We start from the raw sequence: 256,696 nt of genomic DNA on the forward strand, positions 1-256,696 counted from the left end.
GAGTCGTCACTTTTGTAGGCAAGTTCTAGAAATTTCTCTGTAAACCTTCTATTCTTCCTCAAGTGTAACCTTCATATTTTTCATCTTTGAGTTTTTCCAAATGGTTTCTTTTTGAAAAAACTGCATTTGAAATATGAAAACTTCATCTTGCTAGATCAAACATTCTCTCACATATATCTAGGTCAAATTCAAGAGTATGGTTTCTTGAAGAAATTGGTCATTCTTCCTTTGAATCCAAATTTCGTTATTGTTTGAGTTGGAGCTTAGCCAGTTGGTGTCATGGGATGAAAGAGCTGAAGAAAGAGTTGTCATTACCATGAAGACCTAAGTTGCCGGTTTTGCTAAGCTGGAGAAGAAGATTGCACAAAGGAGGTGAAAGCTCATCTTCCCAAATAGACCTAGGAATTTCTTGAGCTTGCTAGTGTTTCATTGTAAGAATCTTTTTGCTTAGTGGATTGCTTGGTCGGTTGATGACCTCTAGTTTTTCCCAATGATGGGTTCGTGGGTGAACAATTTCTGGTTTCCATCTCTGTAAATTTTATGAGTTCGTGTTCTTGATAGTTGACTAGTTATCGCATGATGTTCATGTGTTTTCTGGGTTTGTGTTCTTGCGGTTAACTAGTCATCATTTTCTGTTGTTTGGTGTTTGCTTGATTATGCTGTCTTCACACACTTTCACCATAGTTGTTGCTAAGACAGAGGATGCCTAGATTGACGGGTCCTTCTGAGTGCCTAGGTTGTCTCTAGTAATTCTCTAGGCTTGCAGGTACATCTTGGTATGCTATGTGTATGTTATTGTTTGGTATAATTCATATATAACAGTTGACTAGTCATAAGAGTATTTGGTCAAGGTCTAGAGTGTGTGAAGTTTGTTGTGTTCTTGGTTGAATATATTTTAAATTTACCCCTCGTCACCTAAGTACTCAATTTCAATTGGTATTAGAGCACCAGCTCTTCAACATAAATAGAGAGATCCTTCGGGTGCTAATTGGTATTAGGTATGAAAACATAAAAATGTATCAAATTGCTCCTTGCATTCATGATGCGCTTGCCTTGTTTGTTAAGAAATATAGAAGGGTTGTCAAAGATAAAACCAAAGTCACTAGGAATTGTCAAAATCTTCCTAATTCGTCTACATGTGTCTCTCAAGACAATATTTTTAAGGAGAGAAATTTTTTGGACTTTTATGGCTTTAGGGAAGACAAAAGTTTGAAGGGTTTTGTAAAGTGCTATCTGTGTGGCAGTGTTGATCACATTGATGTGGAATGTGAAAATAACCATATGACAGAGTCTAATGGGAGAGAAGAGTCAATTAGCGCACAATGGAGTGATAGTGATGATTCCAACAACTATATCACTTCATCGTATGAAGAGGTAAATAATTTTGCCCTCATGTTGGTTATGTTTATAACTCTAGCCTTGCTAGAGTTTATATAGTTAAGGAAGAATCTGTGTCTGGAGATGATAGGAAGGATTACCAGTCATACAGGGAACAAAATGACCAATCATACAAGGAACAAGATGATCAGTCATATAGGGAATTATGTGAAAAGTATGATATGCTTTTCAATGAAACCTGTAATTTCAAATAACATAATCACAGGATGGAAGAAAAGGTTAAAAAACTTGATGAACTGAATGAAACTCTTAAAATGGCCAAAAGAAGTTGAGTGATAGCTTGTATGAAAATGAAGTTGACATGTATGAATTGTATCATAAAGTTAGCACTATTGAAAAAGAAAATTTTGATTTGATTAAGAAGTTGAATGTACTTGAAAATGAAAAATCCTTGTTTCTTCATAGACTGATTTTATTTGAGTTTGAAAAGTCATTTGATGAGCATGAAAAGGTTCTCGTGCATGATAAGTTTGTGGTTAAAAATTCTGTTTTGCAATGCATGTTATTTGAACCAATGAAAGGAAGTATCTACAATGACTTTGTATTGTAATTTCGGAGGAGTATAAAGGGGGATCCCGAGCTTCTGTATTTTGAGATGGTACATTTACCTGCATTTCAAAAAATTTGGACCATTCAATTAATCCAATACTTATGAATATGCCACATCGGCTACAATAAATTTGTTTCCTTTTTAAAAAACTAACGTGTTTAGTGCATTTGATAGAAAAAATAAATAACACCCCCCTTGACAATAAATTCTCTAGTTTCGCCTACTATTCTCTTGGTTCTTCCTCTTGTTTTTTTTGTTGTCTGAGTTCTTCCTCTGTTTTTTTTTTTGGTTTTGTCTTTTGGCTTCATCTTCTACTTTATTTCGGAGCTTCGGCTTACAAGAGGTGCCAACCAAGACCTTGTAGACTCATAATTGGTTCTAGGTTTTCAGAAAACTGTGACGAGGAATTTCCTGTGCTAAGAGTCAATACATCCAAATGTTCTAAATAACAAGTAGGCTCTCCTAGTCCATCCCGTCCTCCCAAGTTCAGGTGTCGACGGTGTGATGGATTGTTAATTTGGAAAATTGTACTTTCTTCCTCTTTCTCACATACGTCTTTAATTCCATGGTTTGCTAACGATGAGTAGTGTAACCTAGCATTGAAGAAAATAAATGACCAAGCCCCTTCATCAATCAGAATATATAGTAATCAATTGGGTTGTTTTTATTATCAATTTTTGCTGATAAGTACAGCTTGCAATAACAATCAATTGCAATAGTGTATTTGGAATTTAAAAGCTATTGATTGGAGCAGATTTGCAACAGCTATAAAGCCAAAAGAGAAAAAAAAAAAAAAAAGATCAGCTTACAAAGACACAAGAGGGAAGAACCAAAAGAGCGGTAGGTGAGACTGGAGATGGAGGGATTTCTGTTGTTGTTGTTGTCGTCGTCAAAGCCACTAACATCGTTAGTTTTTAAAAAAGGAAATAAACTTATTGTAGCCGTAGCCGATGTGGCATATTTATAAGGATTGGATTAGATGAATGATTCCAGATTTTATGAAATGTGGGTAAATGCACAATTTTAAATGCAGAAGCTTGGGATCCGTATAAAGGGTTGCAATTTATCTTGGGTTAATTGTAGGCTTTTGAGATCAATTGCGCTATAGTGAATAATATATGGTAAACTGTAGGGCACATGAACAGGGTTTCTTCTATCTGCGAGCAAAACAGTTGTTTTTAACCCCCCTAAAAAAAAAAAAAAAAAAACTGTATAAACACAATAAGCCTATGAGTGGTCGCATTACGATCAGGTTGTTCTTGAATATTATGAATAGCCTCCAATCAGACCAAATTTTCTCGCATGATTTGAAGGCCCACATACCTGCCAAAAACACAAATTGGAAGGAATATACAAAAAGAGCAATGGGGCACAGTAGAAAACCATATTCAACCAAGTGATTATTGAGAATCTTATAACATACCTGCCTATCATCATAATGTAGCCCTGAGGATGGCTACATGGTTCGAAGGGATTGTGGAGCCATCAACAACGCGTAATGCTTTGATCCCTATAACACGGAAATTACCATCAAGCACCTTCCCGACGAGACTTCCACCGTGATAATGCCACTATGAGGCTACATTATCTCGACAAAATCTTTCCAAGGCTTTATCATCATTTTGGTTCTTTGGTAAAGGTACTCCCAGATAATTGAAACCTTCAATACCCGGCACATTTCGAGCTTTATATGGTCTAAATGCCTCTGTCCTTAAGACCTCACCAAGCCTCTTCATGCCTCTAACACAAAGAGCATGGTCTGTGGGATTTGAAAAGTAATTGAATCTAACATTTGGAGCGATTTTCACGTTAGATGATGATTTTAGCGTGATTGAACCATAAGACAAAGGTCCTGGAACTTGGCTAACAATATGAGCGAAAGTCGAATTTGGGAGGGGGTAAGATGTTGTAGGGAAAAGACTTAAAGGCTGGTTTCGAAAGTGGCAAGCTCGAGAGAGAAATTTGGTAATATTCACTTTTAATGGCTAAAACAGTTACAACTGATGGTTCGATTGGACGTGGGGGCAAAATGTTAATGAAATTACGAGGATTGTCATACAAAAACTGCCCAACGTGAGGATGGAAACGAACAACTGGGATTCTCTGTGATAATAGGTAACGCTCTGGGCCAACGCCACTAAGTAGTAAAAGTTGAGGCGTCCCGATTGGTCCTGCACTCAATATAACTTCTCCCTTACCGCGTACAAATGCCCGACGAGGCCTTCCAAAAGAATCCCTATAAATGACTCCTATAGCTGACAGATCTGCATTAGAGAATGGCTTATAGTTAATTATTATCAAACAAATCAAACGGAAATATATAGGGAAATACCACAAATGCAACATACTTGATTTACTGGAAGAGAAGAGGATCTTCTCTGATGAGGCATGCACTGCAACCTGCAAGTTTTTAGGGTTTCCTTTATTAAGCAGTTCATCAGCTGCATGTCTCGTTCCATTATTGTCAAAAGTTGAGCCGGTATGTCTAGTTCCCCGTATGTGATCCAAACTAAATCCATTGTTTGGAAGAAAACCAACCTCCAAGTATGCCTTTCCTATAACAGATTGCCAAGACTAAGATTTTGGCTTGACCACAAGAGTGTCCTCAACCCACTGATATGCCTTATTAACCAAATTCAAGTCCCAATTAACTCCTGATTGACTATAGAATGAGGTGTTAGCTCTAGCGTGGACGCCGGCACCGATGGTGCTGGTTCCGCCGAGGACCCTGCCTCTTACATTATCAATACCATCTTGGGACACGAACCTTTCGACTGGTGTCTTTCCATCATCTTCCTGCTGCAGATTAGCTGGCATGTTAGTTACGATTACTAGTTAGTTGGTAGTCTGTTAAGTTAATCAGCTGGTTAGTGTTAATTAAGCTACTGATCTACATGTATGTATATATAAGCTGGTACTGTTTCTTTGAGATAATAATGAAAAATATTCCTTCAATATCAAATCTCTCTCTCAAACTCTCTCTTCTACCTTCTGTGATTGCTAAGCTTGATTGAGCTCTTTAATGGAGTCCTAGAGGAAAGCTTTCATCGAGGAGGAGCACCTTGTATTTTGCTGATAAAGTTGCTGCCAATGGACACCCTGATGTTCCTCCACCAACTACAATGTAGTCATATGATCCTTCCAACCTTCGATCAGTGGCGTTGTGCACAAATTTCAAGTAGCGAAAATCTGCGATATGTGAAAGAGATGAAGATTATTGTTTTGAAGTATATACATGAACAAGTGTACTTGCATTGATAATATAAAGCACATGCATTGATAAAAAAAATTATAAAAAATTATTGATCATGACCATTGGATGTCAAACCATTGAATACCATCCTTTAAAAAAAATGTAGTCACCTTTTCAAATGTTTAGTGTTGTTTAAAAAAATTATAAAAAATTCTTGGTCATGGAATATTGTCTCTAAATAGTAATTTAATTAAATTAAACAATACATAGTTGTGGAATGTATGTGTTGTACCATACTTTTTCTCAAAATAATAAAATATGAAGGACCCTAAAATATAGCTCTACATGACTGGAAATGGAAAAATTTAACCCTATACTATTCTTTAAAAAATTAATATTTTGGAGGGCTAAATTTTTAGCCCTGGACTACATTTAACCCTATGATTGGAGATGGCCTAACAATACCTAACTTCTATGTATTCTATTATTTTGTCATTCATTTTATATTATATTTTAATATTTTGGTTACTGTAAATTTTAAGGCTCAAAACTTTCAACATGTTGAGAATTTGAGAATAACGAACACTTGCGTTGCATTGCACCAGGCACCATGTGCAAAGAATACACATCATAGTTTTATGCTTTCAATTTTAGCTTCTATAATTTGGGCTAAATTATACTTTAGTGTCAGTAGTTTGAAAGTTTAATTACACCAATGCTCCTTGAATATATATATATTTTTTAATTTATTTTAATTTTTAGTTATTTTAATTATATTTTTATTCATGTTGAGGTGGGCTCTACTTGCCACATCACCCACTCAATTGGTGGATTCTGATCCATGTGCACGAAATTACAAAAACACCCCTGCCACGTCATCAAAGTTAACAGATTTTTGGATGAGACGGCAGGGGACAAAGTCGGTAAGCAAACCTCGTAAGCTATTTTGAATTTAAGGGGGTAAAGTGAGATTTGATCGAAGTTTCAAAGAGAATTAATATAATTAAGCCTAATTTCAATTTTAGTCATTTTACCATTATAATTTGTTAACCATTGCAAATCAAGGACACATCACAATTACGTTAATTGACGGAGGTTGAGTTTTCAGTCTTTTGACATATTATAATGTCAAAATCTTTTAAGAAATATGAAATTAAGAAATTAAAAGCTAAAAAAGCACAACCAAATTAAAGTTTTGCGATGCGGCAATGGCAGCAAGTGAATGAGATACCAGTGATACATGACTGTTTGGTACAAATGTCAATTTACTTATTGAAAATTATTATTACTATTCGAAGTTTGAAAGATATTTTGATTGAAATTTTGTTTTTGACACCTCCTCACATGGAGGAAAAAAAAAAAAAAAAACTTATCTCGTTTATATCCCCTGATCTTTTTACTTTAAATTATTTAAAATTTCCCCACCTAAATTTTTCCTTCTTTGTATATATGTATTCAATTAATTTCTTTTAACCGATGTTAGAGGCCTAATCACCCCCACCTAAATTTTTGACCCCACCCCTAAAGTTAGTATGGCGCCCCACCTCTTTTACTTAATTTTATCACATAATTTCTTGGCTTATTTACGTATATGCCCCCTACACTGTTAAAGTCGTCTCAGATTACCACTTGTTCTTTGAAACCTGTCGCAATATACCACTTACACTTTCAATAAGTGTCTCACGTTAGCTATTCCGTTAGATTTGAGAGAAGTTCCGTTAGCTGATGTAGCACCAAGTAGCTCACCATCTAAAGGTGACAATTTACCAACCACACATAATTACTTAATTTTGTTACATAATATCCCCACCTTTTCACAATAGCAAGGCAGCCCCCAGTAGGTGGGTGGAACATCACAAAGTCACTCATTGAAGAACTTGTCACGTAATCTTACCACCTAAGGAGGTGAAAAGTTTATCACCTAATTTATTGAGAAACTTATAAAGATGAAGATGATATCTCATAACTAAAGTTGGTTGGTTATTAGTTCAGTCTGTTATAAGTTTGTTACTCATGTAATTAGTTTGTTTTCTGTGGTTGGTTTGTAAATAGTCGAAAGGCTATATATATGTAATTGTATTAATTCTTTTGTTAATTAATGAGACATAACAGATCTCTTAATTCTTGAGAAACCTTTCTCTCTTTTCTCTTCTTCTCTCTCTCTCTCTCTTTTACAATACCACAGAGTTTCTACATGGTATCATTCGCCTTTTGCCTCACGGCCAATTCCATCCATTCTTCCGCTTCGTTTCTCTGATTCTTGCTGTTCTTCTTCTGCAATTATCGTTTTTGTTTGCCATGGCGTCTCCGTCAGATTCTGCATCTCCGAATATTCCCCCAAATTCTTCGACAAACCCTAACTTGTCCAATTCGTATGCTTCTCTCACGATTCAGAATATTGGAAGCATGGTGCCGATTAAGCTCAAGCGATCTAACTATCTTCCATGGCGTGCTCTGTTTGCCCCAATTCTCAGGCGCTACAAACTTTTTGGCATTGTTGAAGGTACTGAGCCATGTCCACCGCCTTTCCTTCCAGATCGATCGGTTAATTCAGCCTTTGAGCTTTGGTATGAAAAAGATCAGAATCTGTTGATTTGGTTAAATTCTACACTCTCAGAAGATGTTATTCCTTTCACTGTTGGTGTCTCTTCTGCTCGAGATCTTTGGATCAAGCTTGAACAACGTTTTGGTGGTGTCTCTGATGCTCGCATCCATCAACTCCGGTCTCAACTCCAAGCGATTCAAAAAGGTGCTCAATCTATGGCAGATTATCTTCAACACCTCAAAGAAATTTCTGATTCTTTCTCTGCTGCTGGTGCGCCTATTTCTGATCGAGATCTCATTGCGGCTACTCTTGCTGGTTTACCTGATGAATTTGAATCATTTATTGATTCTGTAATGTTGCGCCTTTCTTCCACGTCTCTGGATGAGTTACATGGCCTTCTTCTCACCAATGAGCTTTCAATGTCTCGTCGCAAGAAGCTCTCTTCTTCCACCACTGAGTCCTTTCAGGCGTTCTCTGCTCAGTCTCAACCGCCTCTTCTTCCAACTCAACCGCCTCAAGCATATGTTGCACAATCTCAACAATCCTTTGGTTTCCCTTCTCATCGTGGAAGAAACACCTATCGAGGTAATCACTATCATAATCCTGGCCGGTACAATAACAATCGTGGACACAGAGGCACTTATAGGGGTCCGTCTTCCAATCGTGGTCATCCACAAGGTGTTCGTCACACTTCCTTTAGCAGTAATCGTGTTCTTTGTCAAATTTGTGGCTCTACTAGTCATGAAGCTATTGATTGCTATGATCGCATGAATCCTGACTTCTCTGGGAAGATTCCTCCTGCAAAACTTGCAGCCATGTGTGCACACTATACCTCCAAACCTTCTCTATCTTGGCTACTAGATTCTGGCGCCACAACTCACATCACCAATGATATTGCCAACATCTCTTCACCAACACCGTATACTGGCGAGGACAAAGTTTATGTCGGTGATGGTAATGGTCTCTCTATACATCACATTGGCTCTTCTTCTTTGCATTCTTCTCATGCTAAATTTCATTTGAGTAATGTGCTCCATGTTCCTCAAATGAAACACAACTTGTTATCTGCTTCCCAATTTCTCAAAGATAACTATTGTGCTTTAACACTTGACTCTGATGGATCTGTTGTAAAGGATCGTACTACGGGGAGGACGCTTTTGCAGGGTCCCGTTAAAGATGGCTTTTACCCTTTGCTAGACTGTTCCTCTACTGCTCCATCTTCTAGATCCTCTTACGCTTTCGTCAGTGCTCAGGGTTCATCAAACTTTGGCACAGTCGGCTGGGACACCCTTCTTCATCTATCTTTCGCAAAATAATCTCTAGTACTAAGCTTGCTATTAAGGGTACATCATCTGTTGACTTCTTTTGCTCCAAGTGTGCTATTGCTAAGAATCACAAACTCCCATTTAGTTCATCCACTACATCTACCTCTCAGTCTCTTGAGCTATTACATTGTGATCTGTGGGGACCAGCTTCTGTCACTTCAGGCAGTGGTTTTCGATATTATTTTCTCATTGTCGATGACTTTAGCAAGTACAGTTGGTGTTTTCCTTTAAAGACTAAATCAGAGGTGTATTCTACTTTTGTAATCTTCAAAGCCTATGTTGAGAATATTGTTGGTAATAAAATCAAGATACTTCGTTCAGATTCTGGGGGAGAATTTACCAGTTTACAGTTTAAAGTTTTTCTACATACTCATGGTATTGTCCAACAACTCAGTTGTCCACACACACCAGAACAAAATGGTTGTGTGGAGAGGAAACATCGGCATCTTGTTGAGACAGCTCGGACCTTATTAGTTGAATCCAGTGTTCCTCATTCCTATTGGGTTGAAGCTTTTACCACTGCCATTTATCTTATCAATAGGTTGCCTATCTCAGGAAATACTAAATCACCATGGGAGTTGGTCTTTCGCAAGTCTCCCGATTATTCCAAACTTAAAGTTTTTGGGTGCAGTTGCTATCCGTGGTTAAAGCCCTACATTTCATCTAAACTTGATGGGAAAAGTAAGAGATGTGTCTTCTTGGGTTACAATTTACAACACAAAGGTTATCGGTGCTTGGATTTGGAAACTAATCGGATTTATGTCTCTCGACATGTTACATTTGATGAAGATACTTTTCCATTTAAAGATGTTTCTTCAGTTCCATCCTCTGTTGACCAGTCTCTTTCTCCATCTTCATCTATTAATCTTCACTTTTCAATGCCTCCATCTCCACCCTCTGTCCCTGTGCTTCTCTCCACCCATCTCTCATCTTCTTCCCAACCCGCTGTCCCTCCTCACTCTATTTCTCCACCAGCATCTGTGCCTACGCATCTCCCTGTCTCTCCAAATCATTCTGAGCTTTCGCCTTCCCCTGTGCCTCCTCCTGTTTCTAATGTGCATCCCATGGTTACTAGATCCAAAAATGGTATTCATAAGCCCAGAGCATTCACTGCTACCAAACATCCTCTTCCTTCCTTCACTGATTACATTCCCAATACTTATCTTCAAGCCTCTAAATTTGAAAATTGGCGACTCGCAATGCAAAATGAATTCAATGCTCTTTTATCTACTGGCACTTGGACACTTGTTCCTTCTTCACCCTCTCACAATGTAGTTGGCTGCAAGTGGGTCTTTCGAATTAAAAAGAATCCTGATGGCTCCATTGAGAGATATAAGGCAAGGCTCGTTGCTAAGGGATTTCACCAAAAGGAAGGTCTTGACTACACAGAAACTTTTAGTCCAGTTGCAAAGCCAGTTACTATCAGACTCTTGTTATCTTTTGCTGTCCAATTTAACTGGTTTCTTAATCAACTGGACATCAACAATGCTTTTCTGCATGGTGACTTACACGAGGATGTATTCATGGTTCAACCTCCTGGTTTTCAGGATCCCAGCAGGCCTACTCATGTGTGCAAGCTCAGAAAATCTCTCTACGGCCTTAAACAAGCTCCTAGAGCTTGGTTTGACAAATTATTTCAAGCTCTTCTATCTCTGGGATTTAGTCAATCATCCTCTGATGCTTCTTTATTTGTTCTTCATGCTCCAACTCTGGTTATAGTTCTTGTCTATGTTGATGATATTCTGGTAAGTGGTCCTGATGCTACCATTTGCAATCAGTTCATAGCCAAGTTGAGCACTTTATTTCCTGTCAAAGATCTAGGTCCCTTGCATTACTTTCTGGGTCTAGAAGTTCATCGAACCACAGACACTTTGATTCTTCACCAAAACAAGTATCTGCTTGATCTGTTACAGAAATCAAATATGACTGGTGCAAAACCCTGTTGCACTCCACTTAGCTCTACCAAGCTAGATCACAGTGGGGAATTACTTGCTAATCCTACTGAATACAGATCCCTTGTCGGTGCTCTTCAATACTTAACTTGGACAAGACCTGACATTTCCTTTGCAGTAAATCAAATCACAGTTTATGCATACACCTACTGTTATTCACATGCAAGCAGCCAAACGTATATTGCGTTTTCTCAAAGGAACTATTACTCATGGTCTCTTGTTTCGGAAAAGCTCACTGCATCTGTCAGCCTACTCGGATGCCGATTGGGCTGGTTGTTCTTATGACCGAAGATCCACTGGTGGTTCATGTGTTTTTCTGGGTACCAACTTAGTTAGCTGGAGTGCCAAGAAACAATCAACCGTAGCCCGATCCTCTACTGAAGCTGAGTACAGGTCCTTAGCTCACACTGCTGCAGAGGTTACTTGGATTTGCAAGGTGCTCATAGACTTTGGTTTTCCTATTTCTCACAAACCTACTCTCTGGTGTGATAATATCTCTGCTATATCTCTTGCCTCTAATCCTGTATTTCATGCTCGTACTAAGCATGTCGAGATTGATTATCATTATATTCGTGAGTTAGTGCTTGCACATCTGGTTGATGTTAAATATGTGTGCAGTCAGTCTCAAATTGCAGATATCCATACCAAAGCCTTGTCTAAAACCAGATTCCAGTTTCTGCAGTCCAAGCTTTCACTTGGAATCCTTGATTCTTCCAAGTTTGGCTTGAGGGGGTGTAAAGATGAAGATGATATCTCATAACTAAAGTTGGTTGGTTATTAGTTCAGTCTGTTATAAGTTTGTTACTCATGTAATTAGTTTGTTTTCTGTGGTTGGTTTGTAAATAGTCGAAAGGCTATATATATGTAATTGTATTAATTCTTTTGTTAATTAATGAGACATAACAGATCTCTTAATTCTTGAGAAACCTTTCTCTCTTTTCTCTTCTTCTCTCTCTCTCTTTTACAATACCACAGAGTTTCTACAACTTAATGGTCTGTTTTTATCAAAGAATCATGAGGTGGACTGTTACACAAGGTGGTGGTGGCACCATTTCTTGTTTTGCCTTACTTACGACCCGTTTGGATCCAAGGATTTGGATTGAAGCCTCAAATCTATGCATTTCAAATAAAGATGCATTTTATATATATATATATATATATATATATATATATAGTACAAGTGATAGTCTAAACTAGAGGGGAGAGGGATTTCTCTCACACACACAAATGATGGCATGAGGTTCGAACCTGAGACCTCTTGTCTACAAATCAAGGCCCTTTTCCACTAGGCTAGATCCCGTTGCAAAACAAATTTAAGCTATGAATTTCAATTTCAGATTGTAAACAATCATTTAAAAGACACCATCTGGATTCACGTACCCAAACAAAACACAAAGATAAGCATCTCATGAATCACGTTTCAACACTGATATGTAGCTTTATTAGTTAGCGCTCTATAGTAACTTTCAGAGATCTGTGGCAGTCAAAAAGTGTACCACTGTGCATGACGACTCCTATGTGAATCGAATCTGCAACGACATGATGAAGTCCAGCGAAGTATATAACTTTCTTGTATAAATAATAAACAATGATACCTTTTTAGAAAAGTATTTTTATTTAGAGTATACGTAACTGTTTTTAGACAAGAAGCACAAGGAACTTTACAGGAGAACAAAGTGATAACTTGATATGTAATTATTCTAGCGCAATTCATGAATCACATTGCATGAGTGAGTGTATATATGCCATATGGAGAGAAACTGAACTTGCATCTTCAAGTCCACAACTGAGCTAGCACAAGCATGCGTTGCACGATTGTGCTTTTGATTGCTTTTGGATACAAGAGGTTTTTATCGCTTGGAACAAGCAATGCCTTCCTTCTCGGAAAATATATATTAGGAAGCACCCCTTTGGAAAGTAGGATAAAGAATAAGCTCATTACTTCCGGGATAATCTTTTGTCTGCCTTTTTTCTTTTTTTGTTTATTTATTTATTATTATTATTTTTAAATTTAGTTTAAACGGTCTAATAAGATACTTAATCAAAGTTAGTTCATTGGACAGAATTAATAAGATACCTAATAATAGCGAGCGAAAATTATATAAAGAAAATTTCAAATTAGTACACCACAATAAATGAAAACTAAAAGTTATGATTATCAAATCAGTCCTTATTTTTTGAATGGTTGATCTTTGAAGGAAAACTTAAAGAAGGAAAAAGGCCCTTGAATTTCATATTAGAGGTCTCACGTTCAAATTCCCATAACATTATTTGTGTGTTTGTGAGAAATCCATCACCCCTAAGTTTAGACTATGTACTACCTTCTATTGAGGGATCCCTCAAATAATTTTATTTGAGGGACGCCCATTAGGGTACCCTACAATTTTTTTCCTAATGATCCAAACCATCTATTTTTTAGGTCTTCATTCATAGATCATCCTTATAAAAAATTAGACAAATCGGAAACCGTTTCGACATCCAATTGTGTCTTACAAAATCAATGAACACAGTGCTTCAAGAAAGTACTAAAATTTCAATAACTCAATTAAGTGGTCAAATGATATCGGATTCAAGTGATTTTTTGTAGAGATAATCTTTGAATGAGTATCTACAAAATAGACGGTTTGGATTAGTGAAATACAATCCAGAGTGGGGCCTAGAAGGGGTGTCCCTCAAATAAGCTTATTTGAGGGATCCCTCAATGGAAGCTCTCTGTATGTATATATATATATATATATATATAAAAGAGGGGATGGTTGGATATATAATAATTCTCTAGAGTGGTATCACAAACTTTAAAGGTTTGCTATATATATATATATATATATTGCATCACTCATACACTAGCTAGAGAAGGGCAGACATGGGTACAGAGGTTGAATCCCAAAATGCCATGGTTTCACAGGAGAAAATGAGCAATAGCCTGTTCGAAAACGCCATGAACGGCGAGTGGGAAAAAGTTGTGGAGGTCTATGGATCATCACAGAGCTCAAAAGTTCAAGAGATGAGGATCACCAGAGCGGGGGACACTGCTCTACATATCGCTGCTTCGGATGGCGAAACAAAAATTGTGCGGCAGTTGTTACAGCTCATTGGAAACAATGCATCCAAGATATTGCAAATAAAAAACAAGAAAGGCAACACACCTCTCCACTTAGCTGCTGTAGTGGGGGATGTGGAAACGTGTCATGCAATGGCCACCAAAGACCCCGAAATCGTGTCATCTCTCAACAATGAGAATGAGACCCCTCTCTTCTTGGCAGCTCTTAATGGGCATGAGAAGGTTTTTCTTTGCCTTCATAGTCACTGTGTAGAAGGATGCTATTCATTTAGAGCAAGGAATGGTGATACCATTCTCCATGCAGCTATGTCCGGTGAATACTTCAGTAAGTGTTTGGCCTACCCACTTCTTAAAGAGAGTTGCTATTTGTACCATCATATTTTTTTTGGGATGAATTTGTACCATTATATTGTTGATTACATCTCTAATACAAGTGAGTCCCATATACATTGGTGGGATTCACTTCGACAAAATGATCAATAAGTATTTTATATATATTAACTTAATATCATTCTTTATTATTAATATCCTTTTTAAATATATAGGTTTGGCATTCCAGATCATTCTGTGGTACCCAGAACTTGTCAATTATATTAATCAGAGTGGCTTCTCTCCCCTGCATATTCTAGCCAATACTCCATCAGCATTCAAAAGCAGTAGCCGCCTTAGACCGTTAGATCGTCTCATATACCAATGTAAGATTACCGCTATATATCGATTTTATTTTTTTATTTTTTGGTCTATGATCAAGCTTTTGGATGTTTAATTCATGTAATACAATGCTAATGCATTTGCACTTGGCAGTTTCATGTCTCACTTGGTAATTACTAGGCTTTCAGGGGACAAAATTATTAAAAAAGAGAACTATGATGATATGACCTGCTTTTTAAGTATGTATACATCATATATGTACCTGCTTTTTGAAGAGAAAATAAAAATATATATAGTTGTTTGATCATACAATCAGTAAATCTAATAGCGGAGTTAGAATTGTAAAATTGAGGGGACGAAATAGAAAATATAAGTATACTCTATATCTTGCAACTGTAGAGACCTTGGTATATCTTGCAACTCTACTTCTGTCCAAATAAGTTTTTATATTTCATTTATCAGGTTTGATTGTTGAAGAGCTTAAAGGGGGAAAAGAGGACAAAAAGAGTATTTGTCCCATCGAGAAAAGAGGAAGAAATACCATCGATACGGGTTCTGAATTTCCTCAAGCATTAAGTGAGTGCTCGTCACTTATCCAATTTATACGTTGCTTTTTCGTCACCACAAGTCTAATATAACATAGTTTCTCCATTTCCAGCTAAATCATGGGGAAATGGGATGTGCTCTTCTCTATGTCTAGCTAAGAGAGGAAATAAAAAGGAAGATGCAGAGAATCCCCAACAAGAGAGCAGCTCAATGCCAGGTAAAGTTTGGTAACTATAATGTCCCTTGAACTTGTAGTGAACCTTATCACTTCTCATGAATGGTGTATCCACCCTTAAACTGTAAAATACATCCCTTAAATAGAGAAAATAAACCTAAACAGAAGCACACAAGCAAAAAAAAAAAAAAAAAAAGTCATTTTCACTATTTTGAAAACAAAGAACAAAATTTATTACCAAATATGTTTTCATTTTTCTTTTTCTTTTTTAATAAAAAAATTGAAAATTGATAATTAAGGGCCTGTTTGATAACCATTTCAATTTTAGTTTTAAGTTTTCATTTTTTGTACTGGAGTATAGAAGTAAAAGAGGGAGAATGGAAGTGAGAATGAGAGTGGAGACGATGGGATTGAGACAAAACATGAGGAGAATATGGGAAGGAGGAGTAACAAAAGTGAAAACGAAAACTAAAAATTGAAATATATTTGAAATTGTTTTCACTTTCAACTTTTTGTTTTCACTTTTATTACTCCTCCCTCTCATCCTCCCCTTTCATCATTTCTCTCTCAATTTCAAATGGTTATAATTTCTTCGTCTAATAAGTAAACATGGAAAATAAATAAGTAACATTAAATTTTAGCAGTAATAATGAGAATCCCTTGATTTTCCCTATATCAAACTCCCCTGGTCAGAAAAAACTCATCCTCAAATCTGAATTTTCGTTCACTCCATGATAATCTTGAAATTTAAATTTAATATAAAAACTCTGAATATTTATGCCTTAAAATTTTATGCGATCACAACAGCACAAAGTGCATCTTGTCAAGGTCAATAATTCAATTATAAGACATTACGAATACATTGATAAAATGTTTAAGACTATGTGCAACTTTTTAGCATTGTTTTCCTTCCTGTTTTTCAAATTGTAGCCATGAACCAACGAGAGGAAGATGGGAGAGAAAGTCGTCCCAATTATATTTACTCCTCATGTGTTAAGTTTTTCAACTTAATCACAGCTGTCTTGGTAGCGATCAACGGTGAGTACTATCAAGGCTTATGAGCAAGGCTTGACTTCTTAAAAGTAAGGAGGCGTGCATCTTCAAAGAAAATGGAATTTTGACACTTGGTAAATTCCAAAATAAAACAAAAAAAGAATTTGAAGGAAAAAAAAAAAAGTCAAAATCCCATTTGTCTTAGGAGGAGCTCCTCCTCAATTTTAAGGAGCCAATTGAAAGAAAATAATGTCATTAAGAAAAATCAATTGCACATATTTGTTTGAAACCCCATCAGGCATACTAAAGTTGGTTTTAATTTAGCATGTCATCATTTGAATTTCTAGCAATTTGGAGGATAGATAAAATCCACGACGAGAAAAGGCGACATATATGGGCTACTCAGGTCATGAATCAATTGGTTGAGCATAGTAATTTATACAAGAACGTACAAAGTTCTGGAGAAGCTCCAGACGATAAAGATAAATTTGGAGATGTTCCTGATCCTACCGAATTTGGAGATGTTCCTGATCATACAGAGAAGAAAGGCAATAAAGAAGATGAGAAGAAGGATAATATGGTAGATAAGAAGGACAAAGATAATAAATTGGGAGATAAGAAGAGTGATAAAGATAATTTGGAAGTGAAAAAGCAGACACCAATATTAATTGCAGCAAAGATGGGAGTGAGTGAGATGGTGGAAAAAATCCTAGAAAAATTTCCAGTGGCTATTGAGGATGTGGACTCCGAAAATAAGAGTGTTGCACTGTTGGCAGTCGAGAACAGGCAACCCCATGTTTACCGTTTCCTAGTGGACAGGAAGAAACAAATCACAAGCTTATTACGTCAGGTGGACAACAATGGTAACAATGCGTTGCATCTTGCTGCTAAATGTGGAGGTCATCGGCCATGGCTTACTCCTGGTGCCGCACTACAAATGCAGTGGGAACTTAAGTGGTACAAGGTATCCTATATATCTAACAATAATCTTATTTGTTTTAATGAAGCACCATGTTTGTCTATTTTGGTGGTCCCAATTAGATGCCGTAATGATTTTCAATTTGCATGATTTGATCTATAAACGAAGATTTGGAAAATAAACGATTTTGATTGCTTTGAATAAAATTATTTGAGGAATCCCTCATTAAAAGGGATAAAATCAAGAATAATACAATATTTCAACTAAACACCTGAATTTTATAATGATAATCAAATAGTGAAATTGTTTCTTTTTCAATTGAGACTTAACTCAAACTAATAAGGTCATTAATTGAACAGATATCGATCTTTGAATAAAGTTTTAAATTATATAAATTTTATTGTGCATGGATGCAGTTTGTCAGAGAGTCCCTGCCACCTCGTGCATCTGTTCGCTACAACAAAGCAGGTCAGATACCACAGGAGATCTTCACAACTTCACACAAAGATCTTCGAAAAGAAGGCAGTAATTGGCTCGTCAAAACCTCCGAATCATGCTCTGTGGTTGCTGCGCTCATTGCAACAGTTGCCTTCGCAACATCAGCATCTGTACCGGGCGGACTCGATGATAAAACTGGTTCACCGGTTTTCAAAGACAAGCCGGCATTCGATGCCTTCACCATCTCATCACTGCTTGCTCTCTGCTTGTCAGTAACTGCCCTGGTCTTCTTTCTGTCCATTATTACGTCTCGATACGAAGCACATGATTTTTCCATCAGCTTGCCCCGGAAACTTTTGCTGGGTTTAACATCACTCTTCGCATCCATAGCTGCCGTGTTAGTCTCATTCTGTACTGGCCATATTTTTCTCCTTGACCGACAACTCAGATATGTGGCATATCCATTATATGCAGCGACTTGCTTGCCGGTTACCATTTTTGCTCTTGCCCAGTTGTCCCTCTACTATGATCTCATAAGAGTCATCTTCAGAAAGGTTCCACAGCGCAGCTACAAGGAATATAGACACTAATTAAGTGGGACTGGATCATCTATTCGACGCTATAAATAAATTGTGTTTTTCAATGTGTGAGTGTGTTGTTTTGTTTTGTTTTGTTTTGTTTTGTTTTGTTTTTTTTTGGAGGAAACAAGTATTAATTGGTTTGAGTGTGTGTGGTTTCAAACTTGTTTCCGGAGAGGTGAGGCTTTTGTAAGAAGTGTGCCCCAATTAAAACCAAGTCATATGATGTAAAAACCCAGCTAAGATATATCATATATGTATGGTCAAGAATAAAATGGTGAAGAAATAAACAAAGATTGTTTTTATAAATAATGCCTGATCTCATAATTATATGCCATATGCATGATGATATATATTAAAAGATAATTAGGGTAGTACTTTTACCATGGAATTTGATTAAGGAAAAATTGATGCTTGTAGCATTATAACTAATGGTGGTACGTAATTTCTTAACACCACACCACACAATAACATGAATCCATATTGACATAAAAGCTAGGTCCAGTTTACTAACAAGAACAATGTACATAAAAGATTCTCATAATTTTTAATAAAATTTAATTTTTGGCGTAAAAATTTTAGTGTTAAAAGAAAGGGAGCTAATTTTTTTCACTCCTCTTTTATATACTTACACTTTTTATTGGAAATTGTATGTTACCGCTCTTCTTTTGTCCATGTACACTTCTTTATATGTTATAGTAAAAAGTATTAAAAAAACAAAATGACTTTTTTTTTTTTTTTGGTCGAAACAAAAGAGAATGTAAATGGACAAAAAAATTGTTGAAAAATTAGCACCCAAAAGAAATATTAATTAAAAGTGAAATGAGCTTTTCAAACTGCTTTGTTGTGTGTCCATGCAAAAGTTTTATGTATTTTTTATTTGCATTATACTGATATTCATACAGTAGTTTTTTTTTTTCTTTTCAAAATGCTCATATTCTGTATACTTAATAAATATACAAAAAAATGATAAATAAAAAATAAAAAATTGGTGCTTGCTAACTATAAGATAATGACTTAATTTTGATCAATAATTTGAACTTATGACCTCTTTGGCATTACTTATTTGAGGCCAAAATCACTTATTTTTAAAATTTTAGCTTTTCATCATGTTTGATAAAAGAAGAAATAATCGCTTTTTCAGAGAAAATTGATGTGACTCACCGTGATTTGGTGAAGACCAAATAGATATATAAACAAAAGGAGTTAAAAGGCTACCACTAAGAAAACAAACTAAAAAAAGGGCCACGAAAGACAAAAACCGAATTCTGAAGCACTTACAGGGCATCTGCAAGGAAACACCCTAACGGAGAAAATAAAAGACATTAGCGATTGACTTTGCTTTGTTTTAATACAAATTTATAAATAAACTCAATTCTAGACATGTATTTATAAAAAAACTCAAGCACTATTTAAATATAGAAACACACCCAAAATCAACCCCAAAGTCAACTTTTTGGGTGTGTTTATAAATAGGTTTTGAGTGTGTGTAATGATGGGTTTTGAGTGTGTTTATATGTTTAAATAGTGCTTGGGTTTTTTTTATAATTTCAACTCCCATTTTGGGTGTTTTAGTGAAACTCCCTTATTTTAATTGGTTCACTTCAAGATCCAAACTTTTGATATATTATTTTAATCTCTTTCCTCTCTTTTTTTTGCCCTTTCTGGTCCAAGTGTTAAATGCTTGTTGGAGGATGAATTTGGGCTTGGGCCTATTAGAAAATGAATGCTGAAAATTTATGTTAGGGAAAATTAATTTTAATGGAACAGAAGAAAGTGTAATGAAATGGGCTCAGGCCCAAACTGAAAAACTGCAAGAAGTGGACAGGTCCAGATTGGTTCGGTTATCTCCATAATTTAAATTCAAAACTGGATCAAACCAGACCAGGCCCAGCCCCAATTAGAAGGTCTCTAGTGTAGGAGAATGCCCACAAGTGATGACGAGGAGGAATGAAAAAAAAGTACGTGCCAGCTTTGTATTCCTCTGTTGGACAACAAGTAGGAGGATGAATGTGACAGGAGATTAACAAAGTGATAACTTTGATATGTAAGCATATATTTCATGAGCAGAGCAGAGCACAAGCATAAGCATGCCTTGCACAATTTAGCTTTTGATTGCTTTTTGGGTACAAGTGGGCTAGCGAGCTTAGGACTTTAAACGTCAGTCATTTTGAAGTTTCCTGTTACTTTAGACAACCAAGTACGATCAACTTGATTTGACAGGAGAACACAATGATAACTTGTTATTCCAGCATATTTCATGAGTCACATTCAGAGACGGACCTACTCTTTCACCAGTGACTTTGTCTTTTTTAGCCTAAACTAACATACCCATCCCACCCAATGAATAGCCATGCACTCTCATAATCCCCCTTCACCTTTTTTTTCTCTCTCTTTTTCTTTTTGGTACAAAAGGGGCCAAAGGCCAAACACAAACAACTCATGCTTCTTTTATTTTTTGTTAGAAAACAATCCCTCTTATTTTCTTTTTTTTTTGGTAGAAAATAACCCCCCTTCACTCCACACATACTATAGAAAATAGAAAAGAATTATGTACTAGATGCGCTTCGAAAGGTAAAACTCATTATGTCATCATGATTAGGTGTTGCCTTTTGTTATTAATGAATTTCACTATGTACTGTCAAGTTTAATAATTATGTGCGTAAGGTAAATTTAGCATATCCTAATTTGAGATCCTGGGTCTGTTCGTGGTCACATTTCATGAGTTCTACTTGTATGTGGAGAAACTGACGTCCAGCACAAGCATGCGCTTTACGATTTCGCTTTTGATTGCTTTTATTTCCATCTCTTTTTGTTTTATGGTATACAAGGTTTTTATCGCGCTTGGAGTTGGATGGAACAAACAAAGAGCAATTAATTAATGCCTTCCTTCTCAGAAAATATATGACAGTAAGCAGTGGCGGTTCTTCAGCAAGGGCAGGGTAGGCAGCTGCCTACCCAAATTTTTTCACAAAAAAAAAACCTATATGTAAGCAAAGCTAATCCTACCCATCCCATGTAATGGTGTGAGCCCATGTCTACCCAAACTTAAAAGCAACCCACGTGTTATATGGCCCAGTCAAACTTAAAAAAAGAAAAGGGGAGGAAGCAATATAAGTAAGCAACCAATTCCCTTTCGGCTGTGCAATAGTCAGACAGGCAAGATCTGTTTTTTCATATTAAAGCGCTTTCTTTTAAAAATGCATCTGGTTCCATCTTTCTTTCGTGCAACTTCTTCTTGAGTCTGGACATTCTCTCTTGGTAGCATTTTCTCATATCTAAGGCCAATAAGTATTCTTCTATTGGCTTTTTCCTAAAATAAATGTATGCATCTTAAGTTTTTTAATAGTTTAATTTAGTTTTAGATTTAAGTAGTTTAGTTTTTTGTTGCATTGTATTAAATTTTTTTTTTGTCAAGTTTTTACATCTGAGGGTAAATCTCATTACGCTCTTCCCGACTAGGTGTATCTTTTTATTTTTATGAATGAAATTCACTCGTACCGTCGAATTTTTAAGGTAAGCTTCGCCTAGTGACTTTTGAATCCTCGTTCCGCACAGTAAGTAAGCGCCTTTCGGAAAAAAAAAAACTAGGATAAAGAATGAGCACAATCCAAGATATCTTTTGTCCTGAGTTCTCTGCCTTTTTTTTTCTTTTTTTTTTCTGAGCAGATGCTTCTAGAAAAAAAAATAGAAATTAGTTATTAATCAAAGTTAGTTAATTGGACATAATTAACCTCTAGTCCATCAGCATAACATAAGTAATAGCGAACAATATTGTATCAAACAAATTTCAAATTCATGCACCACTATAACTTAATATATATACCCGCAATGTGATTTTATGATCCAAACTATATATCTATTTTTTAGAGCCTCCCTTCAAACATCATTCTTGCAACAACAACAACAACAACAAAAAGTAAAATTGTAAATATCTTACTAGTCACTTAACTCTAATGAAGGATAAATGGATGAACACTGAGATTTGAATAAAAACACTAAAATAATCATATATACGTACGGTATGATGATTAAATGGTTAATCAATTTTTTATCTTTAAAAGAAAACTTTATTATAAAAAAAACACTATTAATGAATGTATATGTGTATATATAACAATTCTCTACAGTGGCGTCACAAACGCTTTCTTTGCTATATATATCACGTAATCATTAGACTAGCTAGTGCAAGAGGCCAGACATGGAGAGAGTGGAGGAAGTGGTGGATAGAGGGAGGGAAGTGGAGGAGGATCTGTTCGATAATGCCATGACCGGCGACTGGGAAAAAGTTGTGGGGCTCTATAGATCATCAGAGAATGTTCATGATTTGCGTATCACCAAAATGGGGGACACTGCTCTACATATCGCTGCTTTCGATGGCGAAACAAAAATTGTGCTGGATTTGCTGGAGATCATTAAAGAAAATGCATCCAAGATATTGCAAATAAAAAACAAGAAAGGCAACACACCTCTCCATTTAGCTGCTAAAGTGGGGGATGTGGAAATGTGTCATGCAATGGCCACCAAAGACCGCAAACTCGTGTCATCTCTCAACAATGAGAATGAGACCCCTCTCTTCTTGGCAGCTCTTAATGGGCATGAGAAGGTTTTTCTTTGCCTTCATAGTCACTGTGTAGAAGGATGCTATTCATTTAGAGCAAGGAATGGTGATACCATTCTCCATGCAGCTATGTCCGGTGAATACTTCAGTAAGTGTGTGGCCTACCCACTTCTTAAAGAGTGTTGCTATTTGTACCATCATATTTTTTTTGGGACGAATTTGTACCATTATATTGTTGATTACATCTTTAATATAAATGGGTCTCATATACATTAGTGGGGTTCACTTCGACAAAATGATCAATAAGTATGGCACAAATAGCATTATTATTACTTCTTATATATATATATATATATATATATATATTTTAACTTAATATCATTTTTTATTATTAATATCCTTTTTAAATATGTAGGTTTGGCATTCCAGATCATTCTGTGGTACCCAGAACTTGTCAATTATATTAATCAGAGTGGCTTCTCTCCCCTGCATATTCTAGCCAATACTCCATCAGCATTCAAAAGCAGTAGCCGCCTTAGACCGTTGGATCGTCTCATATACCATTGTAAGAATATCTCTATCGATTTTATTTTTTATTTTGTGGTCTATGATGCTAATGCATTTGCACTAAGTGAACTATTTTCATGTCTCACTTGGTAATTACTAGGTTTTCATGGGACAAAACTATTAAAAAAGAGAACTATGGTGATATGACCTTTTGAAGTATGTATACATCATACATTTACCTGTTTTTTTGAAGAGAAAATAAAAATATATATAGTTGTTTGATCATACAATCAGTAAATCCAATAGCAGAGTTAGAATTGTAAAATTGAGGGGGCCAAAATAGAAAATACAAACATATTCTATATCTATCTTCCAACTGTACTTCTGTCCAAATAAGTTTTTACATTTCACTTATCAGGTTTGATTGTTGAGGAGCTAAAGGGGGAAAAGGGGGACAAACACTTTTGTCCCCTCGAGAAAAGAGGAAGAAATACCATCAATACGGGTTTTGAATCTCATCAAGCATTAAGTGAGTGCTCGTCACTTATCCAATTTATACGTTGTTGCTTTTTCGCCACCACAAGTCTAATATGACATGGTTTCTCCATTTCCAGCTAAATCATGGGGAAATAGGGTGTGCTCTTCTCTATGTCTAGCTAAGAGAGGAAATAAAAAGGAAGATGCAGAGAACCCCCAACAAGAGAGCAGCTCAATGTCAGGTAAAGTTGGGTAACTATAATGTCCTTTGAACTTGTAGTGAACCTTATCACTTCTCATGAATGGTGTCTCCACCCTTAAACTGTAAAATACATCTCTTAAACAGAGAAAATAAACCTAAACAGAAGCACACAAGCAAAAAAAAATTCATTTTCACTATTTTGAAAACAAAGAACAAAATCTATTACCAAATATGTTCTCATTTTCCATTTTTTTTATTAAAAAAAAATTGAAAACTAATAATTAAGGGCCCGTTTGATAACCATTTCAATTGTAATTTTAAGTTTTCATTTTTTGTGCTGGAGTATAGAAGTAAAAGAGGGAGAATGGAAGTGAGAATGAGAGTGGAGATGGGATTGAGAGAAAACATGAGAAGAGGATGGGAAGGAGGAGTAATAAAAGTGAAAACGAAAACTAAAAATTGAAATATATTGGAAATTGTTTTCACTTTCAACTTTTTGTTTTCACTTTTATTACTCATCCCTTTCATCATCTCTCTCAATTTCAAGTGGTTATAATTTCTTCGTCTAATAAGTAAACATGGAAAATAAATAAGTAACTTTAAATTTTAGCAGTAATGATGAGAATCCCTTGATTTTCCCTATATCAAACTCCCCTAGTCAGAAAAAAACTCATCCTCGAATATGAATTTTCGTTGACTCCATGATAATCTTGAAATTGAAATTTAATATAAAAACTCTGAATATTTATGCCTTAAAATTTTATGTGATCACAACTGCACAAAGTCCATCTTGTCAAGGTCAATAATTCAATTTAAGACATTACGAATACATTGATAAAATGTTTTTGGATGCCCGTTAATTTCAATATGTGCAACTTTTTTAGCATTGTTTTCCTTCTTGTTTTTCAAATTGTAGGTATGAACCAACGAGAAGAAGGTCATCCCAATTATATTTACTCCTCATGTGTTAAGTTTTTCAACTTAATCACAGCTGTCTTGGACGTGATCAATGGTTCTCCGCGAAGCAGTCAGTACTATCAAACTTTGTGGTGAATTCGTTAATTTACATTTTCATTTATGAGCAACGTTTGGCTTCTTAAAACTAAGGAGGAGCTTATCCTCAAAGAAAATGGAATTGTGACACTTGGCATATTCCAAAACAAAGAAAATTAAAAGAATTTGAAGAAAGAAAAAAAAAAAGTCAAAATCCCATTTGCTCTGAGAATGAGCTCTTCCTCAATTTGAAGGAGCCAAATGAAAGAAAATTAATTGCACATATTTCTTTGAAACCCCCTCAAGCATGCTAAAGTTGTTTTTAATTAGAATGTCATCATTTGTATTTCTAGCAGTTTGGAGCATAGATAAAATCCTCGACGACAAAAGGCGACATATATGGGCTACTCAGGTCATGAATCAATTGGTTGAGCATAGTACTTTATACAAGAATGTCGTACAAAATTCTGGAGAAGCTCCAGACGATAAAGATAAATTTGGAGATTTTCCTGATCGTACCGAATTGGATACAGAGAAGAAAGACAGTACGGAAGATAAGAAGAATGACAAATTGGAAGATAAGAAGAAGGACAAAGATAATAAATTGGAAGATAAGAAGACACCAATATTAATTGCAGCAAAGATGGGAGTGAGTGAAATGGTGAAAACAATCCTAGAAAAATTTCCAATGGCTATTTACGATGTGGACTCAGAAAACAAGAATGTTGCACTGTTGGCAGTCGAGAACAGGCAACCCCATGTTTACAGTTTACTAGTGGACAGGAAGAAACAAATCACAAGATTGTTACGTCGGGTGGACAACAATGGTAACAATGCATTGCATCTTGCTGCTAAATCTCGAAGTCATCGGCCATGGAATAGTCCTGGTTCCGCACTACAATTGCAGTGGGAACTCAAGTGGTACATGGTACGTATATATCTAACAATAATCTTATTTGTTTTAATGAAGCACCGTGTTCATCTCATTTATTGATCCCAAATAGATATCTTAATGATTTTGAATTTGCATGATTTGAGTTATGAATGAAGATTTGTCAAATAGACGGTTTTGATTCTTGAAAAAAAAATTCTTAAAGGACCCTAATAAATGTCTCTCAAATAAAATTATTACAAATTTATAAATAAACTCAATCCTAAACATGTATTTATAAAAAAACCCAAGCACTATTTAAACATAGAAACACACCCAAAATCAACCCCAAAGTCAACTTTTTGGGTGTGTTTATATGGGTTTTGAGTGTATGTAATGATGAGTTTTGGGTGTATTTATATGTTTAAATAGTGCTTGGGTTTTTTTTATAATTTCAACCCCCATTTTGGGTGTTTTAGTAAAACTCCCTAAAATTATTTGTGGAATCCCTCATTAAAAGGAGAAAAAATTTATATATATATATATTTGCAATCACTCAGACAAATCAAGAATAATACAATAGTGAAATGGTTTCTTTTTCAATTGAAACTTTTTTTTTTTTTTTTTGGGGTCAAGTTTTCAATTGAGACTTAACTCACACTAATAAGGTCATTAATTGAACAGATATCAATCTTTGAATAAAGTTTTAAATGCTCTAAATTTTATTGTGCATGGATGCAGTTTGTCAAAAATCGCATGCCACCTCATTCATCTGTTCGCTACAACAAAGATGGTGAGACACCACAGCAGATCTTCGCAACTTCACACAAAGATCTTCATAAAGAAGGCAGTAATTGGCTTGCCAAAACCTCCGAATCATGCTCGGTGGTTGCTGCGCTCATTGCAACAGTTTCATTTGCTACATCAGCAACTGTACCAGGTGGACTAAATGATAAAACTGGTTCACCGGTTTTAGAAGACAAGCCAGCATTCAATGCCTTCACCATCTCATCGCTGCTTTCTCTTTGCTTGTCATTAACTGCCCTGGCCCTCTTTTATTCGATTATTACGTCTCGATTCAAAGTACAAGAATTTTCCAACAGCTTGCCTCGGAAACTTCTGCTGGGTTTAACATCACTCTTCGCATCTATAGCTTCCGCGTTAGTGTCATTCTGCACAGGGCATATGTTTCTCCTTAATCGGCAACTGAAACACTTGGCATATCCATTATATGCAACAACTTCCATTCCGATTACAATATTCGCTCTTAGCCTACTGCCCCTCTACTATGATCTCCTACAGGGAATCGCCAGAGAGGTTCCTCAACTGACCAACATGGAGTAAACAAATAGTGTTTGTGTTGTGTATTGTGTATTTTTTGTGTGGAAACAAGTATTGGTTTTAGTGTGGTCTTTGAAATTTGTTTCCAGCGTGAGGTGAGGTTATGTGTAAGAAGTGTTTCCTAATTAAAACCAAGTCATATAATGTCAAACCCATTATTGATTCTAAAGGCTTTTTATCACGAATGGTCATGAGGTCTGCGAAATTGTCTTTTATCTTTTTTTGTGACATTAATCGTCTTTAAAATTACCTTTCACTCATCAAAATGGTCATACTATTAGCTTCCATCAAATTTTATGTTAAAATGCTGATGTAGCACATAATTCAATAAAATAGAGCCACCTAGTTTTAAATAAAAGGTATAATATTATATTAAAAAGAAAATTAAACTTTTTTTAAAGTAAATATTAAAACTTTAAAACCAAAACAAATGACCTGCTAGTTCTACCACCAGCCACCTCCCATGATCCTAATCATCCCACCAGCCAACCCCCATCCTACCTTCCTCTGATTTAACCCCCTATTGATCCGGCCCAAACCCACCCCCACCGCTGCTCTCCTCTCCAACACAGCCAAACTCCACCTCGTCCAGATTACCGCAAGTTGAGTCGCTAGATTGCCGCTTTCATTTCAACTTACCCAACTTCAATAGAGATGAAAATTGAGCAGCAAATATATTTACCCAAAAGTAAGAAAATAAAAAAGGGCAGCAACAGCACATTTCAAGATCCAAGATGGAGAATTCAAAATTTACTTAATTTGTTCATCCCCACCTCCAACTCGCTCTAGCCCTCCCCACAACCACCTCTCCTTTCCCACCCACAGCCACCCCCACCTCCCACCCCAGCCAATAATTTAATTTTCCTACCCAACCCCCACTCTTCCTTCGCCTACGAAAACCCAAAGAGAAAATTATTATAATGTCTTTTTTTCTTTTTTTCTCCCAAATTGTAGGGAAGGTAGGGCTAGAATTAATGTAACACCCCGACCCCGTTTATTTTCCTATTTAACTTAATTAAGGGGAAATATTAAATTACTTTTGGGTTAAGGGTAATTTTGGTCAAATTCTTCTCCGGGAAGATTTTGGGACCGTGAGTGGTGTGGTTGCGTAGGTGGTACTGAGACGAAACCGTAGACAGGCGGTAGGCCTGAATCGGAGATTTAACGGCTTTGGCGATCAAAACTTGTTCGGTGGCAGAACCGTAATTATTTCGAAGTCAATTTGGGGTAAAAATCAGATTTTCACATTTACCCTCACTTTCTCTCTCTTCCTCCCGCCTTCCCTTCCTTGCGATTCTCCCTCCCCACATTCACCGAACAGAAACCACCACACCGCCACCTCCACCACCCGTCCGACGAGACGGTTCCGCTCAACTGCAGCCTCTCCTCTCTCTTCCCGGCCAAAGATAGCCCGGAACTGCCGCAATCCGCCGAAAACGCAAACGTGGCGAATCGACCGAACTTCCAGCTCGATCTCTCACCTCCACCACCATTTCCGACGGTAAGGTGAGGTTTCTTCTCTCTTTACGTGCTCTAGCTGATTTTGGGGTAGGTTTGGATCGAATTTGAAGTTTGGAACCGAATTGGAAATCTAGGTTTTGGCCGGATTTCAATTTGAAATTCCGGCCACTTGCCGTCCGAATTGGATGTTGCCGTAGTTGAAAAAGTTGCTCCATTCTTCGAGTAGTATCTAGGATTGGAAGGGTGAGCGTTGGTTTGGAGATTTTCCGTCGCCGAAATCTCTCTACACACCACGCGCACTGCCGGCGCGTGTGGCGGCGCGTGGGCAAGGTGGGTGAAGTTGTTTTTCGTCCTGTTGAGATCCTTAGGCTGCCACGAGTGCGTAGGATTTCGCGGATCTCAATTTGGATATCGTTTGACTATCGAACGGATTTCGCATATTGTGCGTTATCCGGGTTCGATAAGTTCTGACCGTTGGATCGTTTCCAAATTGAAGTATGTTGATTTAGGTACTCTTAGAAACCTGTAGGAATTCGCGATTTTGAATTGGAGCCGGATGTTCCGATTCAATAATGTGAAGTTTGGGAATCGCGATTACCGTGCGATTGGGAAGCGAATTCCAATCAGAACTGCACCTTAGGATGTTCCTTTGGACGGAGCGCACCGAGCTTGGGGATTTAAGTATTTCCTTTCGTGAATTTCCGCTTTTGGAAGTACGTGTTGTTAATCAAGGATTTGTATCTTGGAATAGGTACTTCGTTGATCACTCAAGAAAGCGGGACTCACGGGGCCGGGCAGCTTGGGATTACTTGTGAGTGGACTTTGTTTTAAGCATATGCATGGTTTTTAATTATGAAAGTTTTGTGCATATACTTTAAATGATGGTGACTTTGATGTAATAAGTCTTTGGTCGATGATTTGAATATGTTTATATATCTTGGATATATATATATTTTGAATATGAACATATATATTTGAGTATGATGATTATGTTGATATGGATTTTGGGATGGCTATCTATATTGTCTATGTATAGAGTATGAGAGGTTGTTGTGGTGAGATTGTGGAAAGATAGGAGTTTGATGGATGGTTGTGAGATGTATGAGTATGGTAGGTGAGTACCATTCCCTAGTTACTAGGCTTCCCACACACGTCGTTGGCGATGGGTGGGGTGGGAAGGCCATGAGATTACGGGTCTCACACATGGCGCTTGGCGGTGTGTGAGACACTTTCCATGCGTGTCGCTGGCGATCTTGGCGATGGGGAGAGTATGTATATTGCTTAAGTATCATCACACACGCTGCTGGCGGTGCCGGTGGGGTGATGATATCGTCTGCGCGCGAGGACTTGATATGAGATTTGTGAGCTACACGTGTCGCTGGCGGTGCCGGCGCAGTGTGAGCTATGGAGTTCCGGCCCCCGGTTGGACTACTCATCCCCGACGCTGGTTCGGTTCGAAAATCCTGCGTACACCAACAATCCCCGGTTGGATTGTCTCCCCGGTACATTAGTTTGGAGTGGAGTATATATATACTACACTAGAGTCCTAGCTATATGTATATTTATATATGGGGATTTACGGGTGTTGAGAGTTGCATATATTTTGGAAATGAGTTGTGAGCCTGAGTTGTGGAGATGTTTTGGACTTTGGGATTTTTTGTGTTTGAGTTTTGGTTTCTGAATTGTGAAACTGCATGCTAGAGCATTATTTTTACATGGTGGGGTTACTATGTTGTTTTAAAGTGAAACTTTATTTCTCCACTCACATCTTTCTGCTTTTGCGCCCCAGACATGTAGTTGCTCCGAAGGCATTCGAGCAAGTCACGAGCTCCGAACTTGTCGTCTGTAATAGGGTCTCAGTATAAATTCTTTTACTCCCCCGTTGTTGTAAACAAATTCTGTAGACGCTCTGTTATTGCCCATGTTAGGCTACTACTTGAGGCCGGAGGCCATTTTGTGTTGGATTGTAGTTTGTAAAAGCATGCTGGCAGTTGGGTTGTTTATTGATGTAAATTATTGCAGGTTGTTTATTTTTGGTTTGAGCATTTTACAGGAGACTCGCCAAAATTTTGTAGAATGTCTTGGTTTTAGTAAGTGGGCCCGGCATCCAGTATGATGTCGGCACCAAATGGGTCCGCCTGCGGGAAATTCGGGCGGGTCCTGCAATTAAGACATAATTTTGGCGGTGGGTATGGGTGTGCTGAAAAACTGCACGTTGGGTGGGTGGGGAGGGACATTGGGTTGTGCTAATGGGGGCTGAGTGTTTGTTAGGCTTGAAAGTTCACTATACGTGCGGGGGCGTGTTAAGAGTGTTTGTCCCACATTGAAATGTTAAGGGACCTAGTCTGGGTTTATAATGAGTTGGGCTACTCCCCCATTGTCATGCCAATTGGTTTTGGGGTGGAACCTCAATTTCATTTAAGTGGGTAGGTTGGGCTAATTTCTCTTACAGTAAATCTGAAAGTGATACAAAGAAAAATACCAGAGCTCTGCAATGTCGGAATACAATACAACATAAATTGGGACCTGATGATGCAATAAATGTGACCTCATTAAAACATTGCCTTAAAAAACCCCAAACAGATAAGAGGAAAAAATAGTGTCACTACATCATAACCAGCCTAAACACAAGTCCTAAACTGCCACTCGAATTTTGTGGCGAGGTTCATCTACAAAAGGACCATCAATCCAAAGTACACCACCCCAACAATGTCAAAAATGCTGCAAAACTGTCTTGTAACGGCTAACTGCAACACTTGTAACTGCTCAACTGCCTACGAACTTTGGCCGCCGTGTTTATCCCAAGTTGTCTAACAAATCATCCTCGCAAAAACACCACAAACAGAAAAATAAAAAGAGATGAGAGGCAGAAGAGAATAAGTCAAGCACTGAAACAAAGTCAAGAACATGTAGATGAATAAAAACCAAAATAGCATAGGCTAGAACAGTTGAAGAAACCCAAAATAATGTAAAGAGAAAAGCCGGTGAAGACCAAATAGATATATAAACAAAAGGAGCTAAAAGGCTTCGACTAAGAAAACGAACTAAAAAATGGGCACGAAATACAAACTTAGAAGAGAAGACCAAAACGGAATTCTGAAGCACTTACCTGGGCATCTGCAAGGAAACACCCTAACGGAGAAAATAAAAGACATTAGTGATTGACTTTGCTTCGTTTCAATTGGTTCACTTCAAGATCCAAACTTTTGATATATTATTTTAAGCTCTTTGGTTCATTATCGTTCATTGTGTGCTAATTAATATTGTAATTTGTTATGAGGGAGAATTGTAGTTGTGAAGATGGATTGTAATTTGTTATGTTGTGTTGTGAAATGAAATGGCCTCAAGCTTGTTTTACTGAATAAAATTTTGGGTTTAGACCCAAACTGAAAAACCGCAAGAGGCGAACAAGTCCAAATTGGTTCGGTTCTCCCAGTGATTTTATGTCAAAACTGGAACCGCGCCCAACCTCAATTACAAGGCCTCTAGTGTAGGAGAATGCACACAAGTGATGACGAGGAGGAATGAAAAAAAAGTAGTATACTAGTACGTAACAGCTTTGTCTTCCTCTGTTGGACAAGAAGTATGAGGATGAATGTGACAGGAGATCAACAAAGTGATAACTTGATATGTAAGCATATATTTCATGAATCACATTTCATGAGCAGAGCATAGCACAAGCATAAGCATGCCTTGCACAATTTAGCTTTTGATTGCTTTTTGGGTACAACTGGGCTAGCTAGCTTAGGACTTTAAACGTCGTCATTTTGAAGTTTCCTGTTACTTTAGACAACCAAGTACGATCAACTTGACTTGACTGGAGAACACAATGATGACTTTGTTATTTCATGATTTGTACTTGTATATGGAGACGTCCATGGACAAGCATGCGCTTTACGCTTTCGCTTTTGATTGCTTTTATTTCCATCTCTTTTTGTTTTATGGTATACAAGGTTTTTATCGCTCCTGGAGGGATGGAACAAACAAAGAGCAATTAATGCCTTCCTTTGGAAAATAGGAAAAAACTAGGATAAAGAATGAGCACAATCCAAGATTATCTTTTGTCCTGAGTTCTCTGCCAATTTCCTTTTTTGTTTTTTGTTTTTTTTTTTGGGGGGGAGCAGATGCTTCTATAAAAAAAAATAGAAATTATAGTTATTAATCAGAGTTAGTTAATCGGACATAATTAACCTCTACTCCATCAGCATAACATAAGTAATAGCGAACAATATTGTATAAAACAAATTTCAAATTCATGCACCACTATAACTTAATACAGCATGAACATTAGCATATATTTTATATATATACCCGTATTGTGATTTCATGATCCGAACTATATATCTATTTTTTACGTCTCCCTTCAAACATCATTCTTGCAAAAAATAAGTAAAATTGTAAATCTCTTATATGTGTATATATAACAATTCTCTACAGTGGCGTCACAAACGCTTTCTTTGCTATATATATATATATATATATCACGTAATCTTTAGACTAGCTAGTGCAAGAGGCCAGACATGGAGAGAGTGGAGGAAGTGGTGGATAAAGAGGGGGAAGTGGACATTATCCCCGAAGATGCCACTTTACATGCATTGGCCTATGGCCTGTTCAATAAAGCCATGAACGGCCAGTGGGAAAAAGTTGTGGAGGACTATAGATTATCAGAGAATGTTCATGATTTGCGTATCACCAAAATGGGGGACACTGCTCTACATTTTGCTGTTTCGGATGGAGAAACAAAAGTTGTGCTGGATTTGCTGGAGATCATTGGAGACAATGCATTCAACATATTGAAGATAAAAAATAACAAAGGCAACACACCTCTGCATTTAGCTGCTGCACTTGGGGATGTGGAAATGTGTCATGCAATGGCCATTATAGCCAAAACACTTGTGTCGCTTCGCAACGATCAGGACGAGACCCCTCTCTTCTTGGCAGCTCTTAATGGCAAGGAAGAGGCTTTTGTTTGTCTTCATTCTCATTGTGGACCAAATTGCTATTCATTTAGAGCAAGGAATGGTGATACCATTCTCCATGCAGCTATGTCCGGTGAATACTTCAGTAAGTGTGTACTGCTTAAATATATAATTAATTTTTAACTTAATCTCATATATTATTCATTATTTTTTTATTATTTTTTTAAATGTATAGGTTTGGCATTCTGGATAATTGAGCGGCACCCAAAACTTGCTAATTCTTTGAATCAGGGAAGTTTATCTCCCCTGCATATTCTAGCCAATACTCCATCAGCATTCAAAAGCAGTAGCCGCCTTACACTGTTGGAACGTCTCATATACCGATGTAAGAATGTCTAAACTACACTTTCTGGGCTCAAAAGGCCATTGTGCTTTTAGATTTTACCAGAAATTTAAAGAACCTTGGTAAAATTAATTTACTTTTTTGTACTAGCTAGGTTATATCTTGCAACTGTACTTACTGTCAGTCCAAAGAAATTTTTACATTTCATTTATCAGGTTTGATTGTCGAAGAGCTAAAAGGGGGGAAGGAGGACAAAAATATTATTTGTCCCCTCGAGAAAAGAGGAAGAAATATCAGCAATACGGGTTCTGAATCTCATCAAGCATCAAGTGAGTGCTAGTCATTTATCCAGTTTATACGTTGCTTTTTTTCATCACCGTACATATTTACTTACCACAAGTCTAACAGTTTCTCCATTTTCAGCTAAATCATGGGGAAATAACATGTGTTGTTCTCTTAGTCTAGCTACGAGAGAAAATAAAAACGAAGATGTCAGAGATGCAGAGAATCCCCAACAAAATAGCAGCTCAAACTCAATGCAAGGTAAGTTGGGTAATATATAGGACTTATGTTACAATTAGACCCCAAAGTAGGCAAGGCAACTAACCCTAGAGTAGAGAAATAACCTAAAACCCGATAACTGACTAGTCGATTAGCTAGACTGATCGGTCACTCAAACTGCCACAAATACCGATCGACCTGCCGGTGTCTAGCCCAACCGGTCACTCCACTGAATCTCCTAATCTTTATGAGGAGTTGCCGGTCCTCCAAAAACTGATGACAGTCAGATCCCTGTACTGTAATGTACAGACTTGAATCATGCTTCCAAACTTTATATCCAAATTGAGAGCCAATTCACAACAAATATTTAGCATCCTTGGAATTATCCCCAACTGCGAGTCTGCACCAAGTGCATCTTGTAAGAGTCAATAATTCAATTCTAAGATATATATATATATATATATATATTATTAAAACAATACGTTGATAAAATATGTTTAAGACTGTCTGTTGGATGCTCATTATTTTAGCATTGTTTTCCTTCCTCCTTTTCCAACTGCAGGTACAAGTACAAACCAACGAGAGGAACAGGGGAGAGAAAGTCATCCCAATTATGCATCATTTGTTAAAAATTTATACTTAATCACGGAGGCTTTGGTAGAGATCGATCGTCTTCTGCGAGGACTTTTGGGTGAATCCATTTACACTTTCGTTCATATATATCTATTTATACCAATGCTTTCTCCCAATAAACTTACCCATATATAAAATAAAAAGCATCGTTCTAATTGAAAGAAAATTAATGTCATAGAGAAAAATCTAATGGACATATACAGTTTGTTGGAACCCCCCTGGGACGCTATAGAGTGCTTTTAATTGACAATGTCATTTGTGTTTCTAGGAATTTTGAGAATTCACGAACAGAAAAGGAAACATAAATGGGCTACTCAGGTCATGAATAAATTGCTTGACCATACTTATTCATACATGTATGCCCAAAATCCCAAAGAAACTCGAGCAATAGATGAAGCAGAAAGTAGTCCAGTTCCTAACCCTCTCGAATTAGAGGAGTCCGTAGAGGAGGAAAGTGGGTTTACAATCGCGAGTAAAAATTCAAGTGGTACAAAGAGGAAGAAGGACAAAAACGTGGGAGATAAGAAAATGAAAATGCAGCTGATGACACCAATATTAATTGCAGCAAAGATGGGAGTGAGCGAAATGGTGGAGAAAATCCTAAAAAAATTTCCAGTGGCTATTCACGATGTGAACTCAGAAAACAAGAATGTTGCGCTCCTGGCAATAGAGAACAGGCAATCCCATGTTTTCAAGTTACTGCTGAAGAAAAAGAATTCAATCACAAGCTTGTTACGTCAGGTGGACAACAAGGGCAACAATGCATTGCATCTTGCTGCTAAATGTGGAAGTTATCGGCCTTGGCATACTCCAGGTGCGGCACTGCAAATGCAGTGGGAACTCAAGTGGTATATGGTATGTACACTATTATTGATATTCATATATATATACATATATTCATCGATCTATCATCACTAGGTAACCTAGGCTTTGATACTTAATCTTTAATTAATATCTTGTCAAACGCAGCTCAAACAACTAAGGTCATTGAACATGATCGATCTTTTAAGAGTATTTACGTAGTAAAGTTTAATCTCTCTATGATGCATGCATGCAGGTTGTCAAAAACTCCATGCGACATCATTTTGTTCGCTACAACAATCAAGGTAAGACCTCAGAGGAGATCTTCACAACTTCACACAAAGCTCTTCATAGAGAAGCCAGTAATTGGCTCATCAAAACCTCTGAATCATGCTCTGTCGTTGCTGCGCTCATTGCAACAGTTGCCTTCGCAACATCAGCATCTGTACCTGGCGGACTCGATGATAAAACTGGTTCACCGGTTCTGAAAGACAAGCCGGCATTCAATGCCTTCACCATCTCATCACTGCTTGCTCTCTGCCTGTCAGTAACTGCCCTGATCTTCTTTCTTTCAATTATTACGTCTCGATACGAAATACATGATTTTTCCATGAATTTGCCTCGGAAACTTTTGCTGGGTTTAACATCACTCTTCGCATCTATAGCTTCCGTGTTAGTCTCATTCTGCACGGGGCATGTGTTTCTCCTTACTCGACAACTTAAACACGTGGCATATCCATTATATGCAACAACTTGCATTCCGATTACAATATTCGCTCTTGCCCAACTGCCCCTCTACTATGATCTCATAAAGGGAATCTTCACAAAGTTTCCACAACAGACCTACATGGAGTAACAAGGACTCGATCATTTATTGGCTTATTGGCGCTACAAATAGTGTTTGTGTTGTGTGTGTGTATGTTTTTTGTTGAAACAAGTATTGGTTTTAGTGTGTTTGAAATTTGTTTCTAGAGTGGGGTGAGGTTTATGTGTAAGAAGTGTTTCCTAATTAAAACCAAGTCATATAATGTAAAACCTATTAATTCTAAATAAGCTTATCCCATTGATTCAAGTTTGTTGTTCCAGTTTACCCTCTATCGTTAACTTCATCCAAAAATTTGTTAAAATTGATAACGTGGCAGGGGTATTTTAGTCCTTTTGTATACATGGGTTAAAAATTTCTCCTTCTCCAACCCACCCCACCCATCCGAGAGAAACTCTCATGCAAAAAGTGTTATCTCTGACCAATAAACAATGACATGTGAGATAACTTTTCCACCTGTCATTGAGATAGCAAAACATAAAACACTGTTATTCCCATTACAAAAAGGTTTTTTTCCACCCATCCACTGCATTCCCGCCACCACAACCTCAACTCCAACATCCAACCACCATCTCCCTCACCCAACCGTCACCTTAGCAAGAGCCACCCACCCACTGATCCCCCCCAGGGGTGGATGCACAGAAGGTCAAATAGGGCTAGGCGACCCCATGGCAGCCATCAAATTAGCCGTGGAGGTCTCAGGCGACCCCAAGGTGCGCACTAGCTGTTCAATGAAATGCACAAGAGAACCTCGAGTTGCTGCTGCCTTGCGCAGTGCGCGTGAGGCTTTGTGTTTTTTTTTTTTTCTAAAAGTGCCTGGCCAAAATGACATCGTTTTGGTCTAGGCGCATTCAATTTTTTTTAAAATGACCTAGCTTCAAAATGGCGTCATTTTGAGCCATTTTTAAAATAAAAAAGAACCTCCCAGCTCTTACCCGACTCCAGTAGCCTCCAAAATGCTGAAACCCAATTTACTTTCACATTTTCTCCCTAGTAGATTTAATTTTTCTTTTTTTGTTTACTTCCGGGATAATCTTTTGTCTGCCTTTTTTCTTTTTTTGTTTATTTATTTATTATTATTATTTTTAAATTTAGTTTAAACGGTCTAATAAGATACTTAATCAAAGTTAGTTCATTGGACAGAATTAATAAGATACCTAATAATAGCGAGCGAAAATTATATAAAGAAAATTTCAAATTAGTACACCACAATAAATGAAAACTAAAAGTTATGATTATCAAATCAGTCCTTATTTTTTGAATGGTTGATCTTTGAAGGAAAACTTAAAGAAGGAAAAAGGCCCTTGAATTTCATATTAGAGGTCTCACGTTCAAATTCCCATAACATTATTTGTGTGTTTGTGAGAAATCCATCACCCCTAAGTTTAGACTATGTACTACCTTCTATTGAGGGATCCCTCAAATAATTTTATTTGAGGGACGCCCATTAGGGTACCCTACAATTTTTTTCCTAATGATCCAAACCATCTATTTTTTAGGTCTTCATTCATAGATCATCCTTATAAAAAATTAGACAAATCGGAAACCGTTTCGACATCCAATTGTGTCTTACAAAATCAATGAACACAGTGCTTCAAGAAAGTACTAAAATTTCAATAACTCAATTAAGTGGTCAAATGATATCGGATTCAAGTGATTTTTTGTAGAGATAATCTTTGAATGAGTATCTACAAAATAGACGGTTTGGATTAGTGAAATACAATCCAGAGTGGGGCCTAGAAGGGGTGTCCTCAAATAAGCTTATTTGAGGATCCTCAATGGAAGCTCTCTGTATGTATATATATATATATATATATAAAAGAGGGGATGGTTGGATATATAATAATTCTCTAGAGTGGTATCACAAACTTTAAAGGTTTGCTATATATATATATATATATATTGCATCACTCATACACTAGCTAGAGAAGGGCAGACATGGGTACAGAGGTTGAATCCCAAAATGCCATGGTTTCACAGGAGAAAATGAGCAATAGCCTGTTCGAAAACGCCATGAACGGCGAGTGGGAAAAAGTTGTGGAGGTCTATGGATCATCACAGAGCTCAAAAGTTCAAGAGATGAGGATCACCAGAGCGGGGGACACTGCTCTACATATCGCTGCTTCGGATGGCGAAACAAAAATTGTGCGGCAGTTGTTACAGCTCATTGGAAACAATGCATCCAAGATATTGCAAATAAAAAACAAGAAAGGCAACACACCTCTCCACTTAGCTGCTGTAGTGGGGGATGTGGAAACGTGTCATGCAATGGCCACCAAAGACCCCGAAATCGTGTCATCTCTCAACAATGAGAATGAGACCCCTCTCTTCTTGGCAGCTCTTAATGGGCATGAGAAGGTTTTTCTTTGCCTTCATAGTCACTGTGTAGAAGGATGCTATTCATTTAGAGCAAGGAATGGTGATACCATTCTCCATGCAGCTATGTCCGGTGAATACTTCAGTAAGTGTTTGGCCTACCCACTTCTTAAAGAGAGTTGCTATTTGTACCATCATATTTTTTTTGGGATGAATTTGTACCATTATATTGTTGATTACATCTCTAATACAAGTGAGTCCCATATACATTGGTGGGATTCACTTCGACAAAATGATCAATAAGTATTTTATATATATTAACTTAATATCATTCTTTATTATTAATATCCTTTTTAAATATATAGGTTTGGCATTCCAGATCATTCTGTGGTACCCAGAACTTGTCAATTATATTAATCAGAGTGGCTTCTCTCCCCTGCATATTCTAGCCAATACTCCATCAGCATTCAAAAGCAGTAGCCGCCTTAGACCGTTAGATCGTCTCATATACCAATGTAAGATTACCGCTATATATCGATTTTATTTTTTTATTTTTTGGTCTATGATCAAGCTTTTGGATGTTTAATTCATGTAATACAATGCTAATGCATTTGCACTTGGCAGTTTCATGTCTCACTTGGTAATTACTAGGCTTTCAGGGGACAAAATTATTAAAAAAGAGAACTATGATGATATGACCTGCTTTTTAAGTATGTATACATCATATATGTACCTGCTTTTTGAAGAGAAAATAAAAATATATATAGTTGTTTGATCATACAATCAGTAAATCTAATAGCGGAGTTAGAATTGTAAAATTGAGGGGACGAAATAGAAAATATAAGTATACTCTATATCTTGCAACTGTAGAGACCTTGGTATATCTTGCAACTCTACTTCTGTCCAAATAAGTTTTTATATTTCATTTATCAGGTTTGATTGTTGAAGAGCTTAAAGGGGGAAAAGAGGACAAAAAGAGTATTTGTCCCATCGAGAAAAGAGGAAGAAATACCATCGATACGGGTTCTGAATTTCCTCAAGCATTAAGTGAGTGCTCGTCACTTATCCAATTTATACGTTGCTTTTTCGTCACCACAAGTCTAATATAACATAGTTTCTCCATTTCCAGCTAAATCATGGGGAAATGGGATGTGCTCTTCTCTATGTCTAGCTAAGAGAGGAAATAAAAAGGAAGATGCAGAGAATCCCCAACAAGAGAGCAGCTCAATGCCAGGTAAAGTTTGGTAACTATAATGTCCCTTGAACTTGTAGTGAACCTTATCACTTCTCATGAATGGTGTATCCACCCTTAAACTGTAAAATACATCCCTTAAATAGAGAAAATAAACCTAAACAGAAGCACACAAGCAAAAAAAAAAAAAAAAGAAGTCATTTTCACTATTTTGAAAACAAAGAACAAAATTTATTACCAAATATGTTTTCATTTTTCTTTTTCTTTTTTAATAAAAAAATTGAAAATTGATAATTAAGGGCCTGTTTGATAACCATTTCAATTTTAGTTTTAAGTTTTCATTTTTTGTACTGGAGTATAGAAGTAAAAGAGGGAGAATGGAAGTGAGAATGAGAGTGGAGACGATGGGATTGAGACAAAACATGAGGAGAATATGGGAAGGAGGAGTAACAAAAGTGAAAACGAAAACTAAAAATTGAAATATATTTGAAATTGTTTTCACTTTCAACTTTTTGTTTTCACTTTTATTACTCCTCCCTCTCATCCTCCCCTTTCATCATTTCTCTCTCAATTTCAAATGGTTATAATTTCTTCGTCTAATAAGTAAACATGGAAAATAAATAAGTAACATTAAATTTTAGCAGTAATAATGAGAATCCCTTGATTTTCCCTATATCAAACTCCCCTGGTCAGAAAAAACTCATCCTCAAATCTGAATTTTCGTTCACTCCATGATAATCTTGAAATTTAAATTTAATATAAAAACTCTGAATATTTATGCCTTAAAATTTTATGCGATCACAACAGCACAAAGTGCATCTTGTCAAGGTCAATAATTCAATTATAAGACATTACGAATACATTGATAAAATGTTTAAGACTATGTGCAACTTTTTAGCATTGTTTTCCTTCCTGTTTTTCAAATTGTAGCCATGAACCAACGAGAGGAAGATGGGAGAGAAAGTCGTCCCAATTATATTTACTCCTCATGTGTTAAGTTTTTCAACTTAATCACAGCTGTCTTGGTAGCGATCAACGGTGAGTACTATCAAGGCTTATGAGCAAGGCTTGACTTCTTAAAAGTAAGGAGGCGTGCATCTTCAAAGAAAATGGAATTTTGACACTTGGTAAATTCCAAAATAAAACAAAAAAAGAATTTGAAGGAAAAAAAAAAAAGTCAAAATCCCATTTGTCTTAGGAGGAGCTCCTCCTCAATTTTAAGGAGCCAATTGAAAGAAAATAATGTCATTAAGAAAAATCAATTGCACATATTTGTTTGAAACCCCATCAGGCATACTAAAGTTGGTTTTAATTTAGCATGTCATCATTTGAATTTCTAGCAATTTGGAGGATAGATAAAATCCACGACGAGAAAAGGCGACATATATGGGCTACTCAGGTCATGAATCAATTGGTTGAGCATAGTAATTTATACAAGAACGTACAAAGTTCTGGAGAAGCTCCAGACGATAAAGATAAATTTGGAGATGTTCCTGATCCTACCGAATTTGGAGATGTTCCTGATCATACAGAGAAGAAAGGCAATAAAGAAGATGAGAAGAAGGATAATATGGTAGATAAGAAGGACAAAGATAATAAATTGGGAGATAAGAAGAGTGATAAAGATAATTTGGAAGTGAAAAAGCAGACACCAATATTAATTGCAGCAAAGATGGGAGTGAGTGAGATGGTGGAAAAAATCCTAGAAAAATTTCCAGTGGCTATTGAGGATGTGGACTCCGAAAATAAGAGTGTTGCACTGTTGGCAGTCGAGAACAGGCAACCCCATGTTTACCGTTTCCTAGTGGACAGGAAGAAACAAATCACAAGCTTATTACGTCAGGTGGACAACAATGGTAACAATGCGTTGCATCTTGCTGCTAAATGTGGAGGTCATCGGCCATGGCTTACTCCTGGTGCCGCACTACAAATGCAGTGGGAACTTAAGTGGTACAAGGTATCCTATATATCTAACAATAATCTTATTTGTTTTAATGAAGCACCATGTTTGTCTATTTTGGTGGTCCCAATTAGATGCCGTAATGATTTTCAATTTGCATGATTTGATCTATAAACGAAGATTTGGAAAATAAACGATTTTGATTGCTTTGAATAAAATTATTTGAGGAATCCCTCATTAAAAGGGATAAAATCAAGAATAATACAATATTTCAACTAAACACCTGAATTTTATAATGATAATCAAATAGTGAAATTGTTTCTTTTTCAATTGAGACTTAACTCAAACTAATAAGGTCATTAATTGAACAGATATCGATCTTTGAATAAAGTTTTAAATTATATAAATTTTATTGTGCATGGATGCAGTTTGTCAGAGAGTCCCTGCCACCTCGTGCATCTGTTCGCTACAACAAAGCAGGTCAGATACCACAGGAGATCTTCACAACTTCACACAAAGATCTTCGAAAAGAAGGCAGTAATTGGCTCGTCAAAACCTCCGAATCATGCTCTGTGGTTGCTGCGCTCATTGCAACAGTTGCCTTCGCAACATCAGCATCTGTACCGGGCGGACTCGATGATAAAACTGGTTCACCGGTTTTCAAAGACAAGCCGGCATTCGATGCCTTCACCATCTCATCACTGCTTGCTCTCTGCTTGTCAGTAACTGCCCTGGTCTTCTTTCTGTCCATTATTACGTCTCGATACGAAGCACATGATTTTTCCATCAGCTTGCCCCGGAAACTTTTGCTGGGTTTAACATCACTCTTCGCATCCATAGCTGCCGTGTTAGTCTCATTCTGTACTGGCCATATTTTTCTCCTTGACCGACAACTCAGATATGTGGCATATCCATTATATGCAGCGACTTGCTTGCCGGTTACCATTTTTGCTCTTGCCCAGTTGTCCCTCTACTATGATCTCATAAGAGTCATCTTCAGAAAGGTTCCACAGCGCAGCTACAAGGAATATAGACACTAATTAAGTGGGACTGGATCATCTATTCGACGCTATAAATAAATTGTGTTTTTCAATGTGTGAGTGTGTTGTTTTGTTTTGTTTTGTTTTGTTTTGTTTTGTTTTTTTTTGGAGGAAACAAGTATTAATTGGTTTGAGTGTGTGTGGTTTCAAACTTGTTTCCGGAGAGGTGAGGCTTTTGTAAGAAGTGTGCCCCAATTAAAACCAAGTCATATGATGTAAAAACCCAGCTAAGATATATCATATATGTATGGTCAAGAATAAAATGGTGAAGAAATAAACAAAGATTGTTTTTATAAATAATGCCTGATCTCATAATTATATGCCATATGCATGATGATATATATTAAAAGATAATTAGGGTAGTACTTTTACCATGGAATTTGATTAAGGAAAAATTGATGCTTGTAGCATTATAACTAATGGTGGTACGTAATTTCTTAACACCACACCACACAATAACATGAATCCATATTGACATAAAAGCTAGGTCCAGTTTACTAACAAGAACAATGTACATAAAAGATTCTCATAATTTTTAATAAAATTTAATTTTTGGCGTAAAAATTTTAGTGTTAAAAGAAAGGGAGCTAATTTTTTTCACTCCTCTTTTATATACTTACACTTTTTATTGGAAATTGTATGTTACCGCTCTTCTTTTGTCCATGTACACTTCTTTATATGTTATAGTAAAAAGTATTAAAAAAACAAAATGACTTTTTTTTTTTTTTTGGTCGAAACAAAAGAGAATGTAAATGGACAAAAAAATTGTTGAAAAATTAGCACCCAAAAGAAATATTAATTAAAAGTGAAATGAGCTTTTCAAACTGCTTTGTTGTGTGTCCATGCAAAAGTTTTATGTATTTTTTATTTGCATTATACTGATATTCATACAGTAGTTTTTTTTTTTCTTTTCAAAATGCTCATATTCTGTATACTTAATAAATATACAAAAAAATGATAAATAAAAAATAAAAAATTGGTGCTTGCTAACTATAAGATAATGACTTAATTTTGATCAATAATTTGAACTTATGACCTCTTTGGCATTACTTATTTGAGGCCAAAATCACTTATTTTTAAAATTTTAGCTTTTCATCATGTTTGATAAAAGAAGAAATAATCGCTTTTTCAGAGAAAATTGATGTGACTCACCGTGATTTGGTGAAGACCAAATAGATATATAAACAAAAGGAGTTAAAAGGCTACCACTAAGAAAACAAACTAAAAAAAGGGCCACGAAAGACAAAAACCGAATTCTGAAGCACTTACCTGGGGCATCTGCAAGGAAACACCCTAACGGAGAAAATAAAAGACATTAGCGATTGACTTTGCTTTGTTTTAATACAAATTTATAAATAAACTCAATTCTAGACATGTATTTATAAAAAAACTCAAGCACTATTTAAATATAGAAACACACCCAAAATCAACCCCAAAGTCAACTTTTTGGGTGTGTTTATAAATAGGTTTTGAGTGTGTGTAATGATGGGTTTTGAGTGTGTTTATATGTTTAAATAGTGCTTGGGTTTTTTTTATAATTTCAACTCCCATTTTGGGTGTTTTAGTGAAACTCCCTTATTTTAATTGGTTCACTTCAAGATCCAAACTTTTGATATATTATTTTAATCTCTTTCCTCTCTTTTTTTTGCCCTTTCTGGTCCAAGTGTTAAATGCTTGTTGGAGGATGAATTTGGGCTTGGGCCTATTAGAAAATGAATGCTGAAAATTTATGTTAGGGAAAATTAATTTTAATGGAACAGAAGAAAGTGTAATGAAATGGGCTCAGGCCCAAACTGAAAAACTGCAAGAAGTGGACAGGTCCAGATTGGTTCGGTTATCTCCATAATTTAAATTCAAAACTGGATCAAACCAGACCAGGCCCAGCCCCAATTAGAAGGTCTCTAGTGTAGGAGAATGCCCACAAGTGATGACGAGGAGGAATGAAAAAAAAGTACGTGCCAGCTTTGTATTCCTCTGTTGGACAACAAGTAGGAGGATGAATGTGACAGGAGATTAACAAAGTGATAACTTTGATATGTAAGCATATATTTCATGAGCAGAGCAGAGCACAAGCATAAGCATGCCTTGCACAATTTAGCTTTTGATTGCTTTTTGGGTACAAGTGGGCTAGCGAGCTTAGGACTTTAAACGTCAGTCATTTTGAAGTTTCCTGTTACTTTAGACAACCAAGTACGATCAACTTGATTTGACAGGAGAACACAATGATAACTTGTTATTCCAGCATATTTCATGAGTCACATTCAGAGACGGACCTACTCTTTCACCAGTGACTTTGTCTTTTTTAGCCTAAACTAACATACCCATCCCACCCAATGAATAGCCATGCACTCTCATAATCCCCCTTCACCTTTTTTTTCTCTCTCTTTTTCTTTTTGGTACAAAAGGGGCCAAAGGCCAAACACAAACAACTCATGCTTCTTTTATTTTTTGTTAGAAAACAATCCCTCTTATTTTCTTTTTTTTTTGGTAGAAAATAACCCCCCTTCACTCCACACATACTATAGAAAATAGAAAAGAATTATGTACTAGATGCGCTTCGAAAGGTAAAACTCATTATGTCATCATGATTAGGTGTTGCCTTTTGTTATTAATGAATTTCACTATGTACTGTCAAGTTTAATAATTATGTGCGTAAGGTAAATTTAGCATATCCTAATTTGAGATCCTGGGTCTGTTCGTGGTCACATTTCATGAGTTCTACTTGTATGTGGAGAAACTGACGTCCAGCACAAGCATGCGCTTTACGATTTCGCTTTTGATTGCTTTTATTTCCATCTCTTTTTGTTTTATGGTATACAAGGTTTTTATCGCGCTTGGAGTTGGATGGAACAAACAAAGAGCAATTAATTAATGCCTTCCTTCTCAGAAAATATATGACAGTAAGCAGTGGCGGTTCTTCAGCAAGGGCAGGGTAGGCAGCTGCCTACCCAAATTTTTTCACAAAAAAAAAACCTATATGTAAGCAAAGCTAATCCTACCCATCCCATGTAATGGTGTGAGCCCATGTCTACCCAAACTTAAAAGCAACCCACGTGTTATATGGCCCAGTCAAACTTAAAAAAAGAAAAGGGGAGGAAGCAATATAAGTAAGCAACCAATTCCCTTTCGGCTGTGCAATAGTCAGACAGGCAAGATCTGTTTTTTCATATTAAAGCGCTTTCTTTTAAAAATGCATCTGGTTCCATCTTTCTTTCGTGCAACTTCTTCTTGAGTCTGGACATTCTCTCTTGGTAGCATTTTCTCATATCTAAGGCCAATAAGTATTCTTCTATTGGCTTTTTCCTAAAATAAATGTATGCATCTTAAGTTTTTTAATAGTTTAATTTAGTTTTAGATTTAAGTAGTTTAGTTTTTTGTTGCATTGTATTAAATTTTTTTTTTGTCAAGTTTTTACATCTGAGGGTAAATCTCATTACGCTCTTCCCGACTAGGTGTATCTTTTTATTTTTATGAATGAAATTCACTCGTACCGTCGAATTTTTAAGGTAAGCTTCGCTTAGCTGACTTTTGAATCTCGGTTCCGCCACGATGAAGTAAGCGCTTTCGGAAAAAAAAAAAACTAGGATAAAGAATGAGCACAATCCAAGATATCTTTTGTCCTGAGTTCTCTGCCTTTTTTTTTCTTTTTTTTTTCTGAGCAGATGCTTCTAGAAAAAAAAATAGAAATTAGTTATTAATCAAAGTTAGTTAATTGGACATAATTAACCTCTAGTCCATCAGCATAACATAAGTAATAGCGAACAATATTGTATCAAACAAATTTCAAATTCATGCACCACTATAACTTAATATATATACCCGCAATGTGATTTTATGATCCAAACTATATATCTATTTTTTAGAGCCTCCCTTCAAACATCATTCTTGCAACAACAACAACAACAACAAAAAGTAAAATTGTAAATATCTTACTAGTCACTTAACTCTAATGAAGGATAAATGGATGAACACTGAGATTTGAATAAAAACACTAAAATAATCATATATACGTACGGTATGATGATTAAATGGTTAATCAATTTTTTATCTTTAAAAGAAAACTTTATTATAAAAAAAACACTATTAATGAATGTATATGTGTATATATAACAATTCTCTACAGTGGCGTCACAAACGCTTTCTTTGCTATATATATCACGTAATCATTAGACTAGCTAGTGCAAGAGGCCAGACATGGAGAGAGTGGAGGAAGTGGTGGATAGAGGGAGGGAAGTGGAGGAGGATCTGTTCGATAATGCCATGACCGGCGACTGGGAAAAAGTTGTGGGGCTCTATAGATCATCAGAGAATGTTCATGATTTGCGTATCACCAAAATGGGGGACACTGCTCTACATATCGCTGCTTTCGATGGCGAAACAAAAATTGTGCTGGATTTGCTGGAGATCATTAAAGAAAATGCATCCAAGATATTGCAAATAAAAAACAAGAAAGGCAACACACCTCTCCATTTAGCTGCTAAAGTGGGGGATGTGGAAATGTGTCATGCAATGGCCACCAAAGACCGCAAACTCGTGTCATCTCTCAACAATGAGAATGAGACCCCTCTCTTCTTGGCAGCTCTTAATGGGCATGAGAAGGTTTTTCTTTGCCTTCATAGTCACTGTGTAGAAGGATGCTATTCATTTAGAGCAAGGAATGGTGATACCATTCTCCATGCAGCTATGTCCGGTGAATACTTCAGTAAGTGTGTGGCCTACCCACTTCTTAAAGAGTGTTGCTATTTGTACCATCATATTTTTTTTGGGACGAATTTGTACCATTATATTGTTGATTACATCTTTAATATAAATGGGTCTCATATACATTAGTGGGGTTCACTTCGACAAAATGATCAATAAGTATGGCACAAATAGCATTATTATTACTTCTTATATATATATATATATATATATATATATTTTAACTTAATATCATTTTTTATTATTAATATCCTTTTTAAATATGTAGGTTTGGCATTCCAGATCATTCTGTGGTACCCAGAACTTGTCAATTATATTAATCAGAGTGGCTTCTCTCCCCTGCATATTCTAGCCAATACTCCATCAGCATTCAAAAGCAGTAGCCGCCTTAGACCGTTGGATCGTCTCATATACCATTGTAAGAATATCTCTATCGATTTTATTTTTTATTTTGTGGTCTATGATGCTAATGCATTTGCACTAAGTGAACTATTTTCATGTCTCACTTGGTAATTACTAGGTTTTCATGGGACAAAACTATTAAAAAAGAGAACTATGGTGATATGACCTTTTGAAGTATGTATACATCATACATTTACCTGTTTTTTTGAAGAGAAAATAAAAATATATATAGTTGTTTGATCATACAATCAGTAAATCCAATAGCAGAGTTAGAATTGTAAAATTGAGGGGGCCAAAATAGAAAATACAAACATATTCTATATCTATCTTCCAACTGTACTTCTGTCCAAATAAGTTTTTACATTTCACTTATCAGGTTTGATTGTTGAGGAGCTAAAGGGGGAAAAGGGGGACAAACACTTTTGTCCCCTCGAGAAAAGAGGAAGAAATACCATCAATACGGGTTTTGAATCTCATCAAGCATTAAGTGAGTGCTCGTCACTTATCCAATTTATACGTTGTTGCTTTTTCGCCACCACAAGTCTAATATGACATGGTTTCTCCATTTCCAGCTAAATCATGGGGAAATAGGGTGTGCTCTTCTCTATGTCTAGCTAAGAGAGGAAATAAAAAGGAAGATGCAGAGAACCCCCAACAAGAGAGCAGCTCAATGTCAGGTAAAGTTGGGTAACTATAATGTCCTTTGAACTTGTAGTGAACCTTATCACTTCTCATGAATGGTGTCTCCACCCTTAAACTGTAAAATACATCTCTTAAACAGAGAAAATAAACCTAAACAGAAGCACACAAGCAAAAAAAAATTCATTTTCACTATTTTGAAAACAAAGAACAAAATCTATTACCAAATATGTTCTCATTTTCCATTTTTTTTATTAAAAAAAAATTGAAAACTAATAATTAAGGGCCCGTTTGATAACCATTTCAATTGTAATTTTAAGTTTTCATTTTTTGTGCTGGAGTATAGAAGTAAAAGAGGGAGAATGGAAGTGAGAATGAGAGTGGAGATGGGATTGAGAGAAAACATGAGAAGAGGATGGGAAGGAGGAGTAATAAAAGTGAAAACGAAAACTAAAAATTGAAATATATTGGAAATTGTTTTCACTTTCAACTTTTTGTTTTCACTTTTATTACTCATCCCTTTCATCATCTCTCTCAATTTCAAGTGGTTATAATTTCTTCGTCTAATAAGTAAACATGGAAAATAAATAAGTAACTTTAAATTTTAGCAGTAATGATGAGAATCCCTTGATTTTCCCTATATCAAACTCCCCTAGTCAGAAAAAAACTCATCCTCGAATATGAATTTTCGTTGACTCCATGATAATCTTGAAATTGAAATTTAATATAAAAACTCTGAATATTTATGCCTTAAAATTTTATGTGATCACAACTGCACAAAGTCCATCTTGTCAAGGTCAATAATTCAATTTAAGACATTACGAATACATTGATAAAATGTTTTTGGATGCCCGTTAATTTCAATATGTGCAACTTTTTTAGCATTGTTTTCCTTCTTGTTTTTCAAATTGTAGGTATGAACCAACGAGAAGAAGGTCATCCCAATTATATTTACTCCTCATGTGTTAAGTTTTTCAACTTAATCACAGCTGTCTTGGACGTGATCAATGGTTCTCCGCGAAGCAGTCAGTACTATCAAACTTTGTGGTGAATTCGTTAATTTACATTTTCATTTATGAGCAACGTTTGGCTTCTTAAAACTAAGGAGGAGCTTATCCTCAAAGAAAATGGAATTGTGACACTTGGCATATTCCAAAACAAAGAAAATTAAAAGAATTTGAAGAAAGAAAAAAAAAAAGTCAAAATCCCATTTGCTCTGAGAATGAGCTCTTCCTCAATTTGAAGGAGCCAAATGAAAGAAAATTAATTGCACATATTTCTTTGAAACCCCCTCAAGCATGCTAAAGTTGTTTTTAATTAGAATGTCATCATTTGTATTTCTAGCAGTTTGGAGCATAGATAAAATCCTCGACGACAAAAGGCGACATATATGGGCTACTCAGGTCATGAATCAATTGGTTGAGCATAGTACTTTATACAAGAATGTCGTACAAAATTCTGGAGAAGCTCCAGACGATAAAGATAAATTTGGAGATTTTCCTGATCGTACCGAATTGGATACAGAGAAGAAAGACAGTACGGAAGATAAGAAGAATGACAAATTGGAAGATAAGAAGAAGGACAAAGATAATAAATTGGAAGATAAGAAGACACCAATATTAATTGCAGCAAAGATGGGAGTGAGTGAAATGGTGAAAACAATCCTAGAAAAATTTCCAATGGCTATTTACGATGTGGACTCAGAAAACAAGAATGTTGCACTGTTGGCAGTCGAGAACAGGCAACCCCATGTTTACAGTTTACTAGTGGACAGGAAGAAACAAATCACAAGATTGTTACGTCGGGTGGACAACGAGGGTAACAATGCATTGCATCTTGCTGCTAAATGTGGAAGTCATCGGCCATGGCTTACTCCTGGTGCCGCACTACAAATGCAGTGGGAACTCAAGTGGTACACGGTACGTATATATCTAACAATAATCTTATTTGTTTTAATGAAGCACCGTGTTTGTCTATTTTATTGGTCCCAATTATATGCCTTAATGATTTTCAATTTGCATGATTTGATCTATGAATGAAGATTTGGAAAATAGACGGTTTTGATTGTTGAAAAAAAATTCTTAAGAGTATCCACAATGGGCTCCCTAAAAACACCTCCTTAAACAAATTTTAGGGACGAATTGGAAAAATACAACTTCAACCATGCTCCATATCCACCTCCTAAAATAGGTAGACCTCTTGGAGCTCCTAAATCTGAGGAGAGAGAAATGACTCCTAATAGCTCCCCATAATTTAATGTTGCTTTGTTTTATGCATATTTTAAACTTTTAATTAATGCAATTTTAAAAAAATATATTATTTTGTATAGAGATGAACCAATTATATTGAATTAAAAAATAATTATAGTATTGATGACTCTCTAAATTAGGGAGTATGGTTGGAGTTCAAATTTTATAGAGAGCTCATAAAACAGCTTTTGTGTGTTTTTACCTAAATTTTAACTAAAAAATAAGGATCATGCTTGTAGATACTCTAAGAGACCCTAATGGGTGTCCCTCGAATAAAATTATTTGAGGAATCCCTCATTAAAATGGAATATATATATACAGAGAGCTTTATTGAGGATCCTCAAATAAGCTTATTTGAGGGACACCCCTTGTATGACCACTCCAGATTGTATTTCACTAATCCAAACCGTCTATTTTGTAGAGACACATTCAAAGATCATCTCTACAAAAAATCACTTGAATCTGATATCATTTGACCATTCAATTGAGTTATTGAAATTTTAGTACTTTCTTGAAGCACCGTGTTCATTGATTTTGTAGAACACAATTGAATGTCGAAACGGTTTCCGATTTGTCTAATTTTTTGTAAGGATGATCTATGAATGAAGACCTAAAAAATCAATGGTTTGGATCATTGGAAAAAAAATTGTAGGGTACCCTAAAAGGCGTCCCTCAAATAAAATTATTTGAGGGATCCCTCAATAGAAGGGGACTGATATACAGAGAGCTAACTCAGACAAATCAAGAATAATACAACTAAACATTTAAATTTTATAATGATAATAACAAATAGTTAAATGGTTTCTTTTTCAATTGAGACTTAACTCAAACTAATAATAAGGCATTAATTGAACAGATATCAATCTTTGAATAAAGTTTTAAATGCTCTAAATTTTATTGTGCATGGATGCAGTTTGTCAAAAATTCCATGCCACCTCGTTCATCTGTTCGCTACAACAAAGATGTTCAGATGCCAGAGGAGGTCTTCACAACTTCACACAAAGATCTTCGAAAAGAAGGCAGTGAATGGCTCGTCAAAACCTCCGAATCATGCTCTCTGGTTGCTGCGCTCATTGCAACAGTTGCCTTCGCAACATCAGCATCTGTACCGGGCGGACTCGATGATAAAACTGGTTCACCGGTTTTCAAAGACAAGCCGGCATTCAATGCCTTCACCATCTCATCACTGCTTGCTCTCTGCTTGTCAGTAACTGCCCTGGTCTTCTTTCTAACCATTATTACGTCTCGATACGAAGCGCGTGATTTTTCCATCAGCTTGCCCCGGAAACTTTTGCTGGGTTTAACATCACTCTTCGCATCCATAGCTGCCGTGTTAGTCTCATTCTGTAGTGGCCATATTTTTCTCCTTGATCGACACCTCAGACATGTGGCATATCCATTATATGTAGCGACTTGCTTGCCGGTTACCATTTTCGCTCTTGCCCAGTTGTCCCTCTACTATGATCTCATAAGGGTCATCTTCAGCAAGGTTCCACAGCGCAGCTACAAGGAATACAGACACTAATTAAGTGGGACTCGATCATCTATTTGGCGCTATAAATAAATTGTGTTTTTCTAAGTGTGTGTGTGTGTGTTTTTTTTTTTGTTCTGAGGAAACAAGTATTAATTGGTTTGAGTGTGTGGTTTGAAATTTGTTTCCGGAGTGAGGTGAGGCTTTTGTAAGAAGTGTGCCCCAATTAAAACCAAGTCATATGATGTAAAACCAATAGATTATTATTGTTTCCGGAGTGGTACAAATAGATTATTATTACTTCTTATATATATATATATATATATTAAAATCACTTGAATCCGATATCATTTGACCATTCAATTGAGTTATTGAAGTTTTAGTACTTTCTTAAAGCACATTGTTCATTGATTTTGTAGGATACAATTGGATGTCGAAACGGTTTCCAATTTGTCTAATTTTTTGTAAGGATGATCTATGAATGAAGACCTAAAAAATAGATGGTTTGGATCATTGGAAAAAAAATTATAGGATACCCTAAAGGGCGTCCTTCAAATAAAATTATTTGAGGGATCCTTCAATAGAAGGGGACTGTATATATATATATATATATATATATATATATATTAACTGAATGTTAATAATATTAATCAGAGTGGCTTGTTAAGATTTCAAAGGGACGGACCCTTGGCCCACCACTAATAACATCGATATTGTCCCCAACTTAATCATCTGTTTAGCATGTGTGGGGTTTTACACAAAAGGCTTCAATGTTATTAGGAGTGAAACCATTTATTATATGGGACTTTCTATTTTGTTAAGTTTCCGATGTGAGACTTTCTATTTTGTTAAGTTTCCGATGCGGAAGTAAGATGTGATATGAGAAGGTGAGGAAGGTGATGTGAGAAATTTGATGTAGGAATTGGATTTAAGAGGTATGTGTATAAGATTTGATGGTATGTGTTTAGGGATTTGGATAAGAGGATTTGAGGACTTTAGATTTGAGGGATTTGGATTTGGGGAAAAAATGAGGAATTTGATTTAGGGTTTTGGATTTGACTATGAGAAATCTGAAGAAATTTGATATAAGGGTTTGGATTTGAATATGAGAAATTTGAGATAAGGGTTTAGAGACAAAACAACTTCTCTTCACTCCCCTTCTCCCCAGAAGAGAAGGGGTCGTCAAAGTAAAGAGATATGCAGTATCTTCATGGGAATACGTCAAGGTAATGAGGATACGTCAATAAACATATCATTTTCACTCCCCCTCCCCCCCTTGAAGGAGGGGAGGAGAGCACTTAAATTTCAAGAAGAACGCAAGCACATATCACAAGAAACCAGGCTCTGATACCACGCTAAGATTTCAGAGGGACGGACCCTTGGCCCACCACTAGCAATATCGATATTGTCCCCAACTTAATCACATGTTTAGCAGGTGTGGGGTTTTATACAAAAGGCCTCGATGTTATTAGGAGTGGAACCATTTATTATATGGGACTTTCTATTTTGTTAAGTTTCCGATGTGGGACTCGTGTATTCTTCAACATGGCTTATCTCCCCTGCATATTCTCGCCAATACTCCATCAGCATTCAAAAGCAGTAGCCGCCTTACACTGTTGGATCGTCTCATATACCAATGTAAGAATATCTCTATCGATTTTATTTTTTATTTTTGGTGTATGATCAAGCTTTTGGATGTTTAATTCATGTAATCCAATGCTAATGCATTTGCACTTGGCAGTTTCATGTCTCACTTGGTAATTACTAGGCTTTCAGGGGACAAAATTATTAAAAAAGAGAACTATGATGATATGACCTTTTTAAGTATGTATACATCATGCATGTACTTATTTTTTGAAGAGAAAATAAAAATATATATAGTTGTTTGATCATTATAGGGTGTTATATTAATGTTTCCAGAAGAAAAACACAGTCTCTAATAAAAGTTTCGCATACAATCAGTAAATTTAGGGACAGAGCTAAAATTGTAAAGTTAGGAGGGACAAAGTAGAAAACACAAGTCTAATATAATATAGTTTCTCCATTTCCAGCTAAATCATGGGGAAATAGGATATGTTCTTCTCTAAGTCTAGCTAAGAGAGGAAATAAAAAGGAAGATGCAGAGAATCCCCAACAAAAGAGCAGCTCAATGCAAGGTAAGTTGGGTAACCATAATGTCCTTTGAACTTGTAGTGAACCCTATCACTTCTCATGAATGGTGTCTCCATGATGTTTTCTATGGAAAACAACCCTTAAACTGTAAAATACATCTCTTAAATAGAGAAAATAAACCTAAACATGAATGGTGTTTTTCCAACTGCAGGTACAAACCAACGAGAGGAACAGGGTAGACAAAGGCATCCCAATTATATTTATGCATCATTTGTTACAATTTGCTACTTAATCACGGAGGCTTTGGTAGAGATGTATCGTTTTCTGCGAGGACTTTTGGGTGAATACATTTACACTTTCGTTTATACATATATATATATATATATATATATATATATACATACAGTCCCCTTCTATTGAGGGATCCCTCAAATAATTTTATTTGAGGGACACTCTTTAGGGTACCCTATAATTTTTTTTCCAATGATCCAAACCATCTATCTTTTAGGTCTTCATTCATAGATTATCCTTACAAAAAATTAGACAAATCGGAAACCGTTTCGACATCCAATTGTGTCATACAAAATCAATGAACACGGTACTTCAAGAAAGTACTAAAATTTCAATAACTCAATTGAATGGTCAAATGATATCGGATTCAAGTGATTTTTTGTAGAGATGATCTTTGAATGTGTATCTACAAAATAGACGGTTTGGATTAGTGAAATACAATCCGGAGTGGGCCCTATAAGGGGTGTCCCTCAAATAAGCTTATTTGAGGGATCCCTCAACTGAAGCTCTCTGTATATATATATATATATCTATTTACGCCAATAACCTTGGCCATATATAAAATAAAAAGCATCGTTCTAATTGAAATAAAATTAATGTAATAGAGAAAAATCAATTGGACATATCTATAGAGTGCTTTTAATTGACAAATGTCATTTGTGTTTCTAGGAATTTCGAGCATACAGAAAATCCACCAAGGCAAAAGGAAACATAAATGGGCCACTCAGGTCAGGAATCAATTGCTTGACCATACTTCTTCATACATGTATGCACAAAATCCCAAAGAAACTCGACCAACAGATGAATCAAAAATTACACAAGTTCCTGAACCTCCCGAATTAGAGAAGCCCGAATTAGATAAGAAAATGAAAAGGCAGCTGATGACACCAATATTAATTGCAGCAAAGATGGGAGTGAGCGAAATGGTGGAGAAAATCCTAAAAAAATTTCCAGTGGCTATTCACGATGTGGACTCAGAAAACAAGAATGTTGCGCTCCTGGCAATTGAGAACAGGCAATCCCATGTTCTCAAGTTACTGCTGATGGAGAAAAAGAAATCAATCGCAAACTTGTTACGTCAGGTGGACATCAAAGGCAACAATGCATTGCATCTTGCTGCTAAATATGGAAGTTATCGGCCATGGCATACTCCAGGTGCGGCACTGCAAATGCAGTGGGAACTCAAGTGGTATATGGTATGTACACTGTTATTGATATTCATCGATCTATCATCACTAGGTAACCTAGGCTTTGATACTGAATCTTTAATTAATATCTTGTCAAACTCGGCTCAAACAACTAAGGTCACTGAACTTGATCGATCTTTTAAGCGTACTGTACATAGTAAAAAGTTAATAGTAAATGTCGCTTTTCCCCTTCAAACTAATGTTTTCTTAACTACAACCCATCCTCTTATATTTTTTATGAGAAAACCTAATTTATTATAAGTAAAACCTGGTGACTAAGATCCAACTCACCAAGTTACCTAATTAAACTTAAAATTTGATTTCTTGTACTTTTCATATTCCAAAAGTACCCATTAAAATTTGATTTGTTGACTACTTTCACATTAATTGTTTAAATTTCAAAATGTTTGGCACATACAATCTCATGAGTATTAAACTTTCTAGAGTTAAATCTCTCTATGATGCATGCATGCAGGTTGTCAAAAACTCCATGCCACCTCGTTCATCTGTTCTCTGCAACGAAAAAGAGGAGATACCACAGCAGATCTTCACAACTTCACACAAAGATCTTCGAAAAGAAGGCAGTGATTGGCTCGTCAAAACCTCCGAATCATGCTCTGTGGTTGCTGCGCTCATTGCAACAGTTGCCTTCGCAACAATAGCATCTGTACCGGGCGGACTCGATAAATACGGTGAACCGGTTTTAGAAGACAAGCCAGCATTCAATGCCTTCACCATCTCATCGCTGCTTTCTCTTTGCTTGTCAGTAACTGCCCTGGTCTTCTTTCTTTCCATTATTACGTCTCGATACGAAGTAGATGATTTTTCCATCAGCTTGCCTCGGAAACTTTTGCTGGGTTTAACATCACTCTTCGCATCTATAGCTTCCGTATTAGTCTCATTCTGCACAGGGCATACGTTTCTCCTTAATCAACAACTGAGACACGTGGCATATCCATTATATGCAACAACTTGCATTCCGATCACAATATTCGCTCTTGCCCAACTGCCCCTCTACTATGATCTCATAAAGGGAATCTTCACAAAGGTTCCACAACAGACATACATGGAGTAACGAGGACTCGATCATGTATTGGCTTATTGGCGCTACAAATAGTGTTTGTGTTGTGTGTGTGTGTATGTTTTTTTGTTGAAACAAGTATTGGTTTTAGTGTGTTGTTTGAAATTTGCTTCCAGACTGGGGTGAGGTTTATGCGTAAGAAGTGTTTCCTAATTAAAAAGCAAGTCATATAATGTAAAACCTATTCATTCTAAATAAGCTTATTTGAAGGATATATTTCACTTTTCCCTTGAAAGTTCAAATGACTCACTTTATCCCTTTGATCCAAGTTTGTTGTTCCATTTTACCCTTTACAGTTAACTCTATTCAAAATTCTGTTAAAATTGATAACGTGGTGGGGGTATTTTAGTCCTTTTGTATACATGGGTTAAAGATAACAAAAAACAAAATGTCTCCTTCTCTGACCCACCCCACCCATCCGAGAGATACTCTCATGCAACGGGGATACCACTTTTTGTTATCCCGACCAATAAAACAATGACATGAGATAACTTTTTCACGTATCATTGAGATAGCAAAACACAAAACACTATTATAACCATTACAAAAAAAGATATTCCCCATTCTCGCCGCCACAACCTCAACTTCGACATCCAACCACCACCTCCCTCACCTAACCATCACCTTAGCCAAAGCCACCACCCACCCCTCCCCAAGTGACCCCATGGCAGCCAGCAAATCAACCGTGGAGGTCTCAAGCAACCCCAAGCCTTGCTAGTGTGTGACCCCAAGGTGCACACTAGCTGAAAATGGGTAAAGTAAGACAAAATGAGTTTCAGGGGGCAAAGTGAGACTCAAATACACTTTCATGGGGTATATCAAAAAATAAGCCTTTAAAATATACACTGGGTTGTTTTTGGGTGGTGGTGTATTTTGGGATTTTTCCTCATTTCCCCATTTTTTTTAATAAACTGATACCATCATTTTTCTTTTGGTGGAAAATAAAAGCGCACCATTATAGGAAATTTACTGTTACAGGAGGAGATCATGACAAAATCATAACGTGCTTGAAATCAGTTCATCAGAGTAAATCCGAAGCTCCAACGTATACAGTAGTGACAAAATCATAACGTGTGATTCGACCGGATTAAGATGAGAGAAGTCGGTGGCAGAAGACGGCGCCGTATCGCCCTCGGGAACTGCCCGAAGTGGCCAAGCCTGTCCATTTCCTCAACGCCTTCACGTTCATCCCTTAACGGCACACAGAATCATTAAAGATAAAACCGTTCTCTCTCATTCCCCACAATAAGGAAGAAAAAGAAAATTTCAGAGAGCAAAAATCGTTCACTCAACTCGGTATTGTCAAATTCGGTGAGTCAAAATAACTCTCCATGGCTTTCTGTTGCTTGTTACTCCAATTGTGTTCATGTTTGATTGATATTATTGTTTGTATCTCACCTCTCTGTAGTCAATATTAAATTATATTGTCTGTTGTTTGTTTGATTTTTTCCTTTTTTTTTTTTATGGTATTAAGAATTGTTTGATATAACAATGGACTGTGTTGGGTTTCATATAACAATGGAAAGCACTGAAATTTGGAGTTTGATTAGGTCATTTGAATGGTGGTGGATTCAAGATCCAAACTTCTGATATATTTTAATTTCTTTGGTTCATTATTGTTCATTGTGTGCTAAATGATATCGGAAACATACCAAAATGGAAATTTTTATTTTGATTTTCTATTGAATTAGTGTTTCGGTGTTCGAGCAGAGGTTCAATTGTTTGGTTTGGTTAGCTGCATCAGTGATAAATAATTTTTCAGGAAAATGACATGCCAAATGATACATTCGTGGAGGTTTAACGAGCTAGTGGGTGCATTTCTTGATCTTGCAATAGCCTATCTTTTACTTTGTGCCGCAGCTGTTGCCTTTTTTACCTCCAAATTTGTGAGTTTGTTTGGATTGTGTCTGCCATGCCCTTGTGATGGGTTTTTTGGGACTCCCAGGAAAAGTCACTGCTTTCAAAGGCAATTCGCGGATGCCCCATGTGAGAAAATCTCTGCAGTTCAATGGGCAGTGAAGAGCAAGTTCCCTTTTGATGTACTATGGTCTGAAGACTCAAATATCGATTCTAAGTCCAAGTTCGTAAATGAGACATATTATGAGAATGGGCATTTTGAGTTTGAAGGTGAAGCGTCATGTAGCTCATTGTCAGAAAGGAGGTTGCTAGATATGGTTGAGAGTGATTCAGTTGCCGAGAATGACCAGAGTGTTGAGTTTGGTGTAGCAAACTTGGAAGCTGGGAAGGAACAACATTTTGAACTTAAGCCAAAGAAGGTTTCAGGTCGAAGGCCGAGACTTCGCCGCCGCCGCCGCAGAGGGGGCTCTGTTGATTATGGAAATCCAGTATCAGTTTCATCATATGACGTGTTCTACTCAGATGCAGGGGACATTTCTACATCTCCTTCCAGCATTAGTAAAATGGGGAATGAGGTTACTGAAGTTCTTGTCAATTCAGGAGGTGATAGTCATTTAATCTAAAGCTAACTATTGAGTCTTTGTAATGCTGTTTTAGGTTTTCTGGTGCCAATTTCTTTCTCATAATGTACTTCTAAGGCATTGTTTAGAGCCAGTAAATTAATGCTGAATTGCCTGCGTAGACTTCATAAGTAGTACCTTTTAGAGAGATGACAAAGGGGGAAAACAGTTAGTACTTTTATTTTATTACTAAAACAATATTGTTTATAACAAGGTGGTTACCTCGTATAGCATGTGAACGAAATGGACATTTATGGTTCCATGCTTTTCTTGATGCCCATGGCAGGAATAATGTGGTAGAATTGAACCTTATACCATTTTTGTTATGTTTTCAAACATTTGAAGAGATATTTGTTACATTTCTTTTTTAGAAACTAACATCTCTTACATTTTTTTTTTCCAAAAAGAAACAGTATGAGACATTTGCTTCGTAGTAGGAAATTCATAAATATTGAATTGGATCTTAGTTCTAAACTATAGATTTACTCTGAGATATTACCTTTCGAGTTTGAGTTTTGAGGTGTTTTCCTTCAGCCAAATTTCACACATATTTGTGGAAACTATTTGGAAATGATATGTAAGATCTTGCCGACTCATATCATTGCTTTATTTCTGGACATATTATGCTAATATTGCTTTCTTTTTGTTATGTGGATGCTTGTGTACTTTTAGATTGCACTGAAGCTCCTACATATATTAGTTCACCGGATAGCGTTTCACGTCCTGAGTTTAAAGAATTTATTGATGAAACTAAACCGACGGGGAAGGATGGATCAGTTGTTGAAGATTCTGGGTGCAATGCAGGAGAGAAGCTAGGTTTTGACAGTAATGAGACAACTACTGTTAGAGTACTGGAACAGGCTCTTGAAGAAGAGCATGCTGCTCGTGCTGCTCTCTATCTTGAACTGGAGAAGGAGAGAAGTGCTGCGGCTACTGCTGCAGATGAGGCCATGGCCATGATATTTCGACTGCAAGAGGAGAAGGCATCAATAGAAATGGAGGCAAGGCAATATCAAAGGATGATAGAGGAAAAATCTGCTTACGATGCTGAGGAAATGAACATTCTCAAAGAGATCTTAGTTAGGAGGGAGAGGGAAAAACATTTCTTGGCGAAGGAAGTTGAAGAATTCAGGCAAATATTTTTTGGAGAAGATCAAGTGGATTTTGACATGCATGATGTGGCTACTACACAAGCACAAAAGCCTGCACTGCGTTCAAGTGAGGATCAGGTACCCATGCTGCAGTGGACGAGTGAATCCATTGCTGAGGAGCCAAAGCTGGAAATGAAACATAGTTCTCCTGATTATGAGGTCCCATCAACTGAGATAAAAAATCTTACTCTTACTTTTGGAAACAAACTACCAATTCCGGACTTGGAGGGAGATGTTGACTCTTTGAAGCAGGTTGACATGCATTTGCATCCAAGCATTGACAGCCATCCACGTGTCTTAGATAGTACTGATGATATCAGTCATGAGTTTCAAGAAAAAGGAGTGGTGTCTATGGATGAGAAACCAGTTTCTCAAGGAAAATATGTCCAGAGGCTAGAGGTATATCGACAACACAGCCAGTCACCTAATCCCCAGGGACTGGGTTTGCATAAAAATATTGTACCTCCCATTGAGCAGGAACTCAATTTAGCTGGTAGCACTAACATATGTGAAGGGTTGGCTTCAAAGACATCTGGGATTGGTACTGAAAATAGGACTTCTATTCCGTACAATAATGATAAGATAGACAAGCATGGGAACAACCAGGATGAGGGAAGCAAAGATCCACGTAGCACAGTGTTTAATACACAGGCTGGTGTTCTCGATGTTCATGTTATTGATGACAAGTCTCATCTGTGTAATGAAATGAGTGCTGAGAAAAGTGAACAGCTACCAGCGAATGCTACCTTAGACATTTCTGGAAAACGCAATATTCCAACTACAACTGGGTTGAAAACTCAGCGTAAAATCCAGAGAGGTAGTTCAGACACGGCTAGTGTATTGCTAACAATGAGTTGCCTTCGAGGCAGATCTTTACCTTCTGATATGCGGAGAAATTCCATGTCTGCAATTGATTATGAAAGATTTAAAATTGATAATGAAGTTGAGCAGCTTAGGGAAAGGTTAAGGATTGTGCAAGAGGGAAGAGAGAAGCTCAACTTCTCAGTGGGGCACAGAGAAAGGGATAGAATTCAGCTGCAACTTTTGGAAGATATAGCAAGCCAGCTTCGAGAGATTCGGCAGTTAACTGAGCCTGGAAAGGCCGAGTCCCAGGCTGGAATGCTGCCTCCACTATCTAAGGTGAATTGTCAGAATTTGCATTCTTTTCTCTCTGCATTGACTATGTTGTTCCCAATAAATATGTGATGTACATTATTATTTACTGTTTTATTTTGTTTACCCTTGTTTCTTCTGTTAACTATTATCTAGTAATATCTTAAATGATATTCGTCTGTGGCATACTTAGCCAGCTGGCTGCATTTATGTTGCTGGCTTTTGTCCAGTTGCTAGGGATTGTAAATTGTAATTAGCTCTTCTGGTGTAGCATTGTAGGTCTTGCTTGTAAGTGCTCTGTTGCAAATTAAAATATTACAAGGGAGTGGTTTGATGATAGATGATGAGAGGCTGGAGAAAGAAGTGTAGCTGCATAGATGTTGCTTAATATTGATTTGTGCTGAAAATTAGAATTGAGGCAAGGGTATCATTTGATGGTAGCATGGATAAATAATGAGAGGCTGGAAAAAGAATGGGTCATTGAGGAGTTTTTGTGGACCTTCATGTCATAATTTTTTCTTCTTTTTGCATGTGTTTGTGCCCATATGTGAAAAGTTAATCCTTATCATATTATCAGATTACATAGATTTTAGTGATCGCCATTTTACCGTCTCTTTCCCATGAATGGCTGTTGCTGACTGCTGAAAACTAAATTTTCAGGTTATGTCCAAGAAAAGACGATGGCGAACTTTACCTCTACAAGTGCATAGAAGCACTTAAAAGGGCGGAAGCTCTCATACAAGTAACAGAGCTGGGAAGCTGGTAATTTTGATGGGAAGCTGGTTATGTTGATTTTCAGACAATGCAGGGAAGCGCTTTCAGCTTAGCAACACTCCTACCTAAATGTTTCTTCTGTCTGGTTACCTAGTTTTCACTTGACGCATAAATAGAGAACATCCAATAAGTAATGCAGGATCCTTTTTCATGGGAGTCTGTAACAAACAGGAGGTGGCTGGATAATGGTGATTAAAGAATACATTAGTTTCTTCTTGATGGTATAAGATTATGATTTTGGCCATGTTAAAGCTTCCATATGAAAAGTAATATTCCATCATAATAGTTCCCTTTATTTTGGGTCAGCTGGGTGGGTGATAGCTTTTTTTATAAATGGAAGTGTCCCATGACTAGTTTTTTTCTCTCCTCCAAAACAAGGCAAAGGCTGCCCCAAGTGTCGAAGCATCAGTTTTGGTTTGTGTTGGGATTTATAATTTGATGCAGAAAACCCTGCTTTTCGTTTTTTTCAGGAGACGAGAAACAAGGAACCTGTTCGACTTTTTTTATTTTTCGTTTTTCAGATAGATACTATTTATTTATTTGCCTTCTGCTTTTCATTTAATTACTGTGTTACAGATTGTTTAACGGCTTTTGCTGCTATGTGTACTGTTGGAAGCCTACCCGGCCCAGTCCCCACACCACACGACAAACAAAACTTTAAAATATCTGATCTGTTGACATCACGAACTTCGTTCAGCAAAAGGTTTTCTTAGGAAACTAACTTGGGCAAGTGATGAATTGATATAGACATATCATGATTTTTTTTAATGATAATTGAGGAGGAAGAATCGAACACATAACCTTGATGGAGAAGAATACTGTCTTAATTATCGGATGAAATACCATCTTAACTATCAGATGAAACAATATATCGTTTTAATCACTTGAGTTGCAAGCAAGATATCGGATGAAGCAATATAAACTTTGAAGTATACTGAGTTCTAATAAAAATGAAACTGTGGCATTATATTTGGTAAACATTATTTGATAAAGTTAATTTGATGAGCCTAGCGACGATCTTAGAAATTGCATTTAATAGGAATAGAAGAACAGGGCTCCAATTACCAGAGGAGTGCAAATTTCGTCCAACAAGCATTTCATTATAAAAAAAGGAAAATGCTACATATCCTTGCTTTTTCTCCCTACTTTTATATCCCAGCCTATTTGGCATTTGTTAAGCATATATTATCTCATTGCTTTGACCAAAAAAATATTATCTCATTGCATTGAAAAAACATGGGGGTGGTGTAGAACCGTAGAACTCAATGAGAGCAAGGATGCCAATGTCCACCGATAGCCCGACATTTCGGTCGACAATATTTCCGACAAATCCACAGAATAAATAAATCTTGATTTGTGAAGGTCGTAAGTGTAGCATCTTCCTTAAAGAAAAAAAAACACCTCGAATGAAAATCGACCATCTTTGGCAACTCATGGGAACATATAACTGAACCGTTGAACAAAGTAAATACAAATTTCTGCACCACTTACCATGAAACAAGTAACGAAATTTGGAAAGCATACTAACTTAAGCTAATACAAGGCAAATTTATAAGTTAAATATAGAAAACTATACTCGAAGCAAAAGCTTTGCTTTGATAGAAATAAACAGTCAGTCCTACTTGGTCAAAGAGAATTTAAGCTGTCTTCATTAGCTATCGATTCTTTCTGTCTAGGTTAGATTACTACCTAAGCTTTCTTCTTTTTAACCACCTCATTCTCATGCTTCCTCAGATGCATACTCTCATCAGAAAACATCATGTCCACAATGCTAGGCACCGACTCCAGCTCCAGCTCCTGCAGATGCCTCTACATCCAGATCCTTCTTTTTGCAGCTATATCATCATCAGAATCACTTATCTGTTTTGCTAGAATTACTCTCATTGCTCTCATCTGGTGTTTGTGGAGAGTCTCTCGGCTCGGTTTCTTCGATCTTTGCATCTGATTCAACCATGCTTGTATTGGCTTCAGGAAACCGCTGTTGTAGTGGCACTGCATCACTAATGACTTGACCAGCTTTCAACCTCTCCCGGTAATCCTCCATTTCTATTCGATATCGCTCCTTATCTTTCGCGGCTTTCTCCTGATACACCTATAGATTGCAAAAGTGTCAGTGCCTGTTGAAACTATTCGGACATGATATTGTATGAGTTGAGCTCTTATAATAAAATTATTGGCCCTTACTGATTTTTCAGACTCCTTCAATTTATTCCAGAGTTCACCAATCATTCTACTTATTTCTCTATCCTTCCCAGGATGAAGTGGCTTCAGCCTTGCATGCTGTTCGGCAAAGAAAAAGTTATATCCGCTTCTGTTGGGTTTTGGATGAGCAGGATCCCTCCTTTTAATCTCAGATTTCTTCCTTCGGCGACGACGGTGTACACCAGGAATAATAGCTGAGGCACTCTCATTTCTGTTAACCAACATGCTATAATTTTGTAAGACTTGTGGAACTCCACGTACTGGATTCATTGGAGCCTGATAAAGTACACCTCTTAGCTTCATTGAGCCTTTGATGACGGTAACAAGATATCCATTTTCAAATTTCCCATCAATAACCCCTGTCACAGTATCTTCTGATGATGCTGTTGTCCTGGCTGCAACAGGAAATGTTACAGGAGAACTATAAGTTATACATCGTTAGCATTTACCCAAAGAAAATATGTGAATCAACCAAAAATCAGTCTTATTACAGTTGAAGTGCCACAAGAATTATAGTTCTGTTTTCATTCTCAGAACATCTCAACAAGCAAAAAGAACTAATGGATATAATGAACTCAACAGAAATTTCAGAAACAGTTCCCTTGGGAAGAAAGTTCCATGCAGTACTGAAATGAAACAAAATCATAAGACATCCAGTTTCCTACCAGTTCTGAAGTAAGTCAAAAGCATTCTCCTACAGAGTCCACATAACTGAAGTGATTTCTGGTTTAAAGTATCCAAAGTTCATTCTCTACTAAGTAAATTAGAAAGAGGAATATGCAACAAAATCATTTATTTCAATTCCAAATAAGTCTGGGTAGATTGAAGACTTTGTTCATACTGAATTTATGCATAACGGTTTAACAACTGCAAGAACAAAATGTGAAATGGAAAATAGAAAAAACAATCCTCCAAACCAAAAATTGCTCCAAATAAAGGTTTCTTCAAAAAAAATAAGAGGGGGAGGGAAAATAATAAGGAGAAGCACCAAATCAGCAAGACTTTCAAAGGTAGTACTAAACAAGCCTCTACAACCCCCCACCCCAATTTTTTTCCACAAAAAAGAAAAGAAAAGAGAAACTAAGCTCGAAATAAGGAAATGAAGGAACCTCCAGGTAATTCTGAGTTTATCTGTGTTGGCTGATGCATAGTAGCATGAGCTTCAGCTGCTTTTCGTTTAGTTCCTCCCCTTGCAGCTGGAACGGCTGTCATTGAAGGGCTGTGAGAATTATCTGCCAAAAAAATTGTTGCGTTATGAAAATGCACTGCTCCAAAGAACTTATTCAATGAAAGCTACATGTTCAATGGGCACACCAGAAGAGAGAGGATTCCATGCTTGAGCTTTAAAATAGTAAATTTGTTCATAGTGGAGAAGCAAGGAATTATAATATTTCCGCAACACAAAAGAAGCATTTGTAGCTGTGGATGGAAAGTTGAAAACAGCAGTAACTTCCTTCCATCTTCTATCTCTAATAATCTGCAAACTCCAATGGAGTAGAACATCAGTGAACTATGTAGTACTCCTCTTTGGAGAACAAGAGAAACAATTGTTATATGTAATTAGGCACCCCTATCCAACTTTTAAGAAAAGACTTGTCATAAATGTAAAAGTTTACAGTTCTAACTTCCATATACAGCCTCAAACTGTCACATGCAGCCACCAGGTATCAGAAAAGTAGGTAATTATGAGAAACACAGACTAACATGAAACTTTATACATACAAACAGAGGACAACACACACACACACACACACATGTATGCAGATAAACATATAATAAAAGCAATTATTACACAACTCTTAAATCCAGCATGAATATTTTGCACACCATTTGACCGTTATAAGATTAATTTATTTTTTTGGTCAAAAGTTATAAGATTAATTTATAAGCAAACTAATTTAAAAGGAAAGCGCGCAAATTCGAGTAAGCACATAACCTTTAACTTTCAATGTAATGTATGTAAGAAGGTTTGATGAGACTATTTAAATATAGAATTTCTTAGAATTTCTTACCTTCTCAATACCCCCACGGGAAGTTACCTCCACAAAGAGTCGATGCAAATCTAGCTCTTTTCCTCCTATAATAGGGATCCTACAATTACAACAGAGACAACGTCAACAGCAGGCAGAAACTCCAGAATTATAAACAGATAGAGGACAAAAGAGAAAACACATGCCCATAATAGGTACTCCACAATGTGCGACAAAAGCACAAGCTACTTCTACGTTGCAGGCATGCTACCCTGCCTAGCAATATTATAACACACAAAAGAGTGGTTTTAGTCAAAAAGTTTATTGAGACGGTACCTATAAATCTACATGACAAAGACATAGCTCTAATATTTGTCATTCAAACAACACCTCCTCAGTCCAATGCAAGTCAGCCTTGCCTTAAAATTATAAATTAAATTTGGAGGTCGTCAACTATATTGGGGTGATATGCTATTGGACACTACTGATCTACATCTACTCCTCCATAACACCACATCAAAGCATTCCGTCTGAAATTGTCAATTTCATGAAAGAGCAGTGAGTAGACTCCGGAAGTTAAAGATGCTAAAAAGGCAGCCAATGCTTTTCAATGCTGAAACTGATATGATGGTTGCCAACAATAAACAAGCAAATGACTTTTTAACCATAATATCATAAACTTGCCAAAGAGCTTGGAAGTGTCTAGTGGGATGGAAATGTATTCTGGACCATATTCATACAGTCATCCTAACATTGTGCTCATGCACACGATCCCCATCAACCCCCAACTAACCCAATGGTTTATAAGATATGTAGCGGGAGCATAAAACATCGTTGAGACAAGCTCTTCAAGAATTTCATATGAAGATTTGGATATTCAAGTAAAACTCTTGATAATCTACCTTTATAAAGTTCTTGATGATCTGTACACCTGCTATGTAAAGTTCACTTTCCTAGAATTTAAACAAATCCTACATAACCAACCCCCAACGAAAAACAAAATTGGAGTAGTTGTGTGCCACATCGGCATTCCTATACAACATGAGTAGGCATCAAATTGGCAAATAACATCAAGGCTGAGTTATTTCAAGGAATCATGAAAAGGAAAATACTGACTTAAATAATTGTCACAGAAATATACATAAAGAAAAATCCTCAAAACAAAAGTACCAGATCTAGGAGTTGGATAAAGTTCCTTTCAGTGAGCAGTTAGGAAAACTTTTCTTTAACTTTTCAAGTTTGCAAGATGGAAGCATGATCACCTGACCGAAAAAGGGCCATATACCAATTAAGTAAAAGTGCGGTCTTTGTGCTCTGTTCAGCACAATTTAACAGAAAATTTTGTTCGACAGAAAAGAAAAATATGTAAAAACCCACCAAAACTAGATATGTCAGAAAAATCCAATTACTTAAAAGAGATTTTGGGAAAAGGTGAGAACTTGATCGGCATATCATGGAACTGGAAACGATGACTACGCACGAGTAACACACCATAAATCAAACATGCAGACCCAAAACAATGGAAGCAAAATCCTTAGTTCATGATTCTTGCCTTCAATAGCAAATTTTTTTAACGTTACAGGTTAATTGGTACTAGCAAATAGCTGAGAAGTCGAAGGTAGAGGATGAAAAGATAAAGCTTACATGAACTTGGTTCCCATTGAAGCATGGAGCTTTTCCAAAGTAGCCATGAACAGCTTAGGATTGGCTACAACTTCCTCGTGTTTAGCAAGAGGTGCTGGGTATGGAAGATAGAGAGAGGATGTGTCTTTCATGAGCAGTGGGCTCTTGCTGGCACAAGATGTGGATGCCATTGCCAAAACCGTCACACCTCATCCAAGTCTCCCCTGCCCTTTCCTGTTCAAACATTAACCAGACCACTCCCTACTTGTTCTTCACTGCATAAAATCATAAATACAAGTGAATAAAACAAAAGGTTTTACTTTAAAAAAATGAAATGAGAACAAGAGTTGAAAATCAACCAATGAGCAACAGTAGTAGGTGAAACTAACTGCATGCAAAATGCAGGCAGGAACTCATGAAACACATCAAGAATATTGCCAAAGACACAATCCGAACAGATGAGAAAAAAGCCAAAAAAGTGGAGAGGAAGAAGACAAAACTTAAAGGATAAGTGAAACATAAATATTTGTTGAAAAGAAAGAACAAAAAGAGACCCAAAAAGTTTTAAAAATCCCACCATGCAGATTGCAGCAGAGCGAAACTGAAATAACAATGAAGACCGCCTTGACGATAACTCTGAGCCGATGAAATGACTCCCAGTAACAAGGGAGAGATTCAAAGCCCAAATTAAGCAAAAGGTAGAGCATAGCTGTCACAGCCATAAATTCCATCAGAGTACCGAGGATGTAACAGCAAGAACCCATTAAAATCTCTAGAATAAAAGCTCACGCCTTTGAAGCACACAGAGGCTAAAAGCAGAAAACCTTTTAGGCTATGTCAATAAAGACTCAGATGATACTAAAGTCTCTGTCTCTGTCTCTCTGTCTCTCTCTGTGAAACCAGACTGACAAGCCTATATTGCCTTGCCTGACATTCCAAAGATATCACATATCTAATAAGTAGTACAAAATTGCAAATCAAATGGGTATCTGCATTTACAATGCCCAATGCTTTTTCCATCTCCTTTCTGCAAATTTCTGACACTCATCTCAAGAAAAACGAAAGATTTAGAAGATACCCAATACCAATACCATGTTGGGTTTGGGGCTGAGAGTACCCAGTGTGCCCATCAATCAAAATGAGCACCCCTTTGAAACAAGGACCCAAAACTCCACCTTTGCCAATGAACACCCCCCCCACCCTTTGAAATTTCAAATCAGGAGCTGTGTCCTTCCACTTCCATGGAGGCCTAAGTAAGATATTGTAAAACTAAGAATTACCCTCAATAGAATACGAAACTATTCATTATTTTATTTGTCTATTGTATTCTATGTGTTTCTATGCTTTATAATCCTTTGGATTAATGAGGAATAGAATAATATATGTTTGAGGAATATACAATGCATATTGCATAAAACCCAGATGAAGAAATGACAGACATGACATAAACCAGTCATTCGCATAAATAAGTAAAAATATATATATAAATAAAACTTACCAACAGTGTGAGAGAGAGAGGGAGAATTTGAGCATGCAAAATGAAATGACATTAAGGAAGAAAGCTTATTTGGGTATTATAACCAAAGGGAGGATATTATTTTTGTTCTTTTTCAAACTCTTCTCTTCTTTTTCTTTTTCTTTTTGGGTATTTTCTTTTATTTGAGTGGTGACAATTTCAGAATGCTCTTCTTCTTTTTTTGTTGGTAATTTCAGAATGCTCAATAAGAAAAGAAAGAAAACCCTAATGAAACATACAAATTTGTTTCAAGTGACAAATTTATCCCCTATCTAGTTGTGATGCATGCCATATGTTTTGAAGGATAGTTTTGGTATTATGCAGCAATTAATTCAATGAACCGTATGAAAAAAGAAAAGGGGAAAACAATGGGATGTGATTAATTAAGAAATAAAATATGGAATTAAGGTAAAGAAATAATAATGAAAGTGGGTGAAAGTGAAAGGTGTCGTGAGATTAGCAAAACGTGCCCTATTGACTTTCCGGTTGAAACGGCACAACCTCTCTCTTTTTTTATGTATGTAAAGGAAAACAAAAAATTACAAGGATAAGAAAGAAAGAAAGCAAAAAAAAGGGGTGGGGGTGAGAGACATGAGTGCCGTAACAGCAGCTTCTTTGGTAATTAATATGGCATTTAAATCACCTTAGAATTTTTCCCACCCTCCCCTTTCTTTTCTTCTTCTCTTTATTATACACACCTTATTTTAGCATGTTTAATGCCCATTTTAATTATCATCACCAACCAAACCTTCAAGATTTTAAATGTTGAAGGGGATATTTAAGATTGTGTGTGGTTAATATAAATATAGGATCTGCATGATTTCTTTAGGGTGGCCAAAAATGGTAGGGCACTTGAATATGCTACTATTTCTGGTAATAGGATTCAGACTTTTTCAATTTATTTAGAATGGTGAAGATATATGTGGTTATTTTTGGCACTTGGTAGAGTTTGTTATAACTTCTTAGGTTTTGTGAAGCTTTTTATGTACAAAAGTGAATACACAAACAAACAAACAATGCACTCTTACCTTAGCATTACATTGAGGTAGAAAACTATGAATCGCATGTTTACATATCAGTACTGAGTAGGAGAAGAAAGGGAATGATTTTCATTCCTGACTTCTACTGCATTTACTTACAATTAGGAATGAAAAAAAATACATGAGTCCTACCTCAAAATTCATAATCACATCCCCTCAAAATCAAGAATTATCAACTAGGGAGGGGTAGTTGATCCGATTCTCATTCATTTTTTCCTTATTATCTTCCAAAAATACCCTTACCACTTTAATGTGATTACAAAACACCCCAACCCTATAAAAATAAAAACTCACGCCACTTTAATATTATCAAAATTATGCTTAGGTTATTATTATTTCATTTTGTTCAAATATTATTTGAAATTGGTTAGTTTAGCACCACAATATGGAGGAACATGGACATAAAACGAAAACTATTGACACTTATTATGTTATTCCATCACATACAATGAAGAAACTAAACTTTGAAGCCTTTTTTTGTTCTAAACAAATTTAATGGCTGTTTATTAATCACTATTAAAAAGAGCAAAATTTTTCCATTTTCACCATGGTTGCTAGTCTCTACTTGTCTTGTTATGCTTCTTATCACTGTGTCATATATATATATATATATATATATTATATTATATTCCTTATATTATTATATACTCTTTTTTTTTCATCACTCGTTATATAGTATCTTATATTATTCAATTTGTTTTTTTTTTTTACAAGTTATTTATGTGAAAAAAAATATATATTTATATGTGTAAGGCATTTTAGTAATCAAATTAGTTTAGGTTATGATTCATGAGAATTAGTAAACAATAACAATGGGATTGAACTATATTCCTATGTTGATTCCATATGATTAGTAAACAACTTAATGGAGTGATTCTTTCCATACTGATTCATTACTTCCCAAATTCCTTACTTCCTCCATTCCTAATAAGTAAACGGCCCCTAAGGTTGTAATTTGATTATATTCTTCTTCTTCTTCTTCCTTGTTGTTTTTTTTACCTTCTTCTTTTGTTGATTATTCAAATTTACCTTTTCATCTCATATCAACCATTGAACCAAGTAAAGTACATTTAATCTCATATGTCAAATGTTTATCTTTTATATCACACCAATCATCGGATCAAATTGTCTTATCTCAATCTCATATATTTATTATATCTTTAAATACAAAATTTGGAGAACAACAACAAACTAGAACAATACTTGATTAAACACATACGTACATAAACTGACTACCAAACATGAAAGAATGTTATTACATATTATCTATGACGGCTTGGGACAATCGAAGAACTGGATGCCAGATTTGTCATAATGTCATTTTATGCATCTTCAAACCATGCCTTTATAGCTGAAGTTGCAAATGTGGAAGTGTATACCATATCATAACCTCACGAATCACGATCTTTTTTATGCTCAGAACTTTGCATTGTAAGACAACATTGCTTTAGCAAGAGCAAGAGGCAGTGGAACGCTGGAGGCCAGGTTTCAGGCCCATTATGATATATTAGATTTCATGGTGTAAGAGCCCCTTTTCAGGCCCATTATGCATGGAGCCCCGTTAGGTCTCTCAAATCAGATTCATTACTTGTTGATTTGTAAAGTGTTGGATGAATTTGCAAGTTGCACGCTTACACAATAAGTAAAAAAAGAAACAAAACATAAAACAAAAGATATTGAATAAATATTGTATCCAATAACGACACTTGTTAAATGGAGAAATACCAAGGACATTATGGAAATTTAATACTATCTTCTTTGAACAAAATTAGGGCTCTTAAAAAGAAGGATTTGTATCTTCTGGGAAAGAAAAAAATATAAAAAGGGATTTGTATCGCATCCTAGGTTTGATTCCCTTCTTTTTCAATATCGCTTGTATTAATTTATTTTTTTAATTTATAAAAAATCCACTAGTGTAATAGTATGGAACAATTTCTCCCCACTAAAGGTCGAGTCCTATACTTTGTTCAAATTCCTCGTATTATGTAAAAATAAAATTATTAACCACATGAAAGAAACATAATTTTGGCTGCACCGCAGCTCCTTTCTTTTGATTTTGATATTTAAATGGCTCGTTTTATTGGAAAAGCCCAACAACGTCGCCACTCCAAATTTGGGGCGGAACTTCATCAAAGGATTATTACCTGCCTCTATGGCTCTGCGTTACCTCTTCGGCGGAGTAACCCACACCGCTGTCAACCATACTCACCTCATGCTCAAGCCCTATATTGGCTTCTGTGCACTGTTAAATCACAATGCTTTGATCCCCATTTCTTCTTCTTCAGCGTTTGTATTTCTCCATGGCTCTCCTTCTTTTTCTTCTGCAAACCCAATTTCAGGTTCACAAAGTTGTACAACATCACCCCATGTGGTGGCACTTGCATTTACATGGGTGCCCGCGAGGATGATTGGATCATCAGACTCGCCAAGTTTGCAGTAGAGCAGCACAATTTCAAGAGGTCTTTTTCCTTTTCCTGTTTTAAATTCTCCATCTTTACGCCAATTTTCTGTCTTTTGTTCCAAACCCAGTTCATAAAATATCATAAACTCCGGAAAATTAAATTTTATACGAAATCCGTTTTGGTTTCTTTGTAGGGTGCGTACCTTTTGTGGAGAAGATTGTATCCAATGCATCTTTATGGGATGTTAGGAACGTTTCAGTGAAAAGTTACTTTTTGGTACTAAATGTGAATTTTGGTGTATGTTTATTAATTTTGTCAATCTCATTTCCTTTGTTCTGCTAGCATTCTACGTTTTTAATTTAAGGTAGGTTTAAACATTATGTGTGTTTGGCCCCAAAGATGTAGTTATTGAGATTCTTATGGTTTCTCCCTCTTTCTTCTGGCACTTCTACTTAATTTTGTTTATAATGTCAATGTTTCTTTTTTGTGTTTGTGTAGAGTAAGAATCTTCAATATGTGAGGGTGTTGGGGGCAAGCCACACTATGGTTTCTAGCATATTGTACCATATTACACTGGAGACAGTTGATGCTACTAAGCCTAAGATTTACCATGCAGTTGTTTGGTTACAAATATTAAAGAACTTCATGGAGTTGCTTGCGTGGAAGCCCGTTAATGACCGCTTGTCGGTTCTTGGTGTTAAGTCCGGTAAGTACAGTCCAAAGATTTCTTTTCACATATTTTACCTTATATCTCAAGTTTGTGACTTTTTTTCACTTGATTTAGGATTCTTTTGCTTTTCTCAATTTGCCAAACACTGCATCTGCATGTTTCCTGATAAATTGTTGGAAAAGAAAACAATCCAAGTTGTTAATTACTATAAATGTTTTACCTCCAAATCCAAAGTGCACAGGACAAATGCAAAGGCCCCCTTGCATCTTTAACCACCCATACAGAGACATATGACACTACTGTTTGATAGTTTAACCACCCATAGAGAGACTTATGTAATTCTACATCTTGGGTAGGAGAAAAACTTGACATCCTTTAGTTACTACCATACTGCCCCTTGAAAGTTTATCTGATCTAGGATTTTTACAGCTTCTATTTTTTAAACTTCTACTTACTAATGCAATGTCGGGATCCATGGAACAACCAACAACCATGACCCTGTACTCGTGTCTTCACATAGGTAAACTTGTTTAAAAGTCGTCACTTGCAAGCCAATTTATTTTCCTTTATTAAAACTATCCAGTCACAGTTTATCAATCATACTACCCGCACAATCACTTAGCCACTCAAACCATATAATATATAGGACTACAACAGCCTTAAAGTAAATCCCTGAGTCGTGCCAGGTTCTATTTGGAAACTTGATATTCTAAAACAGCTTGATAGTGGTTGATGTTGCCTTTAGTCTAGAAAATCCTATCCATTGTTTGTTAAGTTTTAAATCGACGTTTATGCTTTTGTCATTCTTGAGCTGTACTTTTCTCTGGCTTTTGTAGTTCTCAGTGTAGATAGCTTTAGTAGCATCTTCGTAAAGGAATAGTGTTATTTATCCTGCTTGTATGTTTTTTAACAGCATTTCTGTGGATGTGAAACATAGAACAGTTATTATAGTGGCAGCAATGAATATTTGAATAATTATTCTGTAGGTTATTTTAGTGGCAGCATTAAATGTTACTAGTATCACCCTTGAGGTATAAACGTATTACATGCATCCATTTGTAAATACTTGTATAAAGGATTTTATAGATGACATGTCTATGAGTAATGCTAGAGGGGTCAGAATTTTTATCCACATCAATTGATCAAATGCTCGGGCTGTTGATGTGTTAATTAACAATTGGACTTAGTAGCGACATACTAAGTACATATGAACTGCCACATCACGTGGTTAGATAATTGGGTCTCTGTGGTATTTTTCTTTGTTTATTGTCTAATTACTTGTTTGAGCCAGTCATTGAAAGTGGCGATCGTTCATACTTAAAAGTATCAACACATCTGTTAATCGATATTGGCTGTTCGCGGATGCCTTCTCTGACAGATGTGTGACTGAATAAGAAAAATGGAACAGTTGAGTTTTTTTTACATTGTTGTGTAGTTTGTAGTTAATTACAGTAGTGAAAGAGTTTCATTCTCTGAATGCCTCAAAAGTACATTTGATGAGTGTAGCATTGTCAATGTACCTACAGAGGACAGATTTTCGTGCATACCCTGAGAAGCAAAGAGACATTAACCTGACAGTACATGCCTTGAAACTCCATGGGTAATAAAAGTAATAAATTTGACACTAGACCTTGAGCTTTGGGATCTATGCTTGTATCCTTAGGAATCACATGAAAAGCTTAGTGATGCAGAGTAATTGCCATTTTGACTTATAATCTGTATTACAAGTTGAGAGTGTTGGTCATGCAATAGGCAATTAAATTCTTTGGTCTTTATGCCCGAATTTCAAAGTTTTTCGCTTCCTGGCTTATATATTTTTTTCTTTATGTAATTTGGTTTCGGTTTCACAGGGACTGTTTTGGATGTCTTATTTATTTTACGCAGGTGATTTGAAATTGCATGAAGCTGTTATGTTTTATATGAATGATGTACAGCGGGATCGCTTCCTACACTGAATGTACAAAGCCTACCTATCTAACCTCCAAATTTGGATACGCCCGGCACATTGCATCAGTCACTCACATACAGTTATGTGAGGCCTACTTTTGTACGGTGAGCCACACGTGCTTGTATAAGTGTCCAATGCCACAAGTAGTACTTGTTTTTGGTTGGAACAAATATTCCTCCTAACCTTGGACCAAAAAAATATTCTTCCTAACCTTTGAAATTCGCCTTTTCAACCTTTAAACAATGTATAGTGAATAGTGAATTTTGGATCTGTTAATTATATAATCTCCAGTAATGTTTATTTTTCCTTTTCTATCTATTTATTAAAGGAAGAGAAGATAGAAGATGGAGCATATGTTCATCTCACGTGGTGAATGGTTAATGATTTATTTTGTACATCTATGCAGGGTGATTTTCTGTTGAGTGTGGCCTGGATCTTTGTTTTTGGATTATTTTGCCGCTTGAAATATGGGAAATCTAAAACGTCAAATGAAAGCTCAACCATTCAATATAAAACTTTACTTCCAAGAGCTAAAGTTATACAAGAAAGGAACAATGTTTATATGCATGTCGATAAAGGCAAGGGATGCCATTCAAAAATTAATTTAAAGTTAATGTAACATTGCATACTTCCTAGTCCAGTCCTTTGCTATTTCAATGGCTTTCTGTTCGTCTGTTCGGAAGAGAAGGCAGCATGGATTGAGAGGGTCCATTGGATTTGGATCATTAAGAAGTGAGCATATGGAGAGCAGCAGGCTCTCAATGGTCTGGACTGGGTTCCATTCTTCTTCTTCCAAAATGTCTATGTAAATTGTCCCATCCTCACCAATGTTTGGATGATAAACCTGCATAACACCAACATATGGCACATCTGTAAATGAATTGTTGGAAAAAGGACAGGCTACAACAATTTCATTATTGAAGCTTATAACGGCGACATGAAAGTTATGCAAGTGAATTATACGAGCAAGTATAATATTCCATGCAGAATGACAAGAAAGATTTGGATGAAAATTTTCAGAACATCTAATGCAAGTTGCAACTAGTTTTAGTTTATAGAAACATAATGATTCAGAATCCAACTTGAAAACATGAACATTTCTCCTTATGTCCTAACGCGTTCTAATCAAGACTATTCATCCAAAGGTATAGAAACACCTGGAATTAATAAGAGACCAAGATGATGAACAAAACAGACTTCTGTTGACTTCGTCCCAAAAAAAAAACACAGACTTGTGTTGACTTGACTCAGAATGCAGTCTTTGTCATTGATCTTTAGAGTGATGCTTGTCGTTTAATCTGCCTTTTCCATTACTCTTAACACATGTTTTCACCTTAATCACATGCATCATTATCCAATTGCAAAATTATAATAGACAAGATGTATGTGTAGACAGTAGATACATTACCTTGGTTAAAAATTTGATGGTGGGAGGTTTGGTAGGATAGTCTTGTGGTAAATCAATGGAAAGAAAAAAGACACCTCCTTCATAAGGAGAATATGGAGGCCCCATGATCACACCTTGCCATTTGAAAGGCTCATCTTCATTTACTGGTCCATAACTGCAGTGTGTTGGGAAGTCTACTTTTCTGAACCCCTCCCTTTTGTAAATCCAGTGCTCTGCAACTTTTCTGTCCTTCATGACAATTTATATTGTTGTTAGTTTGATCAAGCATCATAGCAAAAAAATATGCAAACCCCATAAGAGGAGAAGTTAAGTTGACCCCAAAAAAAAAAAGAAGAGAAACCACCTATCCGGCATGCTCTCTGTGTGCATGCCAGTGCAGCAGAAGTTTGATGAACAAAGCAAGATAGTGAGAATCTCAACAGTTAATTTATGGACAGAAAAGCTTCGATGGATAATAAGCACAAGAGAAAATGAAAAAAAAAAGAAGGTAAATCTTTCTACTTGGGAACCTCCGATATGTGGCTTTATTTATCTTATGATTTTGATTTTTCCATGTTCCTGGAAAAGAGGTAGTCATTTCTTGGAGCTTGACTTCAACCGCGTCAAATTCAAGAAAAATCTTGTCTACATGGAAAAGTGAGTGACAAAAATCGCATGAGGGAAATTCTTGCGCAGTTTCGCTCCTTGTTCCAAAGGAAGAGCATTGACCCAGTTTTCTGCCAGTTACTAGAATATGGCAGGTTGAAGGATGGTCATTTATAGTTACTAACTAATATCAACTAACTCTTGATTTAATGGTATTTATCTTATTAAAAAAACGAGATTATAAGTAATTCCCCATCGCAATTGAAAAAACATAAAAAAGACAACTTACAATTTCGCTTTAGAGCAAGGCCAATAGAGGCAATATTTGGGGTCAATAGTCAAAATCATGTGGGATGTGAATGAATGAGTGATTGGCGCCATTTTCCCAAATGCAGTGAAAATTTCGTCTAGCTTTTGACTTGAGAGTGAAAAGCTGTTTCAGACAAAAAAAAAAACAGATTGAAAAGCAGTGGACCTCACGAGTTCGGAGAGAGGACTGGCCCTGGCCCAAGGTGACGTACTTAGGGGCCAAAGTATCAAAGACATAATTTGTTAACAATGGTATAGCCGAGCGCCGCTATACTTTTGTTGACACGTTGGTCCCTTTTTTAACTAAATAGTATAGCCGTGCGGATATATTTCGATATATTTTTATTTTATAAAAATTGTATAGCCGAGGGTCTTTACTACGGTAATTTTTTTAGGAAGACTTTGAAAAACACAAAGAAGAGAGAAATTTTATAAAATAAGCCAAAATAGACAAAATTGCCCTTATTTATTTTTGGATTTCTTAAGGAATCCTTTACATTTGCATGTTTTTGATTTGAAAGTTGAGAGGTTTTTCTGTCTTTTTTGAAAAAGCCAAACATTTTTCCAAAAGTGAAATTTTTTTTTGGCTAAAACCTAAATTTACTATTTTTTTAAAAGATATAGTATAGCCGGTCGGCTATACTTGTTTTAAACACGTGGGCGCCTAATCGCTAGACGAGGCTTTTTTTTCCCTCTATAAACGTATAGCCGAATACGGCGTATAGCTCTCGAGAAAGCTTTTTAAAATTAAACAGTATAGCCGCGCGGCTATACCTGGGTATTTTTTTTTTTTTAAATAAAATTTAAAATTTAAAATTTAAAATTTATTTTTTTAAATTAATGGTATAGTCGAGCGGCTATAATCTTTATATATATATATATATATATATATATGGATCCTTTTTCAAGCCCCATTCAACGTTCCAAATTTGGCAACAGTACTATTCAAAAAGATATTTACATTAGACATCTTTCCATTTCATAATGCATAGTTGGAAAATCATGCATCATGCCTGTTTCAAAGTGCAAAACCTTCGTCACAGAACAGAAAAGTTGTAGAAATAAAATCAACAGCCACAGAAACTAAACTTCATAAAGAAAAATAAAGGAAAATATATCACTGCATAAAGAACATCTTTTAAGAAAGAAAAAAAAAACCAAATTGGAGAAAGCACAAATCTGATAATCTAACCATTCACTGCAATAATTTGGAAAAGAAAAAAGATGAGTTACATGCCTATATACTGAATCAAAAAAAAAAAAAAAAAAATTTATTCAACACGACATCAATTTAATCAGAGAAATCGTGGTCTCGGTATCACATATCATTTTTTGAAACGAAAGAAAAAAACAAGGAAAGGTTATGAATCAGAAACCAGAAGAGCATCCCATATCATGTCCATGTCCAAAGAGGGCATTCTACTTAGCTGAACAGCATCCACATCTGCTGATACTAACTCCTGCTGGCTTTTCTTGCTTTCAATTACCACCTGATGATCAGATCCAACTTTGCTCTCCAATCCAAACTGCCACTCTTTTCTTGTTGGGTTTTGGCTGAGATTACTATTGATCATGAGATTTGAGTACTTGTTTGGTGATGCTAATTGAGATGATTTGGACTCCATGATAGCCTTCTGATGTGCTTGTGATGAAGATATTGCTTGTAACTTTGCTTCAAGCAGAGCAGCTGTGTTTCCTTTCAAAGCATTGGCCTTAAGTTGATGCTTCAAATCTGGGAAATTCAAATGGGCATGCTCCCCACGCAACATGTAGGCGGCTGTGTCATATGCAATGGCAGCCTCCTCAGCTGTGTCAAAAGTCCCCAACCAGACTCTTGTTCGGTTTCTTGGTAATCGAATCTCAGCCACCCATTTCCCCCAATGCCTTTGCCTAACTCCTCTAAATAGCTTCCCTGGTGATGATGATGCTGATGACAAATTGTTATGAGGCTGCTTGTGGTGTTGATTGATCTGCTGCTGCAATCTTGATGACCTTCCAGTGCGTTTCATTGGCTGCGTCTTCGTCGTGCTTAGCCAGTAATCATTGAAGCCTTTAGATGAATGGCTTGCTAAATTTTGATTCAATTTAAGCCACTCAATCATGCCCGGTTGACGCTGAATTTGGTCGATTACTTGAGGAGTAGGAAATGAAGGGATTGATAAATAGGGGAACATACTAGGCTCATCACACCCTTTGGTCTTGCCAAGTGAGTCTACAACTTCAACTTGTGTGGACGACGAAGATGATGATGATGATGAGGGATCTAACATATTTGGCTCCTGCAAAAACAAATTTAAGTTTGGAAATTTTGACCTGTTTGATGACAAGGAAGTTGGAGAAGTAGGTGGTTGATCAGAAACTTGAACTCTACTCAGCTGAGGAAATGTTTCCAAGAAATTTACAGGAACAAATGGACTTTTGGTCAATCCAGGCATGTTGTCAATCAAATTGGAACCAGAAGAAGAAAACTCCTCTGTTGAAGAACTACTAGACTCTGGTGACAGTGATGATTTTGATCCACTGCCACACCAAATGGCTGGATCACCAAACAATTTTGATCCAATATCACTTGCCATTCTTGGAAAATAAGATGGCAATTGCTTTGCTATGAAGGTTTCCAACTTGGGAAACTTACCATCCATGCTAATAAAAACTTTGAGGGCAAACAGAACACACAAAGAAAAGAATGGCACAGAAATAATGGAAATCATGAATGCACTATGCTATATATATTTACCTCTGAAGGCTAAAGCTCTCCTCATCATGTGACAAGTATTTTGCTGCTTTATTAGAATATTAAAGGAACCTACTTTATGTCGATAAAGCAAAGCTATTGTCTGAGTCAGATCTCTCTCTCTCTCTCTCTCTCTCTCTCTCTCTCTCTGCTCAATTGACAAAAAGAATAAGCTCACCATTTTCCATTTCCTCCCCCAAGCAAATTCGTGCTTGCCAATATTCTTTCATGCCACATTGCAGGCAATCAGAACCTGACAGCTCAGGCCCTTCTTAGCTAACTTGCCATGTATGGTTACATGTTATGCAGTGAATCTTCCCCAGTGATGGTGACTGCATGAAAATTTCAACCTTTTACTTTCATGGCTTTTTATATATCATGATCATGGATTTTTGATGTCATTGATCATGTGATTTTCTCTAACACCCACATGCCTCGTTCCCCTTCTTTTTTACTTTCCAATTGAGTTTTATATATAAAGTTTAGACCTTTCAATATATATAACACAAAACTTCATTTTCTGATACTTAAGCTTGTTTTATACAAGTGTACATCTGCTAATAGTTGCTTAATTAGTCTTAATTTTAAGCCAACTGAGATGGCCAACCTTATGACTGGTCCTACATTGCAGGAAATTAGTGGAAAGCTCATACAAATGTTGGTACCAGAGGCTGCATTTATCAATATTATCATCGAAATAATCATTAGCGTTGAACAGGCCTTAAACCCAATTTAATTCAGCTATTATGTTAGTTAATTAATTTTATTTTAGGCCAGGATGTTGGATTAATTATTCTATAAGAATGAGGAAATGATGACTGTCTTTTCTGGATCTAACCCTTAAACAAATAGTGATGAAAGCTATCAACACAGGTATACCTTGTTTGGCTTTTTCTTGGGGCATCATGAGCATATGTGTCTTTTGAAGAGGGTTTGGAGACACTCAAGCACCTCATCAGCTCAAGCAAATAAAGGTAAAAGCCATAGCTAGCAAGCACTGCCACTAATTTCTCTCCACCTCAAGTGGTGAGGCTGGCTTTGAAATGATTAAAATTTCCTTCATTTGTGTGGTGCTGTTAAGTTTGCAGCCATTTTAAGCTAACCATTTGGGTCAACGCCACTTGGAGGGAACCATTCCAAGTGAGGAAAATACAAATATATATTATACTATAGAGAAGGAAAAAGAGAGAATAAAGAATCTCAAAGAAACTCTCTTTATTTTTTCACTTTTTATTTTTGTTTTGGCAAGTTTTGCAATATTATTCTAAGGCTAACTTGTTTGTCAATGTTATCTTACAAAACAAGCACATGGCTATGGCTGAGGCTAAGCTACCTATATTATGTTTTTTTCACATTCTTAATTGAGGAGGATTAGTAGGCAGAGGGCACGAGGCCATGTTTTCAAATGTTAGCTTTTGCTTTCTGTTTCCTTGATCATATATATCTTTATTCCTTCCTGTGTTTTGGACCTCAAAACCTTGAAACAGAAGGAAATAAATAAATAATGCCCTCATTTCCAAACACACACACATCAGCAACAGCTTTTAGATTAAATTAGAGATGGAGAAGGAGCTTGATCAATGAGTGGATGACAAGTCATGAGTGGGGGACTCAGTGCCCCTCTCTATATAATATTGTTACTCTTGTGACAGGCCTTGCTTAATTTTCTTACAATCTTCCATCAGTTTCTCTGTCTTGAAGATAAGAATTTTGCAGCCTAGCAAAGCAAAATAGACACATTCATTGCGCCTGGTTGTCCAGTTTCTTTGTTTCTGCCATTATCTATTTATAGTCACATTTCTCTTATGGTTTGTGGAGTAATGTTCGCTTACCAAACTTATGTTATCAGACAAATACTTATCTCGCATAAATCTGAATCCCACATTTAAAAAAGAACCAAACTAATTTGTGGTCCGGATACGGTAAGAGAACATTTCTCACGATTTCTGCAGCTATTTCATGTTGTCTGATGCATGTTATAGGAGCTTTCAGAGGTGGCTCTACTCATGTGGCTACGGACTATGATATATTGATAATATAATAACAGCATATACAACTGGGGTACATTGCATATAAACAACAGATCTAGTCATTTGTAATTATCATTTAAATATTTTATTTCATTTTTGCAAACATGTTGAATATTCTACATCTGTGGTCTGGTGTGTGTGTCTGCGTGCATTTAAGTATATGGGGGACACAGAAATTTGTCCCTTGTCAACAGTTTATAACCTTAGCTCACAACTATAATTAGTTTAAAGTATCATGGCATCATGGATAACCAATTAATTAATCGCTCATTTGAGCTTAATTAAGCTGACCCTCAAATCAGAAAGAAAGAAAAAACGAACAGGTTCATTTCTGGTGCAACTACTTCAGGAATTTGACTATTATATGTATATATGACTTCCCCTTTACTTTATTCTTCTCATCAGCTTCTTTTTTTTTCAAAAAAGGGTTTTGATCAACCTTTTTGCAAGGAAGTTCATCCCTCCACGCCAACCCCCTTTAATTTCCCTCACTGCTGCTAATCCTTTTGTAACAGCACACAGAAGCACCATATATATAAAGTTAGATAAGATGAAAACATGACAAAAGATAGTGTAAAAGATGAAAACAACTGCATCAAAGTGGAATTCTTCTTGTTCAAATGATTCCATCTTTTGTTTTACATCACTTTGTCTTTCCATCTTTTCTAGCTCACAAGAAAGAATTTGTCTAGGAAGGGAATGGCAATATTATTTTTTACCCAAAGATTTATTAGTGTTGCCACATACTCACGTAATATCTGATAGTTGAGACATAGTGGTACTTTTATTCTACAATGTTGGAAGGCGTTTCAAGTTTGATTTCCCCTTTCAAAGAAATGATCCGATCATGTCATAAAGTACCAAATATTATGATATTTCTATATTTTTCTCTTAATTATTATGGATCCATCTTCTAAACCCAAATTAAGAACCAAATTAAGACTTAATCATGGATGCATATACATGCATGAATTTAATAATCTTTGCGATATGTATAAAAATCAATACGTAGGCAGGCAGCAAAACCTCTTGGAAGTTGAACTAGAAAACCTTATCCTGCTGAAAACTAAGTTGTACTTTTTTTTCTTTAATCCCAAACTAAGTTGAACTTTGGTTATCTGTTCATGAGTTAACATCATGACTTCCACCACCACCACCACCACCAATTGATCCAAATAAACTAATTTATTTTATTTAAAAAAATAGCATGGAGTGCGCTTTATCGTTTATTTTGACAAAGCATGATTACCAATGCCGTTGTGGTTATCAACTTATCATTAGTTAAATCATGGCTAACTAAGGTAGGCAGAGAAAAAATGCGGGCCATTGTAAATTTGTAATGTAATGTAAAGAGAAATCAAAGACATTGCTTTAAATTTTTAGTTATACTTTTCAATATGCTTTTTAATTAATATATAATTAAACCATCGACTTTTTCTCGTAACATGACCATGTCTAGGTAGTAGTAGTTTATCAATTTCAATTTTAAAAGGTTTCTCTCTTGCGAAATCAATTGTCTGTTTGGTTATTGTCTCTAATATGCAATTTATCCATGCAAATTTAAAAAGGTGTTCATAAAACGCCTCAAGGCTTACGCCTCGCTCGCTCTGAAGCACAAAAAATGTTTTGCTTTTCAAAACATTAGTTAAAACTTCAAAACTGTTCTGAATTGCAGAAATGGCTTTATTTCCTTAATTTCATAAATAAATAAAAAGTCTAAATATATTTTCATGGTTGAAACTTGTAAGAGACAAACGTGTCTAAACTGGCAATTAGCTGTACGGGTTTATTTGCATGAAGTCATGGCGTTTTATTTGCAGAAATTGATTCCCCATTGACATGTTCAAGTCTTAGGATAAGCCTTTAGTTCACCAAATAACACAAAGGTCACCGTTGAATATATCATACAATACAATGGCACCAACTCCATTACATAAAGTTTTACTTGTTTATTTGATCCATTTTTCTTTCGCTTGTAATTTTTGTTTGTCTAAACACTTGTGGGGTCGAGAAATTCAGTGTGACATATTCAGAGCAGAGTTTCTAAACGTGAGGGTGTTTAACTGGAAGGAGTCTTATTTTATTTTATTTTTAAAAAAGCGATATTGGGAAAAGGGGAATCGAACCTAGGACCTAGGATGCAAAGGTAAATGCTCTTATCCACTTGAGCTGCACTAAAACTTGTGTTTGTTCTGCAATGTAGTTTCACGGTCGAAGTTCCAACCATTCTTGAAAACCTTGTTCAAAGAAGACAATGAGGTACAACAGAACAATTGATCACATTCATGAGGTTTAAGAAATTTAACCATCACATTCATGAATCCCTTCTCTCTTTCTCTCCATCACATATTGATATTAGTGTTTCATGTGAGTTTTTCTCGAGGAGGTTAACTTAAAAAGAAGCTCGGGGTTTGTCTGCATGAAGATGTACATCCACCTTCAGCAATTACCATGCCATGCAATGTGATGAAGCTTTCATTTGGGAGGCTTGGGAGCCTCTGGTTTTTTCCATGGCTGTTGGTGAAGACCCTATTTTTTCTCCTACAACAGACATCTTTTTCTCAATAACTTTACACTATATCTATTTGCCACAGCTATCTCATATTCTCATTCTCATTCTTGCTAGAAGAACCTTGCCCTATATCTGGGTTCTGTACGCAGTATGTTAAACTAGTAATAAAGGCATCTATTTGCTACAGCTATCTCAAATTCTCATTTTCATTCTTGCTAGAAGGACCTTGCCCTATATCTGGGTTCTGTATGCAGTAAGCTTGAACATAAAGATAATCTAGGACCACTGCATATGATACTAAATTTTATTGTACTAAGGTGTACACATGGATGTGCAGCATGTGAATGTGTTCGTTTCGTTGCAATGGAAAACACAACAGAATCATCTAGTGCACATGGAGACAAATGAAACATCAAAGCATCCAAGCTTTAATGATCATTGTCTCTGGGTAGTTTGATAGTTCTTAAAATGACTAGGTTGCTGGGCACATCTTTATTTTTCATTGTAAAGAATGCTAGATTCTTATCACAATAAGTAAAGAACGTAAGATAAAACAAAAATCTCCTTAAATAACTTCCACCAGAGTAAAGACTTTCTTCTCTTGCTTCAGAAGACTATTAAGACATTCCTGTTCCGCAAGTGATTAATTTTCCATTCATGTCGAAACACAGCCAACACAGGTTCTCCCCATGTTTGAAGTACCCAAAGAACATGGCTTGCACTAATCTTGTAATTTCATTTCCCAAAAACATGGCATAGTAGTTTTGATGTCCTACATGTACAATTTTCAGTGACGGTTTGTGGTGGAATGTGCATCTAGGCATGCTTCTAAGTTGAACAAGCACCCGCAGTGAGGGTGTGCATCGGTTTCCCTATTTCCCTTTTAAAGGAAAAGAAGGCTTACTAACAGAAGTAGATCTCAATGGTCTTTGTACTCGCCACTCAGAGCATGCCTACTAACACGGAACGGCAAGAGATGACCTACAAGAAAGGTGATTGCCTCTTCTCCTTCCTTTATCTGATTATAATATCATATTGTTTCCTTTCAGTCCTCTTACTCCTCCACAGAATATTAACCCACTCAAACATTTAGAGGATGATACATGCTCCATATATACGAATCCACATCAAAGCAGTATCCCTAGCTAATGAGACTCTTTCCTACAGTAACAGATTACAAATGCAAACAGTGTAGAAGACAGAAAAACAAACCACGGAAGTTGACATGTTTTAGCCAATGGTCAATCAATCCTTGAGCCAAGGACAAGGGACCATGCTCTAGACTAGAGACTAGAACACATACATGGGCATGACGCCACAAAATACGCTTTTTGTTCTTGTCAAAAAACCTATGACCTCTTAGGTCCAACCCCTTACATCTACATCAAAGCACCATTGCAAAGCTTATAATATCTAGCAATTAACGACTCACAACGCAAATGATGTAAAAGACACATTATCTAAAACCTTGATTTGTAAAGTCGCAAACAGAATTAGAGATGTAATAAGTTATGAGTTTTCACAATCTGTAACAGAACCCAGCGTCATTGTGTCTAAAATCCTCCTATATCGAATTGTATCTGTGTTGGCCAACAAGCATCTCCACAGGTCCATGGTGATTCAATAAACTTCAAAGGTTGAGACTAAGCTAAAGCTCTTATACAGGTACCTCAATATTGATTAAAGTTTATAAATTTTGCTTTATTATGTTACAGATTCAGTTCAGTTTTCTGAAATTCCAAATAATCAATCAATTCTAAATCATGATGCAATAATAAGAATTACAGAAATCAATGGTACATGAAATTGGCTCACTTCATATATTTCTAAGTTAAGTATAAAACAAACTCACAATGACATATTTTCCAACATCAATTATTCAACACACCACAAATTTAAACAATGAAATCTCAACAGCTATTAATCAAGCCAAAGTTAAGACAACATCCCCAAATTAGACAATGCCATTCATTCTCTTATTTCGTACTATTTGCTTTTACCTCCGGAGGAATTCCCTCCCGGCGCTGCCCCCGCGGCCTTCTTCGCCTGCTTTTCTTGGAGCGCCTTCGCATCCCTGCCATCCATTTTTCAAGAAACAAAATATTTACAAATTGGGCTGTCTCAAAAGAAATAAAAATAAAAACCCAAAAAGAATTAGAAAAGAAAAAGATAAAAGATTGGAACTTGGACCTCTCTCGGCGCTGTTCTGGGGTCAAGCCATCGTCCTTGTTCTTACCCTTGCCGCCCCGAGCCTGAGCTCTTTCCCGATCTTTCTCTCTCTGGTTGCCGCGTGATCAAATCTCAGAATCAAAGAAAACACCCAATTTTGTTTTTGTTCGTACCAAAATCACTTCCAATAATAATAACGAAACAGAATTGAAGTGTTGAGAAACACGAGATTAAACAGAAATTCTGAAGCAGATAACAAAAAAAAGAAGCCTAACATGATGTACGAAATCAACAATGGAAAGGATATGAGTCATGATGCGAAGCGCCAAGTCAAGAGCCAAGAAGCGAAGAAGGGCAAGAGGCCGAGAGCAATAGCAAGTCAATTGGGAAAGAGATTGGGGTTCCAAGTAGAAAGGCTTTTGGTATTTTTTTTGTTTTTTTCTGTTCAAAGTTGCAAGTTGTAGCCAAGTTAGGCTGGCGGCACCAATTCTTTACCCTAAATATGTGATGTACCCAATCATACGGCTCACATGCGGTGTGAGGTGGCACACCACAGCCATCCTATCGCAGTGACAGCGTTTGACTATTGATACATGTAACATGTCCATTACATGGATTACGCTTAAAAATGAATTTTTTTTGTTTGTTTGTTAACACATGAATATTGAAATTATTTAAATCCCTCACTTTTTCTGCGTGTACTAACATAAGGAATAAAAAAAAATTAGAATTATGTTGCTTTCACGTTAAAATTCTTAATCGAATGCCCTCAAAATCGGAAATGGAATCAGCTAAGGGAATAGTTGATTCTATTTCAATTCCTTGATTTCCCTATTTAAATTCTCTTATTCATGACTTCTCTATTCCTAATATTAACATTCTACTTATACATCGAAGTTTGAAACATTTGAGCTAAACCCGAAACTCCTATAAATTCCAATGTGATTATAAGAGAATCACATCAATAAAACAAATTAAATAAATAAAAGTGATCTGTCACAAGCGTGGTCAGCTAGTTGCAAAGAAACTTCGCCTTGAACATTGATCTGTATCCCCAAACTAATTTTGGCTCACTTAAGGAGAAGAGATACTGCGACTTTATTGACAAAGAAATCTGATTGAGTAGATATATACTACTTTTTTTTTTTTTCTTTTTCTGGTGATTATATCATATGTAATCAACAAATAGGTAGACAAAGTACTAAAAGGTTGAATAGTATGACTATCTCACATGCGAAATTTTATTGACACCCCCAAGAAGGTGATGTGTTTTTTCATTATTACTTGGTCTATTTTTTCATACATTTATTCTCGCAAACATACAAGACATTGGGTAAATTAATTATTTGTTTGTGTTTCATGGGCACTTGGGGCCTCCTTCCTTGGTCTTCCAGTTGTTGTAGCATGGACATTCTTCCTTGTGTCCATGTGTGCCTGATGGAACACATAGACACTTCTTGCAGCACATGTTGCAGAATTCTATACATGGGTTCTTGTGTGAAGTTGCTGAGCATCGATATGCACATGCCCCTCCGCATTCTGATTAAAACATCAAATACACCAACAAAAAAGTATCAAAAATAAAAATCAAGGTATCAACAAGTATCAAGTTTTTTTTTTTCCTTATGCAATTATTTAGTAAATTAGCTAAACTAGAATAATTTTATTGAGAAAATTGAGGGTTATGTTTGAAATGAAAGTAAAAGTTTGAGAAATGAGTTACGTACGTTCAGCACGAAGTGATCCCTCACCGCCGGTCTGTAAAAAAATCGAACCACAAAGAAAACAGAAAATAAGGGAGATTATTCAAAGATATTCACAAAATAACAATTATAAAAATAACGGCCATTTTAGTTGTGAAAATCTCGTTCATGAGTACCTTCATGGATATCAAGATGAGGTTGGTTCTAGGATTTGAGTGTAAAATTATAAGAAAGCGCTTGATTAGATTTAGCACTTAGTTTTTATTTGATGTAAACAGTTTTCAAAATCCCTAACTTTCATGCATAAGTGATTGCTTCCAAAATTCAGTAACTTACTGGGCGAACACTTCCATCAGCACGCCCCGGACTCTGAGCCTGCAGATGATGAGCAATTTTATTTTTTAAAGAACAAAGATAGATATACAGCTAGCTGATTAGTATGCTTGAGAGAGAGAGAGAGAGAGAGAGAGGTATTACCATGACATCAATGGTACAGATCAAGGCAAAGATGAGAAAGAAAGCAGTCGAAAAACATGAGAGCCTGGCCATGTTTAATTAATTGTAAATTTTCTACCTTCAATCTAGTTTCAGGGAGAATGGAACGTTGTTCAGGAATATGATGCATGTGAGCAAGGTCATCACATATATATATATATATATATATATGTGCATACATATACGTATATGGGAGGGCACGTATATGTTTCTTTTACTATATGGTAATTTCTTCCTCTCTATATATGTATTCTTTCCTTATAGATATATATACATGCATATGTATATATAGGATACATGCATATATAAATAGGAGGTGTGTTTACACTGGATATATATTTCTTTAACTAGATATAGGCAAAATTAAAAACCATACTAAATTGGAGCCAAAGATATGGTAATTTCTTCCTATATATTTAGGATTAGATATGTTCAATGAGATAAAAATTAAAAACCATGCTCAATTGGAGCCAAATGTAGGATCACTTTCTATATACATGTATGTATATATAGGAAAGTGTGCTTGCAAAATTAAAAACCATACTCGATTGGAGCCAAATATATATATATATATGACAATTTATTTCTTTATGCATTTCAAGTAAAGTAAAAGCAAATAAAATAAATAAATTTTTATCATTTTCTTACCAGCAATATTAGGAGAGGAGGATATTTTGTTAATATAACAATTAGTTTTGGGCCACTGAACAAAATTGAGTTGGGCCTCCTAAACAAAAAGAGTTGTTATTTTAACAATAGTTTTATTTTCTTTTATATTTTTAATACTTTTACCCTCCGTTTGGATGAATGAATTGAAAATTGCATAGAATTCTTAAATGACAAAATTTAGATCTCCATAATTTAAATTTATGGTAATTAATAATTTCAGTGTTTGAATTTACATATGTCGAATTTTGTAAATGATAAAAATTACAGTGAAAAAGGAATTCATGCTTAATAAAAATTGTGAAATGACGCTTCATTTGGCAAAAATTAAATTCAGGAATCTTACTCCCCAATTTTCACATTTTTTCCGCGTATCATTTATTAAGTTCCATGATTAAGTTGCCAAACAATGGAAATATCGATTTCTCCTCATGTTCCGACTTTTAGCTAAATCTCGAGTTACTTTCCTCCTTCCAACGGAGGGTATATTTATTTTCCCTATATATGTATGGGTCAACTTTAGACATTTTGTACCCCTGATTCGTTGGGCTGTGTGTTGCTGCCCATGCCTATCTATTGGGTCGTGTAGCATATATTAGGGATGAGCACGGTCTGATTCGATTGAGCTTTCTTCTTGAATTGAAATCAAAATTGGAATTTACACACGGTTCAACTTAGTTTTTATAGAAAGTGTGTAGAAGAACCGAACTAAACTGGACCTATGCAGTTCTAGTTCGGTTCGACTCAATTTTCAATTTGGATAGATAAAAATATAAAGATGTGAAGAATAGGGAAATATGATGTACAGAAAAATAGGAAGAATAGAAAAATATGTACAATGGATAAAATAAGAGAGAAAGAGGTGGAAAAGATAAAATAAGAGAGAGATGTAAAAAAAAGATAAAATAAGAGAGAAAGATGTAGAAGAGAGAAAAAGGTGAAGAGATAAATAGGAAGAGAAATATAAAAAAAAATAGGTGGAAAAGAGAGAAATGGAAGCACAACAAGAACGAATATGGTTCATTGAAAATAAAAAGAAATTGGGCAAAAATATCTAAATATTTCTTGGAGTTACTAATGTTATTTAAATATTAATTAGGATTACTAATAATTTTGGATATAAATAAATATCTAAATTTAACATAACCAATCCGGTTCGGTTTATATATATTTTTCCAAGAGAAGAACCGGGATATTAATTGATCTAAAGCAATTCGGTTCGATTTTTGAGCCTAGGTTGACTTTTTTGGTCAGCACAAATATATATTTTTTCCGACTCTATTTATTGGTTCAAATGCCCAACCCTAGCATATATGCACGGCATTCTTCCTTGTGTCCATACGTGTCCGAAAGTATTCAAAGACATCTTTCGCAGCATTTCTTGCAAAAGAACATGCATGACTTAGACTTCTTATTATGTGAAGTTGCTGAACACCCACAATTTGATGGAGTACATGTCCAGCAGGCCTGTATGCAACAACAATCACCTCACGGGGGGTCAATACAATGAAAGTCTAACCTGACAACTCTCGGCCCTTCCCAAATCCGCTCGGCCCTTGATTATTTTACTCGAAATAATCTACGTGGTTGGCCAAAAATATTTTTAGGTCAGCAGCTTCTTTTCAAACTTGAGCTCTTCCCACGCTGCCATGGCCAGCATGAGAAGCAGATAACAAGTGAGAATAATGCTTTACCATTGCAACCACAAGGGTCCCCTGCATGCTCCCGAATACCCGTACCCACCCCCGCCCATGCTGTCACATGCCAAAAATGAACTGTCAACATTAATCTCGAAGACACCAGCTGGGATGGGAACATGGCTTTTGTTTTCATGGGACACAACACAAGAACACCTATCTTCTCCTCCTTAAAACTAATTTAAAATAATTATAATTATCGTAAGTTTGACTTTGACTTCTAATTGCACGAGTGTGTCAAGGGCTAATTTAATGTAATGCAAGTATCAAATCAAAACCAATTCGAATATGACCTTGGATGTGAAAAGGTCAACATTCACTATCAGACCAAATAAACCAATTCGTCCATCCTTGTGGGTCTATAGAGTGGTTGCCACCTCTAATAGGATTTTATCAAATCAATCACAGACATAAATCTAGGATCAATAGACGTTGCGACCAAATCCCCCAAGCGTTCGTGAATCTTGACTCCCTAATCAACACCTTGCATCTAGCGTGGAGTTTAGAAAGGCGCCCAAAATGTGGTGAATGTCAAAATATGTTGGATTTAATTACCATTATTCTCAGAAGTTTTAGAAGAGAAGGAGATTCGACTCGGGTGCAAGAAAGACGAACACATTCCTAATAATAAAAAAGGGTTTTATAATATAGCTTTAACGATTCCTAATCACACTCTTAATATAAGCAAGAAGTTGTGTTGAACTTAAAGGTTATTGCTCTAGGAAGAATTACCAATCATTAATATTTCTTTCATGATCTAAAACTAAAACAAACCTCTCCATCTAGGAAAAAAGGAAAAACCGTCTACAAACTTTCTCTATCAAAAACTTATAGCATAGCCCAAAAAAAAAAAAACCAAAAAACCAAAAAAATTAAGAAGAAACATTTCTTCTCAACATGACTGAATGGTTTGCCATTCATGGGCACTTAGGACCACCTTCTTTGGTCTTCCAGTTGTTGTAGCATGGGCATTCTTCCTTGTGCCCATATGTGCCCGATGGTACACAAAGACATTTGTCGCAGCATTTCTTGCAGAAGAACATGCATGGCTTCTTATGTGAAGTTTCTGAACACCGATACTTGCATGCTGATGGACAATCTATTTTCAAAACAATAAAATTAAATCAAATTCCCAGAAATTATATTTTATGTGTATTGAAATGAAAATATGGGGATGTAAAAAGAAAATTTGCAGTTTTTTATTTGTACCTTCACGACGAAGTGATCCCTCTTTCTCAGCCTGTAAAAATTATTGAAACCATGATCAGTAATTAAATGCAAAAAAAAAAAAAAAAAAAAAAGAGGTAAAAAAATTCAAAGATCATCTCTACAAAAAATCACTTGAATATATATATATATAGTATATTCATGAGATCTAGAGAAGTACCAGAGCAACATCAATGGCAAAGCTCAAGGCTAGGATGACGAAAAGAGCAGTTTGGAACCCATGAGAGTCTGGCCATGTTTCTTGTTTGAACAATTCTGATATTTATAATTAGCTCTTCACTCAGAGATTAGTTTGAGTTACGAAGACTTGTATAGTGGTAGGTGTAGTATATATATATACTGTGTGAAGCTAGCTACTTCTGCTAAGATATAGGAAGTTTGGTTGCATTGCACGGCATAGATTTTTTTCCAAAAAAGAATGTATATGTGGTTTAAAATTTATACAAATTTATAAATAAACCCAATCCTAGACATGTATTTATAAAAAAACCCAAGCACTATTTAAACATAGAAACACACCCAAAATCAACCCCAAAGTCAACTTTTTGGGTATGTTTATAAATGGGTTTTGAGTGTGTGTAATGATGGGTTTTGGGTGTGTTTATATGTTTAAATAGTGCTTGGGTTTTTTTATAATTTCAACCCCCATTTTGGGTGTTTTAGTGAAACTCCATTTTATTACCACATATATGGGAGCGGATCCGCTGTCCCTAAATTGGTGTCCCCTTCATGTCCCCTCTCTAATTTGCTAATACGTGTCAACTAACATAACAGGGAGTTAACTTTTTTATTTGACAATTTTAAAAATTAAAAAAATTAAAAACTGCCCAAATAACCCAACAGCGTCGTCTTCCTTACTAAACCCAACGAGCATCGTCTTTCTTACTAAACCCAGTGAGCGTCGTCTTCTCCGTGAGAGTCTTCTCCTCTTCTCCAATTGCAGCCAGTGAGCATCGTCTTCCTTGCAAAACCCAACCATACCCACTCTCCTCCCTCATAATCTCTGCATCTTCTCCACCATCAACTCTCAAACGCTTGCAAAACCCAATTCTCCTCCCTACTAATATAGAAAGAGATGGTTAATGATTGCACAAATAACACAAACCTCTTCCATGATGGCTTCAGAAAGAAAAGTATCCTTGCGCATTTTCGATTCCACAGAGTACTTTAACAATGTGTGATGACTTCCTAGTTGCTCAAAAACTCATTTACCTCTAAATGAGTCAAAGTCCCCTTCAACCTGTTCAAAACTTATCTCCTGTTCAAGCTGTTCACACAAGTCTAGGACAACACGCGCATGAAGCACCATATAAAGTAAGCCCTTGCATCCTTCCTGCACATTATAGGAAAAATAAGTTAACTTATGTATGACTTTTAAGATGATTGGCACTCTCACATCACTTAAGTTAAGAGTATTACAATGACATATCAGAGAGTGCTTATTTATACAGCTAGAGCTATAGATTGTCCTCTTTATTAACTAATAAGATCCACAAAATGTACATTTAGAGATCAGACATATTATTTGATCCCAAAATTAAAAAAGACTCTTTAGAAAAAGTATGGTCTTAGATTACAGTTAATGGAAAGACTGCTAGTACCTGGAAAGTATGAGTATAGTAGTAAGAGAGGTGGTAGTATTCTTCATGTATAGTGTTGTTTCAAAAGTGAAGCAATTACCAAGAACACTCTAACTCAGTATGCAATTATCTACGACAAATAATGTGTGTGGAAACATAATAGTTTTGTTGGTTTTCCAAGGTATTGCAAACATGTTTGAGCTCACACATTGAACACTAGAGTTCCTTGGAGGTCTTTATAAGACTTACTCTTTGAAATAAAATAGTTTGTATTGGCTATGCAAGTAGCCCAATTGAGTGGCTTGTGGATATAACCTTCGGTTAAATGCCAAATTAGTTGGGCTAATGGTTAATTAATATATTTAATTAATCAAAAGATGGGCCTTGAGTCTTGGGGCTCTTGGGCTTTGTGATTTAAATTAAAACCAATTAGTTAAATAATTAATTATTTAATTTAAAAATAGTATAGTCGGGAGGTTTTACTATTTTTTTATAAAAAAAATTGTCTTTAATAAATAGTATAGACGAGTGGCTATGGTCTTTTACATATACACATCTATATATTTATGTACGTACGTACGTATGTTTCAATAATACATTCGTGTTCTATACACACGTCTCACCTTTTTAAAAACGCAAACACACAATAGTCGTATTGTACTTGTACGTACGTAGTTGTAATGTTTTATACACGTATTGTTTTCAAAATTTTCAGCAAGACGCAAAAAATTTGCGTATTATACAAATAATTCTCACATATTATTGAATAAAATAACATATGTTATAAAAATTACATGAAAATATCATGTAGTGGAAGATTAATATCTACTTTGGATATGTTGAACTTGAAACTAGCAAATTAATATTTATAAGGGACAAACTAATGTAACTAGGAGGGTCCTTTTTTATTTATTTTTATTTCTGTATTAAGGGGAATAGCCCCTTTTAATGTATTTAACATTATAGCCGGGCGGCTATACTAAGCGTATAGCCGGACGGCTATACTTATTTTTTTGACACGTGGCGCATTATCGAAAGAGGGTCATCTTTTTTATTTAAAAAATAGTACAGCCGACCGGCTATACTCAGTGTTTTTAATTTATTAAAAAATAAAACTATGTTGACACGTGGCGGCAAATAGCTGGGGTTTCCTCTGTTTTTATATTAAATACAGTATAGCCGGACGGCTGGACTCATTGTTTTTCCAATTCTTTAAAACTGCTCTGTTTTATTCTTCAGTAAATCGTTTAGCCGTGCGGCTATACTCTTTTTTGTCTAATTTCTTTTTAAAATAGTATAGCCGGGAGGTTTTTCTGTTTTTTTTATAAAAAAAATTATCTTTAATAAATAGTATAGACGAGCGGCTAGGGTCTTTTACATATATATATATATATATATGTAAGCATTTACGTATTTTTCAATAATACATTCATGTTCTATACACGAATCTCACCTTTTTTAAAAAGCAAACACACACTAGTTGTATTGTACTTGTACGTGCGTAGTTGTAATGTTTTATACACGTATTGTTTTCAAAATTTTCAGAAAGATGCAAAAAATTCGCGTATTATACAAATAATTCTCACATCTTATTGAATAAGAATAACATATGTTATAAAAATTACATGAAAATATCATATAGTGAAAGATTAATATCTACTTTGGATATGTTAAAATTAGCAAATTAATATTTGTAAGGGACAAACTAATGCAACTAGGAGGGTCTTTTTTTTTTGTTGTTGAAATTTTTGTATTAAAGGGAATAGCCCTTTTAAACACAATGTATTTAAACAGTATAGCAGGTAGGCTATACATTTTTTTGACACATGGCGCATTAGCGAATGAGGGTCATCCTTTTTCTTTAAAAAATAGTACCACCGCACAGCTATACGCCGTGTTTTTAATTTATTTAAAAAATAAAACTGTGTTGACACATGGTGAGAAATCGCCGGGGTTTCCTCTGTTTTTATATTAAAATAGTATCGCCTCACTACTGTGTACTCACTTTTTTAAAATTCTTTTAACTACTCTGTTGTACTCTTCAGTAAATAGTTTAGTCGTGCGGCTATACTCGATTTTTGTCTAATTTCTTTTTAAAATAGTATAGCAGGGAGGTTTTAGTGTTTTTTATAAAAAAAAATTGTCTTTAATAAATAGTATAGATGAGTGGCTATGGTCATTTACATATACACATATATATATGTACGTACGTACGTATTTTTTAATAATACATTTGTGTTCTATACACGTGTCTCACCTTTTTTAAAAAGCAAACATACAATAGTCGTATTGTATTTGTATGTACGTAGTTGTAATGTTTTATACACGTATTGTTTTTAAAATTTTCAATAAGACGCAAAAAATTCGAGTATTATACAAATAATTCTCACATATTATTGAATAAGAATGACATATGTTATAAAAATTACATGAAAATATCATATAGTGGAAGATTAATATCTACATTGGATATGTTGAACTTGAAACTAGCAAATTAATATTTATAAGGGACAAACTAATGCAACTAGGAGGGTCCTTTTTTATTTATTTGTATTTTTGTATTAAATAGAATAGCCCCTTTTAAACACAATGTATTTAACAGGTATATCCGGGTGGCTATACTACGAATTTTTTTTTACAAAACAGTTTAGCCTGACGGCTATACTTATTTTTTTGACACGTGGCGCATTAGTGAAAGAGGGTCATCCTTTTTATTAAAAAAAATAGTACAGTCGGACAGCTATACTCTGTGTTTTTAATTTATTTAAAAATTAGAACTGTGTTGACACGTGGTGACAAATAGCTGGGGTTTCCTATGTTTTTATATTAAAAATAGTATCGCCGCACGGCTGTACTCATTTTTACAAAAAATTCTTTTTAATTGCTTTGTTTTATTCTTTAGTAAATAGTTTAGCCGTGCGGCTATACTCAATTTTTTTGTCTAATTTCTTTTTAAAATAGTATAGTCGGGAGGTTTTACTTTTTTTTTTTTATAAAAAAAATTGTCTTTAATAAATAGTATAAACGAGTAGCTATGGTCTTTTACATATATACATATATATATGTATGTACGTACATATTTTTCAATAATACATTCGTGTTCTATACACGCGTTGTAACAACCTAGTCCTTAATTAATATTTAATTATTAATTTATTTCAATAAAAGACCACTATACCCCTAGAATATTTTAATGGTTTAAAAGTTGACTTTTTGACTGAAAAGGATTTGGAGATTTCAGTTATACCTTTGCGTAGAGCGCAGCGAGATGAGTCCGTAGACACGTAGTGGGCCCAAATCGGAGTTGTAACGAAGGAGTTACCATCAAAATAAGTTTAGTGGCATAACCGTAAATACTTCAGACTTCCATTTTTAAAACACAGCTTTTCTTCCTCCCCTTCGACCACCGACTTTAGGAGAAGATTTCTCTCAGCCCGACCACCAATTCGAGCAAGACCAGTCCCGTTAGAACCAACACACTTCCCCCTTCCAGCCCCAGCTCTTTGTGGCCCCGATCCACCGCCAGAATCGCGAAACAGCCAAGAAACAGCGGTGTCGGACGCTTTTGTAAACTTTCACCGCTCGTTTTTCGTCATCCGAACCATTTCGGTGATCCAGGTATGGAAACTCATCTATTTCTCGAGTCCTTAGCTGCTGGTTGGGTAGGATTTCAGAAATTTCTAGCCTAGATAACTCGATCTTGGATCCAAAGTTTAGTCGAATTTTGGGTTGAGATTCCGGCCACTTCCGGCCAGTTTTTGGGGTAGGTCCAAGAATAAAAGTGGCTCCAAATAGGGTGTTATACCTAGGATAGGAGTCTTGAGCCGTGATTTGGAGTTTTTCCGGTGAAGCGTTATTACTTTAGGCACCACGCCTGCCGACGCGTGTGGCGGAGCGTGGGCAGCATGGTGGGGACCATAATCAGTCCTACAATAATCCTTAGTCCTCACGAGCGCATAGGATTTCGCGGATCTTAATTCGGATAACGTTTGAACCCCGAACGGATCTCTCCTTGTGTGTGATTTTCGGGTTCAGTAGGTTTGAACCGTTGGATCATAGTCGTGTTCAGGTATGTTGATCTAAGTAATTCCAGGATCGTATAGTAGTTGACATATCGTAAAACGGAGTCCTGGATACTCCAGGAATGTTAGCCCTAGGGCGAGGTTTACAATAAAGAAACTAATTGCAGATCAGGATAAGAAGAAAGAACTACGTGTGGCTTGATCCCTCAGTAAGGTTACGTAGGCAACTTACACTTATCAGGCGCATCCACGAGTTAGGGCCTTAGAGTTTGAGTTATTATTTTCAGGGCATTTTGGTCACTTATCACCCACACTCACTAGATGTCAGTTTTAAACATGATTCGGCTTGGATTTCAAAGGGGAATTTGGGTCGGGTCGTTTCACGCGTCTTACCTTTTTTAATAAGCAAACACACAATAGTAGTATTGTACTTGTACGTACGTAGTTGTAATGTGTTATACACGTATTGTTTTCAAAAAATTTCAGTAAGACGCAAAAAATTCGCGTATTATACAAATAATTCTCACATATTATTGAATAAGAATAACATATGTTACAAAAATTACATGAAAATATCATATAGTGGAAGATTAATATCTACATTGTATATGTTGAACTTGAAACTTAGCAAATTAATATTTATAAGGGACAAACTAATGCAATTAGGGGGTCCTTTTTTATTTAATTTTATTTTTGTATTAAATGGAAGAGGTCCTTTTAAACACAATGTATTTAACATGTATATCCGGGCGGCTATACTATGAATTTTTTTATTAAAAATAGTATAGTCGGATGACTATACTTATTTTTTGACACGTGGCGCATTAGCGAAAGAGGGTCATCCTTTTTATTTAAAAAAAATAGTACAGTCGGATGGCTATACTTCGTGTTTTTAATTTATTTAAAAATTAAAACTGTGTTGACACTTGGCGACAAATAGCTGGGGTTTCCTATGTTTTTATATTAAAAATAGTATCATGCACATGTACTTATTTTTTTAAAAATTCTTTTAACTGCTTTGTTTTATTCTTCAGTAAATAGTTTTGCCGTGCAGCTATACTCGATTTTTTTGTCTAATTTCTTTTTAAAATAGTATAGCCGGGAGGTTTTACTGTTTCTTTATAATAAAAAATTGTCGTTAATAAATAGTATAGACGAGCTGCTATGGTCTTTTACATATACACATATATATATATATATATGTATGTACATACGTACGTATTTTTCAATAATACATTCTTGTTCTATACACGCGTCTCACCTTTTTTAAAAAGCAAACACACAATATTCGTATTGTACTTGTACGTACATAGTTGTAATGTTTTATACACGTATTGTTTTCAAAATTTTCAGGAAGACGCAAAAAATTCGCGTATTATACAAATAATTCTCACATATTATTAAATAAGAATAACATATGTTATAAAAATTACATGAAAATATCATATAGTGGAAGATTAATATCTACTTTGGTTATGTTGAAACTAGAAAATTAATATTTATACGGGACAAACTAATGCAACTAGGAGAGTCCTTTTTAATTTTTTTTATTATTTTTGTATTACAGGGAGTAGCTCCTTTTAAACACAATGTATTTAAACAGTATAGCCGGGAGGCTATGCTACGAATTTTTTATTATTAAAATAGTATAGCCGTCCGGCTATACTTTTTTGACACGTGGTACATTAGCGGAAGAGAGTCATCCTTTTATTAAAAATAGTACAGCTGCACAGATATACGCTGTGTTTTTAATTTATTAAAAATAAAACTGTGTTGACACGTGGCGAAAAATAGCTGGGATTTCTTTTTTTTGTAATAAAATATTATAGCCGCTCGGCTGTACTCAGTTTTTTAAAATTCTTTTTAACTGCTCAGTTTTATTCTTCAGTAAATAGTATAGCCGTGCGGCTATACCAGATTTTTGTCTAATTTCTTTTAAAAATTGTATAGCCGGGAGGTTTTACTTTTTTTTTTTTTTTTATTTAAAAAAAAAAAAAATTGTCTTTAATAAATAGTATAGCAAGGAAGACGACGTTCGCTGGGTTTTGCAAGGAAGACGATGCTTATTGGCTGCTGGGTTATTTGGTCAGTTTTTAATTTTTAAAATTTTTAAAATTGTGAAATAAAAATGTTAACAGAGTTAACTCCGTGTTATGTTAGTTGACACATGTCAGCAAATTAGAGAGGGGACATGGAAGGAACAACAATTTGGGGACAGCGGATCCGCTCCCCACATATGTATATACTCAATTGAGGCCAAATCTGATCAAATTAAAGGTATATATATTTGGTAATTATTTCCGTAATTAATAAGAAATCTGAACAATGTCTAATTTGATCTGAGATTTACTACATATTATTTTATTAATTTTCCGAGGCAACTCGAATGGTGAGGGTTGATCAAATCAAAGCAATTTTGTTCACAGTACAAGAAAAGTGAGCATTAGGTCCTTTTTTTTAAGTCGCCTCTTTCTCTATTACCAGTCACCACTGTTACTCTCTCATCTCTGTCCCTCTCCTTCATTGAGAGCGTGGCTAAGCAAAAGATTAGGGAGTGCGTGAGCCAAAGCCCTCAAATACGAGCACGCCACTCTCGCTTTGTCTTTCCATCCTTGATAGATCCTAAACTTCAAACATCAATCTCTCTTTTCATCCTATGCAACACTAATCTTGAAAAACTTATCCTAGCATTCCCGGTCTTTTCTTCTCCAGATTCTCGGAGGCTTGGAACCTTGGACCACTTATAGCATATTTACTAATTTCGTAATTGGATTAGGATAAATTGAATTGAGGATGAATTGAATTGATGATGAGTTGGATTGAAGAGAATTAGATTCTGGATTCCCATTTTAGTTGTTTACTAAACCATATAGATTGAGAAGAGTTAGGTTCTGAATTCTTATTAAAGTTGTTTATTAAACTATATGGAATTGCGGTAGAGTGATACTAATTACTAAAATGTCCTCATTGTTAGGTTAAAGTAGATGACATATTTGTAATTTTTTTTAAAAATGCGTGAGATATAATGGGTAAAAAAGATGAATTTCTAATGGGTTAGTTCTCCAGAAATTAGAATACCACCTCCCACCCAATAATTAAATTCTTCCTAATGAGAATTCCAATTCCTGATTGGTGAAAAGAAAAGGCTGAATTGTGAGGCTGATTAGTTTAGCAGTAGCTTGTTGTTCTCCTTTCTTTTGCTTGCTGTTAGTAGCTTTATTTCTCAGTTTGTGGCTGTAGGTAGCCTAGTCCTATGTTTGTACTTCTCTTTTCATTTGGAATGAAAGTACCCTTGACCCAAAAAAAAAAAAATTAATAATAATAATCCTTCCTTGAGGTGGAAATCTCAATTTTTGTCCAGATTGGTAAGGAGTTCTACCACAAGTTTACTATTTACATATACATATATTTTTAACCAAAAGGGCAAATTTGCGAAAAGAAATCCCACGTAACTTTAATCCTTTTCAAATTCTATCAGTCTTTTGGCTCTCTCTCTCGCTGTTAAAAATCTCTCCCAATTATAAGTTCCTCCTTAACAACAATAAAAATCTCAGACAAGAAAAAAAAAAAAAAAAAAAAAACACTGTTACTCTCTCATCTCTGTGTCCCTCTCCTTCATTGAGAGAGTGGCTACTAAGCAAAAGATTAGGAGTGCGCCAGCCGAAGCCCTTAAATATTAGCACGCCACTCTCGCTTTCTCTTTCTATCCTTGATAGATCCTAAACTTCAAACAGCAATCTCTCTTGTCATCATATGCAAAGCTAACCCTGAAAAAGTTTCTCCTAGCATTCCCGGTCATCTTTTCCAGATTTTGAGGTAAAACAATGGATTTTCTTTTCATATTTTAATACAATTAATTTTCTCTAGATTTATGCTTCTGCTTCACCTTTACGATTGCTCAGAAGCTGTTATTTACACTTTACAATCCAAATCTTTGTTGGGTTCTCGGAAAAAACCTGAATCTTTATAGGCGTCTCTTACTCTTCCGTAGTGTATGGTTTTGCGGATAGTGGGTTTGGATTGTTCTACTCACTTCTTCGGTTTTTGCCAATTATGTGAAGAGGGTTTCTCTTAAAAGTAAAATGGGTTTTACTTTTTTCATATGATTATTAGCAGTATGTCTGCATTGAGTAGATAAAAAGATTGGGTTTTGCATTCTTATATTGGTGTATGTCTGGTTGTTTGCAGAGTGTCAATATATGGTTCTAGTTAGGTAATGTTTATTGATCTTTACTATTCTTATCATCATCATTGTTGTGTGTTATTATAATTAATCTTATTATTGTTATATTTGGTGTCTTTGGATTGGAATTAGGAATTGATGGGGAAGAAAGTTAAGAAGAAGGCAAGGGCGGCTCCTCAAAAGGACAAGTGGATTGCAGCTGATTCCCCAAAGAAAGCTCCCCAACCAAGCAACCCAAGTGTTAAGAATGGTGATGATGCAGTTTCAGTTCCAAAAGAGAAAAAACCTTGTCCTCATGTTGACAAAGGTGTAGATTTGAATAAATTGTCTGCTAAAATTGGGTCCTCAGAACTTGTTAGGTGCGAAGATTGTAGGGAAGGGGCGCTTGATAGGAGAGGGGGTAAAGGAAAGGGCAAACATGGTAAGAAGAAAGGAAGTGCTTCAGTGGATTCAAAATCCGAGTCAAAAGCCATTTGGGTTTGTTTGGAATGTGGTCATTATTCTTGTGGAGGGGTTGGACTGCCTACAACCCCTCAATGCCATGCACTTCGGCATGCGAGGCAAACTCGTCACCCGTTAGTGATCCACTTCGAAAACCCTCAGTTGCGGTGGTGCTTCTCTTGTAGCATGCTTATTAAAATTGATAAGATGGAAGAGAATAGTGAACAAAAAGATGTGTTTTCGGATGTTGTGAAATTAATAAAGGGTCATTCATCGGAGGAGCCATCTGTTAATGTTGAGGATGTGTGGTTTGGTAATGGCAGTGTGACAAGTGACATCAAATCAGCTAACAATATATCAAGTGATTTGGATGGGAGAGGTGGTTATATGGTGAGAGGGTTAGTTAATCTTGGTAACACTTGCTTCTTTAATTCTGTCTTACAGAATATTCTAGCTATAGATAGGCTGCGGGGTTACTTCTTAAATGTTGATGCATTTTCTGGAGCTCTTACTATTTCCTTGAAGAAACTCTTTACTGAAACAAAACCAGAGGCAGGATTTAGGAATGTGATAAACCCAAGAGCGTTTTTCGGGTGTGTCTGTTCCAAGGCTCCCCAGTTTAGGGGTTATCAGCAGCAAGACAGTCATGAATTGCTTCGTTGCTTACTGGATGGCTTGTGCACTGAGGAGTTGAGTATGAGGAAACGTATAAGTTCTTCCCGGGAAAATGGGAATTCATCAAATCCAGGTCCTACTTTTGTGGATGCTGTATTTGGGGGGCAAATATCAAGTACCGTTTCTTGCGTCGAATGTGGCCACTCCTCTACTGTCTATGAGTCATTTTTAGATCTGTCACTGCCAGTTCCAACCAGGAAATGCCCACCTAAGACAGCTCAACCTACCTCTCGAGCAAAGAAGACAAAGTTGCCACCCAAGAGGAGTGGAAAGGTTCGGTCAAAAATTAACAAGGACAAGAGTTCTGCACCATCATCAAGTGTTGCAACCCCATCAACCAGCAGCGAGGTTTCTAGCCAGCCACAGTCCGGTTCAACTGACCCGGATGTGGTTGAACAATGGGGTTTAGTTATGAAGAATCTCTCTGCTGTCCAAGAATCTGAAAATGAACAAGTCTTTGAGGATGCAGCAGAGCAAACATCAACTTTGTTGAATGACTGTACGTGGTTGGATTATCTTGATATGGGAAATATGTCAGATGACAATGATTTCGTTTCACAAAACAATGATGCTTCAAATGTTCAAGATTCTGAAAACAAGAATGCACTTAATGATATCTTGCTACAGCCTGACTCTGAATCTGGTAATCAGGTTTCTACGCTTAATGGGGAACCAAATGTAAAACCTGACTTTTCTTTAGTGAATCCTTGGGAGGAAGAGCTCCCATTACAGGTTCAGGGTTCTGAAGTTTTGTTGCTTCCATATAAAGAAGAGTGTTCTGTCACTGAGGAAATCATAGGAAGAGAAGATGAGGCCTCTTCATCGGTTGTGGGTGGTGGACAAGATGAATTTGATGGTTTTGGGGACTTATTCAATGAGCCGGAGGTTGCTGCAGGGCCCACTGCAAGGCCCTCTGTTGGCGAGGGAGGAACAGAAACTGGTTTCGTAGCTAGCGAATCTGATCCAGATGAAGTTGATGATAGTGATTCTCCAGTGTCTGTTGAGAGTTGTTTGGCTCATTTCATAAAGCCTGAGCTTCTTGCCAATGAAAATGCTTGGCATTGTGAGAACTGTTCCAGAACTCTTCAACGCCAAAGGTTGGAAGTAAAGAAGCAGGTAAAATCTTCAGCTCAAATTTTGATAAATGGATGTGAGACTAGAGCGGAAAGTGATTCACTGAGTTTAAATATGGGCCTGTGCCCTGCTGATGTCAGAAATCTTAGTAATGGGAATTTGAATAGCAGTACTGGTTGTAATCATTTTGGTGAAGACTTGCATGATGGGAAAATAAATTGCTCATCAATTGAGAATGGTCGATCAGATAAGCTGAATGCTGCTGTTCGTCAACAAGAAGAAGGAAACAACGAGATGAAAGATGCACTTCCAGTGCAATCAAATACTTCAGATTGCAATAACACTTGCAGTCGAGAAAGTTACATTGATCAAGCAATTGAGTCTTGTGCTGACGAGCCTAGAACTGCAGGATGTACCTCTGACAATGTTCCACAGACTTATTCTGGGATATTAGATGGTAAACATGAATCAGAAGAAAGTGAAGACGAGGAAATAAATTCCAAATGTGTGAAGGTGAAGAGGGATGCGACTAAAAGGGTCCTCATTAACAGGACCCCACCTATTTTGACTATTCATCTCAAGCGGTTCAGCCAAGATGCTCGTGGCCGCTTAAGTAAATTGAATGGCCATGTCAGTTTCAGAGAAAAAATTGATCTTAGACCATATATGGATTCCAGGTATATATCTTACTTTTTTTAGAGTTTATTTCAGATTACAAAATGCCAGATCAAAACGTTACTGCTTGTCATGAGTCTGTTTTAGCCAGATCTTGGAATAAGCATTCAAAATGAGAGGATAGCTCTTTTATACCATCTTTAAGAAAAATTTGCATTAGTTTTCACTTTTCAATACACCAGCTTTTGATCTCTAATCACTTTTACTGGAGGGGTGGTGGGACTTGGTTGGGCAGATCATTAGTCTCCTCACAAACTTTGAAATTTTAATAAATATGATGTATTCAAGGTGCTTGTTGTAGTCTGACGTGCAATTAATGTTAGTGGCTGAGGAAGTATGGGGAGACGAGCAAACTAACAGTTTGAAGTCTCTAGAGTCTGATAAATTTAATTATCACTCTTCCACCTTGGGCTGCACTAAGCAAAGTGAATCTTTGGAACCATATCTTTGAGAGAGGGCTGTAGTGATTCACTTCATAGGTTAAATACCAAATTACCTCATCTTGTCAGCCAGTTATGTTTTTCTCTTGCCTAAATGTTATCGAACTACACATTCTTGTCTCTTTACTTACCTACGCACAAAGATCCATTGCTTTTCTATCTCAAGGACTGAACATAGTGGTGAAGTTTTTCACCAAAGGAAGAAGCTATAAGTCTAAGATGCTTGTTCTAAACACCATGTTGAATGCTTGAGGACTTGACACTTGGGTTCCCCATTCTCTAACACTTTATACAGTTATTAGATTTTGTCAAGAAGCTTGTATAGAACTCTCAAGAATATTTTACTATTTATGCTTTTTCATGAAAAAAGAAAACTTTTTCATAGATAGAAATCTGAAGAAAGAAATATTACCAAAACATTAATAAATTAGTATGTCTGATTTAAGAAATGGCAAGGGCAAGCATATTGTTTTATCCCCAAGGCAGAAGTTTTGGGGTTGCTATGTTCAGTTCCTTTTGTTTGTGTATATACGTGTTGCAACGTGGTGGTTGTGTCTGTGTCCATAGTTACTTTGTTAGATGATATGAGGAGGCTTGCCTTTCAAGTTTGAAGCTTAGAGCTACTTTGCTAACTTTAATAATTTACGAGCTAAGTTGCAGGATGTTTTAATGTTTACAGAACCTGCCTTCTTTAAAAGAAAGATTTTGAAATTTGAGTTTGCATATATCTACTTTTGTGAGTTATGTCATCAAATTTCCCTTTACAATGTTACCTTGAGTAATAAATGCGATACTGACTGCAATTCCCCATAGCTTTAGCTGATCTTTCAACTACCGATCTCTTTCTGGTCAAGTTTTTTTTTTCCTTCATCTAAAGGTTAAAATCTCTACTTATAGTTGTCCCTTTTGCCTTGTCTGTTAATTCCAGTTTCATGGCAACTTATTCATTGTTTTGTACTTGCTTTAGTCTTAAGGATCCTGCAACTTCTTATTTATTTAATTGATTGTGTGCCATTTCTTATAAAATAAAAACAATGACATATTTATTAGTTTGTACGTATTCATTTGGTGACACTTCTTTAGGAGCTATTTTATTGAGTTATGAATCTATGATGCATGTCCAGAAGTTTTGCCCCTGTTAATTTTGATTTCTATTTTTATCTTTTTCATAATTTTGTCCTTCAACTAACATAATCAGACTGTAAGAAATTAAGCAAGAATAATGCTAAAGAGTTTTGGAATCATTTCAACTAACATAATCACAGACTGTAAGAAATTAAGCAACAATAATGCTAAAGAGTTTTGGAATCATAGTGTTATAACACATTCAACCTTTAGGAACTGTCCCTTTTCATTGGTTTTTGTACTTGTTTAAGCTTTTCTGAATTTATGTTCCGTTGTGTTGTTTTACTCATATAGTTTCTTTGGATGCCATATGAAAATGGAATCAGTCAGTAATTCTGTATATAATTGGAGCATCATAATTTGATTCACATGTTTGAAAGGATTCATTCAGTTATGCAAACTATTACAATTTGCTTCTTATTCCCTAAAGCCAATTTATGGGTGAACTTTTTTGTGCAATTATCAGAATGTAGAAGATATCTACAATGCATCTATTAACTCACTATCAAGCCTTATTTTTATGTCTGTAGTTACTTGTGCTTCACATAGTACTTATTTTGTTCCTAGTTTGTGTAGTGGTTTGCACAGAATTAATTGGTAGCATACATTACAAGTTACATTTTTCCATTGGAAGTGCATTAACTTTTTGGCTATGATGTCCTCTTGAGCTTTACAGGTCCACAGATGGAGAGAAGTATGAATACCGCCTAATTGGGGTTGTGGAGCATTCTGGGACGATGAGAGGGGGCCACTATGTTGCATATGTGAGAGGGGGTGAAAGGAGCAGAGGAAAAGCTGAGAAAGAAAATAATGGGAATGTGTGGTATTATGCTAGTGATGCACATGTGCGTCAAGTTTCCCTAGATGAGGTTCTTCACTGTGAGGCCTATATCTTATTCTATGAAAAAAGTTGAGGTTGTTTCTACCTTCAACTTGATGTCTTTAAAGTTTGAGGTCAGGGCCTTCATACTAGCCGAGCTTCCCCAACGTGTGTGTGTGTGTGTGAGAGAGAGAGAGAGAGAGAGAGAGAGAGAGAGAGAGAGACAGAGAGAGACAGAGACAGAGAGAGAGACAGAGACAGAGACAGAGAGACAGGAAAACCAGAGTTGAGTGTACAACTCCAATTACCATGTGTTTTGATACCCCATTCTTTCAAGATGTAATGATCTTTTAGATGTATACTGTTAGTTATAGCATCAGAAAACGGGGTTTTCTTTTTATAGTCCCATCACCCCAGGGACCATGGCTGCATCAATTACTGAAGCTTTTTAAGTTACCGTTTTTTATATATTAAGAATCCCTTTTAGGCAAGAAGCATTGCATATTAAATGATCCAGGCTTCATTGCGAGCACGACTTGTTTCGGCTCCAGAGAGGTTGGTGCATGCGTTATATTATGTACTAGAATCTGGTTGACAATATTGTCGGCCTGCAATTTTCCTCATGCAAGTGCCTTTCGACAAGGGAGATGTATTTACAGTTTAAGTTTCACTTTCAATCTGAATGACGACCTTTTATGGATTTCTTTGTTGCAGTTGGGCCTTTGGCCCAAATATGTTCTCTTATTAGAGACGCCTTTCCGCTGGGACTGAGTCCATTGCAAGCACTTCTGCTCATAATGCTTTTTCTATAATTGCTTCTTTTAAAGAACGCTGAAGGATTTTATATAAAAAAAAAAATTCAAGTGTTCCCTGAAAAAGCACTTAGAAGTGATTCTTAAAAAAGAGGAGGCTTCTCTACAAGTGCTAGGGTAAAGGCAATGTACATGGAGCAGAAAAATTGAAACGAAGAGAATCGTTCTCGAAAATAATTTTTCTATAACTCCTTATCTATCGCTATAGTTTCCTCGAATCTAGCAAAATTGGCCACTAATCGGCATGACTTTCCTTCGAAAGAGATTAAGAATACCCAACAAATTCAACTAAACTCCTTGTCTATTTATTTTGGAAAAGAAACATAAAGCTTTTTTTCCTTACCTAAATAGTCACTTTTCCAATAAACATAAATGAATTAAAGATTTTGTCACAGTAATAAAGGGACTCACATCTACCACACAAATAAAAGCGGTAGAAGCTATATATGCCACATCAACATTTAACAGACTAATTAAAGTAACAAAATGACCTATTTCTAGAGTTTGCGAAGTTTAAATACCTATTTTTATATGATTTTACAAGTTGAGGCACCAATTTGAAATGATCTAGTTAACTCGTAGATTCATTCAATTATTTATTTTTCCACAGGAGAAAGCATTTCATTCAATGGATTGGAAGTATAAAAGGAAAAAGAAAAGCACCAGGGCCAAAAGCAGAGAAACATCTTAAAAAAAACAAAAACAAAAAAAAACTCTCTCGCTCTTTGTCTGGACAGTGACTGCTCTCTCTCCTCCTTTACCATCTAGTTAGCAGCCTATATCTCTGGCCACCCTATAAGGCCATAACCTTTCTCCATGGCATCATTCTCACTCTCAAAGCAGCTAAGCTCTCTGTTCCTAGTAATATCCATGGTGGGTATGCTTGGAACTTTCATCAATATTGTGGGGGTAGATGGAGCAACTTCTTCTTCTTCTTCTTCTTCTTCAACTTGGTGTGTGGCAAGAAGTGATGCTACCACCCAAGCCCTTCAGACAGCCTTAGACTATGCATGCGGGGCTGGTGCTGACTGTTCCCCATTACAATCCACTGGCCTCTGTTATCTTCCAAACACAATCCAAGCTCATGCCTCTTATGCCTTCAACAGTTATTATCAGCGCAAGGCTATGGCTCCTGGCTCTTGTGACTTCTCTGGCACTTCCACCATTGCTCAAACCGATCCCAGTATGTCATTTTTCTTTTTCTTTTTTTGGTAACAATTAAATCTTTTATTTATTTATTTCAAAGAAAATGAACCCATATTTTTAGGTATTGATTTGTTTATTGTTGTTATTTTCTTTGTGTAGGTTATGGATCTTGTGTGTACCCATCTTCTGCAAGGTATGCTGCCCTGCCCTTTCTTTTCAATTTCTTGTTAACAAAAAATTAATTTCTCAAAGACAATTAAGTATTTAGGGTACACGAGTTTCTTCGTGTTTACGCAATTGGGTCTTTCTCTCTTTTCTTCTTTAGTGTTTTTGAGAAACAAAATTATTAGGGAGTTGGTTGATATGATGAATATTGAAGGAGATATTCACTTTCCAGAAACCATTCTCTTTTCTTTTGCCACTTGATAATGAGTTGCTGTAAGGAATCCTCTTCCAAAAGAGAGGGAACCAAAAAAAAACACAAAACAAAACAAAGAGAGATTTGTGCCTCTCTGGTGAAGCTTCTTATGGATGTATGACACGTGTCTTTCTGCATGGGATGCTTTGTGATGGCATCTTAAATCTGACCGTCCAGTACTCCTTGATTTGTTTGCATCTGTCAAATCAAAATCCCCTCTCTCTCCCTCTTCGAAGTATTGGGTTGCTCACTGGTGTTTTGTACTACATACTGGATTTCTTAAAATTATTGTCTGAGTGCATGCTTGGAGTTTGAACTATGTATTTGGTTCTGTAACTCACATTTCACCTTAGTTTCCCACCGTTGGATTTGTCGTTAGTACAAATGAAACTAATGGTCAAGATCATACTTGTTTCGCCACCTTTTCTATGGGCAGAGTGACTGACAGTGACAACTATCATGCACTATTCTGATGATTTCTGAGTCTATCTCATGATGTTGTTGCCAGACCAAGCTCTGAAACTTCTGGGCCCGGTTTGATTTACATGAACATTAAAATATCATTTTAAATAGCGGAAGGACCAATTCTTTTTCTTTTTACTTTTTTTGTTAGGTCAGAATTTCCTTTGGTACATATGAAAAGGATCAGTTCATTGTGGAATGTTCCAGAAATATTCTAGTTTATGAAAATAATGATTCACTTTAAAAATTCCTCGTGCTACTTTTAATACATTTATTGATTAAAGTCTCTCAGTATTCATAATTTTTCGGATGCCTTGCTTAATCAATACATAATAAGGACATTCCTCCTACAGTCTTCTTCTCATTTACCCTCCTAATTTTGAAGGTGGGCCCAACCTCAATTAACGGTCAAAAATTCAAACATGTGGGGCAACATTTCAATGTTCTCATTCTGTTCTAGCAGAGCCAAGTTGTGGCCATTTTGATTCCCAGAGAAGTGCTCTTTTGTTCTGGCCAGGGTATTTCAGGCATGGTCTCAAAAGTGTAGGTGTCCTAGCTAGTGGTCCACATAGCAATATGCACTTTTGCTCTTTTTCTATTTGTGCAGCTAATTGGGAAGGTTTAGCCAAATTTAAGGTCTTTTGCTTGACGCTAAAGTAGACTTAATTTGTAAATGATTACTAGCGTAATGGTTTAGAGTAATTATTCCTTTAGGTAAGGTTCTAAGTTCGAATCCTAGCATTTGTATAGTGTGTGTGAGATTAGTATATTATCGCATATCTCTCAATAAGAAAGGTCTTAAAAAAAAGGTGGACTTAATTTAAAATGAACCAATTCACTACAGCATATAGTCATTTGATCACATTCCAGGTTATTATTTAAATCTGTGTTTTTCTCACAAATCACACTCATCCAACGCCAATTAATATAGTGGTAATGCTCACCATGAATCAAGGGTTGATGTTCACGTTAGAGAGAAAGATGTCATTGATAACTCAATTCTCAATAAAAGTAGGTTTTTGAGTATGGGGTGTGGGTTTTGGGCCCAACCTAGTCCTGCATCTTTTATTGCTTTTTCTTTGGTGGAAAAAGTAGTGCTTTATCCGGTGTTCGTATAAATGAATTTGAAGGACTAACAGCTGTGTTATGCAAATTTACAGCACGGCTGGAGGGACACCTACACCAACCACGCCACCAGCTACAGGCATTTTCAGTGCACCAACAACGCCTACGACACCAACATTTGGCGGGGGTAGCGTTACTGGATTCACTCCGGGAATGACCCCAACGATCCCTGACTCTGACGACAACTCAAAAGCATCCCTTGAGTCGATGATCCCAACAATCTTGATGCATGTGTCCTTTATGTTTGTTCTTTCATTTACCCTAAACTAAACCCATGTGGCTCGTTTATTTATTTATATAATTTTATAGTTATAGCAGGAGTAGCATTGCCCTACGTGGAAAAGAGGTTATAGATTTTTTGTTAGAAGCTGGAACCTTCTTTGTCCACTTCCATCTAGCTAAGCCTCTCAATTAATATTGTGCCAAACTTTGTAGCTCTCACAAATTCTATTCAATAATAGTTCAATTTAATTGCTGCAAGTTTCTTTTCTCAGTCTACTAAGCGGTTTCATTTCTTACATTTGAATTCTACTATCTATTTATCAAATGAATTTTCTTTTCTTTACCTTGAAAGTCTCTCATAGAGATATAAAACACTATAAGGGACATGGCACATGGAATTCCATTGGTAGAAGAAGGGTAAATCCTAGGTTTTTCAGATCTTTAGAAAGGTACGAGAATCAACAACACCAACAAATGTGAGGCAATAGATCTTCAGAAATCGTAGAGTTAATCTAGATTTGATCTTCAGAAGTCATAGATTTAATCTCGATCATCACACTCTAATCCCGTTCAAGCCAAAATCATATGCAGGATTTGATACATAAGCACTATCAATCTGTTGGCGAGTCCTTACTTTAGTTAGGATTTTGGTTCCTTACTATATTATGATTTTTGGTTACTTACCAATTATTTTTAGTCATATTGTAATAGAGATTTATTTCCTATTATAATTTAGATATATTTCATATTTTATTTAGAGTTAACACATCTTTATACTTGTATAAATACTTCTAAACTCACCCACGACTTATTTTATGATCAGAAAGCTTGAGTCTCAACCTTTACTTTTTGTTATAACTAAATATATGTGCAAAATACATGAGTATATGGACATGAAAAGTATGAATATATCATTTATAATAGTTGCTAGTTTGTCAGGCAAAACAAATTACCAGTAGAACGCCAAATTGTGATGAATCATTAGTCACGATATAGACCCTAGATCATAATAATATTGCATTGCGTAGATTGTGAGTTTGCTCAATTTTTTAACCTTGGAAATTAAGCAAAAAGATGTTCTCTAATTTCAGTGGCCAGAATTGTAGTTCCAAATTCTAATCCTTAAAATGGATGCAGAACTTGGAATGTTACCTTGAAAAAATTCTAGTCCAATTCTACATGTAAACTCACCCACGTGTTTTACATCCATCATTAGTGCCGATGAGGGAAGCTCGAGTTTGGTATGACCAATGCTCAGTTTCCTTCAAAACTCTATAACCTATACTTCATGAACAAAATGAAGTACATCAAGTTGGCAAGACTTGAAAGGAGCTCACATCACTTGAGAGAGATGTGCAGAACTGTTGTAAATGAGTTAAGGCGCGCAAGTTGGAAATTGTAGATGCATACAAAAATGTGTACAAGAATCTATCAGTCGGTATAATATTATCAGAGACTCAGAGTTCACTGCTGTGGTGAAGTTAGTACCATTTATCCAATAATTTCCTTCATTTTCCTGCTCTCAATTGTTTTGTGTAACGTTTGCCGTAACTGGACAGCTATCAGGCTGCCTTACAATAAAAATTTGATCTCCAGCATATCCGTAGAAGTCCTGATTTCGGTGCCAGGACCATAAAGCATGAGTCTCATTTTTCACCTGCAGGGCACAAAAGAGTGCTGCTTATCACCTTATTGGTGTGATTTTACGCAAACCGTGTTGGTCCGGTATATTGATACGCATACAGAATTTTGTCAGTGAGTCTTCAAGTACTTTCATTCTCAACAGCACTGATGGAGGCCTTAGCAGTTTATGGCGTCACATTTACAGTTGAACATAAACGTACTACACAAGGCATTGGCTATACATCACTGATCATGTTTATAACTTCTAAGTTTTATTGTATATTTTCCATATATTTTATTTATATTCCTTTTATTTCAATTTCAATTAAAATTAAAGTAAATATAAATAAATAAATAATAATAGGAGTACGTCTATGTTTCTGCTTTACGAATATGATTTTTTCTGGGCATTTCTGATAGTATCAAGTGTTATTCCAATTTTGGCATTTCTAATTTCCGGAGCTTTAGCCCCGATTAGCAAGGGACCATCATAACAACGAAAACTGAATGCAATTGTTAAAGAAAGACATTAGCAAATCATTTGGGTTTAAAATTTCAGTCCACTTTATAATAAAAAGTTTATCTGTACTCTCAAGAGTTTGTGTTTTCAACTTTTCATAGCAGAGAGAAAAGGGAAGTACCTCTAGAATCCCATGACCAAAGCTACTTTCTCGATATGCACTATATTCAGGCTGCCGGTCCCAACAGAACTTTCCTGCTGCGGGGCCTGATGTGAAATTAAATGCACAAAAGCCACCCATAAACTTATCTGGAGTTGTACATGGTTCTGGACAGTTTCCGGGTTCATCAGCATGTGCAATTGCCATCTTCTCTCTGTTACCACCATCACCAACTGTTATATATACAGGACCACAGGGATCCAAAGTGTAGTTATACACTCGATTTGACCTCTCGTAGGCGTGAACCTGTTGATTGTTTTAAAACTGTCACAACTCTCAACTCAAATATACAAGGATTTCTGCCAAAAGCCTGACAAACTATGTGGCACATAAAAAGAAATTTGCAATACAGTGCTCTCTGGAACATAATATCAAACCACACCAATTCTGTACACAGTATGAAGCATTTCTATTATTGAGCCCCATGCCCTATTGGCCTACTAGATTTTGTTTTCGGTTCCAAAGCTGGTGTGGTTAAGCAAGGACATTGATTTAAGATATAGGTAATCTGGAAATTATAAACAGTACGAAAGATATTTGGTTAGCATGGGCACAGCACTCAGCTTGCTTAGCTTACAGAGTTAGTAAGGGTAAGGAAATGTTAATAGAACTTCAGGGTATCACCCCACCTCTAAAAGAATCTGTAAGATTTGGTTTAGCTATGTTCCCTGAATGATTATCAAAGTCACACCGATGTCCAGAAACTTTGTTTGAGATTCATCTGGAGATTAAGATTCGTGAACTGTCTGATCAGATAAGAGGGCAGTTGTAAGACAGTTGCAATTTGAAAAACTCCTGCTGAAATGATTTTACTCAGAGAAAACTGAAGATGTGAATTTCTTCAAGTTTGAAGAACTGCAGTAGAAAGGTATACCACTAAGAATGCCATGATTGTATTAAGATTTTGGGAACTTGAAAAGGTTTCTTTAACTAAATAATGAAATCCTAGAATCAAACAGATTAACTAAGGTAAAGGGCTGCCTAACAGAAATCCTAGAAGCTTGCACAGAGGAGATTATATTGTTCATAGATACATATAACAATACATACTGCACTTACATGGCCATTGAAGACGATATCAACACCATACTTATAAAGTATGTCTTCCATCTCGACTCTCATACACTCTGCTTCTCTATAATGTGCCATGTAGGTGCTGTACCATGGTGGGTGCCATGTAGCTACCAACCAAGGAGTCACATTTCTGTCCAAATTAGCCAAATCGTTCTCCAACCACATGTACTGATCGGCTGTAAGAGAAAAAACTTGTAATCTCAGTATGGCCTAACTTGTAACTAAGTGGAAGAAGTAAAAATGCTCTTCTTAGGAAAGCAAATGAAATAGCAGTGTCAATCTGAGCTAACCTGATTTGTTATAGGCTGTGTAACTAAGTGGAAGAAGTAAAAATGCTCTTCTTAGGAAAGCAAATGAAATAGCAGTGTCAATCTGAGCTAACCTGATTTGTTATAGGCTGTGTAGGCACCAAGCATTATAAAGTGAATTCCCCCGGCATTAAAAGAATAGAATAATGTAGATGATGATCCACTCTCTTCTGAGGGGAATGCAAATCGCGAACTATAAGAAACAAATGTTTGATTTCCAGCCTGTTGTTCAATGTCATGGTCCCCTTCTACCACCATTATTGGAACTTTGGACACTAGAGGCTGCATATACCTAATAACAAACAGACCATAAATCTCCCTTTAGGTAAAGTTGTACAAAAATTAAGGTGCTTCTCCACAAAAATTAGCAGAGAGAAGTTAAATCTCACCTTCCCCAGTAATCCCAACGAGGCTGATAAGTTTCCTGAATGGGAGTATGTGGAAATGAGCAAGAGTAACAATCAGACCCAGTTCCATTTGTGAGATACAAGTCAGCATAACTAACATCCCCAACCAATAATAGAAGATCGGGTCGGTTAGCCAACAAGTGATCAACTGTTGATGTAGTATTGTATGTAAGACCCAGGTCCCCCACCACAGCTACTCTGCTGGGGTAACTCTTGGGCCCGGATACTGGCATAGTCTTGAAATATGACACTCTACTCATTGCTGGAATAGAAGGATCTCCACACTGATACTGATATAAGGTGTTGGGTATCAATCCTGCAAAAAGACATTGGAACTGAGAGACTTGCAAACAAAATCATAATTAGGTAAGTCCTAACAAACACATATAGAATGGGATGAAGCAGATCAACTTTCAATTTCTCTGCTCTTACATTGCATAAACATTATGAAATCAACAATGGTTACTCTATTGAGTGTCAATGAGGAGCTCTTAAAACTCATTCCATCTTTTTGAGGATACAAATTATTCATGAAGGTTTAAAATGGATTCAACACTAAACTGATCATATACCTGCAAGACGAACATGGTGTATAATCCCAGAAGTGTAGTTTTTGAGGCCTTCAAACTGATACAGCTGATTGTAAACAAGGGAATTATTCCCGGTTGATCTGTTAGTCATAGGAAATCCATATCTTCCATATACAACAACACCTGAAACAGTTTTCGGATCCAATGGTTCTATATTGTCCCCAATTTGAAACTCCCCTGGAAATTCAATCATGAGAAAGAGAGTCTTTAGTTCATACAACTTCATAACTCAATATTTTCTATTTTGTAACAGTCCCATTCTCAAGTCCAAAACCAAAAAAGGTAACTTTCCTCATCTTCAGTCCAAAAGAAGTGACATTTCCATCCAATAAAATTGGCCTCATTCAATTGAGTTGTGACAGTAATTATGATAACTCAATTCCTGGTTTCAGTGCAATCAAACATCCAATAATGACCCAAATAGGAAACAGGTAGGTAAATCTTGAACAAAAATGATTAAATATATATATATATATTTTTTCTTCTTATTTGACCAAGAAATCAGATATCATTGAACTAAAACAATTTCATTTTAAGCTTACATGTGAAAAGACAACCAAATACAAAACTCATTGTTAGATTTCAAAAACTCAATCAGCATAAAACTTGGAAGTGTTAATATGGAAAAGAAAATAAAACGCAAAGGAAGCTCAAGGACTGGAGCTTCAATGAGAAAGAGAGAGAGACCTGTGATCCAAGATATCCAAACAGAGTCATGGGTTCCAGAGAGAGAGACAGAGATTTGTTCAGGCTCGAAACCTTTAACGATTCTTTTAACTCGAGGATCAGTTTCAGGCAAGTCAACTGCATTGCCTCGAAAGCTCTTGTCAAGAGGAACAGTGACAGGCTTGAAGGGTCCATCAAGGGTAGTCGGAATTCCTTCATGAACGAATGCCAAGCTCAGTGTGAGCAGAATAAACAGTGCAACTGTGGGCAACGTGAACAAACCCATTTATTTGTTCAATAAATAGAAACCCAATAAAATACTTTGGCTGGGTTTAGAAGAGGGGGACAAAGGATTTAAAAGTGAAAGAAAAAGTAGAAGAAAGGACAACCAATTTGGAGGCTAAAAAGTGCATGAGGTGGCTTAACTTTTCACTGTATGACAGATACTTTGACACTTATGTATTACGAACTTTCAAGCCTAGCACTTGGATGATATATATTGGGTGACTTGAAAGAACATGTATTTGTTGGGCCAAACACGTGAAGTCTTACTCTGATACCATAAAGAAAGTTGAGGTTCTACTTCAAAACCCAAATTAGATCCCTTAACTTTTCAATATGTCACAAATACTCTCAACAGAAGCCATATATATAAAACGTAAAAAAAAAAAAAATTATATACATAAAAAAAGTGCAGTTGTTTATGTTTGTTTCATTGATATTGTGTTTATATTCAAACCCGTGCCACTTAAACATGAAAAGATGTTGTTTTGACCTTAAATATGATATGAGTTTGTTTTAGTCAAATAGTTTGCTGCTGTCAATTACTGTTTAGTATTCAATTTGAATTCAACTTTTTAAACTTAGAAGAAGAATTTGAGTCCAAAACAAAGAAAACCTGTTTGGTAGTCCTATTTTTAAAAACTCAAACTCAAGAACAACTAAAAAACAACCTAATTATTAAAAACAAAAAATATATATTTTTTTAACAATCCACAAGTTCTCAAATTTTTAAGATTTGAAAACAGTTTTCAAGTTGCATACCAAACAAGTTTTTGAATCTTAAAAATAGATTTAAGAACTCCTTGTTTTTAAGAAAAATCAAAATTTTTGAGTTCCATATTTGAATAGGATACCAAATGCCCCCTTAATGTTCCGTTTTAAGAATAGGGAGGGCATGAGATAAGCATAGTAGAGAACAAACGTGAGGCTACAGATCAGGGACGCTAGGTTTTTTTTAATAATTTTTTTTACTTTTGTTTTTGGTTCTTCAAGGATTATTGAAAAGAGAATAAGTAAAAAATAGAATATACATGGCAATATTCATTAATTAACACGCTATGACATATCACCGTCACATAATATGATCCGCTAATGTGGTCAATGTTGTGTGTCTAAATAGCATTTCTGTTATTATTTAGCCCAACCTTTTCTCTAATTATTATTTTCCAACTAATATGGCGTGTGATAACGCAAGTAACACCATTGCATTAGAAGGATCCTTTATTTTAGTGGCAAGACAGTTTTTTTTGTGGGCTAAATTTGGCAGTAAATAGCTACACATTTGATATGACGACAATCCCACCAATAATATTTTAGATATTTGTGAAAATTATACAACGAACCAATGAAGAAAAATGAAAATTTGCTTTTGTCCTTGACGCTTTGGACAAATCCATTTAAATTTCTTTTAGTTATTTATTTATTTTTCTCAACCCATTTTAACCGTTACTTTCTCGTCTAGCTTCTTGCTGTCCTAAAATCCAGGAAACTACGAATATAGGAAAAAGGCAAAAGAAAAAGGGGAAGATTACAGAATCATTATACTCGAAGAAGAAACCCTTGCGCTGCGTGGGCGGATCAATTGGGAGATCTGGAAACGCTGAAGGAAAATCTTTCCGGGAAAATATTATCCAGTTGATCCAAACACGCCATAACCCACACATTCTTCTATTGAAGCGAGAAGCGTAGAGGGAAGAAGATAGAGAAAGATGAATATATTCAGATTAGCAGGGGATATGACCCATTTGGCTAGCGTTCTGGTTTTGCTCCTCAAGATCCACACTATCAAATCCTGTGCCGGTTAGTATCCTCTTTCTCTTTTCGCTTCTGTTCATTTAGCTCCCAGTTGGCCGTATTTTGTTAATTTTTTCTTTCTGGGGTTTGTTTGGTTGCTGAGAAATGGCGGAAAACAAGGAAAGATTTAAAACATTTCTTTTTGTTTTCGGTATTTTAGATTATATGAATGAGCTCCCTTTATTCTAGAGAAAGTGTTTACTTCATTAAGCTAAAAATTATGAGATTCGGGGTTTAACTTTTTGCATAATTGGCGACATTTTTCTCGGGAATTAAATGGAGTTTTAGAATGGGTGATAATGAAGGTTTTGGTTAAGGTAGGAGTGTAGAAATGATTGAGTTATGAAATTTACATAGGGTGTTGTACTTCAAGTTTTGTTATGTGCACGAAATATAGTGGTGTGAGTTTAATGGTTTTGGTCGAAATATGGGTAGTTTTCTATGGTGGTGAGTGTCTTTTATGGTTTATTCATATGAGGATTCCATATAAGCATGCTTATTTGGCAATGTCATGACCTCCTTTTCAATAAAAGACATCTGGGTTGTAGTTTTTACTTGGTAGTTTACTTTTCATCTTTGAAATAAATGGAGGTGATGTAGAGATGTATGCATGGGGCAAAAGTGTTCGTCAATTTCCTTTGACTGATTGCTATATGTTCCGGAGGAGGGAAGGGGCACTAGTGGAAAGGCCAGATGGTCTTCTATGAGTGAATGATAGTAGGATCCCAAAAGAAATAATGAGGTGGGTTTCTAGAGTCATAACTAGTAGTTAGTAAATTGTGCCCATTAAGCGCACTCATCCCATGGTAATAAACGATTTCAGGACCTATCCCTTTTTTTCTTTTTCTTTTTTGATAGTGAAAGAGTTTACTGAAAAAAAGCATGGGAGTGTACCCAAGTTCATAAGCTATATACAGAAGTTAAATGGGTCTTCATTGCCCATTCAAACAGACACATCGACAGTGGAGCTTCTGTTTTCATCAAAGAATGTCCCATCCCTTCAAATATGCTTCTATTTCCCTTCATTCATACAAGCCAAATGGTTCCCAAGGAGCGACACTGAAAATTAGTTGATTTTCTTATCACAAATATGCCACATCATCCTGTAAGTAAAGCTACAATTGACACTGGAAGCACCAAATAGACCTGACGTAGGGAAAAAAAGTGCCCTCAAAATTCCCAATCTATCATACAATTGAGCTAGAGATGATTTATTAACTCTTATGGCCTTGTGTCTTTAGTGGCTTTCCCTCATATATTATGTTTTAACTTTCATTTTCATTGTTTTTCTTGTATACTTGCATACATGTGTTAGCTTGCCCTTTGTGCTTGCGAGTAAACTTTTGCATACCGAAAAAAAAGGTGATAAACTATGCAACTGATGCATATCAAAGAGGTGGCCCTGTGGTTGACGTTTGTGGACTATATTATTTAGTCTGAAGGACAAATTGTAAGATTATAAAGAGCTTCTTCACAACTAGTGTTCTGTATGAGTTTGGACATGATAGATTTTATTATATAAATTTAGTCATATTAGGAGTTGAACAAGCAAATTGGGGTGATGGAATGGAGGTATGTGTTTCTGCTCTTCTTTATCTTCGGCAGATTCAATAAGGAGAGAAAGGGTCAAAGCCCAAGGTGTAAGGCTTATAAGTGGTGATTTTCTGTAAATGAAGAGAATGGATTGTATGTGATGTATCATGAGATCCTCGAAGCCTACCAAGTTGGAAAATGATTCTTTTAGAAGAGATTAGTGATGACACATTTGACTGTATCCAATACATAATTCACGAAAAGACAATTTATGTAATATATTTAAAATGATTGATGATTAGATAAGCCGAAAGGACAAAATCAATACAACTAGATTATGTTTTTATCATCTGTATCTTGTTTATATGATTACTTTTTAGGAGCTTTTGATATCTTTGACATTGCAAAGCAGAAAAACAAAAAACAAATTGATGTTTGTTGTAGATTAAGATTTTCATAATCATACTTTTGCAAGAATCTGCAACTGATCATGACAGTTTGAATTAAATGCAATGACTCTGTGGTTTGTTATTTTAATTTGAAGATAAGATAGTATTAAAACTGTAATATTATGTTTTTTGTTATCAATGTAGTATGTCTTATCTTATGCATTTTCACTACTATCCACTTTATACTTTATTGGATTTTGTTGTATTTGATGCCTGTTGGAAACTCGAATTGTCTCATTCTGACTAATAAAGTTTTTCTTCCCATGTTTTATGCAGGTGTTTCCTTGAAGACTCAAGAACTCTATGCTCTTGTTTTTGCAACCCGCTATTTGGATATCTTTTTCAACTTCGTCTCGTTTTATAATACCATAATGAAGTTAATATTTTTGGGTAGCTCTTTCTCAATTGTTTGGTACATACGGCGCCACAGGATTGTTCGGAGATCATATGATAAGGACCAAGACACATTTCGCCATTTGTTTCTCCTGCTCCCCTGCCTGCTTTTGGCTCTGGTTATAAATGAGAGGTTCACTTTTAAAGAGGTATCTATTTAATTCCATTTTGTTATTTTTGGATAATTTGATATCCTTGTATCTTCAACTTTTTGTGGCTTTTATGTTTTTCATGTCTTACTAGAACTATATGAACACAATTTTACAGTAAATCATCCTTTGGAAATATGACAGAGCATATACTGTGCTTTTCACATTGCTCACATTCTTGTGTGATTTTACAAAATTGATTGAGCAGGTGCTGTGGACATTTTCTTTATATTTGGAAGCAGTCGCCATACTTCCTCAGCTGGTGCTGTTGCAAAGGACAAGAAATATTGACAACTTAACAGGGCAATATGTTTTCCTCCTTGGGTAATAAACTAACTTTACCTTGCATTTGGTAGTTCATAACATTTACTATTGTTTCCATATGCTTAGAATCTACAAATGTGCAATTAGATACATTATACATTTCAATTCTATCACAACGCTTTGTTATGTTCTCGTGCTTATCATGGTTTCCTGCAGTATAATATTTTATGTGTATGTCTGTTTGAGATGAATCAAGGATATAATAACACATAAAATCAAAAAAACTGAAGAGTAAATTTATGAAATTGTTGGTGAACCTGATGTTTGATCACATTACTTTGCCTCTAAATAATTTGTTCTTTAATCTTATATGAAAAAAGTATGATGTCAACAGTGGGACTAGCATTAAGGCATTAACAAAATTCTCAACAAACAAGGTTCATTTTGACCCTTGAACTTTTATAATCTGAAATAGATGATCTTGAACACAGTTATTATCTTGCATAGAATTAAGTTTTATAGTACTTGTCATTATCAATGCTGTAAGAGCCTACAGAAGGACGATTTTCAAAATATGCAGACCAAAATTTAGTTTGGTAAAATTGCCGTAAGCCAAGTTTGAATGAAGATGAAAAAAGTTATATTTCCGGGTTTTTTTTTTCTGAAATATAAAACCAATCTGCACAACAAATTGGAGTCTCATTGGTTGAGCATTCTTCTTCTCCATCAGTGCCAACACTTTGAACCTTTTCACCTTGAAGTCAGAAAACTCAACCACATAGGCTGGAAAGTGGGCTGATGAGCAACCAAGCAGTTAAATAATAAGAAACTGTAGATTATAGACATTTGAGTGCCATGAATTATCACCGTTTGCCATGGGAATCTTAAAGTGAATTGTGTATCGTGTTCAATCTAAAAGAGCATTGGGGCTAGTTTACATGGTCTTGCTTGCGGTGCAGGAGTTAGTTCATGCTAGTGATTTTTGTCCAGATCATACTTGTATTATGATGCTTTCTTGATGGGTATGTCAGAAAGAATGGAAAAAGAGAATCTAGCCTTAAAGACATGTCATGAGTTTTCTGATGTACGCTAGTGCCTCTGTAGTCTGTACAAATTTGCTACTCTTCTGGAGTATCTGCAATTCTGGTAATCTTCTGAACAAGTCAGGTTGCGATATCGTTTAGTTAGAGCAAAAGAAGTATAGCCTTTTTCAGGTGGATGATTAAGATCTTTACCATGGGTTGAGCATTGAATTTAATGCACTCTGCGAAAAGATAAATTTTATAGGTAGCATGACGGTCCTAGATCTCGTGTACTGCACATCCAACAGTAGATGCAAGTGCAAAGGTGCTAGTGCACCCACACATTTTTGAGTTACTTATTTCTTCTCTTTTTTTGTTTTCATAGAAGACCATATTTCATGTACATGCTTCTGGATTTTATGAAGGTTTCTTCTGAAACAGTAGGAGTATTTGTGATTATGATAAGAGTTTTACTATTTTTCTTCTGTTAAGTCTATGAATTCATTTTCATTCATGTCTAAATCCTATATGTAGGTTGAAACTTCTGGCAGAAGTTTGTCTTAATATCTTAATTTGATTCTCTTGTTGCAGTGCATATCGAGCATTATACATATTGAACTGGATCTACCGCTACTTTACTGAGGAACACTATGTCCATTGGATCAGTATGATTCTCTCTCTCTCTCTCTCTCTCTCTCTCTCTCTCTCTCTCTCCTGTGCATGTCATTCATGTGTCTACTATATAGTGTGGCCATGTCTGCATGCGAGTGCTCTGCATTCAAGCTTTAGGTCGATCAACACATGTGTGATCATGTTTTCTGTCATACATTTTCATTTCAACTGTGGTGATTTCATATATCAATCATGTCATTGTTCTGCTCCTGCAGCTTGGATAGCAGGGACTATCCAGACTTTGCTCTATGGTGATTTCTTCTACTATTACTTCCAGAGGTAGATGCTTGATACATTTTGTTCATATCACTAGCATGTGTTGATAATTGTATAAAATGGTGACTTCATTTTTCATTTTGATATTTTGCAGCTGGAAGAACAATGTAAGGCTCGAGCTGCCAGCTTGAAAATGTCGTTTACTTGTCCACTGCCTGCTAAGTGTTGCAATAGGATACTTGAATCTGTGGTAGTTTGTAGATGTTTCTCATTTCTTTTTAACCTTTCTTTTATAATTTTTTTCCCCTTGAATCTGTGGTAGTATTTGTTCGGCCACAAGAAATATCCGACTGTCTTATTAAGCGGGAATTGGACTCATAAAACCATGTTACTGTCAGTTTGTAGCACATCACATACTATCTCTCCATCAAACAGTTTGTACGGAAAAGTATTTCCAAAATGAAAATGTTGTATTCCAATTCTTTATCATGTCAAAGTCTGATTTGTTATATGTCAATACATACGTTTATGTGTTTATAAAGTTAAGCGTCCGTGAAATGCGTTTAGGAAAACCTAATACAAATAGAATTATCCAACCATTTTTGTTTATTTAAATCAAACGATATTGGAGGGAGGAGAAGTTGAAAATGGTGCAAGGTACAACGTGAGCTACAGTATCTTTCTGCTTTATTTAACGTTAATATGTGAAATACCCATAAAAAAAAAAGAAAACAAAAAGGAAACTGATTTTACACGGTTTCTTATCTCTCTTTTGCTGAGGTATATTAGTGATTTTGTTTCCATAAAAGACTAGGACAAGAAATAAAGATAGCGAGTTACCCAACTTGCAAGTAATGGCACAATCCAAATGGAATTAGGAAAAACAAAAACAAAAACTTGCAAGTAATGGCACAATCCAAATAGAATTAGGAAAAGGAAAAACAGAAACCTATAAGTACCAACTAAAACCATCGCATACCCTTGCTCTCTCTAAATAATCATCACACACAACTCACCCTTCTCTCTCTCTCTCTCTGAAAATCACGTTCAAGCAAAGCCCAAGAGGAAAGGAACTTCCACAAAGTGCAAAGTGCAAAATGCTTGCGAAAAGTTTCAAGGATCCTGAGGAGGACATAAATTTAATAGAGACGAGTATATCTGAAACGGCGTTCTTTTTGTGCAAAAGAGTTAAGGAAAACTTTGGTGATGATGCGGACAAGTTTTCAGAATTCTTGGCACAACTGCACATGTTTAGCCAACAAAGGGTCGATTTGACCGAGTTTTTAAACTTGGTGGACGACTTCGTTCGAGCGGACGAACGTCTTATGAACGATCTTGAGAATTTCTTGGAGAATTGCGGAAGGGCACAAAGCCATTGGTTGCGCAAGCGTAAACATTTGAATTGAAGTTGGATGATTTTTTGATAAAGTTTTGTTTCAATTTTAGTTTTACCACTTGTGTATGATGTTTTAAAGAATTGATAGTGACGAGTTATATAAGAACTTTATTCTCCGTGAGATTATAATTGTATTCAAGATCATCTTTTTGAGATTATAAAAGTTCAAGTTCATATAAGATTAAAGAACAAGTTATTTAGAGGCAAACTAATGAGATCATGCATTAGGTTCGCCAACAATTTAATTCAATTTACTCTTCCTTTTATTTTATTTTAATAAAAATAAAAAGTAAAAGAGGGAGGCCCATTTTACAAGTTGGGTTAAACAAGCTTATAATAATATTGGACGCTCACATTCATCAATCTCTTGGCCTATTTGTATACAGCAACCACAAGTTCACGTTTTGAGACTCATCCTCTACATGGACCCAACATTTGATTTTCTTTGTCCAGCTTCCAACATTTGATTTCCTCTTCCTTTCCATTCTCCCGAATGAAATAAAATTCAAGTGTTTGTGGGCAACTGGGATTAAAATCTTTGTGGGTTTTTGAGAAGTTTCTCTCTTAATCTCTCTCTATCTCTCACTCACTGTTCAAAGCTCTGCTGCTGGTGAGCACTATTTCCTCTTTCTTTCTCTTTCTCTCTCTTCTGGTTTATTTAGTATTTTTTTTCTTCATTCATTAGCAGAAGCTCTTGATGTGATTTTAGGGACTTTGGGACCGATCAAGGTTGTTCAAGCCCAGGCTTTCGGCATTTCTTACTAATATTACTGGTTTATGTTGGTAAAGTTCTGATATCTTGTCCGATTTCCTAAGACTGTATTTGGCGTTTTGGGTGTAGGATTTGGCTTTTATTTGAGATACAGGTTAACTTTATTGGGTTTTGTTCAATATTGTTAATTTTTTGTTGATTTCTGCTGAATTCGTGAGTTTTGGTGACAATTATTTTCAAGTTCTCTCTCTCCTTCCAGGGCTTGAATGGGTGTTTCGTTCGGAGGAGAGAGAACAGAGAGACGCGAATACCCCTAAAAATGGTCACGTTGGCGGCACATGACTAAATTCAACATAAATTGATGGACCCCATTAACACACAAGACACATTCTGGGCAATTTTAAGGAAAATTTTAAAACTTGTTAATGTTTGATGAAGATTAAGGCTATTCTACTTCGCCATATTGGACTCAATTAAGGGCGATGACAATCACCCAACGCAACCTTGTATATCTCAAGTGTCTTCTTGATTATATGGCACACTTGACTTGGATAGCAAGTGTTTTCTTGATATCTGGGCAACCATCAGTAATGTTCTTCAAGAAAAGGTTGCGGTTAATCGGAACGGAGCAGCTGGATTTTCCCAAGCAATGTTGCTCAACGACCTCCCTAGATACAGGGGAGTTGCATTTGCCCAAGACGTAGCTTCCACAGTAGCCAGCTGGTGGATCACCGAAGCTTGCAAACTCAACAGCAACAACCTTCCTTTTGTTGGGACACTTGATGTCGGCGGATGATCTGATAACATCTGAAACAGGTCGGAAAACGCTGTCCTGCCTTGCCCATGACTTGACATTTGGAGGATGATACTCGGTAATGAAGCTACAGATAGTATCTCTGTTGACGGTTAGGATCTCAATGTGTTTGGGCTTCGCTGGCTGCTCCTCCAACACAACAAGAGTATTTTGTGTAGGCTTGATGAAAGATCTTGGAATGTGGTACTCGGATTGAGTTGGTTCTCCAAGAGGAGAGAGGAAGGACATCCAGTGCCGGCCGATGCTTCTACCATTAACCCAGATCATTCCCTTTCCCATACCAGTCATTCGAATAGCGACAGGTTTATTACCTTCTGGAGCATCAAAGTAAGTCTTGTACCATGTGAGACCCTGTGCTGATCCCTTTGTTTTATCCCATTGAACTTGTTTTGATCCCTCCTCAGTGAACACTTGAAGCTTTTCTCCATTCAGACCAACCTGATGCCCCCATCCGTTCTTTGTAATGTCCAGTGTTCCAGTGTTCAATCCAAGGACTATTATGAGATTAGGTCCTGCATATCTGTGCTCCATATAGGCTCCACCATCCGGGAGTCCCAGTGTCATGGCAAGTAGGGTTATCTGGTTGACACCTGCCTTGAAGTGAACAGGTTTCTCTAAGACGAAGCTCTTCTCATCGTGGCTTCCATGTCCGAAACCAATATACTCCCCGTTGACAAACAGGTGCAATGCATGACCAAGACTGGCAATTCGAAGAACTGGTTGAATGCTTGCCTTCCTGGGCAAGTCTTGTGGATTCAGTGCAAGGCTAGTGGTGTACCATGCGTAGTCTGAGGAATCTTTTAGCAAGGTGTACAGCTCCAGCGGTGTTGGATTATTTACCGGCACTTGAAGGGTGGTTGGAATGGGTTCTGTATACTTCTTCCATTTGAGATTATTGGCAACGGTTGATCGAACGAAGTTCCTGGAATTATGTTGGGCAACAATCGTTTGAGTGTTGAAGACCACGGTCTTACAATCAGGGAGGATGCTAATGGAATGCGGTGGCAGGTAATAATCCTGACCTCTCCAACTAACAGTTGCTTCCGTTGTGAGGTTATTGTTGGTCAAGAAAGCAGCACAGATGTTTGTGGCGGGCATCTCATAGAAATAAACCTCTGTGTTTGCGCTCATCTTTTGGACTCCAGGAACTCCCCAAAGTAAAGCCTTCCTGGATAGCCTCAAAGCCTTGTGTAAATCCTTAAGGTGACTCCATTTGGGGTCCCTACGCAAACCATATTCATCGAGAGGAGCTTCGTCGTAGTAGCGAGTTGTTGTGAAAATAGCACTTGTTCTTCCAAAATTTGTTCCACCATGGTACATATAGTAGTTGGTTAGAGATCCTTTCTTTGAGAAAAAGCGCGCAACTGCGAATGCAATGTCATCTACTGGTCTTTGTGAAGGAGGGTCCCCAAATACTCTGTATTGAGCAGTCCAGTTCTCAGTCCACAGAGTTGGCTTGTAGGGTTTATTCGGGCCCATGAAAGTATCCCCACATTGCCTTCCATTGCAAGTATTAATGACTGGATCAGGAGCGTCCTTCTGCTTGCACATGATCCATGGTACTCCGATGTTCTGCTGCACTGCCATGGCTGCTGCCCACCTCATATAACTGCTTCCCAACTCTCTATAGGCAAGCTGGACCATATTGTACTCATTTTCAATTTGTGCCAAGACGATGGGGCCTCCTTGTGGAGCAAATAGCTTCGCCTCCTTCAACTTGTTTACAATCAGCTGCACATATTTCTCCATGTGGTACTTGAATGCTTTGTTATCCGAGCGGAATATGATGCCAGGGACCTCCCTTAGCCAATAAGGGAGTCCTCCGTGGTTCCATTCGGCTTGGATGAATGGCCCAAGCCTAATGGTAGCGTACATTCCGTGCTCCTGAACCAGCTTAATGAACCTCACCAAATCATAGTTTCCTTCAAAATTGTACTGCCCTTGAACAGGCTCATGAATGTTCCAGAACACATAAGTTTCAATCATGTTCAAGCCTCCATGTTTAGCCTTCTTGATAAGATAAGGCCACATTTCTGGTGTGCTTCGAGTGTAATGGATTGCACCTGAAAACAGAAGCTCTCGTTTTCCATTGATAATCAGTGACCTCCCGTCATATGTCACAGGGCCGCCCTGCACTGATTGATTCCGATTCTGATGATGAAGATGCTTCCCTCCGTGGCCATGATGTCCATGTCCTTTGGCGTGGACAATTGCGGCTGAGATGACTATGGAAATGAGGGAAATCAAGAGCAACCGGCTGATTGATACTGCCATTGTATGTATGTTAAGTCTTTTGATTTGGCCAATAAACTTGTTCCTCCTTAGATGGAGACCTTGGCCAGAAGCAGCTTGCAATGAAACTCCATGAAACACAATGATATATAAGGGAGATGGATGGTAGTTATCAGCCGGCCTGTTCAATTTTGACTTTTTTTGTTATAATCTCCGTTGTGTTCTTAGAATTGCTTTTAGCTGTTTGCTTTGACGTTTACACACTCATTGCTGGAACAAAAAATTATAACTACTTATCAAGAATGTATGGCTGTTTGGGGTTGTTGTTCCTGTTTTTAGAAAAAAGCACCCATTGTTAATTGGTGTAATATTATAGACCAAAAGTAAACTGGTTTTATTATTATTTTTTGGGTGGAAGTGGAACGAAGGGGAAAAATACCTAAATGAAAGAAGAGTCAACAAAGAACAACCCAAAGTCTAGCAAGTTAGCAACCCATCTTTCTCTTCTCTCTCTCTCTTTGAAAATTCCCATCTCGCTCTCTACAATCATGACATGTTTACTAATCCGTAATTGGATTATGAGGAATTGTGAATTGAGGAGGAGTTGGATTGAGGAGAATTAGATTCCGGATTCTTATTGAAGTTGTTTACTAAAGCATATGGATTGAGGAGAGTTAGATTCCGGATTCATATTAAGTTATTTACTAAACCATATGGAATTGGGGTATGAGTAGTACTAATATGACAAATTTGGAATTTAAAAAATATATAATGGGTAAAAAATATGAATTCCTAATGAGTTAGTTCTCTAGGAATTAGAATACCACCTCCCATTCAAGAATTGAATTCCTCCAAAATTAGGAATTCCAATTCTTAATTTTGTGTGAGCTCCACTTACTTTTTAATTCATTGATGTGAAGTAAACGCAAGAATCCTCTATAGATCGAATTCAATTCCTGATTAGTAAACACACCATCATAGTAGTTATGACTTTTTAAATGAGAAAGAAAATCTCCATCTTTGTTTTATCTGCTTGTCATTCTGATTTTTCAAATCCTTCCGGTTATTATTTATTTATTTATCCTTTCTGTTTTTGTTTGATTTATTTATTTGCATAAAAAACAGATGATTGATTTGTATCAACCACGTAATGTTCAATACTATGTTGCACATATTAAACAACAATTTAAAGTTTTATTAAACCATAAATATGTGATTTCAAATTTTATCACCTTATTAGAAATCAATTTGGAATGGAAGGTTCTTCATCATTTTGAGATTACAAATAATTATAACTAGTGGAAAAGGCCCATTGAATTACCCACGAAAATATCTATGAAATTCATTTGAAATCAACCAAACTCTATTAAAGTCTATGTCAAAGTTTGGAGTTCACAAAAGTCCAATAAAATTCACAAACTCAACAAGAATCTATCACCCTTTTAAAAATATATTTTTTTAACAGAGAAGCGATATTTGTATTCATAAATTAGGCACAAAGACCATAAGTAACAAGTGCCCATACAAATGCCCATAAAGAGTTAATTCAAAAATGGATGTATAGTAACCACGTAGGGTTAATCCAAATACATAGAATCAACAGCGCACAAGGTGTATCTCTACTAATAACTACATAAGACCAAATAAATATTGGCATAAAAGCCGCAAGCCTAAACAAGCCAAACATGAACCGCAATGCCTAAAACTACCAATACAACAACAACTTTTAAACTCTCACAGGTAGAGACTAAACTATAAACAAACACCAAACTCACAAAGAGTTTATGCAATTATTATAACGTAAGAAACTGTAAACACTTAACAAGTGAGAAAAAGCCACGCAACCACCTTATATGTCTTCAAATCTGCCAACAAAACCACCAACGCATTGCTACATCGTTGTCACTAAAGATTCCAAGGAAAACAAAATCACAAGAGTTGCCAACGAAATCACTAGTGCATCCAAGCAGAAAATCCATTTGAAAACCTGGTAAACAACCCCAAATAGAGGGGAGAAATGGGAAGGGATAGAGAGGAGGGGAGGGTAGAGAAGGAGAGGAGGGGAGAGGGTAGGGGAGGAGAGGGGTGGGGAATAAGGCCACCATGCCCAAAGGGGGGCTGCGGCTGGGGCTAAGTTCAGTGTTTTATTTCTTTAGAGAGAGTTCATTAGGGTTAAACTATACATTTAAAATCTCAATTGAACCATCGTTAAATATGAAAAAATACAAAATGTTTTCGATGGTTGTACAGATTGGTAAATTACATGATTTGAAAAGAAAAGTGATCACTTCTCCTTTACATGTTAGTGTGAGAACGTGGAGGTGAAAATGTCCTACATTGGAAAGTTAGAAAACTTTGAAGTTGGAAGTGCTTATAAGGTGTTGGGCTACTTCCCCTTATTGCCAATTGGTTTTGGGGTAGAACCTCAACTTCCTTCATGGTATCAGAGGGGTTAGCCTACATGTGAAAGCCCAATGGCCACACGTGTTCCACGTCACCCAATATGTGTTGTCCACATGTTAGGTTTAAAAAATTTGCCACACATGTAGGGGCCGTATGAGAATATAAAGGTGAAAATGTCTCACATTGGAAAGTTAAACATCTTTCTATAAAGGAATATTGTATTAGGGTTGCTAGACACTGAGTTGTTTGTTAGCTTTTCTTTCTTTTATGCAATTTACCCCTTTGTTAATTCAGAATAAAATAAAATAAAATAAAATACCACTTCATGTAAACTCCAGCCTGCAATGAAAATACAAGTTTCTGTTTAAGAGCATTTATCTAAAGTCCTAGATTTGATTTCCCCTCCTTCAATATCACTTGTATTAAAATTAAAATAAAAACAACAAGAAGTGCTTATTTTCTAAACACAAGAACACCCACAATTAAAATTTTAACTGCGATCTTTGATCATACTCCCCTAACCTCTCAACTCCCATTTTCTTCTCCCAATCATATTTATTATTCATTTACTTATGCAAAATTTCCATTTGACATAAATAATGGAAACAATTTGAAAGCTTATGTACTTGTGTGTATTTTGAAAAGTTCCAACAGAGTCTCCATTTGTGAAAAAAAATAAAATCCTTCTTTTCGTTGGTTGAATAATATAAATGATGTGTAAATTCAATAGACTTGGATTTTATTATATTGATGTGGATTTTATGGGTAATTGAGTTTTAATTTTAAGGACATTTAAGTATATTTAAGTAATTTTTTGGTAGCTAGTGGGGTATAGCTAGGGGTGGGCAATTGAACCAGTGAACCGATGAACAGAGTTGAAAAAAATCGTGTTGACTAAAAAAGTCAACCTAGGCTCAAAAATTGAATCGGACCATTTTAGATCGATTCCCATCCTGATTCTTGTCTTGGAAGAATCGGTATAAATTAGACGGACCGATTATGTTAAGTTTACTTATTCATTTATATCCAAAATTATTAGTAAGTCTAATTAATATTAGTAACTCCAAGTAATATCTATATATATTTTAGCCCAATTAATACCCAAATGTTTTAGTACCAATTTATACCCAACTAAATAACTACTCAAGCCCAATTTCTTTTTCTTTTCGGTGAATCATATTCGTTCTTGTTGCGCATCTGTCTTTCTTTTCTCTTTTCACCTATTTATTTCTATTTCTCTTCCTATTCATCCATTCACCTCTTTCTCTCTTATTTTATCCATTGTACATATTTTTCTCAATTTCCAATTTTTTATACATCATATTTCTTTCTTCTTCCCATATTTATATTTTTATCTTTCCAAACCGGAAACTAGGTTGAACCAAATCGAAACCACATTGGTCTGGTTTGGTTTTGTTCTTCTAGACATTTTCTATAAAAATCGGATTATGTGTAAGTTTCGATTTCGGTTCCAATTCAAGGGGAAAACTGGACCATGCCCACCCCTAGGTGCAGCTCAGTTCGTTGAACTCTTCCACCTCCATCTTTATGGACAGAGATTCAAAACCCCTAGGCACCTAATGAATATTTTTGTAAACCTCCTCCTCCAATTGCTTGTTTGTACTATAAATAAAAAAGTAATTTTTTTGGGGCTATATTTTGTAAAAACTAACATATTTGGCCATTAGAAAAACTCCATGTGTCTCTGCCTACGATGTATAAGGAGAAAAATACATTACCACTCCGTTCAACTTGGTGTAGAGTTAAATTGAAGTAAATATTTAACACGAAGTAAATGAACTATTCATAACACGAAAACTTCTTAATGATAAGACCTCAACCTTGGATACAACTACCAAACTATAATTTTTTTTTTCTTTTAATGACAAGTGATTTTTAATTTTATTTATTTATTCAGATTTGGAAAAATGTTTGGTAAATTATATGCTTTGAAATGAAAAGCAGCGACCACTTCCCCTTTGCCTGTTAGGCATCTTTTCTATATTTTTATTCTACAATACCATCAATCAATTAGGTGCTTATTTTCTAAAAAAAGGAAAAACAACCACCCCAAACAGCAATACATTCTTCTTGATCAGTTATAACTTTCCAGCAATGAGTGTGTAAACATCAAAGCAAACAACTAAAAACAATTGTAAGAACACACGGGAAATTATAACAAAAAAATGTCGAAATTGAACAGGCCGGCTTATAACTACCATCCATCTATCTCCCTTATATACAATTGTGTTTCGTGGAGTTTCATTGCAATCTGTTTCTGGCCAAGGCCTCCATCTAAGGAGGAACAAATTTCTTGGCCAAAATCAAAAGACTTAACATACATACAATGGCGGTATCTGTCAGCCGGGTGCTCTTAATTTCCCTCATTTCCATGGTTATCTCTGCCGCAATCGTCCATGCCAAAGGACGTGGACATCATGGCCACAGAGGGAAGCATCTTCATCATCAGAATCGGAATCAATCAGTGCTGGGCGGTCCGGTGACATATGATGGGAGGTCACTGATTATCAATGGAAAACGAGAGCTTCTGTTTTCGGGTGCAATCCATTACACTCGAAGCACACCAGAAATGTGGCCGGATCTTATCAAGAAGGCGAAACATGGAGGCTTGAACATGATTGAAACTTATGTGTTCTGGAACATTCATGAGCCTGTGCAAGGGCAGTACAATTTTGAAGGAAACTATGATTTGGTGAGGTTCATTAAGCTGGTTCAGGAGCACGGAATGTATGCTACCATTAGGCTTGGGCCATTCATCCAAGCCGAATGGAACCACGGAGGACTTCCTTATTGGCTAAGGGAGGTCCCTGGTGTCATATTCCGTTCTGATAGCATAGCATTCAAGTACCACATGGAGAAGTATGTGCAGCTGATTGTAAACAAGTTGAAGGAGGCGAAGCTATTTTCTCCACAAGGAGGTCCCATCGTCTTGGCTCAAATTGAAAATGAGTACAATATGGTCCAGCTTGCGTATAGAGAGTTGGGAAACAATTATGTGAGGTGGGCAGCAGCCATGGCAGTGCAGCAGAACATCGGAGTACCATGGATCATGTGCAAGCAGAAGGACGCTCCTGATCCAGTCATTAATACTTGCAATGGAAGGCAATGTGGAGATACCTTCATGGGCCCGAATAAACCCTACAAGCCAACTCTGTGGACTGAGAACTGGACTGCTCAATACAGAGTATTTGGGGACCCTCCTTCACAAAGACCAGTAGAGGATATTGCATTTGCAGTTGCGCGCTTTTTCTCAAAGAAAGGGTCTCTAACCAACTACTATATGTACCATGGTGGCACAAATTTTGGAAGAACAAGTGCTATTTTCACAACAACTCGCTACTACGACGAAGCTCCTCTCGATGAATATGGTTTGCCAAGGGACCCCAAATGGAGTCACCTCAAGGATTTACACAAGGCTTTAAGGCTATCCAGGAAGGCTATGCTTTGGGGAGTTCCTGGAGTCCAAAAGATGAGCGCAGACACTGAGGTTTATTTCTATGAGATGCCCGCCACAGACATCTGTGCTGCTTTCTTGACCAACAATAACCTCACAACGGAAGCAACTGTTAGTTGGAGAGGTCAGGATTATTACCTGCCACCGCATTCTGTTAGTATCCTCCCTGATTGTAAGACCATTGTCTTCAACACTCAAACGATTGTTGCGCAACATAATTCTAGGAACTACGTTCGATCAACCGTTGCCAATAATCTCAAATGGATGAAGTATGCAGAACCCATTCCAACCACCCTTCAAGTGCCGGTAAATAATCAACACCGCTGGAGCTGTACACCTTGCTAAAAGATTCCTCAGACTACGCATGGTACACCACTAGCCTTGCACTGAATCCACAAGACTTGCCCAGGAAGGCAAGCATTCAACCAGTTCTTCGAATTGCCAGTCTTGGTCATGCATTGCACCTGTTTGTCAACGGGGAGTATATTGGTTTCGGACATGGAAGCCATGATGAGAAGAGCTTCGTCTTAGAGAAACCTGTTCACTTCAAGGCAGGTGTCAACCAGATAACCCTACTTGCCATGACACTGGGACTCCCGGATGGTGGAGCCTATATGGAGCACAGATATGCCGGACCTAATCTCATAATAGTCCTTGGATTGAACACTGGAACACTGGACATTACAAAGAACGGATGGGGGCATCAGGTTGGTCTGAATGGAGAAAAGCTTCAAGTGTTCACTGAGGAGGGATCAAAACAAGTTCAATGGGATAAAACAAAGGGATCAGCACAGGGTCTCACATGGTACAAGACTTACTTTGATGCTCCAGAAGGTAATAACCCTGTCGCTATTCGAATGACTGGTATGGGAAAGGGAATGATCTGGGTTAATGGTAAAAGCATCGGCCGTCACTGGATGTCCTTTCTCTCTCCTCTTGGAGAACCAACTCAATCCGAGTACCACATTCCAAGATCTTTCATCAAGCCTACACAAAATCTTCTCGTTGTGTTAGAGGAGCAGCCAGCGAAGCCCAAACACATTGAGATCCTAACCGTCAACAGAGATACTATCTGTAGCTTCATTACCGAGTACCATCCTCCAAATGTCAAGTCATGGGCAAGGCAGGACAGCGTTTTCCGACCTGTTTTAGATGTTATCAGATCATCCGCCGACATCAAGTGTCCAGACAACAAGAAAGTTGTTGCTGTTGAGTTTGCAAGCTTCGGCAATCCACCAGCTGGCTTATGTGGAAGCTACGTCTTGGGCAAATGCAACTCCCCTGTATCTAAGGAGGTGGTTGAGCAACATTGCTTGGGAAAATCCAGCTGTTCCGTCCCGATTGACCGCAACCTTTTCTTTAAGAACACTACTGATGGTTGCCCAGGTATCAAGAAGACACTTGCTTTCCAAGTCAGGTGCGCCATATAAAACTATAAGTTGTTGAAAGAGAGAATTAATGTTCTATGTGATATTGTCATTATGAATTCAGTTAAAGATACTAGTTCAATCTTAAGATCCTCGAAGCAAAAATTTATATTTCTTTCTTTGTACGAATTATGTATTCGAATTCAAGAGTATTTATCCAGCTTTTCTTTGCGCTATCAAATATACACTCGTGAATCAGTAGAACCTTCACAGTTGAATCCACTAATATGAGAAGCAAGAGGTTTGCTTAAATGTGAGTGTGACAAGATCATCCCAACAAATATAATATAAAGAGTTGAAATTTCCTTTGCCTCCTCTTCATCAGTTGAATTCCTATATACAAATGTGAAAACACTGAATTCTTGCAGTAAATGAAACATATCTTATTAAGTGATCAAGTGCTACCCAATATAAGTTAACACGGTGCTAATCATTTGTGTGGCTCGCTTCATAAAAATTCCTAGACAAATGTGTTCAGTCAAATAAATATACATTTGAGATGAAATTAGTAAAATAGATATACTAGCCATGATCAAACATTTCTTTAGTCAAGTAGTCAAATAAAATTACAATAGCGACGGCAGCACCGGAGTCCCCTCACAGTTTTCAGTTTTTGTGTGGTCAAATCACAGTTTTTACTCCCTTTTTTTTTTTTGGGGTCAAATCATAGTTTTCACTTCGACCTTGTCTTTTGACCAAACAGTTGGTGGTCTTTTGACAATCAGGCATAGTAAAGAAGTTTGGTTAAGGTCTTGTGTAGAGATAATAATTATGGATGAATTGCCTTTTAGTTTGGTTAAAGGTAAAGGATTTAGGCAATTATATGAATTATTGAACCCCCCATTTCCAAGTGTCATCTCGTAAAAAACTTGTGAGGCATTTTATGGTCATCTATGATGCCATGAAACAAAAAAAGGAGAATTAGCATCACATAAATTGTGCCTCACAATGGACACTTGGACAAGTATTCAAAACATAAATTACTTGGATGTCACGATACACTTCATAGATGGTGAATGGAACTTGCATAAAATAATTTTAAACTTTTGTATCATTGTTAATCATAAGAGGAATTTAATTGGTAAACTCCTTGAGACTTGTTTGCTGGATTGGGATATGCAATGACGAATCCAGGATTTCATGTGTGTAGAGGTCTCTTACAAATTATAAAGAATCAAAAGTTCAAACTCACAATACATACGAAAAATAGTATATATATCACATATGTCAAGAATTATATTGCTTATTGGTTGCAATCATAATTGTCCTTGACAAAGAGATAGACAAATACATTTTAAGCAAGAAAAATTGTAAGAAATAGACAAAGAGCAGCGATTTAGCAAATATCTTTAAAGCTTTTTTCCCCATTAAACCCAATAGAAAGAAAAAAATCAAAATTTCACAAACTAAAAAAAACCTTAGGTCCCTTCATGCATTCATATCATATTATCATACATGAAAAAATGTTTTATGTAAAAATATTGATTAAGTATGAAAAATGGTTTTTCAAAATAATCATTTTCTCAAGATAATTTTTGGTGGCTTTCAATCCTTACACATCAAATAAGAAAACTTGATTTTATGGGATTTTAATATAAAGTATATATTGACTTAATGAACCATCATTTTTAGCCTAAATCGTATTTTGCAATAAAACCGATTTTTCATATTTTGATTTGGTGGGAATTTGATTTTCTAGTATTTTTATTTGAATCCAAATAGGGGGTACTTCCTTATTTACATGTAAACTTAAGTAAATGGAGTAATATAAAAATAAATTAAAGTAAAAGGACAAAGACATTTACTTAAATGCTGAAAATGGAAACAAGGTAATCTATACACCTGGAGTGCAACACCACCAACTGAGCAAAGGGGCAATTTGAAGCACCTCATTGTGCCTTAATAGATCCACCACAACACATTTTGGTACATATCAAAACGTAAAGTATTTGAAATAATATACATATAGTAATACATAACAATATATTACTTTTAAAATATATAAAAACTTGAGTGGGGGCTCGTGACCACACTGGTCCCAGTGTGGCTTCCGCCCATGGGGATATGAAGAAGATACTAACAATTACGGCTGATAATGCTTCTTCAAATACAAAGGCAACAAATTACTTGGAGTCAAAGATAGCTCATTGGAGAAATGATAGTCTTGTGTTAGGGGGAAAAATACATGCATGTTAGGTATTGTGCTCATATTGTCAATTTGATAGTTCAAGATTACTTGAAAAAATTAGAGAAAAGTGTATTGTCAATAAGGAATGTAGTCAGGTGTGTAAAATCCTCTCCACAAAGGTTCGAGGATTTTAAGACTTGTGTTCTGAAGGAGCAAATTGAATGCAAGAGGCTTGTGGTGTTGGATGTACCAACTAGGTGGAAATTCCACATATATGATGTTAGATGCCGCTTTGAAGTTTGAAAAAGCCTTTGTGAGAATGATAGAAGAAGATGATGGTCCATTTATATCTTGGTTTGGTGAAGAAGAACTGGTTGACGAAGATAAGGTGGTTGCATCTCATAAGCCTAAAAAGAGGGCAGGGCCACCAACTAATGAAGATTGGAATAATGCTTTTACCTTTGTCAATTTTTTAAAGATATTTTACGAGAGGACATTGAATATGAGTGTTTAGTTTGCATCCCGCTTCTCACACCACCTTTCATGATTTGATTGTAATGGAGGGTGAAATTGATGATTTGTTCTTAGGAGAAGAACAATTCCTAAGTGAAACTCGCACCTCCATGGTTTTAAATGATATGGCGCATAGCATGAAGATGAAATTTGAAAAGTATATATTAGGGTGATCTTGATAAATTGAACAAACTTTTGATGGTAGCACTTGTTCTTGATTCTCGATACAAGTTAGGGAACTTAGAGTTTGTATTGAAGTAGAGTCGGTTTGAAAAATCAGAAAATGCTATTAAGAAGAAGAATGAAGTGAAAGAGTTTTTAATAAAGCTTTATGAGGAGTATGACATTTCACCAATGTCTATCATTTAATGTAGTAATCCTAGTGCTAATAGTGGTATTAGTGGTACAAGTAATGCTACTAGTACGACTATGATAAATTCTAGCCTACAACTAAGGGGAAGGAAACGAAGGTAAATGAAGGAAAGTTGGATAAAAGAATCTCAAGCAAATGACATTGTGATATTGAAGCATGAGATTGATAGGTACATAACCAACCCTATTGAAAAAGTGGTTTCCGACTTCGATATTTTGAAGTGGTGAAAATTGAATAAGGTTAAATATCCGAGTTTGACACTTATTGCAAAGGATGTGCTTGCCATCCATGTATTAATAGTGGCTTCGAAATCATGCTTTAACACGGTGGTCGGGTAATTAATTCATTATGTGCTTCTTTGACTCCTAAGATTGTGGAGGCCTTAATTTGTTCTTAAAATTGGTTAAGGTATGCTGACATCTTCTCTCTACAGTATGAGCCAACTATTCAAGAGACGGAGTTTTATGAATTGGTTGAGTCAGGTATTTGTTTCTCATTTTATATGATTTAAAGATATATATATATATACACACACACACACACATTCCTTTTCTATTGAGGGACACACTTTAGGGACCCATACGAAATTTTTTTTTTCAACGATCCAAACCATATATTTTTAAAGTCTACATTCATAGGTCATCCTTTCAAAAAATTAGACATATCAGAAATCGTTTCGACATCCAATTGTGTCATACAAAATCAGTGAACATGATATTTCAAGAAAGTACTAAAATTTCAATATTTCAATTGAGTCAAATGATATCGGATTCAAGTGATTTTGTGTAGAGATAATCTTTGAATGTATATCTACAAAATAGAATGTTTGGATTGATGTAAAATATAATACAGAGTGGCCCTATAAGGGTGTCCCTCAAATAACTTATTTGAGGGATCCCCAACTAAAGCTCCGTGTATATATAGCATTTAGACCTTCGCTAATTACAGAGGACAAACAGAGGGGAAAAAAAAACAGAGGACAAACAGAGGAGGGAAAGGTTGGTATTGGTATGTTCACCAACAACAAAAAAAGGTTGCTATTGGTATAGACCTTCGCTAATTAATATATGAGAATGAGACTATTCGAATGATAACTCAAGTGTTCCAAATTAACTGTTTGGATTAAATTGGACCAAATTAACCATTGAATCAAATTTGACCAAATTAACGATTAAGAGAATGAGGCTATTTGAATAATATCTAATTGGTTAATTTGAGTCGGTGCCACGTGAGATCATAAAAGTGTGCCAAATTACTCTCATTGTTGTAATGTTTTGAATTTTCGATGATACTATGAGTCTGGATTTTGATTTTTCTGTATTGATATTGTGCAATTATGTCAAAAACCATATTTTATGGAGTTCCATTCATTAATGTGGGACTAGGAAAACATTGATAGGCATCCTAACACCAAAGAAGACAAAAGGCAAATAATTAAGATTTCAAACGTTTGCAGGTTGCTAATTGACTAAGACCTTAAACATGACAGTTGGAAGGGAAAACAGTAATCTATAATAAATTTCATATTAAAACAATAATCTATAATAAACTTCCCCGAGTCTTTTTATAATAAATTCGTCCTTTCAAACAATAACCAAAGCAAAAGTTTTAGTTAATTACCAATAGTCAACTTAGCAACTCTTCCAAACAAGCAAATGATCAAGTTAAAGATACTAGTCCAAGTTTGACATCTTCGAAGCACAAATTTATGTTTCTTTCTTTGTACCAATTATGGATTCGAATTCAAGAGTATGTATCCATAATTGAATCTACTAATACGAGAAGCAAGGTTTGCTTAATTCTTCATCACCAGATCATCACCCATAAAATGTCTGAGTGACAAATCATCCCAACATATATAAAAGAGTTCCTGAAGCTTAGGTACTTCATTTAGGCAACCCAGTTGATACTTCCTTTGCCTCCTATACCTTCCTTGGTAAATACCAAATATAAGTTAATACGGTGCTAATCATTTGTTTGGCTCACTTCTTAATGTGACCTCACAGTTTAATTCTTAGATCTTTATTCTCTGCAAAATAAACTGTCAAATCAGAATTTGTTTAGTCAAATAAATATACTTTTGAGATTGGTATAATTTGTTTAGTCAACTAGTAAAATATTTATTTCTATATCACTATTCCAGTACTTCTCTCTATCTCCACTCGTATTTGGTTTCTCATTAAAAATTGGTACTTCCTATTCTCTCCCACCACCTCCCCTGAGACTCCTATTCTGCCTCCCACAACAGCCGATAAAGCCAAATGCGTCTCCATTGTTTTCCTCTGGACTCTTCTGCGACACATGAAGCAAGGGCCACAGAACCCAAATTTTCAAAGCCTTCTGATCAAGACTCTTGAAAGACTGAAACCTTTTAATCTTCTCAACGGAAAAAATTGACTCGGACCCTACCAATAATGGTGGAGAAGCAAGCAAACCTTTCTAGCATTCAGATTCAGGAACCGGCGTCACTGCTTGCATTGAATCTTGAAAACCAGCAGAACCCTCTTCAAGTGTCACAGAGTCTTCCACCAAACAATCATCCAGAGTCTCAACTCCTAATCAGTCGAGTTACAAAGTTCTCTAATTGCACTCCTGAATGCAAATTGGCAGGGATTGCACAACAGATCATGCTAATTACTTATGAAGTGGCACATAATTTCCATCCTAGATAACCTACATATCAAGCTCAAATTGATACACGGCAAACACCACAACGGAGGAGGCAAACACACAGTGAATAGATTGCTGAGACATTCATATTAACCTTGAGGAATGTATGGCCTCTCAATCACATGACATACGAATTATGATAATGCATACATCACAATCACCAATCATAATGCACATACAAATGTTGAAATGAAAAGGGAAAAGAAAATCATACAATAGGGATGTTCAACAAGATAATATATTAATGACCAGAAGATACCTTTTTAAAAGGACAAAATCTCGGTCAATATTTTTAATAATGGAATTTAAGTTTATAGAAACTGTAAAGTTCAAGTCCAGGCTGCTTACATAAATTTACTAGTATTTAGGCAGCACAACAATCACTTGTTCGCACATACAAATACCAATCCTTTTCCAGCATCTTCGATCTAGTTCAGAATATATTTCTCTCTCTCCCTCTTCAAGCTTCACCAAACTGGACCCCAATTAATTTTGACCACAACATATATTCCACCAGCACACCACAAGATTCAAACAAAAGATGATTGTCAAAATAGGAGGGAGGAAGAACAGCGAACAACATCTGGAGCCATTACATCTGCCCCTTCCCAGTAAACCAACACTCTCAGGCAGCAGAAACAAAGAGTTGTCTTGGTGTCCTTTAGAGAACAAGTGCAATTGTAATTAGCTGAACTTGAAGAAGTTAGCAGAGTCCATTAAACAGGGGCACAATCCAAAGTGCGGGTGAAATGTTTAAAGAGTAATGTTGTGTGATGGTTTCATCCTCTAAATTGAAAATGCCTATAACACTCGGTCTGCTATCGCTATCAGTATCAGGTACACGTGCTCCTCCCAATTTTGTACAATCATCCATGTAATATATGGAATTGGGTTGGCACCCAGGAAAGTTTGAAGCCAAAACAGAGATACAATAATCGTCACCCAGGAACATAACCTCATCCCCAATACTTTTTATTTCAACATGCTGCACAACGGATCCATCCCTCTCATTGAACACCAACTTGTAAACCATGAATCTCTCAGTCCAAAACTCTTCATGGTAGGCACCTCCATCAACATCTTTCAAAAATCTTCGAACATGCAACAAGTCTCCATTGGTTGATTCCACGAGATAAGCTTTATCAGCATAATGCGAGAATGGACATTCTTGTGGGTTAAGAATCTTTGCTTCTATTGGCTTGCTATTGATATCAAAGGAAAGAATGTTTCCCCACTTTCCAACTGCAAAGACTTGACTTTTATGAAATATAGCATCAGTAAGCAAGCACCCTCTTAAACGCTTGCTGTAAATCCAAAACTTTTGTCCTCCTTTAGTGAAAGCCAACTCAGAAACATGTTTGTAAATTGCTACAACCACATAACTGTCTGGATTCAATGTGGGATCCTCAGATAAGATAATCTTCGGGAGGCAAACCTCGCAGTACTTACGGAGGACTTTGAAATCCAAGCGAGGGAGACGAATGGGCGCCACTGCTTTTCTGAAAGGGTTCACCAGAGTTATAGTCAATCCACCTCTATCTAACACATCCATTGTCCCCAACCAACCATGGCCTTGGCTAGAATCACAATACCTCTTACTATTACAAGGCACTGGCAATTCAATGTCGTAGATTTTTCCTGCAGGGAAGCTGTACAGTTTTCGCTTTCCTTCACATTCTGTTGGAACCAGGAGCATGGGGAGTAGCTTACGCCAACGCTGCGTTTTGTGATTGTATTCTTTTGCAAGAACACACCATTCTTTGCAAACAGCAGCAAATCGAATATGGTCAATGGGTTCTACCAACCTATCCAAAACCAAAAAGAGAACGGGCAGAGGAAGACTTGCCCATTCTAATACTTGACTGCTACTCATCCTCAAGCCAACATCCATATTCCTATGTCTTATGAGAGACAGAGTGTATATATATATGCATATATGAGCAACAAAAGAACACAACAACAATAAAAACGAACATTTACAAATCTCCGATCTCAGACCACAAAGATGTCTCTACTTCTTGAGATATAAGTTCAAGAATCTTACAGGTCCTTAGCTAAAGAAGTCAGCATGGTCGCCATTGTCACTAGCTCGCTGGTACACAAGCCACCTCTTTCTGTCTCTTTCTCTCTCTCCCAACAGCTTGGATCAAAATTTTCTCATCCAAATTATCGAGAATGAGGATGCGAAATTCAATCGAACCTCTCCGATTCCTTGTGGAAAATGGTTGACTTTACAAGGGCTGGTCATCAGAACCAGAGATTTGATTTTCTTCTTGTTTGGCTGTTGGATGAGTTTTGAGTGAAGTTTTTGGTTCCAACTTTCCATTCTGAAGGCTTTTGTCTTTTTTCTGTCCCGATAGAAAGCAAAACCTAAAAAATGATTTTAATGTTATTTTGAATTTTTGTTTAATAAAATCAAACAGAGTAACATTTATTATCGAAATGGGGATGTAGCTCAAATGGTAGAGCGCCCGCTTTGCATGCGGGAGGTACAGGGTTCGATCCCCTGCATCTCCATTCCTTTTTGTAGTCAATTCTTATTTTGCACTAGTTTTAGTTTTAGGGAAGTGAGTGACCATTTTAGTCTCTATCTTTCACACTAGTGAGTTCATGACTATTATATGGACAACAAATAAGGATTTTCTTTGCCCTCCATTTGGGCAACTGACCATTTAGTCTCTATTTTCTAAAAATTGACAAACATATTTTTAAAGGTATACTAATTTTTAGACGGGTTAGATCATGGAATTCAAGAATTTTGTTTTATTTAATGATTACTCTAACTTCCTAGATATAAAATTTTATGATAAAATGGCTCGTGCCTCGTTATTTTAGCATAAAAATATATTAAATTAATAGGTTTAGAGAGCCTCGTGTAAAAGAAAAATAAAGGTCAATAACACTATAATTTTAAAGATGACAATAGCTAAACTGTTATGTATAGACACGAAACTTTATGAGTGTAAATTGTAATTCATCCTTAATTTTCATTCAATATTTGGTTACAAGAAAATAATTTTATTTATTTATTTTTTAAAACAAAGAAGAAATAGCCATGAGAGACAATGAAACGACAACGTTTTCGTCAGTTTCAAACTTTGGTATCTTCCTAACCCAACGCCGCCTCTACTTCACTCCACGGTACCACTGTTTTTCGCGTGTCAGCTAAACTCATACGAAATGGCGTCGATGATGGCATTGCTAAGGAGCAGCAGAGGAAACATGGCGTGCGTTTTCGGCACGAGGAGGTGGAACCACGTCGCAGCCATGCCTCCGCCGTTCGATGGAGTCATGGAACGTAAGATTTTATCGCCACAGTTCGTTCTGCCCGAGTCTGATCGGGACCCAGCGCAGAATAACAACATCGGATTCGGGTTCCCCAGTTTCTTGTTCGGTGGATCGATGGAACTCATGGCTGTCCCCAAGAGAAAGGTATATGTCTATATATTTAGGGATTGAGATTTTTGGGGTTTTAGGGTTCTGGGTTTTGGAAATTATTTACTGTATGAAACTTTTTTTTTAGATCAATAACAATAATAAATTCTTTTCTTTTTTAATACTGAAGTTTATTCTTAATTGGGTATGTAAATCCCTGTCCTTTTCTCTTCGCTGATAAATTTGTTTGCCTTCTGTATGATAGAATTGCTCTGTTCTATATTGGGCACCATTTTTGAGCTTGCTTCTCTGAGTGTTCTCTTTCATCACTGTTTATGAAGATAATTAGTATAGAGTGCTTGTGCCAGTAGAAATTAGGGGTCAATTTTCTGATTTGGCCACTGATTGTCATTCTTGAAGGTAATGTCCCTTTGTGAGAATGAATGGTTAATATAGTTCTGGCTCATCATCTTTCTTAGATGTGTTTTGTTTCCATGTTTTTCATCACCTTTTGAAGATTTACAATTGAAGGCATCATATGGCCTATAAGTCTGAAGCTTCATTTAATTTTTTGTTGTCATTGTGCTATTGTAATTGAAGTTTTAGAAGATGTGGAGTTTTGATATTTAAGGCTGGATATCGTGCAGACTTCTCCCCACAAGAGAGGCATAAGAAATGGCCCCAAGGCTTTGAAACCTGTTCCAGTGATAATCCGATGCAGGTTAGTATTTTGTAAATTATGACCAACACAGCTCTTGGTCTAGTTGTATTTGTTTTCCCGATATTGGTTGAGGTCCCAAGTTCAGATTTCCCCTTCAATTCATCACAACAAAAAGTTTTGTGAAGTATCTAAGATTTTTCATTTCAGTGGAGAAGTCGATGCATTCCAGGAAATACTTATGATATCTTATTGATAATTTAGTTTTGAATATTGTCTTAGTTAGAGAAACAACCAAATTTTGGGGGATTACTTCATTAATAATTTTTCATCCTTTCTTGCCCTGCAATAGAAAAAGTCTGGTATTCTGACACTTCCAGAACAATTAAAGTTTCTGGTTAGTCTTTGATCAATGTGTTGAGCAGATGAAATGATTCCGTTTATCAGGATAATGTTCATTGTATTACCGGGGTGGCAGCATTGAATTAGAAAGTTTTGATGGGAAGAAGGTTGTGGGCTTTCATAAGGAAAAAGAGAGATTAAGAAAGCATGGGAAAATGATATTTACCAATTGAGAAAAAGCATGAAATTGAACAACACTTAGATGTTTATATTTTATTGCTGAGAGAATGCTTTGGCTTACTCTTTTAGTCTCATGAAGTAAATCCAGTATGTTGTTTAATTTTTTTTTGTTATACTTATTATATAGATGCTTATATATATAGCAATAAAACGTTCATTTTGATTGTGACTGGTTGCAGGGCTTGTGGGCGTGTTAAGCTGCCACACTTTTTTTGTTGCAGTGGAGATCGGGGAAATGGCCATGAGCGTGATGGCTCAACAAGTTGAGATTGAAGTTGCTGCGGTATAGAGCACCCAACTGTAGTAGACTCGTAGGATATCTCAGATTTTGAAGAATTGAAATGAAACTCTTCTTTTGCTGCTAAAAATGAAGCTCTCTGTTGAGATTGTTCTGTTTCCCAATCTATGGTTTACTATCAAATGCATCTCATTGTGCCAAAACTGGCATCATTGAACTTGTTTACCGCCTAGCAGAGGCTGCCTTAATTCTTTTTAAAATTTAATAAGCATAAATAGTGCGAAAAATTGCGTATGCATAGTTGGTCTTACATTCCTTAACCTTTTTCATAAAATCAATGAAACATATTATTTCATTTTGTCTACTGGGTGTGCTTGTTGTTAAGCTGGTGCAACCAATATTCCTGAACCTCAAAGAAATTTAGCTAGGAAAACCTTTGGTGGGAAGGGAAAGTCAGGATAGAAATAGAGGCAGAGGCAAGGCTGATGAACAAGCGCGAGCACATGTGAAATTACAGAAAATGTAGCGAAGGAATTTAGAACGGCCATTTTCCAAATTAAGCAAACATCTTATCTTGAATTAAGCAAACATCTTATAATGAAATCAAGATAGGAGCTTATAACAAGCCCTCATTAGAGTAACAAAGTCTAAAAACACAAGATGAACACCACACTACACTCAACGCACATAATTGCTCATTAGTATTGTAAATATAAAAAAGATGAGATATCACTTAGTACAATCAAATAGTTCTTCATTCCTCGTCGTTTCATTCCTCGTTGCCCAAATCATTGAATGCATTGTGCAAATCATTGAGCATTTCATCCCAATTCTCCTTCACATGCTGATGAAATGAGTATCCACCAACATGAAGAGCCAAACTGTCCATACCACGAAGAAATTCAGAAAATTCAAAACCCTCGCACATAAATTTACTAATATGAGAGGCAAGCTTTGATATTTCATCTCATTGAAACCAGAACAATATCTGGCGTCCAACATCACCAGATCTTTGCATCAGCACAGCAACATGACAAGACCATCCCGACTAACTTTTGCACCTTTCAAAATTAAGTACTTGATATTAAGCACCAACTTCACAATTGAGGATGCCTCACGTCCATGAAAATTAGCCTTTGGACAAAGCTAAACCATACAAATTCTTGCAATGTGTTTGTATAATTGCAAGTATTTTCGCCAAATTAACCCAATGATAACACCTCCAAATGTTTCCACTTGCCAATCAGCTCTAGGTTCGTGTGTTTGCTGTCCAATGCATCTCCTGGTAAACTCAAATTCACAAGGCCAGGACACTGCACACATTCCACAACAACAAAAATGCTACATTTACATTTACAAGGAAAATTAAACTACACTTGTATTGGAATTTTGAAAATTAACTTAAATGAGAAAACTTACACATTTGCAGCAAATTCAAAGGCTTCTACTGTGCAGCATTTGGGAAGCTTGAGCACAGTAGCATTTCCGCTGCTCCGATTGATCACAGACTTTAGCAAAGCGGTGACAGAGCAACGATCCCTGTCAATTTGATACTCACTCACAAATCTGTCCATAAGATTTTGAAAATTCGGACATTCAGACACATCCCAAGGCCAGACTTCAATACATTCGCAACATGAAGGATTGAGGGTCGCCTTGTACCACGACTTGCACACAAAAGGGACATCCAAAAGCAGCGACTCCTTTCCAACTTTCTCCAACACTTTGACCAAGCAGTCCATTTCCAAGTCCTCCCATCTTCGTTTGTCCATCTGCAACTACGATTTGATATAACTACATCTGTATACAATAAATTAATTAAACACCAAATTAAAAGAAAAAAAAAACCATAAATTTCAAAAGAATACAAAGAAACCTGGGAAAACAATCATATGGTAATCTTTTTCCTATATAATAAGAACAAACAAGATAATTAATTGATGGAGTGTTGGATAATTGTTCATTCAACAAGCACTTTCTGCATTCCAACAACAAAAAAGTAGGAAACTAGTTACTAGTCCAGCAATGATATACTTCACGAGGAAGCAATTCTAGTATTTCCTTTTGGAAAAGCAAGTAGGGTCTTTTTTTTATTTTTTTCAAAAGCAAGAGACTCTTTGGCACCATCTGCTAAGCTAAAGTTAAGAAGGACTTGCCAAAGCAAGCAAGGCCATAATTGTCCTATCACCAAACAAATCATCCTTATCACCGAAAGGACTTTCCACATTTCAATGCAGTGCATTGGTTTCGGAGGCTGATTAGGGCTAAGCACAGTTTGATTGACCGGACCAAGTGCTTGGAACTGCCTACCAAACTGAAACTGATCAAGTCGATGAAGGAAATTTGTACTTTTTTCTTGTGCGCCATGTCTTCAATGCGAAGAGAGAAGAGAATAAGGCGGAGTTGGCAGAGGGGAGGAATTGTCGTTGTTGTCGTCGGTGTGGTGAGGTGAACATGTCGTTTGGGAGAGGGCCAAGAGAGAAGAGAATAAGGCGGGAAACAGGGATAGGAATGGAATTAGATGAATTAAGAGTCTCATGATCTCTTCTTCTATGGACTTGACTTGTGCTTCACTGCTTCGGCTTCCCAGTCTCAATCTCAAGCTCAAATTTGCAGCTAAATTTTTTCAATTGCGGGTTTCAGACTTTCAGTCCATCGTAGCGGTTGAAAATCGCCTAAGCGGGTGGCTATGCAGCTAGGCGGGCGCTAAGGCTAGGCGGCTGGGCGGGCCTCCTAGGCGGGATGGGTCTTGTTTTGGTGCCGAACCCGAGTACGGCAGCCGAAACCAAGAAATCGAAGCTTGAGTCGATAGAAAGCGAAATGGCTGACCGCGATACGTCCCTCTGCTAGGTTAGAGGTGTCAAGCGGACGGCCCGACGCCCAGCCCATTTAAATGAGGCACGCACGGCACGAGCACGAATATTAATGGGCGTGCTCGCACGGCACGAAACTTGGGCCGGGCGGGATCAAAAATGAGGTCCAATGGACCGGGCCCACGCCCGACATGGGCCGGCTTGCCCGAGCACGCTTCAAGCACGCACGAGCCCAAGCACGAGCCCAAGCACGGCCCAAGCACGGCCCACTTAACATTTTTCTTTCTCAAAAGTCAAAATGCAATAATTTGACATCTAATGTCATTATTTATATGTTTTTTTAATCATAAATATATATTTGATGTATTTCATTTTAGGAAATTACTTGAGTCCTTAATTAATTAAACATATCAACTACAAATTAATTAAACAATATTGGACTTGATATCTAATCAGTACATATGACATATATGCTTATCTTATAATCAAAGCAAGACATTATTTCACATATAAAATAATAAGTTGTTTAAAGATGAAAAGTTGAAGTGGACTTTGTAGAGTTTAACACTTTTTGCCCTCTGCCATTTTCATATTGTTTGGATGTTTGATTGATTAATGTTTTCAAATAGTTCATCATTTCTTGCCTTTAATTATATTTTTAATGTTTATAATTTGAATTATCTAAGTGAAAAAAATGAAGTGAAAAAAATTCAAATTAAATGGATTAGTTCTTGGGCACAAGCACGAGCACGCACGCACGAGCCCGCCCGCTTCAATATGGACATGGGCTTTGGGTCGGGCCGGGATCAATAATTTTACTAAATGGGCACGTATAAATTAAATGGGCCACCCGACACAAAATGTTAAAGCACGAGTTTAAATGGGATGGGCCGTTGACACCTCTATGCTAGGTGCAAGCGTCCTGTTCGTTTTGAATATATTTAAAATATATAGCCGTGCGGCTATACTATTAAAATATTCGAATATATTAATATTTAAAGAGTATAGCCGAACGGCTATACATTTAAAATATTCGAAAGCAATTCGAAAGTACAGCCGCGCGGCTATACGCTTTTAATTTACATTAAGGTTTAGGGATAAAATACCACTTTAATGAGAATTTAAATACTTTCCGATATCTCCCATTCAAATCTATAAAATGTTGCTATTGGGGTGTGGATGAGGGTGAGGGTGAGCTAGCCATCAGAAGGGAATCTGCATGGTTCAATTCCCCAAGTCTTCTCCGCGTAGTCTCGGATTGTTCTGTCGCTGCTAAATCTCCCCGACCCGGCTGTGCTAAGGATGCTCATCTGAGTCCTCTCATTTGGATCCGCAAATGCTTTATCAGCAGCAGCCTGTAGTCATATAGATTCAAATCCCACTTACCATAGTAGGTTATACAACACCAAACTCAAAATGCATATATATGCTTTGGGTTGGGACTGTGCCAAGTAAACAGAAATAATTACCTGAGCCTCTAAATAGCTCTCAAAATCAGAACCAAGCAAATAGAAGTCTTTACCACCGTCCACAGTATCACATAGAGATTGAAAATAGTCTTTAAAGCCGAAAAAGCCATCTCGGACCATCCTACACATAATAAATATCACAGCAGACTATCTAAAGGAACATCTTGCTGCGTTTTCTGACAAGCTCGGCCCATCTTTGATAAAACTAGATCATACGGATGTTGAACAAGAATATGATGGCCACAAGGCTGACAATGAAGTTGATTATTTTGATTTTCATGAGGATTTTAAGGAGGAGGACCATGACCCCTTGTTGCCCAGAAACGAATATGATCTTTATGTTGATCAAGTCTCATTGGCTTCTTTGGGGCCCACTACCACCACAGGTTCTGTGTTTGATGATGAAAATTATGATGAGGAGGAAATTGAAGAGCAAGTGGAACATGATCATGTGGTTGCAACTGAAAACAAAGTTGATGTCGATGTTGATGTTGATGTTCAAACTATTTCTTTACCAGCTGAGGAGTGTCAAGTGTTTTCAGATAAAAGTTGCAATTTAACTCCCACTCCACGGCCAGTTCTATGCATAGAAGATGGATTGGCTATCTTACGATTTTTGGAAACCTTTGGTGCAGATCATGATAGGCTCAGCTACTCCGCTCCTAAACATAGGCATACGAAATCCATGGATGTTTCTGATGATATTCTTGAAGACGGCGAAGAAGAGGCATTCTTGCAAGGATTTCAGTCTTTGACAGTGAAACATGGCATCTCAGAGTCCTCATTCAAGGATGATGATTCGAACTTCACAAAATTAAAAGACTCGTGTTTCGTTGCTGAACCAATGAAACAGGATCTAACAGTATATGTTTCTGAGGAAAGGGAAAGGCAATCACCATTGGTTTCTAAATTTTTCCCTCTTGATCAACAAGACTGGGAAGATGGAATTGTTTGGGGCAATTCTCCTATAGCAAGTGACAGTGATGTTGAGATTTGTGAAATATAGGGACCTGATCATGAAGCCTCAGTTAAAAATGACACAGAAGTTAATAATGGGCCACAAAATATGCTGCATAATAGCTCATCTAGTAATTCATCACTTACTTTCTCAGCAAGCAGATGTCATCCCCAAATTTTGCGCCTAGACGTGGATGACCATGCACACGGTACAAGGCAGAATGCTGGTGAGAAGCTTCAACAGAGTGATGGTGTGAGGCAATTAATTCGCAAACTTGCTTCACAAAACCGGGACATGCTGGAAGGATCTTGGTTAGACCAAATAATATGGGAGCCTGATAGTGATACACCTACTGAGAAGCCAAAGCTTATCATTGATCTTCAAGATGAGCAAATGCTTTTTGAGGTTTCGGATAACAAGGACAGTGAACATCTAAGGCTTCATTCAATGGCCATGATGGTCTCTCGCCCCCTAAAGCCGAGCAATGGAGATTCTTTTGAGCTGACAGATAATGAAGGTCAATTTGGTTGGCAAGATGTTGCAGGTGATAGATATTATTCAAAGAGCAAAACTGCTTCTCAATCGAAATCGAATTCTAAAAAACACACAGTGACAGGAATAAAGGTTTATCAATCCCAACCTGCACTGGGGAAGAAAAAGTCTGCTGCTTGTCGAGGACGCACCACTGTTACTGGAGCAGATCATACTGATCCGTGCAGACTAAGCATGGAGGCTGCACGAGAGGTTCTTCTTAGATTCGGTGTTTCTGATGAACTGATTGCGAGGCAGACTAGATGGCATCGGATTGCAATGATAAGCAAGCTTTCCAGTGAGCAAGCTGCATCTGGGGTCAAAGTTCAGAGTTTTTCTTCAGCCACAGGTGGGGACGAAAATGAGAATGGCTGTGAAGGAAATACTGGCGATCTAGATTCTTTTAAGGGCGATTTGGAAAATCTGCTTGATGCAGAAGAATGTGATCAAGAAGGTCTGGGCATAGGAGGTGACCATGAATCCAAGCATAATAAACCGGATGGTGCCAAAGGGCTTAAAAAGAGAAGCCGGCCATCCATCCCTCAGACAGAAGAGGAAATTGAAGATGAAGCAGCTGAACAAAGTAGGCTTCTCATGGATGATGATAAGACTGCGAGGAAGAAGAAGAAAGTAAGATTTGTGGAGGAGGAAGCAGGGTTGGATTCTGGCTTGCAAACATGTTTTGGTATTGAAAATCCGGGGAGGCCATTGAAGCAAATTATTGGTGCTGCCAAAGCTAAGGGATCCTATACTTCAAAAGAGAATCCAGTGGGAGATGCAAAAGTTGCTGGTAATCTTCCCAAAAGAAACAAGACCGAAAATGTAAAGGAAATAGAAATAACGATACCACTGAAGATACAGATCTGATGATTAAGAAACTGATAATATCAATAAATGGAGATAAGGGGTTTCAGGAGAAGAAGTCAGCGAGACAGAGTTTCAACGGTGGAGCATGTGATCAGCCTGGACACATGAGAACAAACAAGAACTGCCCCAAGTATATTCATGGAGAAGATATCCATAGAGCTTCTCAAAAATCGGCTACTCTAAATCCATCTTGTCAATCTCAGCTGAAAACAAGGGCAAAGGAGCTGATACCTAAAAGCTCTGCAACTAAAATTTCGGTGATTGAAGCTTCCCAGGTTGAAAACCATGGTCTGAGCACAAAGCTTCCTAGATTGAAATTCAAATGTGGGCCTAACAAAATGAAGTCTGAAAATGTGCCAGTTGAACCCCCTAGTGTGAACCATGATACTGAATCACAAAGGGCAACTGTTGTTATACAGGCACCAGCAAATACAGATAGAGAAGAGGTGGAAAGTTCCCAACAGAAAGGGCCATCTGCGGAAGCGAAGAAAGAGCTGCATCGATATCATAAGAAAATTGTAATTAAACTTCCAAAAAAACTATTGATTTTAGATCATGATCATCAGGTCGATTTGCGTAAAGAAAATATACAACTTTGACTTCATCTCAGATGGCAGAAGCATCAATGAAAGAAAGTAGTTGCATCTCTTGTGTAAATTTATGACTCTGAGTTGTAATTTGCATAACAATCATTTAACCAATAATACCATCTTTGAAATAAGACTTTTTCTTAAAGATATTTCTTCCCAAAACTATAGCTGCCTCCCAAAATTTGTCCACATACGTATCAGTTCTGAAATAATTTGTGAATGCTCAAACAATAATTCTTAGGTGAAAGGCAACCAAGACACCAGCAAACAAAGTTACAAAACTAAAGTTAATGTCAGGGTGACAAAGAAAGAGACTCTACATCCATCGAAACACATGTACACTAAGATACTTAAAAGAAAACTTACGAATCAATAGGCTGCTTGAGAAAAGTAGAATTATATGATAAAACCCGGTGACAGAACAACTACTTTCATTTCGATATTCATTTTGAAATCTTCTTAATGGGGAATATGTAATTGCAGCTTCTTTGGAGCAAAGGACAATAGCAGACATGATAAACCGATTAATTAAAAACTGTCATTATTTCCAAGTAAATTGAAAACAAATCCATCACTCTAACTCGTTGATACCCATTGCTTGTCACTATCATCAGTATATATTTCAACATACATTCAAATATACATAACCTGTATTTTCTGCTCACTAGTGTCTGACAATCTCAAGGATATGCTGATATCTATAACTTGCATTGGGCAGATATACAATTTCTCATTAAGTTATAACTTATAATTAAAGGAGTTTTATCAAACTCACTTAACACAACAAATTGACAGACATTATTGAAATGATTAAACATTTTACTGAGGAAAAAGAAAAAGAAAAGACAACTCAAAGAGTACCTTTTCTGAATATTGTCAGATGATGAAACACAAACTTGCCGAGCAAACATATTGATCATTTCATCCACCTCCTGTCTTGATACTTCATTTATTTCTCGAATCTGCAGATTATATACAAAAAGGTTATAGTAGTTTAATGTTAAAAAAAATTTGTGAAGTGATCCAACATGAAATGTCGTTTGAATCCAATTTTACCTTATTTAGTAATAAGGATTTTTCTTCGGTGGCTCTTTCAAGAGCAGTTGTGACAGAAGTGAGAAAAGAACCAAGCAAACTATGGGAGGAGTTGTCGTCGGTGTGGTGAGGTGAACATGTCGTTTGGGAGAGTGCCAACTGCCAAGAGAGAAGAGAATAAGGCGGGAAACATGGAGGGGAATGGAATTAGATGAATTAAGAGTCTCATGATCTCTCTTCTATGGACCTGACTTGTGCTTCACTGCTTCGGCTTCCCAGCCTCAAGCTGAAATTTGCAGCTAAATTATTTCAATTTCGGGTTTCAAACTTTCAGTCAATTGGCTAGGCGGGCTCTAGGCTGGCGCTAGGCGGCTAGGTGGTTTCTAGGCGGGCGCTAGGCAGCTAGGCGGTGGCTAGGCAGTGGCTAGGTGGCTAGGCGAGCTGTAGGCGGTCGCTAGGCGGGCTCTAGGCGGCTAGGCGGTCGCTAGGCGGGCTCTAGGCGGCTAGGCGGTCGCTAGGCGGTCGCTAGGCGGCCAGGCGGGTTGGGTCTTTTCTTGGTGCCGAACCCCGGAGGACGAAGCAACGACTGCGAGTGCAAGTTCCGTCCTCTGCGAGTGCAAGCTTCGTGTTCGTTGGAATATATTTAAATAGTATAGCCGAACGGCTATACGTTCGAATCTATTTAGAAAGGAAAGTATAGCCGATCGGCTATACGTAAAATAAATTCGAACTCCACATCATATAGCCGGACGGCTATACTTTTAAATATACAATTTTGTCATATTATTTTAAGGTTTGGGGCTAAAATACAAATAACATGAGAAGAAAGTTCCAAATGCACATCATATCTCATTGAAAAATCTACAAATTACTGTCCAACTTCTTAAATTACCGTGACAAGAAGATGAACTAGGTATGCACAAAGCAAAATGATGGTGATAGCTCTCTTTAGAAAGTATAAGGTAGTTCTTTGTTAATAAGTTACAAAAATATGGAATACAAAGTTATTCACCATATAAAATCAGATTCACCTCGATACTGTCATATCGATGGATAATGCCAAGATATTTAGCAGCTGCTTTTTGTACTTGTATATTCGCTTTGTCTGCACATCAAACATTGCATCGAAACTAGCTTGCAGTTGAAAGTGTCAATAAATTTCAGTGTAATCTATTAGACATACCTTCAAGACAAAAGAGAAAAGATGAACAGGATAGAAGTTCTAAGAACTTGTGACCAAACCTTCACACCACTCATTGATTCAATGTACTCAGCGAGCCTCATTTTGTTAACCTTCTTAACCTACAACACGAGCAAATATACAACAGATTTAAATAATAATAATAATACAATAGAAGCCAAAAGCTTAATATATTTTTGGTTCCTAAGCAAATATCAAGCCTAGAGAGTACCATCATCCATTCTTGTTGAAGGTCAGGATCTGCTGCATATGCTCGCAAGCCAGTTGCAAGCATTGTCCCACGCTTTATTCCAACCCAAATTCTCTTCACCAACAAGCACTCTCATGACCTCAGCTATTTTTTAGAGATAGGTGGGTATCACTGACCTGCAGAGCACCCTAATTAAGACAAGGAAAAATGAGCCTAGGACAAAAGGAAACAGAAAAGCAAACATGAATGACCATCAGAGGAAAGTAATAAATATAAGTTCATTAATTGTAGCTAAACAAGCTGCCAGATTGGGTATTCCCTATAAATCAAGACTTAGACCTTCTCTGGAAATTCATCAAAGTTACTGTGAGCCTCTTTATATCTCCGAATTATGTCTTATATGGATGCTGAGGCAAAGACATATATTGTTGCTTCAATCGCAGTTCCTTCCCCTGTAATACAAAATAAAGTGAAAAGGGAAACATACTAAATGAGAATATCTATGAGTTATCCACATAGAAACCAGGTAACTGAGTTGATGACTTTTCTCCGGAACTTCTAAGAGAGTACATTTTCTCAGAAACATGCAGATAAAACAAAAAAACAATAATTATGTTTAATGTTTACATGGTGGATAGAAACACAGGGAAATAAGACATGCAAAAGTAAGAAGGAAAGCTTGGTGTTGGTGAGAGATAAGACTTTGGGGGCGTAGGCATGAAGAAAGACGTGCAAAAGTAAACAAGGAAGGTAAAAAAAAGGGACAGGACGTTAAGTTTGACATTATTTGGGTTAGAGTAATTATTATTTTTAATTAAGAGTAAATTGGGTTTTTGCTTGAAGAATGATGTGTCAATTTTTAAAGTCTCTTATATTATATTTAATGAGGTGGCGTACGGAAGACAAAAGTCAAGCATATCCAAGCAAAGGTAAAAGTCGGGAATTTAATAGGAGAAATTGACAATTCCCTTGTTTGGCAAGTTAAGCTCAGAATTTATTAAATGACGCGCGGAAAAAATCATGGAAATTGGAGCATCAAATTACAAGTTTAATTTCCATCAAAATAGGAGGTCATTTAACAATGTCCATAGTGTCATTTACAAAATTCGACATACATAAATCCAAACATTGCAATCTTCAATTGCCAGAAATTGAAATGATAGAAATCAAAATTCCGTCATTTTAGAATTCTATGTAATTTTCAATTTTTCATCCAAACAAAGGGTCATATTCCCCTCCTATAATAAACAAAGATCATCATTTAATACAACATTCAAGACCAATTTGTCCCAATTAACAATTTAGAATTACAATTTTATCCAACGACAAAAACCCTTTGTAATTTTTATTTTATTTTATATATTTCTAACTTAGGTATAATTGGTATAATTGGAAAACTAACCAAAGTTTGCTTTCCATTGTAGAGATGAGAGAAACGCATGCTGGTCTAAATACTTACTAGTATTACCAGTCAATGAAAGATTGAATTTCTTCAAAATGCTAAATAAAAAAAAAAACTTTAATTTTAATTACCAAGTGCCAAAATCCACATATGGAGTCCAACTTGTACATGTATGAGTATGACACGAGTTGTTTTATTTTCTCTTATTTTTTGTCTTTTGGTGTGGAAAGCTTGCGGCCTTTTACCTTTTATTTTTGGACAAGTTATGTGATGTTTTTAATTTTTTACCTTCTCACAAAAAAGTTGAAACTTTTAATTTCTCCCCCTAACAAACTTATTGACAGATGAGTTCGTTTTTCTATTCCCCTCCTAAACTAAAGTTGGTTTAGAGGACTTTAGTTGGCTTTGCTAAAGACTCTTTCGTTATAAGAGGCAACAAGATGACATGAGAACAGAAAACACAGCACAATCTTAACTACTGTTTAAAATAACCAACTAGAGCTCTTGCATCTTTTCACAATGTTGGAAGAGGCGCAAGATCGAATCTCCCGTCTCCGTTAATAAATAAAAAAACTATAATTAACTTAACACAGCATAAGATAAAGAATCAGATAAGGAGAGAATCAATGTTGATTAGGAAACTACACATGCTAGCGCAAGCTTTAGCAGAGCAAGAACAAAGAAACAAACATCATATTAGTACCTGGCCAGTGCCACCAAGGCTAATGGGCTGGACTGGCAAGATTTTTTTACTGCTGTTATCCAATGGTTCACGTTCAAACTGTGTTTTTTTTTCTAAATAACTAACAGCCATCTCAATATCTAACGGCCCACATTCAATCAAATAAAGTTCAACAGTAGAAAATAGAATCCAAAGTTTTACTATCTATCAATCTAGCTCATATCCAAATTTTCACGAACTCCTTCCTGCATATATATCATGATGGCTTTAACTTTTCAAGCTCCATCAACGAGCTCAAGGGCATCGATCTCATCACCATCTTCCATTCCAAGCTGCACAAAGTTAAGTAGCAACTAATAAGAATCAATGGACACATGATTGAAAACAGAAATATATAGTGCTTGACTTTAAATTCCACAAGAAGCATAATTTTTGTTCAAACTGGCTTTGATGCATCAAAGGGCATCAGCTAGTAAAGTAACAATCATTTCACCAACAATTAAATTACAGCTTATGATGACCTATCATGAATTCGATGGTAGTCGAACCTAAGCCCTGTCGGATGTAACACAAAGCCAACAAGCTATAAAGGGTAGTTTTTAGCTCTATACAAGTCATGATGCATAATATAATCCCCACTTTGGAGAAATACAACAATAATCTACATTATCAACTACAAGTAGCCCACTACTAATTGCACTGAGCCCTTTCGAGTGAAAACCATAAATGTAGAGGGTCCATTGAGCATTCTCTCACCCGAAAGGTAGTATAATATTTAGTTCACGCTTGGACTTAGTAGTGCATTCCTACAAGGCCCGTGACACAACTCTAGCAACAATGAAATTTATTTTCATGCTTAACATTCTAAGTAACTTTTATGAACTTTTACCTCCTCCGGAGTTTTGTTCTTCTCGAGTCCGACGCCATCAAACGTGAATTGCATTGATTTGGGGTCAAGGGAACGCTTTTTGCAGAATGCTTCCATGAGTTTTTGCAGTTTGATGCTTCGTTTAACCCGGAAAAAAGTTTGAACTCCATCCTACACGTGGATCTCATCATATAACAAATGAATCCCATCAAACTATAGTGGATCTATTTATTCTAAGATATGGCATTATAACTCATTGATAATTTGGTGATATTCAACAGAGAAAACATGAAACTAAATAAGGTACGGCGGGTAGAAAAGTCAATGTACACAATCAACAGAGAAAACAAAGAAATTAATCAACAAAATAAATAAACAAGAAGGAAAGATGATTGGTAAACTAACAAAACATTGAAATTTAGGGGGAAAATAATGATTGGTGCTTGAGTTAATTGAGGGCAATTAATATAAAAATCATGAGAGAGAAAATATTTTATCCATCTTAGTTCTTACATAAACCCATCAACCCCCGAAGTCTCCCAGTAACCTTAACGGAAACCCAATTTCTTCCTTTCATTTCGTTATAGGAAAAGGAAAATTAGAAAGGAAAAAAAAAACAAGGTTAACATTTTTCATTAACAACACATGCAAGGAAAAGAGTGGGAGAGAATCAAACCTTGTTGTACTGAACCTTGAGCTTCACAGTGTCTTCATCAGATCGACCTCTAGACATCTTAAGAGCTGGGGGTTTTCCTTTCTCTGTGTAATTGTGTTGTGTTCTTGGGAGCTTTTTTTGGAGTCAGAAGTTCTGTTCTTGGGAGCTTTGTGTCTTTGTGTTTTTCTTTTCGGTTTTTATTTATTTAAGTTTTGTGTGAAATAGTTCATGCGTACGTACTACGTACATAGCTTTGAAGAGAAGAGCAGGTGAGGTGCAATCAATGTAATAGATTTGGGAAGGTTACGTGCTGCACCAACTTCAGAGACTGACCCGTGACTTTCCCTCTTTTGGTAAATAAAATTATGACTTCAAAATTATTTTTAATAAATGATTTCAAAATGAAGGGTATAATGGTAACTTCATCCAATTTGTTTATTTACCAAATTGGATCAAAATTCTCCCCATCTCCTTTCGGAAATATTTTTGCTCATCATTTTAGCCCAATGTGTACCCTAATTACCCTTCTCAACACTTGACACGTGTCCATGAACCAAACCATAGTTAACTTTTTACTTTGTATTTATGGAACTATGGTTACGCCCATGAACAAGTGTCAAATGTTGAGAAAAATGATGAGATCAGAGTACACCTTGAGTTAAAGTGGTGAACAAAAATGCTCTCTATCCTTTCCCTCCTAACATGCCACACCCTCAAACTTCTATAAGTCAGCTCACCATTGCAAGTCTAGTAGTAAATTGTTATATCCTGTTTTTATTTTTATTATTTTTATTTTTTAACCAAGTGAAAATTGCAATTAGATTAACATCTATAAAATATAATCTTTCTCTCGTCTGGCACAAAAGCCTAATGTAAAGACCATTGATTTACAAGTTAATGCTATTTTTAACTATGCTAGACTCCGTTGGCAAGGCCAATACAAAGACTAACATAAGGATTTAGTGAAAATCTGTTTTCTATAGAATTGATTTCAACTGAGCATCATGAACAATTTTATTTGTCAAATCATATGGAGTTCATAACTATGATCGCTGATGAAATTGGTTAATTTTAATTTTGAGTTAAAATTCATGTTTCATTGTAAATCTATTTTCTATTAAGTTGATTTCAAAAGATGAATATATTTGGATCAAAACTAATTAGCCTTGCTGCATGAATTAAATACAATAGGGAGTGGACTGTTGTGGAATGTAGCTCATTTTCAGTCTTTGATATCTCATAACTTTGTTACCCACAATACTTTGTTAACCACATCTACATATTACACACAGTATTACATATGATAAAAGACAGATAGAGGAATCCGGATTGTCCCTCATTGTCATCAACGAAACATTGTCAAATATAGGGGTGGGCGCGGTCCAGTTCGGTCCGGTTCTCACCTCAAACCGAAATTAGAACCGGTATTATTTAACCGGTCAAGTTTGGCCTAGTTTAGGCCAAAAAAATTTCAAAAACCGACCGGTTCGATTTTGATCGATTCCGGTTTTGAACTAGATTATTAATTTTTTATTTTTTTTTATTTTTTTAATAAAAATAGTATAATAAATAACTTATTTTTTTGGCTTAAAAATTAACAAATAATCCAATTCATACGTTTAAAATTTTTTGAAGTTGAACTTGGAAAAATAGTGATTATAAAATTTAAAATATGGCATTAGATTTTAAAAATTTGTAAAATATATATATGTCCGGTCCGGTGCGGTGAGGTGTAAAATCGGAACCAAAACCGGTTGGAATCGATTTGGTCTGGTTTCGATCCGGTTTGTTGACTTTTTTGGTCAACTATTTTTTTTTCTGGTTTTTTTTCACCGATTCGGTTCGGTGTTCCGGTTTTTCGGTCCCGATGCCCACTCCTAGTCAAATACTTATCTAAATTTTGAAAGAGGTCCCCAATAATTATTGAAGAAACAAAACAAAAAACAAACAAAAAAATTGGGCCCTCGCTTGATCAGAATGTCTTATATTGGGCCCTCGCAGGCTTCCAAATTTCTGGGCCTCTAATTTCTCAGTTTTCTCCACAACGCTCACAGTTAGAGCAGAGGCTGAGACCTCTCGCTCTTAACTCAAAACCCTAATGGAGAGCAACGAACGCTTCTACTCGCTAAATCCTAGCATTTGTGTGACAAGGCCACCGATTCTTTAAGAAGCAGATACATATATATACATATACCCTTTTGCCAAGCACCTTTGAAACTAAAAATTGGGGCAAAAAAGAGGATACCTTTAAGGCTCCACCAGCAATCCCTAACAGGCCTGAAGAAAGCAGAGGGCGCGAGGGAGGAAGAACAACATGGGTTACGATTCGTGTGATGAGGAAGTTTACGAGGAGTTTGGTAGGGGTAATCGATTTCTAGGGTTCATGTTTGGCAATGTCAATGAATCTGGTGATCTTGACGTCGATTATCTTGACGACGATGCAAAGGAACATCTTGCTGCGTTTTCTGACAAGCTCGGCCCATCTTTGATAAAACTAGATCATACGGATGTTGAACAAGAATATGATGGTGACAAGGCTGACAATGCAGTTGATTATTTTGATTTTGATGAGGATTTTAAGGAGGACCATGACCCCTTGTTGCCCAGAAACGAATATGATCTTTATGTTGATCAAGTCTCATTGGCTTCTTTGGGGCCCACTACCACCACAGGTTCTGTGTTTGATGATGAAAATTACGATGAGGAGGAAATTGAAGAGCAAGTGGAACATGATCATGTGGTTGCAACTGAAAACAAAGTTGATGTTGATGTTCAAACTATTTCCTTACCAGCTGAGGAGTGTCAAGTGTTTTCAGATAAAAGTTGCAATTTAACTCCCACTCCACTGCCAGTTCTATGCATAGAAGATGGATTGGCCATCTTACGATTTTCGGAAATCTTTGGTGCAGATCATGATAGGCGTAGCTACTCCGTTCCTAAACATGGGCATATGAAATCCATGGATGTTTCTGATGATATTGTCGAAGATGACGAAGAAGAGGCATTCTTGCAAGGATTTCAGTCTTTGACAGTGAAACATGGCATCTCAGAGTCCTCATTCGAGGATGATGATTCGAACTTCACAAAATTAAAGGACTTGTGTTTCGTTGCTGAACCAATGAAACAGGATCTAACAGTACATGTTTCTGAGGAAAGGGAAAGGCAATCACCTTTGGTTTCTAAATTTTTCCCTCTTGATCAACAAGACTGGGAAGATGGAATTGTTTGGGGCAATTCTCCTATAGCAAGTGACAGTGACGTTGAGAGTTGTGAAATATCAGGACCTGATCATGAAGCCTCAGTTAAAAATGACACAGAACCTGATAATGGGCCACAAAATATGCTGCATAATAGCTCATCTAGTAATTCATCACTTACTTTCTCAGCAAGCAGATGTCATCCCCAAATTTTGCGCCTAGATGTGGATGACAGTGCAGACAGTACAAGGCAGAATGCTGGTGAGAAGCTTCAACAGAGTGATGGTGTGAGGCAATTAATTCGCAAACTTGCTTCACAAAACCAGGACATGCTGGAAGGATCTTGGTTAGACCAAATAATATGGGACCCTGATAGTGATACACCTACTGAGAAGCCAAAGCTTATCATTGATCTTCAAGATGAGCAAATGCTTTTTGAGGTTTTGGATAACAAGGACAGTGAACATCTAAGGCTTCATTCAATGGCCATGATGGTATCTTGCCCTCTAAAGCCGAGCAATGGTGATTCTTTTGAGCTGATAGATAATGAAGGTCAATGTAGTTGGCAAGATGTTGCAAGTGATAGATATTATTCAAAGAGCAAAACTGCTTATCAACCGAAATCAAATTCTAAAAAACACACAGCGAGAGGCATAAAGGGTTATCAATCCCAACCTGCACTGGGGAAGAAAAAGTCTGCTGCTTGTCGAGGACGCGCCACTGTTACTGGAGCAGATCATACTGATCCGCGCAGACTAAGCATGGAGGCTGCACGAGAGGTTCTTCTTAGATTCGGTGTTTCTGATGAACTGATTGCGAGGCAGACTAGATGGCATCGGATTGCAATGATAAGCAAGCTTTCCAGTGAGCAAGCTGCATCTGGGGTCAAAGTTCAGAGTTTTTCTTCAGCCATAGGTGGGGATGAAAATGAGAATGGCTGTGAAGGAAATAATGGCGATCTAGATTCTTTTGCGGGCAATTTGGAAAATCTGCTTGATGCAGAAGAATGTGATCAAGAAGGTCAAGGTCTGGGAGATGATCATGAATCCAAGCATGATAAACCGGATGGTGTCAAAGGGCTTAAAAAGAGAAGCCGGCCATCCATCCCTCAGACAGAAGAGGAAATTGAAGATGAAGCAGCTGAACAAAGCAGGCTGCTCATGGATGATGATAAGACTGCGAGGAAGAAGAAGAAAGTAAGATTTGTGGAGGAGGAAGCAGGGTTGGCTCCTGGCTCGCAAACATGTTTTGGTATCGAAAATCCAGAGAGGCCAGTGAAGCAAATCATTGGTGCAGCCAAAGCTAAGGGATCCTATGCTTCAAAAGAGAATCCAGTTGGAGATGCAAAAGTTGCTGGTAATCTTCCCAAAATAAACAAGACTGGAAAATGTAAAGGAATTAGAAATACTGATACTGCTGAAGGTACAGATCTGATGAATAAGAAACTGATAATATCAATAAATGGAGATAAGGGGTTTCAGGAGAAGAAGTCAGCGAGACAGAGTTTCAACTGTGGAGCATGTGATCAGCCTGGACACATGAGAACAAACAAGAACTGCCCCAAGTATATTCATGGAGAAGATATCCATAGAGCTTCTCAAAAATCGGCTACTCTAAATCCATCTTGTCAATCTCAGCTGAAAACAAGGGCAAAGGAGCTGATACCTAAAAGCTCTGCAACTAAAATTTCAGTGATCGAAGCTTCCCAGGTTGAAAACCTTGGTCTGAGCACAAAGCTTCCTAGATTGAAATTCAAATGTGGGCCTAACAAAATGAAGTCTGAAAATGTGCCAGTTGAACCCCCTAGTGTGAACCATGATACTGAATCACAAAAGGCAACTGTTGCTATACAGGCACCAGCAAATACAGATAGAGAAGAGGTGGAAAGTTCCCAACAGAAAGAGCTGCATCGATATCATAAGAAAATTGTAATTAAACTTCCAAAAAAAACTATTGATTTTAGATCATGATCATCAGGTCGATTTGCGTAAAGAAAATATACAACTTTGACTTCATCTCAGATGGCAGAAGCATCAATGAAAGAAAGTAGTTGCATCTCTTGTGTAAATTTATGACTCTGAGTTGTAATTTGCATAACAATCATTTAACCAATAATACCATCCTTGAAAGAAGACTTTCTCTTAAAGATTTGTCTTCCCAAAACTATAGCTGCCTCCCAAAATTTGTCCACATACGTATCAGTTCTGAAATAATTTGTGAATGCTCAAACAATAATTCTTCGGTGAAAGGCAACCAAGACACCAGCAAACAAAGTTACAAAACTAAAGTTAATTTCAGGGTGACAAAGAAAGAGACTCTACATCTATCGAAACACATGTACACTAAGATACTTAAAAGAAAACTTATGAATCAATAAGCTGCTTGAGAAAGTAGAATTATATGATAAAACCCGGTGACAGAACAACTACTTTTATTTCGATATTCATTTTGAAATCTTCTTGTAAGGGTAGGAGATTAAGTCATAAAACCAAAAGGCTTAGTAATTTTAGGATCACTTGCTTTACTTCTAGAAAATCGATACTTAGCCATCATGAAGGATTGAGGCTTTCTGTTTATTGAAAATGTTAGTTTACTGAGAAGAAACTAAGAAAAATCATCAGCATTCGAACGAAAACAGCTAGAATCTATTAATCCCTAAAAAGAAGAACAGACTTAAACAACAACAGAAAACCCTACTTTCAAGATACCATTTTCATAAGACAAAAAGTAGATTGTGAAGTCATATCTTGGGCAAATCAATTGAACAAAGAAAACGATTTTACTTCTTAATGGGGAATATGTAATTGCAGCTTCTTTGGAGCAAAGGACAATAGCAGACATGATAAACCGATTAATTAAAAACTGTCACTATTTCCAAGTAAATTGAAAACAAATCCATCACTCTAACTCGTTGATACCCATAGCTTGTCACTATCATCAGTATATATTTCAACATACATTCAAATATACATAACCTGTATTTTCTGCTCACTAGTGTCTGACAATCTCAAGGATATGCTGAGGCAGATATACAATTTCTCATCAAGTTATAACTTATAATTAAAGGAGTTTTATCAAACTCACTTAACACAACAAACTGACAGACATTATTGAAATGATTAAACATTTCAATGAGGAAAAAGAACAGATGATGAAACACAAACTTGCCCAGCAAACATATTGATCATTTCATCCACCTCCTGTCTTGATACTTCATTTATGTCTCGAATCTGCAGATTATATACAAAAAGGTAATAGTAGTTTAATGTTAAAAAAAATTTGTGAAGTGATCCAACAGGAAATGTCGTTTGAATCCAATTTTACCTTATTTAGTAATAAGGATTTTTCTTCGGTGGCTCTTTCAAGAGCAGTTGTGACAGAAGTGAGAAAAAGAACCAAGCAAACTATGGGAGGAGTTGTCGTCGGTGTGGGGAGGTGAACATGTCGTTTGGGAGAGTGCCAAGAGAGAAGAGAATAAGGCGGGAAACGTCGGGAGGAATGGAATTAGATGAATTAAGAGTCTCATGATCTGTTCTTCTATGGACCTGACTTGTGCTTCACTGCTTCGGCTTCCCAGTCTCAAGCTCAAATTTGCAGCTAAATTTTTTCAATTTCGGGTTTCAAACTTTCAGTCAATTGGCTAGGCGGGCGCTAGGGGGCTAGGCGGCTAGGTGGTTTCTAGGCGGGCGCTAGGCAGCTGGGCGGGCTCTAGGCGGTGGCTAGGTGGCTTGGCGAGCGCTAGGCGGGTAGGCGGTCGCTAGGCGAGCTCTAGGCGGCTAGGCGGTCGCTAGGCGGCTAGGCGGTCTCTAGGCGGCTAGGCAGTCTCTAGGTGGGAGCTAGGCGGCCAGGCGGGTTGGGTCTTTTCTCGGTGCCGAACCCCGGAGGACGAAGCAGTGGCTGCGAGTGCAAGGTCCGTCCTCTGCGAGTGCAAGCTTCGTGTTCGTTGGATGTTTACATAGTATAGCCGCGAGGCTATACTGTTCGAATCTATTTAGAAAGTATAGCCGAGCGGCTATATGAAAAAAATTCGAACTCATTTGAAGAATATAGTCGTGCGGCTATACTCTTTAAATATACAATTTTGTCATATTATTTTAGGGTTTGGGGCTAAAATACGAAAAACATGAGAAGAAAGTTCCCAACTGCACATCATATCTCATTGAAAAATCTACAAACCCTAGGATAAAATAATTACTTTTAATTAAATATTCATTTTGAAATCTTCTTGTAAGGGTAGAAGATTTAGTCATAAGAGGATAATAAGAGTAATTAGGATTCAAAAATGGATCATTTACTCCTTCACCACCGTGGCCATTAGGATTCAAAAATTGACGGTAAAGAGGATAATAAGAGCAAACTACTCTACCACCCCAACAATCCCGACCAATAGAGCCTTCACCCCTGAAATTACTAATATGAGAAGCAAGCTTCAATATTTCTTAATCACTCTCATTGAAACCTTTACACTTCTTGGCATCCAGCAGCAAAAGGTTTTTGCAGCCCTGTAGAATTACGACAAAATCATCCCGATAAATCTGTGAGTCCATCAAGGTCAGGTTCTTGAAATTGGGCAAAAGGTTAACAATCGACATTGACGCATCTCAACCAAGAGACTCAAACAAAGTTAAAGCATAAAAGTTCTTGCAGTAAATTAATGCTGATCTGCTCAATGATTTTCACAAGATTATAGCTGCTTCCCAAAGAAAGCTCCTTCAAATTTTTCCACTTGCATATGAGTTCTGGAAATATGCACCTAGTTTCATACAACAGTTCTTCAGCCACAGACAGAGACTTGAGGCAAGGACAGCTGCAAAGATAATTGAAGTCATCATATACACACTAACAAAACAAATATATTACATTGAACTTAAGTAATCTTGAGATTAAAACTTACAAATATATTGCATTGAAAAATAAAACCAATATTAATTAATGATGATGAAGGAATTAACTAATACGAAAATTACATACGTACTAAAGTTCGTGCATATATATATAGCCATCGATTGATAATGCATGCATGCATGCATTTAAATATAAATACACATACCTAGTGAAGAAGTGTATGATTTCATGTTCGCGAGTGTGCCCATTCTAGAGAATGTCAAGAAAATGGTTCTCTCGTGATCATAATATTGCGGAATGGCGTCCACTTCCTCCTCATGATGACCCCTTTCATCATTCAAACCACCATAGCCCTGTGGAGGAGTTGGAATTTCTGCAAAATGGTGAGCGATGTTGGAAGCGAGATAGAAATAAAAAGGAAAAAAAATGAAAAACAACTGAACATTCTTCTTTACTTCTCATTCTCATATCCTACATGTTTCATATAACCATTCTCCATTTCTAATAGGAATATTCATAATAGGGTTATTCGCAGCAATGGTCCATCAATATATCCGTAGTTACATTTAGGTCACTGAAATCAATTATTACTTGCAGAGGTCACTCAAATATGTGTTTTGTTGCACTAGTAGTACTTCCGTCAAATTCTGTTAAATTTTCTGTCAAAAGTGAGGATAAATTTGGAAATTAATCCACATCCCTCCCCTTCCCCACAACCCTCCATTGCTGCAACTCAATCCTTGCCGACACCAAAAATTCAATTAAAAAGATGCCTCACAGCAACAATAATATTTTCAAATATTCATAATAAATACCTTCAGACCAGCAAACAGATTCAAGATCTCGCATTGGTCTTCCATAAATCACATCGGTCTTCCATCACCTTCAAACCACCAACCCTTCTCCTAAATCACATCGGTCTTCCATAATCTTCAAACCCATATTCAAATACAACAATTTAAAACCCGACCCTTTTGCAAGAGCCACTAAATCTGACTCCTGGGTTTGTAGACTTTTGAAACAAAAATGAAAAAGGGTAAGTGCTGAAATGATGAATCTTTGGACCTCCAGAGGGAGCAAACAAGAATGGAAGGTTGAACCATAGGTTCGGCACAAGAGGAATCTTTCTTAGACTTGGTTCGCCGTCAGTTTGCAAACCATCGAGAGGTTGAGAGGGAAGAGGGGTTGGTGGGTTAGGGTTTTGAAGTTTTGTGTAGTAGATCTGTGGGAATTTTTATTATTTGATATTCAATTTGAATTTCCAAATTTACAAATTTACAAATTTTGAAGTTGTGGAGGATAGGGAGGGTTGTGAATGAATTTCCGAATTTACCCTCACTTTTGACAGAAAATTTAACAGAACTTGACTGAAGGACTACTGGTGCAACAAAACACATATTTGAGTGACCTCTACAACTAATAATTGAGTTCAGTGACCCAAATGTAACTACGGGTATAGTTGAGGGATCATTGCTGCAAATAACCCTTCATAATAATATATATATATATATATAAAACAATAGTGGGGTTTGCTGCTATTGAATTTTTGGAGAATGTTTGTCAGGATCGGAGGAGCGTCCACAAAGGGGGTATATTGCTCTCCAGTTTCCTTCGTGACTAATCCATCTTCTACCCTCAACTTGAACAAATTTGGAAGTTGGCCTTCATTTCTTTCTTCAACATACCTTGAATAATTGTGTGAGTTATCCAATCTATCTAAGATACCATGCTTAAGTCCTAGCATCATAAAGTGCATGTGAGTATAAGATATGGGGGATTGGTGGAATTAGAAAGAGAATTGCGTCCTTTACAAGGGCATCGCATATCATGGAGAACCAAACAAAGGGTTTGCATTTACTAATTTTGGATGTGAATCATCCTTGTTCTGGAAATCCAGAAGTTCATTAGAAATCCTCTCTTTAAGTAACACAACGCAAAAATAAATTACATCCTTGGATTTCTAATAATGAACTATTGGGATTCAAATGAGTAACCATAGCTAAGAAAAGAAGAGGATCTAGATCCTTATAATTTTCGGTTCGTGTTATTAAATCCTCTTATTCAATTAGAAATGAGAGTGATATACCACACAATTAATTAAATTTGAAAATTCCAAAGAAACGAAAAAAAAAACATACAAGTTAAAATGAATGCTTATATGTTGAGAGACTGAATTTGTTCTATATGTGTGATTCTTACTTGAATATGACCAAATTCACAGCTTCACATCAAAACGCCAACAAAGAAATAATCCTAGATATAAACCTTGTACGACATATTCAAGTAAGGTTATAGCTAAAATCATGCTAAAGAGGAAATCGAAGAAGAAACTGGAAAAAAAAAAAAACTCAGTTATAATGTGACCATGCCTTAGCAGTGCCAGGCCATTTTTTGAGCAAGCTGCATCTGGGGTCAAAGTTCAGAGTTTTTCTTCAGCCATAGGTGGGGATGAAAATGAGAATGGCTGTGAAGGAAATAATGGCGATCTAGATTTTTTTGCGGGCGATTTGGAAAATCTGCTTGATGCAGAAGAATGTGATCACGAAGGTTTAGGCATAGGAGGTGACCATGAATCCAAGCATGATAAACCGGATGGTGCCAAAGCGCTTAAAAAGAGAAGCCGGCCATCCATCCCTCAGACAGAAGAGGAAATTGAAGATGAAGCAGCTGAATAAAGCAGGCTTCTCATGGATGATGATAAGACCGCGAGGAAGAAGAAAGTAAGATTTGTGGAGGAGGAAGCAGGGTTGGCTTCTGGCTTGCAAACATGTTTTGGTATAGAAAATCCAGGGAGGCCATTGAAGCAAATTATTGGTGCAGCCAAAGCCAAGGGATCCTATACTTCAAAAGAGAATCCAGTGGGAGATGCAAAAGTTGCTGGTAATCTTCCCAAAAGAAACAAGACCGGAAAATTTAAAGGAAATAGAAATAACGATACTACTGAAGATACAGATCTGATGATTAAGAAACTGATAATATCAATAAATGGAGATAAGGGGTTTCAGGAGAAGAAGTCAGCGAGACAGAGTTTCAACTGTGGAGCATGTGATCAGCCTGGACACATGAGAACAAACAAGAACTGCCCCAAGTATATTCATGGAGAAGATATCCATAGAGCTTCTCAAAAATCGGCTACTCTAAATCCATCTTGTCAATCTCAGCTGAAAACAAGGGCAAAGGAGCTGATACCTAAAAGCTCTGCAACTAAAATTTCGGTGATCGAAGCTTCCCAGGTTGAAAACCTTGGTCTGAGCACAAAGCTTCCTAGATTGAAATTCAAATGTGGGCCTAACAAAATGAAGTCTGAAAATGTGCCAGTTGAACCCCCTAGTGTGAACCATGATACTGAATCACAAAGGGCAACTGCTGTTATACAGGCACCAGCAAATACAGATAGAGAAGAGGTCGAAAGTTCCCAACAGAAAGGGCCATCTGCGGAAGCGAAGAAAGAACTGCATCGATATCATAAGAAAATTGTAATTAAACTTCCAAAAAAACTATTGATTTTAGATCATGATCATCAGGTCGATTTGCGTAAAGAAAATATAGAACTTTGACTTCATCTCAGATGGCAGAAGCATCAATGAAAGAAAGTAGTTGCATCTCTTGTGTAAATTTATGACTCTGAGTTGTAATTTGCATAACAATCATTTAACCAATAATTCCATCTTTGAAATAAGACTTTCTCTTTATGACTCTGAGTTGTAATTTGCATAACAATCATTTAACCAATAATACCATCTTTGAAATAAGACTTTTTCTTAAAAGATTTTTCTTCCCAAAACTATAGCTGCCTCCCAAAATTTGTCCACATACGTATCAGTTCTGAAATAATTTGTGAATGCTCAAACAATAATTCTTCGGTGAAAGGCAACCAAGACACCAGCAAACAAAGTTACAAAACTAAAGTTAATTTCAGGGTGACAAAGAAAGAGACTCCACATCTATCGAAACAAATGTACACTAAGATACTTAAAAGAAAACTTACGAATCAATAGGCTGCTTGAGAAAAGTAGAATTATATGATAAAACCCGGTGACAGAACAACTACTTTCATTTCGATATTCATTTTGAAATCTTCTTAATGGGGAATATGTAATTGCAGCTTCTTTGGAGCAAAGGACAATAGCTTGTCACTATCATCAGTATATATTTCATCATACATTCAAATATACATAACCTGTATTTTCTGCTCACTAGTGTCTGACAATCTCAAGGATATGCTGATATCTATAACTTGCATTGGGCAGATATACAATTTCTCATTAAGTTATAACTTATAATTAAAGGAGTTTTATCAAACTCACTTAACACAACAAATTGACAGACATTATTGAAATGATTAAACATTTCAATGAGGAAAAACAAGGAGTACCTTTTCTGAATATTGTCAGATGATGAAACACAAACTTGCCCAGCAAACATATTGATCATTTCATCCACCTCCTGTCTTGATACTTCATTTATATCTCGAATCTGCAGATTATATACAAAAAGGTAATAGTAGTTTAATGTTAAAAAAAATTTGTGAAGTGATCCAACAGGAAATGTCGTTTGAATCCAATTTTACCTTATTTAGTAATAAGGATTTTACCTCGATGGCTCTTGGCGGGCGCTAGGCGGCTAGGCGGGCTCTGGGCGGGCGCTAGGCGGCTAGGCGGTCACTAGGCGGCTAGGTGGTTTCTAGGCGGGCGCTAGGCGGCTAGGCGGTCGCTAGGTGGCTAGGCGGGCGCTAGGCGGCTAGGTGGTTTCTAGGCGGGCGCTAGGCGGCTAGGCGGTCGCTAGGTGGCTAGGCGGGCGCTAGGCGGTAGCTAGGCCGGCTCTTGGCTGCTAGGCGGTCGCTAGGCGTGCTCTAGGCGGGCGCTAGGCGGCTAGGCGGCTAGGCGGTCGCTAGGCGGCTAGGCGGTCGCTAGGCGGCTAGGCAGTCGCTAGGCGGGAGCTAGGCTGCCAGGCGGGTTGGGTCTTTTCTCGGTGCCGAACCCCGGAGGACGAAGCAGTGACTGCGAGTGCAAGTTCCGTCCTCTGCGAGTGCAAGCTTCGTGTTCTTAGGAATATATTTAAATAGTATAGCCGGTCGGCTATACGTAATCTATTTACAAAGTATAGCCCCTCGGCTATACGTAAATTTATAGAAACGCATTTGAAGAGTATAGCCGTGCGGCGATACTCTTTAAATATACAATTTTGTCATATTATTTTAGGGTTTGGGGCTAAAATACGAAAAACATGAGAAGAAAGTTCCCAACTGCACATCATATCTCATTGAAAAATCTACAAATCCTGGGACAAAATAACTACTTTTAATTCAATATTCATTTTGAAATCTTCTTGTAAGGGTAGGAGATTTAGTCTTAAGAGGATAATAAGAGTAATTAGGATTCAAAAACGGATCATTTACTCCTTCACCACCGTGGCCATTACGATTCAAAAATCGACGGTAAAGAGGATAATAAGAGCAAACTACTCTACCACCCTAACAATCCCCACCAATAGAACCTTCACACCTGAAATTACTAATATGAGAAGCAAGCTTCGATATTTCTTCATCACTCTCATTGAAACCTTTACACTTCTTGGCATCCAGAAGCACAAGAGTTTTTGCAGCCCTGTAGAATTACAACAAAATCATCCCGACAAGTCTGTGAGTTCATCAACGTCGGGTTCTTGATATTGGGCAAAAGGTTAACAATCGACATTGACGCATCTCTTCCAAGAGACTCAAACAAAGTTAAAACATAAAAGTTCTTGCAGTGAATCTGCTCAATTATTTTCACAAGATTATAGCTACCTCCCAAAGAAAGCTCCTCCAAATTTTTCCACTTGCATATGAGTTCTGGAAATATGCATCTAGTTTCATACAACAGTTCTTCAGCCACAGACAAAGACTTATGGCAAGGACAGCTGCAAAGAAAATTAAAGTCATCATAACAAAACAAATATATTACATTGAACTTAAGTAATCTTGAGATTTAAACTTACAAATCTGCAGCAAACATCAAGGCTTTTTCAATGCACCACCCAGGTAGCTTGAGAAAAGTAACAATACCGTTGCTACAGCTAATGACAAACATTATAAAAACAGTGACATAAATTTTTTTCCTGCTAATTCCATATAAAAATTGAAACTTTCTTAGGAGGGTAGGAGTTGTCAAGAAAGGAAGGACCTCCGCAACAGAAGGGTCAAATACTTTTACTTCTGGAAAATCAATATTCAGCATAATGGATTGGTGCTTGCTCTGTACCATGACTTGCAAACAAAAGGGACATCACAAAGCAGCAAGACCAAGCCAACTCTACCCTAAACATTCACGAGACAGTCAATGTGCAACTCCTCCCATCTTCGTTGATCCTCCATCTACAACAAAGCAATGCAGCTATAAGTAAACCTGTCTTATAATTATATATAGAACCAAATGCTACCAAACGATTGCCAATGGTCATGAAAAAAGATATCACTCGTAAAAGAATAAAAGACATCACTTGGAAAAGAATTAGTACCTCAACGCAGGAGAAAGCTGGAGATATTAAGGTAGTTGAAAGCAATGGACTTCCCATATTGCTCACCCAAAATTTAAAAATAAAAAAAATAAGAAACAGAGCGTCGGGTTTATTGGAAATGGAAGAACATTGCCGATGCATTGCCAATTTTTTATCTTTCGGGAGGTTAAGAATATGACTTTCGGTTTCCCCAGAAAAAAAAAATTAATAATAACACTTCAATTACACAGCGAACTGCTAGAAATGAGTGTATTGTTTGCTCTTCTCAATAAAACACGAAATTCCTTGTTGCTGATCAATTGCTCTTCTAAGAACGGGGGTGGTTTAGGAAGCCCATTGTGGATGCTCTACCCATCTAAAATAAATAAAAGAAAATAGAAAATCATCCTGCCATAAACTGAATCTTCAGAATTACCTAGCTAGAACAACTAATTCAAAATTTCTGCATTCTCTCTCCTCAGTCATCACTTGTAACTTGTAAGCCTACACACTTTTAAGTATTTTAAAAATTGTCACAGTTGTATGAGTAATAAAATAAATATAGGCCAACAAAAAAGGTGAACAAAATGACCAAGAAGAAGTGTCTAGTATGGTAATAACAGAAGGATTGGGGTACAAAAAAGTGTTTGTAATCTAATTAACTTCTATTTCTTCGATTCAAAGAAAAACTTGCACGTAACTTGTTTCATACACATTTCTCACAATTCCATATTTTGTCAAGTTCATACTACTCGAAAACTATATAATAATTCAGGGAAGATTATATGTAGTGGGCTGCAAGAGCTGCAGTTCCCAACTCTAGCAAAGCAAAATGTTCTCTTCACAAGGGTGTCGTGGCAACAAGAACTTATTGGTTGTGATCTGGTATACCAACTTGGGGAAGACGTATTATTCTACCGGGTTATTTCCTGGCCCACTTCCCTTCCGTTAATATAAAATACGACCTTTTCTTCACCGTTTAGGACAGCTGCAACAGTGGAAGCACAACGAAACACATGGGAGGCATAGCGAGGTTCCCTGCCTCCTTGCATATACAGTACGCAGCTTCAATTTCCCCAAATGTACTATCAATTTTAAAAATAAAACCAATGTTAATTAATGATGAAGGAATTCACTAATACGAAAATTGCATACGTACTAAAGTTCGTGCATATATATATATATATATATATATATATATTTATTTATTTATTTATATGCAAAACCGATATATAACAAGCCATCGATTGATAATGCATGCATGCATGCATTTATATATATACACATACCTAGTGAAGAAGTGTGTGATTTCATGTTCGCGAGTGATGCCCATTCTGGAGAATGTCAAGAAAATGGTTCTCTCGTGATCATAATATTGCTGAATGGCGTCCACTTCCTCCTCATGATGACCCCTTTCATCCTTCAAACCACCATAGCCCTGTGGATGAGTTGGAATTTCTGCAAAATGGTGAGCCATGTTGGAAGCGATATAGAAATAAAAAGAAAATGAAAAACAACTGAACATTCTTCTTTACTTCTCATTCTCATATATACCCTACATGTTTCTTATAACCATTCTCCGATTCTAATAGGAACATTCATAATGACAACTGAAGTGAAATGCAATATAGTGGGGTTTGCTGCTGTTGAATTTTTGGAGAATGATTGTCAGGATCATAGGTGCGTCCACAAAGGGGGTATATTGCTCTCCAGTTTCCTTCGTGACTAATCCATCTTCTACCTTCAACTTGAACAAATTTAGAAGTTGGCCTTCATTTCTTTCTTCAACATACCTTGAATAATTGTGCGAGTTATCCAATCTATCTAAGATACCATGCTTAAGTCATAGCATCACAAAGTGCTATAAGATGGGGGATTGGTGGAATTAGAAATAAAAAAAAAAATGCGTCCTTTAGAGGGGCATATCATGGAGAACCAAACAAAGGGTTTGCATTTACTAATTTTGGATGTCAATCATCTCCTTGTTCTAGAAATCCAGTAGTTCATTAGAAATCATCTCTTTTAGTAACACAACTCAAAAATGAATTACATCCTTGGATTTCTAATGAATATTGGGATTCAAATGAGTAAGCATAGCTAAGAAAAGAAGAGGATCTAGATCCTTATAATTTTCGATTCGTGTAATTCAATCCTCTTATTCAATTAGACATGTGAGTGATATACCACACAATTAATTAAATTTGAAAATTCCAAAGAAACCAAAAAAAAAAATACAGTGAAAATGAATGCTTATATGTTGAGAGACTATGAATTTGTTCTATATGTGTGATTCTTACTTGATTATGACCAAATTCACAGCTTCATTTCAAAACGCCAACAAAGAATTAATCCTAGATATAAACCTTGTAAGACATATTCAAGTAAGGTTATAGCTAAAATCATGCTAAAGAGGAAATCGAAGAAGAAACTGGAAAAAAAGAAAAACTCAGTTATAATGTGACCATGGAAAGTCCTAGTGGCAGGCCATTTTTTGTAGTCAATGTCATCAATGGTAGTCCATCCAGTAGGCTCTCCATTCTTGTATTCAGCTGCACAGGAGTCCTGCACGGTGCACCACAGCCATCATTACCACTAGCATAGCTAACACCTTCATCACCATAATCATGGTTGCTAGAATCTCTGTGATCAAGATCAGTTGTATATCATGGGAGTCACGGGTTGGAGTTTTGTTTTATCTTTCCTGGCTCTTTATGTCGATCTGAGTACGTGTACCTCTTTATTTTTTCTAATAATAAATTTGTCTCATATCCGTTTAGGTTGTCCAAAAAACAAGTTCACTAATTTTTTTTAGGTCGATTGGTTGTTTTATTTAATCAAGTACTGTTGCTTGATTTGTTCTTTTTATCCAGTGAAAATTGTATTAACAATCTAGTTACAAGGGTCAATACACTCCAGGAGGTGGTACGTCCCATCATCCAGAAAATATTACCTTCCTCCTATCACATCCTCAAAGGGGTCAAAGGGGTGTCAATGTACGCATGGAAAACCTCGAGAGGTGTCAATGCATACAAGTGTAGAAAGATAAGACTTTCTCATCAAAAGCCCAAAACCAAATATCAAAATGAAACCAAACGAAAAGTTAGAGAGCCCAGAATCTGAACCCAAATAAGTGAATAGTCCAAGGGGAGCCCATAACTGGCCACGAAGAAGTTAACGGCTACTAATTCCTAACAAGATTGGGAAACAAAGAAAACAAGGAAGCCGCTCATAAATACCCACTTACCCAAAAGAAACACCAAAAAATTAAAAACCCACTTCCAAACCCCTCCCTCTCTTCTCCTCTTTCAAGTCTAAAACGATCAGAACAGAACCCTTCTCTCTCGGCTCCCCACTGTAACTGTCTTTCGTGCTCTCTCTCCTCTCTCTTACCAGGTGATCTCTCTCTCTCTCTCTCTCTCTCTCTCTTCTGCCTGTCTCTCTCGAATTTGAAGAAGAGAAGGGTATATAATTGATTTCTTTGTATGCAAGATTTGATTTTTAACACACTTGCAGCACGCGAATGCTTTCACTTTGTCTATTAGGGCTTTTCTTTTTGTCTTTTATTTTCTGGGTATATACCTATTAGGGTATTTGATAAATATTGTTAATTTTTATAATCAACTTTGAGTGCTGCTAAATTTACGATATAAAATTGGAACTGGGGCCGCTGGGATATGCGGGTCTTTTAAATTTAAAGGGCTAAGGATGAGTGGGGCCCTCATGTGGTGCAATTACCACAATGGGGTTCGTCTTCAAATTTCAAAACCTCATCGGTTGGAGGTGGAGTGGAGGTTTATTTACTTTTAAGCTTTCCTCAACAGAGGAATTTCTGTTCATCTGTTTCTCTAGAAATAGAGATGGTTTGTCGGGCACGCATGCATTGTAGTTCAGTGATCAGAACCATTTATTTTGTTTATTCGTTATGAGAGTGTGTTCGCTTGTTCATAAGCTATCTGTCTGTTCTTGCAAAACAAATCCCTCTCCTAGAGGGGAAAAACTTAGCTATCCCGAGTGTATACCCTCACTCCCTCCATCTCTCGTCATGTGACATATCATGTGATTAGAGAGAGAGGTGTACCCCCGTTTCAATTAAGTTTTTCAACTCCTAAAGTGCTTGATACAATACATACAAAATAATTTAATTTTTTTTTGTTATTGGTTGCTATTCCCTAAAAGTCATTCCAACTTCATATGGCAGGTTGCATCAGTCTGATGAACCAAGGCATCAGTGAGGAACCAGGGCACTAAATTTCTCTCCTTGATATCCTGTCCTGAAAAAGAAAATTTCCTGCATTCGGTTGCGGGGAAATTTTCTGAGAAACGGAAAGAAGATCAAGATGGAAAAGAATCCGAGGGAAAATGCCTTGGCCTACGTACTGAATCAAGTACAAGGAGTCAAACATTTCAAGGATGCTCAAGAGAAGTTAAAAAAGAGCATATATGATAGAGGCTTTCTTCTCTTCAAAAAGGTTAGAGAGAAACTTGGTAAAGACAAGTTCGTCGAATTCCTAAAGCAACTGCAAAGGTATAGCAATGGAATTATAGATTTGACGGAGTTTTTAAACTTGGTGGACGATGCAGTTCGAGACGATCAAGATCTTATGAACGACATTGATGCTTTTTTGGAGCATTGTGATAAGGAGCAGATGAATTGGTCGCTTAGGAATGAAAGTTGACTCTTAACAAGTTTTGTTGTAGTTAGTTCCATTCACCATTTTATGAACTTGTGGATTTTGAAGGTGTGAATTTGTTCAACTTCTCTTTTCTGCTTTAACATTTGAACCAAGCTTTTCGTCGGTCTTTGTATTTTTGTATATGACCCTGGCTAGGTTAAATGTTAAGCTTTGCGAGCTCCCTATTATGAACTCGATGCGCAGTTGTTATTTCCAGCTCACTCCTTCCACAAGTCAAATCAGTTTTGGTCTTCTACATTGCAAATCAAATAATGCGATCCTCGACATCACTGTTGTCTTTGCCGTTCAATCCGTCAAATTTCATCACGTGACCACAACTTTAGGGGGCACCTTTGTCAAAGCAATGTGTGGAGGACCGAATGATGACTTTTGAAATCTTGAAGGACACTTGTCAAAGCAATGTGGAGGACCAAATGATGACTTTTGAAACCCTGGGGGACCACATCGATAGATTTGCAAATCTTACAAGCATGACTTGATTCCCATTCCTCCCACCATGTACGATTAAACTGGTTAATCTAAGATTGAAAGCATTGTTGGGAAGAATGCAGATCTGTATTTATCACATTTTACAAGTGTCGGGATTTCTAATTGAGGGTTCATAAATTAGGAATGGACTTTCTTTCGAACGCTACAAGTACGAGAGTAATTTCCGATGAATAACACCAATCCTTGTATTTGTTTTCACAAGTATATATGCTAAGCATAATATTAATACCGTACAAACTTGTCACCATGTGTTATGATTTGTGTGGATTGGTAACACAAATTAGGAATAAATTCGTATTTCCTATCAATATTCAAAATTCTGGATTGGTATAGATAAAAAGGCAAGGTGCTCCACTAAAAACTTGCACCAAGGTAAGAATACAAATAGTACATTTACAAAGTTGACATTAACTTACAGCCAAAACTGGTACTTGAGAGATCACGTATCTATATAATCTACAGATTGAATGGTCCTTACAAGCTCCTTCAAATTGGCCAGGACATGGCGTGGTCCTAAGCTCTTAACACCAATGTAATTCAAAAGCTGCTCTAAATCCTACACCACACCCAAAAAAAAAAAAATGCTAAGGTCAACTAAGTATAGATAAAATGCAAAAAAACCGTGACATTTAATGGTTAAGAAATTAAATAAAGAAAAAAACAAAACCCCCAAAAAAATTCCTTCACTCACTAACAGAAGCGGAATTTTAAAAACAAAAAAAGTATCTTTGTCAATGCAACATGCAGATGTAAATGCTGAAAGTAATGCCAGATTTGAGTGGGTTAAGGAGCAGCAAGATTTTGTTCTCTCTTCTACCTTCTTTCTCTATTACTACATCAATTTGGTTTCAGGGAAAACCTCGTTCTAAATTATTGAGTTTCCACGGTTACCATTGCCCAAAAAAAAAAAAAGATTCAAAAGGAGAACTTTAATACACACAAATGCACAGAGATCAAACGAATGAAGATATTATAACCATACACAAACTAACGAAACTATTTTAGTCTCAATAGGTGTTATGGAGCCCATGAAAAGATATGAAGAAAATTGCACCTTGTTTAGTAAGAATACAGCATATGCCGCTCTCGTTGTGTCTTGACCATCTAAAAAGAGAGGGAACTCCACATGCTTCACATCCGTGGAAACCACTGTATTTGATGACAAATCAGATGAAGTAGCCTCTACGGATGGTCCATAATCAATAATATAGGAATGTGAACCACCCAATCGCAATGGATAACGCAATGGAACTTTTAAGTAGGAAGCTATAAGTAAGACAGCCTGCATTCAAAATCAATATAATAGAGCATTTTTACTTGAAACAACTATGGCTAAACAAACAAAACAAATTGCCCCCAAAAAATGTACTTCAATATGACCGCATAACTGTTACTGAAAGAATATAAATTTCTTCTGGCACAGGAAAATATTATAGCATTTTAAAGTAGAATCATCTAAATTTATCATGTATGAATTGACAACTTTATAGTTTATATCAAGCAAAGAAAAAGTACTACGCACATGACCAACATATCCCAGGGCAGTTGCAGACTTCTGAACCTCCTTCTTGTTGGTGAAAAAACTCATCATTTTAAAAGGCAGCATAGTTAAATGGAGACCTAAAATTGTCAATGTTCCTTGATTTGCAGGTTTAAATCGAGCAGAATTACCTGTATTGAAGAAAAACAGAAGAAAAATATAATCCAAGTACCAGAGCACAGCAAAATACATTACAAAAGGTTATTAGAATTGACACCACGAATATATTAATTTTTTCGCAATAAATACTCTACACAAGAAAATAAACCTGAAAATGGATATTGCGGAACTGTCTAGCCAACAAAACCTTAAGAATGTATAATTATATCAAATCAAATAAATAATAACAGTGAAAATCATTAAATATACAAAGCAATATATACAGTATAAGATCATGATACATATTTTGAATATATAAATAAATACATATATACAAATACGATATACCCGAAAAACTTCAAGAGCGAAGATCCACAATGTGGGCAGCCCCGCTGTTTGAAAAGTGAAATATTTTTCCTTTTCTTTAAAGTTTTCATTTACAAGTTGCAACAGAGTTTATTCTTTAGAGCCTAATAGAGTTTAGAGGTTACAGTTTAAAATTTAGCTCTAAGGTTAGGTTTAGGGGGTAAGCCCAAACTCCAAATCCTAAGCCTTGGATGGAAAGAAAAAACAAAAACAAAAATAACGTAACTATCAAATGCCACAGGACATTTGAATGCTTACATTCACTTAAGAACTATCCCGCAATCCCGACCAGCAATATCATAAGGAAATTGCCCATATTTTAGATAGAGATCGAGGTCAAGAACGTAATTTAGACTATCTTGAGAACTCCAAAGAAACAAGCTTTTAATAAAGGAAATAAGGACTGAGATTCTGGGGAAAAAAAATTACCAGTACATAACCCCATAAATTCCTGAGCACTTGTACAAATTAAGCACATGGGACATATAATATATATATATATATAGTTGAGATAGAAAATATTGCCATGATATCCAAAATTTCATGAATGTGGATAAATAACTAGGAAGGAGCTGTAGTAATTGCTTTAACTATTTAGCCCCTTTTTTCCTTCCATTAGTCATATGGGTAATTATTGATTCTACTACAGCTACTCTTTTTTCAGATTGCACAAATTAAACAAGGTCTTGTACAACATGAAATAAATATCACAAGGTACAACTCGCTTGCATATACCTGATCTACTAGTGTTAGGAAATGAATCAAGTTCCTGTTCTTGAGCAGGACCCATAGTGAACTTTACTGGATAGAGCAATGAAACTTGTGATATCATATGTTGTTGTCTCCTTCTTAGCATCTTTTGCAAGTTTTTAAGACGAACATACCCCTTTTCTGTGGAAAGTAGCCGATTTGATTCCTGTCATGAAAGTACAATCAGATTTTTACCAGCATATATCAAATACTAAAGTTTAACAGTAACCATTAACCTTGAAAAGGCACATGGAGAAGAAAATTAAAGGTTTTTAAGAAAAGTATAGCATGATGAGTTTTGAATTTTGAAATGGATCAAAGCAAAGCCAATAGAAAATAAAAGTCAAAAAAAGAATTGATGAAATGAAACAAAAGAATAGAACATATGCACGACAACTACTAGTTTACCAACGATGAAAGAAACTTTCAATTCAAAAGTGACCCAATATAAGTAATTTACACTAGTCGTATATACATTCCTTATTAATGGTATAACTTAAATTAACTGCAATGGAATTTTTGGAAAAAAAAAAATTGCAATGCGACAAATTTTGGCTTCTCAAGACGGCTAATCCAAAAGAAACTAGAGTTTATATTTCACAAGCTAATAAGTTCTCTTTCACCCAACCACTGTTTGGTATATAATAGTTATAATCAATTCTACCTCCAACCGCTTCCTAGCAACAGATAGAGCCGTCCCAGCAACCAATAGCGACCTAAGCTCTATACTAAGCTGCTCCTCTTTCTTTTTAGTATCTTCCACAGCAAGCATAGAATGCCTCGACATGTTTCCCAACACCATTTTTCTAGCCTCCAGTTTCTGGTGCATCTCCTCAAGCTCATTTGATCGACTCAATGACTCGGCTTCAACCTGCCAACAATATTGCCGCCCGCTAACCCGCGGGCTAATCAATTAAGACCCGATCAATCAAGTAACAACACAATATGTCAATGACAACTTAGTGCACAACCAGAATACACTTTCAATTAGTCCCAACTCCTTCAAATGCTCTAAACAAAAGCCAATGCACAGTCAAGGGAGAGGGATGAGGAACCTTTACATTTTTTTCTTTCCTTCATATAGTTACTATATAACAAGCTCCATAACTCTATTTTTCCTTGACTTAAAATTTGGGTCAACTAAGCAACATTTTTTTTATTGTAAATACTAACCAGCAGAAACCAGAGACAAAAAGGCACGTTTACTAATTTCTGAAGAATAAGGTATACAAACAAACTATGCTGCAATGCTTTATTTGATAGATGAACAAGAAATGAGACTGCGCAAACAAATAAGGAACTAGTATAAAAATTCTGAAACTATGAGTAAAAGTAAATTTAATGCACGTTCTTTTCTTACATCAACTCGGCAAAAAAGAGGAAAATTTTATAGCCCAAATGACTCAACTTACAAGGTCCTCAATTCATATTTTCAGAGCCTCGTACCACCAGTTTAGCTGAAACTAGATTAAACTAATCTAAAAAAGAATATTTATATATCCATGCCCTCAGAAACCAAATTAAATCCACATACCAGTGGCCCAGCTAAAAAAGAAATTTCTTTTACCTACGAACACCTGAACAATTCTAATTTTTCCCTCTAAATCTGCTAATTTAGTAACTAACAAACCCAGTTACATCTAAATAAGTAACTGAAGAACTTTTTAAACTCCAATTTGTAACTGCACAAAAAATTTAATTAAATATCCCTATTCACTCACTTTTTGGTTTGTTCAGAACTTAAGACTATAATACAACTAACCTCAATATCAAGAGCACGAAGCATCCACTAAAACCCTACCTCAATGAGAGATTCGAGCTTCCGCTGAAGACTCTGTTTCTTCTCCTGAGCTTCGCTGAGCGCAGAAGAAAGACTCCACAACCTCACAAGCTCTTGCTCGAATTCTTCCCATTCGATCACCTTCACATTTTCGGGATCGCTCTTCTTCGGCTCTGCGGACAGGGTTCGGTCTCGTTCCATTAAGAAAAGGAGAGAGAATTTTGTTGTGGTTCGAATTTGAGACGGGGCCACGGGATCGACATCATCGTCTCAGAGTCGCCAGTTAGGGTTCAGAACTCATTTTCTGGGGAAAATGTTTTGGTTTCTTTTTTTTTTTCCTCGGGAAAATTTGTTTCAATTCTTAGACCAGTTTGAAAGAAGGTTTGTTAGGCAAAGAATGACAAGTGGAAGGAAGACTGGAAGTTACTCAGAGGAGGATATAAATGTCATTTCAGTAGAACAAGCAGATCCCTACAGTAAAGTGCACCCGGTTGCATAGGATACAGCCTATAAAAACCAATTTTCTTCTTTTTCTTCTTTTCCTGAGTTTGAATGCAGAAAATAAACTCGAAAAATAAGTCAGAATTTATAAATTAACATATAACAATATAAATTACAAAATGTAGAAATTCTATATGAAAAAGAAAAAAACCTTAAAAAATTTAGAGGTGATAGATTTCAACTTTAAATTACATCTAACTAGTTGTCATTTATAAATTTAAGAGGGTGTTATTTTTATAATTATTAAAAAAAAAATTTTAAAAAAAAAAACAACTTTAAAATTAAATCATGCTTCAGCACTCATTTTTACTTTGTCCGGTAAAACTCATTATATCTCTTAAACAATGCTTGGTGTTTTAAAGAAGAGTTAATCATATTTTGCACGCGATTAAACCCTGAGATATTTCATTATGAAAATCGTAACGAGAACTCGTTACAACAACCACTAAGGGCACAAAAAGCCCTGAAGGGCACAGGTCACAAGAGTCTATAGTGAGAGCCTTATATATGGCCCTTAGGTGAGGTCCTTTTTCTTAACTGTTGGATCAAATTGATTAGCTTAATCCCGATTAAGAGATAGAACCTCACCTAAAAGCCATATATAAAGCCCTCACTATAGAGTTTTTGCAGGTCACAACACAACTTTCAACGGGGAACAAGAGGTAAACATATATGACGAACCTCAACAAATGACCCAAGAGTTACCAAGCTGGCCCAAAACCAAAAGCAGAAACCCTTATACAGCAAAACAAACTCGCACCACTGTTTTAACTGTTCCAATACAATGGTGTACTTGTATGACCTTTTGTTCATCTTAAACAAAGTCCATTTTCAGAATCTCAATTGAGAAAGACCATCGTTTCGAAAATCATAACTTCCATAAAAGAGAGTGATCCGGCAGATGTTAAAGTTGATTCTGACTACTGTTAATACACCGTTTAGGTTTCAAAGTTGTGAACGGAATGGTAAGCAAAGCTGATATAATAATAAGGGCAAACCAACCAGAATCCAATTGGAGGCTCCAATTTGGAGCATCCCAATTCAAATACCACCAAGAGTATAATGAACCTGCTTCAATAAAGGCCACAAGACATCCACTCAAGGATGTATACAACATTATCTCAAGAAATAATCAAAACTCAAATGACTCGGCAGTATTGGATCCATCAAACCAAGAATTAAAAATACTCCAAAGCCAAATATATAAGGTTGAAAAAATTATCCATTCAACAGACGCAACAAAACTTGAAAATTAAACAGTCTCAACTCTCAACATCCTCCTTAAAAAGGCGGAATTGACTCAAACATAAACCAGCAATGTGTCACCACCGCCTGTCCAGCACCCAGTTCTGAGAGCATACGCCGGAGATGGAGCACAGAGAACTAGCAGAAGCAAAAGAACTACAGACTAAACTGGCTAAACAATTTAAAAACACACAACTTAAATATGAGTCTTTAAAAGCAATGCATAAGTTTGCATCATTGAAATTTTGATACTGCGCCATTATTCTTCACTTCTTCTTGGCAGCAGACTTGGTGACCTTGGCACCACTGGGATCCTTCTTCTCCACGCTCTTGATAACACCAACAGCAACGGTCTGACGCATGTCACGGACAGCAAAACGACCCAATGGAGGGTACTCAGAGAAAGTCTCCACAACCATGGGCTTGGTGGGAAGCATCTTCACCATACCTGCATCTCCATTCTTCAAAAATTTGGGCTCCTTCTCAATCTCCTTACCAGACCTCCTGTCAATCTTGGTGAGGATCTCACCGAACTTCACAGCAATGTGGGAAGTGTGGCAATCAAGAACTGGAGCATATCCGTTACCAATCTGACCAGGGTGGTTCATGATGATGACCTGGGATGTGAAGTTGGCAGCCTCCCTGGCAGGATCATCCTTGGAGTTAGATGCAACGAAACCACGCTTGAGATCCTTCACAGCAACATTCTTAACATTGAATCCGACATTGTCACCAGGCAGTGCCTCCTGAAGGGCCTCATGATGCATCTCAACAGACTTAACTTCAGTGGTGAGCCCAGTTGGTCCAAAAGTGACAACCATACCAGGCTTGATAATACCGGTCTCAACACGGCCCACTGGCACAGTTCCAATGCCACCAATCTTGTAAACATCCTGAAGTGGTAGACGGAGGGGCTTATCTGAGGGCCTCTTGGGCTCGTTGATCAAGTCAAGAGCCTCAAGAAGGGTTGGTCCCTTGTACCAGTCAAGGTTGGTGGACCTCTCAATCATGTTGTCGCCCTCGAACCCAGAGATGGGAACAAAGGCAATTTTGTCTGGGTTGTACCCAACCTTCTTCAGATAGGATGAGACTTCCTTCACGATTTCATCGTACCTTGCCTTGGAGTACTTGGGAGTAGTGGCATCCATCTACAAGTAGCAATAACAAAAGAATACAAACAAGTTAAAAAAACAAGATTCCAGTGAAATTTGTACAATAAGAAACCACAACCAACAACACAGGATGCACAATACAAAAATAGAAAGGAATACATCCACTATCAGTGATCAAATAATAATACCAGATACCCAGAATGGAAGCATAATTGTAACCATATGCAATAGGCAAAAGCATTTAGATATTTAAAAATATGTGACACACAACAATAAAGCATTAGCTGTTCTGTAAAACTTAACAAAATCATAACAGCACTGTGAGGCATATCAAAACATTGCAGTGAATTGCTTAAAAGACGCTGACTCAAACCAACAAAAAGAAGAGAGAGGGAATCGAACCCTCAATAGTTCACAGAGAACTATGCCACCAGGCAATCCCTCCAATACATAAACATAAACATCTTCTAATAAAGTGGACACTACCCATAGTTCCGGACACCATCGATGTCCACAAATGCAAATCCCAACAACCAACAGTGCATTTGAACTACAGGAGTATCCCTTTACCAGACAGAACCAGCTGCTGACAAAAACTCAGTTATAACATATGAGAATTAAATCATATAGCATTAGCGGTTTTTATACCTTGTTACAGCAGCAAATCATCTGCTTCACACCAAGGGTGAAAGCAAGAAGAGCATGCTCACGGGTCTGGCCATCCTTGGAGATACCAGCTTCAAAACCACCAGTGGTGGAATCGATGATGAGAACAGCACAGTCAGCCTGTGAGGTTCCAGTAATCATGTTCTTGATAAAGTCACGATGTCCTGGGGCATCAATGACTGTGCAGTAGTACTTGGTGGTCTCAAACTTCCACAAGGCAATATCAATGGTGATACCACGCTCACGCTCAGCCTTAAGCTTGTCAAGCACCCAGGCGTACTTGAATGACCTTTTGTTCATCTCAGCAGCTTCCTTCTCAAACCTCTCAATGACACGCTTGTCAATACCTCCAAGCTTGTAGATAAGATGACCAGTTGTGGTCGATTTTCCAGAGTCGACATGGCCAATGACCACGATGTTGATGTGAAACTTTTCTTTACCCATTATAAGCGATTAAAATTTACCTGTGAAACACAACGAATATCAACTATTAGATCTCAGAAAACAAAGAAACTATTGAAAATAAAATCCCAAAAACATCAAAACATTTCAAAATTTTGAAGACCACAATTACAATAAACATATATATATATATATATATTATAATAACTTTTAAATTATTAAACAAACATATAATTTCTGAAAATCTTGGAAAAAAAACTCTCAGCAAGATTAATCATATCATTTAATCCGATGAACAGTAACTTAATCGAAGACAATAACAAGGTATTCCAAAAATCAAGTCTTTTTGTTCAGTAAAAATATTGACTCTACTACACTGTGAAAACCTATAACACTTCAGATTGGTTTTAAGAAATCGATCTATTATATAACAAACCAAGTTAAGACCATCAAGTTTCTCAGATTATTATCAAGAACGAACTAGAAAAGCACCCATCAAAACGAGCGGAGAACAAAACACAGATGAACGAAAATGAAATCAAGAGCACAGATGAAAACGAATACAAATCTAAGATCTACAGAGTAAAGAGAGCAATATACGAGAGTGAAGAGGAAAATACCACAGATCTGAAGCTCAAACGCTAGGTTCAAGCAGAGCGGCAGAGGCAGTGAGAGAGAAGGCAGGGTTTGAGAGGCGCTACGTGACTTATTTATAGGCTGAGAGAGTCGGGGAAATACCTAGGGTTTGCTTTGAGAGACCTAATGCCTGCCGTTTTGTTGGTTTACTACGCTGCCCCTGAGTCGTTCCCAAAATGACGAGTTTGCCATCATGGATTGCTGATCAAGTAAGAAGTCAACGTGAATATAGGAATTTTCTTTTTCTTTTCTTTTTCCTTAATATTTGGCCGGTTTTGGTTTAGTGCTAATTAATAATGGTGCTTAGAAAATTGTCAGAAATGGCCAAACTGGCGAATCCCGCGTTTGTAGGGCAATTACGAGTCGGATCCCCACCTTCAATTTCGTCTCAAATCGAAATTTTGATCGTTTAATTTCCTTTAAACTAAAACTCTGAGTCCACTAAGACTTTAAAAATAAAAGATTCAAAGAGATTCACCCAATAAATAACGAATAATACTTCGGTCTCATCTTTACATCTAATAATAGTGTTACGTATGACATTTTTTTTAAAGTATTTATGTGTGTGGTTGGTTGATGAAAAAAAAAGTAAAAGAAGATTGGATGTTTTGTTGCATGTGTAAAGGAATTTTTTTTTTTTAGGTTACAACATGTGCAAAGAATTTTTGTTATAAAGGCTCAAGGGCATTTTTTGGCTCCTTTAAATTGAAACTAATGGCAAATGACCTATTAGTATAGTGATTTAGAGTAATTGCTCCTTCAAGGTTCTGGGTTCAAGTCCTCTAGCATTTGTTATTGTGTGTGAATTTAGTATACTATCACCTATCTCAATAGAAAAAGTCATTTTAAAAAAAAAATTAATGTGGTTAAATTTTAACAAAATTGGCAAAATTCCAACGAAAATGACTAAAATATTTATAACAAATTAATAATAAGTGTGAAACCCACATTAGTTGCATCTATCAAAAAAAAAAAAGAGCCAAGCTTTTCCAAAGGCTAAGTTACATTTTGGGCTCCGTGATTTGGGGCCTTAACAATTTTTTTTTCAATCACTTTTAAATATGGGCAAACACAACATTAAAATTAGGGTTAACTACAATAAACTCCCCAACCTATAGGGTCATTTACGAGTCCATACTCGATTTTGGGGACATTTATGAGTACATACACAATGTCGCGAAAACTTACAAGTTGCCCCCCTCCGTTAGCGAGTCCATCAGAAAATCCATTATCTGCCTATGTGGCATTTATGGGGCCCATTTTTAATTCACATGGAGTTCCACGTGGACAAAAAAATAATAAAAAATTATGTACATATTAAAAATAATTTTTAAATCATATTAAAATCATTATTTTAAAAAAAAATTTATCCTCTCTCCTTCCCGACTCAACGCCACCTCTTAGCCACCCCTCTCCCGTCGCCCACCTCCAAACCCAACTCTCTTTCTCTCTCCTTCTCCATCCCAACCCAACCCAACTTCTCCAAAGATAGGCACAAATGATGACATTATCAAACCTAAACCCCGTCATCCTTCTCTCCTCCCCTTTCTAGAGGTGTCAAACGGGACGGGCCAAGACAAAGACGGCACGAGCCTAGCCCATTTAAATGAGGCACGGCACGGCACACGAGCACGAATATTAATGGGCCGTGCTCGCACGGCACGAAAACTTGGGCCGGGCCGGGATCAAAAAGAGGTCCAATGGACCGAGCCGGCCCATGGCCCGACATGGGCGGGCTTGGCCCGAGCACACTTCAAGCACGGCACGAGCCCAAGCACGGCCCACTTAACATTTTTTTCTTTCTCAAAAGTCAAAATACAATCATTTGACATCTAATGTCATTATTTATATGTTAATTTAATCATAAATATATATTTGATGTCTTTCATTTTAAGGAAATTACTTGGGTCCTTAATTAATTAAACATATCAACTACAAATTAATTAAACAATATTGGACTTGATATCTAATCAGTACATATGACATATATGTTTCTCTTATAATCAAAGCAAGACATTATTTCACATATAAAATAATAAGTTGTTTAAAGATGAAAAGTTGAAGTGGACTTTCTAGAGTTTGACACTTTTTGCCCTCTGCTATTTTCATATTGTTTGGATGTTTGATTGATTAATGTTTTCAAATAGTTCATCATTTATTGCCTCTAATTATATTTTTAATGTTTATAATTTGAATTATCTAGTGAAAAAAAAAATGAAGTGAAAAAAATTCAAATTAAATGGATTGGTTCTTGGGCCCGAGTATGGCATGAGCACGGCACAAGCCCGGCCCGGCCCGTTTCAATATGGACATGAGCTTTGAGCCAGGCCGGGATCAATAATTTTATTAAATGGGCCGGCACGGCACGGCCCAATAAATTAAATGGCCCGGCCCGGCCCGACATGAAAACGTTAAAAGCACGAGTTTAAATGGGATAGGTCGGCACGGCACGGTCCGTTTGACACCTCTACCCCCTCCCCTCTCCCCAAAAAAAAAAACTCAAATCAACTGGAGACTAGGGATTTGAGCTAGACGAAGGTTAGCGATCTTATCCTTATGCTTCATCGTTGCTGGCCTGACATTGGTTGCTTCTCTGCTCCAGTCAAATAAAACCATCCAAGAAAGATGAACCAGATCACGAAATAATTTCCCAAAAAATTCATAATCAAAATATTAAATCCAATCTTTCTAATCAAATTTCAGAGACAAAATTGAACTTACAGTTGACCCGGCCTCAATCTCAGAGACAAAATTGAACTTCCACCTTCTCCTCAATCTCAGCCTTAGCTTTGGCCGGACTCCTATTCCCAATTTCAACAACATCATCTCCTCGGCCTCCCCACTCATCCTCGTTCTGCGGAGGGTCCGATTCGGAGATTTTGGATGCGGGTTCGGCCTCCGGCGACCTCCTCCCCGCTCATCGTGATCTTCGCCGAATGGTCGCGTCGTGGGGGTACCGTCGGAGATAGAGGAGCGTGGATGGAGTGAGGGGAGCTTAGGGTTAGGGTTTGGTGAGGGGAAAGAGAGGAGAGATAGAGATTGGGATTTTGGGGTTGGAAATGAGAGTTCGTTGGAGAAGCTTTTGGAGAAGAGATCAGATCAATTTTTTCCTTAAAAAATTCAATCTTTAAATTTTATGGGTTTTGGTTATGTAAATTGTGTTATATTTAGCAGATGAAATGGTGATGGGTTGTTGTAATTGATGTTTTAAGTTGGGTTCCAAATCTGGGTTTGCAAATATGAGGGCAGCAGAAATGATGATGGATTGTTGCTGTCGCCATTGTTGTGAGCTTGCTTGAGCTGAATGTTGGCTAGGTTGGAGAAGAGAGATGAGATTTTTTTTTCTTTTTTTAATTCATTTTTAATGATTTTAATATGATTTTAAAATTATTTTTAACATGTACATAATTTTTTATTATTTTTTTGTCCACGTGGAACTCCACGTCAATTAAAAATGGGCCTCATAAATGCCACGTAGGCAGATAACGGATTTTCTGACGGACTCGCTAGCGAGGGGAGCAACTTGTAAGTTTTCGTGACGTTCTGTATGTACTCATAAATGTCCCCAAAATCGGCTATGGACTCGTAAATGACCCTATAGGTTGGGGGGTTTACTGTAGTTTACCCTTAAAATTAATATCCTTACATTATTGGCTAATTTGTTCATTAAAATATCAAACTGACTGACAATTTATATTTTGACATTATGGTGCAAAGTAGGAGTGGATACGGTCTGGATTGGATCAGTTTCATTTCAAAATCACGATCGAACCAATTATAATATAATGATTTAGTTTGGTGGGTTTTAACAAAATTACGAAGTAAACTGAACCAAGCCAAACCAATTGTTGAAGCCCAAAAAATCCAAGGGTAGGCTCAAATATATTTCTAGCCTAGTATGACACCTAACTTGGGAAGAAACCCAACTTGGGTACGCAAGAGTTCATCATATGTGCTTGCACACGTGCCATACCACACTACAAGCTTAAGTGAGCCCATGTCATGCGAATGTCTGGGGCTTGCTGAGTGGGTTGTGGTATGGATGGTTACGAGTTTTCATGAGATCCATTGATGAGCCAATAAATGGAAGTTTTGAGCTACTTGGGAGCCCCAAAACTTAAACTCATTTCTTCAGCCCAAATATGCGGGTAAGCATGAAATAGAGAAAATAGTAGCCCATTACCCTAGAAAATTGGCCAATCACTGTGAAACCCTGTATTTTTTTAATATATATATGTATATGTATTATGTTTCAGAAAATTAAATATTTTGTTACATATTTAGTTTATAACTTATATATAATTATCTTGGTACGTGTTATATTTTCATACATTTATCTTATTAGTTATTAAAAATAGTAATATTTATATGTATTGTTTTTGACAGCTTTATCTCTTTGTTTCTGGCTGACCAAGTTCAATAGCCTAGTTGTTATCCAAAACATACTTTAGACTCTAATTGTCATTGTACCTAGATGAGAAAGCTCTATTTTGCACTCCAATAACAGCTATCTATACTTGGAGCCAAACCTTATCAACGACCTTACTTGGACCAATTGAAGGAAAGTAGTTGCCACCTATGTAGTAGTATAAATAGAAACCATTTTCTATTATTGTTTTCATGGCATGCGTAGTAGTACATGAAGATAGATAGATAGGTTGTCTTGCCAATTTATTTTAAGGGCTCTCATTATCGAGGTAAGTGGTTTATGTAATGTGTTCTAAAAGTTCTTATTTTGTGATAAAATTGAAAACCATGAATTATCGTGGATTTGTTCTATTTACAAATATCTCTCTATTTCAAGTCAAGCATGTCTAATTTGGTACAATCTTTCACACACACACACTATATATATATATATATGTATATATATTGATTGGAATATTTGTGAAGTATGAATTATTCATGGAACATGAGAACTTCAATGTTAGGGTATCCGAGGGATAGATGTACCACACGGGGACATAGGGCAGTAAGGCCAATAGAGGTCACATGGTTGGTTATATGCTATGAAGGATAACCAATATATGAATGGATGATGTAATATGATCTAGATTGATGTGTTTTTTCATGATATTTTCTAGAGTGTGTAAAACGGCATTGCTTGACTGGCATATTACATAATCTACTCACTGAGCGGTAGTTGCTCATCCCTCACCCTGTTTAATTTTTCAGATGATTAGTGAGCAAGACAAGGACTAAATCGATTGAGGCTGAATTAGATGAGAGTGATAGAGCTTTATTTATTTCTTATAAATTTGTAAGATTTTAGAGCTATTTTATAAGAGAAATTTACTTTAAACCCATGTTTTGGCTTCTTTTATTTTATTTTACTTTCTCACGCATCGAGCTCGGGGTTTTAGCCCCCGGGTTCGGGGCATGACAATCACCTTAGTAAAAATAGTCCATTAGCCAATCTCCTTAGTGAACTAGCCAATTACCTTAAAGAATGGCCTAAGCGACCAACATAATATCTGAAAGTCTCCAGCACATGGCTGAAGACAAAACCATGACAAAAACCAAAGGCCACTCACGTCTGCAGGCTGCTGGGAATCTCCAGCACATGGCTAAAGACAAATCTCAACACAAGCCATCCAAAAATCTAAGGACACTTGAGCAAAACACCCTTTAGACTAGCGCTATTACCCACTCATTTCTCCTACTAGCTCTTGCCATTAAATAAAGGAGGAAAGAATGAGAGATGGTAGCCAAAGATAGGAGATTGCCACAGGGACAGCTGCGGGAAGACTCTAGAGCTCTCAAAAATCTTGTCTTTGTGTATTTGGATTTAGGGAGATTTCATAAAAAGAGGTTGAATCGAAGGAAGAGAAGAGAAATGGAGGAGAAGACTTTGCTGAAATTGGAGAGAACCCATTATGGTTTCTTGGGAAGAAGGAGCTTCTAATGCCTATAAAAGAAGACATCTTCTACCCAACAAGACAACTCATCAAAGGCAAGCAACCATATCCAGATAGAGCAAGCATCACCTCTCATCTCTGAAACCCTTCGATTTCAAGTCATGTTCTTCCATTGCTTCCCTTTTTTCTCTTATGTCAAGCCACCCAGAAGCCTGACAAAGCTTTCGTCAAGCTGCTGGAAATTTGCTAAAGCTACCCATGCTTCCATCTTCTTTTTCTCTTTCCCATAAACACACATCCAGAGAGTAAGCTTCATCTCTCATCCCTTAAACCTCTGTAATTTCGAGCCACATTCCTTTATCTTCTCTCATTTTCTCCTCTGGTAAATCGTTCCAGAGCTTGACAAAGCTTTCATCAAACTGCCAGAAACTACTCAACACACCCATTGTTATTTCCCCATATCTCTCTCTCTCTTCAATGAACCCTTTTAGAATCCCTTCCCCCTTGCCTTAAAACCTATGTTTCTCATAAGAAATCGCAGCTCTTTCTCTCTCTCATGCTAAACTCATGAATGCTCAGTTCCCATACCACAAGCTTCTCATGCCAAGCCAAGAATTTATCTGTAAGCGACTGTTGGTTTCATTGGTGAAGAAGACCAATGTGTTTCCTAAGGCTCAGCTACCCTTTCGAAACATGCTTGGGGTCTGATCCTTGAACTCAGACTCAGAGGGCAATTTCATACATTTGGCTCTTTACAGCTGCTCAGGCCCATCAAGAGTTGCCGGAACGAAAAAACCCCCACAACAATTAAATACGGTTTAGTTTGATTTGGTTTAATTCGGCCGAATTGGGCCTAAGCCTAATTCTATTTCCTTTTGCATTGTTTCCACATTGTTAGCCTAATTACAATAATTAAAAAATTAACAATTTGCACTATACTTTTTTCATTTTCTAGAGTATCAAACAATCCTAAAACTCGACATGCCATAAAACTTCAAATTTCAATAACTAATATAGCTACAATTCAAATATCTATACATCCTACACATGTAAAATAAAAAGAAAAATAAATAAATATACATGTAGGCAGTCCAATTTGATTTAGGTTGGGTATACAAACTCAAAATGAACAAAATCAAACCATATAGGCCCGATTTGGTTTTTAAACCGTTTGACTTTTTCTTGATTAAAATCAAACTAAACCACTCATTACTGTTTCGATCGGCTGATTTCATTGGTTCAACCAAATTGATGCCCACTCCTAGTAAAAAGTGTAACTGACCTTAGAATAAATGACATATGTGGTAATATTATTGAATTGCGTGAAGTGTTAAGGATAGTTTAAAATCGGTTCATGAATAAATGTTTATTTTAGTGACAATTTCAACTTTTACGTAGGAATTTAGATTCAAATATCATTTATTATATGTAAATTTGCTCATATATGAATTAGGCTAAGTGATCAAGGTATTGTGCTCGGCTCCTTGTGATTAAGTTCAATATGCCTCCCTTGAACCCTAGAGTAATTAAAATATTTCTTCATTAAAAAAAAGAGAGTACATATACATTAAATTACTTCATGTATTTGTGCTTCATATGTTTTCATTAATTGATTAAGGTTTGTATTTTCTTAATTGATTAGGAATGAAAGTGCTATTGTTTAATTTTTCAATGTTATTTTATTCTAAAAAGAATTTCAGAAGTTTTACATTACAACCCCTTCCCACCATTGAAATGGAAATCCTATCTTTTTACTTTATATCTGGGCAGCTGCGGCAGCTGACTAATTAATCTATTAGAGCATCTCCATCGCAGAGCCTCGCCAGGAAAAAGGCCCTCGAGAGCCCAATCCACCCTCCGGCGCTACCAATCCAGCCGGGCAAGTCCAAGGGTAGATCTCGCCTGGGCTATTGCCCTCGGGTTGTTGACGTCGCGACGTGATGATTTTCAATTTTTTGTTGGCACGTGGAATACACGCGCCAACAGTAAAAAAATTGAAAATCAACCATCGACGTCAACGCTGACCCACCAGCCCACATAGCCCAACGGTTATAAGCCACGTGGCTTCTCCTGGAGCCTCCGATCAAAAAATCTTGCTCAATCCAATAGCTGTCCAATTTTTAGCTTAAAAAAATTGAAAAAAATATCAAAAAAATTTTGGAATTTTTTTTATAAATACCTACCAATATTATTCACTTTCACATCAAATCTTCATACAAATTCATCTCATTCCAATATTTTTCACTTTCCACACCAAATTTTCTACTACAAAATTCCATTTATGCAAAAATACAAATGACATCTTCCATCGAAGCCGGAGGGTCGTGGGCAAACATTCGAAGAGGTCAAAATCTTGGTGATGAGGTGATTTTTTTTTTTTTTGTCGTTTTATTCAATTTAATGTCATTATATATATATATATATATATTTCTTGCATTTCCAATTTCCTTTTTTTTTTAAATAGATTATTGAAGGGAAAACAAAAAAGATGAAAACCATTACATATGGCTTCTCAAGTGAACAATGCCCGCAATCGGTTCCAGTGGTGCATTCCGATCGTAAATAATGGCACTATTACGCATCCGAAGGAAAATACTCCCCACATCGTAATCCGATGGAACTGCCTCCGCCAATGATGGAGTTGTCCTTGTATTCCATTGTGTCGGACTATGAGGACCGGGAATATTTCAATTGTATGATGAGTGAGTAAGTATTTCAATTGTATGATGAGTGAGATGCGAATTTTATAATAAATATGGACACGTGGCAACCGAAAATTTTATCCAAAAATTTTATTTGAAAATTTTATCCGAAAAATGTTATCTTAAATTTAAAGGTTTTTTAGGTTTTAGACATAAAAAAATTTTCACTTTTGGAAAAAACCAAAGCTTTTTCAAAAAAGACAAAAAAACCACTCAACTTTCAAATCAAAGACATGCAAATGTATTGGATTCCTTAGGAAATCTAAAAATAAATAAGGGCATTTTTGTCCATTTTTGCTTCTTTTAAAAATTTTCTCTCTCCTTTTGCTTTTTCCAAAATGTCCCTAAATTTTAAGTGAAAATTTTATAATAAATAGTGACACATGACAACCGAAAATATAATCTAAAATTTTTATCAAAATTAATGGTTTAAGTATAAAAAAATATATAAAATAAAGTAAAATGAATAGTACTTGCCTTGCCTCTACCTTTTGGGTGGAACTAAAGACAAGCACTATTCACATGAATAATAGAATATTGCTTTGCCCTTGCCTTAGCCTTAGCATTTTGGGGTGGACATGCTCTTATGAATTCGGGGTAGGACTTTCCTACTTACTCCTAAGAATTCTGAATCCGTTACCTACTTGATCACTTTTTCACTATAGTGCTACCTCATGTATAACCCTCGTATTTTAAAAAATAATAATTAATGGGCTATGAGTGATAAGAAACCATAAAATTTTTTGAGTGCAACCACGGGCCAACCCACCTGCACCATACTTTCGGGTCGAGCAGCCCACCTGTGAATGCACTTTGTCTTTAATAAAGAAAAAAAAAGAAAAGAAAAAAGTTATAAAAAAGAAAAGAAAAAAAAATACAAAAAGAAAGAAAAAGGAAAAACAGAGAGGAAAACTTCAGGGAGTGCCAGACTCCTGATTTCCACTGAGTAGGTGCAAGAGACAATCTCGATAGCTTTCATCAATGGCGGGCGTATCTCTGAAGTGCGGGGACTGTGGGGCTCTCCTGAAGTCCGTGGAGGAAGCCCAAGAGCATGCCGAGCTTACCTCCCACTCCAACTTCTCTGAGTCAACCGAAGCTGTTCTCAACCTCGTCTGTTCTTCTTGCGGCAAACCATGCCGATCCAAAACCGTATAGTCCCTACTCTTTCTTTCTCTCTTGAAATTCAATTGTTTTACTCTTTACTCTGAATTTGCTCATCTGGGTCAGTAGGATTTCAGTTTAATTTTCATATACATTAGTTGGAATTCAGTATCTTTGTTTCTTAGTAAATTTTGAAACTTTTGGTTGTTCTGTTTTCCTTTATTTTCAAGTATACTGAACTTAATGACCAGCAATGTTTTTTTAATTTCTCAAAGGTACTTAGGTGTATCCAAAACGGGATTGATCCTCACATTATCTATTATATACTGTCATATTGGAAATTTTGGTCTCCTTATTAGATTTGCTTTTCTGGGTTGTTGATTCAAATTCAGTTTCATGTGGATTAAATTAAAGATTTTTTGGTTATTCGAGCTCAGAGAGTGAGGAATGTAGCAGCAAGCTGAGCTCAATGAGTAATTATCGCATGTGTTTATATTTAGAAGATTGAAGATTAGACTATTATTTTCTTGGCAATAGAGAAAACTCGTTTTGATGATTTTTTGGTGCTTGGATATGTTTGATCATAAAGGAAAGTGATTTGCATACCAAAAGAACGGGGCATACTGAGTTTGTTGATAAGACTGCGGATACAGTAAAGCCAATAAGTTTGGAGGTTCCAAAGGTGACAGCTTCAGAGTCCGAAGAGGCTGTTGGTGCAAGTAGCCAGGCAGAAGGTACTTCTTCCAGTTGAGTGTTTTGTATATCTTGAGGTTGTGTTCAGTGAAAGCATGAAATTTGATCTTATATATTTGGAAAGCTTTTTAGTGCAAATAGGTTGGATAGGTTGGATTTTTACAGTTTTTGGGTAGATGCCATATTCTGTATGAATTTACCGAATCTGTGCAACGATATGATGCATAACTAGAGTTTATGTTGTTTGGATGTTTGATCCTGGTGCACTTCTTCCTTTCTTTGTGCCTTTTTTTTTTTTGCATGCCTTCCTGCTGTTGGAAATCAGTTTTATTTGAAGGGCTTTGGTCTTTTCTTTTTTGGAGCATTAATTTTGTACTTCTGTGTATCCATGTTCTATTCAAATTAAGTCTGAATATATACTATGATAACTTTAGAGATGTGCATAATTCTTCCCCCAATGCATGGATTTGCACAGAAGTGCATAAAGTAATATGACTGCATATACTTGATCTCATCGTTGTTTTGTTAATGGTCGTTATTTCTATAAACAAAGATTAATGGTCTTTCTTAGAACTTCTTCACTAAGAAGGCTGTTGGCAGTCAGTGCTTCTGCTTGTTCAGGTCTATGTTAGAAATCATGGTTGTAGATGAACATGGAAGATGCACTTTAACTTTTCAAATTAATTCCAAAGTCAGGCTTTACAATCTGTTTATTTATGATAGGAAACATACTGCCATTGGCTGGTTTTTTCTTTATGGTTAGTCATTTCTGTTACTCTTGTTTATTGACTCGATGATTACCTGATCAATGTTTCTTCATCTAGAAATGGTTGTTCCAGAGGTTGACAAAAAGCTGCTTGAGGAACTCGAAGGAATGGGATTTTCAACAGCGCGGGCAACCCGTGCACTTCACTATTCTGGTGAGCTCATGAAAAATAAATTGTATATTTATTAAATGATATTGAAGCTTCTTACATTTGGCTTGCTTTTAGTGGTTTTGTTTATGTTTTACCCCATCTTTTGTTCCCTCAGAAAAATGATGGATGCTAACAATTATTAGGAGACTTGTGATTTCTATTAGTTGAAGTACTGCATGATTAGGACTCAGGTTCATTTGTTTATAGTTTTGGGGCCTGTTCTTCTTGTAGCTACCATTTGAGATAGAGCCTAGTAACAGCCTGCACGGTGGAAAGCATTAGAAGAACTAGAATTCATAAAAGTTGAGCGAGTGCATACCCTGCTGTGCTTATTAAATTTATTGGATTTCACAGATTATGAAATTCTTAGAATTCAGCTATTTCTGCTAAAACCAGTGAGCTCGGTTCTATATTTAATGGTTTCTAGGGTTGTAAGCTTGTGAATTTTTTCATTTTGAAACCGTTCCACATAAATGAAAATTTGTGACCTGACGACAATATTAATTCTCTCAGCTCATAATATCTTTTTTTCCCAGGTAATGCAAGCCTGGAGGCTGCAGTCAATTGGGTGGTTGAACATGAGAATGATCCAGACATAGATCAAATGCCTTCAGTATGATACCTTCATTTTGATCCTTGATATGAATCATGTGCATCTTCTCCCTCTCTCTCTCTCTCTCTCTCTCTCTCTCTCTCTCTCTCTCTCTCACACACACACACACACACACACACACACACACACACACACATACACACACACATACTCACTCACTCAATGCAAGCACTTTGCGGCAGAAATGGTTGGGGCAGAAAAGGTTGGATAGACTGGTTATGTACTTGCATATCTATTGTATGATGATGTTAATGATATACTACTGGTTGAGAAAATATCACTCACTCACACACTCAATGCAAACACTTTGCAGCAGAAAAGGTTGGATAGACTGGTTATGTACTTGCGTATATATTCTATGATGATATTAATGATATACTACTAGTTGAGAAAGTATCTTCCAAAAAATGTATCTCGATTAGGGAAGATAGGAGGAGGTTTGACATCCTAGTGATGACTATTAGCATAAATCAAGTTTTATAAATTTATCTATTGGAAACTGAACAATTTTATTTAGTGGATGATGTTGGTGTTTGAAATTTCTAGGGTATTATTTTTCTTTAAGAAAAGTCCCATGATTTTTTTATTTTTTTATTTAATTGTAAATCTTACCAATGCAACTTTTATTTGCCTTATTCCAAAAATAAAAGGAGACCAGACTCCTTGACAATTAGCGGCTACCGCCCTATAAGTTTGCTCTCAAGATTATACAAAGTGCATGCTAAAGTGTTGGCCTTGAAATTGAGAGAGGTTTCTTAAGTAGTCTATCAGTGGTGCGAAGCGGCTTTGCCCCCTTTCAGTAGGGGAGCAAAAGGTTATACCTTAGAAAGTCAGGGAACAGCGGTTTGGGAAACAACTTCTCAATCCCAAGGTGCTTTAGTGAATGAGAGGCAAAGTTTAGACATACTTTTGGCTGGTTATGAGGTTGTGCAGGGCTGGATATAGAAAGATGGGGAAGGAGGAAGGGTTGGTTATTAAGGTTGACTATAAGAAGGCTTATGATTGAGGTGATTAGGGATTCCTAAACTCGATGATGGAGGTTAGAGGTTTTGGTGAGAGATTGTTCTTAGGGACAGTTTGTGTTTGTTAAACTTAAGACTTGTGATTTTGCTTGACATTGTAATGTCTTCTCAGTTACTGGGTTTCAGAATTTGGTGAATAGTTTAGCTTTTTATTGTTTGTTGTTGCTTTAGAAAAAGATAAAGAGAGAGAACTTCAGAAATATGTAAAACTTGCCTGCTTATTTGTGCTCAGGTACCAGTCAACCCCAAAGTTGAGGCTCCAAAACCTTCTCTCACGCCAGAGCAATTGAAAGCCAAGCAACAAGAGCTTAGGTAGTGCTTTTTATTCATTCTCAGTGTCACTGATTAGATCATCTTGATCATACCAAAAAAATGAGATAATCTTGATATCAAAGTTATTGCAGATTCTAGTTTCTGCTTGTCATAATAAATCTCATTCTTTTTATTGGATGCTGTAGCTCCCAATTTTGTTTGTTGAAGCTGATAGGTATTAGCACGTGTAAGGTTTATAATTTTAGATTGAAGCTCCCTTTTCCTTCTTTCATTTATAACTGAGAGCAAACTAATCACTTCAAAAGTCTTTCTTCCCTAGTATGGAAATTGGACTCTGCAATTAACCTTTAAAAGTTAGGGGGTTTCACTAAAACACCCAAAATGGGGTTGAAATTATAAAAAAACCCAAGCACTATTTAAACATATAAACACACCCAAAACCCATCATTACACACACTCAAAACTCATTTATAAACACACCCAAAAAGTTGACTTTGGGGTTGATTTTGGGTGTGTTTCTATGTTTAAATAGTGCTTGGGTTTTTTTATAAATACACGTCTAGAATTGGGTTTATTTATAAATTTGTATAAAAGGTAATTACTGGTTATTCAACCTTTCCATTGAACTGGGAGGAATACTCATGCTTGGGCATATGCTTCATCCTTTTACTTGAATTTATCATGTAGGTATCCTTGTATGGACTTGCTTGAACTTCCTTTGACAACATGGATTTGGGCCATACTCATGTTTTAAAATTTCTTTAGACTTGCTTAATGCTTCTCACTATTTTATTCGATTGCCTTGTAAACTTCTTTTCAACCATCCTTTAAGGGAGAAAGCTCGGAAGAAGAAAGAAGAAGAGGAGAAGAGAACGGAAAAAGAAAGAGAAAAGGTACTTCTGAATGTCTTCCCTTGTATCTTTACTTGCATTACAAAAGTAACCTTTTCCAGCTATTATGTGTATGTAAGTGCATGCCTGGTAGTCTTATTGTGAAAAAGTTACATCCCAATATTGGACATGCCTTCTGACAAAAAAAAAAAAAAAAAAGAAGAAGGAAAAGAAGCAGAAAATCTTGGACATGCCTGTCCTTTTCATCATCATGTATTGTTTGTTCATGTGTGTCCGTATGAAATTTTTAATACAATTAATTGAAAATTTCAGCTCTTTTATAATATTGCTTATTATTTTTTTAATACTTGATAGTTTATGTTCTCAATAAAAGATTTTGCTTCTTGAATCAATCCATTTTTTTTTTTTGGGTGGTTCAGTTCAAGGAGAAATATGTTTAATTTTTTTAGTTATCTGGATATATATGTTGAAGAATTCTGGTTGGATTCATTTATGTTAGGAAGTTATTAAGAACCTACAAAAGCCTGCCCTGTGTGTACAATATGTAGTACTTCAGTTTATCTCAATTTTCAAATCTACGTTCTTTGATCATATGTGGATGATATGTTTCTTTGTATTTTTATGATTTTTTTTTTCAGGAGAGGATTCGAGTAGGCAAGGAACTCTTAGAAGCGAAGAGAATGGAAGAAGAAAATGAAAGAAAACGGTTTATCTTCATCTAGTGATCTTTTGTGTTTGTTTTCCAATCTACCATTATACGACATCAATGCCCTTTTTTCCTCACATTACTTGGATTCATCTTCCATTGGGATGGAAATGTGATTCTTTCTGATAGGATTATAGCCTTGCGAAAAGCGGAAAAAGAAGAAGAGAAAAGAGCTAGGGAAAAGATTCGTCAAAAATTGGAGGAAGATAAGGTAAAGATATTCAGAGCCACTTTGTTTAATCCTGTACTAAACTAATTAAGACTAAGTTCTTGGCTTTACAAGCAATTTGTTAAGTTTTTGTTCTTTTATCATTTGTCTAAAGCTTTCCACTTGGAGACGAGTTAAACTCGCACCTAAATTATGTCTTTTTCTTTAATCAAGTCTGTGAAGCATTATTAGTAGAGGAAACCTTTAATCGAGTTTAATGGACAAAAAAGAACTAGTGGAGGCAAACCTTGTTCAAATTCTTGATTGCCAATTAGTTGAGAAAAGTAGGAGTAGTTTATTTTAGGAGCCATTTGGTAGCGGAATGAATTCTTCAGGAATGAAAGTTCCTTTGTTCATTCCTTGGGGATGGAAGTGAAAACAATATCTCATTCCACTGTTTTGAAAATGCTGGGAAGTGATAACCAGGATATACCTGTTATTTCCATTCCCATGTTTAGTTTTTGTAGGTAGTGATGAAAATAAAAAAAATTCAGTTTTTCATTAATACCCTTATAAATAAAAATAAAAAAAAATGCCAAGATTTTTTATGGAAACAAAAGGTGGTATTTTAATTTATAATGTGGTTGGTTTAGTCATCAAGAGTGCAATAAATGTATTCCCAAGGCATGGAAATTGCATACCCGAGGGGGTCCAAGGGTTTGATTCCATCCTTCATGGGTGTGCAATTCCTATGTAACATGTATCACATTCCCAGGGACTTGTTTACCATATTTGGAATGACGTACCCATTCCCAAACTTCTAATTCGCGAAACATAACAGGCCCTAAAGTATGTAAAATTATTAGACCCATATAAGGCTTGACATAAATTTGAACTTTTGATCTATCTTGTAGGGCATATGGAGTCTGGATTATTTCATCTGAGTTTGTGTTATAAATGCAATGACCATAGAGTTTCTGTAGTCTAGTAAAGCTAAAGCACTGTGCACTAAGTGAATTCCCATAGTGCTTCACGTCAACAGCTAGTCTAAGTTTTTTGTTTCCTTTCATATTTTGAACTTTCTATGTTGTAGGAGGGTTAACTAGTGTGGATCCGGTCTGTATTTAGATTAGTATGAAGAAGATATCCACCTCCCTCTCAACCCTCTTTTTAAAGTGAATGGAAAGCACTTGCAAGTAACCTGTCTTAAATGTTCTCTGGGAAAATTTACTTGTTAATTACTTGACTTGACAACTAGGATCGACAAGTAAGTTAGTAGATATAGTACCATGACTTTCTTTTAGTTTGCTGAAGTTGTTTTGAGTTCTCACTCTTTATTCCTGTGTACATCTTGTCCATTGTTTGTACTGCTATCTCTTCTTATTGAAATTTGTTTCCTATAAAAGTAAGATAAAGGAAAAATATATATAATACACACCTAAAAGTACCTCATTATGCTGTTTTAGAACTTGCTTCCCCCTTTTGTCAGTTTGTTGTATCTGTTTCTTTATTTTTTTAATAATAATAAATCAGTTTTTTTTTTTCCTTATCTGTTTGTACAGGCGGAAAGGAGGAGGAGACTTGGGTTGCCACCAGAAGATCCTTCAACTGCAAAACCTGCTGCACCTGTTGTGGAAGAGAAAAAGGCATGAGCTTGTTTGAATATATTATTTACCTGTAATGCCATTCAGAAATTGTTGAAACCTGTACTGATGCACCTCTGTTGTATTAATGGTATCTGACGTACAGAGCTCATTGCCCATAAGGCCTGCTACAAAAGCAGAGCAAATGAGAGAATGTTTGCGATCTCTCAAGCAGAATCACAAGGTAAAAACTGTTACCTGTAATGTTAATAATTCATTAAAAACAAGAAAATAAAATTTCAACTTCTTGATATTGAGGGCCTTTCTGTAGAACCACATACAGGTCTGGTACAAGAGACCAAAAATTAAGTTTTCCTTTCAAGGGGTTCATGATTCTCCTTAGTTTCAAGTGCTCATTTTTGTATTTTTAATGTCACTCATACTGACACTGTTAAGCCATGACCCTGGATACCAGCCATAGTTACTTTTTTAAAATAAGAAGGAAAAAAAGATATGTGGAATGCTTTTTCTTGAAAAGAAACTGCTCTCACTTTTTATCTGTTCGACATTTTGTTGTATGGATTGTGGGCAATGGCCTTAATTTTTTCTTTCTGTGCGTAGGAGGACGATGCCAATGTGAAGAGAGCATTCCAGACTCTTTTAACTTTTGTAGGGAATGTTGCCAGAAATCCCGATGAGGAGAAATATAGAAAAATAAGACTCACTAACCAATCTTTCCAGGTAGAACAACTTATCATGCACAGAAAACAGCCATCTGCTGAGAAATCTTTTCCTGTTATATGATTTTATACTCGTTACAAGGTGTTTCGGTTGGACTCAGATATTAATGGTTTAATGTTGCATAGACTGTACCCCATTATTGAGCTCCATGTTTCTTGTTTGTTGACACAACTCCTTTTTTGTTTTCTTTGTTATCAATCACTCATTGCGTTAACAGGATAGGGTTGGTTCGTTCAAAGGAGGTATTGAGTTTCTTGAGTTGTGCGAGTTTGAGAGGGTAGAAGGGAGCGAGTTCTTGTTTCTTCCTAGGGACAAGGTTGACATGGCAGTGCTGAATTCAGCTGGGTCTGAGCTAGACTCGGCAATAAAGAATCCCTTTTTCGGTGTTCTTTAAGTTAAAAGATGTTTCATTATATATACAGTTTTTCTTTTCCGGATTTGGTGTGGTGAAATTGATGCTTTGTGGTTGTTTATTACATTACTACACCGTTTTGGCCATTATTAATATATGGTTATGAATTAAGGGATCTTTACTGCTATTTTCATTTAAAATAAACTTGGATCAAGAAGGGTGTCGATTTTCAAACTTTATAAATGGAGGAGAAGACATTATTAGTCTTTTTGAGGTTTATACTTTTTGTCATTGAATCATGCACAGGGTTATGTTTACCACTCCCTCCCATTTCGATTGGTATTTGAGGATTTTCTTCCAAAGTTTATTTGTGTTTTGATTCACAAGTACCAATTAAAGTAAACTTATTTGTGTTTTGATTCATATTGAAACCATTTGTGAAAAAAAGTAATTCTCTGTTTAAAAATAAAATAAATTAAAATCATGTCATACCTTGTGTTATATTTAATATTCATAAAACAATTACTAAAAAAAGGAAAAAAAAGAGGGGAAAAAAAGCTTTTAAATAATATATCTAATTCTCGGTGGGCGGTCGAATTCGAGGAATAAGTTTTTGGTTTTTTATTTTTTTATTTTTAAACACTTATTCTTAGAATATATACAACTCGAGAAATTCAACATAACCAAAGTACGGTAGAACAGCGTAGCCCACTGCTCAATTCAATTCTCATCACACACACTCTCTCTATCTCTCTCTCACTTCAATTCAACTTTCGTTCAAGAATCAACATTCGGGCGACCCAAAAAAATAAAGAAAGAAGGAATTAAGATTCTTGGCTCAACTTTCTTCTTCCTTCAAACTAAAACCTGGTTCAGTTCTTCTTCTTCCGGGTAATTTTAATCTTTAATCTAGGGTTTTAGAAATTTCTTATCAGTTTTCGTTTTAAATTCTGCCCCTTTCTCTTCAATTAGTCCTTTACTTGGTTTTCAAGTTAAAAAGTCTTCTTCTCCTAATCTGATGTTGCTTTACCTCATTACGTGTTTGCAGATCATACTCATTGAATTTGTCTGAGGCTGCGGGAATGATGTTTGGGTATTTAGGTATTTGTGCAGAGAAGCTTTGTCTATTTTGCGCAAGAGTACGAGCATTCATTCCACCGTTTTTGTCTTCTCTCTTTTCTTGGAACTCCAATGGCCAAAAATACCTAACCCACCTTCAGAAGCTTGACCAGGTATGATTTTTATAGCACGATAATCTATCACTGTCAGGGTACAAATGAAAATATATATATATATATATATTCTTTATTTTTTACTCATTAAATTTGTTGGATTTCTCAGTTCATCCTGTTCTTAAAAGTTTACTGAAAATAATTACATCATGGTGGTTTTAGATTGCAAGATTGAAAATGAATATAATGAAGGAAAAAAAATATTTTAATTTGAGGTTGGGAGTTGAGACTAGATTGGCTGTGTTGAATTTCATTGTGCTGTCCTTGGTATGCATTTTGGTTATGTATTATACATTAATATATGAATAAGCCGTATTTCTGGATTTCGTTTCTTGTAGATTGATCAACCAAGATGGGAGGACTTACCTCTGGACTGTTTGGTGAATGTGTTTGGAAGAGTTGGTATGAGGTCGTTGCTCTTAAATGTTCCTTTTGTGTGCAAGTCATGGCACAGGGCTAGCCTCGACCCTTCATGCTGGCAACGTCTCATTTTTATTGACACTGAAACTGAGATGGACCTTGAAACTCGTCAATTTTGGTGTTGTGATAATGAAATTGAAGCTGATATTGACATTGAATCTGATCGTCGCTGTTTTGAGGCATTGATGAATAGATTTGCATGTCAATATCGAATGGATGATAGTTCTTTTTCTGACACTGGATTTATAAAGTTCGTAGTCAATCGTAGCAAAGAACATGCAACTTTCCTGAGGCTTCCTGGAGTCTGTCCAGAAGCTGCAATGAAATATGTTGGGGATGTGTAAGTTTTCTCCAAATCATTCCAATGTATTTTGATGTCTATAGATAGAGAGAAAAGAGTGACTCTTTGGTTAAGCCATATTTTTCTATGACATGCACTTTGACATTAAAACCATTTTATAGTAACCTGAAATATGAGTCTTGGTGAACATTTATTTGCAGGTGTCATGGACTCAAGGGTTTGTCTCTGCCTAGACGTTTACTGCTTTGTTCACCAAGCATCGTTGCAGAACTGATTGGTAAGTGCAAACATTTGGAGTTATTGTCTGTTGGGGGCAGCCATAACTTCGAGGAGATCCTTTTACAGTTCAGCATGGGCTGTTGCAAGAGGTTTCTCAACATGGATGTGCCAGCTGCTTTAAGGAATAGGGAAGGGAATAGGAATGTTCCTGATATTATTCCAAATGTTAGCTTCTTATGCAGCTACAATTTTGAGGAAATCTTTTCACAGATCCGCATTCACTGCAAGAATTTTTGTGGTTTAAATGTGTCGGGTGCTTTACTTAGAAGAGAAGATGTGTTGGCAATTGTCAACTTGCTTCCTCATATTAAATACTTAATCTTGAGGAAGTCATTCATTGATCGGGATGATCTTGCCACATTACTTCAAGGCTGCGAAGAACTTGTGCTTTTGGATGCAAGGAATTGCTGTGGTTTTGATGAAGGTGATGTTGAAATATCAGTGCTTGCTTCTCATATTGGTAAATTCAGCTGTGAGGGTTCTAGATATGTTGACCCTCTTCTGTGGTTGCGTAGTCACAAATATATTTAGACATTGATATGAGTGCTTTTCAAGCAAAGCATACCCTTATTAGCTTAGGTGTTTCTTGTCCAGTTCTTTCTTAACGGGATATTTTGAATGCTCTTTCCATGACACCGAAGTGATTGATGGTTGAGATTGAGACTTGTTTCTGTCGGGTAGTGACAGTTGAGAATTGTAAATTCAGTTTGTTGGTAGGTTTGGAGGGTTTATGTAATAGGCTACAGACTTGAACCTTGGGTTGTGTAATTGCCTAATATAGTAGATACTATTGTCTAATGATCTCTTCTTCTATTTTATTTTTAGTAATGTAGCTAAAATTGTATTGAAGTTTATGCTCCTGGATAGTTAAGTCCCTTTGTCTGCAAGTCATGGTTGAGTTTTGTTGTTGTTGATAAAAGCTTGGGGGAGGTGAAAATCGTAGCACCTTAGCCACTTGAGCTATAAACTCCTTGCAAGTCAGCATGCCTTTTAGTGTTATATTTATATTTTATTTTAGTTTTGTAAATTTCTACAACACAAACTGAGCAGTGAGTACCTTAAGAAATTAAAATCATTTCACCTGCTTACAAGTTACATGCCTCTACACCCCTCATGATGGGCTCTGCCACCATTAGAAAAGAACTAGCAAAGACAAGATGAAGCCAGGCAACAAATAAGGGTCTCCATCTATATCATCCCATGATCTCTTCAAACCAGCCTACTTACCATGACCCAGGGCAGTTAATCAGCTTCACAAATCCTGGAAGTGCTTGCACACGATCTGCTGAGAAGGCTGCAATAAACTGCTCTAAGCTACTCAGTAAGGACTTCAGAACCATTTTCAGATCAGCCACTATATATGCCTCTAAAAACTATAATGTTCAATACCTTCCTGATCCTCCACAGGCCAAAATCTTAGGCTTATAGGGGGTTGCACAGAATGCGAAGAAGTCCCATCACTCGGCCATTTACCAAATCTTAGGCTTGTTCATTTGGAAGGTATGCATAAGCTTAAATGTGTTGGAGCTGAGTTTTATGGTACGAAAAGGAAAGAGACAGGGGTGGCTTTGTTTCCAGCACTGAAAAGCTCAACTATTGATTGAATATTGCCCAGCTCTAATTAAATGGGAGGAACTGCCAAGAGATGAGAAAGTAGCGGTGTTTCCCTGCCTTGAGGAGTTGACAGTTTGGGGTTGTGAAAAGTTGAGGCGTTTATCTGATGGGCTACACACACTTTGTATGCCATGTCTACGTGAATTGTTGATTGACAATTGTCATTTGCTCTACTGCTCGGGAGGTTCTTAATAGGTGATTGTTTAAGATATCAGCTGGTAGCTTCCCATCAGTTATACGAGTAGCTTTCTTATATGTTCGGATTCCAAGATGCTGATCGATAGTCTAAAAACTTAACATTCACGTTTTGAACCACCTGCAAGTCTTTTTATTAGAGCATCTCCAACTTTAAATTGCCACATAGACATATGCGGTCAACTCTTTCTTTTTTCTTCTAAAATTGAATTTGGTTTAGTTCTTCCAGTACTCTATTAGAGCAAGCAGGACCCAAGTAAGTTCATCTCTCGTTACTGTTTAGTGCTCATTATTGTCGTTTAAACATGCTTTCTTTTTAGGAATTGTTCTGTGTCTGTTGCATTTCACAGTTCTGAGTTGTTTAGTAAGGTGTTGCATAGATATATAGATTCAGCGGTAACCAGTCTCCGGTGCATTATTGTTTGAGGGATGAATTACTAAAACGTTCTTTAAACACTAGAAAATTAGCCTTTCAAAACAGAGGTTTTAAAGTTGTTCAAGCAGAGTTTGGTCTACTTTTAACACAATGATAGCCAATTAGCCATTGAAGAGACGCATCAAAGCACTAGATATCTTCCAAGATAAGGAACAGACTGAGCGCCTTAAGAAACTAAAATCATTTCACCTGCTTACAGCCTCTAAACCCCTCTTGATGGGATCTAAGCTACTCATTAAGGACTTTAGAACCATTTTCAGATCAGCCACTATATATGCCTTAAAAAACTTTAATGTTCAATACCTTCCTGATCCTCCATAGGCCAAAATCAACACCATTAACCCCAGAGATTTCTGGCCAGAAAAACAACCAGAGATCTTCCACCTTTCATGACCCCCTTCATGATCATGAACTGATTTGCAGCTGCACATGCAAATGAAAATAAACAAGCTAGTTGAAAAAGGAATAGTGGTGAAGACCACTGTCCAATTTCACCAACTGCATTTACTGATTTGAACTTCCAACAGAGAATTACCCTAATAATCATATCTTACATTTCCATCTAATCATATGATTATTCTTGGAAAGCATTCACACGTTTAGCTTCAATCATTTTCATTTGAGATATATACATTTCCCTGGAGGTTCTCCATAGGTGATTGTCTTAGATATCTGGTAACTTCCCATCAGTTACGAGTATCTTACTTAGCATATGCTTGCCCTGTACGAAATGTTGTTAGTAAGTTCATGTCAGTCTCTGTTAATTCCAAGTAGTAGTAGTACATAATCATTTAATGAATTGGAGGATTTACCAGAGTGATCGGGGAACCTAATTTGTTGAAGAACTGTCTATTTGCAGTCATTAATTGATTTTAGTTCACATCCTCAGTGCATTCCTGGCACTGGAAGATATCTACTACGTTGATGTGTCTATTGAATGTCTATCATTGTAATGAGCAGCGACTATAAGTCTAAGTAGTACATTCAGTTCCAAATTGCACAAACTTCCCTTTGTAATCAATTATACACTTTGGAAATCACTACCCTACTCTGCTTCTCTTTTAGTGTTCTAGTTTGATTTGTTTTACTTTTTAATATTTACTTATTGTGTGTTGTGCTTCTCTACTCTCTAGCTAACTTTTTTTTTAATGATCCAATATACTGGGCGTGTCCATGCCATGTCTGTTGTATATATGCAGATGGACTTTTGTTGTTACTTTGGTTTGATTTGTAGGTTTTCAAAGAGGTCATCAGTCAAAGGAGGAACTGGTGTGCAACATATTGTGCAGGTACTTGAGATCTATTTCTTCTGTTGTCCTACAGAGGTAATCAGTTTCTTATTTCTTTGTGGATAATGCATGACATGTTAGGTTCGTTCAAAAAAATACCCTACGTGCTGATCATATGGTGTATCTTATACTCAAGCCTTAAGACTTGCTTACTTACTGGCATCAGTAGTACGACTAAATTCAAAATCTATTCTGGTATTCATATGTGACTCAAGGAACTTGAATTTCAAACTTAGTGGTCTATACTTCTCCTGAATCTTGTTTCGAATTCTTTTTTTCCTTTTCTTCTGTTTTTGTCTTCTTCTTTGGATGCTTTTTTTTTTCATTCTTCTTTATAAGTGAAGTGTTTCGTACATTTTGAAAGCTTCAATTACCATGGTTTGTTTATATGGAAACTTACAGAGAAAGTACTACATTTTTAAAGTTTCAAATACTAGTTACAGTTTCCAGTTTCATTCATTTTTTGTTTTGCTAAAATGAACCAATGAACAAAAATTGGATCATACGTGCATGTATTTGAATTCCCAGACTTCAAAATGAATCAATGCTTTATTTATGTGGCAATCTATACAATTGCAGGTGTTTATGCGTCCATGGTGTCGTTACAACATTTGTAATTTTCTGTTTCAGATTTTAATTTCTCTCTTTTCCATGCATGGAGAGATACTGGAATCAACACTCAGTATGCTGTATGCTGCCTAACCTTTTGTATACTGCATAGTGCAACCAATATGGTGTTTTTGTGGTGCAGGTTTTCAGCTATATATATGGTATATCATTTGTTGATGTTGAATTATTAATTCTTTTATTTACCTTATCTTAGAGTATCCATTTTCCTAACTTTCTTGTTTCTATAATTCAGGTCATGGACTCTTGCATGGTTGCATATGATCACACAGAACAGAGGCCTCTGTTCCTAAAGTTACAGGATAAAATTTCACCTACATTAGCGAGTCTTATTGGATAGCATGTCATTTACTTATGCTTATTGCAATGTTCAGGTAAAGAAATCTTCAGTTATAAGGTTTTTACCGCCATTTGAAAAGTTGAAGGTTATTTTGAACATTTCTTGCTAATTTGGTCTTGGTTTTATATTGACTATGCATTGCAGAGTTGAGATTGAAAAAGAAACGCATGCACGCAATGTGCCTGTGGTCTACAACTTATTGTTTTGGACAAAATGGTAAGCTATGATCCCTTTAATTTGTTTTCTTGACATTAATTCATCATCAAATCTGAGTTATATTCTTATGAGTTTTGCATCACATTGTCAATTTGTTTGTTGTGGTGCAGTTTAATGAGGAAAAATGCTTTAAATCAACTTCTAGAGATGCAGAAGCACTTTTCGTAGCTATTCAAGCCCTGCATCTAATGATAAGAGTCAGTTTTGTTAGATCTATGGATGCATTTATCGAGTTTTTTGTTACTCTAGTATGTCTCTACTTAGGGTTTAGATCTATGGATGGATGCATTTGTCAGTAAAGACTGGAGTAGAAAATCAGTAGGTATTGCTTAAAAACATCCGAGATGAGTTACATGAAAGCGATACCTACCTATTCTTATAATACCACAAGGAATTTCGGAAAGAAATGCTAGGAAATTGTGCTCCCTATTTTCGAATGGTGAAGCCCTCAGCAACATCTTGTCAAGTTTTAATTCCTTACATGTGTTAAATTTATACAAGGCTGAAATTGAGGATTTTCCAAGTTCAATCGGCAACATCTTGTCAAGTTTAATTGCTTTACGCGTGTTCAAAGTTTCTGGAACAAAAATCAGAGAATTGCCAAAATCTACTGGCAAGCCTTATAACCTATAAACGTTAAGAATGTGTAATACACGGCATCTTTGAAGGTTTTCAAAGGAAATGCAATCTGATCAACCCAAGGCATGTTTATTTTGACGAGTACGTGGAAGTTGCATTTGGGATGAGACGATTGACTCATTTGCAAACATTACCTTCGTTAACTTTAGATAACGAAAGGAATCATGGAATTGACGAGCTGGGTGGCTTAAACCAATTAGAAGGTGAACTAAGTAGTAGATTTTTGGAACATGCGAGAGAGACAGATGAAATACAGGAATCTAATTTAGCTGGTCAAGCAAATTACAAGGGTTGACGTTGCAGTGGGTTATTACAGGGATATAAACGACAAGGAAATGGATGTATTAGAAGGCCTCCAACCAAACCCTGAGTTGGAAATCTAGAGATTGACAAAATCATGAGTGCTAAATTGGCATCATGGATGATGAGTGGCTTGTTGCCACTCAATTTGAAAGAGATTCGGTTATCCAACTCTTCCATTTGCCAAATCTTAGGCATGTTATATTCCAAACGCAAGCTCTGCCTGAACAATTTCAGAACCTCACTATTAACTTCGTGTTTTAAAAGCTTTGCTAGTATTCAAGAAATTTTTGTTTATCAATTCATCCCTCCAACAACAATATGAGAAACCGCTTACCACTGAATGTATATCTATGCAACATTTTACCAAATTACAACCGTTGGAATTCTTGGTTCTCCCCCATCTGTGGGAAAGACCAGTGATAATCAGCAGCGACAAAACAGTACAGTCAATTCCAAATTGCTCAAAACGTCCCTTTGTAATCACCTATACACGTTTAAAATCACTACCATACATCCGCTTCTCTTTTGGCGTTCCTCTTTGATTAGTTTTAGTTTTTAACTTTTAGTTATTGTGTGCATTGTGAGTTAACTCTTTTCTAATCCAGTATACTGGCTATGTCAATGCCATGTCTGTTGTATGCAAATAGACTTTTATTGTTACTTTGATTTGTAGGTTTTCAAGAGGCCATAAGTCGAAAGGAAGAGCTGGTGTGGAAGATATTGTGTAGGTACTTGAGATCTATTTCCCCTGTTGTCCTACATAGGTGGTGAGTTACTTATTTTTGTGTGGATAATGCATGACATGTTAGGTTACGTTCACGAACAAACCTTAAGTGCTGATCATATTGCATATCTTACTCAAACCTTAAGACTTGCTTACCTACTCTCATCAGTAATACAACTAAATTCCAAAGCTATTCTGATATTCGATACGTGTAACATGATTCGAGGAACTTGAATTCCAAACTTTGGGGTCAATACTGTTTCTGAATCTTGTTTGAAATTCTTTCCAACTGTTTTTGACGCTATTTTTTAAAAAAATTCTTCTTTATCAGTAGTTAAGTGTTTGACATATTTTCAAAGCTTCAATCACCAAGGTCTCTTCATATGGAAACTTACAGAGAAAGTAGTACATTTTCGAAAAGGTTTCAAATACCAGTACAGTTTCCAAATTCATTCATTTTCGGTATTGCTAAAATTAGTATCAGTAAAGAAATTATGAATCATACCTGCAAATATTTGAATACTCAGAATTTGAAAAATGAATCAATGCTATGAACTTGGGTTTTCTAACACAACAGCGTGCCCGTACTTGAAAGTCAGATGAGCTGTGCCTAACGAAGGAAAAGATCATGTTAGGATTCAAATCAAAACACACAGGAGTGGCATTTTTGTTAATCCCAAATTAACTCATGATTCTAGTCTAGATAAGGATTCGACTTGCAAAATTGAACCTAGGTTCATATTGATGTAAAAAATTATGGTGCTGCCAATCTTATATTAGGCATAGCTTCTTTCACGTGCCAACACCACTTCTCTGTTACTGGCACTCTACAAAGTAACCAAGAGAAGTGTTAGGCTCCTTAAAATTATTCCTTATGTTTCAATAAGAATTATTATTGGTGAATTGATGTTAACCTCTCTGCTCACGCTTTTCTTTTGTTTCAATAAGAATTGTGTTGGCAGGCTTTTGTAATTTGTTTGTTTCATGTATAATTAAGTTGATCCTGGTTGCACATTACACAGAACAAGGCTGGCTTGTCATGTCTCATCGAACCAAGACTTGGAGCAGGAATTACAAGAAACTTAGCATTTACGATTACCAGGGATGTCTCTACTTAAGTCAGCAAAGAGCGAAGTACAAAGTCAGTAGGTATTGAAAGCTGAAATCAAAACTCTCTCAATTGTCAATTCTCTTCTTTTCTTTCTCTTCTTAATTGGTACAGGTATTGCTTTGCTTAAAAACATCCAAGATGAGTTACACGAGAAAAAGTAAAGCAATGCAGAGATGGCATTCAAGGCATGAAATAATTGACCCACCGACAGCCACGCAGAGAAGGCATGAAATAATTGACCAACAATAATTGCACGGACAGACACGCAGAGATGGCATTCAAGGCATGAAATACGTAAGTGATGAAACTAAACGGAGCCACCCACCAATATTGAAAATCTTAAGCCCCATTACATGTCGTCTAGCACTTTTACCTTTCGTAATGTGAGGCCAATATTATGGCAAAGACGATATACCCGTAACCCATCACACTAAATGACTTGAATTTTTTTATTACAAATTTATAAATAAACCCAATCCTAGACATGTATTTATAAAAAAATCCAAATACTATTTAAACATAGAAACACACTCAAAATTAACAATTGTATATTTTTGGGTGTATTTATAAATGGGTTTTGAGTGTGTGTAATGATAGGTTTTGGGTGTGTTTATAAATTGTTTTGGGTGTTGGGTTTTTTTATAATTTCAACCTCCATTTTTTGTGTTTTAATGAAACCCCTTTTTTTATTTCTATCAACGGAGGAGAGAGAAACACTGAAACACTGAAACACTGTACTTGCGTCTTCAATCATCTGGTTTCCTTAGCTATCTTTGCATTCTCTGCTTTCTCATCTCTGTCTCGCGCGAGTATGGAAGCTGGAAAGGTGTTAGAAGTTGTCTATACTTTTCCTGTCGAGGGAATACTGAACAAGCTGGCTTCACTTGCTGCTCAAGAAATAAGCCTGTTCCGGGGATTCAAAAAGGAACTAACAAAGCTTCGTCAATCATTACTCGAGATTCAAGATTTCTTAGGCGATGTTGCCCACCAGCCACAAGAACGGGGCAAGGCATTGAAGGACTGGGTGAGAAAACTGAAAGACATAGCTGATGATGCTGACAATATCTTGGATGAAATCAACTATGAAGATCTTCGCAGGCAAGTAGAACTGTCAAACCAAAAGGGGAAAAAGGTACGCAACTTCCTTTCCAGCTCCAATCCCCATTTGTTTCGTCAAAAAATGGCACATAAAATCAAGAGCATCAACGCATCTTTGTTGGATCTCAAATATGAGGCATCTTTCATTGGACTAGTTTCCAAGAAAATAGATCCAACCCCTCCAGAAATTGGAGGGGCTAGAGAAACCGACTCAATCTTTGAGGAAGATGAAATCGTGGTTGGAAGGAATGAGGATCTGTCAAAGATAATGACAATCTTGACAAACTCCAACTTGGATCAAGAAAATCTTTCAGTAATGCCCATTGTCGGAATGGCAGGCCTGGGAAAGACAACTGTGGCTAGGTCACTATTCAATAAAGATTCTATTGGTGGACATTTTGAGAAGAAAATATGGGTGTGTGTATCTAACACTCTTGAGGTCAATTCGATTTTAAGTTGGATATTAGAATATCTTAACCCAACAAAGGCTGGGATACGACGCCTAGATGCATTGCTTAAAAACCTAGTACAAGAATTGGAAAACAAGAGATATTTTCTCGTGCTTGATGATGTGTGGAACGAAGATCCTCAAAAATGGAGCAATTTGATGACTTGTTTGTCAAAACTTCGTAGTGCCCAGGGAAGCGTTGTTATTGTCACTACGCGCAGTGCCAGTGTTGCATCAATCACGAAAAAAGTACTTCCAATGTATGTTTTGAGAAGTCTATCTGTTGATGATTGTTGGGACATACTGAAGAAAAGAGCATTTCCAGATGATAATGTTTCTATCGCAAAAGATCTAGAAACAATTGGAAGGGAGATTGCCAGAAAGTGTGCTGGTATACCGTTAACGGCAAAGGTACGTAATGATATATCAATTTGAAGTTTCTTGCATTTCTTTATTTGTTACAAGTACTAAAAGTATTCAGATAATTTACATACAAGATATTCAGCTATAGCCCCTTGCAACTAAAATAGTCTAGACAAAAACTCACATACTTTTTTAATTTTAACTAGAACCCAAAATTTAATTGAACGAGAAATTGTCCATTAGTATTGAATTATTTACAAGGGTAATGCTTCCTTCCTTTTTCATAAGGAGAAACTCCTTCTTGCCTACCGATGATTAGGCATATGTACTTAAAAATAATAGGTATGTACTAAGAAAATACAAATGTTACATTATAAATATATATAGGTATATATAGGTACCTAGATTTGCAAGTTCAACAATTTTCCTAGATATGTCCTAAGAAAATTGTAGGTAAATTATAAGGTACCTAAAACACAAGGATCAAGACCTATAAAGAGCAAAACGTGTTCTTTCTCTTTGAAAAATTAATTTCAAACTTTGATATAAGTAAAAGGAACAAACTAACTAATCAATTTGAAAACAAAAACAAAAATTATCACGCAGTCAAATTTGGAAACACATCATTTACTCATTGTTTGAATATATATTTCATTAAAAAATCTTTAATTATATAGAAAAAAAAAAGACCCCCCAATCCCTAAATTTATGCAAAATTGAAATACCATTACTGGCATTGACTTGCAAATAATTTGCTGAAAAAAATATTGTTACAATGTAATTAGCATAGGGTTTTATTTATATAAAAAAAATGTTTTATTTATGGAAAAATAAGGTGATGTGTTGTAGGTAAGAAAAACTGCGTTTGAAGGGGAAAACCCAAATTTACTATTTACACACATGAACATTGGCTAAGAGGATTAAACATTCCACAAAATAACAGTTTTTGGTGAAATGTTAACATTTACTGGTAACATACAACTAACTTTTTTGAAAAAACAAATGATGTTTCCGGTTATTATAGCCAAGTCACCTAGTTAATCTTTGATATATACACTCATTTATGTACCAACAGGTTTTGGGAAGCATGATGCGTTCTAAATATAGTATCGATGAATGGTTGGAAATTCAAAAAAGTAAGATGTGGGAATTACCAGAAGGAGATGAAAGAATAATGTCGATTTTGAAGTTGAGTTTTGATCATTTGAAATCACCTTCTTTGAAACAGTGTTTTGCATATTGCTCAAATTTCAAGAAAGATTTTGAAATGGAAAGGGCAGACTTGATCCAGCTATGGATGGCTCAAGGATTTCTATGTTCTTCTCATAACAAAGATATGGAGGATATAGGTGATGAATATTTTACGATTCTGTTGCAAAACTCCCTCTTTCAAGATGTTATAAGGGATGACTTTGGTACTATTATCTATTGCAAGATGCACGATCTTGTACATGATCTTGCTGAGCTTGTATCAAGATCTGAAATGGAAGATAAACTTGAGAATCAACACGTGACATGGGATCCTTCCAAAAGTTCCGAAAGAAATGTTGAGAAACGGCGGTCACTGTTTGTGAATGGTGATCAAGCCATTAGTAATAATACATTACTCATAAGCTTTAAAGCTTTGCGTGTTTTAAATTTGTACAGGGCTGATATTGAGGAGCTGCCGAGTTCAATTGGCGTCTTGATACATTTGAGGTATTTGAACGTTTCTCGAACAAAAATCAAAGAACTCCCTAAGTCTATTGGCAAGCTTTATAACCTACAGACGTTAAGAATGGAGGATACATGGAATCTTAAAACGGTTCCAAAGGAAATGGAAAATTTGATCAACTTGAGGCATGTTTATTTTAATTATGATATGCCAGTTCCATTTGGGATGGGACGATTTGAACATCTGCAAACAATTTCTCCTTCGTTAACTTTGGACAAGGAAAGTAATCGTGGAATTGACGAGCTAGGTGGCTTAAACCAACTAAAAGGTGCACTAATTATTAGAGGTTTGGAACATGTAAGGGACAGAGGCCAAGCAGGGGCATCAAATTTAGTTGGGAAAGCAAATCTACGAAGGTTGACATTAGAATGGAGCTTTTATTACGGTGTCAGAAAAGAGAAAGACATTGATGTACTAGAAGGCCTCCGACCCAACTCTGAGTTAGAAATCATAAAGATTTACAAATTCATGGGTACTAAATTAGCATCATGGATGATGAATGGTTTGTTGCCACTCAATTTGACAGAGATTGGGTTAATTAATTGCAGAGAATGTGAACAAGTCCCATCACTTGGCCATTTACCAAATCTTAGGGTTGTTGAGTTTAGCTGTATGTATAACCTTAAATGTGTGGGAGTTGAGTTTTATGGTTATAACCATGTTAACGGTGCGGTTATGAGTACGAAGAAGAAAGAGACTTTGTTTCCAGCATTGAAAAGCTTAACTATTGATTATTGCCCAGCTCTAATTAAATGGGAAGAACTGCCAACAGATGAGAAAGTAGCGGTGTTTCCCTGCCTTGAGGAGTTGACTATAAAGTTTTGCTATAGTCTCGAGTGCATTCCAATTACCCTGGGCAAGGGCATGCCATGTCTCCGCAAATTGCAGATTCAGTTTTGTCAGAAATTATCAAGCTTGCCGACTAGCTTAGAATATTGCATCTCTCTTCAGGAGTTGGAGATTCAGGGTTGTCATGGATTGACAAGTCTACCGAGCGGGCTACCATCCTGCACATCTCTTAAGGAGTTGAGAATCGAGTCATGCGACAATTTGATATCTCTGGCAGATCTCGATATATCCAGGTTGCAGTCTCTTTCCTCTTTACATATATTTAATTGTGGGAAATTAAACTATTTGCCAATAGAGGGGCTACGCTCTCTTACGTGTTTAGAATCTATGAAAATGGGTCCATTTTCGGAGGAGCTCGATTCTTTCCCTGATTTTGAGCTTCCATCACAAATCCAAAGACTAGTGATGAAAGGGTGGCCTAATCTTAGGCTCAAGTCTCTGCCTCAGCAAATTCAACACTTGACTACTTCTCTAACATCTTTGGAGATTGATTCTTTCGACGGTGTGGAGGCTCTTCCAGAGTGGTTGGGTAACCTTACATCTCTTACCACCCTGAGTATCAGTCATTGTAAGAATCTGGTGGCTCTTCCTGCCGTTGAAGTTATACAACGCCTCACCAAACTGCAAGAGCTAGTGATTGAGGCATGTCCCCGTCTAGGGGGAAGATCCGCCCTCAAGAGCGGCCCAGAATGGCACAAGATTTCTCACATCCCACGTATCGATGGTAATTACAATATTCTCAAATGAAATCATTCAATTCCCTTCTCTCACTTAATTCTCCATAAGTTCATAATTGGGTGCATATTTCTAATCTCAGATTGCATTCATTAGATGTCTTGATAGATTTAATATGGAGATTAGAAATATGTAACCAATCCTCTAACATAAAATACTTGTTGAAGAATCTCCCTTCTTTTCTTCAGTATTATTGACCCAACACATTTTTAATTAGTTGACGGATGCGAATCATCAGAATCTTTTAGTGATGATGATTCGACCCCTTCACAAACTAGCTAGCACAGTTGGAGCACGAAGTGAGTCTACTCTTCTTCTCTCATCAGATTAATCATTAAACTCGATTTTCAGAGCTTTCTACTCTTCTATAGCCTCTGCTTAATGTTTTCCATATCTTCCTATATACGTTGTTGTTTTGCAGAAGGATCTTACGCAATTGGAAGAACAAATAATGCTCATTTGGTGCAAACTTAGTCCAGGCACTTCACTTCAGTTCCCTTTCCTCTACATCGTTATTTAGTCATTTCTTTGGAGATCAAAGCAGAAGAAGAAAGAATTACCCTAATAAGCATATCATACATTCCCATCTATCATTAAGTAGATACTAACCTCTGTTAAATCTCAATGCACTTAAGTTTGATGCGCTTACACAACAGGCAAGACACTTCAGCTTTTAGTTATTAGTTTCACAGAATTGCTTTGCTTTTATGAGTCCTTGGTGTGACATCTGTAATTTTCTGTTTCAAATTTTAATTTTTCTCTTTTACAGGCAAGGAGATACTGCAATCAATACTCATATGCTGTCTAACCTGTCTCTTCGAAGAAATATAGTTGAAGTGCTTTTACGAGTGACCTTTGCATGTACCCTTGTGGTTCTATTTCTATAGGGAACAATGGGATGAGAGAAGCGAGATAAATTTAATTTGATGGTGAGAACCTATTTTCTTTCTTGTGTACTCTTTGTACTCTTTTGATTAAGTGAATTATCGTTGGCATCATCGCCCGTGGATGTAGCCGGACTTTGGGTGAACTGCGTTAAATATGGTGTGTTCTTTTTGTGTTTATGCTTTTACTTTATCTACTTTATCTTCCTCTTCCTGTTTGTTTTTGCTTTTCTTTTAGTGTTTGGTTTGTGGTCTCGAACTAGAGAGTTAAATTAAATGTGACAAATTCCTTACTCTGCTTGGCATTGGCACATCAAAAGTGTAGTTGCAACTTGCATTGGGTTGTTTTCAGAATCACAAAAATTTCACGTCAAACTTTATTAGCCTATATGGTCTCGACATAAAACTTATATACAGATTGCTTCAAAATCTCCATTTAGAATTCGATCATCCAAAGACATTTCACTAGGTGCGTGCAGCGTGGCATGGCTACTTGTATCTAGCTTTTGCTCTTTCCTATGACCACTGAAAACTCAACTACATGTAGCTAGCGCATAAGGGAAGGGAGACAAATCAAATGCAATTGGGTGCTGGCAATGATCTTTACATTAATACTGGGTTGGAAGAGAAATAGCGCATAAGGGAAGGGAGACAAATGCAATGCAACCTGAGATCACTTTTACTAGTCCTACTTTCGACTTGAAGTTGGAGAGCAGCCCAATAAGCATTCCTATCTTCACTTGCAGGAGCAGGTTTTGAAATTGGAGAATACAATGTTAAGCATTTGAAATTGGAAATTTATAATTCCTAAACAATACAAAATTCTTTTACTTTCTATATATCTCAGAGTAAATATCATTTCTATCAAAAAGGTAAATCATTTAGGATTTGGTCATTTATTCTTATTGAACTGCAAATGAACTTCAAATTTTCATTATAACCAACAACAATACTGTAGACATTAACTTATGTATTACATTTTTTTAAACACAAATGAGGGGGACTACTGCTCTCATTTAATGGTATTCTCACCCCCTTTTTACGGTAATTACAAAAATATTAAAAAACATAAAGGAGTGCAAGTGGACAAAAAAAGTTCTCATTTTTATACTGTAAATGAATAATTTTCACATTGAGTCCAGATATGAAATAAATAAATTACTGATGCATTTGTTAGTAACCAAATCTCACTTAGCATATGCTTGCCACATAGACATGTTGTTAGTAAGTTTATGTCAGTCTCTGTTAATTCCAAGTATACACGGTCTGTAGTAGTAGTAGTAGTAGTAGTAGTAGTAGTAGTCTATACTTAAACCTTAAGACTTGCTTACTTACTGGCATCAGTAGTACGACTAAATTCAAAATCTATTCTGGTATTCATATGTGACTCAAGGAACTTGAATTTCAAACTTAGTGGTCTACACTTCTCCTGAATCTTGTTTCGAATTCTTTTTTTCTTTTTCTTCTGTTTTTGTCTTCATCTTTGGATGCTTTTTTTTCATTCTTCTTTATAAGTAAAGTGTTTCGTACATTTTGAAAGCTTCAATTACCATGGTTTGTTTATATGGAAACTTACAGAGAAAGTACTACATTTTTAAAGTTTCAAATACCAGTTACAGTTTCCAGTTTCATTCATTTTTTTGTTTTGCTAAAATGAACCAATGAACAAAAATTGGATCATACGTGCATATATTTGAATTCTCAGACTTCAAAATGAATCAATGCTTTATTTATGTGGCAATCTATACAATTGCAGATGTTTATGCGTCCATGGTGTCGTTACAACATTTGTAATTTTCTGTTTCAGATTTTAATTTCTCTTTTTTCCATGCATGGAGAGATACTGGAATCAACACTCAGTGCGCTGCCTAACCTTTTGTATACTGCATAATGCAACCAAGATGGTGTTTTCGTGGTGCAGGTTTTCAGCTATATATATGGTATATCATTTGTTGATGTTGAATTATTAAGTCTTTTTATTTACCTTGAGTATTTTAGAGTACCCTCGACCTTGAGTATCCATTTTCCTAACCTTCTTGTTTCCATAATTCAGGTCATGGACTCTTGCATGGTTGCATATGATCATACAGAACAGAGGCCTCTGTTCCTAAAGTTACAGGATAAAATTTCACCAACATTAGCGAGTCTTATTGGATAGCATGTCACTTACCTATGCTTATTGCATAGCATGTCATTTACCTGTGCTTTTGCAATGTCCAGGTAAAGAAATCTTCAGTTATAAGCTTTTTACCTCCATTTGAAAAGTTGAAGGCTATTTTGAACATTTCTTGCTAAGTTGGTCTCGGTTTTAAATTGACTATGCATTGCAGAGTCGAGATTGAAAAAGAAACGCATGCACATAATGTGCATGTGGTCTACAACTTATTGTTTTGGACAAAATGGTAAGCTATGATCCCTTTAACTTGTTTTCTTGACACTCATCATCAAATCTGAGTTATATTCTTATAAGTTTTGCATCACATTGTCAATTTGTTTGTTGTGGTGCAGTTCAATGAGGAAAAGTGCTTTAAATCAACTTCTAGAGGTGCAGAAGCACTTTTCGTAGCTACTCAAGCCCTGCATCTTGTCTCCCGCAAAGATTAAAAGAAAGATAGTTTAAATTAATATCGAAGTGATAAGAGTCATTTTTGTTTAGATCTATGGATGCATTTATGGAGTTTTTTGTTACTCTAGTATGTCTCTACTGATCTATGGATGGATGCATTTATCAGTAAAGACCGGAGTAGAAAATCAGTAGGTATTGCTTAAAAACATCCAAGATGAGTTACATGAAAGCGATACCTACCTATTCTATTATGTTTGGAACCAAGATGACATATAAAATAGAGTTGCTCATTTGTGATCTTCATGAGTTGCTTGGAAGAACCATGATTGCCACTAACCTCAGACTCATAGCATCAATGTTGTATTGCATCAATCTTTTCTTTCTGGTGAAAAGTAAAGCAATGGGAATCTCATCCAACAATGAAGTATAAAAACACTTTATTAAAGTTAAAAGGATATTAACCACTATCTCTTCCGAATAAAGCAGTTTCTTAAAATCTGAGATGTTGTCTAATGGAAGCTGTCTTGCGTTTGTGGACTTGACAGAAGCTTTAAAAAAGCATCTTTTTTTCTTTCCCTAAAGTCTAAAGATAAAGGCATGAAATTTGTTAAATAAAAGCCACCGAAAATAAACTAATAATGGAATTTCAGTGTGAATACATGAAAAAGAAGGTGACTGTTTCCTCTGAAATGTATTTAAATATGTCATTCAAATTTTAAAGCACATTTTACCATCAACGGGGGAGAGAGAAACACTCAAAACACTGAAACACTGTACGTGCGTCTTCAATCATCTGGTTTCCTTAGCTATCTTTGCATTCTCTGCTCTCTCATCTCTGTCTCGCGCTAGTATGGAAGCTGGAAAGGTGTTAGAAGTTCTCTATACTTTTCCTGTCGAGGGAATACTGAACAAGCTGGCTTCACTTGCTGCTCAAGAAATAAGTCTGTTCCGGGGATTCAAAAAGGAACTGACAAAGCTTCGTCAATCGTTACTCGCGATTCAAGATTTCTTAGGCGATGTTGCCCACCAGCCACAGCAACGGGGCAAGGCAGTGGAGGAGTGGGTGAGGAAACTGAAGGACATAGCTGATGATGCTGACAATGTCTTGGATGAAATCAACTATGAAGATCTCCGGAGTCAAGTAGAACTGTCAAACCAAAAGAGGAAAAAGGTACTCAACTTCATTTCAAGCTCCAATCCCCATTTGTTTCGTCAAAAAATGGCACATAAAATCAAGAACATCAACGCATCATTGTTGGATCTCAAATCTGAGGCATCTTTCATTGGACTGGTTTCCAAGAAAATAGATGCAACCCCTCCAGAAATTGTGGGGGCCAGAGAAACCGACTCAATCTTTGAGGAAGATGAAATCGTGGTTGGAAGGAAGGAGGATCTGTCAAAGATAATTACAATCTTGACAAACTCCAACTTGGATCAAGAAAATCTTTCGGTAATGCCCATTGTAGGAATGGGAGGCCTAGGGAAGACAACTTTGGCTAAGTCAGTATTCAATGATGATTCTATTGGTAGGCATTTTGATAAAAAAATATGGGTGTGTGTATCTAACACTTTTGAGGTCAATCCGATTTTAAGTTGGATATTAGAATATCTTAACCCAACAAAGGCTGGGATACAACGCCAAGATGCATTGCTTAAAAACCTAGTAGAAGAATTGAAAGAGAAGAGATATTTTCTCGTGCTTGATGACGTCTGGAACGAAGATCCTAAAAAATGGAGCAATTTGATGACTTGTTTGTCAAAACTTCATAGTGCCCATGGAAGCGTCGTTATTGTCACTACGCGCATTGCCAGTGTTGCATCAATCATGAAAAAAGTACTTCCAATGTATGTCTTGGGAAGTCTATCTGTTGATGATTGTTGGGACATATTGAAGAAAAGAGCATTTCCAGATGGTAATGCTCCTATTGCAAAAGATCTAGAAACAATTGGAAAGGAGATTGCCAGAAAGTGTGCTGGTGTACCGTTAACGGCCAAGGTACGTAATGATATATCAATTTGAACTTTCTTCTGCATGCATTTCTTTATTTGTTACAAGTACTAAAAGTATTCAGATAATTTACATACAAGATATTCAGATATGGCCCCTTGCAATTAAAATAGTCTAGATAAAAACTCACATACCTTTTTAATTCTAACTAAAACCCAAAATTGAATTCAACGACAAATTGTTCATTAGTATTAAATCATTTACAAGGATAAAGCTTCCCTCCTTGCCCATAAGAGCACTTCCAGCGGCTAGTCTTGGCCAAGGCAAGAGGGGGCCCAAGCCCCAATTTCACGTTCCAGTAGGCTTTAGTAGCCCGAGCAGTTGGTGGGCTCCACAAGTCTAGGCAGGCCCGAAGGCAAGAGTAGCCTGGGTTGATTACGTTAGCAACGAAAAAGTTCTTTAAAAAAAATCGAAAAAAAAATATGAAAAAATTACTAAAAATTTCAAAAAGAAAATTAAAAATAAATACTTAGTCAAATTCTTCACTTCCCACACCAAAACTCTATACAAATTCTTCTCCTCACATCTCATGTGAATAGTGGTTGCCATGGCAATGGGTGAAAACACCACAAGCCTTTTGTAAGAGTTGCCACTATTCACGTGAATAGTAACAGCCATTGTCTTGCCCTTACCCTTTGTCATGGCAAATGGGTGAAAGTGCTCTAAGAATGAATTCCTCATTGTCTACTAATGTAGCTCAACCACAATCTGACACATGTCTATTTTTGTTAAGAATATTTAAAATGAAAAATAAATACACATGTGAGAATTTTTTTTTATTTTTAAAAACAAGTATCCCATTTTTTTATTTCTAAAATGTCCCTATATGCATATTCTATGTCAAAAAGTAAAAGTGTGACGATGCCTTCATGTCATGCATATATATGTGGTAGATCCAATACAAATTAAGTCCAAATTAATTAATACGGCTTTTAGAATTCAGATTCAGTTGCTCAACTTGGCGCCAATCCCTCCCTGATCATGGCCTATGGGGGGCAGTTTTGGAAAGTGAATATACAATACAACTAGCTGCCGTCTTATCTCCTTTTCATAGGATTTTGTCAAAAGTGAGCAAATCTTTGCATAGTCATATTTCGAGGTCATAGGCTTAAGGGTAGCAATTTTTCTTTATATTTGTTACCACACCGGATGTATGCATTTAAAGGGGTTAAATAAACAGTAGACTTACTTCAATCAACAGTTTAAAATCGTCTATGTAAGCATAAATAACTATATTCGCCCATATCAACCTATCAGCTTATGATAACTCAAAATATAGAAACAAGGTTTAGCGAATTACCACATCAATAAGCAATATCATGAATTGTGAGACCAGGTTTTGATGGAGCATTAAGTTTGACAGTTACTCAGTGTTTCATCTCATTTCTTTTACAATTCTACATGTAAATTTTTTTACCTACAATTCATTTGATGTCATTTAATTATTTTCATCTCATTTTTTTAACTATCGTTTGAATGCGTGTTAATTTACCTATATTTACATGTATGCTACTTTATAGATATTTGCAAGTACAATGATTAGGCATATGTACTTAAAAAGTATAGGTAATTTAATAGGTACATTATCAGCATAATATGTACAATTTATATAAGGTACATTACTCACATCAAAATAATAGGTCTGTACTAAGAAAATACTAATTGTTACATATAAATATATATAGGTCAATTATGTAACCCATATTAGTGTACCTATATTTTGCAAGTTCAACAATTTACCTAGATATGTCCTAAGAAAATTGTAGGTAATGTACCTAAAACACAAGGATCAAGACCTATAAAGAGCAAAACGTGTTCTTTCTCTTTGAAAAATTAATTTCAAGCTATAACAATTAAAACATTTGAAACTTTGATATAAGTAAAAGGAACTAACTAACTAATCGATCTGAAAACAAAAACAAAAATTATCAACAGTCAAATTTGGAAACACATCATTTACTCATTATTTAATTATATATTCCATTAAAAAAATCTTTAATTATATATAAAATAAAATAAAGACCCCCCAATCCCTAAATTTATGCAAAATTGAAACACTATTACTGGCATTGACTTGCAAAGAGTTTGTTGAAAAAAATATCGTTACAATGTAATTAGGGGTATTTCAAGAATCCAAAAATATAACATTTAACACATTAAGCTTGATTAGATAACTTGCTTAGCTGGATCCTAATCATCGGGTTTTACTTTTAAAAAATTAGGTTTTATTTATAGAAAAATAAGATGATGGGTTGTAGGTAAGAAAAAATTTGTTTGAAGAGGAAAACCCAAATTTACTATTTACTACACACATGAACATTGGCTAAGGATTAAAAATTCCAACAAAATACCCGTTTTTGGTGCAACGTTAACATTTACTGGTAACATACAACTAAGTTTATTGAAAAACTAAATGATGTTTCCTGTTATTATAGCCAAGTCACCTAGTTAATCTTTAATATATACACTAATTTATGTACCAACAGGTTTTGGGAAGCATGATGCATTCTAAAGATAGTATCGATGAATGGTTGGAAATTCAAAACAGTAAGACATGGGAATTACCAGAAGGAGATGAAAAAATTATGTCGATTTTGAAGTTGAGTTTTGATAATTTGAAATCACCTTCTTTGAAACAGTGTTTTGCATATTGCTCAAACTTCAAGAAAGATTTTGAGTTGAGTGACCAAAGTGTAACTTCGGGTATAGTTGAGGGACCATTGCTACAAATAACCCGAGAAAATAAAGTGGGTGGGAAAATATTAATATTGAGGTTAAATTAGTGCACCTAGTTTTGATGGAGGATCAAAACCTATCCTTTCTCTTTGAAAAATTAATTTCAAACTATAACAATTAAAACTTTTGAAACTTTGATATAAGTAAAAGGAAGTAACTACCTAATCAATTTGAAAACAAAAACAAAAATTATCACGCAATCAAATTTGGAAACACATCAAATGCTACACTTACCACATTATTATCCCACATTTCTATACCACATGATGTGGTATGTCCATATCATGTCATATCAATTAAATGAATGAAGTGTATTTTAATAAATAAAATTATAAAAACAGAAACTAGTATTTTACATGATGTGGTATGTACACATCAGCTGCCACATCATGTGGTATAAATTGTGGTATAAAAAATGTGGTAAGACTAGTATTATTCTTTACTCATTGTTTAATTATATATTCCATAATTAGAAAAGAAACAAAAAAAGAAGAAGAAGAAGCTCTAATTATATATATAATTGAAAAAAGGACCCCCTAATCCCTAAATTTATGCAAAATTGAAACATCGTTACTGGCATTGAATTGCAAATAATTTGTTGAAAAAAATATCATTACAATGTAATTGTATTTCAGGAATCCGAAAATATAACATTTAACACATTAAGTTTGATTAGGTAACTTGCTTAGCTGGATCCTATTTATCGGGTTTTACTTTCAAAAATTGGGTTTTGTTCATGGAAAAATAAGACGATGGGTTGTAGGTAAGAAAAAATGTATTTGAAGCGGAAAACCCAAATTACTATTTACACAGATGAACATTGGCTAAGGATCAAACATTCCAACAAAATACCTGTATTTGTTGCAATGTTAACATTTGCTGGTAACATTCAACTAAGTTTATTGAAAAACCAAATTATGTTTCATGTTATTATAGCAAGTCACCTAGATATATACACTAATTTATGTACCAACAGGTTTTGGGAAGCATGATGTGTTCTAAAGATAGTGGCGATGAATGGTTGGAAATTCAAGAAAGTAAGATATGGGAATTACCAGAAGGAGATGAAAGAATTATGTCGGTTTTGAAATTGAGTTTTGATCATTTGAAATCACCTTCTTTGAAACAGTGTTTTGCATATTGCTCAAACTTCAAGAAAGATTTTAGAATGAAAAAGGATGACCTGATCCAGCTATGGATGGCTCAAGGATTTCTCAGTTCTTCTCCTAACAAAGATATGGAGGATATAGGTGATGAATATTTTACGATTCTGTTGCAAAACTCCCTCTTTCAAGATGTTATAAGGGATAACTTCGGTATTATTAGCCATTGCAAGATGCACGATCTTGTACATGATCTTGCTGAGCTTGTATCAAGATCTGAAATGGAAGATAAACTTGAGAATCAACACGTGGCATGGGATCCTTCCAAAAGTTCCGAAAGAAATGTTGAGAAACGGCGGTCACTATTTGTGAATGGTGATCAAGCCATTAGTAATAATACATTACTTACAAGCTTTAAGGCTTTGCGTGTTTTAAATTTGTATAGGGCTGATATTGAGGAGCTGCCAAGTTCAATTGGCGTCTTGACACATTTGAGATATTTGAACGTTTTTGGAACAAAAATAAAACAACTCCCTAAGTCTATTGGCAAGCTTTATAACCTACAAACGTTAAGAGTGGAGAATACAAGGAATCTTGTCACGTTTCCAAAGGAAATGGAAAATTTGATCAACTTGAGGCATGTTTATTTCTATTATGATAAGCCAGTTCCATTTGGGATGGGACGATTAGAACATCTGCAAACAATATCTCCTTCGTTTACTTTGGACAAGGAAAGTAATCGTGGAATTGACGAGCTGGGTGGCTTAAACCAATTAAAAGGTGAACTAATTATTAAAGGCTTGGAACATGCGAGGGATGGACGCCAAGCAGGGGCATCAAATTTAGTTGGGAAAGCAAATCTACGAAGGTTGACATTAAAATGGAGCTCTTATCACGAGGGCAGAAACGAGAAAGACATTGATGTACTAGAAGGCCTCCGACCCAATACTGAGTTAGAAATCTTAAAGATTGACAGATTCATGGGTTCTAAATTAGCATCATGGATGATGAGTGGTTCGTTGCCACTCAAACTGACAGAGATTTGGTTACGGAATTGCGGAGAATGCGAACAAGTCCCATCACTTGGCCATTTACCAAATCTTAGGCTTGTTGAGTTTAGCTACATGTATAAGCTTAAATGTGTGGGAGTAGAGTTTTATGGTTATAACCATAATAACGGTGCGACTTTTTTTCCAGCATTGAAAAGCTTAACTATTATTTGTTGCCCAGCTCTAATTAAATGGGAGGAACTGCCAACATATGAGAAAGTAGCGGTGTTTCCCTGCCTTGAGGAGTTGACTATAAAGCATTGCATTAGTCTCGAGTTCATTCCAATTACCCTGGGCAAGGGCATGCCATGTCTCTGCAAATTGCAGATTGAGGATTGTGAGAAATTATCAAGCTTGCCGACTAGCTTAGAATATTGCATCTCTCTTCAGGAGTTGGATATTTTTCGTTGTCATGGATTGACAAGTCTATCGAGTGGGCTACCATCCTGCACATCTCTTAAGAAGTTGAGAATCGAGTCATGTGACAATTTGATATCTCTGGCAGATCTCGATGTATCCAGGTTACAGTCTCTTTCCTCTTTAGATATATTTAATTGTGGGAAATTAAACTATTTGCCATTAGAGGGGCTATGCTCTCTTACGCGTTTAGAATCTATGAAAATGGGTCCGTTTTCAGAGGAGCTCGATTCTTTCCCTGATTTTGAGCTTCCATCACAAATCCAAAGACTAGTGATGAAAGGGTGGCCTAATCTTAGGCTCAAGTCTTTGCCTCAACAAATTCAACACTTGACTACTTCTCTAACATTTTTGGAGATTGATTCTTTCGATGGTGTGGAGGCTCTTCCAGAGTGGTTGGGTAACCTTTCATCTCTTACCACCCTGAGTATCAGGCGGTGTAAGAATCTGGTGTCTCTTCCTGCCATTGAAGTTATGCAACGCCTCACCAAACTAAAAGGGCTAGAGATTGCTGCATGTCCCCATCTAGGAGAAAGATCCGCCCTTAAAAGCGGCCCAGAATGGCACAAGATTTCTCACATCCCACGTATAATTGGTAATTACAATATTCTCCAATGAAATCATTCAATTCCCTTTTCTCACTTAATTTTCCAATAAGTATAAGTTAAGGATTGGGTTAATCTTGGATTGCATTCATTAGTTGTATTGTTAAATTTAATATGAAGATTAGAAACATATAACCAATCCTCTAACATAAAATACTTATTGAAGAATCTCCCTTCTTTCCTTCAGTATTATTGACCAAACACTTTTTTAATTAGTTCCCAGATGAGAATCATCGGAATCTTTTTAGTGATGATGATTCGACCAATGCAACCCCTTCACAAACTAGCTAGCACAGTTGGAGCACAAAGTGAGTCTACTCTTCTTCTCTCATCAGATTAATCGTTAAACTAGATTTTCGGAGCTTTCTACTCTTCTCTAGCCTCTGCTTAATGTTTTCCATATCTTCCTATATACCTTGTTGGTTTGCAGAAGGATCTTACGCAATTGGAAGAACAAATAATGCGCATTAGGTGCAAACTTATTCCAGGTACTTCACTTCAGTTCCCTTTCCCCTGCATCGTTATTTACTCATTTCTTTGGAGATCAATGCAGAGAGGGAAAAAAAAAAAATTAGATCCTTGCATAAGGTAGGTGAAGGTGTCCATCAGATGGATTTGTGAAGCTGATCAACGACAATGTGTCATGGCAAACACAAACTGATACAGACCATTATGTGTTGGCTGCCAATGGTAGTAATCTTGTATGAGCTAGTTCTTGCTTGTTATGGCTGAAGATCACAGGGTAGCCAAACTACAAGTCTCTACCTCAACAACAAATTCAACACTGCACTTGTCTACAAGATTTGTATATGCAGGACCTCTTCCAGAGTGATTGGGGTAACCTTACATCTCTTACCCATCTCAGGTTTAAGGCGTGTGAGAATTTGGTGTATCTTCCTGCCATTGAGGTTATGCAACACCTCACCAAACTTGTTACATGTCCTGGTCTAGGGGGAAGATCCGCCCTCCTGAGCGGCCCAGAATGGCACAAGATTTCTCACATCCCATGTATATCAAGTTATTATATTCTCAAAAGAAATCCTTCCTTATTTGTTCAAATCCTTCCTGCTCTTCTCTAGCCTCTGCCCAATGTTTTCCACATCTTCGTATATATGTTGTGTTACTGATGGCATTTACTATCAGTTGAATTTGGCACAATTTGTTGGATTTCACTTCCGGACTAGGTGATGCGGAATAGGTGCAAACTTAGTCTAGGTACTTCGCTTCATGCATTGTTATTTACTCACTTCTTTGGATATAAATGCAGAAGAAGAAAAAATGATGACTGGGATTGATTAGAACTAACCTAATAATCATATTGTACATTCACATCTTATAATCATGAGATCACTTGACTAGCATGGAGAAAACAATTATTCTTAGAAATCATTCTCCTATTTATATATGAGAAAAGTATTCACATGTTTAGCTTCAGTCCTTATCATTTGAGATATATACATTTCCCTAGCAATGTTGTGTTTAGTATTGTTTACTTTTGAAGTGTTTTACACGTGTTCATCTGTAGCTTGCTAAATTTCTGACTCTACCTTCATTTGTAAATAAAATACTATATTTATACAATCTTAGGGGAGACTTACAATGGAAAAATAAAATGCGATAACTAGTTTAAAGTCAATTTCTTCATTGCTAGCTTTGCAATCTACTGTATTCAATTACTGCTGATTTGATCTCTTTCTCATAAATCTATAGCAGTATTTTCTTGTACATTTCATTGTTGCTGCTGGCCTACTAGTTTTGTATCATGAAAACAGACTTTGATTTGCAATGACAGAGATTTGAATTCTCAGATTTGCATAGTTGGCTGATATGCCAACGTTACTTGTCTGTTACTGGCACTCTATGAAGTAATATACAAAAACATTTGGCTCCTTGATCATTTGTATGATATTCCTTCTGTTTCAGAAAAGATTATGTATGCATGATATGTTATCGGTCATTAGATGCTAACCTCTGCTCATTCTTAATGCATTTTAGTTTGATGCTCTTACACGAATGTGAGTTTATTTTACATATCGGTTTCAGTAATATATTCTTCATATGTTTTGCCATCGTTTCAACGTTTTATACTTTTCTGGGTCAGGTTTTGATCAGCATTCATTTTGCATCTGCTTCAATCAGTGGAGGGTTAGAGGTGCGTTAGCAGGAGAAATAGCAGCTTGTTCAGATTCCAAGGTGCAGGTACTTGAGATCTATTTCCCCTGTTGTCCTACATTGGTCAGTTACTTATTTCTTAAGAATTATGTATGCTTGAATTATTATTAGTGAATTGATGTTAACCTTCGCTCATGCTTTAATGGTATGTCTTCTTTTTTTTTTTTTTCAAATAAGAATTGTGTTGGCAGCAGCCTTTTGTAATTTGTTTGTTTCATGTATGAATCAACCTTTTTTATATGCTTCCATCTTACCACTGGATGTATCTTTCACCTCTCTTCGCTTGTTGTGTAACCATTTCTGAAGAACCTGTGTTATTTATGAAATTGATGATACTCATTTGCAGATTTTTGGGACAAGCATCCATTTGAAGCTTAAAGAGTCCTTAGAAGTTGTTTATAAAAATGTGATGATCTGGAGGATTTACTCGAGTGATGAGGGAACCTTGCAGATGAACTATCTATTGGTATCTGTGAGGACTTACTAGAGTGATGAGTATCTACCGCCAGTTGAAGGCTCCGAAAACATCCCCAAAACGAAAAGATGCACCGAGAAGAGCAACCCCAGTCAAGTGGCAAAGATTTTCTCATATTTCCAAGAGTCAAGTGTACGTTTCATTTATAGTTAATTAACTTGGTGGCCATTAAGTTTTTTCTCTACTACAACACAAAAGAAGAAGAAGAAGAAACAGAAAGAAAGAGAAAAAAGTAGTTTTACCATTACCATACCAGAAAAAAAAATGTTTTGGCATTACTATACATTGCAGGACTATATTCAACTCTTTAGTTGTCCGGTTTCAATATTTTAGACTTTCAATATCTTAGACTTACTTGCATCATGGAAGAATAAAATTTATTGCTTTAAGACATTGTGTTTTCACAATCTTTGTGGGATAACACTTAAGATTGTTGAGTTTGCTAGTATAGAAGACAAACTAATACATACATAACAGGCAAGACACTTCAGCTCTTGCATGATTTCATTGCAATTTTTTGGATCATCGAACAGAAGCTTTTAGTCATTAGTTTCACAGAACTGCTTTGTTTTTGTGGCAATCTATATAATTGCAGGTGTTTATGAGTCCTTGGTGTCCTCGTTGCGACATCTGTAATTTTCTGTTTCAAATTTTAATATTTCTCTTTTACAGGCGAGGAGACTGCAATCAATACTCATATGCTGTCTAACCTTTTGTCTACAACGTGTGGTTCATAATGCAGGTTTCAGCTATATAAATGGTATATCATTTGTTGATGGTGAAGTGATTTTTTTTACTTACATATCTTAGAGTACCCTAAAACAATCATAATTTATACATGTAGTGTAAGGAAATTACTATTTCTGGAAGGTGTTGATCTATTTTCCTTTTTCTTGTTTCTGTAATTAAGGTCATGGACTCTTGCTTGGATGCATATCACAGAGAACAAAGGCCTCTGTTCCTAGTCTTATTTGATAGCATGTCATTTACCTATGCTATTGCAAGGCTCAGGTAAAGGAATCTTCAGTTATATTCTTTTGAGTCATATTCTGATGAGTTTTGCATCACAGGATCAACTTGTTTGTTGTTGTGTGGTGCAGTAATAATGAGGAAAAGCGTTTTCCATCAACTTCTAAGAGAAACACTTCTCGTAGAGAATACTTTTCCTGGCTAGTCGAGCTCTGCGTCCTGCCTCTTCGAAGGAAGAAAGTTGAAGTGCTTTTATGAGTGACCTTTGGATGTACTTGCTACTTGGGGTTCTATTTCTATAGGGGATAATGGGATGAGAGAAGCGAGACAAATTTAGTTTGATGGTGAGAACCTATTTGTTCTCTCTTGTCATACTCTTTGTACTCTTTTTCTTTTGATTAAGTGAATTATCATTGGCATCGTTGCCCATGGATGTAGCCCAACTTTGGGTGAACCACGTTAAATAATAAATATGGTGTTTCATTTTGTGTTTACTTTTCTTGCGTTTGGTTTGTGGTCTCGAACTAGAGTTAAATTTAACGTGACAAATTCCTTACTCTGCTTCGCATTAACACATCAAAAGTGTAGTTGCAACTTGCATTGGATTGTTTTAAGAATCACAAAAATTACTCGCATCAAACTTATTAGCTTATATAGTCTTTGACATAAAACTTATCTACAGATTGCTTCAAAATCTCCATTTGTACATACATTATAAATGGAGAAATAGGGGGTCACTGCATGCATTATGCATACATGATTTTACTTGTTATCTATATGCTCACGTTTAAAAAGAAAGTTTCACTATGAAACTAAGAATTTTGTAAAATTGCTGGTTTCTTTTTAGGCTAGAAGCTAAAAAAATGATCGGCCCACAACTTATAGAACCAGTGGCATTTATGTGGCCCAAATAGAAAAACTGCAACCTGAGATCACTTTTACAGAACCAGTGGCATTTATGTGTCCTACTTTCGACTTGGAGTTGGAGAGTAGCCCAATAAGCATTCTTATCTTCACTTGCAGGAGCAAGTTTTGAAATTGGAGATTACAACGTTAAGCGTTCTTACCCCAGTAAATTTACAAATCCTAAACAATACAAAATTCTTTTACTTTCTATATCTCATAGTAAAATCAACAAGGTAAATCATTTAGGATTAGGTCAGTTATTCTTATTCAACTGCAAATGAACTTCTTCAACCAACGACAATACAAATGATAGGCTACTTTATAAGGAGGGTGTTTATCACAAACACACTACCAATGTATTATGGAAGTTCGAATCTAAGACTATTAATCTGCAAGTCCAGGTTTTTTTCCATTAAGCTGAACTCCGTTAGCCTTATTACACTAATTTTTTTTTACTAATTAATTTTCTCACTTTTTTTTGTTCACTTACACTCTCATTTAATGGTAATTACAAAAGTATTAAAAACCATAAAGGAGTATAAGCTGACAAAAAAAAGCTCCTATTTTAATATTGTAAATAAATAATTTTCACATTAAGTCCAGTCATGAAATAAATAAATTACTGATACATTTGTTAGTAACCAAATCTTGCAATAATAAACAAATTGCAGGATATTGGTGAGTAATAGTAAAATCATGCACTGCAATAGCAATAACTGAACTAAATCCTCTTGAATCATAGTTGGTGATGAAAAATTAAACTAAGAAAAATATGACTAGTTGCCACATGTCACACACCCTTTGTTCCTTACTCAAATAGGCAACAAACCCCAAATACAAGAACCATATAGGTGACATGCTAATTAATTCAAAAATTCCAAGTCATAGCCTTGCTCTTTGTCACATGACTCAATACTAAATAACCCTTAACAATCTATTAACAGAAAATTAACTATGCTAATCACTTTTTTGTCCACAATTAATTACATAAGCTTGGATCTTGAGATTAGAAGACAAGGGTTTAGATTGGATTATTATAAATAAACAAAACCCGATTTAAAAAGTCACTGTATTGATGCTACACGCTTTGTCCCACTTCGTCATGCATTTTTTTTCTTTTAAACATCGCACCGTCAAAAAATAACTAACCACAAAAGCTTGCTCTTCTCTTTTTTTTATTTTTTTATTTTTTTATTTTTTATTTTTCAACTATTGGACTCTAACTCATAGGCTACAACATTAGGGGTTGTGGTCCACATGGCTTGTTCACACTGAAAGTTGTTTGTATGAGCACCATACCCTAAGTTTGCTTTCATATATTATGATTATTATTTTCTTCATTCTTACCTGAATTTTGTAATATGCAGTACACAACAAAATAAACAAAGTGCTATATAATATTACTTCTTAGCTGTCACTGTTCGCAAATATTTCTAATAATAAAAAATGCCTCTCACATTTTTATTTACTAGGTAACTATATATATTTTTTATCAAATATTATTTAACTAATGTGCTGCATTCAACAAGAAAGAACTAGAATCTTTTTTTAAAATTTCTTAAACTGAACTAGGAAAGAACAAGAACCAGAATAACATTGCATTTTAGGGTTCCTACTGCATGAAATGGATTAAATGTAAATTAGAGATTTACCGTTTTCCCAAAAAAGGATTAAATGTAAGAATAAAACTAGCACAATTTAAATGTGAGCAAATATTACTAAGCAAGTACTTAACTAAATTTCCAATTTCACTAGCATCTCATCCCCAAAACCACTTTGCTCAAAGCAACAACATGGGCACCCACCGAACGATGCCATATTACCAGTTAAAACTAGATCCATTACATTGTGATAAACTCATCTAACACTATTACATTGGGTCGCCACCTCAATCTTTTAAAATGCCCATGTGGCATTCATCGACACTCCACCGATTGCGTAATTTCACGTTTCACATGCAATAATTACAATGACAATCGAGAAGCGGTGACATTTTGTATCATATCATGTCTTGTCCGTTTGAATACACGTGAAGTACATTCTGGCTCTAACTTTAATTTTTGCCTAAGAATGTTAAATGACTCAACACTAATTTGACATGTTTATTCAACGTGTCATGCTTGAGTTGATACACGCAATTCATAAATGATAAACATTAGACATGATGAGTTTATAAACTATGTAAACTCATCACTCACTTGTACATTTTAAGTAAAAATGCTTTTGAAGGATTCGTACAATAACAAAATTAGAAAATGTTATTAAAACAACCAGACCGTTTCTGTGTATATTTATTATTTATATTATATTTTACTTGTGTAATACTGTAATTAGGTAATAAATATATGTGAATGATTTAAGTATGGAGCAAGTTGTGAATTTTTTGGTTGTAATTGGGCTAACAATATTGGAAAAAAAATGCAAAAAGAAAGAGAATGGGGATTAAGCCCAAACCTGCTAAATCAAACTATCTTAAATTGGTTTAGTTTTCTTCATAACTTTTGTTAAAATCAAACCGTTATATTATAATTTATTCAGTTGTGATTTTAAAGTAAAACTGATCAAATCCAGACCGCACCCCTAATATTTACTAATTTCATATCACTTTCATTTAACTTTATTGGCTAATTTTTTTTTATCAATCTCAAATAGGTTAAATTGAGATGAATAAAACCTGCATTCTAGATTGACTTGTGCGACACTGCAACATTATACATTTACTCCCCAATTCATTGTAAACAGGTGACCACCAACCCAAAACTGACACAGTCACATCACAAGGCCTTCAACACAATTCCATGAAAAGGAAGAAATGTAGAAAATCTAGAGGGTAATCGCATACCATGATTGCCAAATATGGGAGAATGGTATTGCAATTGACTAATTGACCCTTTTGTTTCAGATTGTACCTGCTGCAGTCACTTTTAATTAAATTGCGTTTTAGATTTGATTTTCATGCAACCTTATCCGTAGTCTATACTTTAAGTACATACATAAACCAAGTAGCAGATACCTTGTCATTTTCCTCATCATATTGGAAAAAACAAACACGTGCGAAATAACCAACATTTGAACGACACAGAACAATCAAGAATCAGGGTTGAAAATCGGAATCTTCAACTTGACATTGCTACCAAATATAGACTAATTTTGTGGTATATTCGGGTTACAAAAAGTGAACATTTCATAAACTTACCCAAGTAACAGATTGCTTTTTCATTTATGCACCCCAATTGGAAATAACATTATACTGCAATTACGCGATAGAAAATATTTCCCTCGTTTCTTATCATGTAAGTAGAAATTCATACATTCTACTAACATGTGTGCACAAGTTTTTCATTTTATTTTTTTATGAATTATTTTTGCATACGTGTCGAATTGTGATTCGCAGAAAAGATGAGTATCTCTTTATCGACAATGAATATTCTTATGCAACAATGCAATATAACAATAAATTATTTATTATTCTAATTTTGGTTGTCACATTACCATACTCAATTATGTTACCAAATGGGACTGTATTATATTATAATGCGTCAATCAAATCCATTTAGAGTAGTTAATTATTTATCAATTAATGGGTGGTGACTGGTGGTGGTGAGTATAATATAATCTAATCTAATTATATAAGCCCAACTTATGGCTGTGTGATTATGTTTGTGTGTGTGTATGGGTGGTGTTGTTGACGGCTAGGGTTTCACGTAAACGGTCATAAACAAAGCCACGGAGGCAGATGACGTAGCACCACTCCCGGAAACGTGGCACCTCTTCGAGACTTCGCGACAGCGAGGGAAGGAATTGAAAGCCAAAACCCCTTCCCCCTTCCCCTTGGCAAAGCGACAAAAGCTGGAGAAAGGGATCCATTGTGGTGGGTCAACCATTTCTGCGGGCCCAGTCTGACGTGGCCACACTTGTCCCCCAAATTATACTTTCCTTTTTATTTTTATGGAGCACTAATTAGCCCACCCAGCTGTGCCATAAGACCTCGCACACAGCCGCTCCAGCTGGAACCTCACAGTCGGGTGAGGTTATCACGCCACCTCCGAACAAAAAGATATTTACTAGCTAGTGAGCGTAGAAAAGTAGCCAATAGCAAGATCCGTGGCGACGAATCAGCAAATCACAGGTTACGTGTCCAAATAACCGAGCGCCACGTAGAGAAAATGACACTGCCACGAGTGACCAGCTTTTTATATATCTGGGTAATTCAATGTGAACTCCGCCATAAGCGCGTGGAGCGAGAGCCGGAAAGCGCTTTTTAAAAAAAGAAATATATCCACCTTTTCAATAAATTAACCTTTTTTTAACTGCGCTGTAAATTTTGACCGCGCAAAATTTTTTTATTTATTATTTTATTCGTAGAGTTGGACCCAGTGCACGTCACACTAAGCTGCCATATCCCACGAACGTGACAATAGGCCAACGCGAGAAAATAATTTCTAGATCGGCAGCTAACGTGGGACCCACACATCTCTCGGAAGTTCCGTGACCGTGACTCGAGTTTCCTTCCCTCCCTCCTGCTCCTCTATCCGCCGTTGGATGGAAATGAGCTTACGGTCCAGATGAGGCGCACTGATCGACACGCACGAGCCCTTTTAGTTTGGTGCCAGCTCGGACGAATCTGGGTTTTTGGGGTTTCTTTATTTATTAACTTATCGCCACGTCAGAACGCAATCGGACGGCGAATAAAGTTCGTGTTACTGGTAACGGGAAGATCCGGAGCGTTCAGGGGCCATCTAGTGCCATTAAGGTGGGGCCCGCGCTGTCAATTTATGGCAATTGTTTTTAGAATTTTGCTATCAATCCGTAATTAATTAATTAAACGAAATGTTTAAAGGAGGGAGAAAAAAAGGAAAACACAAAAACGTGGGACCAAAATAATGAATTTGACCGGTTGGAACGATATTATCTGCGGTCATGTAGATTCCTTGTGATCGTCACGTTGCTTTTACCGAGGTCTTTGCAACCGGGAATAGCCGGTAACGACGTCGCTTGGGCCAATTTCAGGGTTTTTTGTTTTGTTTTTTATTATAAAATATTTAAGTTTGATCGTGGATTCGTGGGATACAGTGTTCTTGTTTATGAGAGGAATAAAATAATAAAAGGAAATAATAATAATATTATTATCTTTTATCGATATTCATTGATTATCGGTATTTATTTTATTTGTTTTATGATTTTTATAGTATAAAAGTACCAAATCGGTAGTGAGTGAGTAAACATGGAAGCTTGGGAAGGAAGAAAAATAAAAACAATGACACGTGGCGGTACCAGAAGCAAAAGGTAGGGGTACGGCTTTGAACGGCGGGGATTTTGCCATGTAGGTTTTCGTGAATGTCAACCGCAGGATGTGTCGTCAAATAGACGGATCATATTGGAGGATGTGTTGTAGCTGTGAATCGTGGCCGTCTACGAGACTTTGGGGTGGGCTTCGCTCGGAGTGAAATAGCGCAAAAGAGGATGAGATAGACTGATAGAGAGCACAAAAAGAAGACAGAGTTGGAAATAGAGAGAAGGCAGAGAGAGAGAGAGAGAGAGAAAAAGAGAAGGGCAAAGGGGGGGGCTCAAGAGAGTGAGAGGTGAAGAAGATAAGCGAAAGCTGAGATCTTTGGCTGTGTGAAAAGGCTTGTGGGGGGATCATTTGCAAGGTTCGAAGCTCGGAGCATGCAAATCCGGTGGCTTTGACTAAATTATCCGGCGAATTGTGATGGGTTTCCGGTGATGAGAGATGGGATTAGTCTCCTGGTTCTAGCTGATTTGCTGGTAGATAATAATATTAGATATGGATAGAAATAGAGATGCGAGAAGAGCAGCTATGGCGGCCCCAAATGGGCTGTCAAGGCGAAGACATAGAAGTAGCAGCCTCAGAGACTCTCCAGGTTAGACCCTCACCAGATCTAAGCCCTCTCTGCAATACCCAGCTGTTGGATTTTTCATTGGTTTTAATGGCTTTTTTTCCTTTTTTGGTTTTGCAGAGGACGATGGTCCGGTGGAGTTACAAGAGACGTCGAGGCTCCGAGATCGGAAGAAGGATCGAGATCGAGATCGGGATCGAGAGAGAGACCGAGACCGGGACCGAGACCGCGATAGGGATCGGTTGAGCCGGAGCAAGAGGCGAAGAGGTGAGAGATTGATGCACGGAAGCAATAGAGAAGATGGCGGCGATGACAGTTCGGAGGAGAGTGTGAACGACGAAGATGAAGACGAGGACGACGACGGCGGTGGAGGCGTTGGTGTGAGCGGTGGAGGCGGTGGGTCGATTCGGATGCTTCCGCCCAACCCATCATCAACGACATCTATTTCGTCGTCGTTGTTGAATCACCGGAAAAGCTTCTCTCCGGTGAATAATATCAGTAGTAACAACAAGCATTTTCGACCGCACCCGGCGTTGAAGGTCACCGATGAGATGATTGGTGTGTCCGTACCGAGAAAAGCACGGTCAGGTAGAGCGAAAAATGAAGTGATTTAATGGAAAAAAAAGAAGCTCCAAGTCGTCAGAAATTAATGGATTCTGGGATTCTGATGTGTATTTTTTTTGTCGTTTTTCAGCGTCGACGAAGAGGTCTCATGAATGGCCTTCGAGTTGTGGTGTTGTAGGAGGAGACCAAATTCACCGGCAAGCTTCAACATCTCCGGTTCGGCCCGCTACATCGTCGATGGCGGCTCCATCCCCGTCTTCGCCTTCTTCTTCCCACGCCTCGGCGGTTCGGAAGAAGCTGGTGGGTCTTCAATTTCATCAGTTCGATTTATTTCTATGCTCTGTTTATTTTTTAACTTTTCATTTCTAACGTTGAGTGACTTTTTTTTGTTGCAGAAGCCCAACGGACCCAAGCTGAGGCCGCCGAAGATGTCGTCTTCGGCAAAGACGACGTCGTCTAATCAGGACGAGATAGAAATAGAGATCGCCGAGGTGTTGTACGGCATGCAGAGGCAGCCACAGGGACCGACGAAGCAGGAAATTGTAGTCACCGATTCAATTAAGTTTGAATCAAGAGAGGCCAACAAGTCCACCAGCGATGCCAAATCGAGAGTTTCGTCGCCGATCTCGAACTCGCCGTGCGCGTTGCCTCAGCTGCCGTCGGCTTTTACTCAGAATTCTAGCTCCTCTGTCACTTCCCTGTCCGCTGTTGGTGGGTATTTTAAGCTCTCTCAGAGCTCGGTTTTATTCATTTCTTGCTCGGTACCCCAATGCTCCGTTTGGTTGCTGAGAGACTGAGATTAAAGGGATTGTAAAGCTTGGTTTTTCGGTGAGCAAACAGAGCTGGGTCTTTGTGTTTTTATGGTGACTGATGAAAATTTGGTCTCTTTGATTCGAATCAACAGCACCCAAGAGGAAAAGACCGCGACCTGTGAAGTATGACGATGAGAACCCATCAATTTTCACCATTCAAAACAGTGCCATTTCGACTACGAGTAAAGTGGTGACTGATCAGCCTGCAAAGGTTGAGACTTCGTCTCCGAAATTGGAGAGAAACCCAGGATCTGCAGCTGAAAATGGCGGATTTTCGTACAATTTGGCCAATTCTCACGCTGTTCCAGCATCCTCAGAAGCTCAGCCGGAGCCAGATATGCCGGAGAGCAAAGCTGCCTCAGATTCAAAGCCAGCAAATGATGAATCAGATGGTCAAAATGTTCAAGTGAGCAAAGAGGAGCCTCAATCGCCCAAAAAGGAGTCTCCTGCTCTCAGACTGGATGATAATCGTCAGGATATGACAATGACTAAAGCGTGAGCACCAAAGATTGATTCCCTTTTTTGGAAACAAAAGAACCTTTTAATTCTCTTTTCTAATTTTCGTTTCTTGGGTTTTATTCAGAAATACAACGGTCTCTGAGATTGAGAACCAGCGAGAAGAAAAATTCCAGATAGATCTGATGGTGAGGATCTTCTGGTCATAACAGGATTTTATCTTCGATTTTTATTTTTTTTAAATGTTCTTTAAGAGCAATTTTTAATCTGGGCATTTTTTGGTTGATTCATTTAGGCTCCCCCAGATAGGGATGGTGAAGTTGATTTTATCTCTGTAGATCCTAAGCCTACGGTCATAGATGCAGAAACGGTGAGTGGGCCACCCCTGCCATTTGCCTAGTCTTGTTTGGTGTGAAAGTTTAATTAATGTGGGTCACTGTTTGGGTGCAGGAGATAAAGCCTATGACTAGAGAAGATGACAAAGTTGTGAAATTTGGCAAGGAAGAGCATGCAAATGTGGAAACTGAGAAGTGCAAAGTTGCGGTGGAAGAAGCTGAGTTCAAGAAGCCTATTGTTGGTAGTAAAGAAAGGAATATTGATCTCCAGCTTGATTTGGAGAAGACTGATAGGGATAGTGGCACTGCTTGTTTTAGTGGAAACAAGCTGCATCATAATGTTGCTAAGCAGCAGCAAAACACTGAGAAAACTGGTAATTTAGTTTGTGCATTCATTTCTCTCTCTCTCTCTCTCTCTCTCTCTCTCTGTCGTTATCTCTGTCTCTCTCTCCCCCCTTTTGGGTTTTTGGAGCTTTGACTGACCCATTTGGGCTACTTATTCAAAGATCTTGTCTTCTTATTCTTCAGTCCAATCGAGCTCTGTACCTTTGCCAATGTCTGTGGCTGCCTGGCCAGGCGGGCTTCCTCCAATGGGGTACGGTTGCGTTATTTTGTTATGTGTTCCTTACTCTTTGTTGGTTTATTTGTGTATTTCCGTGGTTTTTATATATACACTTCTCTTGGGGAAATGACTGTTCTCATCAGCAGGTATATGGCACCTTTACAAGGAGTTGTATCCATGGATGGGAGCACCGTTTCTTCAGCTGCTATACAAGTATGTATTTTTTGGTTATTTTCTTTTACTTTTTTTTTCTTCTCTTTTTTTGAACTCTTTGGAGCTGTGTCGTCTTCTTTTTCTAATGAACTTCTGAACTTGTACAGCCGCCACATTTGCTTTTTAATCAACCTCGGCCAAAGAGGTGTGAAACCCATTGCTACATTGCAAGGAATATATACTATCACCAGCAAATGTCAAGGATGAATCCTTTTTGGCCAGTAGCAGCTGGTTCTGGATCTCTATATGGGGGAAAGCATTGCAATCCCAATGTATTACCTCCAGAATTGCATGGGAATATTCCAGGTAGAGGGGTGAATTCAGCGCAGGACAAGGGACAGGGGCTTGCTATGTTTCCTGGTCCATCTGCGAAGGACAAAAGTTCACAAACAGCAAACCTTGTGGATGCACAGAGAAAGCAAATTGTTCTCCAGCAAGCTCTGCCTCCAGGGGCACCTAGTAATATCTTGGTATGTTTCACTTCTCTTGATATTTGTTGAATTGTATTGCTGGGGAGGATTCGAGTATTAATGCAGTTTTCACCATTGAATTTCAGCATGGTCCTGCTTTCATATTCCCTTTGAACCAGCAACAGGCAGCTGCTGCTGCTTCTGTCCGACCTGCATCTGTGAAGTCTCCTAATGCTGGTGCTGCAGCTTTGTCAAGTACATCTAACTCTGCTCCAATGACAGCTGCAGCAACCGCTGCTCCAGCCCCAGCAATGAGCTTCAATTACCCAAATATGGCAGGGAACGAACCTCAGTATTTGGCAATTTTGCAGAATAATGCATATCCATTTACAATGCCGACTCATGTAGGTGCACCGCCAGCTTATAGAGGACCCCATGCTCAGCCAATGCCTTATTTTAATGGGTCTTTCTATTCTTCCCAAATGCTCCATCCTTCTCACCTTCAGCAGCAGCAGCAGCAGCAGCAACCACCACCATCCCAGTCACAGCAAAGTCAACAAGGTCATCAAAACCCTAGCATTTCTAGTGGCTCATCATCATCCCAAAAACATTTGCAAAATCAGCAGCAGAGGCCACATCCCAGTGGTGTCAATGGTGGCAGTGGAAGCTTGCAAGGCTTTCCTACCTCAAAAAACCCATCTTCACAAGCACTACAGCTGCAGCAGCAGCAACGGCCACAGCAGCAGAACCCACATCCTCCGCACCAAGCTCGCCAACTTGAGCCTGAAATGGGGGGCGAAGATAGCCCATCAACTGCTGATAGTCGAGTCTCTCGTTCGAATATGAACATTTATGGTCAGAATTTTGCAATGCCAATGCGCCCACCGAACTTTCCATTGATGACACCTCCTTCAAGTGGTAGTGCTAGTGGTGCAACAGGTGCAAGTGGTACTGAGAAGAAGCCGCAGCAACAGCCGCAGGGCCCAAAGACGGGGGTTGAAGCATCTCAAGCTTTTGCTATGTCTTTTGCTTCCATGAATGGTGCTACCGCTGCGACTGGCATTGACCTTACATCGCTTGCTCAGAATCATGCAATTCTCCAGAGCTTTCCAGAGGTAAGGCAGAATTATCAACATTTTATGGCCGTCCAAGCAGTACAGCATAAGAAGAGTTATCGTGTTCCTGAAGAAGGGAAAACGGGAGGAGGTGATTCCCCTAATGTGGAGGAAGAAAGAAAGGCCATGGGAGGAAAAGCTTCATCAACTCTTGGGCACTCCATTGCATTCTCCAGGACAGACTTGACGGATACATCTGGTTCTACAATACCGAGCAACAATGTCATTGATAGCTCAACGCGAACTCTTAACCTCAGCTCTACTCCTGGCCGGACTTCTAGTTCTGTTTTGCCACCTGCTGTCAGCTCTGTAAATGCTCCCGCATCTCAGCAGCAACTCCAGCAACAAATGCAGCAGCAAATGCGGAATCACCAGCAACAGCAGCAGCAACAGCAACAGATGATTCAGCTTCATAAGCAGCAATTTTCTGCTGCAGGCCGAAGCAAGACACCAGCAACTAGTAATGGCAGCGTCTACTCTGATCACCTTCCCTCCACCTCTTCTATGGCTGCAAAGTTTCCTAATGCTCTATCTTCATTCCCCCAAAACCTTGTCCAAAGTAGCAGCAGTCCAGCTCAATCTCCTCAGTGGAAGAATTCTGCAAGGACAACCACTTCCCAAGTTCCTTCATCGTCTTTGGCCTCGTCAACCTCATCATCCCTCAAAAACCTTTCTCAGAAGCATGCTCGTACACAGCAAAGCCACACACAGATATCTTTTGCAGCCAACACAAAGTCTTCAACCCAATCTCAAGGGTTACAACCTGCCAGTAGCAATCAGTCCCCATCTCCTCCAGTAATGGTTGGTTCACCAACACCCACAACTTCGTCAATGTCCAAGAGTGCTGGTGGAAGCCCAAGAACAACTACTTCGACTTCCACAGGAAATAAAGCTGGCCAAGCTTCTTCTTTGTCATCTCAGCAGGCCAAGAACTCACCATCAGTGCCCAGTCAGAAGTCATCTCCTGTTGGCGGGAGGAATGTCCCTTCGATCCTAGGCAACACCCATATTACCTCTTCAAGCACTGGAACTAAGTCACAATTGCCACAGCAGCAGCAACAACTCCAGCAACAGCAGCAGCATCAACTCCAGCAGCAGCAGCATCAGCATCAACAACAGCAGCATCAACATCAGCAGCAGTTATCTAAGCAATCAATTCAGCAAGCGCACTTGTTCTTCTCTAATGCCTACATCCAAGCACAAGCTTCACATTCAAATAATGCCACCTCTACCGCCCCTTCAAGTGGGTATTATCATAGTATTCCAAGACGTCGGCCTGAGCAACAGCAGCCGCCACAGGGCTCATCAGGGTCATCCTCGAGTGGGATGCTGTCACTCTGCCCGCCCGTTACGCATTCTAATACTAGCACCACTGATCCTGCAAAGGCGGCAGCAGCTGCAGCTGCTAACAACATGAAAGGTAGTGGCTTGTCCTCACAGACTCTTATGCATCATGCTCAGTTTGCTGCTGCACAGTCCTCTGGTCCGCATCAGATTGTACCTGGGGGATTCCCTTATGTACATGCTATTCCTACCGTGGTCCAGGTGAAACCGGCAGAACAGAAGAAACAACCTGCTGGTGAGTAGAATGATGTTCCTGTGTTAAAACATTGCAACCCCCATAAATTGACAAATGAAAAGTGGAAAAAGAAGCTGCATTATATTTGGATGGGGATTGTGAACATATGAAAGGAATGGCTGATTTTTGCCCGAGGAAGTGACAAGTTTGCATAGCCTCTGGCAGCCTGAGAAGAAATGGGAACAAGACACGTGGAGAAGCACGGAGCAGAGGGAGGCTAGGTGGAATTGAACCCGCAATTTTGGAAGAAAGTTTAGCAAGTGGGGAAATTTGTCCTAATGAATGTGTATTCAGCTATGTACACTTTGTGTCTATAATCTGACAGGGTCGATGGTGAAGTCTAATTAAATTTGATTGGTTTGATGAGGGGATAGGTTGGGGCAATGTAAGGGAAAAAAGGCGAAAAAAGAAAAGAAATTATTATTAATGTTGGGCGCGAAGGAGGAGGATGATGAGGAGGAAGAGCGAGACCCACCTTTCCTTCTTTAGGGGCTGTAACGGTGGATTTCCGTTTTCCTATTTCTTTTTTGGAGGTTTAAATTTCCAGAAAGAGCATTAAAACTTTTGACATAATATATATGGCAATGGAATGGAATGTGTGGAGGGTGTATGTGTATATTTCTAGAACATATAATGGGTAACCCTCCTAATATTTTTTTATTTAAATTTTGTCACTACATGTTTCATTTACTTAGCCCGGTGAATGTGAATATAATATGAACAGGGTCCAAAAAAAGATGTGAATTTTCGGGTTGCCTCATTTATATGCCTCACTTTACCTTTATGATCTCCTCACTTATGAGGGAGCAACACTTGTTTGGAACGGGTATGGCAAAATAATTGTTATTTTCGGCCAATCACGATAACTTTGTTATTTTCGGCCAATTGTGGTAACTTTAAGTGGAAAAAATGTTGTAATTGGCCGAAGATAAGTTTACCTTATGATAAATGTATTTGGTGATATAGTAGAAAGACTTTTTTTGGACAGAGTTAATAGATAATTGTAGAGACGTGTGATGTGAGGTGAGGGTGAGGGGGAAGGGTGAGGAAGTTCAAATTGTACACTCTCCATTTTCAGACTTAAAAAGTGTTTTGATTTCATACAAATGGACAATGGTGGGTGGGGCCCCAAAGTCACTCCCACTCATTGTGGCCTTTTTATATATAATTTCTTGATTTGCCAAATAGTTAATGGCACCCACTAGTCTTTTGACAGGAGTTGGTTGTTGAAAAAGGGCGCGCCTCTTTTATTGTCAGTATCTTACACGTGGATGATGTCCATTTTCCCATTTTTTTTAGAGATATTGGAGCTTTTTCTTTTTAGGCCTATCCCTAAATTTATTTTGGTGATGAGATTAAACAAATATCTTTGTAATTTAGTATCATCCAGAGACGGTGTTCAGTTTAATGAGAAAAGGTATTGGTCGGAAATTCATTTTCTTGTAAGTTAGATTATCGTTTGTATATATTTTATTTTATTTTATATTTGAAAAAAACTTAGTCACATATACACCCGTGTTCACATATCTTTTTATGTTCTCATTTTCATTTGGGTTTTAAGGGAAAAGCGGTAACGCCAACCACTTGGTCCATCCATGCACACGCTTTATACTCTTTTATCAGGAAAAAGGGAAGCACAGAAGGCAGAAAATTTAACACTTGGTGACACCCTTTGCTCTTTGGCCTTTCCTTTTGGAAATAATAATACTATCAATAAATAAAATTGTATTTAATATATATTTTCCTTTTGGTGTTTGGGATGTTAAGTGAGTTTAGGTATTCCATAATTGTGTGGGACCAATTAAAGAAAAAAATTGAGAAGATTTGGGGGTGGATTCTTTTTTGTAGTTGTACCCCATCTTCATCCAACAAGATTAAAGAAAGGGATCTTATACATTCATACATCTATATCTCCCAATCCCATGCTCAACGTGATGGAATAAGGAGACTCGTAAGAATATTTCAACATTTCAAACTTCTACATCTTTGCACTTGATTGCCCTCTCTCTCTCTCTCTCTCTCTCTCTCTCTCTCTCTAGAGAGAGAAAGTGACCTACAGAGGAAAGTCTAAAGGCCTGAATTTTAAATTTTAAAAAACGGATTACGTTATCACACCCAAAATTAGGTAATCACACACCGTACTGACCCCACTTCAACTATATAAAAGTATGTGTAGTGTAATGCTGGAACAATTCTTGGAATAGATAGTTGGACAACGTCACCCGTCCAATACACACACACACAAACGAGAGTGACCACATATTTTGGTTCCACCACGTAGCCCCATGCTGGTCCCACTCCAATGTAGAGGGTCCCCTTGTTTGTCTTTGTGACCGAACAAATAACGTGATCCACTTGCCGGATTCAAGAATTTCTCGTATAATATTCAAATTACTTGTTAATTATCCTTTAATTAAAGTTATTTATTAAATGAAACTCCTTTACTTAATTTGTGTTCACAAAATTTGAACAATAAAGTTTATTATAAAAGTCATTAGAAGGTTCAAAGTAAAATGACAAGTTTGAAATGGATATAGATAAGCACCTTTTAAAAGGTGTTGACGTAATATTCTGTTAAAAGACTCTTGGAATCCCTAATTAATATTTAGTCAATATGTCAAACTACCTGAAATTTAATATTATATATATGAAGAAGAAAAAAAAAGAGTAGTTATGATAGTGACGCCAATGTGGGGGTGATTAAAGATTCTCTAATACTCAAATAAACATATATAAAACATTTTCAGTATATATACATTTTTATTTATTTACAAAATGTCCCATTTTTTTGGTTGACAGGTCGATAGTTTACTACACTAATCTGAGGAGAGGAGATTTCGAACTTGTGTGTAAATGGACAGACACACGACTCTAACTAACTAGCCACATTTACTAAAGTGTGTGCAAATTTTTCAACAACTTTGAATTTCATACAATACGGTGTCTGATTTATTATAGATTTCTTCTTGGGTATTAGGGTTGTGTTTCAAATCCCCAACCCAAATATGTAGAGATCGTTAATCAAGTTTATTACCTCTGCTTGGGTATTAGTTTGGTGATCAACAATTGTTTTTCTTTTGTTTTTGCCCCAGTCTACTTCTGTTTTTTCCTTGGACTGTTTTTCTACATATTTAAATTACTTACAAAAACTCTATTTAGTGTAATCGGCAAATCAAATGACGTTTTGATGTGGTGCCTCAGTATGTACGACTTACACAATAATTTCTCTAAGTATATAACTGTGAACTACGTAGATAGGGATAGGGATATTAATTATTTGTCGAACTCAATCTTTGTCCTCAAACACGAGCAACACAACACCCAGAACCACCAACCAGAAGCCCCTTGCCGCCATTTCGTCTGAGTTATGGGGGAAAGTTGACTTCTTGTGTCTTCTTCCTCAACCACCAGCACAACTCATGATCAAGATCACATCGTTTATGAATGACTGAAATGAATATCTGATTTCACTTGTGTAATCCTCTGCTCTGCAGATGCTAGACAAACCGGATTCATGATGAAATCTTAGAAACAGAAAATCCATGGGATGAAAGTAGAAATCTTCAAATATCAAAATTTCTCTCTGGGATTGAACTTGGCTTGGATTCGATCTTGTTCTATCTACTTCTAGCTATACCTCAGCCTCTTCTCAAGATGCCTAAGAAACACATGCAGATCACGTTATCTAACTCGAGAGTGTATGGAATTCTCTACCAACCAGTAGCAAATGCTTCTCCTTTTATACCAGAAGGCTTCTCTCAAGTTCAATTGGTACAATCGATGTTCTAGATTATAATAATCTCATGAATTTATGAAACAAGATCTAGGTACATTGATTATATCATTACATTAATGACATTTGACTTTATTTGATCTCAGAGAATTAATGTACATTAAACCACTCTTGAGGGGGGGAATGGTAGGTACACTAAACGCTCATCCTGCAATGTGGTTTTACGTCATAATCGTCTATCTTCTTAAACTAATTTTCAAAAGTCATCTCAATCAAATCAGAAATCATTTAGGCATCTAATTGTTATAAACTAAATAGACGAATCAATTATTTTCATCAAACATTAAAATATCACATTTTTAATTCAATGGAACATTTTCTCTGACTCTTTTTTTTTTTGCATTAATAATCCTTGACAAATGACATCGAAAATGATCTTGCATTCAATTATCAAACAGCCTTGTATATTGAGAAGGACAATAAAGAATATGAAAGGGGAAAATAAAAAGTTAAGGTTGTAACTTGTAAGCATTCCCCGACCAATGAACCTATATGTTAACAAAATGTCATCAGAGGGTTTCATCTTCACACCTTTTAGGCTTTTACACCCCAACATTCACCACATTAATCATAGGGTCATGGAGTCTGCAGCATGCTCATTGGGTTAGTTGCAGTTGCAGACATGGGAAATGGTGGGGTTCCATTCCAACACACTTCAAAATTTACCACCGGTTCCCTCCATCTCTCCATTGGTGTTTGCTGTTATTGGGGTCCATTTGGTCGTTTAATATACACATAAACCAAAAGCAACAATCTTGTCGACATTTAATACTAACAAGTTTGGTAAAGGGGTAAGATTGGAACCTTTGATCATCCCTACCCTAGTTACTGATTGTTCACTGAAACAAAAATACTGATAAAATATATTAATTCGGCTTGGAAACTTGGAATGAATGCTTCATCTTTGACCCGAAATAATACTGATAAATAAAATATCAATGGGACCCAACCCAACTAGCTAGGGCTTGTTTTTTCAAACTTTGATTAGATTATACCTACAAGGGTTGCTTGCATCCCCAAAGTCAATGGCTGGACCAAGGAATATAATTGAACTTTCCACTTTGCAAATACTAATACATTTTTTTAATATAAATTATTTATTTATTTTATTCTGGTAGCAAAGGGATAAGAGAGGGATTAAAATAAAGAATTTCAAACTCAATTCTTTCATTGCTGAGAAGGGAAGGGATTGAAATCTTGACATGAAAAATACATCCCTCCTCCCCCACCATCTGTTTGCTTTCCCGCCACAGAAATGAAAGGAAAGAGAGGTGGGGTCATGGGTGGGACCCAGAAGAAATTGCAAAAATAAAATGCATCGGACAAAGATAGCCGTGTAGTAGATGTATATCGTGTATTTTGTACGGAGACAGCAATGTTACAAAAATTAAGGTAATAAACAAGAAAAATCGCAGATGCGGGTCCCGCCCAATAGCCATGTCAGCAGTCATGTCAGCCTCGTCCGACAAACCTATGTCTCATTTCGCGTTGTTAATGCATAATATTAAGCTTAATTGCCATTAGATATTTTACGAAAATAAATAATCAAATTGCATCGTCAACAAGGAAAATGGCCACATTTAATGTAACGCCGCCCCATCATGCACTTGTGGCCCCACTGCCACCCGGTTCCTTCTTTCTGTTTACGGGGTTTACGGTGACAGCGACGTCGTTTCAGCATTCAGTCACTAACCCAAGTAGGAGGGCATGTGAGTGAGAGAGTACTCTGATGTGACCCTTGGTCGGCCAGGCCACTTCTTTTTTTTGCTAGAAAATGTTGTTAATTTCTCTAAGGGTATTTCCGTAACTTCAAGGTGGAAAATTTTATTAGAAAGTTTTTGGCGCTTCTTTTTCATTGTTAGTACTTTGATTTCATACTTGTGGTCAATTCACAGCCACATAGTCAAATTCTTAAACTTAACTTTTGTATGAAATTAATTAACCTTCAGGGTTGTTAGACGGGCGATTGTAATGGGTCTAAAGAAACTCATCCGTCTTTAAAGTCTGAATTATCACAAATGTTAACTAGTAGAATTCTTTTTATAGAAATTTTAAGATTGCATTCATAATTCAATCAACAAAATCATTAGTTACAAAAGACCAATACAAACTAGCTATAAATGACCATTACAATAACGAAGCGGTCTAACATCAAAATTACGACAATCTGATGCGCTTCCACTAACTATCATGCATGATTGAAGAAATTTTGAGATAAGCATCTCAACTAAAATTACAAACTCAAAATAATTAAAAATAGATAAAGCTTGAGAAAACCAAATTCGGTCTACCTACTCGAATTCATTAGAAACACTTAATTTACAAATAATTAATTAGGTTCTAAGTTCACTTTGAAATATTATACGCACTTGACAGGAAGGTGAAATGTGAAGTTTGTCTTGTCGCTTTCAAAAATATATATATAAAAAAATGAAGTTATTTAATACTTTATCCATGCA

At 36.6% G+C, this 256,696-nt stretch overlaps 29 protein-coding genes, 4 long non-coding RNA genes, 1 other non-coding gene and 5 pseudogenes across 59 annotated transcripts; 23 read left to right on the plus strand and 16 right to left on the minus strand.

Moving 5' to 3' along the window:
* Positions 1-3,231: 3,231 nt before the first annotated feature.
* Positions 3,232-7,464, minus strand: LOC103324282 ((R)-mandelonitrile lyase 1-like; annotated as a pseudogene).
* Positions 7,465-13,779: 6,315 nt separating this feature from the next.
* LOC148919915 (uncharacterized) lies at positions 13,780-18,633 on the plus strand. Of its 2 annotated transcripts, XM_089046040.1 has the most exons (7): positions 13,780-14,349; positions 14,570-14,719; positions 15,138-15,251; positions 15,334-15,438; positions 16,327-16,434; positions 16,737-17,353; positions 17,725-18,633. In XM_089046040.1, exons 1-7 carry the CDS (start codon positions 13,827-13,829, stop codon positions 18,334-18,336), a joined length of 2,229 nt encoding a protein of 742 aa, XP_088902166.1. In that variant the 5' UTR covers positions 13,780-13,826; the 3' UTR covers positions 18,337-18,633. The 2 variants fall into 2 exon arrangements, with proteins under 2 accessions (XP_088902166.1, XP_088902167.1); XM_089046041.1 differs by lacking the exon at positions 16,327-16,434.
* Positions 18,634-22,454: 3,821 nt separating this feature from the next.
* On the plus strand, positions 22,455-27,420 carry LOC103324284 (uncharacterized). 2 transcript variants are annotated; one of them, XM_089046043.1, is made up of 7 exons: positions 22,455-23,033; positions 23,301-23,450; positions 23,811-23,921; positions 24,007-24,111; positions 24,988-25,098; positions 25,418-25,992; positions 26,677-27,420. In XM_089046043.1, the coding sequence occupies exons 1-7, from the start codon at positions 22,526-22,528 to the stop codon at positions 27,277-27,279; spliced, it is 2,163 nt and encodes a 720-aa protein (XP_088902169.1). In that variant the 5' UTR covers positions 22,455-22,525; the 3' UTR covers positions 27,280-27,420. The 2 variants fall into 2 exon arrangements, with proteins under 2 accessions (XP_088902169.1, XP_088902170.1); XM_089046044.1 differs by having other exon boundaries at positions 25,421-25,992.
* A 5,811-nt stretch (positions 27,421-33,231) lies between these two features.
* On the plus strand, positions 33,232-37,004 carry LOC103324285 (uncharacterized). Its single transcript, XM_016791713.2, has 7 exons — positions 33,232-33,801; positions 33,892-34,041; positions 34,215-34,328; positions 34,423-34,542; positions 35,063-35,170; positions 35,402-35,988; positions 36,191-37,004. The coding sequence occupies exons 1-7, from the start codon at positions 33,258-33,260 to the stop codon at positions 36,788-36,790; spliced, it is 2,223 nt and encodes a 740-aa protein (XP_016647199.2). The 5' UTR covers positions 33,232-33,257; the 3' UTR covers positions 36,791-37,004.
* A 1,644-nt stretch (positions 37,005-38,648) lies between these two features.
* Positions 38,649-43,502, plus strand: LOC103324241 (uncharacterized). Of its 2 annotated transcripts, XM_008226279.2 has the most exons (7): positions 38,649-39,218; positions 39,439-39,588; positions 40,007-40,120; positions 40,203-40,307; positions 41,196-41,303; positions 41,606-42,222; positions 42,594-43,502. In XM_008226279.2, the coding sequence occupies exons 1-7, from the start codon at positions 38,696-38,698 to the stop codon at positions 43,203-43,205; spliced, it is 2,229 nt and encodes a 742-aa protein (XP_008224501.2). In that variant the 5' UTR covers positions 38,649-38,695; the 3' UTR covers positions 43,206-43,502. The 2 variants fall into 2 exon arrangements, with proteins under 2 accessions (XP_008224501.2, XP_088902171.1); XM_089046045.1 differs by lacking the exon at positions 41,196-41,303.
* A 3,826-nt stretch (positions 43,503-47,328) lies between these two features.
* On the plus strand, positions 47,329-52,935 carry LOC103324283 (uncharacterized). 2 transcript variants are annotated; one of them, XM_089046046.1, is made up of 7 exons: positions 47,329-47,907; positions 48,175-48,324; positions 48,685-48,795; positions 48,881-48,985; positions 49,862-49,972; positions 50,292-50,866; positions 52,110-52,935. In XM_089046046.1, the coding sequence occupies exons 1-7, from the start codon at positions 47,400-47,402 to the stop codon at positions 52,719-52,721; spliced, it is 2,172 nt and encodes a 723-aa protein (XP_088902172.1). In that variant the 5' UTR covers positions 47,329-47,399; the 3' UTR covers positions 52,722-52,935. The 2 variants fall into 2 exon arrangements, with proteins under 2 accessions (XP_088902172.1, XP_088902173.1); XM_089046047.1 differs by having other exon boundaries at positions 50,295-50,866.
* A 1,788-nt stretch (positions 52,936-54,723) lies between these two features.
* Positions 54,724-57,546, plus strand: LOC148919916 (uncharacterized). The gene is made up of 4 exons (XM_089046048.1): positions 54,724-54,823; positions 54,991-55,119; positions 55,740-56,266; positions 56,733-57,546. The coding sequence occupies exons 1-4, from the start codon at positions 54,817-54,819 to the stop codon at positions 57,330-57,332; spliced, it is 1,263 nt and encodes a 420-aa protein (XP_088902174.1). The 5' UTR covers positions 54,724-54,816; the 3' UTR covers positions 57,333-57,546.
* An 843-nt stretch (positions 57,547-58,389) lies between these two features.
* On the plus strand, positions 58,390-63,097 carry LOC103324242 (zein-binding protein (Protein of unknown function, DUF593)). 2 transcript variants are annotated; one of them, XM_008226280.2, is made up of 4 exons: positions 58,390-58,649; positions 59,101-59,798; positions 60,488-62,106; positions 62,740-63,097. In XM_008226280.2, the coding sequence occupies exons 2-4, from the start codon at positions 59,105-59,107 to the stop codon at positions 62,797-62,799; spliced, it is 2,373 nt and encodes a 790-aa protein (XP_008224502.2). In that variant the 5' UTR covers positions 58,390-58,649; positions 59,101-59,104; the 3' UTR covers positions 62,800-63,097. The 2 variants fall into 2 exon arrangements, with proteins under 2 accessions (XP_008224502.2, XP_088902704.1); XM_089046578.1 differs by having other exon boundaries at positions 58,396-58,649; positions 59,284-59,798.
* Positions 63,098-64,314: 1,217 nt separating this feature from the next.
* LOC103324243 (HMG (high mobility group) box protein with ARID/BRIGHT DNA-binding domain-containing protein) lies at positions 64,315-70,337 on the minus strand. 2 transcript variants are annotated; one of them, XM_016791888.2, is made up of 7 exons: positions 70,147-70,337; positions 68,670-68,923; positions 67,068-67,146; positions 66,370-66,532; positions 66,165-66,287; positions 65,038-65,450; positions 64,315-64,945 (listed from the first exon to the last, which is right to left on the minus strand). In XM_016791888.2, the coding sequence occupies exons 2-7, from the start codon at positions 68,837-68,839 to the stop codon at positions 64,706-64,708; spliced, it is 1,188 nt and encodes a 395-aa protein (XP_016647374.1). In that variant the 5' UTR covers positions 68,840-68,923; positions 70,147-70,337; the 3' UTR covers positions 64,315-64,705. The 2 variants fall into 2 exon arrangements, with proteins under 2 accessions (XP_016647374.1, XP_016647375.1); XM_016791889.2 differs by lacking the exon at positions 70,147-70,337 and adding an exon at positions 69,226-70,082.
* Positions 70,338-73,178: 2,841 nt separating this feature from the next.
* Positions 73,179-76,536, plus strand: LOC103324244 (uncharacterized). Of its 2 annotated transcripts, XR_016124521.1 has the most exons (3): positions 73,246-73,882; positions 74,105-74,312; positions 76,161-76,536. It is a non-coding gene; the product is annotated as an uncharacterized LOC103324244 (long non-coding RNA). The 2 variants fall into 2 exon arrangements; XR_016124520.1 differs by having other exon boundaries at positions 73,179-74,312.
* A 177-nt stretch (positions 76,537-76,713) lies between these two features.
* Positions 76,714-78,324, minus strand: LOC103324245 (uncharacterized). The gene is made up of 3 exons (XM_008226285.3): positions 77,976-78,324; positions 77,633-77,855; positions 76,714-77,068 (listed from the first exon to the last, which is right to left on the minus strand). The coding sequence occupies exons 1-3, from the start codon at positions 77,999-78,001 to the stop codon at positions 76,835-76,837; spliced, it is 483 nt and encodes a 160-aa protein (XP_008224507.1). The 5' UTR covers positions 78,002-78,324; the 3' UTR covers positions 76,714-76,834.
* A 1,472-nt stretch (positions 78,325-79,796) lies between these two features.
* Positions 79,797-81,224, minus strand: LOC103324246 (Integrase-type DNA-binding superfamily protein). Its single transcript, XM_008226286.2, has one exon. It carries the CDS (start codon positions 81,166-81,168, stop codon positions 79,888-79,890), a length of 1,281 nt encoding a protein of 426 aa, XP_008224508.2. The 5' UTR covers positions 81,169-81,224; the 3' UTR covers positions 79,797-79,887.
* A 6,372-nt stretch (positions 81,225-87,596) lies between these two features.
* LOC103324247 (uncharacterized) lies at positions 87,597-88,443 on the minus strand. The gene is made up of 3 exons (XM_008226287.3): positions 88,279-88,443; positions 87,993-88,092; positions 87,597-87,876 (listed from the first exon to the last, which is right to left on the minus strand). The coding sequence occupies exons 1-3, from the start codon at positions 88,283-88,285 to the stop codon at positions 87,789-87,791; spliced, it is 195 nt and encodes a 64-aa protein (XP_008224509.1). The 5' UTR covers positions 88,286-88,443; the 3' UTR covers positions 87,597-87,788.
* Positions 88,444-89,121: 678 nt separating this feature from the next.
* Positions 89,122-90,276, minus strand: LOC103324248 (gibberellin-regulated protein 12-like). Its single transcript, XM_008226288.2, has 4 exons — positions 90,152-90,276; positions 90,011-90,049; positions 89,699-89,729; positions 89,122-89,510 (listed from the first exon to the last, which is right to left on the minus strand). The coding sequence occupies exons 1-4, from the start codon at positions 90,221-90,223 to the stop codon at positions 89,329-89,331; spliced, it is 324 nt and encodes a 107-aa protein (XP_008224510.1). The 5' UTR covers positions 90,224-90,276; the 3' UTR covers positions 89,122-89,328.
* A 3,003-nt stretch (positions 90,277-93,279) lies between these two features.
* LOC103324249 (uncharacterized) lies at positions 93,280-95,068 on the minus strand. Its single transcript, XM_008226289.2, has 5 exons — positions 94,972-95,068; positions 94,628-94,816; positions 93,920-94,014; positions 93,742-93,772; positions 93,280-93,631 (listed from the first exon to the last, which is right to left on the minus strand). The coding sequence occupies exons 1-5, from the start codon at positions 95,066-95,068 to the stop codon at positions 93,450-93,452; spliced, it is 594 nt and encodes a 197-aa protein (XP_008224511.2). The 3' UTR covers positions 93,280-93,449.
* A 7,855-nt stretch (positions 95,069-102,923) lies between these two features.
* UBP2 (ubiquitin-specific protease 2) lies at positions 102,924-109,229 on the plus strand. Its single transcript, XM_008226290.2, has 3 exons — positions 102,924-103,177; positions 103,677-106,411; positions 108,651-109,229. The coding sequence occupies exons 2-3, from the start codon at positions 103,683-103,685 to the stop codon at positions 108,886-108,888; spliced, it is 2,967 nt and encodes a 988-aa protein (XP_008224512.2). The 5' UTR covers positions 102,924-103,177; positions 103,677-103,682; the 3' UTR covers positions 108,889-109,229.
* A 1,044-nt stretch (positions 109,230-110,273) lies between these two features.
* Positions 110,274-113,230, plus strand: LOC103324252 (Carbohydrate-binding X8 domain superfamily protein). The gene is made up of 3 exons (XM_008226291.2): positions 110,274-110,789; positions 110,912-110,945; positions 112,793-113,230. The coding sequence occupies exons 1-3, from the start codon at positions 110,423-110,425 to the stop codon at positions 113,025-113,027; spliced, it is 636 nt and encodes a 211-aa protein (XP_008224513.1). The 5' UTR covers positions 110,274-110,422; the 3' UTR covers positions 113,028-113,230.
* Positions 113,231-114,363: 1,133 nt separating this feature from the next.
* LOC103324253 (purple acid phosphatase 15) lies at positions 114,364-118,640 on the minus strand. The gene is made up of 7 exons (XM_008226292.3): positions 118,349-118,640; positions 117,644-117,838; positions 117,054-117,387; positions 116,739-116,956; positions 116,342-116,532; positions 115,244-115,528; positions 114,364-114,636 (listed from the first exon to the last, which is right to left on the minus strand). Exons 1-7 carry the CDS (start codon positions 118,611-118,613, stop codon positions 114,502-114,504), a joined length of 1,623 nt encoding a protein of 540 aa, XP_008224514.2. The 5' UTR covers positions 118,614-118,640; the 3' UTR covers positions 114,364-114,501.
* A 1,414-nt stretch (positions 118,641-120,054) lies between these two features.
* Positions 120,055-125,597, plus strand: LOC103324254 (ER lumen protein-retaining receptor). The gene is made up of 6 exons (XM_008226294.3): positions 120,055-120,409; positions 122,662-122,927; positions 123,136-123,251; positions 124,805-124,878; positions 125,101-125,164; positions 125,256-125,597. Exons 1-6 carry the CDS (start codon positions 120,319-120,321, stop codon positions 125,290-125,292), a joined length of 648 nt encoding a protein of 215 aa, XP_008224516.1. The 5' UTR covers positions 120,055-120,318; the 3' UTR covers positions 125,293-125,597.
* A 2,081-nt stretch (positions 125,598-127,678) lies between these two features.
* On the minus strand, positions 127,679-130,328 carry LOC103324286 (beta-galactosidase 13-like). The gene has a single exon (XM_016792358.2). The coding sequence runs from the start codon at positions 130,295-130,297 to the stop codon at positions 127,739-127,741; it is 2,559 nt and encodes an 852-aa protein (XP_016647844.2). The 5' UTR covers positions 130,298-130,328; the 3' UTR covers positions 127,679-127,738.
* A 4,677-nt stretch (positions 130,329-135,005) lies between these two features.
* LOC103324287 (beta-galactosidase 13 pseudogene) lies at positions 135,006-136,478 on the plus strand (annotated as a pseudogene).
* Positions 136,122-137,712, plus strand: LOC148919917 (beta-galactosidase 13 pseudogene; annotated as a pseudogene).
* A 5,754-nt stretch (positions 137,713-143,466) lies between these two features.
* On the minus strand, positions 143,467-145,587 carry LOC103324255 (putative F-box protein At1g44080). Of its 2 annotated transcripts, XM_089047432.1 has the most exons (2): positions 144,837-145,587; positions 143,467-144,743 (listed from the first exon to the last, which is right to left on the minus strand). In XM_089047432.1, the coding sequence occupies exons 1-2, from the start codon at positions 145,133-145,135 to the stop codon at positions 143,948-143,950; spliced, it is 1,095 nt and encodes a 364-aa protein (XP_088903558.1). In that variant the 5' UTR covers positions 145,136-145,587; the 3' UTR covers positions 143,467-143,947. The 2 variants fall into 2 exon arrangements, with proteins under 2 accessions (XP_088903558.1, XP_008224517.2); XM_008226295.3 differs by having other exon boundaries at positions 143,467-145,587.
* Positions 145,588-145,688: 101 nt separating this feature from the next.
* TRNAA-UGC (transfer RNA alanine (anticodon UGC)) lies at positions 145,689-145,761 on the plus strand. Its single transcript has one exon. It is a non-coding gene; the product is annotated as a tRNA-Ala (tRNA).
* A 576-nt stretch (positions 145,762-146,337) lies between these two features.
* Positions 146,338-148,210, plus strand: LOC103324256 (uncharacterized). The gene is made up of 3 exons (XM_008226296.3): positions 146,338-146,676; positions 147,267-147,340; positions 148,039-148,210. The coding sequence occupies exons 1-3, from the start codon at positions 146,425-146,427 to the stop codon at positions 148,124-148,126; spliced, it is 414 nt and encodes a 137-aa protein (XP_008224518.2). The 5' UTR covers positions 146,338-146,424; the 3' UTR covers positions 148,127-148,210.
* Positions 148,211-148,689: 479 nt separating this feature from the next.
* On the minus strand, positions 148,690-150,800 carry LOC107880388 (F-box protein FBW2-like; annotated as a pseudogene).
* Positions 150,801-151,790: 990 nt separating this feature from the next.
* On the plus strand, positions 151,791-155,334 carry LOC148919918 (uncharacterized; annotated as a pseudogene).
* Positions 155,335-155,943: 609 nt separating this feature from the next.
* Positions 155,944-156,713, minus strand: LOC148919919 (uncharacterized). Its single transcript, XR_016123884.1, has 2 exons — positions 156,382-156,713; positions 155,944-156,287 (listed from the first exon to the last, which is right to left on the minus strand). It is a non-coding gene; the product is annotated as an uncharacterized LOC148919919 (long non-coding RNA).
* A 3,136-nt stretch (positions 156,714-159,849) lies between these two features.
* LOC103324257 (small ubiquitin-related modifier 1-like) lies at positions 159,850-161,575 on the minus strand. Its single transcript, XM_008226297.2, has 3 exons — positions 161,380-161,575; positions 160,725-160,874; positions 159,850-160,167 (listed from the first exon to the last, which is right to left on the minus strand). Exons 1-3 carry the CDS (start codon positions 161,434-161,436, stop codon positions 160,111-160,113), a joined length of 264 nt encoding a protein of 87 aa, XP_008224519.1. The 5' UTR covers positions 161,437-161,575; the 3' UTR covers positions 159,850-160,110.
* A 2,097-nt stretch (positions 161,576-163,672) lies between these two features.
* LOC148919920 (transcription initiation factor TFIID subunit 1-like) lies at positions 163,673-166,525 on the plus strand. The gene has a single exon (XM_089044490.1). It carries the CDS (start codon positions 163,673-163,675, stop codon positions 166,523-166,525), a length of 2,853 nt encoding a protein of 950 aa, XP_088900616.1.
* A 4,994-nt stretch (positions 166,526-171,519) lies between these two features.
* LOC148919921 (uncharacterized) lies at positions 171,520-174,437 on the minus strand. Of its 2 annotated transcripts, none has more exons than XR_016123882.1 (3): positions 173,995-174,437; positions 173,776-173,876; positions 171,520-172,852 (listed from the first exon to the last, which is right to left on the minus strand). It is a non-coding gene; the product is annotated as an uncharacterized LOC148919921 (long non-coding RNA). The 2 variants fall into 2 exon arrangements; XR_016123883.1 differs by having other exon boundaries at positions 173,971-174,437.
* Positions 174,438-178,849: 4,412 nt separating this feature from the next.
* On the plus strand, positions 178,850-180,161 carry LOC103324258 (uncharacterized). The gene is made up of 2 exons (XR_513580.2): positions 178,850-179,270; positions 180,076-180,161. It is a non-coding gene; the product is annotated as an uncharacterized LOC103324258 (long non-coding RNA).
* A 1,207-nt stretch (positions 180,162-181,368) lies between these two features.
* On the minus strand, positions 181,369-185,983 carry LOC103324259 (UV radiation resistance-associated protein). 2 transcript variants are annotated; one of them, XM_008226298.2, is made up of 6 exons: positions 185,617-185,983; positions 184,480-184,686; positions 183,801-183,981; positions 182,583-182,731; positions 182,115-182,342; positions 181,369-181,616 (listed from the first exon to the last, which is right to left on the minus strand). In XM_008226298.2, the coding sequence occupies exons 1-6, from the start codon at positions 185,794-185,796 to the stop codon at positions 181,500-181,502; spliced, it is 1,062 nt and encodes a 353-aa protein (XP_008224520.2). In that variant the 5' UTR covers positions 185,797-185,983; the 3' UTR covers positions 181,369-181,499. The 2 variants fall into 2 exon arrangements, with proteins under 2 accessions (XP_008224520.2, XP_088901491.1); XM_089045365.1 differs by having other exon boundaries at positions 185,578-185,716.
* A 1,291-nt stretch (positions 185,984-187,274) lies between these two features.
* On the minus strand, positions 187,275-190,203 carry LOC103324261 (elongation factor 1-alpha-like). The gene is made up of 3 exons (XM_008226301.2): positions 190,142-190,203; positions 189,102-189,583; positions 187,275-188,489 (listed from the first exon to the last, which is right to left on the minus strand). The coding sequence occupies exons 2-3, from the start codon at positions 189,561-189,563 to the stop codon at positions 187,608-187,610; spliced, it is 1,344 nt and encodes a 447-aa protein (XP_008224523.1). The 5' UTR covers positions 189,564-189,583; positions 190,142-190,203; the 3' UTR covers positions 187,275-187,607.
* A 9,360-nt stretch (positions 190,204-199,563) lies between these two features.
* On the plus strand, positions 199,564-207,894 carry LOC103324262 (ubiquitin-associated (UBA)/TS-N domain-containing protein). 2 transcript variants are annotated; one of them, XM_008226302.3, is made up of 12 exons: positions 199,564-199,866; positions 200,408-200,552; positions 201,336-201,431; positions 201,965-202,041; positions 203,296-203,375; positions 204,169-204,229; positions 204,826-204,893; positions 205,023-205,104; positions 206,604-206,687; positions 206,791-206,868; positions 207,246-207,365; positions 207,583-207,894. In XM_008226302.3, exons 1-12 carry the CDS (start codon positions 199,699-199,701, stop codon positions 207,757-207,759), a joined length of 1,236 nt encoding a protein of 411 aa, XP_008224524.1. In that variant the 5' UTR covers positions 199,564-199,698; the 3' UTR covers positions 207,760-207,894. The 2 variants fall into 2 exon arrangements, with proteins under 2 accessions (XP_008224524.1, XP_088901492.1); XM_089045366.1 differs by having other exon boundaries at positions 199,565-199,866; positions 200,408-200,564.
* Positions 207,895-208,038: 144 nt separating this feature from the next.
* On the plus strand, positions 208,039-210,747 carry LOC103324263 (uncharacterized). Its single transcript, XM_008226303.3, has 4 exons — positions 208,039-208,608; positions 208,766-208,949; positions 209,288-209,709; positions 209,871-210,747. Exons 2-4 carry the CDS (start codon positions 208,800-208,802, stop codon positions 210,478-210,480), a joined length of 1,182 nt encoding a protein of 393 aa, XP_008224525.1. The 5' UTR covers positions 208,039-208,608; positions 208,766-208,799; the 3' UTR covers positions 210,481-210,747.
* Positions 210,748-218,131: 7,384 nt separating this feature from the next.
* Positions 218,132-238,128, plus strand: LOC103324264 (putative disease resistance protein RGA3). Of its 4 annotated transcripts, XR_016123885.1 has the most exons (9): positions 218,132-219,400; positions 220,428-222,639; positions 222,868-222,949; positions 234,449-235,233; positions 236,120-236,217; positions 236,537-236,797; positions 237,338-237,425; positions 237,576-237,676; positions 237,766-238,128. XR_016123885.1 is itself a non-coding variant. In XM_089045379.1 (4 exons), the coding sequence occupies exons 1-3, from the start codon at positions 218,255-218,257 to the stop codon at positions 222,930-222,932; spliced, it is 3,423 nt and encodes a 1,140-aa protein (XP_088901505.1). In that variant the 5' UTR covers positions 218,132-218,254; the 3' UTR covers positions 222,933-222,949; positions 223,072-223,714. The 4 variants fall into 4 exon arrangements, 1 of the variants encoding a protein (XP_088901505.1); XR_016123887.1 differs by lacking the exons at positions 234,449-235,233; positions 236,120-236,217; positions 236,537-236,797; ... (1 more) ...; positions 237,576-237,676; positions 237,766-238,128 and adding exons at positions 223,072-223,306; positions 223,420-223,714 and having other exon boundaries at positions 222,839-222,949; XR_016123886.1 differs by lacking the exons at positions 234,449-235,233; positions 236,120-236,217; positions 236,537-236,797; ... (1 more) ...; positions 237,576-237,676; positions 237,766-238,128 and adding exons at positions 223,072-223,306; positions 223,420-223,714.
* Positions 226,815-238,128, plus strand: LOC103324267 (disease resistance protein RGA2-like). 11 transcript variants are annotated; one of them, XM_089045369.1, is made up of 10 exons: positions 226,815-228,096; positions 231,821-234,008; positions 234,231-234,326; positions 234,449-234,855; positions 234,970-235,233; positions 236,120-236,217; positions 236,537-236,797; positions 237,338-237,425; positions 237,576-237,676; positions 237,766-238,128. In XM_089045369.1, the coding sequence occupies exons 1-4, from the start codon at positions 226,951-226,953 to the stop codon at positions 234,487-234,489; spliced, it is 3,471 nt and encodes a 1,156-aa protein (XP_088901495.1). In that variant the 5' UTR covers positions 226,815-226,950; the 3' UTR covers positions 234,490-234,855; positions 234,970-235,233; positions 236,120-236,217; positions 236,537-236,797; positions 237,338-237,425; positions 237,576-237,676; positions 237,766-238,128. The 11 variants fall into 11 exon arrangements, with proteins under 11 accessions (XP_088901495.1, XP_088901498.1, XP_088901494.1 ...); XM_089045372.1 differs by having other exon boundaries at positions 234,970-235,026; XM_089045368.1 differs by having other exon boundaries at positions 234,449-234,506; positions 234,572-235,233.
* Positions 238,129-244,013: 5,885 nt separating this feature from the next.
* Positions 244,014-251,110, plus strand: TIC (time for coffee). Of its 2 annotated transcripts, none has more exons than XM_016792108.2 (12): positions 244,014-244,422; positions 244,519-244,986; positions 245,093-245,262; positions 245,358-245,673; positions 245,867-246,269; positions 246,358-246,418; positions 246,526-246,600; positions 246,681-246,939; positions 247,094-247,160; positions 247,274-247,340; positions 247,448-247,810; positions 247,897-251,110. In XM_016792108.2, exons 1-12 carry the CDS (start codon positions 244,326-244,328, stop codon positions 250,450-250,452), a joined length of 4,902 nt encoding a protein of 1,633 aa, XP_016647594.2. In that variant the 5' UTR covers positions 244,014-244,325; the 3' UTR covers positions 250,453-251,110. The 2 variants fall into 2 exon arrangements, with proteins under 2 accessions (XP_016647594.2, XP_088901506.1); XM_089045380.1 differs by having other exon boundaries at positions 244,015-244,422; positions 247,271-247,340.
* The last annotated feature ends 5,586 nt before the right edge of the window (positions 251,111-256,696 follow it).

This window comes from Prunus mume, linkage group LG2 (genome assembly GCF_029339155.1).
Source record: "Prunus mume cultivar Tortuosa linkage group LG2, ASM2933915v1, whole genome shotgun sequence".
NCBI lineage: Eukaryota > Viridiplantae > Streptophyta > Magnoliopsida > Rosales > Rosaceae > Prunus > Prunus mume.

Excerpts from the sequence above, each read along its gene's own strand:
- LOC103324285 (XM_016791713.2), top strand. The coding sequence starts at position 33,258 with ATGGAGAGAGTGGAGGAAGTGGTGGATAAAGAGGGGGAAGTGGACATT. Across the intron at positions 34,042-34,214 it reads GGAACGTCTCATATACCGAT|GTTTGATTGTCGAAGAGCTA; the intron begins GTAAGAATGTCT and ends TTCATTTATCAG. Across the intron at positions 35,989-36,190 it reads GGGAACTCAAGTGGTATATG|GTTGTCAAAAACTCCATGCG; the intron begins GTATGTACACTA and ends GCATGCATGCAG.
- LOC103324243 (XM_016791888.2), bottom strand. The coding sequence starts at position 68,839 with ATGGCATCCACATCTTGTGCCAGCAAGAGCCCACTGCTCATGAAAGAC. Across the intron at positions 67,147-68,669 it reads TCAATGGGAACCAAGTTCAT|GATCCCTATTATAGGAGGAA; the intron begins GTAAGCTTTATC and ends TTGTAATTGTAG. Across the intron at positions 66,288-66,369 it reads ATGGAATCCTCTCTCTTCTG|ATAATTCTCACAGCCCTTCA; the intron begins GTGTGCCCATTG and ends TTTTTTTGGCAG.
- LOC103324263 (XM_008226303.3), top strand. The coding sequence starts at position 208,800 with ATGATGTTTGGGTATTTAGGTATTTGTGCAGAGAAGCTTTGTCTATTT. Across the intron at positions 208,950-209,287 it reads ACCTTCAGAAGCTTGACCAG|ATTGATCAACCAAGATGGGA; the intron begins GTATGATTTTTA and ends CGTTTCTTGTAG. Across the intron at positions 209,710-209,870 it reads ATGAAATATGTTGGGGATGT|GTGTCATGGACTCAAGGGTT; the intron begins GTAAGTTTTCTC and ends ATTTATTTGCAG.
- LOC103324286 (XM_016792358.2), bottom strand. The coding sequence starts at position 130,297 with ATGGCAGTATCAATCAGCCGGTTGCTCTTGATTTCCCTCATTTCCATA.
- LOC103324283 (XM_089046046.1), top strand. The coding sequence starts at position 47,400 with ATGGAGAGAGTGGAGGAAGTGGTGGATAGAGGGAGGGAAGTGGAGGAG. Across the intron at positions 48,325-48,684 it reads GGATCGTCTCATATACCATT|GTTTGATTGTTGAGGAGCTA; the intron begins GTAAGAATATCT and ends TTCACTTATCAG. Across the intron at positions 49,973-50,291 it reads CAATGGTTCTCCGCGAAGCA|CAGTTTGGAGCATAGATAAA; the intron begins GTCAGTACTATC and ends TTGTATTTCTAG.
- LOC103324262 (XM_089045366.1), top strand. The coding sequence starts at position 199,699 with ATGGCGGGCGTATCTCTGAAGTGCGGGGACTGTGGGGCTCTCCTGAAG. Across the intron at positions 204,230-204,825 it reads CGGAAAAAGAAAGAGAAAAG|GAGAGGATTCGAGTAGGCAA; the intron begins GTACTTCTGAAT and ends TTTTTTTTTCAG. Across the intron at positions 206,688-206,790 it reads CTGTTGTGGAAGAGAAAAAG|AGCTCATTGCCCATAAGGCC; the intron begins GCATGAGCTTGT and ends TCTGACGTACAG.
- LOC103324245 (XM_008226285.3), bottom strand. The coding sequence starts at position 78,001 with ATGCACACAGAGAGCATGCCGGATAG. Across the intron at positions 77,856-77,975 it reads ACAGAGAGCATGCCGGATAG|AAAAGTTGCAGAGCACTGGA; the intron begins GTGGTTTCTCTT and ends CATGAAGGACAG. Across the intron at positions 77,069-77,632 it reads CCATCAAATTTTTAACCAAG|GTTTATCATCCAAACATTGG; the intron begins GTAATGTATCTA and ends GGTGTTATGCAG.
- LOC103324257 (XM_008226297.2), bottom strand. The coding sequence starts at position 161,436 with ATGTCTAGAGGTCGATCTGATGAAGACACTGTGAAGCTCAAGGTTCAG. Across the intron at positions 160,875-161,379 it reads TCAAGGTTCAGTACAACAAG|GATGGAGTTCAAACTTTTTT; the intron begins GTTTGATTCTCT and ends ATCCACGTGTAG. Across the intron at positions 160,168-160,724 it reads AGAACAAAACTCCGGAGGAG|CTTGGAATGGAAGATGGTGA; the intron begins GTAAAAGTTCAT and ends AACTTTGTGCAG.
- LOC103324247 (XM_008226287.3), bottom strand. Across the intron at positions 87,877-87,992 it reads CCAGAACAGCGCCGAGAGAG|GGATGCGAAGGCGCTCCAAG; the intron begins GTCCAAGTTCCA and ends AATGGATGGCAG.
- LOC103324264 (XM_089045379.1), top strand. The coding sequence starts at position 218,255 with ATGGAAGCTGGAAAGGTGTTAGAAGTTGTCTATACTTTTCCTGTCGAG. Across the intron at positions 219,401-220,427 it reads GTATACCGTTAACGGCAAAG|GTTTTGGGAAGCATGATGCG; the intron begins GTACGTAATGAT and ends ATGTACCAACAG. Across the intron at positions 222,640-222,867 it reads TCACATCCCACGTATCGATG|TTGACGGATGCGAATCATCA; the intron begins GTAATTACAATA and ends ATTTTTAATTAG.
- LOC103324261 (XM_008226301.2), bottom strand. The coding sequence starts at position 189,563 with ATGGGTAAAGAAAAGTTTCACATCAACATCGTGGTCATTGGCCATGTC. Across the intron at positions 188,490-189,101 it reads TGATTTGCTGCTGTAACAAG|ATGGATGCCACTACTCCCAA; the intron begins GTATAAAAACCG and ends TGCTACTTGTAG.
- LOC103324252 (XM_008226291.2), top strand. The coding sequence starts at position 110,423 with ATGGCATCATTCTCACTCTCAAAGCAGCTAAGCTCTCTGTTCCTAGTA. Across the intron at positions 110,790-110,911 it reads CATTGCTCAAACCGATCCCA|GTTATGGATCTTGTGTGTAC; the intron begins GTATGTCATTTT and ends TTCTTTGTGTAG. Across the intron at positions 110,946-112,792 it reads GTGTACCCATCTTCTGCAAG|CACGGCTGGAGGGACACCTA; the intron begins GTATGCTGCCCT and ends GCAAATTTACAG.
- UBP2 (XM_008226290.2), top strand. The coding sequence starts at position 103,683 with ATGGGGAAGAAAGTTAAGAAGAAGGCAAGGGCGGCTCCTCAAAAGGAC. Across the intron at positions 106,412-108,650 it reads AGACCATATATGGATTCCAG|GTCCACAGATGGAGAGAAGT; the intron begins GTATATATCTTA and ends TGAGCTTTACAG.
- LOC103324255 (XM_008226295.3), bottom strand. The coding sequence starts at position 145,135 with ATGGATGTTGGCTTGAGGATGAGTAGCAGTCAAGTATTAGAATGGGCA.
- LOC103324242 (XM_008226280.2), top strand. The coding sequence starts at position 59,105 with ATGACATGCCAAATGATACATTCGTGGAGGTTTAACGAGCTAGTGGGT. Across the intron at positions 59,799-60,487 it reads AGTTCTTGTCAATTCAGGAG|ATTGCACTGAAGCTCCTACA; the intron begins GTGATAGTCATT and ends GTGTACTTTTAG. Across the intron at positions 62,107-62,739 it reads TGCTGCCTCCACTATCTAAG|GTTATGTCCAAGAAAAGACG; the intron begins GTGAATTGTCAG and ends CTAAATTTTCAG.
- LOC103324256 (XM_008226296.3), top strand. The coding sequence starts at position 146,425 with ATGGCGTCGATGATGGCATTGCTAAGGAGCAGCAGAGGAAACATGGCG. Across the intron at positions 146,677-147,266 it reads TGGCTGTCCCCAAGAGAAAG|ACTTCTCCCCACAAGAGAGG; the intron begins GTATATGTCTAT and ends GATATCGTGCAG. Across the intron at positions 147,341-148,038 it reads CCAGTGATAATCCGATGCAG|GGCTTGTGGGCGTGTTAAGC; the intron begins GTTAGTATTTTG and ends GACTGGTTGCAG.
- LOC103324249 (XM_008226289.2), bottom strand. The coding sequence starts at position 95,068 with ATGGTGCTTCATGCGCGTGTTGTCCTAGACTTGTGTGAACAGCTTGAA. Across the intron at positions 94,015-94,627 it reads TAGTAAGAAAGACGATGCTC|AATTGTTCAAACAAGAAACA; the intron begins GTTGGGTTTAGT and ends TATAAATATCAG. Across the intron at positions 93,773-93,919 it reads TTGCCATTGATGTTGCTCTG|GCTGAGAAAGAGGGATCACT; the intron begins GTACTTCTCTAG and ends TAATTTTTACAG.
- LOC103324254 (XM_008226294.3), top strand. The coding sequence starts at position 120,319 with ATGAATATATTCAGATTAGCAGGGGATATGACCCATTTGGCTAGCGTT. Across the intron at positions 122,928-123,135 it reads AGAGGTTCACTTTTAAAGAG|GTGCTGTGGACATTTTCTTT; the intron begins GTATCTATTTAA and ends TTGATTGAGCAG. Across the intron at positions 124,879-125,100 it reads ACACTATGTCCATTGGATCA|CTTGGATAGCAGGGACTATC; the intron begins GTATGATTCTCT and ends CTGCTCCTGCAG.
- LOC103324284 (XM_089046043.1), top strand. The coding sequence starts at position 22,526 with ATGGAGAGAGTGGAGGAAGTGGTGGATAGAGGGAGGGAAGTGGAGGAG. Across the intron at positions 23,034-23,300 it reads TATGTCCGGTGAATACTTCA|GTTTGGCATTCCAGATCATT; the intron begins GTAAGTGTGTGG and ends TTAAATATGTAG. Across the intron at positions 25,993-26,676 it reads GGGAACTCAAGTGGTACATG|TTTGTCAAAAATCGCATGCC; the intron begins GTACGTATATAT and ends GCATGGATGCAG.
- LOC103324253 (XM_008226292.3), bottom strand. The coding sequence starts at position 118,613 with ATGGGTTTGTTCACGTTGCCCACAGTTGCACTGTTTATTCTGCTCACA. Across the intron at positions 117,839-118,348 it reads TTGGATATCTTGGATCACAG|GGGAGTTTCAAATTGGGGAC; the intron begins GTCTCTCTCTCT and ends TTGAATTTCCAG. Across the intron at positions 117,388-117,643 it reads ACACCATGTTCGTCTTGCAG|GATTGATACCCAACACCTTA; the intron begins GTATATGATCAG and ends GTCTTTTTGCAG.
- LOC103324248 (XM_008226288.2), bottom strand. The coding sequence starts at position 90,223 with ATGGCCAGGCTCTCATGTTTTTCGACTGCTTTCTTTCTCATCTTTGCC. Across the intron at positions 90,050-90,151 it reads TCTGTACCATTGATGTCATG|GCTCAGAGTCCGGGGCGTGC; the intron begins GTAATACCTCTC and ends CATCATCTGCAG. Across the intron at positions 89,511-89,698 it reads GGGATCACTTCGTGCTGAAC|AATGCGGAGGGGCATGTGCA; the intron begins GTACGTAACTCA and ends TGTTTTAATCAG.
- LOC148919920 (XM_089044490.1), top strand. The coding sequence starts at position 163,673 with ATGGGTTACGATTCGTGTGATGAGGAAGTTTACGAGGAGTTTGGTAGG.
- TIC (XM_089045380.1), top strand. The coding sequence starts at position 244,326 with ATGGATAGAAATAGAGATGCGAGAAGAGCAGCTATGGCGGCCCCAAAT. Across the intron at positions 246,601-246,680 it reads CGGTCATAGATGCAGAAACG|GAGATAAAGCCTATGACTAG; the intron begins GTGAGTGGGCCA and ends GTTTGGGTGCAG. Across the intron at positions 247,161-247,270 it reads GGCGGGCTTCCTCCAATGGG|CAGGTATATGGCACCTTTAC; the intron begins GTACGGTTGCGT and ends TGTTCTCATCAG.
- LOC148919915 (XM_089046040.1), top strand. The coding sequence starts at position 13,827 with ATGGGTACAGAGGTTGAATCCCAAAATGCCATGGTTTCACAGGAGAAA. Across the intron at positions 15,252-15,333 it reads TGAATTTCCTCAAGCATTAA|CTAAATCATGGGGAAATGGG; the intron begins GTGAGTGCTCGT and ends CTCCATTTCCAG. Across the intron at positions 17,354-17,724 it reads GGGAACTTAAGTGGTACAAG|TTTGTCAGAGAGTCCCTGCC; the intron begins GTATCCTATATA and ends GCATGGATGCAG.
- LOC103324241 (XM_008226279.2), top strand. The coding sequence starts at position 38,696 with ATGGGTACAGAGGTTGAATCCCAAAATGCCATGGTTTCACAGGAGAAA. Across the intron at positions 39,589-40,006 it reads AGATCGTCTCATATACCAAT|GTTTGATTGTTGAAGAGCTT; the intron begins GTAAGATTACCG and ends TTCATTTATCAG. Across the intron at positions 40,121-40,202 it reads TGAATTTCCTCAAGCATTAA|CTAAATCATGGGGAAATGGG; the intron begins GTGAGTGCTCGT and ends CTCCATTTCCAG.
- LOC103324246 (XM_008226286.2), bottom strand. The coding sequence starts at position 81,168 with ATGGATGGTAAGTTTCCCAAGTTGGAAACCTTCATAGCAAAGCAATTG.
- LOC103324259 (XM_008226298.2), bottom strand. The coding sequence starts at position 185,796 with ATGGAACGAGACCGAACCCTGTCCGCAGAGCCGAAGAAGAGCGATCCC. Across the intron at positions 184,687-185,616 it reads AGCTCGAATCTCTCATTGAG|GTTGAAGCCGAGTCATTGAG; the intron begins GTAGGGTTTTAG and ends TATTGTTGGCAG. Across the intron at positions 182,343-182,582 it reads CCCTGGGATATGTTGGTCAT|GCTGTCTTACTTATAGCTTC; the intron begins GTGCGTAGTACT and ends TTTTGAATGCAG.
- LOC103324267 (XM_089045367.1), top strand. The coding sequence starts at position 226,951 with ATGGAAGCTGGAAAGGTGTTAGAAGTTCTCTATACTTTTCCTGTCGAG. Across the intron at positions 228,097-231,820 it reads GTGTACCGTTAACGGCCAAG|GTTTTGGGAAGCATGATGTG; the intron begins GTACGTAATGAT and ends ATGTACCAACAG. Across the intron at positions 234,327-234,448 it reads TAGCACAGTTGGAGCACAAA|AAGGATCTTACGCAATTGGA; the intron begins GTGAGTCTACTC and ends GTTGGTTTGCAG.
- LOC148919916 (XM_089046048.1), top strand. Across the intron at positions 55,120-55,739 it reads TTTTCTGCGAGGACTTTTGG|GAATTTCGAGCATACAGAAA; the intron begins GTGAATACATTT and ends TTGTGTTTCTAG. Across the intron at positions 56,267-56,732 it reads GGGAACTCAAGTGGTATATG|GTTGTCAAAAACTCCATGCC; the intron begins GTATGTACACTG and ends GCATGCATGCAG.